The 288,358-nt window shown below is 37.1% G+C and overlaps 1 protein-coding gene and 1 non-coding gene across 2 annotated transcripts; both read left to right on the top strand.

Annotated features, from left to right (window-relative positions):
• Positions 1 to 56,538: 56,538 nt before the first annotated feature.
• Positions 56,539 to 285,243, top strand: LOC134794309 (protein couch potato). The gene is given in 10 exon segments (XM_063766073.1): positions 56,539 to 56,799; positions 67,787 to 68,551; positions 273,313 to 273,390; positions 275,637 to 275,690; positions 275,770 to 275,832; positions 276,844 to 276,988; positions 277,865 to 278,034; positions 278,777 to 278,970; positions 280,691 to 280,895; positions 281,367 to 285,243. Coding segments are annotated over 9 exon segments (1,005 nt in total). The 5' UTR covers positions 56,539 to 56,799; positions 67,787 to 68,491; the 3' UTR covers positions 281,403 to 285,243.
• Trnas-gga (transfer RNA serine (anticodon GGA)) lies at positions 149,830 to 149,902 on the top strand. Its single transcript has one exon. It is a non-coding gene; the product is annotated as a tRNA-Ser (tRNA).
• Positions 285,244 to 288,358: the final 3,115 nt, after the last annotated feature.

The following is a 288,358-nucleotide window of genomic DNA, read 5'->3' as shown; positions in this document are numbered from 1 at the left end:
GTTGGTTCTTAGCTGGTCTTCAGCAGATACAGACCGGGAGACATCGAGAGCCACCTCTCATTTAGTGGGGGGGAGTGGGGAAGTTCGACGCTGCCGCGCTTCACTTGGAGCAACATTTCTCTAAAACTATACCTATTAGGGCATGTGATATATCATTTTCAGATAAATTAAGGATGAGGAATCTATTTTTAGAACAAAAACAATGCACTTTATAAACAAAAAAAAAAAACATAAAGTAGAAAAGACTAAAAAACGTATTTTTGTTTTTTTATAATTACCAATTTTTTTAAATCGTTGCAGGAATCTGAAAACAAAAAATATAGTCGTAAAGCTACACTTATTACGTTTAAAATAAATATATGGTTTATTATACAAGTCTGTTGAGAAATGGGAGATAAAAAATAATATTAAGCGTGGGTCAGAGTGATCTCATATGAAGGTGGGAAGGTTATCTTATCTTATCTTATTGTTTTCGGGGGCCCTTGCGGATACACTTCGACCCATAGGGATCTTTTGTGCAGTTACCCCCTGCAAGGTGGGAAGGTTACTTATAATTTGTTCTACAATCGTTTATTTTTTTTAGTTTTTCGTAAATAACTCGTAAACGGTAGCCCACAGCAAAAAAATATCTTGTATGTAAATAATTTTTTTCAGATTTCTTATAATATAAGTGCTACTTGTTTTTTTTTTATTTTTTTTATTTTATTTCTTTAGGATCACCAACAGACAATACATCAAGAAAAAAGAATCAGTAGCTTACATAACATTACAGGTAGACGTTTGTCCAATTATAGGTAACCACAGCTTGCTCCAGTATCTTAGGACATACAATATAGGTACATAGGACATTTAGACTTAAACTATTAATAAATAAAATTTAACAAATATATATATATATATATATATATATATATATATATATATATATATATATATATTTTTTAAATAGAAGAGAATTATGTATAAATGAATGAATTAATTAATTGGAATACATTCGCACTTTGCGACAGAAAAGCGACGAAATAGGACATCATTAACAATAACATTGACATTATTTTGAGAACAGAGACAAAATTATGAGGAAAACATGCAGGAAGATGGAAATACAGTGTAAATTTATTAAATTTAAATGTTGCAGTATAACATAACATGCACATTACCGTCTCCCGGAGTCCAGGGAGCTGAAATACTTCAGCACTTTTCTTTTAAAATCTATGAGGCTGTTACCAAGTATATCAACTTCCAAGGAGTTCGGGAGATGGTTGTAAGTTTGATAAAACCTAGATAGTGGCGAGTTGCGCCCCAAGTTTGATTTTCTCAACCTATCTTTGAACAGCTTGTAAATACCAGGGCGCGGCAATCTCGAAGGAACGGCAAGGTTAACCTTTGCAAGCAGTTCTGGACAATCCACTCCTTTATGGTTTATTAGTTTGTAAAAAAACGTTAGATCAAGCATTTTTCTCCTACTATTTAGCGTTGAAACATTGAAGAACTTAAGACGCTGTTGGTACGACCGTAGTTTATGTCCATTACGCGATACAAACCCTAAATGAGTCAAAAAGCGTCTTTGTATTTTTTCTATGCGGTTCTTATGGACTTCGTAGATGGGTGACCATATCTGTGGGTGGGTGGGTGACTCTAGAACGCTTCTCACCAGGGCAAAATAAAGTATCTTTCTGGTACGAACGTGCTTAAAATGTATAGAGTTTCTTATCAAAAATCCTAACATTCGAGACGATTTCATTATGATACTATCATAGTGAGCGTTGAAGGTTAGTTTACTATCCATTATAACACCCAAATCACGTATGGTATTTACTTTTTGCAACTGCTAGGATCAATATTAAAAAAAATATTGAATGGAGAAAATAAGTAAGTAGTAAGTAAGTAGTAAGTTCTTTATTTGCATTAAATGTGGTAACAAAAGGTCTAAAATATTATAGTTGAAAAAGCATCACACATTTAGCTGAATTGCAGCATGCAAAATGTACACCTATATCTAAAGTCTCTTACAAGTCTTACAACATGCAACATGCAAACAATCTTATATACAATTAAGAGTTGAGAGCAAAAAGAAAATTAATATTAATCATTAATAATTTGGCTATTTTGAAATCTAAATTTATATAAATTGTAAAAATAAGGCAATAATTAATACTAAATGTCAGAATACGTAATAAATATGTCAATTTCTATAAATTGTTATTATTAAAGAAATCATTTAATGAATAGTAACATTCTTCAATTAGCCATGTCTTAAGATTTGTATAAAATTTATGTCCAACTAAACTAGTAATAGATTTCGGCACTGCATTATAAATTTTGCTTAACATATAATAGGCATTCTTTTTAAATAGGCTCAAATTTGCTACTGGCATGTTCAAAGGTTTTTGTGTAATTATTCGCTTATTATTATTGTCTTTAATTAGAAATAGATCCATGTGTTTTTTTACAAAAGTACATGCCTCCAGGATGTATAAACATGTGAGCGTTAGAATCCTTTGTTGTCTAAATATAGGTCTACATGAGTCTAAAGGTTTTAAACCGAATATCGCTCGTATGCAGCGCTTTTGAGCTATGAAAACCTTCGATATGTCAGATGAGTTACCCCACAATACAATTCCATTTCTGAGAGCAGAACACACGTATCCGTAATATACTGACAGGGCAGTTTTATGTGATGTTACAAGTCTAATTTTTTTTATTGCAAATACAAATTTATTAACTTTTTTGCAGACTGCCTGAGCTTGCTCTTTCCATTCACAGTGCTCGTCCACATAAAGACCCAAGAAGTTTTGACACTCTACTTTCTCTATTGGTTTCCCATTACATTTTATATTAAGCTTCAGATCTTTTCCCTGCCTGGTACGAAAGTAAACATATTTGGTTTTATCAGTATTTATAGTAAGGTTATTTCTTGTTAGCCATTCTACAGTTTCGTCTAAAACGTTATTCACAATATCATTATAATTTCCTACATTTTGACTTTCTACTACGATGGTTGTGTCATCGGCAAACATAACTGTAGGATGTTGGACTGCACGAGGTAGGTCATTTATGTAAATAATAAACAATAGGGGTCCTAAAATACTGCCCTGTGGTACTCCGACATTATTTTCTCTTTCTGAAGAAACAAAATTCTCCATAGTATTTGTTACTTCATTTAATTTGGTTATTTGTGTGACCTGTACACGATTAGACAAGTAACACTTTATCCAATTTTCCGCAGGACCCCGAACACCATAGCAATTTAACTTTTTTAACAGTACATTGTGATCTACAAAATCAAATGCCTTGCTCATATCCAAAAAAAGACCAACAGTTGGCATTTTATTATTAATATTATTTATAACTCTTTTATGTAAAGTAAAGGCGGCTAGGGCTGTAGATTTATTTGGTCTAAAACCATTCTGTTCTATCGCTAATATTTTATTTTTATCTAAAAACTTTTGTAATCGAGCATAGAAAACTTTTTCAAATATCTTAGATATGACAGGTATCAACGTGACAGGTCTGTAATTACCCATGTCCGTTTTTGTTCCTTTTTTATGAAGTGGTTTCACAACAGAGAATTTTAATTTGCTCGGAAATACGCCTTGCTCCAAAGATAAGTTTATAATGTGACATAACGGTACCATCAAATGACTAGCTACATTTTTTAAGGCTTTCGTATTTATTTTATCATAACCAACGGAACTGGTGTTGCGTAATGACATTATTATTTTGAATACCTCCTGAGGGGTTGTGGGTTCTAAAAACATGCTATTTACACTGTTAGTTATAAGATCACATACATTCTGATTCGTCGCATTCTTTCTATTAGTAATATTATTGTCAATATTTGTTAAATCTATAAAATAATTATTGAATGCATTGGCAATGTCAGTTCCATTTCGAATTAAATTTGCATTAAATGAGATCTTATCAATTTGTGGTGAAATCTTAGAATTACCTATATTTTTATTTACAACATTCCATGTCGCCTTACATTTATTTTGCGCTTGCCTTATGTACTGATCATTACAATTTTTCTGAAGTTCAAACAAGCATTTTCTTAATATTTTAGAATAATTATTGTAGTATAGTTTTTTGTCTTCAGTTTTGCTCTTGTAATATTTATATCTAAGCGTTCGTTTGGTTTTACAACTTTTTTTTATTCCTCTTGTAATCCATGACATCTTATTTTAAATTCTAAGGTCCCCTTTTTTAGTCATTCGTAAATAACTCGTAAACGATGGCCAATAGCAAAAAAATTTTATTACATGAATAATTTAAATAAAATTTTCTACAAAAAAAATAATTCAAATTTTTTTGCTAGGATCAATATTAAAAACGATATTAAAGAGAGAAAATAAATTCTAAGGTCCCCTTTTTAAATAAGCAAAGCAAGCGGAAAAGTTTGAATAACCTTTTTTGTAGGAAATTTTATGCTAATCTAATTAATCATGTATAAAAAAATTTTTTGCTATTGGCCATCCTTTACGAGTTATTTACGAATGACTAAAAAAGGGGACCTTAGTATTTATTTACTCCCTTTAATATCTTTTTTTAATATCGATCCTGGCGAAAAAAAGTAGCACTTATTTTATGACAAATTGAAATAGATTATTTACGTAAAAGATATTTTTTTGCTATGGGCTACCGTTTACGAGTTATTTACGAAAAACTAAAAAAATAAACGATTGTAGAACAAATTATAAGTAACCTTCCCACCTTCATATGAGATCACTCTGACCCACGCTTAATATTATTTTTTATCTCCCATTTATCAGCAGATTTGTACAATAAACTATATATTTTTTTAAACGTAATAAGTGTAGCTTTACGACTATATTTTTTGTTTTCAGATTCCTGCAACACTTTAAAAAAAAAATGATAATTGAGTCGCTTAACTTCAAACTCGGGTAAATCCATCTGTCAGATTATGCGATTTTGGTACTAAGAAAAGGTAATAGAGTAGATATTTGCTGAGAGGGTCGAATGGATTTACCCGAGTTTGAAGTTAAGCGACACAATTATAAAAAAATCTAAAATACGTTTTTAGCCTTTTCTACTTTATTCTTTTTTTTGTTAGAAAGTACATTGTTTTTGTGCTAAAAATAGATTCCTCATCCTTAATTTATCCGAAAATGATATATCACATGCCCTAATAGGTATAGTTTTAGAGAAGTGTTGCTCCATGTGAAACGCGGCAGCGTCGAACTTCCCCCCTCCCCCCCACTAAATGAGAGCTGGCTCTCGACGGCTCCCGGTCTGTATTTGCTCAAGACCAGCTAAGAATCAACTGTGCCAAGTTTCAGCGCATAGTCACAAAATGCAAGGTGTCGTGCACTAACAAACCAGCTAAACTGGGTCTCTGCCTTTCAAGCTTTACGTCAACAGTAAATAAAATTATTGACAAATAACTGTAATTATTGCCATAGGTATATTCTTTTGTGATTGGCTTAAAATTTGTTTTTCTTCAGAAGTGAGATGAAAAACATTGTGTGTCCCCTCTGCTTTTCGGGAATTTGGTTTCTCTTTGTCAACAATTTTGGCCATACCGCCCCCTTATTGCACAATGTACTGTTTAATGGTGTTATGATTTTTAATTGATAATGTAATATTGGTGTGATTGTTCATGATAATTTAATATTTAATGACCTTTTGGTCACAATTATTATGGCTAGCAACACTAATGTCAGTTTTGACAGCCCGCTTCTAACCAGCCAATCAGAGAAGAGTATTATGAGGCGCCAATCCGACTCGTTTCCGGTCCGGTTTCTGGGCGCCATGATGATCGAAAAAGGCGGTCATTATGGTGACAGCGCTTGACGAGTGCACTTGTATTGTAAAGTGAATAGTGATACTTGCTATCTTTAATTTAATAAAATCGATTACATTACGATTGAGTTTGAATTCTTGAAATCTCAGAAGAGGGGACGAACAACAAGTGAGCAAGGTATGTTATTTTGAAATTGAGACATTTAGTTTTGATTTTTCTCTTAAAATTGATAATTGTGAAAGTGAACCGTACCGTTAAGTGGTTTAGCTGATTAGAGTAGCTAACCGTAATCAGTATCCATGTGTGTAGTGATGTTAGTATGTTTCTTAAGCTGATCATTGGAATAGATACGAGTATATAGATAGTAAGTAACCATGTGTGTTGCTGCTCAAGGGCCATGTGTGCTTGTAGTATTACAATGAATAGTTAGCTAGTACGCGACCATGTGTGTTGCTGCTAGAGGGTCAAGTGTGCCTGTAGTATAACAATGAATAGTTAGCTAGTACGCGACCATGTGTGTTGCTGCTAGAGGGCCAAGTGTGCCTGTAGTATAACAATGAATAGTTAGCTAGTACGCGACCATGTGTGTTGCTGCTAGAGGGCCAAGTGTGCCTGTAGTATAACAATGAATAGTTAGCTAGTACGCGACCATGTGTGTTGCTGCTAGAGGGCCAAGTGTGCCTGTAGTATAACAATGAATAGTTAGCTAGTACGCGACCATGTGTGTTGCTGCTAGAGGGCCAAGTGTGCCTGTAGTATATCAATGAATAGTTAGCTAGTACGCGACCATGTGTGTTGCTGCTAGAGGGCCAAGTGTGCCTGTAGTATAACAATGAATAGTTAGCTAGTACGCGACCATGTGTGTTGCTGCTCAAAGGCCATGTGAGCTTGGAGTATAACAATGAATACTAAATAGTACGCGACCACGTGTGTTGCTGCTCAAGGACCATGTGTGCCTGTACTTACTGTAGTAAAACAAAGAATAGTTGGCTAGTACGCGACCATGTGTTGCTGCTGGAAAGCCATGTGTGCCTATAGTATATCTCGGAATAAAAAAAAAATTTTGGATAGTCTGCTAAGACTCGACCACGTGTATTGCAGGGTGCGTGGGTTGTTAGAGTTGAAATTGTTTGACATGGACTTCAGAGTTTAGACTCGATGGTAGACTCGATGGTAGACTCGATGGTAGACTCGATGGTAGACTCGATGGTAGACTCGATGGTAGACTCGATGGTAGACTCGATGGTAGACTCGATGGTAGACTCGATGGTAGACTCGATGGTAGACTCGATGGTAGACTCGATGGTAGACTCGATGGTAGACTCGATGGTAGACTCGATGGTAGACTCGATGGTAGACTCGATGGTAGACTCGATGGTAGACTCGATGGTAGACTCGATGGTAGACTCGATGGTAGACTCGATGGTAGACTCGATGGTAGACTCGATGGTAGACTCGATGGTAGACTCGATGGTAGACTCGATGGTAGACTCGATGGTAGACCAAATAAGGGGGTTTGATTTAGGAATCGTGTCTTTAGAATTCGAGTCGTTTGGAACGGAAATCTGGTACCTATAAGCATGAGTTTTGAAAGCTGGATATTGAACTGTAACTTATTTTAAATTTTATCCTGAGGTTATGGCATCCGATACCGAAGATGAGACATCAGATGGTCAACGACGCGAGTACACACAAGCTACACGGAAGAAGCGGAGACTAGAGATGCTGTCTTCGTGCCAAGGACCAAGGAAGAAGACCCGCAGGACTGTTCCATCGGCAGATTGGACAGTCGAGGATGTCGCCACAGCCGATGCCGCCACGCCGGTACTTGAGCAACATACTGAGGTGCCAGAAGGACAGCCAGCTACACCAGTTGAGGCAGTCCCACCACAAGGAGTCACGTTTAATGAGGTACTACAGCTTATCAGTTCTTTGCAAGGAGGGAACAAAGACAAGGCACATCAATTGAATAATAGTCAATTAAATAATGTGGTGCCAGAATTTGATCCCTCCAGTAAAGCACAAAGCATAGATAGCTGGATTCATAAAGTCAACGAATGTGTTAAAATATATGACTGGAACGAGAAGCAGACCATACATTTCGCACTTCAAAAACTCACGGGACTTGCTAAGAAATGGTTCGAGTCCTTACCGTCCGTAGTATATAGCTGGGAGGAGTGGCAGACGAAACTTAAAAAGGCTTTCCCAAACGAGCAAAATTATGGTCGGCTTCTCGAAGAAATGCTAGCTCGGACCACGCGTGCCGGTGAGCATTATCGCGAGTATTTCTACGATAAGCTAACTTTACTAAACAGATGTGAGATCCGAGCAAAGAAAGCGGTGCAGTGTATAGTACACGGCATATTAGATAAGTCCGTTAGGAACGGTGCTCAAACTTTAAATTGTGAGGAACCAGAAGATTTATTGGATTATCTCAATTCGCAACGACCTCCTGACGTGCCTTTTAATAGGAAACGTAGTGAAGCTGGGCCCAAGCAGAGCTCTTCGGGTCCTACGGGCGAAACCTCTATGACTTGCTTCAATTGTCGTGGAAAGGGGCATTCTTTTAGTAAATGTCCTCAACCCATAGTAAAATGTCAGAAATGCCAACGGGTAGGTCACGATTCTGCATCCTGCAAGCTTAGTCCTTTACAACTTAGGAATGATAGCAAAAAGAGCACGGTTGGTGAAGAGCGCAAAGTTCTTAGGATCTACACATTCCGCAATACCAATGATAAGTTTTTTAGAAAGATTGGTGTCAATGGCGGCGATTATGTAGCGTACGTAGACTTTGGTAGTGAGTGTAGCTTGATACGAGAATCCGAGGGCGAGAAAATTAATTTGGCAAAATGTTATTCGGAACTACCTGCAATAAAAGGATTTGGAGAGTCGTTGGTGTTTCCTGTCTATAAAAGCTTTGTGACTGTAAAAATTGACGAAGTTGAAGCTTCTATTGAAGTACTGGTGGTTAGTGATGAATTGTTACAGGCGCCCTTACTGATTGGGCAGAATTTCACAGAGTTACCTTTCGTAACGGTTTTGAAGGACAGCCTTAAGTTGTTCTTCTATAAGAGCCCAATGAATGAAATGCAACAGGATAATTCTGTGAAGTTATCGACTCTTAACTCTACCAAGATACAGGGGGTGAACCTTGTCGAAGTGTATTCAGAAGATTCCTCTTTTTCCGGTGATGTTTATGTTGAAGGGCATAGTTGCGGTGAACCTGGAAAGGAATATCATCTACATCAGGGTGCGTATAGTATCAAGGATGGGAGGGGTCATTTAGTGTTGACCAATTTATCTAAAGATGTGTTGACATTGGACTCAAAGGTTCTTTTGGCCAGGGCTTCACCATTTGTAGAAAAGAAAATTCGCCATGTAAATAGGATTTCCTGCGACATCTCGTCATTAGAGCCAATTGAAAAGAACGATATCAAGGTAGGCAAGGACGTCAGTACAGAGTTTGTCGATAGGTTACATGCGCTTCTTCAGTCCTACCGTGATTGTTTTGCGTTAAATCTGAGCGAAATAGGGTCGGCTAAGGATGTTGAAATGACAATAGACTTACTAGATGACCGGCCAGTAGTCTACAGGCCTTATAGACTGTCGCATTTTGAGAGGGAGCAGGTACGCAACACTATTGAAGAACTTTTGAGCAATGATATTATTCAAGAGTCGAACTCGGACTATGCCAGTCCCATCCTAATGGTAAAGAAAAAAACGGGTGAACAACGATTATGTGTCGACTTCCGGGCTTTGAACAATAAAACAAAAAAAGATTGCTTCCCGCTCCCTCTGATCGAAGACCAGTTGTCGAACTTAAGTGGTAACCGCTTTTTCACCACTCTAGATCTCGCGTCTGGCTATTATCAGGTGCCCATGGCGGAAGATAGTCGACGCCTTACAGGCTTTGTAACACCAGATGGGCACTATGAATTTAAGAGGATGCCGTTCGGCCTTGCTAATGCGCCGGCGGTCTTTCAAAGACTTATTAACCGAATGCTTGGATCGAAGCGATTTGAATCTGCATTAGCATACCTGGACGACATCCTTGTGCCATCTGGTGATTTAGAGCAAGGTATAGAGAGATTAGAAGATGTCTTGAAACAACACGATTAATTACCTTGGCTATGAAATCTCGGCTGATGGGATTCGGCCCAATGAAGATAAAATATTGGCAGTCAGGACATTTCCTATCCCTCAGACAGTGCACGAGGTTAGGCAGTTTTTAGGCCTGGCTGGGTATTTCCGGAGATTTGTGAAAGGTTTTGGCGAGATTGCTAGACCACTCACAAATCTACTGAAGAAAGATGTGGCATTTAAATGGTCTGAAGTAGAGCTTCATGCTTTCACCACGTTAAAAAGTATGTTGATCGATCGTCCAATATTAGCTTTATACGACCCTAAACTTGACACCGAGCTTCATACGGATGCAAGTTCTCTTGGAGTGGCCGGAATACTGCTACAGTGGCAAGAGAATCCTTGTGTGTTGAAACCAGTAGCCTATTTTAGTAGACAGACCACTCCGGAAGAGCGTCACTTGCATTCGTATGAGCTAGAAACTTTGGCGATAGTGAACTCTCTAAAAAAGTTTAGAGTGTACCTATTAGGAATTAATTTTAAGGTTGTGACAGACTGTAACGCTATCAGGACAACGTTGACCAAGCGCGACCTAGTACCTCGAATCGCCAGATGGTGGCTCCAAATTAGCGAGTTCACCTTCGATATAGAGTATAGGCCTGGTACACAAATGACCCATGCTGACGCTCTTAGTCGTAATACTTAGTTGACAGATAACGACAACGACTCACACACGTACACTGTTTATAACATAGAAAAAGATGATTGGCTTTTGACCTTACAGCTGTCCGATCCTGATGTAGCACGTATCATGAAGATTCTTAAGCCGGAAAATGACGAGGAGGCTAGGGACATTAAGAAAAATTATGTGTTCAAAGATCATAAGCTTTATAGGAGAGTAGACGATAATTTGCGTTTGGTAGTGCCGCGAAGCGCGCGGTTTCAAATTTGTCACGCGAACCATGACGATATCGGACACCTTGGGGTAACTAAGACTATAGAGAGGGTTCAAGGGCAATACTGGTTTCCAAAACTTCGTCGTTTTATAAAAAAATACGTGGACAACTGTATATCTTGCGCGTATAATAAGGATAGTTCTGCTAAACAAAAGCAAGGCCAATTGTATCCCATACCAAAAGGCGACAAACCGTTTCACACGATTCACGTGGACCACTTAGGTCCATTTGTAAAGAGTGTTAAAGGTAATGCGTATATTTTGACAATTGTAGACGGATTCACTAAATACGTTTTTGTGAAACCGGTAAAGAATACTAAGACAAAAACCACAGTGAAAGTATTAGAAGATGTTTTTCATGATTTCATGTATCCCTCGCGAATAATTTCCGACCGAGGTACCTCGTTTACATCAGCGGCTTTTAAAAGATTTTGTGATTCTAATGGTATCAAACATATCCTAAACGCGGTGGCTTGCCCTAGGGCAAACGGTCAAGCCGAAAGGTTCAATCAGACTATATTAAATTCCATGATGAGGCATAATTTAGGTCAAGACGAACGAAGTTGGGACGTGTCTGAAAAAAATTCAGTGGGGCATAAATAACACCATCAATGCCACCACCCAGAAAACTGCATCGGAGACTCTTTTTGGTATTAAATCTCAAGATGGTCTCTCAAACAAGTTGGGTGTTGAAACCGACGCCGCTCGCAAATCCATGACAGATTTGAGGAGAGAAGTCGATGACAACATTCAAATGAGCCAAACCAAACAGAAACTGAGATTCGATTTAGGAAGAGTTCCCGCTGCAGTTTTTAAGGAAGGGGATTTGGTGAAATTAACTCGCACTAATTTTTACAATAAGGGAAATAGCACAAAACTGTTGTCTAAATTTATTGGTCCCTATAAAGTTGTAAAGATTTTGGGCAACGATAGGTACCAAATAGCCGAAATTCCCGGATTCGGCAAAAAGAAAAGGCCGTTTAAGAGTGTCGTTGCAGTCGATAGGTTAAGACCTTGGATCAAGATTAATTCACCTAACCCTGACTCAAATAAGTCTTTACCTAGTAGTAGTTGTAGCGAAACCTCAGATTATGAAACAGACGATAATATTCCCTTATCAGAATTAAAAAAGCGATCTCAAAAGAATTAGAGGATAGTATAATTGTTTCATAATGTAACCATTGTAGATACTAACCAGTGTATTTGCTTAAATGACAGAGTGTTATGATTTTACTTGTAGTAATTACTGATATAATATCAGGTTTCAGAAGATAATGCAAGCCGATTTTATAAGATTAATTGTCTTACTCATAAAAGCGGTATTGACAGTGTGTAATGTATAAATTAATTAATTAAAGTTGGAATCTCGTTTTGTGAAATTAAAGCTTAAATTTAGTTAATTTTAGGTTGCAGTTATATGAAAAGTGCTTACTGTGTTATGTTATTTGTAATAGAATCTTAATACGATTGTCTAATTTAGAGTATGTAATGAGTGTACACCGGGACGGTGTACAAGTCGGATGGCCGAGTGTTATGATTTTTAATTGATAATGTAATATTGGTGTGATTTTTCATGATAATTTAATATTTAATGACCTTTTGGTCACAATTATTATGGCTAGCAACACTAATGTCAGTTTTGACAGCCCGCTTCTAACCAGCCAATCAGAGAAGAGTATTATGAGGCGCCAATCCGACTCGTTTCCGGTCCGGTTTCTGGGCGCCATGATGATCGAAAAAGGCGGTCATTATGGTGACAGCGCTTGACGAGTGCACTTGTATTGTAAAGTGAATAGTGATACTTGCTATCTTTAATTTAATAAAATCGATTACATTACGATTGAGTTTGAATTCTTGAAAATGGTAACTCGATACTCTCGATAGCAGATTGAATGGGGTAAATCTGATTTCAAATTATACTAGAAACGAGCTCACAAACGAAATAAAATGTTTTCTTAATCAGTAGGTAGTGGTTTATTATCACGTGATGCAATAGATTTGGTAGTATAAACAGTACCGTTGGCAGACTAATTGGCAAAAACGGATGGTTGCTTACTGACGCAATACGATTAAATCGGTGTGCAAATATACGAAACTGCATAGTATTCTGTATATTTGTTTAATAATTACTATATTAAGTTGGTCGAATAGTTTCTTTTCGTAGTTGTCATTATAGTTAGATTTTTTATAAGTGTCCGAATGGTAGGAAGAGCTCTATAGTAACACTCGTCTTCCTTAAAAAAGATCTAACATAGAGGTGTGCTCAATAAAATGGAAAAGTTTCTAAAATAAGTACCTAATATAATAATAATAATAATAACGAGCGGCTATCCGCCTATCGTTCGAGAATACTGCCTCTGTTTCAGGCCCTTGAACCTACCATCAACGTGTTGTTTCAGTGAACGGTCTAATAGCGAAGAGTCTCGACCAACATCTTGAGAGACTCTCGCTAGGTGGTTGGATCAAGGGTCAGATGCAGAAGGCGGTGATCTTGGACACGGCGCGTATAGTACGTCGATTCCTCACTCTGCGGCCCTGACCACCGGCAGCTTGGGCCCTGCCCCGCTGCCGGCGGCACCCTAGGTTAGGTTTTTTATAATGTGTTTATATGTATTTTTTTTCTTTGTTTTTTTTTTATTTTACTTTTATATTCATGTTATAAACAACCTAACTTAAGAAGTAAAATAAATAAATGATAATAATAATTTAGCCTACATACATCGCTGTACACACTGCTGGGTACAGGCCTCCTCTCAAGCACGAGAGGGTTTGGGCTATAGCCCCAACGCTATCCCAATGCGGATTGGGGACTTTACATTACACCTTTGAAGTATGCAGGTTTCCTCACGATGTTTTCCTTCACCGAAAAGCTACCTATTAGAAACAAATTTCATGAAAATGCAATTTTGTTTGTCCCATCAAATCTTACTTTTAAACATTGGTCAGATTGCAATCAATATATTTTGCAGTCTACGAGCTAGGCATTGCTTTCATATTCAAACAACTGTTGGGTTAGAGTAGAAATATATAAATTCAGGTAAGAATAAAGCTGAGCTGGTATCACGCCATTCGTTTATAATTATAATATAATTAAACGGAATTTTGCGTGAGAAATGACGGTTAAACTTCATGCAAACATTAAGCATAAAATTTGCATGAACAATATGTAACAAGTCCACAAGCTAGACCCCCAGGAATATATCATTTAGCCACGTATCTGGACGTGCATTTCAGCGAAATGTGAAGTTACAGCTCGAAAGTTACCGTGCCGCAATATATTCCTGAGAATTTACCTTCGAGGTAAAGAGTCCAACGTAGCCTGCTAGGGTTAAGGGAGTAAATAAAATGAGCAGAGTGAACAACTATGTTCTCATAGAAACATCACACTGATCACACAAAAAGTTACAAGTTAAATATGTTTTAAAGTTAGTTTGCGATTAGTGCAAAATCATGTCACAGGAAAATAAAACGAAAGAGAACGACAAAGGGATTACCGCAAAATCTTAAATTCTAAATATCGTTATCTCCCTTTCTATCGCTCAAATAATATCTGCAAGAGCGACAGACAGGCAGATTTAACGAAAACGGTAGGCTCTCAGTGGGCTCCTATAAGCAGGCCCTTGCCTTATTTGGGAATCGATCGTATTGAGAATTGAGATAGATATGATTGAAATTAAATTTGTTTGTTTCAACGGGCTTGGGACTCCCCTCGCCTAGAGGCAGTCCATGCCACACTTATGGAAAACAGCCCGGACGACTATGATCACGCTCGAATTCTGGCAGTTTCGGCCCCCGAGTCGGGCCACTGGTTACAGGCTCTCCCTTCAAAGGCAATAGGCACGGTTCTGGACCCAAGTAGCCTAAGAATAGCAATAGGCTTGAGGCTTGGGTCCAGAATATGTGTTTCCCACACATGTGCCTGCGGCAAGAGCGTGGACCAGCTGGGCCGTCATGGCCTCTCTTGCGCAAAAAGCGCCGGCCGCATATATCGCGACGGCACTATCAACGATTTGGTCCGTCGCGCGCTTGCCACCGTCTCTGTGCCTGCAGTTTTAGAACCAGTGGGCATGGCTAGAGACGACGGCAAGCGTCCCGACGGAGCCACGTTAGTGCCGTGGAAATTAGGAAGAGCCCTGGTGTGGGACGCGACGTGCGTTGACACCCTTGCACAGTCCCACATCGGGGCGACCCGCATTCAGGCTGGCGCTGCGGCTGACCAGGCCCAGATTCTCAAGCGCCGCAAATACTCGACTTTAGTTAACGATTTTGAGTTTGCGGCGCTCGCAGTTGAGACTCTGGGACCTTGGTCATCCGACATGAAGGCATTCATGAAGGCTTTGTCGGCGCGGCTGGTCGATTCCACAGGGGACCGTAGGGCTGGCGCGTACCTCTCTCAGCGTATCGCCCTAGCGGTACAGAGAGGTAACGCCGCCAGTGTAATGGGGTCCTTGCCGCAGGCCGAACTGTTAGACGGGGCATTTCTGTTATGATTGGGTTAAGTTTTTATACTGTAAATATACTAGGTAGGTAGGGTAAACCAGGGAGTTATTGCCCACCGCCAGTGATTGCCCGCTTTTTAAAACGACATTCTCTGTTGTTTGTTTTGTACCATTTTTGTAATAGTAGAATTTGCTAGATGACGCTGTTTATAATATAGAAGAGTTTTAAAAATAAAAACTGGCAACACTTAAAAAAAAACAACAGTAATGGCGGATTTTGTCGATACATGTGAACGTGTTACTCAAACAGGTAAATTTTTAAATGATTTTCTTAAGGACTTACTTGCTTCAAAGTTTATTCTGAGATTTTTTTATTTGATATTCCCATGTAATTACATATTTTGTGATTAAATTAATAGTAATTTCGTAGTTTTAAATATACGTCGGAGTTGAGTTTAGTATTTAAACGGTTATTTTACCGGTGGGCAATCGCTGTAACAAAGTTTGAACATTTTTAATTATTGCCCACCGTAGTTTTAGTAATTGCCATAGGTCAATAACTATAGTTATTGCCCGGGCAATAGCCGTCACGGTAGATTATTTTTCGTGTTTTGTATTTATAATAATTACATTGCTTATTAAGTGTGGTCAATAGGTCTTCGAGAAGCTGTTAAAAGTCCAACACCGCAGATGGAGGACTTTTATTGACTCGAAATTGTAATTTCCTTACCGCCCGTGATATACACAATGTTTTTCATCACACTTTCTAAGGAAAAACACAATTTTTAACGTAAATTCGGTTAAATACGGTAGCATTTCAAACATTCGTCCGCCATTTTGTTCTTTTAATTGACGTTTAGTATGAAAGGCACCGACCCTATGGCAAACAGCCACGATCGATAATCGTACAAAATATTACAAAACGGTTGTTAAAATTATGTTTATTAAAATATGAAAATAAATAAATAAATAAATATTATAGGACAATCTTACACAAATGGAATAATAAACATCAATCTTTTAAAATCTACATTTTAAACGAATTTTTGTCTTTTTGTCTCTAAACCTTCGTGGTCCGTGTGTGTTATTTAGCACTTTAAAATAGTAGTTTTCGATACAAGTGCGAGAAGTGTGTCATTTCGCACGAGTCCCGAGGTTTCTTAGCCCGAGCCTTTAGGCGAGGGTCAAAACTCGGGACGAGTGAAAATGACACTTCCGCACGTGTGTCGAACAACATTTATATAAAGTACACTTTTTGATCAATTGTATTAAAAAAGTACTTTTCCTGCCGTTGGAGAAAAATGAAACTTTTCTCCCGCTTCGCATGCGTGCAATAAATAGCACATTTAGAAAACAAGTGTGATGAAAAAATTCCAGTCTTGCAGTGCCCATGGAGTACGAGTATTCAATATCTAAATTGTTATTATTGTTTTAATTTCAGTATGCCAAAAACACCAAAAGTACAATATAGAAAAGAAAATTTGCAGAATGCGATCAAAGCTGTTCAAGATGCTGACAACAAGTTGTCTACAAGACAAATTGCTGAAAATTACGGTGTTCCAAGGACCAGTCTTCGGTATTACATTGAAAATCCCGGGCATAAAACTAGTCTAGGGCCATCACCGGTATTAACTGTTTCCGAAGAAAGTCAACTAGAGGAATGGATAATAATCTCGGCCAGAAAAGGGTTTCCTCGAAATAAAGAAGATATTTTAGATACAGTGCAAAAGTTTCTAGTGGAAAATCCTCGTCCTAATTTATTTACAAATAATAGACCCGGTGATGGTTGGTGGAAGGCATTTTTGAAAAGACATCCGAGGTTGACAATAAGAACATCAGAAGGAGTATCAAAAGCAAGTTCCTATGTCTCGGAAAAAGATATAAGAGGGTGGTTTGCTGAAATCAGCGATTATGCTAAAGAAAAAGACTTGACTCCCATTTTAAATGATCCAAATCGTATTTTTAATGCAGATGAAACAAATTTCCAAATTTGTGTTAAAACTGGCCAAGTGTTAGCGGAAAAAGGTGCTAAAAATGTATATAATATTGAACAATCTCAAGCCAAAGAATCTATAACAGTTTTGTTCACCTTTTCTGCCGCAGGACAAGTCTGTTGTCCGTTCGTTATTTATCCTTATCAAAGAATGCCTATCAAAAAAAGTAGCGATTCTGTACCGGACGGATGGGGAATCGGAAAGTCTGACTCAGGATGGATGACTACGGAAACTTTTTATGAATTTATAGCAAATGTGTTTCATCCCTATCTGGTCAGCAATAATGTCAAGCTTCCAGTTATACTCTTTGTGGACGGCCATAAAACGCATTTAAATTTCCATTTGAGCCAACTTTGCACTCACCTTCAAATTGAGTTAATTGCATTGTATCCGAATGCTACAAGAATCCTTCAGCCCGCCGATGTAGCTGCTTTTAGACCTCTAAAGATGGGATGGAAAAAAACTGTCAGAAAATGGCAAAATGAGAATAATAATCAAGGCGTGACTAAATTGAATTTTGCTACTGTGCTTAATGAAACTGTCATAACCAGTTTAAGGCCTGAAATATTAGTGAACGGTTTTAAAGCCTGTGGCCTGTATCCATTTAACCCGGACGCGATTGATTATAATAAATGCCTCGGAGACAAGAACGAGAATGTCACATCGCAAAAAAATAAAATGATACCTGACTCTGCAATGCTAAGTTACGCAAAATTCAAAGAGATCATCGGAACAACTCTTTCCAACGACTTTGAAAACCGTAGTCAGAATTTGCCTTGTCAAAAGAGTAATGAACACTTGAATAAGTTGTTCCAAATATGGCAAGCATATCACGACGTGGAAGTTATGAGTACCACTAAAGAAGGAATAGACTCTTCAGTTGTTACATCGCAAAAAGGCGACAAAGCAGTACAAGTAGTAGATTTTCCTAATGTATCACCGCAAAGAAATGAAGAAGAGTGTGTTGCAGAGATAAATGACTTCAGTGAGCTAGCTTTAAAGACACGAGACTTTAAAGAAATAGAAGGTGCTTTATCTCTTGATATTACTTCCACCGTACCCGAGAAGTCAAAATTTGAGTCTACGCCTTCTGTGGTCACGGTGAAGTCAACTCTTGAGCTGTCAAGTCCACAAAGAAATGAACAAGGATGCGTTGAAGAAGATAGTGAGCTAGTTTTTCAAATACCAGACACATTTAATGAAACAGAAGATGCTTTATCACTAGATTCACTAGACCTTACTTCTCCTATACCCGGAACGTCCAAACCTGTCATGGTACAGTCGTCTGGTCTGTTGCCAAGTCCTAAAATTGTAAAAAGAAAATGTTCTTTAGGAGAATATTTAGCATACCCAGAGACGCCAGTAAGAAAATGGAAAAGGAAAACTGAAAGACAACCATATGCCATTAGCTCCCAAAATTATAAAGCTGCTCTACATTCTAAACAAGTAGAAAAAGAAAATTTGATAAAAGTAAAAGAAGAGAAGAAGTTAGTTAGAAATATGAAAAAAAAAGAAAAAACGAATAAAAAGACTGAAATTACAAATAAAAAAACTGTACAATTAAATAAAAAACCAATCATAGATAACGCACAATTTATTATGAATGATCCGGGTGAAACTCAATATACTAAAGAAGGAAAAAAAAATCTGAAACGGAAAACAACAAACACGGGAAACAATGACCACCAAGAAGTTCAAAATTTTGAGCAACAATCTGAACCTATACTAAAAAAGATAAAAAAAGAAATGGGTGTTAAAAGTAAGGGCAAAAAGAGAACCAATAAGCAATTACCAGAGTCTAAACGGATAACCGTTTTAAGAGAAATAGTTATAAAGCCCGGTAAAAATAGTATTTGTGCAGTTTGTTGTACTAATATGAAAAAGAATACGAGCAGATTGACTTGCAGTTCCTGTTCGGCAAGTTTTCACGTGCGATGCATTCCACGGAAGCATAAGGAACATATACCCGACAGGACTGAATTAAGTTTATTCATGTGCCATAATTGTTACATAGTGGAAGATTCTGGCAACAGTGACGATTCTGACTAATTTTATTTCAGCTAACCATATTTTTTTCAATAAAATGTTTATAATGTTAAATTTTATGTTGAAAGTCAAGTTAGACTGTGATTTATGATTTTAAGTTACTGGGCAATCACTGTGCTGTGGTACTGGCAATAACTGTGGGCTCTGGGCAATAACTGTACTTTTTACAATATTTTTATTTTGTTGCTTTGTTTTCTATGTCACGTAAGACTTAACTTAAAACTGTTAATTATCTATAGAAGGGTTTATTAGGTAATAAGAAAATAGCAATAAAAACGAAGTTACTACGTTATTTCTATGTTTTTTTTAATGTCATTCTGTTTGCGACCCTTAACTGGGCAATAGCTATACGGTTTACCCTACTAATTTATTATTAATTTTTAAATCTAAGTTAATTTATAGTATTTTTTTTATTAATTTCTATTGTTATCGAATGTTAGTACCTAGTCAACTTTATGTAGTTAAATTTATAATTTAAAATTATAAAGTTTGTTTATCCAATTTTTCATATTACAAGAAAACTATTATGTTTTAGTTTCGAACACGATATTAATTAATATTACATGGGAATTTTTATACTCTACGCGTAGGTAAGGTATCGACGCCTGTAGTTAGTGCATCGAAAAGGAACGGTCGTATAAGTACATTACTCTGTTCTGTTGCTTTACTCTAGCACCAGTACGTTGCAGAGGTATTGCAAGCCAAGTTTATTACAGCCGCAAGAGTCTTCTCTTTGTGGGATGTTTCTCTAAGGGCCAAGTATTTAAGTGCAGAAGACAGACCGACTCAGTTCCTACGCTAAGCAGGCTTTGACTCCTGTCCGACTGCCGAAGACTTAGCGACCGATTATTTTAATTTAGAGGAAGGTGCAAAAGGTAAAAAGACCGCGTAAATAGTGTTTTATTGTATATAATAAAATTTATATACTCCTAGCCTGTACGGTAGTGACCCTGCATACGAAGCAGAAGGTTTCGGGTTCGTATTCTGGTAAATTAGATTTTTGTGTATGTCACAAATATTTGTTCTCGAGTTATGGATCTTTTCTATAAGGGTAAATCAAATATATATGTATGTATGTTTCGTCGTCTAGTACCCACAACACAAGCGTTATTAAGCTTACCTCAAACAAGTGTCAAAATTGACGTTTCTTCAAACAAAAACGTCACTTTTGACACTTGTTTGACACTGACATATCCAATCCATATCGTTTCATTATCTAGTATTTGACGTATCTCATTGTTCGAATACGGCTGATAGTCGTAGAATTGTGTAAAACTGTAATAATGTAATAAATCACATGAGTCTTACTTCAACAAAATTAGATATGTACCTGCTGTTGCAGTTCATCAAAAAAAAAAAATCAAAAAAAAAATCAAAAATTATTTATTCAATCAAGAGTAAATTACAGATAACATTATAGTATTTAGTACCTCTTTTTAAGTAAATTATTACCTGTGTTAAGAGGTACTGCTCTTCTCTTATTTTAACAATAACTCTTAATTATATTACAATAATATCTAATGAAATACAAACTAACATAACGTATTCTCTTGAAATAATATATAAAACATGAGTTCGGTATCTATGATCTATGTATGATGTATGTTCTTTCCTTTTCGTATTTATGTGCATTGGATGTATGTATATAAGTAAATTTATTCAATTTCAGCAATGTTTAGTAATATGTTTTCTATATTATGGTATGTTTTCGACTTAATCCAGTCCATTATATATTTTTTGCATTCATAATAAGGTAAATGGTAAATGTTTATTTGTTTATTGATGAAGTTATACAATTTAGTCGATCTAGTGGTGTATTGTCTACTCGCAAAGGTAGTGTTAATAGACGTGGTTGGTAAAATTTTATCTTTTCTTCTTCTATTTTGTACAATGGATTTAAAATGCAAAGATTTGTGCCGTCTTAAAGTGGTAAAAAGAATGTATAGTTTTCTAACAGATAAAACGTCGGATAGCTTATACAGGTCTATGGTAGGGTATCTAAAAGGCTTGAAATGAATTACTTTTAATAGAGATCTTTGAGCTCTTTCAAGTTCTAGAAATTTCATTTTTGTGGCGCCTCCCCAAACTGGTATACAATAAGTAAGGATAGATTGAGCTAGGGTTAAATATATCTGCTTCAGTAGGTTTTTGGAGGCTATGTGTCTCAGGTTTTTAAAGATCCAAATTAGTTTTCTGGTACGGGACATTATTAGCTCAGTGTGCAAATGCCAGGTGAGTCGTTGGTCAACTAAAATACCAAGATATTTAGTATTATCTACTTTCGAAATAGAAGGACAGGAACAATTTTGTGGATTAATGCATGTATGGATTTTGATTCTGAAATCATTACTTGGTTGAGAACTTTTATAGTTTGTGAAGCAGATATAATTGGTTTTAGCTGTATTAAGTGTAAGTAAGTGAGAGTTAAGCCAGTGAGCTACTATGGATAGATCTTGTTCTGCATGATTTTTAGCATTTGCCCATGTCTCTCCGGAAAAAACAATAGCGGTATCATCTGCATAGGAAACAATATGACCATTTTTTATTTGTATGTCACAGAGTCCGTTTATATAAATAAGGAATAAGGTTGGTCCAAGCACGCTACCCTGGGGCACACCAAACGTTATATTGGATTCCTCACTGATGTGGTTTCCTATTTTAACTCTTTGTGTGCGGTTTTGGAGATAATTTTCTAGTAGCTTCAGTGGGATGTCTCTTATGCCTATGTTTTCTAAAGTATTGATAAGAGAGGGAATAGAAACGGTATCAAAAGCTTTTTTAAGATCTAAGAACACTGTTAAGCATTTTTGATTATTGTCAATTTTATTTACTATCAAAGAAGAAAGATTTGTTACCGCATCTTCGGTTGACATAGCTTTCCTAAAACCATATTGTGAGTTTGAAAGGATATTGAACTTCTCGAGGTAATTTATAAGTCTGTTGTTAAGGAGTTTCTCTAAAATTTTTGAAATAGCTGGTAATACTGAAATTGGCCTGTAATTGGATGCTTCGTCTCTGCTCCCGCTTTTGTATACGGGTGTTATAATTGCTTTCTTTAGATCATTTGGGAAAATACCGTTACTAAAACATAGATTGAATAGGTGAGAGAGAACGGGTACAATAAAGCTGCTAGCCATTTTGAGGAATTTTGCGGAGATGTTATCCCAGCCAGGGGCACTATCGGCTTTTAGGCTCATTAAAATGGTATGAACTTCCTTAGTATCAGTTTCCAGTAACACAAAAGAAGATAATAGGGGATTTGAGGGTTGGTTGGCTGTATGAGGTTGATGGGTCATGTTTGTTAAGATATTTTCAGCTAGTGATTTCCCAACATCAGAGAAATAGTTATTAACAGCATTTACAGATTCAAGAGGGGTATTTTTAATGTCTAACAATTCATTATTTTCGGACTTGTTAGGTTTTCGGTTTGTGATATTGTTTATTGACTTCCATAAGTTTTTCGGGTTTTTAATGTGTTTTGTTAACTGTTCTTTATCATATGCACGTTTTAATTTTTTAATTAGGTTGTTGCAGAAATTGCGATATCTCCTGTATGTTATTTTTAATATTATATTATCAGGCTCCGAGCGCAGTTTCATTTGCATTTTATTTCTATTTCTTATGCATCTTAGCATTCCTTTTGTTATCCATGGTTTTATAGTGCGATTTTTTTGAGAGATATTAGTGGTAATGGTATTTTCATTTAGGCAATTTCTTATTTTATTAATTAATATTTCGGTCAATTTGTTGGGATCTGTGTAAGTGCATAGGTTTGAGAGATTTTCTTTTTCTAACTTAGAAAGCGCATTATCGAAATCAATAATTGTTTTTGTTTTTGGACAGTAATTAGAATTATTTATTTTTGTTAATTTTAGGAATATCATGCAATGATCTGTTATAGATGTATTTAATACTAGGACAGTGGCACATGTTTTACGTTTATCAATTTTTAACATAAAATGGTCAAGACAATTGTTCTCTCTAGTAGGAAGTATATGGCCTGGAAGTAAACCATGCGTCGATAACATATTCAAATAGCTAAGCCTATTCGTACGTTCATGGGATTGCTCATTAAATTTATGTATTATGTTTATATTTATATCCCCAGTTATAACTATATTTTTAGACGTTTGTATAGTTTCTATATGATTATTGAGGGAACTTATGAAGCTGTCTGCATTATGATTAGACGGAGAACGATATATACCAAGTATTTTTATATTTGAGATAGTAATTTCTAAACAAGATGCTTGCAATAATTGTATTTCTTTCACTTTGGCTTTGTGAAAACTTTTGACATAGATAACTACTCCGTCATTTTGGTTGATATGATTTGTTGTGAAAAAAGGTGTGTAGTTATCAATCTGAGGTATAGGTTTGTTCGAGTTCAGTCGACATTCAGTTAGTACTAACACGTCTATTTTAAAATTAAATTGTAAAATTAAATTCAAAGTTCATGACCGATTAAAGTAATTTATTTCCTTCTTAAACGCATTAAAGGCCGCCTGAAGAAGGAGACTGAAAGACTCATCTCCAATTAAATTATATTTTATGCCCATGCTTCTTTATTCCATTGTGTCTGAAAGTTTTGCATAATCTGTTTCGGGTAAAAATGTTTCGGGATCAGTTTGATATTTGTCAAGATTAGACTTCGAAATCTCACATCGTATTTTCTTTTGTTCAGCCGTTAACATTCTAGGCACCCAACAAGACTTTTTTTTTAACAAGCTTTTATTAGGTCGACCTGTATGTAACTAACTATGTAATGGAATCTAAGGTAACTAATTTAACCATCTTCCAATGATCGTAGCGACATGAAAATTGGCAGCAGTATGTAGTTCTGATGACAATACAATAATATGGTACTGTCGAACTGATCTGATGATGGAGACAGGAGGTGGCCATAGAAACTCTCGACCTGTATGTAACTAACAAAGTAATGGAATCTAAGGTAACTAATTTAACCATCTTCCAAGGATCGTAGCGTCATGAAAATTGTCAGCTGTATGTAGTTCTGATGACAATACAATAATATGGTACTGTCGAACTGATTTGATGATGGAGACAGGAGGTGGTCACAGGAACTCTGTGATGAAACAACGCAACCTAATTGTGTTAGGGGTTTTTAGAATTGTCTCGATGAGTATTAGTTGTCTGTCGTAAGAAAAGTACAGTCAGCGATAAAAGCTTGTACCAAAAATGAAATTTTTGCCAAAAACTTATTCATGTGTAGTTCATCAGTTAAGATTCTTTGAATGCTGCCATACGAGATGGCTGTGAGCTCAACTAGATGCCTGATAGTGATCCTTCTATCTGTTAAAACGAGATCATGATTTTTTTGATGTTTTCTCCAGTAATGGCGACAGATGGACGGCCTTCGCGATGTTCATCTTGAGTGGATGTTCTTCCCAAGTTAAACTCCTTTGACCAACGTGCCTCTGTGGAATACGGCGGAGCGGACTCCCCTAGTGTTCCCACTAATTCAGCGTATATATCTTTAGTACACATTTTTTTCAAACAAGTATTTAATGACCGCTCTCACCTCAGTTTTCTCCATTTTTGCGTTATTGTTCCGACTGCTTGTGAAAAAACACCTGCAACTCTCTGACAGATACATATTTTTTTAATTTTTAATTTTTTAATTTACTAAGGAGTCTTTATGGCCAGTAACGGCATACCTATTTATTTTAATCCGATTCAATAAGTATTCAGTTATCATTACTTTTGGATCACCCCTCGTACAATGTAAAAATACTTTTTAATAAAGGGTTATAAAATTAATTGTTTGAGTATCCATATCCACCCATGCACAGGCAAACACTGCTTAGCACACCAATCAGTGTGAGCCATCATCAAAACCTTAACTAATTGATATATCAGAATCAGCCCCGTGTTGTTGCGTTTCTACCAACTAGATGTTTAATATACGTATTTCAACAGAGGAAGGATGTAGCACTGGATAGTATGCAATTTATTGCAGCAAACTTGATTGATTGCGAGTTCGATTCCGGCTCACAATCAGCACCGTGACGACATGCTGATTTTTATCAGAATCCTTGAAATGCATGTATGTAGGTACACATATTAGTTCTTTATTAAAACTAGAAATATTCGTCCTATAGTATAGTTAAAATATTGCCACCACCAAAATATTGCCAAATATTGTGAATTATATTCACCAGTTGCTTTTCGGTGAAGGAAAACATCGTGAGGAAACCGGACTAATCCCAATAAGGACTAGTTTCCCCTCTGGGTTGGAAGATCAGATGGCAGTCGCTTTCGTAAAAACTAGTGCCTACGTCAATTCTTGGGATTAGTTGTCAAGCGGACCCAGGCGGAATGCCGGGATAACGCAAGGAAGATGAAGATGATGAGTACCTATAGTTAAAATATTGCAATTATCTTACTAAAATCTTGTTTTATAATCAACAACGTTTTCACTTGCAAGGTCTAACTATTATGTATGTCAGCAAAGTTAATAGCTTAGCATCTCTGCATACAAACATGTATGTACCTATTTAGATGCTGCTAAGCTAATGGTTTTGCTGACTGTACATTACCGATTCAGTTACGGCCACAGTTTTCTTTCTTAACACTCACCGAATAGCAAATTTATTCTCTTGTTCTTAAAGCACTTATACATGCCTAAATGTTTGTTTGCAAAAAGGCCCATGACACATCTTATTTTAATCCGAAGTCCAAACTACACTTCAGAGCAGTGCAATCGGAGTCACTTTGAAATTTTACTTATAAAGTGACGCGTTTTCTCTTTTTCCTTGTATATTTTGACAAAAACCACCGCTGACCCATGTACGCAGTGGCGTTCGAAAGTGCATGGATAGATGTCGACCGTAATGACTTAATATTACGGTTGAAACATCTCCATGAACTTTTGAACACCAGTGTACCAATAGTTCTCCATCCTGCCGCACCTAAGTGAGGTACCTACACGACACGATAAATAAATCGGACCCGATGCGCCACAATGGATCAATAAGCATGTCGGACGCGATTTCATTTCCTGCGCGCGCGCCGACCCGTGCGCCAATTTCCGCTAGTTTCGTATTGTTGCTCACCTATGATTCAATTGAGGTCGTAGTTCTGTAACCTAATGAATAAAGTATTTTTCTCAAAAATGGACGGCAAAGTTGACTTTGCCGTTTAAAATGTAAGTCGCGAAGCGCGTAGTTTATGGTCAGTCAAAAATTAAAAAGTTAAAAACATTGCAGTCTCGATTTTGGGACCGCAATGTAGCATACAAATTCCATTATTTGTCGAGTTCCAAACTTTTTAAAAGTTGAAATGGCCATATCAAATGAAGGCACAGGCCCATTAAACAGCCAAACAGATGATTAGTACCGCGACTATTTAGCTGTCTCAAATAGGTTGACGTATTTTCGGCAGAAAAATACACTTCTATTTTTTTATAAAAAAAAATAAAAAGGCGGCAAAGCTAATTTTTTCAATTGTTTCTACTTTTTCCTGTGAAAATATATACGTAAGAACGTTGCTTTTGTAAAATATATCTATGATATTTATATTTCTTGCACCATTTTTGAGAAAAGCACTATATATGACTCGGCTGGAAGGCTACTTGCTGGCTTCGGATTCAATTAAACGGACTCCCAAGGTCGTCCGTTTAAAACGAATCCTCAGCCTGCAAGTAGCTACTTCCGAGCCTCGACAATAATGTACTATATCTTTTTTGAAATACAGGTGTGGTTTTGTGTTACTGTGCAATAATTGCTAGTATTATTTTCTGTCTAATAAATGATTTAAACGAATCCAACGAGCATCCTACGTAAGTAACTTCGAATTCTCTACAGGCTAAATTCGAATTCATCCGTCTTCATTACCACGTTATACAAGAAAAACAACTTCTATTATTTATACTCACTCTGTTTATCGGTGCACTAGCGACCCGCCCCGGCTTCGGCGGCTTCGCACAGGTTAACAAATTATACACGTAATCCTTCCTCAAGAATCACTCTATTGGTAGGTGAAAACCGCATGAAAATCCGTTGAGTAGTTTTTGAGTTTATCGCGAACAAACAAACACACAAATAGACAGACGTTGCAGGGGACTTTGTTTTATAAGGTGTAGTGATAAAGCATACGTATATGTCCCTAAATTTGGTTGCGCGCAAGTTCGTGCTCTGTGCTCTTAAATCTTATTTCATTACATTTTAAAGTGGAGTTGTAAATTTTCATTTTTTATTTAAGAATGTGTATTTTAAATTCTCCTTCTTCTAATTAAATGAGCATCTACTCTTTCTTCTACAAACAAAGATATTGCCGAAAGTTTGTTTTACGCTCTGTTGACTACATCTGTAATAAAATAATTCAATAGTTAAGTGACTGAAACAATTTGTTGTAAAATCATATGTACAAAGCATTGCACGGCAACGTTTCTGCAGTCTACTGCAAGCTGCAAGAAATGTCTACTATCCAGGGCATCCACATTTAAATCGGCATTTTTTAAAGCAATGCTGTGCTGCATTGCTGATTATTGCAATGCGTAAGAAGTAATTATTTCAAGGACGAATTTCCTGCAGCAATGCATTCGGCACTTTTGCAGCGCAGAAATGCAGTCTGCAGCAACGCTTCTCCAATTGGCATGTTGTACTCTGTAATGTAGATGTTACCTTTAAAGTTTATATAAAAGCAGTTAATATTAAAATAATAAAATTATGTGCTACATTCAGGCCAGGTTTGGTAAACCAATCCAATATATTGTCACATTTAATATATCCAGCTGTTGTCCACTTTGCTTTTGTGAATTAAGTAACATTTTGGTTTAGCGTCCATCAACAGTCGTCATGCCATTGCCATTTTAAATGTATTTCGTTGTCGCGTGGCAAGCCAGCTCTGTATGCGTGCGACACGCATTTTCTTTTTTCATAAACTGTAAAATACAGTGTGCGGCTGAATAGAATATCCGAATTAGCTCTAATAGCAATAAGGTAAAAACGGCTCAGTTTTTGTTACGTAAGTCTGAAAAGAATTTGCTTTTTATCGCGCTATTGTGAAACAGATATCCAACTTTTACTCACTTAATATTAAGTATTCCTGAGTTGTCTGAAATTTCAGAAAAAAACTGTAGCTATGTTTTATTACTTGGGCTTTATTCGATACGAGTAATAATGCGCTCACTTTTCTTAAGGAAAATGTAATGCTTGGAATTGAAAGTGTGTTTTGGTTTTTTGTTACCATTCATCCAATATATCTTCTAAGCATCATTGCGTTTTGACGTAAATCAAATGTTAAGAGCCATGGCCACCAGGCAACACCATTAAACTATGGGTACACTGCACATAGCTATGGCTGGATTTTGTGAAGGGTAGTCTTGGTTAGGAACATAAACAAAGTAGTAAAATAAGTTCTTGGCAAAATTGGAAGTTTTGGTACAAGCTTTTATCGCTCACTGTAATTGTCTTACCACAGGCAACTAATACTCCTCGAGACAATTCTAATAACTCCAAACACAATTATTTAGGTTGCGTTGTTTCATCACAGAGGTCCTATGGCCACCTCCTGTCTCTATCATCAATTCATCATTCATCAAATCAGCTGGTACCATCGACCATAATATTGCATTGTAACCCAATTTATATGTGTACCGATGGAAATTTACAGCTCAATCGGAAATCTAAAAGTGGGTCTTTAGCTTTCAAGATTTGACCCACACTATAACTAACTAACATACACACTAACAGGGCAAGTTAAATAAAAGTTTGTAATAAACGATCGCCCCAAATAGCTGTAATAGGTTAGCCAAGGAAAAACAAGAACATATTAATTATTACCAATAAAAACTAGCCTCACGTTATAAAGAACTCATTTAACGTGTGCGTGAGGCCAGCAGTTACACACGAAATTTGTTGCTGTAATGACCGCCCTGGGTAAACTAGCAAATATGTACCTACTATATTGGGTTAGTGTAAGTCGTTGCGATATAATTATACCGACGGACAGAAGTGGCGCTTGATGACGCCAGAATAATTAATAAAATACCTACTAATAATATGCTGGTGTGTTTATTTTGGATGTCTTCTCAAAAGTACGGTAGTAGATTTTGAGAGGGGAAAGGTTTGCAACATCTGCAAGGACGAAGTCACGGGCAGTTTAAAAACTAACGATTGATCGATCAATCGAAACTGTCCGTTTATATTTTCTTTTCCATTTCGGCTTTGATTAAAAAGTTTTCGGCCTCCCATTTCGCCTGACAACTTCCCACTTCCCTGTTTGAACTTTTTCAGCTTATGTCACGTCACATCACGTTGGATGAAACGTTTAAGGAAATAAGGACAGCTAAATAATGTAGACATATATAGTGTTGACTTTTTTTCATAGCTCATTGCACATTGCTAATGTGGTATTCCACTTCGGGGAAAGATCTTGAACAAAGTCGATCAACGGATTGGTCAGAATTGCAAAGAACCGCTGAAGTGACGTACTCGTACGACCGATAATTGGTGTGCAGTGATATCACGACGACAGGCGACTGAAACGCTGCCCGCTGCCTGGGTGCCTGGTCTGTTTTACCTATCCGCCAACCAGTGTATTTCGCACAATAACCCCAAGAACTGCTCATTTTTGGCAGACCCTCAACAAGGTGGACTGACGACTGTTGGTCAAGGTTGCAAAGAACGGCTGACAAAGGATAGCGCTCAGATCGTTTTCACGTTTTTCTCACTAACTTTATGTATTTATAATGACATTGCTGGCATACTATATCACTGGCTAGACGATTACCATTTTATGAGCTGCAATTTGAAAAGTCGAATACCGCTTTAAGGTATTCTCACTTTGTTATTTATTTGTAAGTCGCGCTTAGCAGGCAAGTCTTGAACTAGCAAAAATGTAAAACTTCTTAAGGAGAGGTGAATAAGAAATGTTGCCGATTTATCCTTCCTAAATACTTTGTTGCTAAGGAATTGGTGTCTTGCAATTCCGAAAAGATTAGACCTCAAGGTTATTTTTTTATTTTCTAACATTTTTTTTCTAACCCTCTTGTCAATGAGTGAATTTCGTGAAAGAAAAAAGATTTCCTACTTGCTCGGGAATAATATCTATATCAGCGATATCCCCCTTTACGTCTAGGAATTGTACCCTTTCCAAGCAAGTTCGACGTAAAATGTTAAGTAGTTCCAACAAATGTACCGGAAAATCGATCTTGGCTCAAAGTAGGTACATATGTTTTTCCCGTTTGGGAGGTCATATCTGATCAGGAAGTATTTGGAATGACTGTGAACGCAATTTTGAACGGAAAATTACTTCCTCGTAGTACCAAATACATTTTTCACTACGTGACGTCCGTTTTTCCAACGCAACTTACCATTTGAATCGAAGTTCAACCTGCGTACTACCATCGTGGACACAGTTGACTGTCCCTATGTAAACCGTATTCCAAAGACATAAGGACTACCAATGGACAATTGTGTTGCTGTCAGTACATACCACGTGAGCAGTGGCTATAGCTATCGGCCGTGGCGCCGCTACGTCGTGTTGTGGGGCGCGGTTGCCATGGTTACCACCCCTCCCCCCACTGACATTCCCAAGCGTGAGCAAGTAGCACGCTCATACTGACCAATGTAACTCGAGAACCGTAGAAACTAAGAGTAATTGAAGACCGCAGTTATACTGGTTCCTATCGTCTACGTCCTGGAAGCGTTTGGAACAACGCCTCAGTGACCCGCCGACCCCTAGTGACGAGCCACACTGTCATTGCCATCGGCTTTTTGCAAGCTAAGTTTGAACTGCAAAAAGGTTTTGGTCATCATTAATTATTACAATGTGGACTGCATTATGCAAATGGCATTTGGAATAATTATTTAGTTTACAAAGTTATAAAAACACAGACATATATCTGGATAGATGTCGCATATGTACGAATGTTCGATATGAAACTCAAGCATGTAAATTTCGCAAAGCAGTCAATAGTCTTAAAGATTGTGATTCTCATAGTTATAGGCCCAGAGATTCTGAATTAGTTCCATGGTATGGCAGTGCAACGGTACAACCCACCCTATTGTAACAATACATATTCATTACGGCGACGATAAGAGTAATAATTATATTTATTCACCCTCCAGCCAATAACATTATGCGATGGTCCATCAGTTATCTAATTGCCTACACTAAGCTAATTGGGTAAAGCTGCAATGTGGTAAGGTAGTATAACTGCGGCTGCATTACCTACTGTTGCGGCATCTTATCAAATAAATTGACAGTGACAGCACTCGCGTCAACGCTACAGCAGTAATAATAAATAAATAATGTGTAATATTTTGTGTATATTAAGTGTTTTTATATTTTACTTTTATACTCACATTGTAAAATCCTAACCTAAGACCCTAATTGAATAAAGGATAATAAATAAAAATAAAAAAGTTTTTACTATTATTTTTAAATCAGGGTATTTCTTCGTACCAGTTAGTGGTAAACAAAACTATAATAGTAGATATAACGTAGATGAAATAAGTAAATAAGTAGCATACATACATAATGCTGTGTTATAGTATAACGTATAGGCATTTCTGTTATCCTCGTATTAAAATTTTACTCCCATAGCACGGATATAGGCACCCTTAATTTTATTAGCATTTCACGCTAACATTATTTATCATCTCTTCTTAATTCAAAATATAAAGGTAACAACAATATAACAGGAGGAATTTTTATTAAAGTTAATAACAAAATTTTAACTAACATTAGTTACACCAAAAAAATCGGACATGCAACGTCACATCCCTAAAGTGTTGTCGAGTCCTCGACGTACTTGGTGTTATGAAAACGACTCCTCATTCTTTGGGAAGCTTCAGGTGCTTTTGTAGGGCGTGTACTGTACACTCCGGACCACTGAAAAGTATACTTGATACGTATACGAATTATACCGTATCGAGAATATCAATACAATAGACATTTAGTTTTGTACACGTAATATATTTATTTAACCAAATAATAGATAATTTGAATTTTATAGTAACTAGATTTTACAATTAACCACCGATTAACTTAGACGAAGAAAATTCCTATTACCTATTTTACTATTACTTACCTATTTTATTACTACGAGTACAATTATGTTGTTTTTATATTTCCCTGGCAAAAATAAAAAATAGAAATTGTGCCATAACCATAGCATTACTACATTACATTACATTTTGATAATTTTTTTCTTAATATTTGAAGATATCCCTAGTTTTACAGTGTCTTCACGCTGAAAGTAATCATGATTTTAAATAAACGACGATGATTTTATGTCAATATTTATTTATGTGTTATTTAAGATTCAAGCAAAACCAAAATACCTATACCGTCTTAATGGAAATTTAATTTAATAAACATAGTTTCTGTAGTGGAATGTATGTTTACTAGTTTCGATTTCACGCATGCTCATACGCACACATCATGATTGTTTTTAGCGGGAAACGTCTACTGCTAGATAAAAAGTTCCCCTATTTACAAATAAGTACCAATTCATAATAAACTGCTTGAGACTGCATTTGAAATTGCCTCGCATTGTACTGTCATAACGCCACCTTGCATTTTTGCACAATTTAGTAGTGCAAAAGTGTGTCACGTCGATTGTCCATAAGTGTAGCTCTTTCCATACATTTCCCGGCAAATGAGTGAGTCACGTGTCAAAAGGCCAAAGGGATAATAACGAACTGACTTGGACGTTTTTATGCGAAATTGTATTCGAGTAATTAAATAGGAATGCTGTTTTTATGCAGGAATATTAACACGAGAAATTCAGACGTCAGTTTTGGAATTCTCTTTATTACGTGTCTGTACTTTCTGTTAGGTACCTGCGTTTTTGTCTCCGGACTCGGAGGGGTATGTTATATGTTTGACGTGCTTGTCTGTTGTCGGTCTATGAATTCAAAGGTCTTTAAGGTAGTTGTAATTTGCAAAGCGATTTAAACGAGTGAGTGAAATCGTCAATGCTTTTCTAGGCGATTTTAATTTCATACATTTGATTTGACTTATTTTGATCTGTACATTCTGTGATTGTTTTACGATTTTCCTGTATCATTAAAATAGCAGTTAAATTTATATTATCGAAGAATGCATGCAATGTTTTACGTATGTCTAACGTAATTTAGACTAAAATACGTTAGACATTCGTAAATTCGATTTTTATTGGGGTGCCGTAAGCTTGTTAGCCAGAATTCTGATTTTGAACGTTTTTTCGTGAACGCTTTTGCTCTGTATTGTCAAAATATTGAATAAAAGAGTTTACCCATTTTTATGCCATTTAAAAAATAATATGGAGATAAATTGTATGGCAAGAAGTTCAAAATTTTAAATTTGGTATGCAGGCCACTTAGCAAGCTCTAACTATAAGTAAAACTAGTTCCATTATATCATAACCTTTTAAGAAGCTATAATAAGTAGGTACCTACTTTTACTCTAATATAATTTTGGTTATTTTTGAAAATTATTGTTTTTAAATAAATACTTAAGGGGTTATCCATTATTTACGTCACACGTTTAGGGGGAGGCAGGGGTCAAGAAAATGTGACATGTTGTGACATGGGGGAGGGGGGAGTCACAAACATTGTGACGTCACTTTAACTTCATCAGTAACCGAAAATTAATTTATATTTTTTTATTCGCTGTACAGTTAAATAATGAGTTTTTGGAAGTAATTTTCGTTCCTAATTGGTTTTGTGTTATAAAATTACTAATATTTATTTTACCAATAATATTTTTTTATTCAAAAAATAATGCCGAGTTAACAAAAAACCTAGAAATTCGTGTGACGTAATTAATGGATGATCCCTATAATAACTTTCATCCTCTGATTTTTGCTTTTAGATTAAAATTCAAAGTAGTAAATCATGTTATAGATTCAATCAACCATAAATCAATCCTTAGGTACCATTTTTACCATCGGTAAACACTTTATTTATATAAAAGCCTCTATTTTCGTGTGTATATAAATATGACTTAAGATCCACCCATATAATTTCCGCATTTTCATTAAAAGTAAAAGTTGCTACCAGCAAAGGCTTATGGCATACAAAAGGACAATCATCTATAGAGCTCTATGCATCCCTTTTGTCCTGCAGGATCGTCATTGAGTAAATGCTTGGTTTTCATTAGGGTTCCGTACCCAAAGGGTAAAAACGGGGCTGTCCGTCTGTCTGTCGGTCTGTCTGTCACCAGGCTGTATCTCATGAACAGAGATCGGCGGGGGTGAGCTATTTACCTTATAATTTGACGTGTCTTATACGTCATATTATAAGGCAAATAGCTCACCCCCGCCGATCTCTGCTCATGAACCGTAATAGCTAGGCAGTTGAAATTTTAAAACAAATACTTAAAACAGAATTATAATAAATATTTAAGAGGGGCTCCCATACAACAAACGTGATTTTTTTGCCGTTTTTGCGTAATGGCAAGGAACCCTGCGTGCGCGAATTCGACTCGCACTTGGCCGGCTTTTTAATATATGCTGGCCGTTTACTTTCATCAGTAAAAATCGTGCCAAACTTAAATGCGGGCTTTTAAGTAAATGCGTGTTATATTGGAAATATAGATTACAAATTATATAAAGACAGTAAACATGTCGCAAATCAGAGAAAGAGAAGATATTCACTACATTCACTTTAATTAAATGGTAGGTCAATTAAATTATGCAATGCTCTGTAGGTAATATAATTAAAAAACTGAAACATTTACACAACGGGCGGTGGCAAATATTTTAAATAAATATTAAAATATGAGCGCACAAAAAAATAAACACGCGCGTAAATTGCAATAATTTTAACATCATTTCGCGAGCATTATTTTTTACGCGGTTGCGTTTACAAGTTATTGCTGCGTTTTATCCTGCAATGCGGCTGGTTTTTTTGACATTTATCATATCGCGAACACCGCGGCCTTAATAGGCTTTTTGGAACATTACCAGCGAGTCACGGCCGAAGTGCAATAGAGCTCGAATTTTCCACGAAATTCATCCTGGCTACCGAAACAAATTCGTACACTTGCGATTCGATTACATATTTACGTACATTTTTTGTGTTTTATCGTAGCGTATTTAGAAAAATTCTAAAAATATAGTATATAATAATTAATATTAAATTGTGTTTTCTTACTTCGACTAACTGGACTGACAAATAACAACTTCATACAGTATCAAACAAAAGTAATAATAATACGTCTCAGCCGCTCACACCGGTGTTGCCCTTGAGCCATCCTAGATGTCGCTTTTTGTGGGGGCCCATCTTGTGAGGGCGAGTCACCGTCTGCCGGAAATAAAATTGCATACCGTTTTATTAGGCAGGCGTCCGGTTTTTTTACCCCATAGCTCAGTACTTAGTCCATCGCTTTCACCCAATAACCTAGTTCATTTTAGATTCCATCAACTCTCAATAGCCCTTACACCCTGGCGGGTGCTGCCTCTGCGTGCGTCCCATGACACGGGCAAGGGCAGCATCCGCTCGGTGTACCCCTTACATTTCATTAAAGTGTCAAAAGGGCCTCTACGTGTTGGCTTCGGCTCCGCGCATGCCTCCCAAAGGTCCGGAACACCATTGTTCCGTGATGGGAAAGACATACGTCTCAAATTTTTTATGAAAGTTAATTGTACCACAAAAACGAATTGAGAATTCATTTGTCAAAATCGACTCAGTAGTTTCGATGCTACGGACTCCAACATACCTACATATGTCATTTTGTAGTCCGTTTTTTTCAGATTAGAATTTTTATAACCTCAAAAGTAGTGGTAACCTTCTTCCTCCAAAATGAAATCTAGTAAGTAGAGTAACTATGCACTGAATTATAATGTCGTTTACATATACCGCAATATTAGATATCGTAGGAATCCTAGCATTTCGGAAGAAAAAGTTACGTAATTACCACTACTTTTGAGGTAAGAGAAATTCTAATCTTAAAAAAAAAAACGGGGTATACTTATAAACCTTCTTTTTGGCTGTAGAACTTACCTAGTTCTTCGTTCTTTGGGTAAAACGGACATGTATGTGCATAATTTGTAAATACTACAACTTTAGTTCTGAAATTGGATAACAGACTGCCCGATTCGAACTTTAAAAGAGGCCCACTGATTAACAGTCCGTCGGACGGTATCGGCCTGTAAGTTAGAACAAAACTTTGACAGTTCCGAACAACTGACAGGCCGAAACCGGTCGGCGGACTGTTAATCAGTGGGCCCCTTTAAGATACGTCAATTAATAGATCTATAAACGATATGGATTAGATGTGTCAGTGTCAAAAGTGACGTTTTTGTTTGAAGAATCCATATCGTTTCTAAAAGATAAAAAAAAGATAAAAAATAGTTTATTCAAGTAGGCATATTACAATGTACTTATGAACGTCAAATAAAGCTATACCGGCTCCAACCCTACACCTCTGCCTCGAGAAGATTTTAATCCCCCCTCAATTGGAGGAGGGTATCCCAATATGGGACCGGCAACAAACTCGGCGGGACACATCTTTTCAAAACATTATTACATCTTATAATTAACATGCATTACGAGTAAATAAGAAAAATCCAAGATCTAGATCTATTAATTGACGTATTTTAAAGTTCGAATCGGGCCGAAATACTGTTTCGTGGAATAAAAGTCTTAACTAGTGTTTGAATAAAGAATAAGCACTGTAAATATAGAGTAATTTATTTTACTCTTAACAAATAGATAAGTACTTACAGGAGACAACGGGTCCTGCTAGACATGGAATAATTTTATTTGGAAAGTAAGAATGTGAATTAAAGGACGTTTCATCCGAGACGCTAAGTTGCAAGGAAAATATTTTTCAATGAAAATATCTTTCCCTAAAATATTGTTTTCTTTTAATTTATAAACCAAAATCTGACAAAGGAACTTTGCAGTGTTGTTGTTGCTAAAATTATGTTTCTTTTGCAAGAGTACAGCCAACATTAATAAAATTCCTTAGTGAAGTAGCGTGAAAGTTTTTTGTTCTGGCCTCCTTGAAAAAGTTGGACTTTTTTGTCGGCATACTCTTGTAATAACTGCATAAGAATTTTATAAAAATGCTGTTTCAATCGTTTAGCACTGTAATTTGCTTATTAATCAATAATCATTATAACAGCAAGTGTTTTTATAATAGAAATATTTTCTCGTTTATATACAGTTAGATGGAAATGCAAAAATGCCCAAAGGCACCAATTATCACCTTATGAGATGTAGAAAGGATTTTAAAACTTATACATTAAAGCAAATTTAGTTTCAAGAAAGACGAACCGAGGAAAAAATAACATTTTAATATACCCTTTCATTTTTATATTCAAATAGCTTATTTAATTTAGCAAATGATTTCAACGAGCTCGTGATAGCAATCAGCTGAACCGTTGAAAAGGGTGTAAAGGCTTGTGTCCATTGGCGGCACCACGCAATATTCCTCAGAAATTAAATGTGTGTTTGAAGTTGCTACTTGTTAGTAGTAGGCACTATTTTTGTTACTACATATTACATCGTAGGTACTTTGTTACTTTACACATGATCGCGGACCTCTGCCATGAAAGAATGAGTTGTTTCTAGAGGAAGTAGGTACTATTTTGTATACCCAGGCGCAAAATTGTATGGCCACTTTATGAATGAATTTATTCGTAATGTGTTCATGCAATTTTGCAGCTCGCTGTACGTTGACAATAAGCTCTACTAGCTTAACCATGCATTTGAAGATAGCAATGGAAAAAAGTGTACCATTAGGGCCTGAAGGATCTTGGTTGTTTATTAGTGAATTCAGGCCGTGGGATGCATGAAAAGTTGTAGTTAATCCCAATATGGCTTAATTCTCCCAAGCCAAATATGTAAGATAACAGTTTTGTATAATTCACGGTTAGTTTCATTAGACTTATATCGACCGGTCCATATCCCGGTCGATATAAGCCTAGTTAAATATGTAAGATGACGAACGGACGAAGGAAATAAGACGGAAACGGAAACTAGCATCCAATAACACAATAAAATCTTTACCAACGTTGCCAAATAAAAATGAACTACATTGTAAGGGAAAATATTACAAATTGCCGTAATTTTTTACGAGCCACAGCAGCGTTATTAGTGGACGAGAGCCCTAACAACCTCACGGTTCCAATGCAGCGGGCCTGCTCGACCGAATAATGTAAATCTCATCAACACCAGGAACTTTTAAAAGCCGGCGAGCCCCGCTCGGAACGAATGAAATCACGGCCTACTAAAGTATATTTCACCCTTTTGACGACACATTATGTACATTCGCAGCGCGTAACGACACGGGCTCGGCTCACAATTTCCATTAAGCCTTTCCGTAATAGGAACAGCCCAAATTTTAATGTTAATACTCAAATTTCAACTCTAATTTCTAAGCAGGTAGGCTGGTAGTGTCAGAGAAGGGTTGGACGTTTTGCGTTTCAAATGGTTCGACGTGGCCGCTCCCCGTATAACACACATCGTATTAGCGAAGGACGGTATCTTACTGCAATTAGCTCCAGCTTTTTAGGAGTGCCGTTGTGTTATGAGACTTGTCTGGTGATTTAAGGCCAGGGTTTTATGGCTCGTTGGTGTTAAATATGATAATTAGCCGCGTTGTGGCGCTTGTGTGTTAGGATTTTTATGGGGATGCCTGTCTGTCTGTACTGAGCAGATTGTAAAGACATATTTCACGTAACAAGAACCTATTTGTAAACATAATTCGACGCTGGAAAGGAGAAATTGGATAAGCGACATTTTCAGAGATATTGAGTTATATACATCGTTGGAATCGCCAGATTTTTCTGCATCGAATGGACTAGGTTTCGTACCCATCTGACGACTTTAGTGTCGCTTATCCAGTCGGTGATTTGGAGAATCACTGGTACATTTAAGTTACTAAACGACTTAGTTTTCAACAAATTTTCGAAAAGTGGAGATTAGATAAAAAGTTATTCGATGTAATGAACCTTAGAGTTTTTTACTTATTTGCCAGTTCAGCTTAACCTTAACTTGGATAATTTTTCCTTATGACAACTAACCTTTCACTGTCGGTTAACTAATTTTACCTGACTGAATAATAGGTTTTAATGTCATATGGATAAATTTACTTAACTGACAAATGTGAACTATTGGCGTTTATCATCATTTACCTAATTACAGATATAAAAATTTTGTCGTTTATTCCATTTTACCTGAAATTTGTTGGAAGTTACCTAGTATTTTTTTTACTTAAGTACTTTATTTTTGTTGTTATTTTTCATAATATCAGAAAATGCCAAGCAAGGGAAATAAGTAGATAAAATAAAATAAAATAATGTTAATCTAAGGTATGAAAACACGAGATAATATTTTTTCCTATTTTGGTTTCAAATAATATAAATTTCCCATTCTTACTGGTACCTCGTAATTAAGTTGACCCTTTTTAAGCAATTTTGATCTCAAATAGAAATGGTACACTTGTTATCTTAAGACTCGTTACATAAATTCTTATTTGAAATAAAGTTATAAAAATTCCTTAAAGGGTGTTTTTTTTATATGCGTAGGTATGACAATCTTTTCCTTGTAGTTGATAACTATAAAACTCATAGAATGTAGATGTATCATAGGTTAAATGTGTCGCATAAGCAGCTTACCGAGTTTGAAATTGCTCCTTAAATAGTGATTAGATAATTTATTTTGATTTGTTTTTTGTCAAATTTTACGTATATACTTTTTTGCTTGACTATAAAATAAGCATACTTTGCAATAAGATAGTTTTTACTCGATCAATTCTGACAACAAATTTAGCTTGGAGTTTTTTACCTGACTAATTTCTTGTGAAACATGTCGGTAAGATAAATTTACCTAAATTTATTTTAACGACCATTTTGCTTAAGCGACACTAAATTCTTAAATAGCTCATTTGAAGGTAAAATAATAATAGGATAATGTAGAATACATCACTATAACCATATAAAATTTTTCATTTTGGAAATTCGTCATCATTAGGAATTTTAATGATTTTTTTTTAGAAAGTATTGCAGTTTTTTGGCTCCCCCGTAAAGTTAGTTGCGTGTCGCTTATCCACTTTCTCCTTTCCAGCGTCGTATTATATTTACATTGTTTTCACCAGTTAATTGATCACAAATGACGTTTGTTTAAACCACTGGAGACTTTATTAATTAGCATATCTGTGGTACAAAAAGGTGAATAATAAAGCTAACTAAGGTATTTATTTATATATGTCTAAGGTCAATTTATCTATTTCACTTAAGTTTCGTGTGTAGTAATTATCATGTTTCGTCCATTCGGTTAGGTTAGAAGAAAATTATTTTACCTACCTATATCAAACATTGGTTTTCTGACTTGCACAACTAACGCAACTTTAAAATAAAAATAATCTTAGGGTAGAAGAATAAATATATGTGCCTACTGCTGACGAAGGAAAATAGAAAACTGCGTTTACAGCATACAGTTTTCTTTCCTATTTTAAAAGTAATTTAATACCCGTCGCATTTTGAGAACAGCGTGTTTTTCCTGGTTTTAATTAAGTAATGGGATAAACTAAGCAGAAGGACAGAAAGCTAGAAATGGTCGAATTAGTAAATTTAATAAAAATGCAAAGTGAGTCTCCCTTTACTGTGTATTTAACGAGTTAAGCTTGTATCTGCTTATCCGTGCCAGCCAGGGATAATTATTTATTAATGTTGGCCCTGAAGTGTCCACTTATACGACACGACTTTAAACTGTACCCACCAATAGTTAGTAAGTACCTTTACGAATATATGACTCAATCTACTATTAGAAATTGTTACATTTAGATACTCTCTTGTAACGCAGGAGACAAATGTAAGATTTTTTTTATGTTTGATTTTTAATGATTATCGAAACACACGGCGGTCTTGCCAAGTTCGGCGAAAAATCCGCGCGTCACTACAGTGTATGTATATTTCTTATTTACACGAACCCCTTCGAGCCAAGTTTACAATGTTTGCCAAATAAAAATCTAAAAATGTATTGACAACCTAGTTTTATGCGATAAACGCATGTCGCATGCGTCAACGGAATGTAGGAAAAATGACAAACCGCTGCGTTTACCGCGTAAAACAATGTACCTACCTCTAGTGTCATCATTAGATTATCTGATGTAAAATGGGTGTGCGGACTGTGCAGCAAACGCATTGCGTTTAACGCTGCCTATATCCCATAAAACAATCGCGCGCTTAAATCAATACAAAATTCAAAAATGAAAGTCAGCATGTGAGATGGATACTGCCACAGACAGTGGATATTGTCAAATATGGATACATATATGTTATATCAAAGAGATTTATTTTTTCATTTTAACTTGTAACGTAAAGCCCGACATTTGTATGGCAATTTTTTATTTTTGGAAAATCAGATTTATAATCATCGCTTTAGAAAGGGTTTTTAACAACAAAAAATATACTGTACGAGGCACCACTCTACTTTTTATAGTTAGCTAGATATGGACGTTTAAATATCGACATTTGTATGGCACTATTTAGCCATTTGTAAGGCGCTTTTGACATGTATATGGCATTTTTTCGACATTGTATGGCACTATCGACATTTTTATGGCACTATTTATTGTTTTTGTGGCATTTGTAAGACCCTGACAACATTTGTATGCCACCTTTTAGACATTTGGATGGCAGTATATAGATATTTGTATACCACAATCGACATTTATACGGTCAAAAGGTATCGTCTTGGGTCGTCCCATTCGTTTTTCGTCAAGTTCTTAAGTTAGTCCTATTCTGCTTTCGTCACTCATTCTACATTCGTCACAATCGTCGGTGGCTTTCAATGTAGAATGAGTGACGAAAGCAGAATAGGACTAATTTAAGAACTTGACGAAAAACGAATGGGACGACCCAAGACGATACCGGTCAAAATAGCCGTACAAATGTCTCCATACAAATGTTGCTAATAATATTTTTTTTTGCGATATTTCCTACACAATATAACCGATTCACTTATTTATTTTACGATATTTTTTAACACTGTATTTGTAACTATTATTGTAAAATACACATTTTTATTTCGACTGTATACCAACATATTAAGCGTCCATTCAAATGTCGTTACAGTTGTACCGAAATATATCGAAAGAGATTCTTGCCTGTTTTTATATAAATAAAACTGCTTCCACGTCCACATTCGATGTTGATCGACGCCCAACTAACCGCACTATTGCGTCGTAAATTTAATTTAACCGTTATTCAATAGATAACGAATATTTTTGGGGTATCTTTAAGTCATAACAAAACATGTGCCGCGCGGGACAACGATAAAAGGGCTTCCTTTATTTTTATTAAATAACGAATTAAATTATCGAAATTATTAAATCAATTCTCTAGAAAATGCTCTTTATAAAAATATTAATTTATTCATAATACGTTCCCTACATCTAAAGTCATGATTTTATATTGGGTGTGTGCCGCCACTGAGACACGCAAAAAAGCGGCAAATTTCGCCGTTTTTGGAAATTCAAATGCGATTTTGCCAGAAAGAAATAATATTTAAGGTAGAGTTGTACAGTCAACAACAGAGCTATGAACACAGGCAAAGTGCCAAAAATATGTATACACGACCTTAATGTACAGGCAATAAAGTACTGTATACATATTTTTGACACTTTGCCTGTATTCATAGCTCTGTTGTTGACTGTACATGAAAATATATACATACCCAGTCTTTTAGTCCTATGGACTTCGAGTTATAGCCGTGGGACAGCCAAAAATGCCTATTTGAAAATTGACCCGATCTGTACATTACAACGCACACGCACCCGGTGTGCGTAGACCTCTAGAGTACTTAGACTGTCAGTCTTGAACAATGTTATATTTGTACTTTTATGGATGTAATTAATAAATACACCATCATGAAAAACACAAGACCTTTTATTTCGCAAAATCATCGAACTCAACTGAAACACTTCAAACATTAACAACTGTCACAAAAAGACCATAGACTAATCCTATTCATAAACAAAGAGTATTTATTGTTACTACAAACAACAGCTATATTTTAAATGCTAGAAAAACTATATACATAATTAAAAGAAAATGTGTAGGACTAATGTGGAGTCAGATCTGACTCGCGTCGCGATACGACGCGACGCCGGGTCGCGGTCGTCTCGTATCGTATTTATAAACGAAGCGTAATCTGACGAACTTAGGCCGTTATGCATAAGGCAGTGGAGGTCCCGAAATTATAAAGGTCTAATGATAATAGTCAATTTGAGATTTCGAAACTCATGTTGCGTGCTTTAATGCTTTATGGTACCTATATTTATTTCATTTTGTTAAAATGTGTTGCACAGTACATATATAAGGTGACTGCTGTAGCCAGTATATAGTAATTGGCCACTCCAAACAAAACAACAACGAAACAAAAAAAACAAAAGAAGTCAATTGAAACCTTATTATTAAGAGTGGCCAATTACAGTTGGCCAGTACATATGCACTGGCCAATAACCATAATAGCAGTCACCCTATACTATATGCCGTTAATTTTTTTTGCGCGGATATTGTCAAAAAGCCTTTAAACCATTATCTACCAATTAACCACTGGGCTAAACAGAAAATCAATGGTTATTCAGACTCGGGTCATTAGATGAATACTGAAAAAACTAGAATTGACTACATGTTAATACATATTTGATATATAAATTTTTAGCCGTACCTACCACGAGTTGACACTTGACGTTTACCTACGTTAGTGACTGCGTATATTCGATCGCAGTCCATCTCGATCGCTCTGATGGATTAGTGCGAGAGAGAGGGAATGCGAGTTCACGCAGTCGCTAACGTAAATGTTAAATGCCAACTCGTGGTAGCCACCGCCACGAAAGACTAGGAAAAGGGAGCGTAATTAGAAATGGAATTTTCGATACTAATTTGGTATTGGCGTTACACTTGATATACTCACTTAATTATTTAGTTACGCAATTCAGTTAGTGTTAGAGCAAGCACTACGACCTTATGATGATATTAAACTGAATCCAAGCCGCAGCAGCCGGTCCTATATTTCATTCAAATATATCACAGAAAACAAAATATTAGTGTCCGACCGAAACATGTTTTTTTGCCGAAACTGAAACCGAAATCGAAGGTTCGGCTTTGACTCTAGTTTCGGCCGAAACCAAAACCGAAACTTTTGTAGACTTGTTAAAATCGTGGAAAAAATATCATAAAACCGCTTTTGAAGTGATAACTTCTTTAGCGGCGCTGAGCACTTTTTGAGGTGGGGAAAACATGATAAACTCGAGACAGCGTAACGCGTAACGCTGACGTCATGTGTGATGGACAATGTTATTCACCAAAGAACTTTAGTCATAACGTATCATAATCAGGTCAATTATTTAAAACTGGACTTTTATGTTAAGCAATAAAGCTCAATGTTCTAATCTTGTACGGGTTTCAGACGAGGATCTCACAGTTACATTCTAACTTTATATCTTATATCACTCCAATCTAATTCAATAAAGCTACATCTGAACTAAAGTTTTCAATAGAAAGGAGGATGGGTCAATTATACATAGTGCTGCAGACATTTTGGACTAATAGTCATTGAGTTTTCACTTCTGTCGGCACTCCCGGAGTGCAACCCGTTGTTTTTTATTTATTTATACACATATTAAGATTGCGTATACCGTCCAGTGGTGCCATCATTAGGGGAATTGTGTTTTCTAATAAACCAATTAATTTCTGTATACATAAATCAGTATATTTATATTGTTATCCTACTTGTTCCCCAACTTTTGGTTTTTGTCACATAGTTTAGTTTCATAGTACGAAGTACCCCATTTCGTAAATTCCGTATTTTGACCGAAACCGAAACTACGGCCGAACCATAATATTTTGGCTGGAACTGGCCGAAACCGAAACCGAATCTTCGGTTGGGCACTACAAAATATGTACTATATTTCAACGGGTTTATTAGAACGCGTGCCGTGCTTCAAATATTCGTTCGATATTAAAATGCACTATTTATTTGCTCGAACGCTCTGTAGCGACAATATTTTTCCGTGTAATAAAATTACGCGCAGTGTTTATTTAAATATATGAATTTTTACATTCTGCTTTTAAACTGACTGGAAAATACTTCGCACTTTTATGTAATGTAATGATCGACAAACGAATTATTTTTATTAATATTTTTTTAAATATTTTATACGAACATAGAAATAAGTGGTTAAAATGCCGCCCCCGCCCTCTGCCTTAAAATTCTTGTACTATTTTGCAAAGTCCCTCTGTGAACCTTTTTAGGTAACTAGCGACCCGCCCCGGCTTCGCACGGGTTACCCTTAGCAAATTATACACCTAAACCTTCCTCAAGAATCACTATATTGATAGGTGATAACCGTATGAAAATCTGTTCAGTAGTTTTTGAGTTTATCGCGAACATACATACAGACAGACGCGGCGGGGGACTTCGATTTGTAAGATGTACTTGTTGGTTGTTTTAAGAAAAGAAATGCCTAATTATAGAGAAAGTTGGTGATATTATTTATTATTTAGGCACTATACTGTATTCAGGTTAGTTAACATACCTACACTTTGTTAATATCGCTACATTTTTCGCTAAAACAAACTTACAAACGATTTCATTACTTTTTTGTATATTTGTATTTATAGAAAACAAAAAAAAATACTGCAAAAGAAACAAAGTACAGAAACAAATACGCTTCTGAATTTATACCAGAGTTAAGGCGCAGCTTTCAACGTAATGATCTATGTACGGTCTTAAATTTAATCTCTTAGCAAATCACGTAAACGGAAAGAAAAGTAAAAGCTCCTAAACGGGAAAATGAAAGAGGCAGAACACACGATAAGCTTTTTAATCTCTTAAGTGCAAAACTTTACTCAAACTTTAGCAATGCGTATATACACTGAATGATACAATTTGCATTTTAACTATAAACAGTAACATGTTTATTTCAAAATGTTCAGCACGATTTTTGGCCGTAGTTAAATAAAAAGAGTCCGTATACGATCTTAAAAAACGAATATTTGTATCATATACATATCAGAAGCATATTCCACTTTTTTACCCGAGGATTTTGCTGACTTTGCTTCTATGCGATTCATTTGATAATCGCAAAATGCGGCCAGTTTGTAAATTTTACGGTGGTTTGAATAGGGAATATTCAGTGGCGTAGCTAGAAGATATGGCGCCCGGGGCAGGCACCAAATTCCCCCCCCCCCCCCCCAAACGAAATGAACTAACGAAAGGGTTAATTACTTTTTTACTTATTAAAGTTTACTTTTAATTGAGACAAATACAGTGTATATGTGTTTTTTTAGTACATCGGTGGCTAACAAGCTTACGACCCACCTGATGGTAAGCGCACCGCATCCTATGGACGTCTACACTTCAGGGGTGTTACATGCGCGTTGCCGACCATTTTAAAACTTATACCCTTCTTTTTTGGAGATCTATATCGCTTGTGAGAGTTGTGAGTTTGGGACCGTAGACTAGACGTAGATTCATAGGTACAGCGCGCCTTTGGACTGATTTGAAGGGTCCAAGGCGGCATCCAGGTGCTCCTGCCCAAAGGTGACAGCAGTACTCAATATATGGGATCTGTCTACCCCAGAGTAAAGTATCGCCTCCCTTTATTTTATTTTAGTACATGGAAAACCAACAGCGCTATATATATCCAGAAATTACAATAGAATCACAGAGCCAATTATAGGTTCTCACTTATAGAAATATAATAAATTTTGGTGGGATTGAATTGGACTAAATTGTCCCGATCCCACACCGAAACTCTGGATAGAATGCTCTCGATACCTGACACAGGTTTTTCACGACATTCTAGTATCACTATAGGGTCGTTCTCTCATTTCGTGCAAATCGGTGATGTTCTCTCGATTTGTAAATTTTCTTTTAAATGGTAAATTTTTGGTTTTTCATGCATTGTGGATTCATTTATTGACACTTTTATGCTAAAGGCACCTTCGTAACCTTATTCCTTTTCATTTAATAAGACTGGTGGTAATGAACTACGCGCTGGTAATGAAATGGGCATGGATGGTAATTTTATCAGTGGAGGGTAATGAAACAAACTTATGATATCGCAATAAAAAAACTTTAGTTAACGAAAATTAACACCATTAATATAATGAACAACATTAAAATCACGTGTCTTAAGCGCTGTGCAGACGATCAAGCCGACTTAACAAATACTCCGGCTTGACAATCGCGACTTATGATTTACCACCTAGCTTGTAGCGATTGTCAAGCACAATTTACGTGATTGAAGACGTATTTCGTATTGTTTATTTATTTAATGATTACACAGCACTACATTAGTCTTGTCACCAACACACTGAGAAACTACATACTTTAATTTAAAATTAACATCCAAATACATTCGACTGCCAATCCATCCACCGTAGCTCCATAAACTCGCAAAATCTCAAGCACTCATGAGTCAACAGGAGATGCACCAGGAGAAGCCTAAGGGTTATATTTCTAATGTCCGGTACAAAAAGTCTTACAAGCCTCTCTACTAGTTCAAGGCAGCCAGAGTCTCCACGAAAAGTCCAACAAGCTAAAAGTAGTAGGCTTAAGTTCTGCCTCACCTCCAAAGACATGAAGCTCAGGGTTCCTAAAATAAATATTTTTTGGTAATACATCCTAAGGAAATTCTTTTGGACCTTTTCCAATAGTAGAATGTACGTTGACTCGTAAGGGATCCAGGCTAATGCTGACGCCTCCGACTTGCTTCTGACCAGAACATTGTAAAAAACTTTTATGGGGCAAGGGTCATGGAATTCTCTGACGTTGCGAGTGACAAAGCCTAATCTACTGAAGCTACAGTACCAAGTGCTTTGATATGGTCGTGAAATGTTAGCCGCGTATCGAATATGACCGCAAGATCCTTTACTGAGACGACTCTTGTTATTACAAGAGTCTATTGATCTAAGAATCTATTGGCTCAGGTCTAAGAAAAAATTGAGCATGTGTAGGAAATAGGGCTTGATTAAAACTACACACTTGACACTTAGCCGCATTGAAAGTCAGTTTGTTATCCCGACTCCATTGGAACAGAGATGAAACATCCTCCTGCAGCAACTTACAATCCTCCTCCTTCTCAACTCAATATACCAATTTAAGATCGTCGGCGTAGAGTAGACAACGAGCGTTATGGATAACCGAGGGCAGGTTATTGACCATTATTCCAAATAGGAAAGGCCCCAAGATTGAATCTTGGCTGTCACCAGAACGAGTATGGTACGGATCTGTTACGAAGTGGCCATGCTGGTCGTTGCATACTGCGGTTGATCACGCAGATAACTGGCAAAAATGTTAAGCAAATGTGGATTAAACCCAATAGCGTCTAGTTTGTGTAGGAATACATCGTTACCCACACGATTGAAGGCTTTTCGGAAATCATAATACAGGACGTCTATCAGAATACCCATATCCAGGTGTCAACCAAGGTCAGGTTAGTTTTCACAGACCGTTTCGCTCTGAAACCATGCTGAGTGTTGCACAGGAATAATGGTTTCACTTGTTTCGCATACGTGCCATGGAGTATGGACTCAAACAGCTTTGCTAAAGCTGAAAGAAAATAATACCTTGACTTTGGGATCGGTCTTACCCGTGAAATCTTCCAATGGTGAGGATATGTACTTGTGGAGAGTAGGTACCAGATTAAGCATGGAGTGTATTGGACCATTCAAATGCTCTAAACACCCCTTTAAGATATATGCAGGTACCTAAGTAGTCTGGACCAACAGCATAGAAGCCCGAAAAACTTACTTTGGTGTTAAGACCCCTTACACTTTGGTAAATTAGATCCAGTGAAGGTTTCAAATCAGGATTCCGAAACTAAGTATTACTGGTTGGTTTTTGTCTGACTCCCATTGACGTTGGATTTACGAAATGACCACGATTATCAGGCTACATAGTTGGAAATAAACAGGATTGAGGAGGACATTGTCGAGGGTACTCCTATTTTGAAAGTCTTGGAGTCCCCTTTGAGCTTAAGTTCATCGACAGTGCACCATGAATAACAGCAGATATGCCCGTAGGTCCTCCGATCCTCAAGCTATATTCCACAGATGGATGAACTTGCGATGGTCCACCGCCCTGAGAGGGATTTTACACCGCTTTTTACTGCTGGTATCAGTTTTCTGAGATTTATCACGCACGGATTGTCGCTTTTGACGGCGGAGGCACTATTATTGCTTATCGGCCTGTGTTTATGTTTCTGTAGTTTCTGCCCTTTATTTCAAACATTTGCCCCATTCTCCTCGACACCTTATCGTCGACAGGTATCAAATGATTCCAACTCACTTAGTCTCTTAGTAACGTGTCAAATTTCTCAGCACAGTCCTTGAGTGCGGTCTGGTATTATATGTAGAGCGGCAGATTATGTTAATCTACTGGGCTCTAGTTAAATCCAAAAAATCACCAGTTGGGCTCCCCTATATATTATTACATACAGTTTTAAATGCTTATACCAACATTCTATTTATAATAACTTAACCCTCTTTCCATTAAATGCACTGCCTCAAATACATTAATTATCATTACCCTCTAAATTCGTTCATTACCTTCCCTGGCAAAATTGGAAGGAAAAGAAATGAATGAAACAGATATGAATGAAGTTTTGGAAGTTTTCGTCGCCTAGGTCGGTTGATATCAGACCTTGATTTTGCGGAATAAGCCACACGAAAGGCAACCCTAAAACACATCAATTAGGTATAATTTTAATGATGTACAATTGGTACTTACTGTATAAATCACTAAATGGCGATGAAGATTTATCTGAACCACACTCCTTCCCGACACGAGAGAACGTAGGTATTTTCGTCAAAAGCAACATACGGACGACCGCTGTGGTAGCACGCGGCCAACTGACTGACGAACAATGTGTTATATCCGCGGGAAGTGCTATATACCCTTGCTATATAGCAAAATATAGCTAATCTATTTCTCGCGTCGGTAATGAAGAAATTGCTTGGACCATCACTTATAAGGCTGTATAGTTTTATTGTTAATTTCTTAGCGTATAATATTATAGGATATAAAACATAACTAAATTACTTGTTTACTGAACCAACAACAAGTTTTCTATTTTTAGTATCTTAAGGTTCAAATCGAGGTCAAAGTTTAACTTCACGCGTTATATGCAGAGAGGAATGAAAATAGTGGGGGTTCATTGTAATTATAAAGAAAATAACCACCTTTTTAGAATTGTTCATGGCGGGCCAATATACTTTAGGTCCTATGTTACAACCTTGCATTAACAGATATTCGAAAACACCATCACATTTTTGGTAAATTGCAAATAATACCGATTTGCACGAAATGCGAGAATGACCCTATACGGCTACCACCAGTTCTGACATTGACATAACGCTCACGTTTACGTAATTTACTTTCTGTACATCTCGCTTGCACTAATATGCCAGTACGAGCGAGATGCATAGAAAGTAAGTTACGTAAACGTGAGCGTTATGTCAATGTCAAAACTGGTGGTAGCCGTACAGAACGAACGATGTTGGCACGGCATGTGTTATACAGGGTGGTCCAAACCTTGACGTCCAAAAATTTTTTTTAGATTCTTCACGCTGTGGGCTATCAGAATATTTATGTTAGCCGACTTTTCGTAGTTTTCGTGTTATGATTTTTATTACTTTTAACTTTTGTTAAGAAATTCCCGGAGTGAAGCAATTAATTTATTTAAAAAAACTATTGAACTTCTTTGAATGTTTCTTTTTGTAACATAATCCTTGACAAACGGCGCAGTTGCTAAAAAAAAATCAGCATCCTCACTTGGCTGAGTTGGGAAAAAAAGACAAAGTTTTACGTTCAAGCATGTCAAGCTTAGATGTTGCCCTTACCTAAATAAATAAAAAAATACAAGCGATTTCAAAGACTTTTGGTTATTTTAGAAACTGCTAGACCTTAAGTTTTTTTTAAAGGTAAAAAAAGTGATACTTAATAGTCATAATTTGTTAGAGTCGCCGGTCAAAGAAACTGAGGTGGAAAGCTTCCAAATTAGTAATTCATTAAAAAAATCCTCTTTTGTTATTTCTACTATTATTTTATGGGGTCACTTCCCCATCGCTATTTCATGTTATCAGTGCAAATACCACAAACAATTATTAGAAGGCATAAAAGCAAAGCAAAGCTTCACCCCGGAATTTCTTAACAAAAGTTAAAAGTTAAACTCGAAAGCTACGAAAAATCGGCTAACACACATGGGGTATATTCTGATAACCCACGACGAGGATCCTAAAAAAATTTTTTGGACGCAAAGTTTGGACCATCCTGTATACAGGATGGCTAAAAAATAACTGCATTTCCGTTGCCAGAGAGGTTTTGGGATTATACTGAGCAAGCCGCGAAAAAAAAATTGGCTGTTTCCTACATTTTGGCTGGTCCATTTTCTATGAGAGGGTAAACTTTTTTTCGCGATTTCGGGGTTGGTCCCTTAGTAAAAGTTGCTCAGTATAATCCCAAAACCTCCCTGGCAACGGGAATGTAGTTATTTTTTAGCCTTCCTGTATAGGAATCCCTAGTACTGTCGTCCGCATATCGATGAATGTCGTCGATAGACAACATGTCACAGATATGCAAGAGCAGCAGCTATTGGAGCAGGTTCCGTCTACTACGGCTCATATGCGCCTGCCGGACAAAGGGCTAGCGATCCATTTGCATAGGTAGTCTCTTGGACAGTCCATAAGATGGTAACTTCGCGATGGAAAATACGCGCTAACACGGGAAACTCTGAAGCACTCGGCCCGCTCGCCTTTTAAAACGAAAGCATAGCAACTCCCGCCGAATATCCCTCTGCTTGATAGAAGTTTCTGGCATAGAGTATTCGCACTGCGGGATGGTGGGCAGTAGGGCGCTACCGTCGTCTTTCAAGGTCGAGTTCGAGGCAAAAAGAGTACCTAAAAGATCGGCTTTCTCTTTTGCGCTGTGGGCCAGATTACGATCCGCATTTCACACTTGACAGTGGTGGTAAATACGACTGGCAAAAGTTTCCCTGCTGCCTTTTGGCAAGGCGGAGAGGTAGTCTTTTGCCCATTTTGGCGCCCCCCCTTGGACGGCGCCCGGGCATTTTCGCGTTTACCGGTAGGCCCTTGTTAACAAACCGCCTTGATGCATCAATGTCATATTTTATTGTCTGTAAAAACTTGTCAAAAAACAGTTTAAGGCACAGTATGTATAAGTTAGTCTATGAATTTACTGAGTCGGTAGTGCTGCACTCTGGCGGCAGAACATTGCAGTGATATCCCCTATTGATGAATTCCTGAAATTGAAAACCTATGTATGTAAATTGCAAGGAGCTCACAGATTACCAGTTCGCCTCGTAATCTGTGGGCCCCTTTAAAATCATAAGAAGTTTGCCTTCTGAAAGTCTCTACGTATTAACAAGTCGGACTTGTCGGTACTATTTCACGGGTCGTTGTCATAGTAATAGTATTTTGCTGCACCCAGATGTTAAAGCACTTAGCGGTTTGCACCGGTTTTATTATGAATAGCAACGGAACTAATATTTTGCGGTTTCGCCTCCGAGCACAACGCAAATTAATGCTCCGGGTTTCAGCTAGAAATTAATGTAATGCACCTACAGCAGCCAAATTGTTGGCGTTCAGTAAATTTTAGCGCAAGTAGCGAATTTTATAATTGAATTTTTGATAACTAATAGGGGTCATCTATTAATTACGTCACACGTTTAGGGGGAGGGAGGGAATCAAGAAAATGTCACATGTTGTGACAAGGGGGAGGGGGGAGTCACACACTTTGTAACGTCACTAACTACATCTGTAACCAAAAATGATTTTGATTTTCTTATGCCCTGTTAATAATTAAATAACTAGTTTTTGCAATGATAATACTCAATACTCTACTCGTTTTTATGGATGTATTTTTTTTTCCTAATCGGGTTCGGTTATAAATTTATAACATTGCTATGTCGAAAATAAAAATTGTTGAAATAAATGTAAAAACTAACTGAAATAACATACCTAATTGCCAAATATCTGACGTCACATGTTAGCCAAATGTGACCAGGTGTGACAAGGAGGGGGAGAGGGGACAAAAATCGCCTTGAAAAAAGAAATACCTAGGTCACCTTTATGTGTAATTCGAACACTACAGCAAAGGCATTGGCAACTGGCAAAATACCGGCGCCGACAGGTGAGGGTTCCAAAAGTAAATTGTATCGTCAAAATATAAATATTGTTCTGTAACTGTATGAATATTAAACAGTTGTGCAAAACCAACAGCCCGCAAGTTTACGGGCCATTGGAACTTCCACGGGCCGTCTTTCAATAAATTGTGTATTGTTTGATTGGTTTCTTCAGTTGACTTTATGTTTATGTTGGTACCTACTTACTGACGGACTTATAAAAATAATTGTTTTTTTATGAGGGCAAAGTTGTTGCAGTTTGCGTATATTGAAAGCGAGAGTTTTCAGGATTCTAAAATTATTATGATTTTGATATTGATAGTATACGATTGCTTGCCCGTATAGTTGTTGGCTTAATGTGCTCTTCAATCGTGTCTAGGTCGTATCATAACAAGAATATATCAAGTTTAAAATCTCAATCTTAGAATCTGCCTCTATTACGGATATAATGGTCGTACATATTTGTCTATGTGGCAGCGTGATAATGGCAGTGTCCATCTTTTCCAATCGCGTGTTGTTAAAAACTTACTTTACTACGTGGATGTAGCCATCGGTACCTAATACGCTTGCTGGTAAGGTTTCATATCATACTCCAGTAATACAAATGGACCAAATGGTGTTGTAATTATGTTATTCTAATTATATAATTTGGTTATAATAAATACACTAGGTACTAAGGGGGTAATGACACCTTATCCCCTGTAGAACAAATGAGTCTTGTTTACCCGAAAATCATGTTCTGTACGTCTACCATCAGTTTTGACATTGACATACACGCTCACGTCTACGTAACTTACTTTCTATGCATCTCGCTCGTACTCGCATATGCGAGCAATAGTGCAAGCGAGATGTACAGAAAGTAAATTACGTAAACGTGAGCGTTATGTCAATGTTAAAACTGATGGTAGAGGCTCTGATAAAGGTTTCTATCTCCCACTTAATTTGAATTAGAGTTGCGTTTTACCTACCATTTTAATTTTCCTTTGCTATACGCAATAACGGGTCCTTACAATGTGGCATTTTACGTTTCCAAAGTCTGTTACCACTACTTTATGTTTTCCGGCGTCGAAAAACTCACAGATTACCATTTTACTTACATAGTTTGTGTATATTTTATAGAAATTAAAATTGCAGAAGCCGGTTTTACTACTAAACTAAGTTCAGTCTGTGGTTATAGATGATAAAAACGAATTTAGAAATTGACACAACGCGCAACGCGCATTATTTTTTTATCACGATTACGGCTCGCCGCCGCGCCGGATGGCAAGCGGCCATCTCAGTTTATGGTCACTTGGGCCTATTTAAAGTTGTACTCCCGACTTGCATTTTAGATTTTGAAATTTTTAAATTTTTTCCACTCAGAATCACGAGCTCTTTCAATCCTCATACGAGAAAAAAAAGAAGCCACACTGGCTTAAATTTCATACAGGCTTTTTTGTCCGTTTTGTTACTGTTATTGAAGGTTGTATTGAAAACCGTAACCAAAAAGAGCAAACATTTTTGGGACACCTTTTTTCTCAGTAGAAATGGAAAAAGCTCGTGATTTTGAGCAGAAATAATATGAAAATTCCAAATTCAATAAAACAAAATGTTACTAAGTACTTTAAATAAAAATGCTCACTTGTAATTCCAGCGGAGTTATACTCGTATGACTCGTATAACGAGAGGCAAACTGAAAGTTTTTATAATATGTAGAGAAAACTATAGTAATTAGGGCGATGATCACGCGTACAAGTTTCTGTTAAGATAGGATCACCCTGAAACACATAAGTACGGCTCATTTTCCCAAAGCCCATCTTGAATTCTATAGCGATGAGTTAGGTTGCCCAGAGGTATCGTATGAAACTCATGAGGTACACATCGAGATTAGGTACACATTGTTTAGGAATAAATATTCAGGCAAGATGTTTTTTACTGATGTCATAGGAATACTGAGGGATGTCAGAATTTTCTGATGTGCAACCGTGTGTGACCGACTCTTACCGCCCTGCAAATTTTGCCGTCTCCACCTGACATGGTAAAAGTCACGGTATGGAGCGACATCTTTTAACTCTTTTAAGTATTTAACTACGCTGTCATATTGCTCTTTAACTGTAAGTTCAAATAGAAAGTTTCTCGTTTATCTCTTCTCATTATCCCGGTACATTAGTCGCGGACTTGAAAAGCATTTGCTTTATTTTACTTTTTGCAGAAAGGTGCCTCTTGTCGTACCGGCAATGTTGCCCTGAAAGAGAATAATTTATAACATTTGTCTGGCGAGCCTTCTAATGTCCTGGAAAAGTTAGGATCTAGCTTTTATAGGTGCACTAGGCCCTTCCCCTGAAAAATAACCTCCGTACCGAGTGCTTTATTCATGTTACTTTGGCATTAGGAGCGAAAACAGTACTCGACTTTATTTAAAAGATGTGATGTGGCATATTTTGTATGTAGTGCCTTGTTTGTAATTATAAGCCATTAAACCGTAGTACACGTAGGCATAGGTACGATTTCAAGCAAAAATTATAAGTAGGTACTACAATTTGCGTTACGTTAGTATCGAGTTTTCTTTGCAAAATAGGTACCTACTGCAGATAGATATTGCGCTAGGTGTGTTAGTTATGGGTTGTTATTAGAACAAACTTTTATCTGTCGGTAAGTTTTATTAAAGTCGTCGTGGTATGAAATGAACGTAAGAGGGGCTAAAGTTATAGTGTGAGCCATAAAGTATCGTAGTGGATCGATATCTAAGCGCCTTGCCATCCGTCGGCGTGCCGGACACCGTCGCGTGCCACCTTTAATACAAATTTATCGATTTTTCCACAAAAGCCGCGTCACCGCAATCAATATACCTTTCCGCTGTACCTAATTACACCCCACCACAGCCTACATGGTACCCCCCACACGCACCCCCAAAAATCACCCTGAAAAATAGATCATACTGAATCATTCAAAGCGCACAGGAAAACGCTTCATTGTAGACGTTTTATTTAATTTTCCCTCCATTTACTTTTTATAATTTCTGCCGGGCAAAAAACGATCCACCGCCGCAGGAAGCGCGCATACACGCGCTGCCGGCTACGGCTATCTGGACGCACACAGGGATAGGAACACCTGTCTCGGGATGCGAAAGGTGTGCTCGGGCGTGGAGGAACGAGACGACTCTATATAGAGTCGGTTAGTGGGAGAGAGAGGTAGCGTGCGCGCGCAGAGTATCGGCACGCCCGCCGCGCGTCCCGCTCGCTCGCCGGCTCGTCCGAGTGCCGACTGCCGTCAGTCTATCGCGTGCAGAGGCAGTTCAAGTACGTGCCGCCCTTTGCTCTGATGCGACCGACGCAGTGTCCGTAACCGGTGTTCGGAAAATTGTGCATGTGCGTTTTCCGACGGCCTGTGTGTGTGCTTGTGAGATGTGCTATTGTTTTCTAGGTAACGGAGACCATTGTTGAATAAAAAGGCAGCCGGATGCAACGTATTAACTGATGCACTCGTTGTTGGCGCGTTTTTAATTTCACTTTTACATTTCCCACGGAGGGTAGAAACGGAAAAACCAACAAGTTCAACAAAGCCGCCCTTTGACGACTTTGGGAAGTAAATTACGAGTGCGCGGGTTTGCACGTGTTGCTCTAAAAAAGTTTTATAAACTACAACACTTTTAGCGTAGTACCAATTTACGATTTGTTAATTGTTTGCACCAGTTTAGATAAGCCTAACAAACTATAAAGCCCGTATGTCGAAAGAGTTCGCTGAAATTGTATTACTATGCCGGGCAACTTTACAGCTAATAACGTTGGCGCGATTGAATTTTAAAAAGTTTTCACTTGTTTTCGCGGCGGAAAATCTGCAATGATTTCTCGAAAATCGACTCCGTAAAAAATTCCTTCTACATGATTGGAAAATAACGAGGGTACTGAATTCACGAGGAAGCAAAATTTATGTAGAAAATATGAATTGAAATCAGAAACTCGCGAAGTCATGTCTCATATCATTCATGCGATACACAAAAGAGGGGCACTCAACAATGCCAACGTTGAAATTACTGCCAAGTATCGACAGCGTAGAGCACTTTCTGAAACCACTACACATTGTTCTCTACCCAAACAATAAGAAAATTTCTGCTGATGTACCTATTATTTAAATCTTCGAGGCAAGTTAAAAAACTCGACGGTAATAAAATAAACTTAATAGGATTGATAGTAAAATTGTAACACAAAACTGGAAACTGGAGATCTATTTCATATCAAAACTGTAACTGTAACTTTTGAATAAATATATAATTAACTGTCAGATGAACTAACATTATTGGTACCGCAATCAGTATAAGCACTAGATTTTTTGCGAATAAGAGCCATCGAGATTAATATATATAAATACCTACATCATATTAAGAAATTATAATTATACGTGCATGCAATTTCAGTTTGAGGTCGTAGGACCTATATCACACACCCTCTCGTTATCGAGAGCATGTAGATGTAAGTAGCATCTACTGAAGCAGACATACATTTTCAGTGAAATAAAATCACGTTGCTCCAAAAAAAAGGTTTGATGAAAGCATATGATGAAAAAGAAAATGAAAAATGCCTTGATTGAAAGAATATGTTACAATGTGGTGAACTTGTTACGATATTTTTTAGTAACAATTAAGATTCCATCAAAGCATACAATAGTTATCCTAATTTGAAATAACATAGATATCATTACCTATATATTTTCCTACTTGCTGAGTTGCCCATGCGCAAGTCCAAGTTACTGCCTTATTCCCTAGCGCTATATTTTGGCGCCCAATACAATATAACTTTCGTTAACATGTTTTACCTGAAGAAAATAAGTAGGTCCACAAATACAAAAACAGGCCAAAGACCATTACTATACCAAGCAAAAGCAAATCTATAAACAATCTGTGAAGCAGGTGACCGACATGATCATCATTAGTCTAATTTAAAAGCAAAGGTGTACCTATGCAAATAAGTACGTAGTGTTTCAAATACGTATTGCATCTTGTTTTGAGTCAGGCTAATTTCAATATGAATAGATTTAACTAAATGAAGGACGCGTACTGTATGAGACATATTATTAGAAATGAATATGAATTAGACGGGATTTAGAAGTCACGCCTCAGTTGCCCGCAGTAACCAACGGAATTGCATAAGACAGCTGTAGCTGATCCAGATGGTCTATCTGATACATAAAGTCAATGTTGAAATATTGTCACAGAATTAGACGTAAGAGGATATCGATGACATTCGTTGGCAGTTTGCAATATCAGCTCACGTTACAAGCCAGACTCTAATTACAACCAGTTCGGATTTGTGCAACCGTCTAAACCAACGTTACAAATGTACCTACCTTCTGCAAGTTTATAACTTGATGTATGTATATGGAAGATTTTTTCATGGTAGTGGTTGCGCAAATGTATGAGCGTGACAAGTGAGCGGACTCATAACCATTATCAAGCTGGCACGCACGCCTCGACTGATGATCACAGAGGTACCTAACAGTACGCGTGATTCTTTGAAATCATTTTTTCTCTCAACATATCAAGCCCTCCAATCATGAACGAGATAGAACCCATTTGGACATCACGACGCAGTTTTCAATTACGTAATAGGTAACTTTTGTTAAAAAGTGCCCTACCTAATTGAACTCGCAAAGAATGAACACGCACCCCAGAAATGTGAGCACGGCCATTAGATTTATTGTCAAGGCAATTAAAAGGTTAATCGAATTATCGGAGGCGCTACAGGAGCAGGGACCGTTAACTCGCTTCATTAATGTATTACAAGGCAAAAATAATTTCTTGGTCGAAACTTGGGTGATTGAGACAAGAAGGAATCAAAATATTTATCGCAAAAGCAACTATATTTTTAAAGTACTCTACTACTTAATGCGTTGCAGCTAAGAAGTTTTTTCTCATTCATTTGCTACTGGTCGAGGTCCAACGGTACTCTATAATTATAGCCCTAATTCTACTCGTTTCCTTTCCTCGATCCAACTACCTAGCTGGAGTGCAAGTTGCTAACGGTCCAATAGTAATTGCATTTTCGAAATTCAACCTCTTAACTACTATTAATTCACTGAGGAATGTGTTATAAACTGGAGTACCTATTATGCATCAATGTTAGCTGTATATCAAATTAACCTTAAGATACAGCTTAACAAAATTGAAGCGCTGTCGAAACCTCGTCGGAATGTTTTTTCATGTCTTTGTACATCGCTACACTTTTTGTCATTCCGTTTTTCTGTTAGTCCGCTTTGGTAATTACTACGAACGGCACCATTTGCGTTGGTCGCCGCTTCCAAGGTCTGCTATTGTGCCTCCGTTGCAACACCAGACCACTATCTATGGGAAAGACTATTTGTTTCGTTAAATTTAGCGTAACTTGTTGTCTGTTTAGCATTTTGGGTGGTATTTTAAAACATAATTATGCAATTGCTACATTATGTTGATAAGATCTTATAAATTCGCATTAAGATCTATGTATGCATTATCTATGAACTGATCTTGACCCTGAAATGACATCTGTTATAGGTATGTCAAAACTGCGCTCATATTAAATTAATCGTTCCGAAAATATAGCTAATGTCATTTATCCCAACCCCAATGTAAGAGGATCCACGAAAAAAGTTAAATTGTTGTCAGGCGTTTTATCCTCAGAACGATGCAGACATGGGCCAGTGATAAATTAAAAACTGGGGCGGCTAGGTCGCCTACCGCCACCGGAACTCCGTAAATATAAATATTTGCCGCAATAAAATCTATTTGGGTGATTAATTAAACCAAACATTACGTCATTTTTTACTAGTACTCTGGAGCACATTGCTGAAGTTAAAAAAAAAACAATGATGAAACGTTTTTAATTGCGAATTAGGCAGTTTAGGTTGTTTAGTTAGGACAGGATTCAGGAGTTAGGATATCCAATTTAGGCGCAATACCGATTTAATATGAAGGTTTACTGACATTGTTATAAATGGAAATATCTATTTTATATTATAAGTAAGAAACTTAAAAATTGGATTTGTCTGTGCGCAGAACTCATATAGAATTTACGTCAAACTTTCTTATATTTTAAAGATCAAATTCTATGGCGTGTAGATTTATATACAATCGTGTAACCATTTTGTATTGTCATTAGTTATGTATAATTTTTTATTCCAAATTACTAAATGGTTATAGTTGAGCTAATATTAGGTAACTTTTTTTTCACCTTACCTGTACGGCTACCACCAGTTTTGACATTGACAGATTAACTCGCGTCTACGTAAATTACTTTCTATACATCTCGCTTGCACTAATATGCGAGTACGAGTGAGATGCATAGAAAGTAAGTTACTTAAACGTGAGTGAATATGTCAATGTTAAAACTGGTGGTAGTGCTTCAGCTCAACCCGAAAAGAGCGCCTGATATTTCATGATTAGTGCTGAAAATCCCACTACATCATCAAATCTCCACCAAACGTTCAGTACGAAAACCGTACTATTGCACTAAGGGGTTTTATATATGACCCGTGCTGCCGTTGAAATGTTTCTTGAAATAAATATAAATTTAACTATTCGTGGCCTGAAAAACCATCGCCGTTCAGAAACTTGTACATTGTGAATTAACAGATGATGTCACTGAAATTGTAATTCATAAACAGGTGGTGTGGGTGTTCGCGTCTTAAATGGGTAAATGGGCGCAATTCAGGCCACCGCCGGTCTGATTCAACACTTCGTTGTGGCAATTAGATTCAATTTGCGGGGCTCTATGGGTATGGCGTAAATAACAAAGCTTCGTTTCTTTGATAATTAGAACAACGACGAACGGTACATAGCTGGTGCAGTAATTAGACAAGACATGTAAAAAAGTTTTACACTGGCTCTTGATATGCTTTCACTTTATGTTACTCAAATTAAACTGAGTGGAAACTTTTATAGTAGAAGGAATGTCACGCGAAGAGGTGGGTAAAAGCGATATGTTACGTTAAAGTTATTTTCATGCAATTATTACGTGAAAGTAATGTTCAGGCATGTTTAATTAATTATTAAATGGAAAAGTTCATAATATTCTATATAATATAATGCTGGTGATCCATTATTAATTTAATCATATCAGCAGAGTTCATAGGGTTTGTTCTCGAAAATATAAACATCACTAACCACAGACTCAGTGTGACTAGGACCAAGTCTTCGATTTAGTGGAAGATCTTCCTTGACGAAACACGCATCGTATTTATACCTAACAGCTATTTATCTTTCTGGTCAAAAAAAAATTGCATGAAGATAGCTTCATTTCGTTTGGCTTGTTGGAATAAATCTTTGTTAAAAATCTCAGTGCCGAATATAGTAGTCTGCTTATTCAGTCTACAACACTGCTGTATTTGCAGTTTAATAAACCTATAGGTAGGTAATCAGTAAAATTTCCACTGTGTACAGAGCAGAAATGCCGATTGTTTCAATTCTCTTGTTTTCTAGCAGTTGAATTCGCCGCGATAAGGATGTATTCCGAATATTCATTTTACTCGGAGCATCTCTGTCCAGTGGTAAGGCCCACAGGGGTGATACGTCTTCAGTAGTGGCCGTCGCGGCTTTTGGCTCGCTCCCAGGACTTCCCATCCATTGTCTCCTCAGCGCTACTTTCCTTCGAGTAAACTTGAGCGCTCACTATAGACGTCCCCAGGGAGACCCTGTAAGTGCTGTTTTATGTCTGTATTTAAATGCAGGAATTCTGCACGATGTATATTTCGACATGAAACTATTACGAAGATGTCTCAGTTTACTTTATTTCGTTAGAGTTAGGCATTCTCTTAGTTTCAGCATATGTATATATAAAGTTATTTAGGTCCAGTTGGCTTGAAAATATTCAATTAGTACCTTATTTATGAATTGGAGCTTCATTGTCCACCCACAATATTGAATTTAATATAAACCATTTGGAAACGTAACACAAATGTCAAAATTGCGCGCAGCTCTGCGTTTACATTTACGAGCTGATGAGATGGAATTATTTCGTTAATTTTCGTTCATGGAATTCATTTTCATATTGGCAACCTGAACGAAAGCAACGACGTCTAATTTTGGCCATCATTAGACATATCAAATAACAACATATATTTTATTTTTGTTAGTCTAAAATAGTGATGTAGTTGATATGGAAAGTCTTATTAGGAAAGTACCATTAGTAACAATAGAGGTAGAGGTAGCCAATGGTATTGGAAGTGTAAATTCCACACAGACATTTTACACCTTTATTCGGCAATGTTTAGACTGAAACTGTGTCTAATCTAATAAAGAATTTTTATCGGCGTTGGCCACAAACTTTTTACGCTAACCATGTTATGCGTAGCTTCAAAGGCGTCCAGTAAACATTTAAACCTTAAAAAAAAAGATGTCTTAAAACTCAAATAAACTGTAAAGTTATTAAGTACTACAACATAGCATGAATACAATAAAAACACCTAAAAGTGAATGTACAGTCGCCATCAGATATATCGGAGCGGCCAAGGTGTTCACAATATCGGAACACGCACTCTAACGCCCTGACAATAGAGGCGTGTTCAGATATTTGTGAGCACCTTGGCCGCTCCGATATATCTGATGGCGACTGTACTTATGATTACACGATTGTGTAACATTAAAAATACAATCTTATCAGGTTTCTAATTTTTTGACAATGAGTTGCAATGCAGTTATTTTAATAGATACTGACTTTCTCGATTCCGCCCTTTCACCCGGTATTTCATTTTATCCTGATGCCATCCCATCCACAAGTCCCGGCGAAGTCCGACTCCGTGGGACTTAGTAGTTATAACAAATGGAAACTGGAAGAGTTCGCCGGGACTTATTTACGAGTCCGCGGCAACATAAATACAGGCGGTGGATTAAAGTATTCAGCGGCAAGGAAATATTGCACGTGGCTGTACTTTTCTGCGCGATTGTACCTTCTAAGTATAAAAGGTTGGGTTGCTTGTATAGCAGAGGTATTCAAAGTAGATAGTTATGATTCCATTATTGCCTAGGTAAATATAATGTTCTAGCGGTATATTCCTTAGTAGAAATGCACATGGTCAATAATGAAGAGGGCTATGTAAGAATGTCAATATTTTGCCAAATTTACAAACGTAGTCAGTCAGAGTACTCGACTCCAAAAAATGTACTAACGGCCAAAGGGCAGCAAAGGACTTCTGGCTCTCAACTTGATGTTATCATGAGTTATACACACTACGTATGGGCCACATTTCAAAATGTATGATTATTGGAGATTAGATCTTCATAAAAACTAATAAAGTTAAGAATCCTTTGAAAAGTTGGTGCCCAAGTGGCCGTATAGCAGACAGCATACGAATAATCGCGAATTGAATAAATTGCATCACACTCACTATTATATGATAGTATCAGTGTGTTTCCTATTCAAACTTAAAAGGGACGTGAGTCCCACTCTGTTCATTTAACTTGATTTAAACAAACCAAACCACGTGACTCGTTAATTTCAGCCAATCAATGAAAACTTTGTCTGGTGTCTGGGTAAACTTAGCAGGTACCCATTGCCTAAATACATATTCGAGTCACGTGGCATAGTTGGTTTGTAGGTACTGTGGTTAAACTACAAATTACATAATGGGTAGGGTACCTATTAAATATAGGAGAAGTAACACATATAAATAATTTTTGAATTACCTGCACTATTTCAGCTGCTTTAATATTTCGTCTGTGGCTTACGGCGTTTACAAAATGGTTCCTTACACATGTGACTTGATAAGACACAAACAACGTGCATTCTTGTACTGTTGTGGGTTGAGCCATTCTTGCAGTTTAGTGAAAAACAATGCGTTCTATTGAATGTCCAGAATACCATTGCAGTGTCAATTGTGCCGGCAGCGTTATCGCAGATAATATTTTAATATGGTCAGACATAGTTGTGAGTAATCATATAAAAGCACATGTGGAGGCACAATTCTATTACGTTTTTTTAAATACTCATGTTATTTATGTACCTAATTATATCACGAAATATGTCATAGGTACTCGTATTGTCTACTTCAAGTTTACATTATACTTCGCGCATTTCTGTAGTAGAAAGTGACAATTCTCAGATGAAACGAGTACATAACCACTTTGTCACCTGGCTACCATATCCATGTTAGGCATGTTATGAGGCAAAATTTATTCCTAATATAGGAACGGTATAAGTATCTTATCTAATTAGAATATTCCTTGCCACAAATTCTCAATTGATCTCTATGAAGTTCAGGTTGGTTTCAATGTTCGTTTTGTGTAGTTTTCGAGTTCAATTACCTAAATAGATACTATGATACCGATAAATTTGCACGTACGCTATAAAAAGCTATGGAAGTTTTTCTTTTATGCGTATTTTAAGGAAAAAACTCGAGGGAGCTTGCTTAGAGAGGGCGATTCCAAGTACCTACATACGCATTTTAGTGATACAATTGCAAGTCTGGATTTTTTTAAAGAGACCTCCCGCCACTATTTCCACCCGTTTCGGTTGTGGGAATAATAAGGCCAGTCTTTTAGATTAGAATATGAAATTTTCTCTTGCTCACCTGGTATGCAGATATAGTCTTCACATGCATAGATAATCGCCCAAAAATAACTTAATCGACCCTTGTCAAGACAAGGATTTTCATGAGGTTTTCCCGACTTTTAATATACTTTTCACGCCACTGTTCGGAAATGTGGCAATAGATGGTCTAAAACCAAGCTGGAAAGTAGGCAATAGCTGTAGCACCTGAACCACCACTACTACAATGTTTCATTGTTATCATCATCTGTCATTGATGACGGTTCGCTACAGCAATGAGTAACATTTAAAACATATAAATCAATAAAAGGTCTTTTTTGGTGCAACTTTTCCTTCAAAAATAAAATTTGGTTATTTATAGGACCAATTTGTTGTTAAAATAAAAAGAAATGTCAAAACCATTTTTTTAACAATTATCCATTCAGTTCACGCTTAAGGCGTTTTTTACTTTTGAAGCTGTTTGTGGTTTTTTTTTTAACAAAAACGCTTCTAAGTTTAGAGTCGGTTTGAAGCAAATAACAGAAAAACGCCTCTTAAAAGTGATAAAAAAAGTAAAAAAGGCGGGATCTGAAAATACTTACTGAATTGGATAGTGTAAATTGTGTTTGATTAAAAAATACAAGAAACACGTATCAACGCTCGCTATAAAAATGAGTTAGTGAAGAAAATGATATTCTTACGCTGACGCCTACCGAAATTCAAGAGACAGCACAGGCAGTGGCTAGTAATTTGCTACCAGAGAAATCCCGGGATAGTACTTATAGTTATGCAAATGTTTTCTTATTTCCTCGCAGTAGTCGTGAAAAGCACTATATGCCTCGGCCGGAAACGCTAAAGATGGACTCGTATTATTAGAGGGCCTCCACTAACGTGTCGGCCCTCAAACGACTCGTCCATCTTTTAGCGGTTTTCCGTCCTCTCCTACAATGTACTATTGCGTGATGGCTTGCCTATGATGGCTTGAATACCTACCTAAGAACCTATGATACAATCTCGCACGCGAAATGCATTGTGACTCGTGTCAGGGTCGTATCAGAACAGAACATAACAATACGATCAAACTAACAAATTGTTAAATCTGCATAAGTACCACTCTAAGTACTTACCCAATTAGGTATTAACACATATTTAACCTTAAACGCACGTAACGCACGTATGTAAACTATGATACAATCAATGATTAAATAGGTAATAAATTTAATATTAAGTAATTTATATGCGTGGTTTAGTTACTCCAGTATTAACATCAGTACAAATTACCGATCTATACAAATAATCGGTAATGATCAGAAACAAACTCGGCTGTGTTTCAAATGCCAATAGAATAGCCCAGTAGCTGTATGTGTTCCTATTTTATGTACCTAGTAACATAACGAGGCAGCAATTGGTCAGTTTTTATATCGCGGCTTAGTCATGCCGGGACAAAAAGCTGCGACCTTGGCTTGGAACACCTAACCGCATGCCTACGCTAGCTCGTATCTCATTCGGTCTATTCATTCTAAATTCTATCTTATATCATATCATTACAAATGAAATAAAGTCTTCTTTTCAATGCGGCACAGGAGATCTCTGATGTGTTTCAAAAAAGTAACTATGTAATTTAGTACCTAATACAACATGTACTTCGTTACTGACGTATTTCTTGATCGTGATCGCCGCTAATGTAGAGAGTATGACTTGGAATTTGGGCACGAAACTTAAAACACTTTAAATAGTAGTCTGTAGTTTTAAAAAGGGTTGATGACGCATATTTGATCTGTTAAAGTTAAATAAATATGTAATAAAAATATTAGCTCATATTTATGATTTCATTGTTAAGATATCTAATCTAATGTAGATCACTAGAAAAGTGGCTATTACAATGAATAACAGTTTTGTTGCTTAAGATTAAACAAATATAGGTACTTTTAGTCATATTTTTATATTCAATTGTATCGATTCAACAAACTATCGATAGCGTATAAATCAATATTTAAAATAAAATTCTTCTAAAGTTAAAGAGACTCGAAGCTTTTTTCTTCGCAAGAAATTTACAGGTACCAATCATAAAATAGGTGCTCGACGACTTTGATAATTCGTAAGGTCAGTTCTGAAAATGGAACACTGATCGAGAACAGTCTGATATACGAATTATGTGATATTCGATGTTTATTTCGATGACTAACAATCTAATAGCTGACCGCCGCCCACACGAGTGCAATCGCCACTCAGCTTTGACACTTCAGAAACAGAATAACCTATTTGTTCAATATGAAACGTATCTTATCTATGAGTGTTAGAACTTAATTTTGTTCACGCAGGTCACTGTCGCTGATAATAATATCGCACATTAAAAATGATCAAGTATGAGGTCTGCGAATGACGGAATTTGAGTTGTTTTACATACATGTTGGTATACTTTTACGTAAATTACTTTAAATATTACAAGTAATATGATCTAATAAAAATATGAGCGTCAAAAATGATTTTATTCATACTTTAGTCATTATTGTAATTCCCTCAATATAATTTATTTTCATGCCAAATTGACAATCTGAAACGACCTAATAATTTATATTCCAATTTGCTTGGCTTAAATATTTGGATGTCTACGTCCTCGTTACATAAAAATATTCCCGTCTCGAATTATTATGGGCCATATATAAATTCTTAAGGGGTAGCTAAGTATACAAGTTTATATACGAAGAGGGCGTCATAAGAGGATTCCCTTTCCTATTGACGCCGCCGGTAAGGACTGGAAATGTTTCAATTTATAACGGGAAGTCAGATCTCGTTTCAAATCAAGCTATATATCGTTACACTTCTGGCTGCCTTTTCAATTTACTAAACGTTTATTAATAGTCACTTAACTTAGTCTTATTAGGTACTTACTTAACATTTTTTTCTTTTCTTTACAGGAGTGATTCGCAAGCTGAGGATTAACTTACACGAATGAGGATAATAGTGCTTTCGCGCTAAACAATAATTACAAACAATCGCTTTTAGGCGCGTTTTAAATCTCTATAATTAATGATAATTTAATCAATAAGTCAATTAGTCGTACCGCAACGTAGTGTTGCGCCGTTGTCGATACGCGCATATCGATAGTTGTCCGCGCCGCGCGCGTCGCTGTCGCTGCCACAGTCGGTGCTTGCCGGAGTCGACCGACTCGGCCGGCACGCCCCGCCACAGCCGTGGATAACCTCGGCCAAAGTCCGCTCCCGGTGAAGAGGCTGCACGAAGCGCTGCAGAGTGCGCAAGTGAAGCGCCAGCGTCTCTCCCCTCCCTACCCCGCGCCCCCCTCCCAGCTCCATCCGATCCATCAACTAGCCGTGCACCAACACATCAAGGTGCAGCAGAGCATTGTGCAGCAGAGTATAGTGCAGCAGCATCAGTTGAACCTGGCGCATCAGTCGCTGCAGAACCTGCAGGCACAACAGAGTTTGCAAGCGGCTCAGCAGAGTCTGCAAGCAGCGCAGAGCCTGCAGGGAGTACAAGCGCTGCAGGGGCAGAGTCCCACGGCGACGGGCGGCGCGGGAGTACCGCAGACAGCGGCGTCGCAGGGCGCGCTGGTGCCCCCTCAGCAGTCATCGCCGCGGGCCGCTTCGCCGCAGCACAAGACCATGGAGCTCGCGCTCTGTCAAAGCATGGACTCCGTCAACACCGCCACCACTGAGGAAGAGGTAAGATTCATTTTTATTAAGATAATATTATAATGTGAGTCTAATATTAGAGTTTAATTTAATTATCTTTTCAAACAATGATAGGTAGATACATCGACCCTGTTGACTTGTTGAGGCTTATTCTATGAATAGGTTGCAATAAGGCGGTCGAGATGTTCTTTTCACAGTTTTCATACTTAAAGTCATAGTCAGACATAATATTTCGACATTCTCTTGGGATGCTCCTTAAAACAAGATCTTAATAGCGTTACGGCTAAGTTGCTAAACAATAAATTTATTAGGTGTGTCGGAATGAGGATAAGCATCTTAAAACATTCACAAGCAGAACTTAATGTACCGTATTAGTGATTTGTCACCGTGCAATTGTGAGTGTCTAGGAACTGGCATCGCGAGCGCTACAATAGGGAAACGCCGTATATACAATAAGCATTCGCTAACACAATAAAAGGAAATTTTCCTTGCGACGACAGCTGCTGGGGATCGAAAGATTACAATACCGTTGCGCGTTGTTATAACTTAACCCTTATTCCGTTTGATGAAAGTCTTTTTCAGATATTTTATTCAATATCGATATGTAAGCGACAGCCCTAGAGGCAGTGAGGCGCCATGTCATGTCCGGGCCAGAAAATGGCAGTTGTTTTCTGAACACATTTCAATATTTTTGAATTTCGTTGCTTTCAATTTCGTTACTTTTCAGCACTGTTCACGAATGGACGGCACGTGGTTAATGAAAAAATTCTTTATCCGTATTTGATTTTTTTTATGATATCTAATACTTATTCTATTAATACCTAACTTTAAAGTCGAACTGAATTTGACAACTTTGGTTAAATTCGGGTGAAGACGTTTTTTGTAAAAATCAACTTCTTGTTTAATTTAAAAAGCCTCCGCGTCTTTTCCCAATGAGATTAATTTATCGAAAGGTTAAACGTCAAAATTCATCTTGTTGTTAAGGGGCCCACTGATTAACAGTCGGCCCCTTTAGGCTTGTAGCGCGTATCCAAAAGTTAGCCATACAAACATTTCCTTCCCTTATTTTTCACTCGGATAAAGACATGCAAGTGGCGCGGGATCCACTTATGCACGGAGGCAAATGAACTCTACGACCATGTTTTAGCGCTTTCCGCTTAAGTTAGGGCAAACAGTAACGCAAAATTTTAGTTATTATATAGATTTATTACACGTCATGTTTTATCAAGGGAAAATGTCATGAAAAAGTACACGAAAACTAGACTATATTTGCATGGGCAGACTCCAAGGAAAAATCTTTAAAGGTTAAATTTGTTACGCAAAATTTTAAACAGGAGTATAATTTTAGAGTAATTGAGATAAAAACCCGCGCGATGACTAATCTTCAATCGTAAGTTTCATGCGACGCGGCATATCTTTGTCCTCTTCTACTTTCCTGGCTTTACGCCCCCTCTTTATAACATTATCCTCCTTCGTCAATCGGGTAAAAAAACTTGATCGTGTCGCCCAGTCCGCGCAAGCGGCAGAGGTAGTGTTAGCGCGGAGACAAATGAAGTCGACGACAACGCTTGGCCGCTTTCCGCTCTCATCTGTCCTTTATTAAGTGGATCTTTTATACCTGCTCTTTTAATAACATGACCGGAATCGCATTTGTATTTCCACTACCGGACTGTTTGATAAACATTTCAACAATTACTGTTACATATTGAAGGGATAGTTACATATTTTAAATGTATCCGTGTGGCTTTAACGGTGTAACGAATTTTAACCCTAACGTAAACGTCCAAGTGCTCAACACTGTCCTATTGCTTGACAGCTTTAATCATGTGTAAATAATTGACCAATGGTGCCAATTATTAGAATCAGACAATCAAACATTGATACCTTTTTCTCCATGGGTGTCTTTAGGTTCGCCTAGACTAGAGCTAAAATGGACATATTTATGAAATATGTATAAAGGTTTTTTTTCATTATAACTCATTTCTACGTTCTGTTCTTAACCTTTTATTTGGCTGGTTTATGAATATCAATGAAAATATAGTTAACTAGAGAATAGCAAGCCGTACATGAGACAATAGAGCACACACACATGCGTAATAATAATAAAAGCGTACCTAATACAGAAAAAGATTCAATAAAGGAAGTTCTTGAATTATAAATTTAAGGAGTCCTTGAAAAGATTTTTGTAATGGCTATAAAACGCTTGTACCTATTTATATACTTACCATGCGTAAGAAATTAGGGCCTTTACGGGGTTCTAATAAGTGTAACTAATATTTAAATACACATTTTCCCTAACTAACTGTGTTAATTGCTGTTCCCAGGATGGAACAAGATAACAAAAAAATGTTAAAGAAAATATTACAAGTAGGGAATAAATTAATAAGCCGCAAAAGCTGCAAACGACGGTTAAAATATTCCTTGACCTCTTAATTTTTCCGCTTAGTCAGTGTTTCTTTAGTGACATCTATTTCTGTTAAATCAATCTTCTGTCCAATCCAAACTATTAATAAATTAACTTGCTCAGTCCCCGTTTTCTCGCCAAGTGATTGGCTGATCCGTAAATTGGATATTGGGTTGAATATTTCGTTCAGATTTTCAAAGTCTAAAATAAAAGTGATGGGCGTTAGGTCAATTAATTATATTAGCGATTTTCCAGCTCAACTCCGAGGGCCAGAGTTTGTGTGGCAAAAGCAATAAGGCTTAACGTCAAGAGAGCTTCAAAAATGTACTCATAAAATAAAAAATTGCCTAGGTTAGCCTCGCTTTAGGGCGGCGGTCGGCAACCTGCGGCCCGCGGGCCGCATGCGGCTCGTGAAACTGTCACTTGCGGCGTGCGAGCCTCTCTGGCTATGTAATATTGAGAAACGACAATGTCTGATAAAGTCATAAATATTAACAAAGTGCGGCCCGCGTCAACTTACTCATCGTTAACTACGCTACTAAAACTACGCAAAAAAAGGTTGCCGACCGCTGCTTTAGGGGAAACATCCGTAACACTGAGCACTTTCTTTATAATTTTTGTTCTTGAGCATAACAAGTGCGGAGACAGTTTAATAGTGCGCCTAAAAACTACTCATAAATAAGTATGTAGTTGTTAATCCGTTAGGTACAAATAGAAACACTCTTAAATAACTGTCCATCGGTGGACCTTATGCCTTTTGTATTAAGGTTTACGAACTGTCAGTTAACAGTGTGGGAGATGGTATACTAGAAACTCTTAATGAACACGTTTAAAGACCGTTTGGAACTCTCTGCCTGTGTTTCATAGATCTATTGATAAAATGATAACGTGCCACCATAATGGCTTGTTTACATTAAATTCCAGTTAATGCAAATTATTTACCTGTGTAACATTGTACGCCTCATGTACAGTCACCTGCAATAATATGTTACTCTTCGAAGGCCGCAGAGTTAGCTCCGGTTCTGACGCGACTATTCTCGCTCTCATACCGCTCAGGGAAATTCCCGTCTTCCTGGAAGATTGCCTGGGTTCACCCTATACCCAAAAAGGGTGACCGTACCGACCCTTCCAACTACCAGCCTATTGCGATCACCTCCTTGCTCTCTAAGGTGATGGAGCGTGTGGTAAACAACCAGCTCCTTAAGTACCTCGAAGACCACCAGCTAATTAGCGACCGGCAATACGGGTTTCGCCGTGGTCGAGGCGCTGGAGACCTTCTTGTTTACCTCACTCACCGATGGGCCACCGCCATAGAGAGTAAGGGAGAGGCACTGGCTGTTAGCCTGGATATCGCAAAGGCCTTCGATAGGGTTTGGCATAAGGCAATTCTCTCAAAACTTCCCTCATACGGGCTTCCTAAGGGGTTGTGCACATGGGTTTCCAGCTTCCTGTGTGGGCGTAGCATTTCAGTCGTCACTGATGGAATATGCTCGGACTATAAGCCCATAAACGCTGGCGTACCCCAAGGATCTGTACTATCGCCTACTCTGTTCCTTCTGCATATCAATGATATGTTATTGACTAACAATATTCATTGCTATGCAGATGACAGCACTGGCGATAGCTGTTATACAGGTCGTGTAAACGCCCCCCCTGAGCAGGTGTCGGAGTGTAGGATGCGACTTGTGTCTGAGATCGAGACGTCCCTTGAACAGGTCTCCGAGTGGGGTAAACGTAACCTCGTCCAGTTCAACCCCAGTAAGACACAAGTCTGTGCGTTTTCCGCTAAAAAAGCCCCATTTGTCACGGCGCCAAAGTTTCAGGGCATTCCCCTTACCATGGCTAAAAGTATCGGGATACTTGGTGTCGATATTACGAACGAAGTCCAGTTTCGGAGTCATTTGGAACATAAAGCCAAACTGGCCTCCAAAAAGCTTGGGGTGCTTAACAGAGCCAAACAGTACTTCACACCTAGTCACCGGCTTTTGTTATATAAAGCGCAGGTTCGACCTCATATGGAGTACTGTTCTCATCTCTGGTCTGGCGCTCCACAATACCAGCTCCTTCCTCTTGACTCCATCCAACGGCGGGCAGTTCGTATTGTCGGCGATCCCGAACTTACTGACGGCTTAGAACCTCTTAGCCTTCGGAGAGACGTTGGCTCTCTTTGCATGTTCTACCGTCTGTACAATGGGGAATGCTCGGAAGAACTTTTTGATTTGGTGCCATCGTCTCGTTTCTATCACCGCACCTCCCGCCAAAGGAGCAAAGTTCATCCCCACTTCTTAGATACATGGCACACCAAGAATAAGCGGGCATCTCGCTCGTTTCTTCCCAGAACGTGCAGAATGTGGAATGACTTGCCTCCTGAGGTATTTCCTTTGCGCTACGACATGGGATTCTTCAAGAAGCGGGTATTTAGGGTTCTCAAGGGTCGGCAACGCTTAAGTGGCTCCTGTGGTGTTGCTTATGTCCATGGGCGACGATGACCGCTTCCCATCAGGCGGCTCGTCTGCTCGTTTGCTGACTATAACATAAAAAAAAAAAAAAAAAAAATATGTGACACGCTCTTATGGCTCTACAAATAAGATCGTGTCAGATATTTTGGCGGCCTTCGTTGTGTAACATACTATTGCAGGTGACTGTACCTAGTTATGATTATGTTATGTGTTTGCAGAGCACACAAGAAGGATGGGTAAACTGCTGGTATGCCACAAACTACCTAATAGTTTTGAGCAAACCCTCGATCTAGTACGGTCAAGTTCACAAATGAATTGTAAATATATTTTTGGAAAGTTGGCTTGTAAAGATTTGTGAACTCGACTGCACATGTTTCCAGAAATCTCTATGGTCAGGAATTCAGAATGCCAACATGTCTATTTATACAATTATAGAATGCCTAAAACGTCAAGATAAAGACTATATTTTCATCAGGAAAATAACTTTTTTAGGGTTCCGTACCCAAAGGGTAAAACGGGACCCTATTACTAAGACTCCGCTGTCCGCCCGTCCGTCTGTCACCAGGCTGTATCTCACGAACCGTGATAGCTAGACAGTTGACATTTTCACAGATGATGTATTTCTGTTGCCGCTATAACAACAAATACTAAAAAGTACGGAAACCTCGGTGGGCGAGTCCGACTCGCACTTGTCCGGTTTTTTAATAAAAAAATGCCGAATGAATATCCGACATTGTTTAGAATGCGTAGATGTACTTTAGGTTCCGAGGCTACTGGTTTTTAAAAGTTGCCTTCATTTTATTCTACGCGTAGTTCTAGGTACCTACTAGTTTTGAGTCTTCACCAAAGGCGACTTCTTCGTCTTTCCTTGTCATTTAAAGTCTATTGCGGGACAGAATTCGGTTTTGTGGGACCCAATGGGCGAAATATACAAAATTTTCTCGTTCAATCTGTTTCCTTTGCAGAAAATAAAGGAAACAGGCCGCGTAGCCAACCTGCCAATCGCTAACGCTTCGCAGCGATCGAAACGCAACTGTCTTTGTCGCACTTATAAGGAAGAGTGATAGAGAGACACAAAGCGTTTCGCTGTCGAAGCGATAGCGATTGTCACCTTGGCTAGGCCGGCAGATTGGAAAAGCATAGTTACGGTAACTATGAACTAAATCAGAAAAGCGTTTAAAGTATAGAGCATATACTACATTACTCGCGTACATACCTCGCTCCAAGCATGCAAGTTACCGTCCGTGTTGACATTGGCAAGCTAATGTTAATTTCCCTTCGCTTTGTTGTGGCGCCGCGCAGAGTAAAGGGTTTGTAAGCGCTAGGTGCGACCCTTTGTCTGTGATGATTTTGATGGGTATTAGTAATTAATTCGCGATTTCGTGGTCATTTAGTAAACGTGCGATTTACTCTTTGATGATTTTCTTAGTGGGCAATCTTTTTCCCTTCGCCTCGTTATGACGGCTAAAATAAAAAATGTTGCTTATTATAACATACGCAGTTCGCTTGCTCGCGACACCAAGCCCCAAGCATGCGAGTTACCGTCCGCGTTGGCAAGTTAATGTTGATTTCCCTTCCCTTTGATGTGGTGTGCAGGGTAAAGGGTTGGTAGGCACAAGGCGCTGGGCGCGACCCTTTGCTTGTGAGCAAACCACCCGAGCGTTGAGGAGCGCCTGCCGACTACCTACTCTACCTAGTAGTTACCGTCTTTAAATATTATCCTATAATGCCGGGCCACACTAACGGGAAACGCCGTTGATTATCGCTATAATTGACACTTTTCATACGGCCACACTGGAATTATCGCGATAATCAACAGCGTTTCCCGTTAGTGTGGCCCCGGCATAACAATATGAACCTCGGGAAACATTTTTGAATTGTGTTCCTGGCAGCTCGTTATTATGTTACTACTTTGATGTAGGCACGGTAAATAATAGTAAATTAAATTGTCAATCAAACGCTTCAGATGGCATGCAAAATTTGAATGTTGTTGGCTTTAAAACTTTCTGTCAGTTAATTAAATTTCAAATAGACATTCCTGCTAAGGGAATATGCCACGCGAAGGGCTAGGTCTTTTCCGAAGTCAATCAGCGCGTGAACTTTACTCCTTTACGGCTATGACAGATTTGCCCGCATTTAAAGGGTTGTCCTTATTTCATTTTTAAAAACAGTAAGTAGTGCAATAGGTAAGAGCTCCTAGGAAAGAAATAAAGCTCCAAGATTTATTTCTAGATTTGTAATGGTCACTGAAATGAGATAATTTTATTTACCACACACTTATTATACTTACCGAAACTCATGCACACTTAGCTTTCACAGGAAATGTCTGTAGACATTGAATAGGGTTTTCGCTGGGTCGGCAGTGGTATTTGGAATAGGACTAAACTGAGTCAACGTTTTATCTTGCCGACTCAAACTTTCGCGCCTAAGTATTCAGAATAGGGAGACATAGCGCAGTACCCTTGTTTTAAAACAGTAGGGAGATTGCTTTAAATCGAAAAAAAAAACTTATTTCTTCAAATATCCAACAAAACCGGGTACTCCGGTAAACTCTATAACTCGGTGTAATAGTACCCATGACTTACAATCAAAGTGCGACATAATATTAAATTATCATAAAGGTCTAGAATAAATGTCAACATCGAAAAGTTCACTGTATATAGCTATTAGTACCTAATCCGGAATTATATAGAAACTTTGTCAATTATCCACTTCTCCTAATTCTTGAAAATTAAAGTAGACATTTGGCATGACCTACATTACAATGTGTAATCCAATTACTCAAATGAATAATGCATCGGACATAAAACAAGGCGCCATTTTTTTACTTCTTAAGAAACGGTTAACCAGTTGGTACTGTTCTTACTAAGTGTGCTTGATTGTAGATCAGGAAAGGCGGGGTGTCTCGCCGCGGCGCCCCGTAGTCTGGCGCCGGCTAGGGGTGTCTATTTCTGTGACAACAACTGTCTGGATGCAACTGCAACTACTATCGCTCTTTGATAATAACAGCCTTTACATCCTCCAAAATCTTTTTTTTTTATTGCGTATCACATCCTAATAATCTGTTTATTAGGTGGCATTATATTTAGGTGGGTTTACATGCGATATACTTACTTGAAACTAACATGCATAGAAATTAAATTACACCTAACTATTTTAATTATCCTGTAATTGAATTACAATAATAGTGGTAGGGTTTGTCAAGCATTAGGCATTAACAAATGTTCAAAACTTTGGAGCTCCTCAAGTAGACTCTATTTTTTCCTATTCGTGCCTTTTCAACGTCCTTCTAACGTGCTACGGTAATTTGAAGTGTATTTTATTTTATTTATTCACAAGAAAATTCGGGTAAAATATATAAATAATCCTATGTCATATAAATAATATCCAAGAATTCTCCACAAATTATTCTAAATTCGTCTGTCAGGTGAGTGGGGATTTTGCAAATCGTTTCTTTGAAGATGCTTAGTGAGAAATTTAATGTTAAAGCTTTTCCTTAAGACTGCACTTTGTCAAGTTCAATGCGCGCACGTTGTTTAAGGATTAGAAAATTAAACCTTTGGAAACTTATGACAGTAAAAAATAGCTTTGTAAAGATTAAGACATGCTGTTGTGGAGAAAGCCTTCTACATTCATAGGATATGGTTTTAAGACGCTTAATAGTTTCTAAAATATTGAAAAGCCAGAATAACTATGAAAATATGTATGTAGTATAATATAGGTACTTTATTACGCACCTTTTGAGAGTACTTAACCAATACACAACTCAGAAGCAACCCTATGAAAGTCCTTGGTAAATCTATTTGTCTCAGTAAATTTTAATTTTCTTTTTCTTCCTTAAATCCTTTAAATGACTAAAAGATTAAATGTCTGAGAACTAAACGGAGACTAGTAGCTATCACAGCTTGCTAATGTTAATGACTGGCTGCAACTTACAGTAATGCGTTTTAGCTGACGTTAACTACTGGCACCGTTTGTAGAACAAGCAACTCGTCATTTGTTTACACGGAGGATAAACTAGTCGGGCGATCGGTCGCGCGCGTTGTCGTGGGAACCGGATAGCGAGGCGGTTGTACGGTTTCCTGAAACCCTGCGCTGGGCAGGTGGTCATTCACTTTTGTTTCATCGCTGCGGTTTAGGAAGTACCTCCGGTTACAGTGTCGGCCAGTAATAAACATCTGACTGTTGTTTATAAAGAACCTAATAAAATGCATCTTACAAAAATTACTAACCGTCAACGTCGTATCAAACGCCATAATTTCATAGAATATTGACGATTATGATAACACTTTCACATTCTGCGTTATCAAACACGGTGCAGAGTTGCTTAGACGGACTCTATGCCTCTTAGACGGACCAGTTTGTGTCGTTTTAGAAATATTTTTCTTTCAGTAGTACTCCATATCCTATTACTTATACATATTCAGGTGTTATATTTTTGGCCAGTGCTGTAACATATTTTTAAATCATTGCGTTCCTGTATTGTAACAATTCAGAACCATATATTTTATCCTCCTTGAGTCCTCGACATTATTGCTCTGATTACATTCACTGAACTGGCTGAAAATATGAGCTTTATTTTCCCTTACAATTCATACCTACTTAATAGAAATGAATGGACTGCGATATTTCCCTATTATTCCTGCGAGTCGTCGAAACAAATATTACGACTGTCAGATGTTTTCTTATGGCTCGGAGGCTCACTATCTGAGGGCGTTAACCCGCAGTGTTCTTGTTTTCTCCTCCCTTCTGTTTTTCCAATATTCGAATTTCACATTCAAAGGAAAAAGTATCCGACATTATTTTCTTCAGAAGCGGTCAAAGCGTCTGAGAGGCTTACTGGAATTGGATAATAGGCCGGTATCGTCTTATTTTGGTAATGTTTAATAGGAAATTTTCCTTTATTTTTCTTAGATTCGAGGGTTGTGTTTTGCGAATTAAACTTTTGTAGTTGCTTTAGTTATAAATATAAATAATAAAGAAAAAAACATCTGTTACTTTATCCACGTAGGTATTTATACTTGATAGAAGTGTACGAGCTTGTTTTGTATAGCAACTTTTATTACTGTAGCGTCTCTAGATAACTTTTTGTTACAGTATGACTGAGATCAGTCATCTCTCTACGATAAATAATTCTTTTTTCTCATGTCACGACTGTGGAAAAGGCTGGATCACTTTTTATTGTATTGTGTTTCGTTGCCATAGTTATATCTTCCGTAGAAGTGATCCAACCTCTTTCAAACCATGGTTTCTTAGTCTTTAGATATAAGGCCCCTAAGTTTAGTTGTTGAAAAATATAAAAAAGGCATCAAATCCCATTTAGTCAAGTATTTATTTGAAAACAACAGTATACCTACTCAAGGTCATAACACACAGGGTGGACTGTACCTTCCTGAAATTTTGGGTTGAACTAATGATAAATAAATAAATAAATAATGAAGTAGTAGTTAAGTAACTAACGTAGTCATAAGTCAAACTAACAATTCTATGGATACAATTTATCTGAAATAAAGAATTAATAATAAAAAATAATTAATGCCCATTAAACTTTTTAACCGCTTGAACGAGCAATACGCTTAGAAAGCATATCACTTTCACGCTCAAAAGTTTAAAGCCCCGCCAGAAATACGCAGATCCAACAAATGCTCGATCAGATAGGGACCGAGAGAAAATGATTACCGCACTCGATGCCGAGACAGCCAAGAACGATTCAGTGAAGAATTTCCACCAAGTGGAATATAGACACCTCGGCCGCTTCAACAGTTTGTCCACCTAATTTGTTCGTCGGCGCTCGACTGTAAAAACAAATAGCCCGCATTTCCCCTTCCAGGCCAACAAAGACAAACCTATTTTCACGGAGGGAAGAAAAGAGAGGGCGATAGTTTTCCCGCCTTCGCATTCACCGCGTGAATGAGCGATTGCTGGTTACGTTCAGGCTTTTGTCTAGTTCAGTTCGAATCTTGTTTGTTCGATGTTGCAAAGAGCCTCCTTTGTCCATTAGCAGAATAATAATTAATCGATGTTTAACTGATGTTACCCGGCTTAGAATACTCGCGGGTAACTTTTAATTGGATTTGTTGTACGATTTTGGCTTTTTGACAAGAACCGCCTTTAGAAAATTTTTAGGCACGCTTTGGGAAAGTTCACTTTATTTAATTTACCTGTCTACGCCGATCTGTTTCGAATTTGGGTCGTGTAATTAGACGTCTGTCAAATATAAAATAACTGTGTATAAATTAAATGGTTGAGCGTAGTTTAATGAGTTTTCTTGATGTTGGATCCGTATTTAAAATCTGGGTTTACTAACAATAATAACGCGAACAAAATGTGAACGTTTTGTGCACAGCTAATTCCCGACAGACTTAACTTGCAAAATGCCAGCATTTTACGTTCATATACGAGTATCATTTCAAAGTTGATTAATACGACCGTATGAGGCTACAATCTCCGCAGCACCTCATAGTAGCTCATGTAAACACCCCAGCCATGCAATAACTATCCCCCCGGCGCGCCCCATTGTGAAAATGCCCCACTCAGTGTACAGACTATAACAGATTCACCGAGCCACCTCCTACGACTATTATGTTAATTCCGAGTCGAGTTTGGAATGACAAATAAAATAAGCCTTATATTGAGCACATGTTACATATGAGCTACAGTTAAATGGTTCATCCTCGTAATAATATGTATATATAGTACTACGTTTGTCTTAATATTTTAGTTGCTAGATAAAAAAGTGAAACCTGGATTTTCTTGTTTCGTCTGTTTTTCTTTGTTCGGTCATCAGTCATCACTATATTATAGATCTTGACCAACTTAAACGCTTAAATAGACTAACTAGACTAAGGATCTTTCCTCTTGTGCATTTACCCTCTACTTGGTCAAGTATACTACACATCTTTGCCTGTGTTATGTGTAATTTCACAATAACTTTTACCTGGGAAGATGTAGTTTTAGGCGACATTGCATTAGAAAAAAATGTTACGGCCCGATTCTAACTTTAACGTCAATTAATAGATCTAGAAACGATATGGATTAGATATGTCAGTGTCAAATGCGACTTTCTTCAAACAAAAAGGACACTTTTGACACTGACACATCTAATCCAAATCGTTTCTAGATCTATTATGTAATTGACGTATCTTAAAGTTCGAATCGGGCAGTTAGTAGCTGTCGCTATTTAGCGATAAGAGCACATATTGTTTATCTCTACATAAGTTGCTGTATTCTCTGTATTATTTTCTTGTATTGAGGTGCGAGCTTTATTCTTTTTTTCAAATCCTATATGATTAAAGAATACAGGTGGCTTTTAACGCGATCGCCAGTGCAAAGTGGGCGCTAAAAGGGGAGCTTGCCCACCTATAACTGTTTTCCGATGCGCTGAACACAGCCTCCATCGCCTTTGCACCTCGGATTACTCTAACCTTAAAAATAAAAAGGCAGTAATAAGGTATCGGGTTTATGTTCACTTAATACATTTGTCGATTGGCAGTATTACCGGCGATCGGCCTGCAAAGAGAATAAAAACATCCCTTGATGTTTTAAGCCTGAGAAAATATAAGGAATGAGAAGTGTTATAATTAGCCATGTTCTCCTTTTGCGTGGCTTTTATTGGAGAGCTTTTTAACGTTTAGGTGATAAGATTTAGCGGACAATTTTTTTTTATCCTTGCGACGTTAGGTTTAGGAGGACTTTTTGATAAATATCTTCTTTTAACGTATTATACCTAATCATCGCTCGTGGTTCTCAGTATCATCAAAGTAGTCTACTTATTCTTCTTGGTCTCTTTATCAACTTCAACTTGTAAAAAGAAATGAAATGGTCGAAAATCACATGCTTCTGTAATTGATGTAATAGAGAATTATAAAGAAACATTATGCATTTTTATATTAGCCGTGCGCATTATTTATCAAATACTGTCTAGATCTACGTAGATACACAAGCATCACTTTACATTAAATATTGTGATTGTACTTAAGTTAATATTTAATAAATACGTTAAAGATTTATTCCCTCTCAACCAGTTTAGTTCCTTTGCAAAATTTACATAGTATTAAATAGTTGGAGTGAGGGTGGAGTAATTAAGAGTAAGGTAGTCCAGTCGTAGTACTATTATTGTACAGGCAGCGCTGGCGGTCGGCCAGCGCAGACTTAAAGCTTTATAAATCGCTACAATATTTTATTACGCTGATTTATTATTCCGAAATTCATACGTTGGAGTAACAACGTTGTAAATTGTATTACCTTGTTAACCGTTGATCTATGCTTATGAAACCACCGTGAACATTGCTGAAATATGTCGCGCTATTAAAAAGTTGTGAATCAGAAGTCTTTTAGAGCGAATGCAAACGGATAGAAGCTCTGGATTGTGACAGAGGCGAAGTTTTACGTTGCTTCATAAGCCTAACAGTTCATACGTCGGGGTATTAAACGGGACGGAAAAATCCGAACAATGTCGACGAAACCGAACGAACCGTGGAACTATAATCCAGAATGCAAGGCGGGAATCGACGCCCGTATTGTGAGCGGAAAATCGAACTTGAATGTCGCAAGACGAAACGCTCTTTGTGCACAATCAATGGCCCCACGATTGCTGATAACTTTCTTTGCAGTCTAGGAAGTTAAAGTTCGATCCCGCTGATGCGGCGTCCATTTTAAAACGGCCTCTCTCGCTAAGGATTCGATAACAAGCAGAGATTATTTCTCTCTTTTATTGCTCGATTGCACTGGTAAATGAACTTCGATGTTGAACTGTATTTATAAATATGAATACTATTCGATTGTTCTGTTTATAAGGAGCCTATTTTTTATATTTTATGTCTTGAGTTTCAATAGATTTTATCCATTAATAGATTACACAACTTTCGGTGTTTGTTTCGATTTTCGGTTGTTAACTGTTCCAAAATTTGGTGACTTTGGTTTTGTATTCTTTTTTTATTTTCCGTTTGATTCATAAGGTGGCTATAATCTATTTATACGACGTGTGTATGTGTAGGTTTTCGTTTATTGTTGGAGATAGAAACCGTTATAGCCCCGACTCCTTGAATTGACGCGAACAGGATAGCAGGTATAGTGCTACGTTACTGCTTAATTATCACGAGTCTATTATTTCGACCGAGACGCAGTTAAAGCCAACAATGGCAATGTCCCCGTAAATTTCCAAGACGTAGGTTCCGCTTTCGTAATTTGTTAACAGGAAATTGCACAAGGTGCGATAACATCGAAGCCTATCAGCGGGAACAATAATTCAGTGTTACCCGTAGGAATTAAGTTCGCGTTGCGGTCACGTGCGGGGGTCTTCTTGTATGAAATACGACGGAGCTCATCGGTCGAGCTCGTTAAGCGGAGGAGCGTGCTTTATTACATCGAGGCGTGCGCCGCGGCGTTGGCACTTGAATATTAAAAAGCCTACTGTGGGTCATGCATATCGTCCTCATCCAGCAAACAGACATCGGCCACTCGAATACGCACGGCGCGCCTATTGTTATGCACGCTTGTCATTAAGTATAACGTATCTTGGCGCGAACTTTGTAGCACAAAGAAACTTCACGGGAAGACTTGGTTTCATTTTCGCCTGAGATTTCAAACTAGGGCGATGCAACTATTTTATTTACTACTACTATAAGAAATAGATATCTCTATTTGTTTATGTAACTAGATAATGCTTAGTAAGATCTTCGATTGTCTCGTGATTACATCAATGAACAGCTTAGTACCAAGCTTCATAATACAAGTATTTAAGTTCTATGCGTTTTCTCCACTCAGTCAGTGCTTGAAATGATTCTTAGGTCATCAGTCCAGCGGGGCTAGACGCTCTACGTAAATACTTAATAAACTGACAAATTACTTTCGCACGACCCCACTTAGTTTACGATGCGCCAAATAGCCCAGTGTATCCTCAAATCCTAATCCGGACAGGATATTCGGGACGTGAGCGCAATGCACAGGATGCGATAATGAGGCGGTGGAAAATCGTAGCTTTGCATTGCGCGCGGTACATTAGCTGATTACCCTCGATTGTGTATTGTTTTATTCACCGTTGTGGTCCCAAACGCTTTGTGCCCGGTTGATAAAAAGTGAGGGTAATGTTTTTTCCAGAGTACGATGTATATAATGTCCTTATCACTTTTGGGATACCTTACTGATTAACATAATATATTTACACGTATTAAAGAGCGTAATATGTAGTATTGTCCAGCCATGACATAAACTGTTCGTAAACCTTACAATTAGATATTTATGAATTTTTAAAGTATTTAATACAATTTCTCAAATTAAGAAGTAAGGATTAATTACATTAAATCAAATCTAGATAGATATATAAACTGAACCGTACATAAGCATGAAAGTGGTAGCGATTTCTCTTTAATAATTAATATCTGGGAGACCGAGCTTTGCTCGGAAAACATATAAAAGCTCAAAAATGCGCGTTTTCCCAGACATAAGACCTAGATCCTAGATCGATTTTTCGGCCCCGAAAACTCTCATATACCAAATTTCATCGAAATCGTTAGAGCCGTTTCCGATATCCCTGAAATATATACCTACCTATATACATAAATAAATATACAAGAATTGTTGGTTTAAAGGTTTTAGATTTAATATCATAATAGAACAATAATAACTTGTGCTCGTACATCAAATGATATTCTAATTTCATCTTTCGGTAAACAGCGCGCACCGATCGTCTCGTTTCGCGTATTGTCGGCGTTTACAAATTAACAAGCGTTCAATATGTATGTGGGGAAGATGCTTCGAGGGTTCAGGCAGAGAGTAAACAATGTTAAAGTAGATTCGCCATGCTCGAAGGGAATATGCTAGAGTCCGTCTAGACGCTTCTAAGGTAACATTGCGTCGACTTAAACATAATAGAGTTAGGGCATCATTATAAACGTCATATTTTCACAATAACCACACATAAAGGGCCTATCGCGAAAATAGTTATTTCGTTATCGGCCTCTCTATCGTTTGAATATGCAAGAGCGATAACTAAATTTCGATTTTCGGTTTTCGCGATAAGCTCTCTGGCCGCGTAGCCAACATGCCAATCGCTTACACTGTCACTGTCGCACTAATATCAGGGGCGCGAAACTCCTGACTTCGGTCAAACTCGGCTCCACTCGGCTCAGCATTGCTCCGAGCAATTATTAGGGTTGGCACCACTTGACTTCCTTTTGCGTGCACGACCACAGATAAGATAATCACTTGATTTTTGACAACCCTAAATAGCCGAAAGGGATAGTGCCATATATTAGAAAGGGACAGCATGATTCGACTCTGAACCGCTGTCAAACTTCGGTTTTGTAGGAAGTTTCCTTTCTGTACTGTAGTACTATTAATTATTCTGTGCTAATATGGAAGAGTGATAGAGTGACACAAAGCGTTTCGTTATCGTAGCGCAAGCGATTGTCACCTTGTCTAGGCACCCTGGTTAGGTCTGCGGTCTAACGCGATACAATAGATACTGTGTACGTGTATAATGAATCGTGTAAGATGTTTTGATTCTTGACGTGTGTAGTTAATGTTTGTTTGTAAAATAACACTAAAATTAATAAAACAAACATTATGGTTGAAATTAAATCGTTTTTTTGTCAAGTGTATATTCTACTGTTTTACTTTATCTGTGGTTCAGCGCGCCGAGAGGAGGGTTAGAGTGGCTTTCGTGCCATTGCATGTGATATATGTATTGTAAGGGCTTGCTTTTTATGGTACAGTTTAGAAGACGAATACGCTCGGTTTTTAGATAAAGGAGTTTGCACAAAAACATTAGGGTCCGTTTAAATTGGGTCGACAGTCAATGACACTATGCATTACTGGCATACGACAGTTCAACGCGTATAGTAGTGTACGCGCAGCTTTGGAATAATAAAAAATACCTTATATTGTATTATTTTTCCTCCTCACTTTTCACCACCATATTTGTAATACCTATACAGGGTGATTTCGGGGTCGTGATCCAGAACCACTTTTTCTGACTCTGTAAATGATCCACATTATAATATGGTAGTATTTGATTAAAAGATAATTACTTGAATTATTCTTATTTTTCAAGTAAAATTAATGTTATACTAAGTAATTATGGTCACCCTATGACTTTTGACATACGCTGTATGGAAAGCGACAAGATGTCACATTGAGTAGGGTCACCAAATTGTATGCAAAAATGTTTTTTCCTACTTGTCATCTGGAAAATAATCATCATTATTGGTGATAAACAATAATTAACTACATCATTAAGCTCATCTTTGGATTCTGTATGATGTCTGGCTCTCTTGCTCCACGACCCCGAAATCACCCTGTATAATTTAAATAAGCTTTCACTCATAACTATATCAAATTCATTAAGTAATTATATATATTTGTACGTATTTTTGCAGTTTATTTCAATATATTAGTTATATTTCCAGCTAATTTTATCTTTGTTGTGTGTAATACCTGTACGTAAAAATATACATAGGTATGTATGCTACATAACACGGGGTGTGGTTTATGTGGAATTCTTGTTTAACCTGAGATTTGAGACATTTCTTCAGATATATACATGACATTAAGGTGGTAGTTATGTAGTTGATACATAATATATTATAAAACCTTCAAGTTTACTGCACCTAATTATATGAGCAGAATGATTGATTACCTGAGCTGAATCTATGATTACCTACTGATTAACACAATGCGTATTGCGTTGCATTAAGTAGGTTAGTACCTACTATACCTACTGACACCAGCCTTGATGCAACCAGTGCGTGAGTTCACGTAATTACAATAGTCGATCCTTATTGTGCGAATTAAAATGCGGCGTGCATCATCGCATCATCGCCTGACTATCGAAGCAATGAGGACATCGCGTTTGTTCTTAGGTATAATCTACATTAATATTCGAAGTGATTATTAACCTAAATAACCCTAGGTGGTGCATAGACAAAGAAATACACTTGTTTAATACAAACAAAAAAAACCTTTTTTTAATGCAATACCTACATGCAGGTTTTTGGATGAAAGCGGATTAAAAAAGTCAGCCTAAGCTAATTTTGCACCGACTTGAACAGAACAAAGTGAGGCAGTGTCAGTATAAACGTCATATTTTCATAGAAATTTGACATTAATGATGACATTACCACATTTTCTCATTGCAAATACCATGCAGATTTCACTTAGTCCGACTCTACCTTGGACGAATAGTGAGGTTAGAGTTGCAAATTTAAATATTGGATCTCCAGGAATGTAAAATTATTTTAGTAATTTACATTGCCATTAATTATTTACACACCCATCAGGTGAATTTTAGAAACGATGTGGTTTTAATTATAATCTGAATTTACCAATGCGTGGCTGAGTGTTGTAAATTGTATTCCATTTGTATTACTTATTTGATGATGATGTTAAATCTAATAATGTCAGGATTAAACTAAAAGCCCAATCAAAAATTCTGTTGAAGTTTTTATTGCATCGTGGACATTGTGTTAAATGTATTTCATTATATCATCATCTTCCTTGCGTTTATCCCGGATTTTTGCCACGGCTCATGGGAGACTGGGGTCCGTTAGGCATCTAATCCCAAGAATTGGCATAGGCACTAGTTTTCATGAAAGCGACTGCCATCTGATATTCTAACCCAGAGGGCAAAAGAGGTAAGAGTCGCACGCTCTTACCGCTGACGTGTACAGCGCTTTTATTATTACATACCCAAATACTTCGCTCCAGGCAACGATGCAGATGGCCGAAGATCGAGAGGCCTGGAGAGCAGTGGTAGGAAGAATAACCCATAGGAGTCACGTCCCTCAGACATGAGGTCACGACCACGAAGAAAAAGAAGAAGAAATACCTATCTGCAAAACTTTGAATCAGTAGGTATCTGATTGCCAATATTTTAGAACGCTTCACTGAACATGTAAATTATGTTTACAACTGGTATTAATTAATTAAAATATAGTTCAGTAATATTGATTACTTGAATAGAGTACAGGCGACGCAATGGCTGTGGTAACTAATTAATAATTCTAAACCTATTGTGAGAGTCGTGACCCAGCCCTTTCCAAAGGGGTAAAACGGCAATCCGAGCTGTGGTGATAATCTCACGTAGCATTTCAGACTAAGTACACGAAATCATTTAATTTGAACAGTATCTTTAAAACAGCTAGCTACCAATCGATTCAAATATTTGCTTCTTACATCCTTCTAGAATTAACACCAGTGATTTATGGACATTACTTATTTTAATTCTTGCCAAATTAAACTATATTTGGCGCGTCCTAATTTACAAGAATTGTATTTTCTATTTTCGGACCAAGGTCTCATGCAGCCTATTGTTCGAAAGCGTTGTTGTACAACAATGTTAAGCAAATTAGTTATGTTGGTTGATGGGAGTTTAGAGGTAATTAAATATTGCAGAGGTGACCTTGTCATTCATGCTCGGTTACGCCTGAGTTTACATTTTACATGAACTAATCATAATTACGATACTGTTAGTGATTAATGCGGAGGAATATGCAACGATGCTCAAGTATCTGACATCTAAATTGTTGCTTATTTCCTTTATAAAGTAACGCTCGCAACAGACGCTCGTCTTGCCCGAAGCGGGTCCCTGAAGCGCGCCGACTGAGACATCGCTAATTTATATTTCTAACATGAACTTGAATTCAGCGCTGCGCTCACATTTCGTTGTATCATCTGATTAATATTGTACTATATTTTTGTTTGATGATTGATGTTTGAAATGCGATGTGTCTTATCTACGTTAGGTTAAATGTAATTTTATAACAATAATGTATTGTGTTATATTAAGCGAATATTTTGTTGACAATCTTTTAACAGTACAAATGAAGTTCTTATAGTTATTGTACTTATGCGGAACACGGTTAGTTTTAATAATTACTCCGCAACAACGTAGGTTCTATCGAAGAAATAGGAAACAATGGAAAAGTAAGATGGCGTCTAAGTAAGACGAAAGATTTATTCGCCACTCTGATTATGATTTCATAATGCGCTTTTTACGTTTTCCGTCTTGTGACTTTGTCCTCTTTATCGAGATTTAGATAATAAAAATTAAGTGCCGCTACCATCTTCTCTGTAGTTTTACTGCCGGACTTTTTGATGAAAGATTTCGTAATCATTCAAAATGTTCTTCTATTGTATAAGACAAGCAGACACTGTAGCGTTATAAACTTGTCATTATTTTTTACTAAATATTGTGCTATTATAATAAGGCCTAAGGCCCTTGGCACACGGAGGGTAAGCGTGAAAATTACAAGTGCATCAAATTAGATTTAACCGTTCTCCTAAATATATGAAAACATTGACGCGGTTTGTTTCTAAGAAAACATTCTATACTGCGAATGTGCGAATACATTCCTCTTCCTGGATATATCGAATATCTCGCCTAATTTTCATAAGTGAGAAATACTGACAGGATCCCTTATTATTTATTTATTAGTTATCAAATTAAGTGCTTCTCGTTGCGCAATTTATTTCCAAGAAAACATTCCATACAGTAAATACATCTTCACGATATATCAAATATCGCCTAATTGTCATAAGTGAGAAATTCTGACAGGATCTGTTCGATTATTTAGTTACACAGATATGAGAAGTCGGGATCGTTGGCGCGGGACCAACGCTGTGTCGCTGCCGGTACGACCGTTTAGTTTTATTTTATGCTCTCATCAAGACCAAGTAATTTACAACCAGAACTAGGAAATAGACCACCTAATTGGATTCACTGTCTATCTGTAATAATCTGTATCTTATTACAGACCGCGATGTGACACATCCGACTTTGTTTGATCGCCTGCAATGTGCTGTTATGTTTTGCAAATGTATTTCATCTTTTTTTGTGGTAGAACGTTGTTAGTAAACAAGCATAGTGTGCATAGTGCAAGCTATACACACTGACTAAAAAGTCCCGAAGTTGGTCTGGCGGAAGACCCTATTAGAGCTAGACTGACCCGACATTATACCGAAGACATCCCGGACATCAGCCTATACGAGATTAGAATGGCTCTCAAACAGCTCAAAAACAACAAGGCACCCGGTGAAGACGGAATCACAGCCGAACTTCTGAAGGCGGGTGGTAAACCGGTCCTTATGGCCCTTCAGAAGTTGTTCGACTCCGTCTTACTCGAAGGGAGAACGCCTAAGGCATGCCCTACTCAAGAACTACCGACCCATCTCACTTCTGAGCCATGTCTATAAACTGTTTTCAAGAGTCATTACGAACCGTCTCGCACGCAGGCTAGATGACTTCCAGCCTCCTAAACAAGCCGGTTTCCGAAGAGGCTTTAGTACCGTAGACCACATCCATACGCTCCGTCAGGTAATACAGAAGACTGAGGAGTATAACCTGCCTCTCTGCTTAGCGTTTGTGAATTACGAGAAAGCCTTCGATTCGATCGAAACCTGGGCCGTACTACAATCTCTCCAGAGGTGCCATGTGGATTACCGCTATATCGAAGTGCTGAAGTGTTTGTACGAGAACGCCACTATGTCAGTCCGACTCCAGGACCAGAACTCGAAACCTATTCCGTTGCAGCGGGGAGTTAGGCAAGGGGATGTTATTTCTCCTAAACTGTTTACCGCTGCATTGAAGGATGTTTTCAAGACTTTGGACTGGAGAAGGCTTGGCATCAACATAAACGGCGAGTACATCACCCACCTTCGGTTTGCGGACGATATAGTAATCTTGGCTGAGACTACGGAGGATTTGAGTATGATGCTCGATGACCTCAGTAAAGCTTCCGAGCGAGTTGGTCTGATGATGAACATGGACAAGACGAAGATCATGTCAAATGCCCGTGTAGAACCAACTCCTGTTACAATCGGAGACTTTACACTTGAAGTTGTAGACGATTATACAGGGTGATTCAGGAGACGTGAGCTGGACTAACACTGCGCATTTAGTAAATTATAAGCAACTGTTTCGTATCAGTATTAGTGAGATTGACGTTAATTTTCTACTCATGTTGAAAAAAAATTTTTTTAATTTATTTACGACATGCATGGTCGCCCTAAAATTTGAATAATAAACTACTGATATTCTGTGTCAAATTGAATGTCATTACTGTCATCACGGCCTGGTTACTTTTGAAAACTCGTATTTCACTCAAATTTGACAGTTTATTTTCTTCGTAATCAAAATGCTGTCATTACGGTTAAAGAGTTTTAAGTTTATTAATTGGGTCTTGTAAGGTAACCATGATTGTAGAGAATTAACTTTGCCCTCACCAAAAAGTTAAAAAATAGGAAGAAGTGTGGTTGTTTCACCTAAATACGACGGTGATCGATCAATTATCAGTTACTGAGTGTGCAGGATTAGTCCTGCTCACGTCTCATGAATCATCCTGTATATACCTAGGACAGACTGTCCAGTTAGGTAGGTCCAACTTCGAGAAAGAGGTTAATCGACGAATTCGACTCGGTTGCGCAGCGTTTGGGAAGCTACGGCACATATTTTTGTCCAATATTCCGCAGTGTCTCAAGACGAAAGTCTTCGACCAGTGTGTGTTGCCAGTGATGACATATGGAACTGAAACGTGGCCGCTTACTGTGTGCCTCATAAGAAGGCTCAAAGTCACCCAAAGGGTAATGGAGAGGGCTATGCTTGGAGTCTCTCTGCGTGATCGCATCAGAAATGAGGCCATCCGGAGCAGAACCAAAGTAACCGATATAGCCCTCCGAATCGCTAAACTTAAGTGGCAGTGGGCGGGGCACATTGCCCGTAGAACCGATGGCCGTTGGGGCGGAAAGGTTCTCGAGTGGCGACCACGTACCGGAAGGCGCAACGTGGGTAGACCCCCCACAAGGTGGACTGACGACCTGGTAAAGGTCGCGGGAGTCCGCTAGATGCGGGTGGCGCAAGACCGGTCATTGTGGCACTCTTTGGGGGAGGCCTATGTCCAGCAGTGGACGTCCTCTGGCTGATATGATGATGATGATGAAGCATAGTGTAAGTGCATGATCCGTGTGATCCTAAACGGGTAAAATAAGCTACCAAGCACAGGGGAAAAACAGTCAGTCATATTGTTTTAACAGAGCATGTAAAATACAAAAGTAACTATTCTTAGCCGTAGTTACTAGTTGTTCGTTGGTTTATTGAATTCGTGATGCATTTAATTTTATTGTAAAATACCACACCAATACATACAGAACCATATTTGCGCAAAACATGGTTAAGTGGATTACCGGTGATATACAAGTACATCTACATATACATATGTACTTAGTTCCTCTTTGCGTAAGCAGGGTAGCAAACAACCCCGTTATCTGGGCACACAATTCAACCTCAACATAATTTTCTACAGGATTGAATGAGGTAAAATAATAACGGAAATCTGAATATCGGACGCTCCGTATGCGGGCCTTATTATGTAAATGTGATCCCTCATGTATTTTGTTGATAAAATTGTAGGCACATTAAGGTAGGTAACGAGTAAATAATATTCGTTAAATTATAAAGAGCTTTATATTAATGTTTGTAGTTAATTCAAAACCAATTACGGTTTAATAATGCTGCGTAGGCAAATAAGCAAAATATTATGTGCTGTTGGTGTTTATGATTTTGTTGTAGGCTTAAATAATAATAAGGGTAGTTTATACGAAGGAGGTTTTAATCCAAGTGTTAAACTACAGTAAACTTTCGTTGTGTACTAGGTTTATAGCTTAAATTTTTGTTGTGTAGGTGGAAGAAAAAGTTTGTATTTAATATTTTTCTCAGCTCCTATTTTGGAATAGAATGAACTAAAACAGAGGTGCTTAATACTTCTTAAAACAAAGATGCTTTTGGAACACATGTATTAATTACTCTAAAATATAGACATTTAGAAACACACCCCATTTTAGCGCCAACTTGGTTTAATCCTATACTAAAAGAGCCCACACCTAATCCTAAAATTGGTGCAGGTAACCTGTCCTTCCAACCCTCCTGAGAACAAGGTCATTTAGGTAGGTATTAAATATTGTGGTTACCATGCGATTTTTTTCTGGGTTGAAGATCTATCACCAGTTAATAATAATATACCTACCATGAAAATTATGTTTCTGCTACGCCGAAGCTATGAAAAGTAGTTGTTAGCTCGCTGGAAAACAAACCGTTGTTGAATGTCCATTCGCAGGCCATTCGCGGGGCGCAGCGGCGCGTCTAAACTCCCGCACCGCGTAATCGAGCCCGAATACGAGCGCGTAATTGCTTATTTGCCTCATTTCGGATTCATTCGCGATCGCCTGGCCCCGGTAAATATGACCGGGCTATGAACGGCTGATTTACCAACAATCCGATATGTGGCATATGTTTTTCGCTGATATCACCTGTTATTAAAATAATCGATAGCATTAGTGCTTAAATTACGCAGATAATGTATGTTTTGTACATATGTATATAAGAAAATATCATTTAAATACGCAACGTAAATATCTAGATGCCGCATCAAGTTCCGCTGTGGAAGGTTTTCCTATACATAGTTAACGTATAAAAATTGTGTTTTTAACAGCAATTTTGCCAATTTTAACCTACCAAATTGGTTTATTGGTAGGTAAACTATCGTTCCTATTGCAAAAACTGTATGCATACCATAACAATCGTTATCATTCCTTCCGGCCTCAGTGCAAACAGAACTGCTTACAGTTGCTTACAGAGGTCAACTTTCCAGGCGCTCCAGTATAATTGTGATCTCCGGATAAGCATAGCTGTTATGGATCTCGATACACTGGTCGCATAGAGCATTGCGATTGTGTACGAGATGGAAACATCAGCTCTGACCAAACTCCGCCGATGAGAAATGCTCCATAAACGCTGTTTTTGCACACTCACCGATTGTTAACAAAACGAATCGAGCAATCCGCTTACTCTGCTTTAGCGATGCTCTGCGCATTTGCTTGCACTTTTCTGCCTCGCAACATATGTAATTTCGAAATGTTATGTGAGCGCTCGCTAGTGTTTGCAAAAGTTGCCTGCTAATGCTATGATCTAAATTCGCGGGAATTTTCCCCGTTATTATGACAGAAAAGTTGATTGAGTTTGTTTTGATGTCACCGTTGCTAAAATTTAAATTAGGTTTTATATTTCGGCTGATTCGTGGTTAAAAATCACATGTACGAGGGCTGTTTGATAAGTACCCGTTTATGAAAAAAAAATCAGTTGTGTTTGTATATAAGCATTTATTTTTCTACATAGTCACCTTGTAACTCTATACATTTGTTCCACCTATATTCAAGCTTCAATAAACCATCCAAAAAGTATGATTTCGGAAAGTCATTAAAATAGGCCTCTGTGGCGGCAATGACTTCGTCATTTGATCCAAGTCGCTTACCACCGAGCCATTTTTTCAGGTTGGGAAACAAAAAGAAATCGCATGGGGCCAAACGGCGGCGGCGGGTGGGGCAATAGTTCATAGCGTAACTGTGTTACTTTAGCCATCACAACTCTGGACGAATGAGCTGGGGCGTTGTCGTGATGAAACAGGACTTTTTTCTTTTTTAAATGGGGTCGTTTGTCCTTCAACACAGCGTCAAATTCATCCAATAAATTGGCATAGTACTGCCCTGTTATCGTTTTCCCCTTTTCTAAGTAAATATGTATAATACCCTGCGAATCCCAAAAAACGGTCACCATGACCTTTCCAGCCGATGCCGATGGGACGGTTTTTGCTTTCTTTGGAGCAGGTTCACCCGGTAAAATCCACTGCTTCGACTGCTCTTTCATTTCCGGGGTGTAGTGGTGAACCCACGTTTCGTCTACAGTCACGAAACGACGCAGAAACTCCTTCGGGTTACGTTTGAATACGGCCAAACACTGCTCCGAAGTAGTCAGTCGATTCCGCTTTTGCTCCTCCGTGTGAGTAAACGCGGCACCCACCTCGCCGATACTTTCTTCATACCCAATTTTTCTTCTAATATGTTTTGTACCCGCTCGATTGAAACGTTTACAGCATCAACGGTTTCTCGAAGTTTAATTCGGCGGTCGGCTAAAACGATATTTTCAATTTTCTTAACCATATCGTCTGTAGTCACCTCAATTGGGCGGCCTGGGCGATCCTCATCAAAGACGGTTGTTCTCCCCCGCTTAAACTCGTTAAACCAGTATCTAACGGTTGTCATAGAAGGAGCACATTCATGGTAAACCTCTTGCATTCTTACTTTTATTTCATCACATGTTTTTCCTTCCAAAAACAAGAATCTAATTACAGACCGATACTGTTCTTTCTCCATTTTAACAATTTTAAGCTCACGCTTTCACTGAATCGCTGTCAAATGAGAAAAAAACAAAAGAATGCTGTTTTTTTTTTAAATTTACCCGCCTCTGAAAAATGGCTTAAAACGGTGGTATACATATTTTCGGCCAATGATATTAATACATTTAGAAAACGGGTACTTATCAAACAGCCCTCGTACATATCACCCATACTTAACATATTACTAATCAAACAGTCAAAATCTAATGTAGGTACTAGTGATTAAGGTAAAAATAATAACAACATTTATTACTTAACGGTGTTGAGAAAAGTTAGTTGTACATGTTGTGCATGGGAGGGGATATTATACACGAAACGAAAAAGCGACTGCGCCAGCCTGTGACGACCCAACGAAAGGAACGACAGTGTTCAGATGTCGTGTTTTCCTTTAATTTCGCACAATTTCGCGCTTCGCTGTTGTTTAGACTAACAACAGACACAAACTCGTTTACGAAACACACATATAACATGATATAACTATACGACCGACTGAAATGTTCCATGCGGTGTTATTTATTTTATATTAATACCTCGATTTGCAATGTAATATCAATAAATACATGCAAAGGTCAAGCTATTTGCACACCTTGCATTGGTTTATTTCATACGTAAACATCGGCTTATTACAGGCATGCGCGGCATAAACACATTCCCTGTTCCACTTACTGGAATTGCCAGCATTTCCAACGTCATTTTCGCATCGTCCCACCTTCCCTTGTTATTTAATAAAACTGGAATATTGTAAGAGCACGTTTAGTACACTTTGTTGTTTTCTGGAGCGCTCTTCAGCATTCCGATGCGTTATTAACATTTTGTTATTCGCTTTATTTATGACAATATGTACCTATGTCAACGCTTAATTGATGTTATGTTACTAGAAACCCGTTTTTATTAAACTTTTGTATTTATTGTTTTAAGTTTAGAAACTAGGAAGGAAATTACAGCTTCTTGCAAAAGTTTTTTAAAATTTTCTCGTTCTTAAAGAAGTTTAAAAAGTCAGTTATAAATAGTAAAGGTACTCCTGAATGGATACTCGGCTTTTGTGCTATTAACGACTTTGTAGGCTCGAGGGGAGTCAGTCAAGCGCGAGCATTTTTGACCCTCCGCCCGGCGCGGTGTCCGAACGACTTTGATAATAAAAATAAGCGGAGAATTTATGGATTTTGTTCAATCAGCTAATTAGTCCAGTTTGGCAAATGCTGAGTCAGGGTTAGCTTAAAATATTTACTGGCTGTAGTAAAATTGGGAGCAAAGATGGCTTTAAATATGAACGAGTACTTTCGCAGTACTTAGATTGCTAGGTAAGCCCTCATTTCATTAAATGTTTCTTTTATTAAAGTGTCGGCTGTTTCAAACTTTTGGTAAAAATCACTGGTTACGTCCGTTACAATTTATGTATATGAAAAGTTTGATAAGCTTCCTACTACGAGATAACGGCTGCTGATGTATGTAAGTACATATAACGTTCACAGCGCCAACTGGTCATAAATCTACAATTTTGAATGACCAAGAAAAAAATTGGAATTAGTTGTTACACATATTATAATTTAGTAAATTCCATAACATACGACAATACAAAACGCCAGACGGTCAAACCGACGTGTTTGCAACGTTTCACAATCGTTGTGAATTCAGCAATATTGCACAAGAAAACAACATTGTGTTTGTAACAATGCCCTGAGAATCTCAGCTAACACTCGCGCGTTCTCACTACTGTGCGGGAACGTGACGAGAATTTATTTATTTGACCAATCTCTAGGCTGTGCTTTTAAAAAAGTTTTGATTCGGATTGTCTATTTTGAGATATTGTTATTAACATTTTATAAATTAAAAAAAAAACCCTACGCTAGAAATTATAAGTATTATTAAGTATGTTACACTCACTCAGGATGGTGGACTTCGTTTGTAGTTGTCGAGATTAGGTAGTCAATTTTCAAACCGAGACGGCACTTATGTTGAATTTGCACTCTCGCAAATTTTTGTAGGGCCCATCGATGACCTCGTTTTTCGTTGTAACATGCCATTCGTAACATAAAGTATAGTCAATGGAGACGTACGTAATGGTTCACTTTTCGCAAATATAACTCCCGATCCCAAAGAATTATTACACACAGTGGTGTGAAAACAGCATCTAATTCTATTAAGATTCGAATCTTTTGTCCTAACAATGTTGTTAAGCGTTATTAGTGCTATTAGTAAAACAATGTACAAAAGAGATAAATTTAATGTTTACGCGTGACTTTCGTGAGACATGCAGAAACGTCTCAAACGTATTAAAATAACATTTGTTTGGATCATTAATATCACCTTTTGTCTACACCTAATGATCAAACACCTGTGAGAAATTACAGATTGATTTACAATTACAAAAATATTAAGAAACATGCTGTGGGGGCTTTCACTGGCTGACTACCGTATTTGTGAGCAGGTAAGTAATAAATAGTATTTTTAGTAGAAGAATTAAGTTACTTATGTTAGAGTTATACTTACCCCACCAATTACTGATATACATAAACGTATTTTTAACAAATATTTATGATTTATTCTGAATAATCCTTAGATACCTACAGGATGTCAATGTAAATTCGCCGTCAATGCTATTGACATTGTTCACGCTATAGGCGCCACAGATTGTAGGGTTATAAAAATATTTCATTTTAATGATTTTGTTTTACTTTTAAATGCAGCTTTACGATTATTAATAACTCGATTGTAGATCACTTAGATAACACTATCCTTTCAGCTCAGTCTCTAGAAATGTTCCATCCTGTATACCTACATCTAGCTCGTACCTACCTACGTTTTATCAATATCTTGAGATTACTAGATTTTTATCTTAATATTGCACCTACCTAATATTTATTTATTAAAATTATTATAGGGACATTCTTACACAAATTGACTAAATCCCACGTTAAGCTCAAGAAAGCTTGTGTTTTGGGTACTCAGACAACGATATACATAGGTATATAATATACAAATACATAGAAAACATCCATGACTCAGGAACAAATATCTGAGTTCATCACACAAATAAATGCCCTTACCGGGAATCGAACCCAGGACCATCGGCTTCATGGCAGGGTCACTACCCACTAGGCCAGATCGGTCGTCAGATTTGATCGGTGGTCTTGATATCGATCTTACCAAGTACTTATTCTTACATTGGCCATCTATTTTGCCGACTTTCTCTCCTCCATCTTTCTTTCGTAACACTCGTGGATAGGTAATTACACACATTATTACATTCTTCCGTTAATAAGTACCTGAGCAGTCGCATTGCAACAGTACTTTGTCGTAGCAATGCAAAAAATGTCAATTAAAAACAATATGCTTTTTTATATTTTCAAGAACTCTTGCTGATTCAATAAGAGTTAAAAATGTAATTGCCTATGTAAATGTTGCGTTCCTAATGGTGTGTGAAGTTGTCAGAACTCGCGAGAATATACTGCGTGTGTTGTGTAGGATTTTGTCCTTTAACATGTCAACACAGTGAATGCTAGTACTTTATGTAGTAATAAGATTTAATTTTAATGCTGTATTTGATAGTAACAACATTATTAGAAAGTTCTTAGCTTAAATAGGTACTGGCACAGGAGGCGTATTTAAGTTTCTTATTGCTTACTGTAGTATTTATGTAATTATAGAAAAACTCACATTATAAGGCTAGATAATTACATGTTTTGCTCAAAACAGAAAACCTGTATTTGGTACCGTAGGTATTATTTTGTTTGCACTAATATACGTTTCGCGTGATACATTTTCAGCACTACACTGACTACGTTTTGTACTGTATAGGTACTGGCAGGGCCGTCTTAAACTATGCTGGGGCCCATTGGGCACATACGAATTTGAGGCCCTTTTGGAAAGTAAAGAAAGCGGATTAGAATTATTATGGGTAATGGTAATCAAATATACTGTTACTGTCTGTCCTTCGGGGCCCCCTGAGGATGGGGGCCCTGGGCATGGGCCCCGTATACCCTTATGGTAAAGACGGTACTGGAAGCTTGTTTTATTTTATAATGGCATTAATTCAGTGCAAACTGATTTTAACTAATGATTGAATCATGTAAGTCTCGTTACAATAAATAATTGTGATTTAAAATCTTTCCTCAAAATTATGAACTAATTGAACATATAACTAAAATTATTTGATTTCTAAAATGATCCATTGGCCACAAATTTTCCTATAAATTGTAAGCGTATTGTAATGTTTCAATAAATGCCTGTATTAGGTATTGATGGCTGTGTTTAAGATAAATCGTTTGAAAGTAAACATTAAAGCTGTCAACGGATTGTTCTGCGGTTGTGAGTACCAGCCACTTTTCCTCGCGGCGTCGACTTTCTGTGGTTATCAAACCGCGTATTAAATCCGTAGTACCTTTGTACTTGAACCAAACCTGCTCTACATTATTATGCAAATAAGAGCCCGCTCTGTCAGACATATCTATTAGGTCAGGTGACTGGTTATGTTATGATTATTACTGATTGATTTATTTGTCGTAAGGCACAAACAGGTACTTATTTGGTAGATACATGTAACTTTAATTGTGCCATAAGATTGAAAATTACTAGGTAACTACTATTCAATAGCTGTAACATTCAGTCGCGTCACTTGTGAAACCGGTTGGTACCCAAGAAAAGCGTCTGGAAGCGCTGAATGGGTTTTCTTGTAGAATTCACTCTTACTGATGTGGCGATAAAAATCGTGTGAAAAAAATATTTTGAACACTTAGCACGCACCGACTTTAAAGATATGTATGTATATCTATCAGGTTTCCGCTCAGACTTGCGGGTTACAGGTCCCTTTTTCTTTTTAATATGATATCTATTTCAGTTTACAAGCTACATAGATGTTTGTGAAGTGTGCTATTCGTTCGAGTCGCTACATTTAAGCTATATACTATATCGTAGCTGTTACCAGACCGAGACGATAAAATAATTTAGAACTTGCATTTCAATAAAAGTTGATATAAATCCTCTTCCGTTCCACATAAGTTCCAATGTTTGAATAAACCGAATTAATTGCAAGGAAACGTTAGACGAAAATGTCTATAAAAACGATATATTAGGTCATTACCTATGAAATTGGCGTTTTGTTCGGAGAATTTCAACGAAACACGAATTTCCATACAATTAATTTTGCGGATATTTTTTTGATGGCTAATTCAAACCAAACAAAATTTTTCCAGTAATTTTTGACACCTTTAAGGTATGTTTTCAATATCTCCATTTCTTGAAAATTGGTACCATTAGAAAAATATAAGTAATTTTAATACTCGAACCGACAGCACATGAAAAGACCTATTTTCAAGGCTTAATTCTGAACACTTAACAATAAAAAATAACAATTAATTGTATGTAAAATCGTTGTTTTATTGAGTGCACTGTAGTTTTATTGTAACTGTGTATGTACTTTTGTAAAAAAAAAAAACTAGGATCAGACTTATATCTATGAACAAAAACGCCAATTTCATAGGTAAGGACCCAATATATAATAATCGTTTTACGGGCATCATTCGGTTGGCCGTTATAGTTTTGTTAATAAAATTTTATTAGTTCTAAAAGTTCTTTTGCACATAGGTACCTAATCAACAAAGACAAAATAATCAAATAAACTGAAAATATATCTTTATTAAAAATATGTCAAGCAAACACATTACAATAAATACCTATAAACTAACTTATATACTAAAACTACAAATAAACACAGCACAATACATACATTATTAAATAATCTAAAATAAACCACCCTGAATCGTACCCGGCTCAAAGGTCCCCATTATTCCCGCTGCGTTCCCCCGCTGAACTGCAATGGAAACCTGCTGGACCAGATACGACCCAGAGCGAGGATCGCAGCCCCTCTCGCGCAAACGACGCCCCAATTCCCTAAAAAAGGCGCGAGCCTCTAACCCCCACGGGCCTGCCGTCTCGATAGCCACCGGCACAAAGTCGTACGAGGATTCCAGCGCGAAATACTTCGCGTGCTTAGCCCTTGCCGCGGACTCCGCTGCTGAGCCAGCACAGCTTGTGGTCTGCCTCAAATGAGATGCAGCATACGTGCTAACACAAGTTGCATCCCACAAAAGGCAGCGCCCCCTCCGCCACGGAATCAAGGTAAGTCCATCTGGCCTCTTACCGTCTGTGCGGCTCAGCCCCGGCGGCTCCAAAACGCACGGCACGTTAGCCGACACTAAAGCACGCCGCACGATCTCATTAATCGAGTGGTGCCTCGGGAACCGCCCAGCACACCTCTGGCAACTCAGACCGTGGTGCCCATCTTCCCCTACCATTACTCCACAACGGCAACGATGGGCCTCACACACCCTTGCCCCCAACCTGAGAGCCGCTGAAATCCTCAAAGAATCGTTGTCTAAGAGCGTCCCAAGCTGCGGCGAAGGCAAGGCCTGTAACCACGCTCCAGACTCTGGTCGCTCAAGGGCTTTAAGGCGAGCCACGTCAGCACCCGACGCAACACCCAACAGCGAGTCATAGACGAGTCGGTGAGGTCAATCCGAGAACTCGTCGCTATTTGTGAAGCCTATGCGACGGAACACGGGCTCAAATATAACTGTGATAAGAGTGAAGTGCTTGTTTTTAAGAGCGGTAAAATAAAGCCGATGAATGTTCCGCCCATTAAGTTGAACGGCAGCGCACTTCAGGTGGTGACTAAATTTAAATATTTAGGTCATGTAGTCACCGAAGACTTGAAAGATGACAGTGACCTTGAAAGGGAGCGCAGAGCATTGGCAGTCAGGGGTAACATGATTGTTCGCAGATTTGCTCGATGCTCTAAGCCGGTTAAAGTGGCACTTTTTAAGGCATATTGCCAATCTTTTTACGCGAGCAGTCTGTGGGTGACATACACCCGTAAGGCTGCCAATGTTCTGCGCATCCAATACAACAACATTTTCAGGATGCTGATGAAGCTGCCCCGGTTCTGTAGCGCATCTGGTATGTTCGCGGAGGCGCACACGGACGGGTTCCACGCCATCATCCGCAAGAAAGTGGCCTCCTTGCTCAGTCGCGTTCGAAGCAGCAGCAACAGCATCCTGGGACTGTTTGCGTATAGGTTTGACTGCCCCATTTATAACAAATGGAGGCAAACAATGCTGGGGCTTGTGTAAAATATAGATATTAATTTATTTAGTTGTTATTTTAATTGTTATTAGTTTTTACTTTTTTGTATACTAACATAGAATAAGGCATTGTTACTAACAACTTTTATGGGCCACAGGTCTGAAATAAAGGAATATTTAATTTAATTTAATTTATAGACATGCTTGCTCCACAAGTCATCCCACTGCTTCTGAATAGTTGGATTGTCAGGCCGCTTGTCACCGGGGATAGCATCCGACCATTTCGCTAGCGCATCAGAAACTAACGGGACCGGAAAATTGCCACCATATAAAGGGAAAATGCGAGTGGCAAGATCCGCAGCCCCGTGAGCCGACGCAAGAAACGCGACTAGCCCTAACCCCTCAACCGCACGCATCCCTAAACCACCATACCGTATGGGAAGAGCAGCCTGAACCCACTGTGTGTTGCTAAGCTCCACATTCAAAACCAACTCCAAAGTCGCCCTGAGCTCACGGTCGATATCCCTTGCTTCGTCAACGAATTGCCACGTCGGGGATGTTCTGAGGATGTAAGTCATCCGAGGCGTGGCAAAGCAATTCCGCAATAGAGTCAAGGCGACATGGGATGACAAATTGAGCAAATGGTCCCGGACGGCCACCAGAGCGTCCTTTTTGATTTGTAGAGCAGCGGAGACTCCGTCAGGAAAAATGGGTGCCCCCAACAAAGATAACCCAGACTTGTTCACCGTTTTAACCCCAGGCAATATAGACTGCAAACTGTCCAAATAAGAATCCGATTCCGCTCCGCAGGTATAAAGCTCACACTTCGTTGGGTTCACTTCCAGGCCTAACTCTTTCAAGGCTGGTATCAGCTGCTGTAGGTACCTAATTAATATGTGCAAAGGCAATCTTAAACAATGTTACTAATTAATTATGTTTAGCCACAATGATGTAATCATTAAAAATTTACAGCATATTCCCCAACACATAATAGCATAGTCTAGTAAAGGCGTGGTCAGCCCGGCCAAGGAGCGGCCACAAGCTCACGCGAAAGGCACATTAGTTACGGCGGCACACACAACACACCGATATTTCACCAGCTTTCATATATTACAAGCATGTCCGCATTACCCCGCATTTGTCATGACACTTCTAGGTTGACAGAAAAAATAATATTGCCCGACGCACGAGGTAGGCTTAAGCCGTGTTCACTGTTCAGTAAAATGTTGATTGTCATGCGGGGTTTGTGCCTCATTTCCCTGTCACAATTTAAGTCGAATATCAAGGTGGATTGGCATTTAATAATACCTACGTCAGTTGATACCGGTAAACATTTTATTAGGCGCTTTTTGTAAATTTAGGTTACGTTATGTTTGTATTAGATGAATATCAATTTGATACGTGTGTAATTTAAACCCACTTTAAACCTTCATCATCAAGTATTAATAATTTGCCAATAGATAAATAATTTATGCAAAGCGTATAATGTTTATTCCAAGTTTCAGGCCGCGTAGCCAAGATGCCAATCGCTTACGCTCCGTAGCGATCGAAACGCAACTGTCACTGTCGCGCTAATATGGAAGAGTGATAGAGAGACATAAAGCTTTTCGTTGTCGAAGCGATAGCGATTGTAACCTTGGCTAGGCCGGCAGTTCCAATATAATTATTTTGGAATACTGCAACTATGAGTAGGTATAACGGTATATAACATTTATTCCAGCTTTTACGATATTATTCATTATCAAGATTCAAACCTTATCATTATCAACCGTCAAAGACTCCAACGCGCGATAAAATACCAAAAAGTTGCATTACAAATTATAGAAATAGAATCCTTTTTATGGCATATCTGCCATGTTAAAAATGTGGGTACGGCACCAATAACAACTAAACCCACAATAATAAAACTGTTTTAATTAAATATTTTTAATAAAGCGCAGTCGCACGCAATAATCGCGATAACACTAGTGATATTAAAGCTGTATTTAAAAAGGGTAGATATAATTAAATGCCGCGCTCAAATAATTACTCTGATTAATGCAATGGTATACATTACATTAATCAGAGTACATACACACTATTAGCAACAGATTTATGTGTGACATTTACTGGAAGTAATGCTTTCCTAAAGTCATATTTTTAACATAATCACTGTGTTGATGATTATATACTACTTGTTATGTGCAATTTGTATAAACTTGTAGAAATTATTTGCAAATTGTAGTCTATATAAATACATATACGTTGGGAAATAAATAGTCAATTTATCAATGTGGCGGTTACTGGTTTATATTGATACATTCGCTGCGAGGTTGTCATGAAACTTATTAATAAAAAAATAGATTGACTTGCGTTCCAAGATAGCTTTAAATCATTAAGATCGGAATGCGCGCTCATGATACACCGGATGAAAAGTGAAAATACAGGGCCGTGCAAGGCACAAGTATTTTTATCTTTCAACTCTCGGACATGAAATAACCTTCCAACATTGCAACAATATTTACGCCATACGTAATTATTTTCATTATTAGCCCAGTTAGTTGATCATGAATGCTCAGCCCACGCGATATTCCATACAATTGGTAGGTAACGAAGGTTACTACGATTTATTGATCGCGCGATACGTTATCGGCCCACATTTATCTCTATGCTCCGACGGCTTCGCTGGGTAATAAAACAAAAGCGTATTGTTTTATTAAAAAGTCCGGTTGTGGATCATAAAAAACTGCATTACGAACGGGTTTATTGCTAAATAGGTATTTTAGATACAAATGTAGATTATCGGGGGTTGGAGTTGGACTTAAAGAACAACTAAAGTTTTATGTGTCAAGTAGGTAATAGTTTTCGGTGTCATGTCAAGTACTACCGCGTATAAAACTATAAGTTGTCCATACTTATTTTATAGCCTTGTGTTATTGGTGTCTACCTGGGCTTCCATTTGCGTTGTAAAATTAAAAAAGTAAGTAATCTTAAAAAACTTTACGTTATGTATTTTACAAGATTAGTTTCATTGCTGTATTTTTCGTCTTATTAAAGTAGATGACTCACGCGGTCATGTTAAATTAAATGCAGATCAGGTATAACTGGTGTAAGCAAGACTCATAAAATGTAATAAATACAGAGCAAAAGCTTTATAGCAAGCGAAAGAGCTAAAGTCCAATTTAATTAACCTAAAAAGTTCTCAACTTAGCCTGCCCGGTTACCGTGCGGATACACGGACACAGGCGCCAAACTAGAGCAAGCCCAAAGCGAATGTCAAAAACCAATTTTTGAATGCATGACGAGAACGGTTGAAAAGTCAAATAACTCCTCTGCATAAACTCGATGTGTATCTACCCCTAAAACCTAATATCATGCGAGGAACATATGTTGGTGTGTGAGAGGTGTATAGGTTTAAGGGCAAGGGTGAGGGAGATGGCGAGCTATTGTCCAACACCTGCCGCCCTCACCTGGCTAAGGGCGGTGTCATGTCCATATTTGATTAGATTTTTTTTACATTTTGCAATACCGACTATGGATACGGGTAGACGTACTAATTGAATATCCTTATTAAAGGATTTTTTACGCATCTATGGTGCCTAATGATAAAAGGGGATAACAACAGGAATCACAAATTATAGGTATGTATATAGCGGCTACGTTTTCAATGGTATTTTTTCACTTATACATACAATGGCCTATCTAAACGAGATAAACGTTCAAAAATATTTCAAGCAAAATAATAAAATTAGAATTACTGATCGAAAAATATTCCACCAAAACGCCCCTGGACTCGTTGAAAAGATTCAAATTTAGGACGTGTTTTGAAATACAATGTCCTTTGGATCTGAGGGTTGTTTTGTATTTGTGTAGGTATTTGTCTGGGGTATTTGTGGACGGGATGGCACCGCGGGCGACCGGGACGCGAACAGTTTTTCGATGTCCGCACTCGGCCCGACTTTGAAATGTATATATGTTGGTACTCAGTTCGATAGGGATGTGATATTGGGGTTAATAAATCATACTTGATGTTGGCATCTAACGTCTAGATAAAATCAAGTTGAATTGAAATGGGTTTGTTTAAGAATCAATTGTTTCTGAGGACATTGAGCTTAACCTAATAAATGTTTTATTTTTGTTACAGGTAAGACAAAATGAATATACGAACAGTTCGGAGATTTTGGAGAATGTATATGTATGTAAGTATAAGAAAATTATTATGAAATTATTTTGACACAAATCGGACAACATTTCTGTACCTACAAAAACATTCTCCCTTATAAAGCTTATATGTACCTACTTTCACGTTACATCCAAGGCTTGAGTTTATTTGTTTTCATGCCATATTTTGTCTTTTTATATACTTATTTTTATTTTCTATAATTCCCGATTCATTTACTAGGTACATAATATGACTGAAATTATCTTTTCTAGTTCGTTTAAAGAACATCTAATTCAAAATGGAAAAATCTAGTATCACACGTAGTCCAATCGCGAAGGGAAGACCTAATAAAACAGCGTAATTGCCTCACCGCATCAATGCCTGTACATTTCTTCAATGTTCGTTTCTTTTGAGGCCCAACTTTCGAGATCATAGCCCCGGGGCAAACTCACTTTCTTCTAAACTCTATTAGTTGGTCTAACAACCATAAAATTGCTCACTTGGACTGTTTTTAATGGTCTATGAAATGATAAAAAATCTTAACAATAAGATTTTTACGTTCCTTCTTTTGACGTGATTCAATATTTTAGCTGCGTCACATAATTATATGTAAAGCCATGCTTATTGTAATGTAGCGTATATCATCATTACCATCAATATATGTTATGTTATTACAATAAATGCAAATCTGCCGCGGCACGCTTAGACCGGGGCGCGGGACGCAGACTGGACGCGCGCCACTTACTGACACACTGGGCGTGTTATTGTTTTCACTTAATCAGATTTATCTGCTTTTCATAACATAAATAATAGAAGTGATATCGTGAAAAAAAAAGCATCCTCGGTCAGATTTACGTTTCGTCAATATTATTCTTAAGGCTTGTTAAGCATACAGGGTCATTTTTGGACCGTTAGCCATATTGTACGAGGTGATTAGGTAGGCCATACTGAACAACTTTTTCTATGGGACCAACTCCGAAATCACAAAAAATTTTTTGGCCGTTTCATAGATTTTGGTCGAGTGGATGTCGACGTTTTCTATGGGAAGGCCAAATTTTTTTTGCACAATATGGCTAACGGTCCAAAAATGACCTTGTATAGTATTTCATTCATAAAAGTAGTGCACGGTGCAGTCATCTCAGTTCGTTATGTTCGAGAATCTAATCAACTCCCTTCATTAGCGTAGTAAAACCTAAATGATGCCAAAAACTCGTATCTCAACAAAAAGCTGGAAAGTTTGCATCCGATACCGGGCGGATGCTCGTGGTCGTTAATTAATAACCGAGTTAAGCCGGTACTGGGCTCAACACATCAGTCTGGGGTTGCCGGGGTCGGCTTCCGGTCAAATCCCGCGTTTCCACCCGCAAGCACTTCCGGTCCAAACTCTCACGGGACCACGCAAATATATACTAGTGGATTAAATAAATTTTGGACGGCTGAAAGTTGAGGAAGTGCGGGTACGAAGTATTATGAACGGACCGATATAAGGTGATGGTAAATCATATTTGTAAATCATAATTCATAAATGTATGTCTTCATGTAGCGTCCAACGCGACTGGTTGATATGCAACAGGCGTTGGTAGATTGATCGTATAAATAAAAGAACATAAAATATCTTCGGGTGACAAGCAAAAGTCACTAAGTACTATCAAAAAATTAAAGTAACAATGCACTTTATTACACTTGTAACACGGTTTATTGTCCAATAATTTCAATGGTGTTAGTTAGTGACTTTTGCTTGTCACCCGACGATATGCTTTTTGTGCTGCCTTGTGCTTGAAAAACCAAACTACAGAATGTTTATATTTATGACTTAATTTGCTATAAACTTAGAGCACGAGCTTTGCGGTTAATTCATAGTTCGTTCGTACTTCAGGGTGGATTTCAGCACAAAAAATTTAACCATACAAAAATTATTTTTTTTAAATGTTTAATTTAACACGATTCTAGCTGGGTAAAGTAATGGGGGGCTGTATATTGAGGATATGTATGGTATTTATACAATCATTTGTGGCTTATATTTGAAGTTATCGCTTTCGGAAAATAAAAACGCAAGATGGTGATGACAACCATGGTATGGTAATGACTCTTTTATAGACGGTAATGACACTGCATGTACGGTAATGACGATTTAGGAACTAATTTACATATGTATTAAAAACGTATTAAAAAAACAAAAACTTTTTTTAATTGTAAGACTTTAGAACTTTAATAAACATTACAAATAACATGTTTTTGAACATAAGACTAGCTACCAGTGGCGGCGCGTGGAATTTTTCGCTAGACAACTCGGAGCAAAAAAAAAAACACCTACATGAAACACCTACATTATGTACTTATTTTTTCATGATAAGCGAAGGTAAAGTAAAGCGCTAGGTGTGTCCTTGAGTTCGTTCTTTTGCAGTTAGTGTATAACCACCTTTGCCATACTTGTCATCACTGACGTCACATAAACAGTGTATGTCGTGTATGACAAAAGCGGATTCCTACTCCTAAATTCCTAACAATCCTAACTAATAAGTTTTTTGCAAAAATTTCATTTTTGGTACAAGCTTTTATCGCTGACTATACTTTTCTTACGACAGACAACTAATACTCATCGAGACAATTCTAAAAACCCCTAACACAATTAGGTTGCGTTGTTCCATCACAGTTCTTATGGCGACCTCCTGTCTCCATCATCAGATCAGTTCGACAGTATGATATTATTGTATTGTCAGCAGAACTACATACAGCTGCCAATTTTCATGACGCTACGATCCTTGGAAGATGTTTAAATTAGTTACCTTAGATTCCATTACATTAGTTACATACAGATCGTCCTAATAAAAGCTTGTTAAAAACAAGGACTGACCTTGAAACACCTGCACGAACAATACGCAACACTAATAACACTCAAAAATTCACTGCTTTAGTCTTTATATATAAATATATGCACACAACTAAGTAAAATCTCATTAAAACCTATAAAACTAATAAAAACAACAATAACAACAAATCTTGGCAATAACCGGAACGGAAGTGTTGTCATAATATTATTCCATTTTCACCCACGACCTACGGACTTCCAAAACCTATTACTACAAATTTATAAACAGTACTTTCTTCGAAGAAACCCTCGTTATCAAATTACCTTAACTAAACTTGCGACTCCATAATATTCTTAGATTTTGTAATAAAATTTCTTTTCTTAAAGGTTTTTTGAAAATTTGGTATTAATGATAGCAAAATACAAAAAAAAATTACCCATTAATTCAATTCAATTTTTTGGTACGGCAACATTAACCACACGAGCGGCAAACGCGACTCGATTCAAAATTGTGAAACATTACACTCCAATATAAATCTTACCTATTTGTATTTAAGGTTTAAATTCAAATGAAGCATGGTGTACAGCACTTCGCCACTCGCGGACTTTGACTGTGTGCGTGCATTTTTCCAATATAAACCTTATCATGTTACGTTTAAGGTTTTTATTTAAATGAATAACTCGATACAAAACCGTGTTATTTTGATGCGTAAATACGCGGACTTTCTTTAGCGAACTTTATGAGCGTGTGCGTGAGTTTTCGTATGTGTGTGGTGGCTCATGAATGAATACTCAAGCTTAAACTTAGTCGCCCGCGCGCCCGCTATGATTAGTTGAAATTTAATCAATAGTGAAGCTTTAGTAAATCGTGTTATCGATTACAAGGTAATACGTAGTGTTTTCGTTATGGATATATATGTAGCAATAAATTTTAGGCAAGCCGGTGGGAATCGGGTTGTATGAAGCCGCCGCTACTGCTAGCTACATAAATTATTTTTAGAAAATTATAAAAAATACATTTTATTCATATAAATAAATATATAACAAGTATTTTTATTGTATAATTTTAAATAATTTATGTTCCGAAATAGGCAATTTATGTATTCATTTATTTTTTTGGGTTTTTTCAATGTTAAATCATATTAACAATATTGTACTCTTATTATCAGTTTAAACCCGCATCTTCTTTTATCTACTGCATAACTTGGTATTTATGTCATATTATAAAATTACTGGCTTACCAATGAGCTTAATTTTTATGATATATTACTTTTTTTTGATAGTTTGATTCATTGCACAAGTTTGTATTTTTGTTGTTTTATTAATTAACTTTAAAAATAGCTATAATGATTTAAATCCATATATATGTTGTTTAATAGCTAAACATTAATATATAATCAGTGTTTTATAAGTTGCAAGACCCCTACTTGTAATGCATGTCATAAGTTACAAAATGTTAGGTATTGGGTCCGGTGACTACCCAATGGTATAATTATTAATTGCTGTAATTATATACATCAATTAATATAATATTATCAAAAAACATAAAGCCATCACGATAGTGAGCCAGTACCGTAGCCTATGGTCGCTTAAACTTAATATATGTTGCTTGTTTAAATACTTTGTTTTAACACGACTAACATGCAATTACAGACTCTTAAGTTGCACGATTTACATTATTAGATTATAAAAAAAAAACATTTGTATGTTCTAAGTTCTAAATGACCTAAATTTTGCCTACTTCAGTCAAAATGTTAATTAAAAACTAAGCATCCTCTAGTGTGAAAGAAATAGTTATATCTTCTTCTACATTTATTCTACATTTATAAGGTAGACATTATATAGTGTTAGAAGACATAGAGAACGTTTTTCAAACATACAGCTTAATTTCATAATGAATTATAGCAAAATAACTAGAAAAGTTTCTGAGAACCGTCATCACCATACACATGAAATCATCACCGGTCGTCATTTTTTCCCGGTGATGATGGGTATGGTGTTGACGATTTGAGAGTTTCTTGTTTTTATTTCTAGAATACGAATAATAGTAGTTAATGTCTATGCTACACAATAAACTTCATGTAGTTTGCCATTCATTTCAGTAATTATTTCTAATATATCATTTGTAACTTTTTTAAACCAAAGCATAACGGTGATGATGCTCTGTTGTGACAAACTACGTTTTACAAATTTGTTCGTAATATTTCTCACGATTCAGTGATGTGACTTTATAGTGAAATCATTTTTGGCATTCTATACTAAAGTGAAAAATAGGGCAAGGACCTTTAGCGGTATTTCGTTGTTCATACACCGAGATAAGCTCACATTGACATTACCATGACGGTGTTGACGAATATTCGTGACAAAATTTTAAATATTTTTAAATGTACTTTCTCGGTGAAGGAATTGTTGCATATTTTTTCATGTGTTAAACAACAACATGGAAAAGATATAAGTAAAAGAAAAATCGCAATCGTACGATAGGTATGCTATAATTTTCACTGCAAACAAAAAGGTTCAGATTTTTCCGGTCGACGGTGATGATTTTAGACACATAAAACATTTTATATAAAAAAAACTATTAAGTTATTGGAGATGGTAATTGAAGGAACATGAAGATAATAGTTCTTAAAAACATATAAAAAAGTTGCAACTCGCACAACCTACTAGTTTTTTTTATAAAGACCGAACCATAAGTTTTCGCTGGATTTTGAAATCCACCCTTCAACACTTTTAGTCTATATGCAATATGTATTAAAATATGTTTTAAACATAAAGTGCGATATTCAATGACATTAAAAACGCTCGTTCTCATATGAAATTTTAATAACATTTATCAAAAAACCTCACAAAAGGGTTGTGACATAGCCGCGGTAAAAATATCAAATGATCCATAGGGAATACATACAGCTTAAAAGATCAGCTGTTACTACATAAAGGGTGTTTTACAGTCGGGTCATTGGCATTAAGGGAGGCATGTGTTAAGTCACCTGCCCATTCGCCCCTCCCCTCCTTCGAACTCCCGCTATATTAAATGTTACTAGTTCGGCGTGTTATGACGTTCGCTCAAATGTATCACCGGAGCTTTGAGGAATTTTCACAAATTATAACCTGGGGCCTGGCTGGGGGATTGTTTTGAGAAACGAGAGAAAGAAAAATAGACGAGATGATTCAATTAATTATATTTGAGGCTCTATAAGCACAATGTTTATGCATTTATGCATTAGAGCTACAGCATGAAAGAGTTGGTCGATTATGCTGATAGAATATGCATGCAATAACTTTGTTACTTACTCGTAGTTATAGGTTAGTCATAAACTATATTGTACGTCCGTGATGGATAAACGGTTGGTTCCTAATTGTATTATTGTCAACAACTTTGTACACAGTTAAACAATTAAATATGAATATCCTATCGTATCTTATTATAATCTTTGAAGTGTCATTTGAATTTAATGACACTATCGCTGAAAGCAACAAGATTTTTCAAATATTTTCTTAAAGCTACATGTTATGTATCATACTCGTATATATGTATAGGTAACTGTTTACTGAATCTAAGTGATTATACACGAAACATTAATTGGCTTATACAGGTGTTGCGTTTGACAGCTGCGCGTACCTACCTACTAGTGATTGAGTTATTTTAGCTTTGATGCACTAAAAGGAAGTATACCACTTTTAGAAACATAAGTTAACGACATTGCTTAATAAACGTGAGATGTTTAGAGACGACCGCCACAAAAGCTATGAACTAATCTAACTGATTGAATATGAGACAAGTGACATTTCCATCAATCATCATTGATGATTTTGGAAGCCATTTGCAAAATACTTTGAAATTCTAAGTATTTTTTGAGTCGATTGTCCCCACCCAATGCCCAACACAGTTTTCATTCGTTCTAAGTTCTAAACTTCTAAAGTTATAAGTGATTAACGTATACTAATAAGTACCCTACGAAAATCATCTAAACTTTACGGCGGAAGTATAGGAGGCAAAGAGACTAAAGAGAGTCACATAGTTTTCTCCATGACGTGGCCTCCATAGTAGATTTTTCTCTTGACACAGTTTGATGGCAAATGGCTTTGCGTGCTATAATTATTTTATAACTGTACAAACAAAATCTGTATACTATAATTTTAATCCGCTAATAGTGTGTGTACATTGTATATCTGTATCTCCGTCGATACAATAACAACTGGTCATTATAGTATCGTGTAATCCTGTAATTACGAATCCATTTGTAATAATAGTCCGATGTACACACGCGGCGATTAGCCGCAGGTAATCACGACTGTCTCTGCATTTAGTGGTCAACCATTAGTAGGTACCGTATCCAAAGTTATGATATTTGTCAATATTTGTTAACGTAAAAATAAATCTTGATTAGGTTAGGTTAAGTCATCAATGTTATATGCAGTTGCAGCTATCGAGTCGAAAGTTTTCGAGGGCGACCTTAGGGGTGCAGTCAGGGTTTTGATGTCGGACGATACTGTGGCACCGTCGAGCCCTGAAACCCTTGCCAACTTGCAGTTAAAACACCCTGCCCCATCCCGGCCGTTGTTGTTTCCACCAGAACCAGACAGATCCTGCCCACCTCTCACAGTCACGCCGGAGGAGGTTGCACAGGCTCTAGGCTCCTTTAACAGTGCTTCGGCAGCAGGCTTGGATGGTATTCGCCCATCGCATCTTATCGCATCGCATCGCATCGCAGCTTATTTCAGGTTCTGCTGGCGAGAATGGCCTTCGGTTGCTGGAGTGCTTGACTAGACTGTGTAACTTCCTCCTTAGTGGTCAGCTGAACCCCTTGGTATGTCCTTATATGTACGGTGCGTCCTTATGCGCACTATCGAAAAAGGATGGCGGTTTAAGGCCTATTGCTGTCGGCAGCGTCTTCCGCCGTTTAACTGCAAAGCTCGGTTGCTATGCCGTGCGAGACGAAATGGCACCCTATTTGCAACCATGCCAGCTGGGCTTTGGGACAAAACTGGGTTGTGAGGCTACCATCCACGCCGTTCGAGCCTTCGCGCTCGACCCGAATAATGCGGATTGTATTATCATCAAGCTGGACATTAATAGGAATGCGTTCAACTTTTTAGAACGCGACACTCTTCTAGCAGAGGTTCGGGAGAAAGTTCCAGCTCTCTACCCTTTCTTACATCAATGTTATTCGTCCCCTTCCAAGCTCTTCTTTAATGGTGCACTCATTCCATCTCAGGTCGGTGCTCAGCAGGGTGACCCGCTAGGCCCCCTAGTTTTCAGCCTGGCTATTCAAAAAGCCATATCCAGATGTCGATCACCATTAAACATCTGGTACCTCGACGACGGCACTCTAGGGGGTAGGCCAGAGGAGGTCGAATAGGATCTACTTGCGCTGCTTCCTGTTTACCGGGAGCTGGGACTCGAGGTCAACTCCAGTAAGTGTGAGTTTTTTCCCTGTAGCGCCATCTCTCAACCTTCCTTCACTTTGTTTGGTACCTTACTCCCTGGTGTTAAGGAGTTATCTGCCCAAAATTTTGATCTTCTGGGATCTCCGATTTTCCCTGCAGCTATACCTGAAGCTTTCAAGGCGAGAGAGCAGCTTCTTAGATCCGCTGGTGAGAGGCTAAAAAAGCTCTCGGCTCATGTGGCACTCACCTTGCTGAGGTCTTGCTTTGCAGTTCCCAAGGTAATGTACTTTCTGCGTACGGTACCTGCCTGGCTGCACCCCGGCCACATTGAATCGTTCGACCTTGTGGTGAAGGAGTGTGCTGAGTGTGTGCTCAATGTCGCTTTGAATACGGACCAGTGGGACCTGGCTTCCTTGCCTATACGGAGTGGCGGACTTGGCATACGGCGCGTGCGGGATGTGTGCCTTCCGGCCTTCCTGGCATCGGCGGCGGGGGTAGTAGACCTTGTTACTAAGATTTTATCCGTAGATGGTGGTAAGGCCACAATACCTTTCGCTTCCGCTGCGTTGTCGGCCTGGGAGGCGCTCAACCCGGGCGCGCCGGTGCCTGAAAAGCCGTTCCTTCAGCGCTTGTGGGACGAGGTCGGAATTAAGCGGCTGTTTGATAGCCTTCTAAATAACGCTTCTGGTGTTGATAGGGCCAGGCTGAACGCGGCTTCAGTGCCGGAATCTGGTGCTTGGTTGCACGCCCTCCCTTCTCCGAACTTAGGCACCCTACTCGACAATGACTCGTTGCGGGTTGCCGTTGCTCTCCGTCTGGGCTGCGATGTTTGTCAACCACATATATGCATCTGCGGTACTATGGTGGAGAGCAGCGGGCACCATGCCTTGAGCTGTTGCCGGTGCGCAGGGAGGTTCCCACGGCACCACGCTTTAAATGATATTATTATCCGAAGGGCATTGGTGTCAGCCAATGTCCCTTGTGTGCTGGAGCCACCGGGTCTTAGTCGGTCGGATGGCAAAAGGCCGGATGGGTTGACTCTGGTGCCGTGGTAAAGAGGTAAGTGCCTTTTGTGGGATGCCACCTGCGTCAGTACGTTCGCCGCATCGCACCTTGGCCGCACCGTGCGGTCGGCAGGAGCAGCCGCTGAGCAGGCGGCGTCCCTAAAGAGGGACAATTACTCCGGGCTGTCAAATTTCTTGTTCGTTCCCCTTGCCGTGGAGACGTCTGGGTGCTGGTGCGCGGAGGCGAAAACCTTTCTTGGGGAGCTGGGGCGTCGCCTGCAGCAGAGGGGTCTCGACCCCCGCTCCGGGTCGTTCCTAGCGCAGAGGTTGTCTATTGCGATTCAACGCGGAAACGCGGCTAGCGTGATGGGCACCTTTTCGCCGGGAGCGATGCGGGGTGGGTTGTTCGAGTAGGTAGTTAGTAGGCTTAGTATAGGTTCGTTTAGGTTTAGTTTTACTTATAGTTCTTTATAGTATAGGCTTGTAAGTATTATAAATTGTAACTATAGTTTGATTAAATCATACATGATAAGAAATTGTACATTGTAGATTAGTTATTATTGTGCTGTACATTATGCTGACTGTTGTATGAATTCATGACTTATTTTGTAAATGTATTAACAATAGTATTTGGTTGCAGCTACAATAAACAAAATAGGTATGTTGCCTCCCAACGATTACGCTAGGTCATTAAAATATCCTCTAGCCCACCCACAATCGCAATTCTGTTTTGTCAAAACGAAGATTCATAATACAATGGAATGGGAGACCTTTTTATAGGCCTCTGCCCCCTCTGGGCTATATCCTCTAGCCGCCCATACGTCAAACCTTGCCAAGCAAAATTAAATTTGATTTTGTCAACACAAAGTTCAAATTAGAATGGAACAGGAGACTTTTTTATAGGTATCTGGGCGGCTAAGAGGATATAATTAATAACCATTGATTTTATGTAACAACTATTGCACAACAGTAAACAGAAGTAGTATATAGAAGTATAATGTATTTATAAGCCAATTATTTATAATTTTTCAGTATATCATGTTAAGTTATTTTCCTATTCAATTTAGTAATATTAATGATACATTGTATTAAATGGGTTGTATAAAATATCATTGGTTAGTTAGTTGCCAATTCCACACGCGTCTTCATCACTTTAAAAGGTATAGTTATCTATTGCTTAGCCATAAAAAAACATTGAGCACCTGTTGTGGCCTCGGCAGTCACTAAATAAGAAATGATACTGGACTAAAAATGCTGCCGTATTTGTATTGATTACAGGGACTAGAAGGCGTATTCTGATTGTAATAACAGGTTAAATTTGATCTGGATTTGTTATGATTATGATCTGTCATGTATGATTATTGGTTGAATAACTGATACTTAGATTATAACCATAATACGTCCAAATCAAATTCATAACCTGTTATTACAATGACGTCCTGTTTAATGAGCAAAGCTTTAAAATTGTGATTTATTTTACTGAAATCATTATGATCAAAAACAAAGGAGGAATTTGAGCTTTTTTTTAACACAATTTTAAAATATCTTAGTCTGAACTTACAGCTCTAACGCTTTTATTGTGTATGTTGTTCCTTTAAGTAAAAAATAAGTAAATAATTAAACCAAATAAAACCTAATGCACTGGCCGAAATTTAAATTTCTCGAAAGAAATTAAACACAATAAATATTTTAGGACAATTTTACACATATCGAACTACTCCCACCCGGCACCTCAAGCTTCATAGAGGTCTTCCTCTATGAAGCTTGTAAGTAAATGAGTTTCTAAGTAAATATGTGTAGGTCCATTAAATGTAACCCGCACTCCTCAGTCCGACATGTTAACCAGCTGTCATACTTGTCACTGTTGGACAGTAGGTGTTAATTTGTCGGCTAGGTTATATGTTGTGTGTTAACAGCGATAAACACTTGCGAGGGAGACAGTCTCACTTGCGGTCCCCACTTTGCTTGCACTTTCTGCGAGGTCGAAAACAACCTTACGATATTACTCTGATGGCCTTAGTGAGATAATATCTTACGTTTCTTTGTTACTAAATTGCATATTATTATTTTGGCTAACATTGTAACTTTAATATAATACCTACGTAACTGTTGTGTGTCTACTCTAACAAATCATATTTTTGGCACTTACCTACACGTTGCACTTTTACAATTTTCTTATTGCATCAAGTCGAAGCTAAGCTTAAACCTGCTAGGTGTATCTAACTATTAGTTAAAACCAATTATTATTTTTTTATTATATAGGTATCTTATATTATAATTTAAAATATAATGACAGACAAACTTTATTCATCAAAAATGTAAAATTATAAAAAAAAACAGAATGAGCAACAACAAAAACATGGCGCTAGTGCAGAGTGGAGGTAGACGGGTTAGGTAGGGCTGCACCGTCATTGAGACCAAAGAAATGTTGGATGGGTTTGAACTATTAGTTTCAGCAACCGTAAGTTATGTAGACGTATTTATAAACTTCTGTTAGTACGAGTGACTATACAATATTGTTGGGTTTATTGCATGACGGGGATATGGTGAAAATATGCTATTTGGTTTTCAAAAGACATAAAATTACATCAATAAGTTCTTCTTGATTATTTTATTAGTAAAACTAACTTACAAATGAGATTGGATGGGAATGGATATTTGTGACGTTCCACGGGAAAAGGTACCTTATGAGGGTTTCTAGTTTCGGAGATATTAAATGTTTTGTAAAGAGGTGAAAAAATGCTCAATTTTTTTTTATTGTGTGATCTGAAACCTTAATGCGTAACGTTTGTTTACCTGTTTTTATTTTTGTTATAAGTTAGTTATAAGCCTAGTAATGTCGTCTCAGAGTTTAGTAGAAAAGGTACCTTATGGAAAAAAGATTGAAAATTCCCAAAAAAACTAGTCAATACGGGAAAAGAAGTTTGGTAGAGAACTGTATTAGCATTCTGCAAAACTAATTTGATAATTTCAGTTCTGGTTGGGGCGCCTCGCAAATATTATAACCGTACATAGACCGACATCACAAATCCAAGTAGACTGCTATTATACCAAAGTTACTCTCGTCAAGTCTTTCTTAACTAGAATAATCTTCATTTGGTTTGGTCGCATGCAGTAAATCAGCCATTGGTTTGCTGAAAAATGCCAATACCCGACGCATTACCTTATGGAATATCTGAGGTCATTGAACCTCAATGCCGCTTATCTTCAATAGCAACCGAAATATATTATTGATAAGAAATAGACGATTTATACCATCTTAACCCCAAAATATTATTAGTTTATCCTAACTGTTCCATCATCATCATGCCTCATCATGTAACTTGACCACAAGGTACCTTTTCATTACATACAAATTATTGGTCTTTTTTAAGATTATTATGACGAAGAACTAATTAAATTGGGGGCAGTTTAATGTAAATTAATATTTTCTATTCATAAAAGATAAACTATAATATGATTGATATTTTGTAGTGATGTATTATTAGATTTATTTCCATAAGGTACCTTTTCGTAAATGTATGGAGCAAATACTGTTATTGTTATGTAAGTTTAAAGTGGCATAAGGGGTTAAATATAGTATTTAGTTGGGGTTTTAGGATTTATTTCATTTGAATGACAGAATTTCTTTCATATGTGCTCAGAAAAATTGATTGTGTGTCACATTAAAAGTAAAAATATTCAATTTTGTGATTTTATATGAAAAAGTCAGAAAATACATTTTCACCTCTAAATTGGTATTGTTTTTTGCTTAAACTGTCTGTCAGTGTCGTTTTCTAATAGATAAAATTTAAATCTTGAGAGCTCATTGCAATCAATCGTGAAAATGAAATAAAACTTTATTTTCAAGAGATTGGTTAGTATACACATAAATCAGTCGATATCAAAAGTTTCTATTCGCATTACAGAACAAGTCGCAATATTTTTTTAATCTCAGATATATAAGGCATTATTATTTGTAGTCAACTATGTAACTTACTTCAGGAACATAGTTTTTTAGGCGGCTAAACTTAAAACTTCTCTATCGTAAAGTTGCTCATTTCACAACATTATTTTCAAAAAATCATATCTCTGTAACTACGCAACCTAGAAGGTTGATCTTTTGTGTTATCGATAGCTTATTTATTGTAGATTACTGGGGTATGCATAACTCCATACCCGTCATAAGGTACCTTTGACCGTGGGACGTCACATTTGGATTTGTTAATTAAGTCTATGAAAAGGCAACCTGCGCTGGCCTCGCGCCTCGCGAGCATTGGCCACAAATCGAACAATACCTCAACCTCACTTGTCAAATGGAATACTCTGTTCTAATGTAATTTATTCAAACCGTGTCAGTTGAAAATGAAACTTGGTGCCACTGATTTAAAGTTGAGTTTTGATTGCTACGGTTAGAAATTAGTGAGCTTTGTATATCGTGAGAATGCCGTTACACTAAAAGAGACAATGAGCATTTATTTTTCTAACGTTCAATACGTCTTTTTGGTCTCGGCATGGTTTAGTAGAGCGAGTTGCTTGATGACTAGGCTGGGCAAGTGCATCGCGGCCCGCCAAGGTCGACTGGTACAAGATTCATGCTCCGCTGTGCGGTAATTATATAGGTACCTACCACGGGTACCGCGGCACTGATTGTACTCTCTGTAGCCACCAAACTGTTTTTATGGTGTGGCGCGTGACGTTACATGGGGCTTGTGTAGGTTTGCTGTACACAAATTAAACTTCTTTTATTCACTCCTCGGAACACTTATATACCTAGATGTGATACAATTACTAGAGAATCAAGTTACTTACCCTGAATCTGCATGGCCGCTGCCTATAATTACGCGAAACGCTCCACGCCCACAAAAGCAGTACCGGGAGCAAACACTGCATAATATTATTGCCTAAATCAAGTTTTGTGTGATGAATGTCATTCATGTTTGCGTCCATTGCTTATAAACTATAGTGTATATAGTTACCTGTTCTGTGTGGTCCATTGATCTAGTCTAGGCTAACAATCTTTGATGGTTTTATTAGCTTTGAATCTCGCAACCGATGATTATAAAAGCAGCTAATAAAATAAACAGTCCAAAACTAACCATGATATCTTCATCACACCTAAACCATAAATGTGAATATAATTCCTAGTAGTGCTTTTATCCTGTATGGCTGGCAAACAGAGTTGTACGCACAATACGCACAATTTATTTGTAAAAGCTATCTCCCACAAAGTAAAACTGCTAACACAAACTATCCCATGTTAGATAAGTGTTTATATTGCTACACGCAACTCCCCCAACGAATATTACACGGCAAGCTTTAAGACAAAGCCTTTGATCCGCAAGCGACCTGTGTGAAAGGATATCAAATTCTACTGGTTTATCTAACAGGAAATTATGATCTGGGAAAGTGTAACAGCTTAAGCGTACATTGAAATTGAAAATAATTACTTACCTACTTAAGTTGGTAAGGTTACTTATCGTTTGATTTGCGGCGGCGTTACAGTGGCAAGCAGCGTACGACGTCTAGCAATCAATGATTACTTGATTAGTAGGAAATAAAACCCATATCATTTGCTTAATGGTAGTTTACTTTCTAGAATGATTTTACTACTACGTTACCTCGTAATCAATTAAAGTGTTATTTAAAACTTCTCACACAATTAATCTCCTAATAAACTATAAATTATTCTGCTAATGCTACAAATCATAATGGTCCCTAAATTAAAGCCCAAGCTTTGATATTTGTCGTTTAATTTAAAAAATATAGTTCCCGTGTTTTATATGACAAATATTTAGAGGAACCTAAGTATGAATTTGGTACCTACGTCTAAACATTTCATGAACTTATTTCTGATCATGGCATTTTATGAAAGCCGGCATTTACCGTTCGGAAGTAGGTATCAATATGTTGTCGCCAAGCTTCATCGCGAGAATGAAAGAATTCAAAGAATATTGAATGTAAATGTTTATCTTTCTCTGTCCCAGGTAATTGATGAAAGACGATTTTCGTGTTTCCCCCTCTTCCCACCCTCGGATATTAAGTAGCTGTCTAATATTATGATTTATCGACTTAAAAAATATTAGGCGTGAAACGTTTTTTCCAGTACACTCGTCGGGGTTCTATTAAATTTTTCGCTTTACTTGAGTCCCGATAAAATTTAAATTCGATTAACTCTGTTTCTTTTTAATATAAAATAGTAGTAGATAGGTAAGTACCAACAGTTTTTAGGGTTCCGTACCCAAAGGGTAAAACGGGACCCTATTACTAAGACTTCGCTGTCCGTCCGTCCGTCCGTCCGTCCGTCCGTCTGTCACCAGGCTGTATCTCACGAACCGTGATAGCTAGACAGTTGAAATTTTCACAGATGATGTATTTCTGTTGCCGCTATAACAACAAATACTAAAAACAGAATAAAATAAAGATTTAAATGGGGCTCCCATACAACAAACGTGATTTTTGACCAAAGTTAAGCAACGTCGGGAGTGGTCAGTATTTGGATGGGTGACCGTTTTTTTTTTTTTTTGCATTATGGTACGGAACCCTTCGTGCGCGAGTCCGACTCGCACTTGCCCGGTTTTTTGACATCGTGTCGAAATAAAATATATCTACACCTAAGTTCGTCACGCTGTGAATTTGTGGCATACTACATATATTTTATGACAATTCTGTCAAACGCGCGCGATATAGAAATTGTAACTTTACCTTTTCGCCATTATGTCTTGGTCTTCCCTTGGCGGTTTACGCGGCATTAAGTTCCAGATTATAATCTCGTATATAGGTATCTTGTATTGGTAGTGATATGTTTTCATCCGCTTATTACAGAACTAGGTTATTTAGTTCGTAATTTGCTGGACACCCACGGGTAAATGCGCCACGAATGTTTGCTTGCCCTCTCTGTCTGTTTGTTTATTATTAAAAGAAAGACGTTCGCGGGTTTTCACTGAAGACTGACTTTTCCTTTGAACTGTTTCACGTATTCGTCACGCGTGCGTTGACGTAATCCAGAAGATGCACGAGAAATATACCTACAACTTACCATAAGTACACTTCCTCGTCACCTAAACGTTACTTTCATTCAAAGAGAGCCCCGTCCGCTTAGGCAACATAATACCAGAGCACCTTATTTTACTATCAATACAGTTATTAGTTAGAAAAAAAACTGAGCCTCTTTTTACTGTTTGGGCAAAAATATTGATTCTGAGTAAAACAATATTTCCACCTTTTTAATATTTATACCCGTTGCACTTAAAATTTCTGAAAGATATCTATTTCGTGGAATGACCCTTTGACACAGAATAAATAATAGTACTAGGTACAGAAGACTCACTCTCTAACAAAACGCGTCTGTTACGATCAGGACAGATATGACCGCTAGGTGGCGACAGCGCCACGCGCGGCTTATAGCTAGCCACCAAAATTGGTGTGGAACGGATGTAAGTACTTTTAGCTACCTGTAGCAAAGCGACGAAATCACGGAGTGAGCCACGCCTGCCTTTGAGTAGGTAATTACATTTAAATGCGTTACATTCACTCTGTATGTCTACAATTAAAATATATGTATGTACTTACACACATCTATATCTGGTTAGCGTTTTAATGACTTAGTTTTATGTTCGTGTACTTCGTGTAAATGTAATTTAGCTCCACAGTCGTTATCAATGGATCGTCGCCCTCAGAGTAGATTTGACTGATTTAATTTGTCCTATCTGCTAAACTTTCCCCTTTTTGTGAAGTTTCCAAGTTGCTGAAATCAATCCGCCTTTTTTACTCAACAGTAATTTCCATTTGATTGTGCAGAGATTCTGTTAAAATCAACAAGTTTTATTACAGAATAATAAAAGCTGCAATTATTTTTGTGTGAAGTGGTTTTTTATTATGACATTACTTACACAATACTATAAAAATTGGTATTGTACTTACACTATTCTATATAATTGGTATTGTAGTTTTTCACATAAGCAAATAACCCTAAAGGAAATAATAAGTGGAACAATGTAAGTGGACTATGCGCCTTAGATTCAATTTGACAAAAATATAGTTTACTTATACCAGGCCCCAATTTCACCACGGTGACAGGTGCGACAATTGTAAAATCACTGTTGCTGACGTCACAGGCATCCATGGGCTACGGTTACCGCTTACCATCGGGCGGGCCGTATTCCTGTTTGCCACCATCATTGTATTATTTAAAAAAACTTTATTACTTATATCGGAAAAAAACAGATATTTATTTTGCGAAGTTTCTGACAATTGTCAAGATTTAGAAGAATTGTAGGTAATTCTTGACAGGTAATGAGTTATATGTCGGAATTTCGTGACAATTGTAGTGTTTCTTGTGACAATTGTCATAAACTTAGCAAGAGAAATATCTGTTTTTTCCCGATATAATAAAGTTTTTTTTAATAAAACAATGATGGTGGCAAACAGGAATACGGCCTGCCCGATGGTAAGTGGTAACCGTAGCCCATGGATGCCTGTGACGTCAGCAACAGTGATGTTTTACAATTGTCGCACCTGTCACCGTGGTGAAATTGGAGCCTGGAGTAAAACATAAGTAGAATTTGTTAACCCCTAATTATAATTTTGTCCAATCGAGGCTTAGAGAAGTAACATACTTATAGCTTCTTAAACATAAATGATTGATCACAGTAAGACCCTGTGGGTCAAATGACATAATTGAATGACCACAGGGCCGCGATCAAGCGTACACGTGTTGGTATGGTATAGGTACTGAGACACGCCAAAAAGCGATAGCGCATAGAAAATTATCATTAACGGTCACGTACCCAATACCGTTAGCAACTCATCCGCTCCGGGCTTAGTGAAATGACACTTTTCCGCTCTAGTTTTGCCAAATTTGAGGTAAGTAGTTATCTACTTTTGTTATTTTGTTCTTGATCTTCACCCAAATTTACATATAATTTGTATAACGTTCTCGTGTTTCTCGAAATACTAATAAAAAAATATAAGTAAATCATTTGAATTCCATTTATATTTCTTGGGGTCCTCAGAAATTACAGAAATTACACATTTCCCGTAAATCAATGGTATTGTTAACACAAACCCTTTGAAATTTGCGACACAGATTCCGTGTTATATCCAAATTCCATGGAACTAGGATCGCAATTATACCTCTATTAATAATTGAATAACACCAGCTTCAAACAGTAATCTTGATCCGATGGAATTCAATGCCACAATAGGGTATTGCGTAGAAACGTGTTGAAAGCACAAACTGAGTTTCGGTATTGTTTTGCTTTAGAAATTCTCAAATGAAGGTAACTGTATACCTAGTTGACGTTTTTAATCTGCTTATCCATGGGGAAAATAATGACTCCTTTAAGTGGATACAATTTATGTGTCTATTTAAAGGATAACACAAAAGTCCAGCGATTAAAATCACACTGTATCTCACGTAACTACGAATTTATATACCAAAGATCGTTAACTCAGAGAGAAAACAATGAAGCGAAGTTTAACAATCAAACATTTTCATTAGCCGCCCGCTCCGGGCAGTAAAAATCACCTTTACTCAGATTTACGCACTGTTATATCGTTGCGTTTGTGAGTTCATTTATTTGCCCTTGTTTAGGACTAATCGTTAAATTAAGATATACTTAACGACCAAATGCTTTTTATTGACGAACCCAAGAGTCGCCCGTTATGTGATGTAATTATCGTTGCTACGAAGCTAATTGGTCTTGTCACTTAAACACTCGTCCTTCAATAGTACTTATTCCAATTTAATTAACAACACTCCGGCTCGTAAAGATATAATTACTTACATATTAAAATAAACACCATTTTACATTTTAATGCTAATTTATACACAGATGCGCGAAAAAACCTCAATTAAGTGCTTTAATCCTGGAGATACAGGGGCATAAAAATAAAGCACGTTATTAAAAAGACGGGCACTGGCCAAATGGAGCCGATAAAGTGAGGTTATGATGTGCGCCATAATGCAAAATGGCCGCTACAAATTAGTTTGGGTGTCCCTCCGACCGTTTTACTCCCTAGATCACAAGACTGAATATTTCGCTGGTAAAAAAATATTGGTACAATATAGGGCGCCGTTTTGTAGAAACCAACAGTTTGTCGTTATCGAGTTAGGCTAAACGCAATTTACCATTTCGTGCCGTTTTGTTCGTTTGACGCCACATCCTCTTTCGATAAAGCTACGCATAGATAGGTAAGTAAGTGTTTTTGCGTACCTACTTAAATGTGTATGCAATGCAGTGTTATGTTATGTTATTTTTGACATTTAGATTTAATTCTAGAAATTCTAGACTAGTAATTTTTATACGTTTTTTCATGTTTGCGATCCTCTTGTGAAATTATTAGTGTTAAATTTGATCTGTAAAATAATCCAATGTTATTATGGAATAATATTAACATCAATAAATTGCTCTGATAATTAGATTAAGATTAATTACGATTCATAAGAGCTTGTTGCTAGGCCTACATGAATAAAGTATATTTTGAATTTGAATTTGAATTTGAATGCAGTTTAGTTGTCAATTGTATGTAGTGTAACATAAACAGAGCTTGAATTATTGTTACGTCATTTACATTGGATTCTGCCTTGCCATGTTTCCACTGAACGATGTTATCAAGCGTATAATTTATGCACATTCTAAGATCAACAGTCCACGGAATTTCTCAAGCAATGGATTCGTACGCGATAGGTACCCGCGTCTCGTCATTCTCATCAATTGTTCGCGTGTTTGTTTGTTTGTTCGACGCTGCTTGTTTTCATAACAGCGTCTGTCTTTGATGGCGTATTTGCTAGCTGTTATATTGCTCCCCGTACAAAGATGCTGAAACGGTAGGACGTGTGGATATGATTCATTGTTTTCTCTTTATAGTGTAATCGATTCGTTTAAGTTAATATTGCGTTTTATGCAACGTTTATTTGCAGATTATTATTAATGGTGACATATTGCTGACATTTTCCTTTCTTTTTAGTTTACATGTTTAATTTTACATATACCCTTACTCCAAATTCTTGTTTTTGGGCAATCCCAATAAAATTTTTACGCTTAAATACTCTGTCAGTATTATTACAAAACTACTATTAAATTCAGTGTCAGGCTACGATATTGGGATTCTGGTTGCAAATTGATAACAGAGAATGAGGTTCTAGTGAGTAGCTGCATTAGTACAAATTGTTATAACACTATATAGCGGTACGTTAAGAGGGAACATTGGTTGAGTTTCCGCTTCGAGCTCAGTGAATAGCGTTCGTGTTCAACAAGCATCACCTACGGAGTTGTCTAACAGTGCCCTCTATTATTGACTTCATATCGCCGTATGCGAGTAAAGGCTTTAGCACACTGGAAGCGCGATATACCAGAAAAAAAAAACTTATTAAGAGACTTGAAACACTGGCATTTTTCGATCAATGTCCGGGCAGAACTGGAGAGAGAAGAATAAGAGGCAGCGGATTTTGCAAGACACCCTCTGCCGTTGAGAAACGTATAGGTAAATACATGTTACTTTAATGTACTTGTGGTGTAAGTCCATGATGTCATGTTGACTGCCATAGTCATAGCCCTGTCCTTGTTCCCCGCACAAAAATTAACAAGATGGGAACTTAAGGGATCACTTAGGACCTAAGTCTTAGGTGCCGTTATCTGTTAGCCACGGGCGTATTTTAATATTACCAAGTTCGCATGCACACCACGACTGCCGCACTCGCATGTGTCGAGGGCATAATAATTGTGCATCTCGCTCACTATAAATAACAATGGATTAACAATGCGAAGAGCACGGCAGAAGATGCATGAGGTGGACGGCGGCCAAGAGCAGCCGAGCGGCTAATGCGCCTCCCTGGGATTAGCAGTTCGGTAACAGGACAGTTTTAGAGGGGAAGCGACTCAAATTCATTTTACTGCTGTGCTAACGAAAAACGTAGTTAAAGCCTGACCAGGAATATATGATCATTGTCAAGAGGGCGCTATTATTCTCATTTCGGCAACAGTTCAGTATAGTCTGAACAATGTGGATTGACAAGTCGTTATTTTGACTTACATACTTTTATTCACTCTAATCGTAATCAGAATCCAAATATTCGGGGTTCACATTTTTTTATTGTCGGTTTTTACCGTATAAAATTCATGTATTTTCTTACGCGTCACACATAGGTCAAAATTACCTTACATTTAGGGTCTGCTACATTGTCAATGAACAAAATTGACCGTCTCCAAAGCCCATAGCAAAGAGAATAGAGTGTATAGAGAGTTATTGTCATAATAAATTTTGTAGTCACTGTGAATTTATTGCCATCTATCGACACAAGATTAAAACTGAAAATGAAAATGTGTGTTATGTACCTTTTTCTTTGCCCATAGTAAATATTTTTCAAACACATCTTTGTACTTTAGTACATTGTGCAACATGGGGCGTAAGTTGAATATTGCAAACGGGAAAGTTAAATCGCGACGGCTTGCCGGAGGGATTTATAGACTCGAGTTTGCAATATTATTACGCCCCGAGTTACACACAATGTTTTTCATCACACTTGCGATACAAAAATTAAGTATAAAGACAAAAAACTGTTAATTATGGCACTAAAACGTTCATAACCCCCTAGGGATAACGATTTTTCTATAACTCCCGCTAAACCTGCGTGTTATTCCACATTTACTGAGCGAGTGTGATGAAAAATTATTTCCTCGCTTGTATGATATAACACTACAATAACCAAGTCGTAATAACCTGACTGTAATGCCATTTTGATTTGTTTACCTGTCAGCTCTGATGTTAATTTGGAAATGTTTCGTAGCGAAATAGATTAATTTCCCGAACGGTTCTTTTCCAGCAGTTTATTATTTACATTATTTACAACGTTTCGCTCTTGATTATGTATAGTTTTGGCCATTTTTTGTCATTTATTATTTAATATTCAACACTTAAGTATTATTCAAGTAAACCGCCACAATGACACTGACAACAGTGACAACGTATCATTAAAATTATTGCCAGTGTAAGAAATTAGTTGCAATGAAATTCCGCAACATGGCGCATGATCATATATTCCTGGTCTGGCTTTAAGTACTTAGTACAAATTATATATAAACTAGTATAGTTTTTTCCTTGAGATGTTGAAATCTGTATCGATAGGTTTTATGGAGTTTAATATTGATCATTTTTAAATCTTAATGATAGTACCGAAATCGTATTGTTTGGGCATTGGCGCTCAATGTCTGAACCACAGCAATATTTGCGAGGGTTCAACTAATTGATATTGGATTTTTCCTTTCTAGTCCAAGGGCCAAGGGGTTGTTTTGTACAGTCATGTTTCATTGTCCGTCCGTGTAATTAATGTAACGATGTTGTATCCTTTTGATTAGTAGATAAGTAATTTCTTTTGTTTTCCAATTAACGCTTGCCGCACACTTCCCCATTGCGACTGCAATTCATTTTGTTGCAAAACTGAGTTACTGTAACACCTTTTTTGTGCAAGAACTTAATAATGAGAATATTAAACTTTTTCGCGGTGCGGTCTGTTCCTAAATAATGGATAGAGCAATTATTCATTTAAGTTGATGTTGTGTTATTTTGTTACAGTTTATTTTTATATATACCATGTAAATGGTAAACCCGCTTGCTATGAAGTCGCTGTATTTTATTCAAAAGTTAAACCTACTGTTTTAGGAAATAAATCAAGCATGAAATCAGAACGAAGGAAATGATTTATAGGACAAATCAGAGGTGAAGCCATAACGAAATACCGCCTTGCGTAATGCGTTAAAGTACAACGCACTACGACTGACAAATCACATCATCAAACCAACGTTAAAGCAACAAATAAATAATAAAGATCAGTATTCCCTAGCAAAAGTGCGTTCCATCTCATTATTATAGATCGCGCGACTTTAAAAAAATTCACTCAGGTCTGAGTACTCTAAAAGAAATATGTATACGTATATTTTTGAGGTGCTTGACTGATCTTGGCTTAATATAAAAATACCGTCAACAAGGTGTAACAAAATTGATATAGATACTGATGATCCGCTAAGGCCATATTCGTTAATTAGCAAAAAATAAATGTTTTGACGAGTAAAAATGTCAATAATTGAGGACTAATGGTCGTCCAAATAGGCGAGAATGTCCAAATACAAGTTAACTGGGAGAATTATACATGTATGGAGAGAGTAATCATAAATATTTATGTTACATTCTGTAATACCCTCTTGTTACATACTGTAGACTGGTAGACTACGTCGGAAATAGATGCCTCAACCTCACTGTCCAAGGCCCTAGATCACGCGGCCGCGGTAGGCCTAGCGCTGGCTGGACGTCGTGATAGCGGACATGGAAGAGAACAATCTCACACCTGAGGATGCCGAATGCCGGGCAAAGTGGAGAAAAGTGAGCAGGAAAGTGGACCCTGATGGCGCTAGGCCGGGCAAACGCTAGAACTTGACTCAGTGGAGCCATTTACAACAATGAAGCAGAACGCGGCCTTTTCTGAGGTACCTATAACAGTTTTTATAATTTAATAGTCTCTGACCGCATATGATGACGTGACTATTGGACGCGCTGCGATAATCGACGATTCCTATAGAATTTCGAAGTATACCATCGCCCACTCTGTTAACTGTACATCGGTGGACCTTATGCCTTTTGTAATAAAGTCCACCGATGGGCAGTTAAGAGTGTTGCTGTTTGTCAGTCCTGGCGTTGAAGTGAGTGTCGTGGTAATCGTGACGAAGGAAATAACATCGATTCGTCTCGGATGACAGCGAACAACTGGATCACAGCGAGCACGTCCGATTGGCCAACGCGCGGTCGTTGACTCGGCGGGAAGCACTCTTATTGGTCGCTCACCTTGCAACGGCAGTGGCGCGTGCGGTGTTAGGTTATCATTAATTGAAACAGCTTCCGTTAATTCGCTTTCAAGTAATTAGCTTGCGCGCAACAATTACGGCTTGAAGAAATAATTTATTTTTTTAATTTATAATGATTTATTGCGCATCAGTGTTAATTTATTTTATGCCGTAGGTGAATGAGGCTGACAACTCACTTGACTTTAAGCTTATATTATATAATATAAATATTATATAAATGCATCTCTGTCACATATAGTATAGAAAATTGTCGCACAATACACGCGTAGTAGCACTATAAACGTTTCACTTTTGAAGGCAGGTAAAATACAACAGGCAACATAGGCTGGATATTTTATTTCAAGTAATTGGTAAGGTAATTGGATCACTTAGGTTCAATGGCAGGCAAGGTTTAGCATACCTACGTACATAGTATTAGCTAAACTTATTTACGTCAACTTGTATTAATGGCAGTCCTCCACGTCAGAAGTTTTATTTACATACGGAATGGAAATATAACACTTCCCGCCAAATGTTTGCTTAAGAATTTTGCAAAAGGGAATTTTTATGTGTTATTCCTCGGTAGAGTGCACTTTCCGGGATTTTTTCCGGCGTCTGCGGAGTAGAATCCATCAAAGGATTAGGGGAATGTCTCGGGACTCCGATCGGTCGGGTTTCCTCGATGAGGAATAAATTATTCTCCACTTAGCGATAGAACGATTTCTATGCACAATCGTTAGACTTTGATAAATGAATTTGCTTACCTAAAATTGATATTGATGCGGTTTACTTTTTAAGTTCCAATTTGCGATTCAAATTTCTACTTTACATTTTAAGTAAACCATTAAACCTTTTTCTTATACCAGGTAAGTCCAAATGACAAAATATGAATTGAAACTTTACTTACGGAATAAGTAAAGCTCCTTTATTTATTATAATAAAGCTATCTTTAAAGCTATTAACCGGTGAGCTCTATCTTAGGCTCTGTCTTCACTTTCCATCAGGTGTGACTAGGGTCAATCGCCGGTCAGTTTATAATAAAAATAAATACGCCAAGATTGTCTTAGATACCATAATTATTTCTAGCTGTTGTATAAAGGTAATATGTTAAAGTATGAATTCCTGGCAAAGACATGTTACCAGAGCTATTTGTCGGTATTAGAACCAAGCATTTAATAATGCCACCTTATTTTCCAAAAAAAAACAGAAAGGTATATGTACTGATGATGTCCGTATTCAAAATTATATATCATACGCAAAAATCAATTTGGAATTGCGGGCTTTAGTTGTGATGCAACTAGGAACGCGTACCCGTGGACAAAACGCGTGGCAAGCAGATTCGCTTCAATCAGAGCAGATTGAGGCTCTAGACCGAGATTATAGAATGCATGACGAGGCACTGCGGGACCCCGCTCGACTGATGGAAATTGGATGGCTTTAATTTAAATGTGCGGCGTTTTAAAGAAACCGACGTCTGCTGTCGTTAGAAATTGAAGTGCACGAGAAAAGTGGATTAGCTAGTTCTAAATTATTTTTAATTATCACATCAACATGTCAAGTCATTGCAGGTGAAGCGGAAGACATCTATTTACTGTTGTTAAATTGTTACATCAGAGAAATTTTGATCTGGTCAAAGAATTATAGAATTTTAATGTTTAAATCTAAATCTCAAGATAACCTTACTATAATTACCTACTTACAAACTTACTCTATAAAGCGTCTCTTGCACCATCCGTTAAACCGTTAACCCAGTGTCAAATTGTACTGGTGACCATGGTAACTTCAGGTTTAACCGGTTAACCCCGGGTTAGTGAATGGTGCGAGTGGACCTAAGTCTAATAGAGTTACGTTTTACATTATGCTGTAAAATGTAAATAATGACGCACTAAATCATTCAAAATAATTAAAGGTGTGTTTTTCCACGTAAGATAACATCGCTTTAGGACTGTATTCCAATGCCTATGGCATTACATGAAACCGGCAGCCATTATTGATTAATGTCACTGCGAGGTTCGGGTGCGGTTCGAGTACCTTAAGCTGAGTGCTCATGGACTTTGGAGGCTTGTGACATAGTTATGGTAACATATTATGCCAAAAGTGTTATTTTGCCGGTGAATGGAATGAGTGACCGGGTTTGTAATGTATTGAGTCGCGGAAAGTTGAAGTATCACACTCAATGTCACATTACCTTGAGAGCTGATGATTAAATACATCATGTGAAATAATATACCTGACTATCATGCTTTCTTGTCGTTACATTCTGGTCTATTTTCAGAATGAGACCTTAAACATAGGTGGATCAACGATCAATCTGGTCAGGATCGTAGGGAACCGTTGGATGGGTTTAGATGGCTGATCTTCTCAAGATTGCCGGGGAAGGTCTTTGTCCAGCAATGCACGGTTTGGCTGATTGCCTAGTTCTCAGGCCACTAGTTGACTAAGGTCAGACACGTTTGCTTTGCCATGCCGCTGAATTTGGCAGACTGTAAGCCACAGACAAGACATCCTCCAGACGGAGCAAACGAGTAGTAGCGTTACCCCCTCTGCCACAAATATACGGTAGTTTTACTCCATTTTCGAGTCAAAGTGTCTTTGTGTGACGCCCGTGTCTTTGAACGGACCAATCACGGCACGGGACTCGCTCACCTCGTCTCCCGCACCCCTGTATTTTTGGCAGCATCGGTTTCATGAAATAATTGCTCTTAGCTCCGTCTAGAGGATTCCTAGTCTATGCTGTAAGCAAACTAATCTCGTGGTTACCAGAATACGACCTGTTATTAAAAAAACACTAGTTCATCGAATATCGGTTAACGGTAACGGTTTCAGAGCAACAGCCTACCGCCTCGCCCGTGTGAATGCGCCTTTCGGCACACAGTTTCGTTAGTAGCGTAGGTGCGATGCACAATCGTTCACTGATTACACGACCTTACTCCCGATTGTGCGGGATCAAAGCGATCGCTCACAAAGGGTTATAAAATGTCGCGTCAACTATGGGCTGTTCGATTAATTACACCCATTGCCATTGATGTTTGAGAACAAAACTGTGTAAACAAAATTTAGGTTTGTGGCTTCTGCGGTAAAGCGGTGATTACTGGATTAACTATGTTTGGTATTAGGTAATAAATAACGTAAGGTCGTTCCGTTCGAGAATTTTGACAGTTGAGTACAAATATCGCGCCAGTTTTATGAAACAAACTGTATGTACCTTAAAAAAAGAGGTGAATTTAATTACTCCATCATAACCATTGTATTACAATTTTTCTTTAATTTTACCGTTAGATCTGAATTAATTTTTTATGGGTAAAGTAAGAACAGCATACTCGTAACTTTTCAAGTTTAATCGGACTAGTGTCCAAATGCGTTATTTACAACCGTTCATCAATGGCAGGCGAGCCGAGCATTTAGGAAACCAATGTTATCCGATTACTGAGAGTAGTTGCGGATCTCGAGGTCAGAATTACTCTAGAACGTAAGTAGGACTAAGCTATGTCGCGTGCGAGATTGACTTCCTGCCTACTTTTTCGAACTGTACGTAAATCAGAAGACTGATAGTCTTTCCCCTGCGAGCCAATCCATCACGTCGTTAAATTACTTATTTGTGGCCGTTTTACAATACATACAATACTGTACAGTCGCCATTAGATATATCGGAGCGGCCGAGGTGGTCAAAAATATATGAACACGCACTCTAACGCCTTGACAATAGAGGCGTGATCAGATGTTTGTGAGCGCCTTGGCCGCTCCGATATATCTGATGGCGAGTGTACACGTGCCTACTAGTAAAGAAACGTTGTCGTGGTATTGATATGGGATGGATGGAAAGAAAAATCGTCTAATTTTGGTGTACCTACCTACTTTTCTATAACCCTCCCAACTTTTTGAAAACTTTCTGCAACTTGCACATCTATAGGTATTGACTGGCCCACGCTCAGTATGTAACGGCCTGTCCTGTCCAACGCTGCCAATTGCCCAAGCACACATGGCGCGCATAGCTATATTAACGGGTAATTAAAGTCAATGCGATTCGGTGCGCGTGCGTTGGAAAGTGAGTGGCCAGTTTGAATATGGAACTTGGAACGCAATCGTTGTCTAACTTAGGCATTGGTCTGTTAAGGTTGTCTAAGACGCATAAGTGTACGATATATTGACTGCAAGTTCGCTGCGCGCGAATGGCATCTACATCTATTTTAGTATAAACTGGTATATGTATAAATAAATAAATAAATATTAATATTCACCGAAGAATTCGATGTGTTTCTGTTAATAGTTTAGACCTTGGCAGTTCGGGTAAGGTTTATAGTCGACAGGTGGATTGGTGGTTGCTTTCGAATGAAAGAAGCACCTGGTGTACGTTAGCTTGAATGGATAGACGTAGGGAATACTTCTGGATTGAGACTAGCTCAGGATCAGGACTGGGTCAATACTTAGTCACGTCACTCAGTGACGTTACGACGCTAGTGACGGTGAGGAACGTCAGTTTTATAGTGTTTATTTTATGAATGTTTGTATGAGCATTTAAAAATAACTCTGTAATTAAAAATATAATACTAACTATGTGCGCGTGTTTTAAGCGAGAGAAATCGTAACAAAACTTAATGATTCGCCAGGAATGCGTGCAATTTGCACTCGAAACGGGCATTTATCGGGTTATGCACCTGTCGAAACGTTGTGTTACGAAATCCGATAAAGTAACGAAGCGTATCGCATTAATTACACTTATTTGCACTAATTAAACCATTTTAGCGGGAGATAGCCCTGGACTCGCATGGCCAAACTCAAACACATTCTTCCTTTGTACGATTGCGTCGAGTAGGTAGTATGCACACATATTTATATGGCGCTATGCGCACACAAACTGCCGATTGACATGGATTTATGTAGTACAAAATTTGCATTACGTGCAATACGATGTTTCCGTTGACACGCGAACGATGTACTGGATGGATGGATGGACGTCATTTACCTGTGCATGTTTACATATAACACGTACAACACAAGGCATTAAAAAATCCTCAACCCGTTGTTAGACAATAATTATGGTATTCATTAAAATATTGCGTAGTTACTTATTTTTAATGAGCGTGAATATGTCTTAAGTAACCTACATTATGCGCTTCACCGGACAAATTACCCTGTCTTAAACCGATGTTGTTATTGAATGCTTTAATTATAATATGTTAATTATCATTTGCTTCTGGTTGAATTCAGTTTGGGTCTATACATGTTATTAATATTAATTCAATATCGATCACTACCGATATTCAAATGTAGGATAACATTGGGGAAAGCGTGTTAGCCTTTAGCCATGCGGATACAATCTAGATGATATCTGAATTGGATGCGATTATTATAGTCTCCATTAATTAGTCTGACGTGTGCTGTCAACACGATGTACCTCGATGATGGTGCCGATACGGCACAGACTACCCCACACAGACTCCACCTTATGGAGCAATTTCAATAATTCTCAGTTACCAGCTCACCACACAGGGGGGCGTTCTTTTACACACCACTTGGGTATTTGTAACCTATACCTTTTTATACAACAACAGTGTAACTATGTTTTCTTTTCTAGTATAATTGTTCGTAGACATGCAGGTTTATTTTAATGTATGAGGGCGCAACTGACTGAAATGAGTACCTAGTTGCGCACTCATAACTGAATTAGTAGGGGAGCGTGGTGTAGGTTCTGACCGTGATTTTTCGTAAATGTTCCATCTAGTAGATACGTTATCTGTGTGATACGAGCAAATTAAGCCGCATGTGTTTGCCTTCCACCTATCAACAACAAACGTTCACTTTTATGTGAAAGGTCTTCATTATGTTGCGGCGCTTTGGTAGTTACGAACCACCCCACACACACAACTATAGTGTCGTTTATTGATTAACATCAAAGAACCAAGTTAGTTGAGCAACTATGCCGCGTACGCCTCTGCGAAAATTTGCTCGCAAGCGAAACTCATATAGGTAAGTGCTGTTAACTAAACATATTAGAAATTAGTTGCGTTACTTACCCTAATCGACCTGAACGCTAAGTTTCACTATCACTTTGATGACTCGAAAATGTTTTGCTTGCCGCTGTAAAATTAAATTTCAACTTTACATGACCGCTGTACATGATTGTATATGGGTTCCTTAACACTTTCGGTGCCGGGAGCCCCGTATCCAGTACAAAATGAACACACATACGTGTTCTTGGCAGTGAATGTGTTAATCAGCAAACTAAAAATAGATTAATTGGGATTAATGTACACACACTGATTGGATTTGTTTTAGACTCAACACATGTGCCCCTTTAAATAATTATTTGGTCGTAACGTAACACATTCAGACTATTCAAAATCGCTCTGTAGCGTCAATATAGGCTTTGCGTAATCTGAGATCTTATAAGTTAATTTCTCATCGGAAGCAATGCGATGCCTATGAAAGCTGTTTATTTCACGGATTTACAAAACGCCAGCCGAATCAATTATTCTGGTTCCCGTGTCAGTGGAGTTAAAACCGTTACACACGGCGTCAAGCTGAAGTATTTCAATTTCGGAGTGCCGTTTAAACTAATACCTACCTATCACACACGCAACACGACGGAGTTAACTTTGACATCACTCGGTTCATCACGAGTTTAAATTGAATTGGTTATATACACTTTACTTCCACACGTGTTGCGCGAAATTAAATAAAGGGTAGCACAGCCGTCAACGTTCGCCCAACTTTACGATTCGATTGTATTGTAATAAAATGAACAACATAGTATGATATTACTGCTCTTTTTGGAAGCGCTCGTAAAACGTATCAATCTTTCTTGTACCGATCATTTGTAAAGCGGAAAAAAACTATTATGAATAGAGGTGAGGTAATGGCAAAGGCGAAAGATTGCGTGTGTCTCTTGCACGCCATTTTGTTCAGTAATTCAATAGTGGGGTAAAAGATAAAAGCGAAAAAGATAAAAAGGGGTGGTTTAATGGAATTAAACAGCGGGAGGGGGCGCGGTCGGACGGTGCTGTAAGCCGGACTTAGAGGAATGTCTTTGTTGGGCTTGCTTGTAGGTATTACATTATCTTATTCCGCTAGCAGCGATGGAGGGTTTCAGCGGTTTGTTCTTAGAACTAATATTGCAATAGCTGTACCACTTTATTTGCTTGCGTAACATATATGCGTGAGTTTAATTAATGACTGGCTTACTTTAATCTTCGGATTGTAATTGCTTGCACCTGTATGATGATGACGGTCCACGTGTAATACGTTTATTTTATTTTTTGTTATAGAGGTAGATATAAACCTATATAGTATAGGTACTGTGTGCGATAGTATAGTACCCATGTAATGTTTTATTGTCAATGACAAAATATAATAAACGCGATCATCGAATACTGCCAATGTCTTCAGACAAACAAACCTAAGCTAGAGTTCAAAACTCAAAGCATATTTTTTGAAATAAATTATATAATTAATATTTAAAAAAATGTTCTATATTTGTGGGCAACATTAGAGCCAGCAGTAGCAATGTTTTACGAGACGCGACGCGCCGACGGCGGGTAAGATTAGTAGGTCGATTAGCGCGCGACGAAGAGACGCTCCACTTGTCGATGCCGATCGACGGATCAATTTATGAGCTTCAGGGTTGCCAGTAATTTATTAAAATAGAAAACTGTTTATATAGATTTGACCATTTGACCAATGTTTTATTACATCTTAGGTTCGGAAGAATAACCAGTCGCTTTTTGGTGAAGGAAAATATCGTGATGAAACCGGACTAAACCCAATAATGCCTAGTTTACCCTCTGGGTAGGAAAGTTAGATGGCAGTCGCTCTCGTAAAAACTAGTGCCTACATCAATTCTTGGGATTAGCTGCTAAGCTGACCCCAGGCTCCCATGAGCCAAGGCAAAAAGCCAGGTCAACGCGAGGATGATGATATTGAGGTTCGAAAATGTAAGACAAGGCTAGCGGCTCGATTCGGGAAATGAATAGATATGAAATAGTAAAGATATGTGACCGCAACCGCTAATATATGTAAACAACATGTATGTTAACTATGTTTATGATAAAGCACGTTGAGAGGAGCACACAAATACGTTTGATTTAGCTTGTAAAGGATTTGTATGCAAAAGGCAAATATAAACCTACAAGGGTCGTGTCGGGGGTGTAATCCGACGTTTCTGAAGCCCGGCGAGGGCACCGGTGTCTTAAACGTTGTAGGTATTGTTGCGTAGTAAGCAAATATAGGTATAGTGTATACCTAAAGTTATTACGAAATTTGGGAATTAAACAAGTATACTTTAAGGGCCGGCACAGACGGACTGCAACCCGACTGCAACTTGTATGGGAACTGCACGCCCGTATATATCAGCCCTAACATAAGAATGCGTATCTCGTTAAGAATTAGTAGAGAGAGAATTAGAAAAATATTAGGTATATTTATTACTTCAAAATTATACTAATAAATTATCGTACGTATTCGATTTTCAATATCAAATTATGCCTTCAAACAGATACTTAAAGTTTTCTGATACCCCAAATGAATTATTTGCCTAAAACTTAAGACGGTTGAAAGGACGGTAGAACAGATGGTTGAACATACGACACAGTCGTTTTTATAAGGCTTCGATCTTGTTTTTTCAAAATCTAGTGACGGATATATTATGGAGACAGCATTCATATCATATACAGGACAATAATTACAGTACCACCTAAAGTACGGCTGGTAAGGTGGAGGTTTTTCAGTAGAAAATAGCTTAGTTCGGGGCAAAGTCTACTTTTAGTAGATATTTAACTTTTGCTTACCACAATATAAAATAAACCAGTCATGCGCAGTCAAACCATCCAGCACACCCTAAGACCAGCCATACTCAACATTTTTTTTATCAGGGCCACAAAGACGGTTTTGCATTGTAGCCCCGGGCCACAAGATGAATTTGCTTAAAGGTGATTGGATGGCGAGGGTCTTTACCAGGATCACCTGGCGGGCCACCTAAAAAAGCTCTAGGGCCGCAGGTTGAGTACTTATCGCTTCACCATCCGTTTGAGTTACCTAAAGGCATTTTTTCTGTTTCGCAAATAAATTGTTAAGATGGAGATGGCATATTGTAAAGATAGAGATACCTAGCTGTAGCCGAAGACAAACGAATATTTCCGAGGCGAGGCGTTTGATATAAAGCACAGATCAGTAATTGTAATTCGTATTGCGGAGACATAAGCTCATTAGCGATGGGGCATTGTCGCGAAGGTTCATTAATTTACGCTAATTGACGGGGAACTATAGCGATTAGTCTTAATTGCTGGTATACCAAATTATCCGAGCTGTAGACCCTTGAGGGTCTGAATGCGAGTAGCAGGTGCTTAGACAGTAATAGTGTATAAATTGATATGTGCAGTGTTTTATAAGTAATAAACGGTGGTGGGTGTCTAGTTGTAATTGATTGCCTGTATAGTTATTGTTTATTACCCACTTGTAATACTTCGAATTGATTTAGTGCTAACTTCAATTAGTATAGGCTTTATTTATTACAAACTAATATTGCTATTAGAATGACTTTAGTTTGTTTTTCTGTTTGTCAATTTATCACCCTTATATTAGGAGTACTGACTACATGCTGATTTAGATGAAATGGATCTTACATATAAATGTATGTAGGTATAAAGTTAGTAAATGAATAAATAGTTACATTTTAACTTTCCGTGTTGTTTGAGAGGGGGCTAACGCAAAGTTGTAGTTTTTATGTTAAATTCACTCGGAAACTAGACTATATTTGCGAGAGACTCTAAGAAATACTTTAAAAAGTTCCAATTGTATATCGTTACCCTGCATACCATATCAGTATAATTTTAGTATAAAATAGCTAATGATATAGCAGAGGGATTTGACTAGAAAAATTTAAAACGGAAGTATTATATATCTAATTTTAGAGATATTGAGGTAAAACGGCAAAACCCTTTACATTACACCTTTGAATTTCTTCGCTAAATGTCTGCAGGTTTCCTCACGATGTTTTTCCTTCACCGAAAAGTTAGTGGTAAATATTAAATGCTATTGGACGTAAGTTCCACATGAAACTAGGAAACTAGATGAACCGGTTTTTTACGACACCACCTGACGATTTAACGCAACACTTGTTCCTACAAACGTCACAGGTAAAATTACCGAAAAGTAATCTGATCCCCCTTTAATGATGCGTCAAACGCATTATTGCCTTAACCACTCCCCCAACTCGAATCTGTCGTGCCTGTTACCGGAAATTTCGTTATCTGCGTTGCAAAGTTTGTGTTTTTCGAGGAGGTTGAAAACTGTATTGCTTAAGGCGCATAGTTTCGTAAAATACCTACGTCTTTATTAGGGCCCTAACAAGGTTCTTAAAGGGATCTAGAATGCATTATAATTAATGCTGGTATATTAGTAATAATTTGTAAAACTATTTTAAAGCCATAAAAATATTACTCATTTACACCACACTACCAGACTGATTTACATTTTAAAAACTAAATGGGGTACTACATATTTCATTTTACGAATAATATTTAAGTATAAAATTTCGTGTGAGCTGGCTCCACTTCAATTGAAGCCGTTTCAATTGGTACTAGTCGCATTAAGGATTCAGCCGCTTTTTTAAACAAATAGGAAGTACCCTGTTTATCTAGTATCACTAGTATCGGATGTTATGCAATATGCAATTATGCATGTCGGCCCTTGGTACGCCCATTTTTTGACTAATAAAATAGCAAGCACGTTGAACGGGTTAAACGTCAAGGTCATTAAAGATACAAGTGGCCTTAAAGTTCTTGTAATTTCTATACATCAAATGGGATAATGTCGTTCCGAGTTAGTCGCGTGCCGACCCTGCGTGCACCTGTCGCGGCCGCTCGTTGGTCGGCGCGCCAACATCTGCCGGCGCGCGTGCACTTTTTTACTCTCTTTTTATGGCCCTCTTAATTGCGACCCAGACAAGCTATCTGGCGTTAAAGTCACCTAGCTACTGGCTATCTATTGTTTTTATATGTAATTATTTTGTTTACACTATGGGGGGTTAATTTAGGTACACACCAAAAACATATTCATTTTACGTAGGTATATTTAATTCGATGCCGCGAACCCGTAAACAACTGTAATGGCCTTTAACTTAATTTAAGCCCATTACTTTTTGAATAATATGTATATTTAATATCGCTAACTAAATGCGTGCCTTTATAAAGCCACAGTTACTTATATGATCTTATAAAATCAAACCAAAAAATATTAAGTAAAACATAGTAAAACATAATCGAAACAATTTCCAAGCTTCTTCAAGGAATAATTAATCAATCCTCTAAAGTTTTTGCCTAACTGAAACTTGGATATTACCTTTTAGTTTGGAACAAAAGGTGTACTTAATGCTAACAGTATTCAGTCTGTACTATGTAAAAGGCTATGGAATATTAATTACCATTTTTTTTATGTGTATAAGAGAACATGTGTTCTAATATAGCTAATAAAGATAAGCTTTATTAGTAGTTACTATTTATTCTCTTTTGATTTATTAACTCTGAAATAGCTCGAGGAATTTATTAATTAAAATCTTAATTTTGTATTTAAAATCATGATAAGATATTTAACATATTAAACAAAAGTAAGGTTTTCTTTATATCTATCCTCGTCCTTATATAATAATTTCATTAGTAACGTTGTTTTTACGTGTTTTCATAACCTACTCCATTTCATACGTTTTGAGAAAATAAAATAAGTACTAATAAGTATGTTAAAAACAAATAAATTTTTAACCTCGTAGGGATACATTTAAATAACTGAATGAAAGTTGTTACTTGTTGTTTGTATCATTATGTTTCTTTTTTTACAGGTAAGTTGGCTGCATTTTTCAACAGATAATAAGGTACCTATTTATTGTAACGTGGCTTAAGCCTTTTTCTTTGCGCTGGCAATAAAATTTATTGAAACAGAACTTTATTAATTGATAAACATTCGTCATATTTCACTAGGGCGCCGGTACGTAATAATAAATAAAAGCGCGTAATATTGCGTGCAAATATTTTTCACGACGACTAAATTTTTTATGATTTATCCAAATTCAGACAGAAGTCACAATATTCCGGCACGTTGCGTCACTGACGAGGTGAATTTAATATTCGACGGGCTGTTATGGGTGGTGGGGAACAGAGAGGGTGACTTTTGAAGAAAAATGCCAAATTTCTCTCACGAATCTCCTGTATCAATCATTGTCTTTTTTGTGTTATCCTGATTATAGCTACATAGATAGAGTCCGTACTGGTTTAACATAAAATAATAATCTAAAACTAAACCTATCTAAAAAATATAAATACCTAAATTGAACCCGGCATGGCCGTCAGAATGGGTTTTAGTTTCTTAATTGTACATATTGTAAAATGTATCCTTTATGAGATAAATAAAATGGACACATATTTTAAATAGGATTACATTAAAAATACCTAAATTCAGTTGTTATATTTTGTAAGTACTTAGTAATTCTATTAATGTATTTTTTATTTTATTTTACTTTGTTATAACTGAAATAAAGTTTCTTCATAAAATAATCTTATCAAAATTGCCAACTATAATTATTTAGCGCGATTCTCAAAATATAAAATCAAAAGGTATCAGTACCACTCCATTATAAATTATAAATAACATTTGTGCTCTTCCCCTTACTCTCGCCTAACTGTAATTCATTTTCTTAATTGCACGATTCAAGTTAATCTCGGTAAGCAATTTAACTTCGCCTACTTAAAAAAGCATTTAATATTGTTACAAAATGTAAATAGGTACCTATTATATACGCCATTTTTAATTTAAAATTATTTATTGCATCCTAAAATTGACAATTACTATCGATTAGTCGAGCCCCAAATTAAATTAAAGCAGGGGGTGGCTTTTATTAAGGTTAAAGGACGAATAATCGCGTTAATCTCTGAACCTAACTAAACGGAAGAGTGTGAAACTACATTCCGAACGTACGGAATAGCCAATATCGGAAATTGAATAAAGAACAAACTGACGTTCGGAAATTAGCTCCAAGAGTTGTGAATTCGAGATCATGACCGGAATTGCGTCAAACGGAGTTTCTGGGAAGCCGGTGTAAACTCGGCGCAGCAGCGCCCGTATTTAGCTTAGCGGCAGGTAGCGTACATACTTAATTATGAGCTAACTAATTACGCCAAGCGGTGCCGCTTACCGCCGCCCGATATCCGATATTGAACTTTAGCGGTTTTAATTATGGATAATTTAAAACGTGTGCGTGTATCGATTACGAAACCGCTGTTATCGTCAATGCATTTATAACACTAGGTTGAAAAAAAAAATTAGGTATTTATGTACTCAAAAGTAATGAAAACTACACTTTGTATTACAGTAAAACCTGGATAATTACAATCTCAAGGGACCGGCAACTTTTTGTCAATTAACCAGGTTTTTCATTTAAGCAGGTCGTGCCAATGAATTAACGAGGTTCAAAAAATCGTTGTGTCAATTATAGAGGTTTTCATTAATAGAGGTTGCGTTCTGACAAATTTCTTTTATGGAGGTCCAAATAACCTGTGAAAGTAGATTTACAAGCTTACGTTCTGGATTTTTGGTCTATATATTATATAACTTCCACTTTTACACTACCTACATTAGTTAATTACTACTTTATTTTCTTATTAATCATATGGGTTGTAAAAAATCCTTGAATTGTAGAAGAAAGTTTCATTGGAATGTAAAAGGCATACTAACTTTGTTTTTGATTTAATCAAAACTATTTCGCCTACTACAGGCTGTGATAGATACCCAATAAATAAATGGAATTATTGATGAAGTATTAAAATAAAATGATCACTATTAAAATATTGTTTCCGTTCTCTACAACTATATTATTTCAATTACAGAGGTAGTAAGTAAGACTCGTTTCAATAATAGAGGTAATAAGAAGAGCTAAAACAACAGATATTTTTAGCACAGTGTCATTATAGAGGTCTTAGTTGCGATGTGGTCAATTGCAGAGGCAAAATTACGAAAAGCACTAAAATCTAAATTGCAATTATAGAGGTTCCAAAATTTCAATTATAGAGGCCTTTTAGTCTCAACTCTCAAGGGACCGGGACCGGACCTTTGGTTGCAATTATTGAGGTTTCCCATTTCTCCAGGTGCCAATTAACCAGGTTTCACTGTAATATGGATTCTATTATAAAATGTATCAGAGATTGTCAGAGGTTGCTAAGTTGTATAACTAAGGGGTAAAACTTTTCTTCTACATTAACTTTTCAATTGAATTCATCATTCGAGTAAATAAATGGCTTCATCGAGCACAGGAAACTTTCACTATTTATAGACGCTCCGATTTCGAAATAGAGGAAATTCTGTCATTTATGTAGCTATTACAGTACCATCGATAAGTACCGAGTCTATTTCCATGAGCGCGACAGATTGCCAACTTTCTTGGAACCGAGCGCCATGCGACATCGAGTCTAAAGTCGAATATCGAATATACGCGGTAGAAAAGAATCGATTTCAAATACATCAGATCGTTTTTTATACAACATGTGAGCTGGATTGCCGTCCATAACGTCTTGATGTCGCCCATCTGTCGCCCCGAAATCGAGTTCGGAAACCTTTTTAACCGACTTTTTAGTGAGCGGGGTACGTAGTGTAAATTGACATGGGTCCATCGATGGATCTACGCAGCTGCTTTGAGTTTTGGGCGCAAGAATAAGTAACGTGATTTTTCTGTAAAAAGTAATTTAATCTAGGCAAGTCACATGAGGAACAGATGAGAACCCTTATATTATAAGCCCGATCGTTTGAATAAGTTGGTTTATGAGATGAGCTACTTATAAGAACCATTTAAGGGGTTTTGATCTAGAATGACACTTACGCTTAATAGATAATCGAAGTGTGCAAAAGGGAAACCATCTCGTGTATGAACATTTCATTATAGCGAAAGAGGCAGACTACAAATGAAAAAACGGGGCCACTATGGAGGTTCATAGCGCCCGGTAGCGGCCGCTTGAACGTACGAAAACTTAAGGTTAGCGGACTAGAAAAGACAAACGGCTGTATTCAAAAGATTCGGTTGGTACATATCTTGGAATATACTGTTACAAAAATAAACTAATTTACCCAATTACTCACACGTTATTTTTAAATTCAATACTTCCAATGACTCTTGATATTATCATTTCGCCGATCTTGGTCGCACTTTTAATATTTAACAGACAGGCAATCTTGTACATTCTAGACCTGTGGGTTTACATTGTTAATGAAATACCTTTTAAGTACGTTCCTTTGAAATAATTGTATGTCAAAAACTTTTTTTTTCAAACAGAATATTTTTTATTTCTTGTTCAATGTACTTACAATAATCACGTTAAATACTTACTTCGTGTTTGCAAATTAGATTTATTTCTGTGGACTTAAATGAATGTGAATAAATTTTATAATTTTACACAAGACTTATTTTAAGTTATTTTATGTGTGTAGTCGTTTTGTTTGCCTTTGATTGGGATTTTTATTATTGTTTAAATTACTGTATTTGGATTTAAGGTTATTTTTGTATTATTTAACTTTGTAGTCGTTAAGATGCAGGCTCCCACCCGTGTGCGGTGTCCCCATTGCCCTAATTCTCCGCGCACATTTACTGAACATGGCCTGAAAGTGCATATTGGGCACATACACAAAGATGTGCCCCGAACGACGCTCTCTCCCTCCCCCTCCCCCTCAGTTGCGGTGCAGCAGCAGCGGCGCGTGCTCTCGGACGACAGTGGTAGAACCTCGTGTTTTGAAGACCTGGCCACTTTTAGGAAGTCGGTGCGGGTATTGCGTCACATCCCTAGAGGAGCTCGGAACCTTGCTGCGGGCAAGTTGTGCGATGTGATCGATAGATGCATCGATACCAATGGTGTGTCTGAGTGGTTCGAGTTACTGTCATTTGCCTATTCCGCATTGAAAGCGCCAGAAGCAGCCGGTCCGGGTAACTTGACCACAAAAGTGAAGCGTAACATCGCATCGGTGGGGCTCATCGATACTTTGGGCGTCGAGGCCGAGTCGGTGGCTCTGAGGCCGCACTCGGTCCTGAGAACTATCGAGTCGAAAGTCTTCGAGGGCGATCTTAGGGGTGCAGTCAGGGTTTTGATGTCGGACGATTCTGTGGCACCGTCGAGCCCTGAAACCCTTGCCAACTTGCAGTTAAAGCACCCTGCCCCATCCCGGCCGTTGTTGTTCCCACCTGAACCAGACAGCTCCTGCCCACCTCTCACAGTCAGGCCGGAGGAGGTTGCACAGGCTCTAGGCTCCTTTAACAGTGCTTCGGCAGCGGGCTTAGATGGTATTCGCCCATCACATCTAAAGGAGCTTACTTCTGGTTCTGCTGGCGATAATGGGCTTCGGTTGCTGGAGTGCTTGACCAGGCTATGTAACTTCCTCCTTAGTGGTCAATTAAACCCCTTGGTCTGTCCATATGTATACGGTGCGTCCCTATGCGCGCTGTCGAAAAAGGATGGCGGTTTAAGGCCAATCGCTGTCGGCAGCGTGTTCCGCCGTTTGACTGCCAAGCTTGGTTGTAATGCTGTGAGAGACGAAATGGCTTCCTATTTGCAACCGTGCCAACTGGGATTTGGTACCAAACTGGGTTGTGAGGCTGCCATTCACGCCGTTCGAGCCTTCGCGCTCGACCCAAATAACGCGGATTGCATCATAATTAAGCTTGACATTAAGAATGCTTTCAACTCTCTGGAACGCGACACTCTTCTTGCAGAGGTTCGGGAGAAAGCCCCAGCTCTTTACCCTTTCTTGTACCAGTCCTATTCGTCTCCTTCCAAACTCTTCTTTAACGGGTCCCTTATTCCATCCCAGGTCGGTGCTCAGCAGGGGGACCCGCTTGGACCCCTTATCTTCAGCCTGGCTATTCAAAAAGTCATATCTAGATCTCGATCCCCTTTGAACGTGTGGTACCTCGACGACGGCACTCTGGGGGGTAGGCCGGAGGAGGTCGAACAGGACCTGCTTGCGCTCCTTCCACTTTTTCGGGAGCTGGGGCTCGAAGTGAACTCTAGTAAATGTGAGTTTTTTCCTTGCAGTGCCAACTCACAACCTTCCTTCTCTTTGTTTTGTGCCCTACTCCCTGGCCTCAAGGAGTTATCTACCCAGAATTTTAACCTTTTGGGTTCCCCGATGTTCCCCGCAGCTATACCTGAAGCCTTCAAGGTGAGAGAGCAGCTTCTTAGGTCCGCTGGCGAGAGGCTGAAAAAGCTCTCGGCTCATGTGGCACTTACTTTGTTAAGGTCCTGTTTTGCCGTTCCCAAGGTGATGTACTTTCTGCGTACTGTACCTGCCTGGCTGCACCCCGGCCACATGGACTCGTTCGACCTGGTGGTGAAGGAATGTGCTGAGGGTGTGCTGAATGTCTCTCTGAATTCAAACCAGTGGGACTTGGCTTCGTTGCCTATACGGAGTGGCGGTATTGGCATACGGCGCGTGCGGGATGTGTGCCTTCCGGCTTTCCTGGCGTCGGCGGCGGGGGCCGTGGACCTTGTCACTAAGATTTTATCGTTAGATGGTGGCAAGGCAGAAATACCTTTCGCTTCCGATGCGTTGTCGGCCTGGGAGGCTCTCAACCCGGGTGCGTCAGTGCCTGAACAGCCGTTCCGTCAGCGCTTGTGGGACGAGGTCGGGATTAAGCGTCTGTTTGACTGTCTTTTAGGCAAAGCTTCTGGTGCGGATAGAGCCAGACTGAACGCGGCTTTGGCGCCAGAATCTGGGGCTTGGTTGCACGCCCTTCCCTCCCCGAACTTAGGCACCCTGCTCGACAATGACTCGTTGCGGGTGGCCGTTGCTCTTCGTCTGGGTTGCGATGTTTGTCAACCACATCTATGCATCTGCGGGTCCATGGTGGAGAGCAACGGGCACCACGCTTTGAGCTGTTGCCGATGCGCGGGGAGGTTTCCACGCCACCACGCGTTGAACGACATTGTTCGAAGGGCGCTGGTGTCAGCCAACGTCCCGTGTGTGCTGGAGCCGCCGGGCCTTAGTCGGTCAGATGGCAAAAGGCCGGACGGTTTGACTCTGGTGCCGTGGGAGAAAGGAAAGTGCCTTTTGTGGGACGCCACCTGCGTCAGCACATTTGCCGCCACGCACCTTGGCCGCACTGTGCGGTCGGCAGGTGCAGCCGCTGAGCAGGCGGCGTCCCTAAAAAGGGACAAGTACTCGGGGCTAACGAACTACTTGTTCGTCCCCTTGGCTGTGGAGACTTCTGGGTGTTGGTGCGCGGAGGCGAAAACTTTTCTCGGGGAGCTGGGGCGTCGCCTGCAGCAGAGGGGTCTCGACCCCCGCTCCGGATCGTTCCTAGCGCAGAGGTTGTCCATCGCGGTTCAACGCGGTAACGCAGCAAGTGTGATGGGCACCTTTGCGCCGGGGGCGATGCGGGGTGGGTTATTTGATTAGTTTTTATAGGTTAGTTTGGGTTTAGTTGTAATTTATAGTTTTAGAGTTTACTGATAGTTTATTTCTTAGTTCTTAAGTGAAATTGACATTAATGTAATTCTCGCTTATTAATTAAATGTAAAGTGTAATATTTTTATAAATAAATGCCAAAACATATTCCAAATAAATAGGCTTACAATAATGGATAAAACATTGAAGAACCTACCTGTTGAAAAGTTTATTACGCCTTTGATTTACTTGCGGTATTTTCCTTACAAATTGAAGCGAACCTTCAAAGGCCCACGCCATTTTAGTGACGGAAGTAGTGTCATAGGGTGCAAATTTTGGTATCGGATGAATTCACTTGGCACAGATGTAATATACGTAAAGCTAAGCTAATACAGCCCGGTAGCCAAACGTTTGGCTTAGCTTTACGTATATTATGTCTGTGCCAAGTGAATTCATCCGATACCAAAATTTGCACGTCCCATACATTGGCTGACACTACTTCCGTCAGTATTTGATTGGTTTCAAAACAAAAGCTTATCAACGCGTCTATATTTTGGAAAATGGACTTATTAAAACTCCTTTCAGAACCTTATGTCTTTACGACTTTATGATTTCCATCTTTGTTCAACTGGGTTCACCCGGATTGGATTTTCCATACTCTATTATATACTTTTGAGTTACGCGAATATAAAAATTATTAAATTATTCGATCCGCGAGACAGTTTACTATGAACTGAGACAAGTAACTAATTAAAACTGCTATAAAAACTTGCCTTCCTCACCCTCTTTAATAGGATTTGCCTTTGAAGCTTTTATGAGCTGTTTTGGGTTTGTTTAACATAACTTGATAACATAATAGAGGTTCTCAATTCAAATTTTTTAATTATTTTTGATGCTGGTTACCTCAGAACTCCGAACTTAGATAGAGATTGGTCCTATTTTGTCTAGTTCTGATGATGACCATGGGGAGTCGAGGAAACTTCTCAAATCTTATAGGCATACATATAGTGATTTTTGTATTTTTATCAACAAATCGAGTATTTATATTTAAAAAAAAGTGACATTTGCTTAAGTGGAACTACCGATGAACACCAGAACAAAACAACGACATGTATATAACTATGTAATTGACTAAACGTTTGGTGATACGTCTTCTTTGTTAACTTTGTTCAGCAAGTTATCCACGAGCAATTGAGCGAACTCCGCAAATCTTATAAGCATACTTATATCGATTTTTTTAATCATGGATTTGCATTTGGTGAAATAGAGCTGCTCCCGAAGACCAAAGTGGAACTCTTCCACGACAAGTAAGGTAAACGTACTAGTGCTCGACATGCTAATGCCCGATAGATGACACCTTGCTGTCACCTCTATTGACAATGACTTAAGTTTCAAAATGACATGTAGGTACTGGGACCGCGTCGAGCACCAGTACCTACGTTTACCTTACTTATATTACGTCTTGGGGTTAATTATAATTTAAAAGATGTAATTGTCTTTCGGTAGATGTCGCTATACGCCACCCCAAAGGCGTGTTTACATAAAGAATGGAATGGAAAGATTTGCGATGTCCTGGTAGGCTTCCGTAGCTCAATTGGTTAAGAGCAACACACGGATTGTGGAGGATGCGGGTTCAAGTCCTGCCGGAAGCGTAAATTTTTCCATTTTTTCCTTTAATACAAAATTTGGAATATCGCTCGCAGACGTATCTGCTTGATAAAAAATTGATTTAATTATAATTGTTATGAGATGCACTATAGTCGTCAATATTTTTTATTGCATTTCAAACTGCTTTGTGAAGTCGTTTTTTTTCGATTAAAGATTATTACACTTAGATGGTGGTTTGATAAAAAGCTTATGTCATCAAAGCTCTATAGACAAATAACTCTATAGGGCGTGAAACCTCTGCCTTGCGGAGTGACAAATATTTACTTGGCTTTGCTTCAATTAACTTTCGTACTTCTTAAATACATGAGAGTAATAAAACCGGATTAACTAAACGTTACGCAAACGGTAATTGGTAAACTTACATATAAGGCTACCCAGACTCGTGGGATCCTAGCCTGCAAATATTAGTAGAACTCCTAATTCGAATTAATTCCGCGAGTTTATAAATATTCATATCCCAAGTTTGTGAACTCAGTTACTGGAATTATAAAGTGAAAGATTATTTAACTTTGCTTTTTGATCTGCTATCTTAAAGTACTCACCACACAAATGCTATTGTGGTCCGCTGCTGGGCATATTGTTACAAAGTTAAATAAATTTACTCTAGACGTGTAGGTGTAGGTAGTGAGATTTTCCCTATTTACGCCAATATTGTGTATGTAACAAAACTATTCGTAATTTCATTGGTGGTTAGGCTTCCGTTTCACATACTAGTTCGCTTGTGGCAAAGTACAGTCAGCAAAACCAGTAACTATAATGCGGTCGTCTGTTAAAATATTTTGGTAATAGTAGAAGTTATTTTCCAAATTTCAATTTCCGTTACTGGTAATTTTTTGTGAACATTGTACATACGTTAAAGTTGATACTAGACAAAAAATAACGATAGACTTGGTTATTATTTATACATACATAGTAGATAAATGCATTAAATTTACGACTATCGTTTGGTTTATATATGCCAAAGGTGAAGTAAAATTGTTTAGGTGCAGTTTACGTCCAGTAACGACCACATTTGTTACGATATTATGAAGAACTGTCTGTTGCAGTGATAAACGAGTAATTTATTATATCCTTTCTTATATTTATTATACATCGTATATTCATTATTTTACACCTGTAAAGCAGCAACGATGGAATTTAATGTGTTTTAATTAATTGCTATTTAAATGACTGAGTATCAGAATATTGGTAAGGCTGAATACTGCTCTACTAGTACTATTCAGACGTCTTCATATTCACACAAATATACTGATTACTAAAATTATAGACTCTGATTTAACAGTAATGCGAATTTAATTCACCATGACAACGGACACCATGGCCTAAGCTGCTTGAAATGCGCCGGGCGTTTTTCAAGGCATCATGCTATCAATGATGTAATCCGCAGGGCTCTGGTGTCGGCCAACGTCCCTTGCGTTTTGGAGCCTCCAGGGTTGTGCCGCACAGATGGCAAGAGACCTGACGGTCTGACATTGGTTCCATGGCAGAAGGGACGGTGCCTCCTGTGGGATGCAACGTGCGTCAGTACGTTTGCGCCGTCCCACTTGAATCTCACGGTGAGGTCTGCTGGCTCAGCCGTGGAGTATGCGGCTAAAATGAAGCATGTTAAGTACTCTGCCCTGGAGCCAATGTACGACTTTGTGCCAGTTGCAGTCGAGACTGCGGGACCTTGGGCTTTGGAGGCCAAGGAATTCGCATGGGGTTTGGGCCGGCGGCTGAGGGACAGGGGGTGTGACCCTCGGTCCCGATCGTACCTGGTTCAACAAATCTCATTGGCCATTCAACGTGGTAATGCTGCCAGTGTGATGGGGACTTTTGAACCAGGTACGATTAGTGACAATTGTTTTGTTTAAAAATGACGAAGCCTGGTGCGGACATCATCATTGGTTTGTTTTAGACGAAGCATGTTGCGGATTTGCATTTGTGGCCACCTGACGAAGCCTGCGTTGTGGATATAAAAAAAAAATTATACTGTAATCATATATGTTGTGAAATAAATAAATCTAAAAGGTATTCATAATATGGAAAATGCCGTAAATTCCTTAGGATGTATTTGCAATAAGCCTTCTTAAAGAGAAGTATTACAAGTCCCACGTCTACCTCCTACGTCCACAATTATATTTATTCTCTTATGATTAAGGTATAAATAAATTTTCCGGTATAAATAAGGTAGGATTAGGAAGCCAAGCCAATCCAAAAAAATGGTTGGATGATCAGGTAATAAAAATATTTATGTAAAAGCTTTAGCACCAAGGAGAAGTTTTTGGACGTATTATTCCGGTTGCCTCAGTATGAATTTACGCGAGCAGCCGTAAAAAGTTACGGTCAAACTTAAATGCGTCCTTGTTACGTCAGTTTTCAACTAATATAACTACGAGCCCATTAAGGAAATGGTTCGCGGGAAGTTAAGCACATTTTGTGGCATATTTTTAAGCACTAAAAACGTCCTAAATTTGTTAAATCCGTAAAATAGATAGTTGCATAAAGTTTTTTACGTAATAGGGATTGTTAATATTAATTATATTTCGTACTTAAACCTACTTAAGTTTATTACCGTATGGAATTCCTAAAAAAAAAAAGAGTAAATATGTTTAAAGGGAACATTAATTCTGATCCTACCTATTCAATTGGATACATTCATGAAGCTATATAAACTGCAAAAGCCCATTTACGAGTATATCGCTGCTATCAATAACAACACAATGCGTAGTTAAGTATTCCACACAGTTATTGGTGGAATAATCGCATAATAATGCTATCTGTCTGTGCTAGTAGGTTACCTATGTTTCCAATTGGGTCTGAAAGCGTATTCAGAATCGAAAATTCAATACAAACTCTGTCTGAGCTATATAAAGGGGAATGCTAGGATAATACGATACCGATATTGTTTTAATGCATCGAGAATAGGACCTAAGGATAGGCGTACATTATGCTTACCTAGCTGAACAAGTATAATAAAGCGACATCTATTATCAGTAGGTACATCGATGTTGCTTTAAGTTTTAATTGTCAAAGATTAGGAGTGTGTCGTAGTTCTTCTGAAATATGACTTTTAGGTATAACTGGTAGTGTCACAAATTACTTGTAAGTATTTACAATAGTACTTAAAGCCTTAGTTAAGTAGTATACGCTACAAATTTATGTAAATAGGTAATTTAGGTTTGTCTTTGGTTACAATTAGTATTTTTCTAAAAAGGACTTTACTATGAATGTTGGTATCTAATGGTAGGGTACGGTGGTGTTAAAAGTTCTGTAGTAATGTGGCCTTCCGCCATACACGCGTACGTAAAACTTGAATTTATTTTATATTAGCACGAGGTATTGCCTTAGGTTGCCATTACCGCCTTGATTCTTATTCCTTACGTGAACATATAATAGGATACGTAACACTAAAGGCGACAAGGCGGCGATAGGACAGTAGCACTACCATTTATATCTCATACAATCGCCTTTGTGTTTATTGTACTAACATAATAGTAGCATTATCCACTTTCAGCGCATAGGTGAGCTATACACCGTGTTCTCACACGTACTATGTCGAAACTGAGAGACGTTTTCACAGAACGTACTTGTATTCATTCGTTTGCCGCTGTTGTTTGTAAACGTTGCTTACTCGCAATCCGGTTAGAGATTGTGCTATTTGCAGTTTATGTGATATCGATTGTTTTCACGTTTTAAATTTTAAGCCGAGCCAAAAAACGCAAAATTTTATAAAATAAGACCAGTGTGCAGTATAAATCCAAATATATTTTTGAAAAGTAGTAAAGTAAAACTATTTATTATATTTTGTTAACCATGAACACTTTTAAACATGACCAGTTGGTTGTTATCATCTTGCAGGTTAAATTGTATTTTTAAAAATTATGCTTTAGAGGTCATCATCATCATCATTTCAGCCTATATACGTCCCACTGCTGGGCACATGCCTCCTCTCATACGCGAGAGGGCTTGGGCTATAGTCCCCACGCTAGCCCAATGCGGTGCGGTATGTAATGTATGGAAGACATAATTACGCATAAACTATTGAGTTTACGCATTTATAAACCCTCCATTATTGAGTGCAGAGTTTATATTTTCTAATTAGTCTATTGGAATGTCATGCATGGGTAATATGCGTATCGTATTCACTATTCAATCAATGTACTTTAGGCTGAGAAACATAACAATACTTTGTGAATTAGCTTCCCAGTACTTACTTACAGGTAATAAGTACATTTCATTATACCTTGAGGCTAAATTTGCATCGAATATCGTAAAGATGTTCAAAGTTAAAAACAGGTGTAACGTGAGAAACAGCTCAAACAGCTGTAATCGCATCTGCTTAAGACACCACTTCGGATAAGTTCTAGATTATATTTAAAAAACAAAACCAACTCTGTTTCTGATGCGAAATAACTTATTATCAAACAACAAAAACAAAAAATAACATATGTTGTACATTATTGAGTCTAAAATTATTATGGAATTGTATAATGACCGAAGTTACTATGTAACCGTATAGGCAAAATACTTTTCCAAGTCATATTTCTACACGACACGTTTACAGAGCTTTGTTGTTACATTGCACTAAAGGTCAAGACGTGCTCACATGTTGTTAAAGTAACCTCACATTAAAATGTTTTTTCATCGCATTTCACAATGATTTAAAATTCACACGCGTTTCTGCTGTATTCATATTTAGTCTAAACACTCTCTCTTCTTCCTCGCGTTATCCCGGCATTTTGCCACGGCTCATTTAGTCTAAACACTATCCCCCTTATTCATAAACGTCTACTGAAGTTGACAAGCCGATAATAATCGTTTGTCCCTTTCCATCATACCAATACGTCGGAAAGGGACAAACGCTTATTATCGGCTTGTCAACTTTAGTATACGTTTATGAATAAGGGGGTATAACTGTAACATTTAGTTTATGATTTATATCGATACTTTGTCGACACCGCCGCTTGGCAGCACTAGTGCGCCCGCTTCCCACGGCCCTAATGAGCCATGTTGTGTAGAGTAGGGATGAGGGGGAGGCTTTTTAAGAATAGATTACTAATTGATTCCGTTCCTGTTTTATTACCTACATAACATTTCTTTCCAAGAAAAAATTATATGTTTTGAAATACTCTTGGGTAGGATTGATAATCTATGATATCTACATTGATAAATTGATGAAGTTTTATCAACATACCTAATTATTATTAAAATAATAAATATAAGATACCTTTATTCCTAAGTCATTTAGTTGTAGGTACCATCACGCTCAGCAATTGTTGCGCCATTTAGGGTCCTAGCTAAATTGGTGAAACTTACGCTATAGAATTTCCAATTTAGCAAGAACCCTAAATGGCATAACAATCCCGTGTGGTGACTGTACATAGATACCTACTTTATGATATTTAAGAAATGTTACTTTTAAAACTTTGTTTGTTTCGTTTAATGTGTATTTATGTACAAAGATACGTTAATCCCACATTGACCTAAGAGAAGACACAAACAATTATAATCAAATGGGTCATCTAAGATGTTGACCGTCGTTATCGGCATCTCCAGCGCGGCAGGGCAACGACCTCCCCCCTACCACGTGACGTCACAGATGCACTATCGCTGAACTGTCGCCAGTTTACAGCGGAAGCGGGAAAGTCTTGCGTGTGCAGAACTTATATTGAACTTTGGCACCCATTGTTGCTATTATTTGAGCGAGAACATTGGTACAGTCAACGTCAGATATATTAAAGCGAATAACGTGTTCACAAATATTTAAACGCAGTTCTATTAACAATGTCTTCGAATGCGTCTAGATATAGTTTGAGTAACCTGGTATATTAGACGAGTGTACGAGTAGACATTGCATTTAGACGAGTGTACGAGTAGACATTGCATTTAGTTAAAATATACTGCGATACATGTAAGAAAGCATGTCTTCTGTAAACTACATAACGCGAGGTAAAGAACATCTATTAAGACGAAACAGGAGCTGAGTTTTAAATATTTTAGGTAAATATACCCGTCTCGCTAACGGAAGCGGCACCTAAAAGTAGTGCGATAAGGACAAGGCGAAAAATCCTGCGTAAAAATCTCAAAAATCGAGGTTTCGTACTCCTCTGTTTCCTCCTCCAAAACTTAACCAATCGTAACCAAATTTGGAAATCTAAATGATTATGAAATTATCTGTGTCGGACCGTTTTGCTTTTTTGGCTAATTGATATCAGTTTTGAATGCCACGCCTCTCATTGCGGCATAGTCAATTAGGCCATTTTGGCCATTTTTGAAGGGCTCTAGCGCCTTAAAAAACAAAAATATCAAAAAAAGCAAAACGGTCCAACACAGATATTGACAATATTAATCTGTGTTGAAAAAATCATTGCTCTAGCTTCAAAAACCACGGAGGAAAACGAGGAGTACTTTTGTATGGAGAAATGACCACTCCCGTTGGCTCTTAAAGCTTGATTTGCTTCGCGTTTTCGGGACGGTCATCCATTTCAAAACCGACTGCGTCTTAGGAATGCGTTGCAAATACTGCGTACGTGGCGAATGTGCCACCATTCTTGACGGATAGTAGGGGAGACCGAGGTGAGTTGTGACAGAGGAGAGTTGGGACATCGTTGATTTTTTGGAATCTATTAACTAAAAACAAGGTCGCAATAGCGCGCGTTTGTTAGTTCAAGTTACGAGCCAACAAACGCACCCTTGCGAGCTCGCTAACAGTCATTAGATTCCAAAAAATCGACAATGTCACAACTCTCCTCTGTCACAACTCACCTCGGTCTCCCCTACTCTTGGATAATACTCGTAACCATTTGTTTATAAAACTATAGTAAGGCAACTTTCCACCTTATAACAATGAGTAAAATTTACTGTATTTTTGTAAAATCTCTGTAATATTTGGCTTTGATACCCTTTTCCACCCGTTTTGTGCTATTTTTGCCTGTGCGTTTTGCCAACTAACACGAAATACCTAAAATACAAGTATTAAGTTACTTAGTTTATATTGATGTAAAATATGTTAGAGCCAGTTACAATTTTTGCTTACAAGATCTTTTATTTTATGTTTACTTTTCTAAACCATAATTGTACATTTATAATACTTATTTAAGTAACTGTTGAACCGTATTATGATTGTTTTAATTTTTGGATATTTTTCAATGAAATACATTTTATCTTATCTTATCTAACTTTGACCAGGTTCATCTAATTCAAATGGATAGCTTTCTGAAAGTTAAGTATTTTTTTTTCTGCTAAAAGTTTCTTGAAAAGGTACCTACTGGAAGGTGTATTTTACAATTAAGTCTCATTTTAGAGACTTTCTAGATTATGCAGGGATGCCTAATAAGTGGATCTTCAATGTAGACTTGTTATTTAAACTTGTGTATCTGTACACAAGTAAATAAATCTCTGGATTTATTTTGTTAATTATAATTAAATTAAAACACGGTACAACTCGAGTTTGTCGTTCAATATATTTTGGAAGATTGCCGTTGGCTGCTGTCGGTGGACGTTGTATACTCATCCGTTCGTCGCCAATCTTCGAATTTCGGAAATTTGTTAAGTACTTTTTAAGTTATATATATTTTAAGGTATGTACTTTGATAACATACCAAATGATAAAAATTCATAACTTTAAGCGCTTATTAGATTATTTACTATGTATAAATAACGTAGGGATTTAACTTATCATCGCACTTAGCAACAGATTTTTGAATTGCAAGCTTTTCCGTTTCAGTAAATTTGGTCTGTGCACCCGGGTTTTTGATATGTTGCCTTTATACTTATTGTATAAAGTTTTATACAAAATATTGTATGCTTTCGATACGGCACGAATAGATTTTGTGCCCGCCACTATATTTGCGAGTGCATCATTGAGTTGTTCTTCGTGGTATTTTTTGTAGTCTCGTTACCCGATATTTTTTCATCTCTGGCGTTGAGTCTATAAAAAAATTGCATATTTATTTATTGTAGTATTAATACCCCGGTGGCCTGGTGGCCTCACGCACGTATAATTAAAAATCTAAAGCAAAGCTGCAGGATAAAATATACCCAAATTCTACCCAGAAAGTTAAGTCCATACAATAGAAACGGGTAAAAGAATGTTTGAAATCAAATGAGCAGTTCCGGGGATCAACTCCTACATACAAACTTATAATTTTACAACCTCTACCTCTTCCATTGACTCAAACGATACCTATTTATTATATAACTATTTAAAAAAATAGATTAAAAAATCGTAAGTTGCCAATATAATTCATGGTGTTACTTTAATCTTTTGATCAATTTCACCACGTATAAGCGATCAAAGACCGGGGTGTCTTTGATCGCTGGATCCATGGATTCACCGGCTACATGCGCATGTGTAACTTGTCGAATTCCGGTATTTTTTATAAACTCACGAATAAACACTGATTAACCTAAGACACAATAAAATTACATGTTTAGTACATTTGGTACAAATACACCAATAAAACGAAGAAGAAAAGCGTACCCGCCATTATTATTTTTTCTAGACGAAATAATAATATTACACTCGCATCCGATTACTACGCGGTGAGGCAACTATCAGTGTTGCCAATAAAGAAAAAATAACTGCAAAGGTATTTTTCAACTCGTTAAAACAAGCACTTTAGTAGCGGAGGGAAGTCGTTATCAAAGTCGACCCGCAAATCAAAGTAACCCCGGTTTACGGTACAATTAAAACTCCATCTTGTTACGTCGGTGCAATGTCTTACAAAAACTCCATACAATAATAGTAGGCAACAAAGAGTTTAGAAAGTGTAATGACGGATGCAGTCGTTTTTTGAGATCGCGCGATGACGAAACTTGTTTCGGTTTGTTGCTCGCTTTTGACGTAGACCCACAGAATAAATGATAATACTAGGTACAGAAGGTTCACTCTCTAACAAAACGCGTCTATTACGACAGATATGACCACCAGGTGGTGCAAGCGCGAGAAGGCGTCCGTTCCGTAGCGGTGCGCGGCAAGACACCAAAATTGGTGTGGGTCGCATGTACTTGTAGCGACGCGACGAAATCGCGGAGTGAGCTACGCCTGGTAGAGGAGACGTTCTAAGATAGTACACTTGCTGTTTGTACTTAGGGGAAAGGGGGACTATACCAGATAGCGGGTAAAACCAGATAGACGAAGAGAGCAGACGAAGGATGCCAGTAAACATGCAAAGATTGCAAAGTCGTCGGACTGTCCTTCCTTTAACGGTGTGTCGCAGAAATAGAAAAATAAAGGTGAATGTTCTAATTTTAAATTGTGTGTTCGTAAATAAAATTTACTCTTGTCGTTATTTACGAGTAATTTCCTTTAGTCTTTTTTCTTTAGATGCTTGTGTTTCTGGATAAAGTTTAGCAGATAATTTGTAACTCTATGTGTATCTTGTGAACTATCTCCATAAAGTTCTTTACGACTGTTCAAGAGTGCACTTCATCTGGTGCTACATCTTGGCGTCTTGATTTGTATGACCAACACTACGTAGGTACGTGCTTGATATCTGTGGAATAGACGTAATACTATATTATTATCTTAGTCTTATTGTCTATTGTTTTATAAAGTGTGGTTATTATACACATACATACCTACATATTATTACTAATGTCTTAGGCTGATAAGTATCGGTAGAAATTATCTGAAATGGACACACTTAAATTACATACTACCAGACATCGGATTATAGAAGGCAAAATTAAATCACAGTTCATACATCGGTAAACTCAATTATTGATGTTTTTCCCCCGACTTACTTAGATACATATTGTTACTAGAAATCTATGATTTTAATGACCAATCATGTCAATTAGGTGATAGAAAATACATTTGTTTTGTGATTGATTAAATCATACCCATTCCTTTTAGTCTTTTTCCGTATCGACTACGTACATTAAGTGTCTGTAAAAGTAACTTGTTACGAGTAATGTACGGAACCCTTGGAACACGAGTCCGACTCGCACTTGACCGCTTTTTTTGGGCTCTAGCATTTCATTAACTTTTTAAATACCTACATATAGCCAAAATCATAAATGCAATCAAACATCTTGACCATAATCTTGACCTACATTTAGCAACAAACTGATTTAATTCCGAACTAAATACGAGTATAAGGTCAGAATATAGAAAAGATATGAATAATGAATAATGTAAGCGTAGAGTAACGTAATTCGACTAGTTTGTGTGCAATATTGAAAGCTATCCAAAGCTCACGTAAAAAAAACCGGGCAAGTGCGAGTCGGACTCGCGCACGAAGGGTTCCGTACCATAATGCAAAAAAAAAACGAAAAAAAAGCAAAAAAAAAACGGTCACCCATCCAAGTACTGACCACTCCCGACGTTGCTTAACTTTGGTCAAAAATCACGTTTGTTGTATGGGAGCCCCATTTAAATCTTTCTTTTATTCTGTTTTTAGTATTTGTTGTTACAGCGGCAACAGAAATACATCATCTGTGAAAATTTCAACTGTCTAGCTATCACGGGTCGTGAGATACAGCCTGGTGACAGACGGACGGACGGACGGACGGACGGACAGCGAAGTCTTAGTAATAGGGTCCCGTTTTACCCTTTGGGTACGGAACCCTAAAAAGAGACTGTACTTACTGTCGCTACCACCTTCTTTTTGCTATCTGTCTTCTTTATTAATACTTTTTATCTGACCATGAACTGAATATGCTTTAACAACCAAGTTAGTATCTTATTTACGCGCTTATTTTGTGGTGAATAACGATTACTAATTAATTAGGTAGTAACCGTGAAATTATATTCCTTCAAGGTATAAATTCGAGCTAATGAACTGGGTAATGATCGTTACTAGTTATTTTAGACCTATTTATTTGGGGCGTTAATTCTCATAGTGGTCGTTTTCAAAATTGACAGTACCCATGCTATCGTGACACCTAGCAATTTCAGAATATGAAATCTGAAAGATTATTTTAGTGTAATTACCTTCAGTTTGCTCGAAATGTTTGGCTTATAATAAGTATAAGTTTAATTAGAACAAAAAAAAAATTCGCTAAATACATCTTATACACGTGATACTGAATTTCAGATGTTCTTATTTCATAACAAAAGCGGATGATGATACAGTTACGTAATCACTATAAAACTTCTATGGGCGTGACAAGGCCAAAATCAACCCCTTTATCTTACCATGCCGTGCCTTCACACAATCTCCAACTTTGTATGCCAAAGTCCATCTTTTCAGGTATACCTAAAGTCAGAAGTTAACGAGCGTGGAAACGGTAGCCAGTTTGAAGCTCTAGCGATTACGCGAACCGACGATCTGGTCACGAAAATCTCTTTTACTCTAACGGTACGGACACGAGTGACACGACTAATAACCGTAGCACTTATGGCCTTGAGATAAGATACACAATTGTATGAACCATGAGGTGCATTAGGTACGAACGCACGCGGTATACGACTGTTGTGAGCACTAAAGTAATTTGGTCACGAGGGCAATTGAAGGTATAGCTGCAATCTCCATACAAACAAAACGTTTTGGCGGTATACTGAACGAAATCTAGTATTTACTAATCAGTTATGTAGGCTAGAATTTTTTTTTGTTAATATAAGTTCTTCCTAATCTAAAGTATTCATTTGTGAATCGGTTCCGTTCCTAAGAAATTTGTTATAATGTTATTCAATGAAATCATTTTCAATTTTACTTTTTGTTAAATCCCGTTTCCAAGCAAACAAAGAAAACTTTGCCTGTCTATAAATTTCTTAGTAATCTATAAATAAACAACACACTTGAATAATATTTAGTGCCCAGTACGGCTACCACCAGTTTTGACATTGACATAACGTTCACGTTTACGTAACTTACTTTCTATGCATCTCGCTCGTACTCGCATATGCGAGCAATAGTGCAAGCGAGATGTACAGAAAGTAAATTACGTAGACGTGAGCGTTATGTCAATGTTAAAACTGATGGTAGAGGCTCTGAAGAATTATATAGAGAATACTACAGGTTCTTTTCCTAAACATACCTGACCAACATTTACGATAGAATTAAAAGCCTTTATATTGTATCTATAATTATTGTATGGAAAGTGGACTTATGGATGGACTGGAGCTCAAACCAAGTACTTTTAACGTAGGTGGTTAGATGTCTATTAGGCCGTGACGTAGAAAAGGGGTGTTTTTAAAATGCTCTTACCTTTACTATTCCTATTGGTTCGACCATTTCGTAGTAAAAAATATATGTGTTGGACGAAGTGAATCTTTTTTTAAACTTAGAATTAAGACATGCCCTACAGACATGTACATAATTGGTTAGTAAACAGCAAACCTAGTATTTAGTAGCATTTTGACATCGTAATTTCGTAGCACAGCGGCCATACCTCTTTTACCACACATAATTTCCAGGCAGAGGTATTTACACTAAAGTATATCGCCTCCTCTCTGAATGTATTTAGTAACGTTTGAGGAGAGATATACTGTATTTATGTAAGTAGCGTCACTGGCGTCATTATTTATTAACACAAAGCCTTCAGGCTTTCAGATTTGGGAACGTTAACGTTACTGGCAAGCCAAACTTACTCTGATGGCTTTCCTGCGGTAGCAATAGGGGTAAATTCGCTTAACACCCGTGACTAGCGACTTAATTGTTCTTTGTCGTGATAATGACTGATGACTTTCTCTCGATGTCTTTGTTTGAGGTTGACAGTGACGCGAAAATGTAATCATGGCTCCGCGCCATGCCGTATTGTTGGCGCTTCAAAATGAATAAACTAAAAGTGTTTACCCAAAATGTGAGGCTTGTGATGCGCTGTGACTAAGAAAACCTTTACTTTATTTTGCAACAAACTAAGCTGATTTTATGACTTTAAAATAAGGTTTGATAAGAGACATGAAACAAGAATTAAAAAATTATACCGGGATTTTTATCAGTGCAAAACTTAAATGAATATTCCTCTCCGTGATTTTCAGAAACATCGGTGCGGTCTGCCAATAGCTTAGCTAGTGTTACAATTGTTTGTGTTTGAAGCTCTCTGATGTGGTCGTATCCAAGGATTGTTTAAGACTCCGTCTATCAAGTTAACTGTTGAAGATCTTGCAAGTACGTCTCTCTCTATGCTTATGCTACGTGTAACCGTTATGCCGACCGGCGCTGTTTACGCTCCGCGAACGCCGGCAGATGCGTATACGTCTTCTAGGTTTGTTTATATTTTAGATATCTCCATAAACAGTGCAATCTGCACTTTCATCCTTTAAAATAAAGTAGAGATTAGCAAATTAAAAAAAAATATAGCGTTTCTTAGACTTATCAACATTTCATACACGACAAGGTGGGCCGAGTATGATATTCGTGACGTTGTCTTCCTAAATTGTACCACGTGTTTTCTAAATCCGGCGCCAGGAAAATTGTTTATTATCAAAACGATTTCTGGCGTGAATAAACTATTTAAACAGTGTTAAGTGAGCACTCTGAACGTACCCTTTGATATCCGTGGGAGTCGGCTTATGATTTATTATTTAACAGCTCGAGAATTTAATAAAAACTTACAATTTTAACTTTCGATACTATTTGAAAATTTCTATGCTCTGAATATTAGAAAATTTGGCAAAGTGTAGAAAAGGATGATGAAATTAACAAATGCACTAGATACTTGTCATTGCCTTTTTTAAACATAAATATCTGGGAGACTCGGAAAACATATAAAAACTCAAAAATGCGCGTTTTCCCAGAGATAAGACCTAGGTAGATTGATTTTTCGCCCCCATATTGCAGATTTCATCGAAATCGTTAGAACCGTTTCCGAGATCCCCGAAATATATATAAACAAGAATTGCTCGTTTAAAGGTATTAGATTTTACGAATGTACTATAATAATCTGCGTGTTATTTTGGGAAATTCGCGAATTATTTGACAGCAACATTCGGGTTAAAAAGCTTGTTCAACTAGGTAAATCGTCTCGAAGAATGGATAGATTAGTCAAAGAGGTAACGGGCCAGTGCAGCGACAAAAACTGTATCAATTAACTTTTTTCTACCACCTCACTCCAGGCCAGGCGAGTATTTCCAATCGCTGCGAGCGTTTCGTCTACCTCTCTTCTTGAAGATTTATTAATTGTCTAATTGAAAATTGCACCTTATTCCCTGCAGGATAAAGTTCTTATTTTCAAAAAAAGTGTAATATGAAATAAGAGGGTTAGAAAGTAATTGGTCGTTTTCGTCCGCGGGAAACGTCTTTAGTCGTGCGATTTGCTCTCGATGCGATGGCGATCGATTCGTTTTGCACGTTTTTTTCTGATTTAAATTGTATCGATGCTGGAGGCGATTAAAGCTTCTGCGCTTGTAGAGAAGAACGAAAATTAGTTACACGTTTATATTGAACTGTTTGGCTTCAATTTACGTAGATTATGACAGCGTTGAATCGTCACTGGGTTAACCTGTAGCAAATAATTTTATAGTTTCATAGTTTGACAGTAAATAGATAGCTATATTCTACTGATCTGTAAGACGGGTATTTGTTTTTTCCTAAGTTCATAACTTCGGAAAAAGACTTGAATTCATAATTGTAAGCATAACAATTTTTGACTTGTAAAAATTATTATTTTCAACTACATAATATACTTTATAAGTTTAGGTACAATATTAATCAACAATAAGATTTCATACAGACCTACAACAACAGACAACATAATTAAAAACATAATGTTACTAAATTTCCAGGACATTAATCGCCCTAATTAGGAATGTTTAGCGACATTTTAGCTGTCATCGAAAGAACAATGTAGTTTACAGTTCCCAACGCAGATGTTTAAAAAGAATCAACAGTTAACAACATCGTAAAAAAGTCGGACGTAAGCAGCCACCGTTGAAATTTTACAGTCTCTCTTGTTTCCTTTTCTTTTTTCTCCTATCTCGATACGCGGAGTTAAAAAAGAAACGGCAACCGGTACCAAGCGGGGAGAGATTTAATTCATTGCTTTACGGGGATGGACACACTCCTCGTGTTTACAAATATTCTCGCCAGCCAGTATGTCTTCATGATTTGATTTTAAAGCTTTCTAATTTTCAATTGGAAACATTTTTGTTGCCTACAGAAAATGTGTTTACAGATTCGCAATCGTATCATAACACTGTAATACGAACATTCTTATCGATTTCACATTAAAATCGAAGTTGGATAATCATGCGGACGTTTCAGAGAATCAACTTCTGGCATCAAAGCAGTATAGACGGAACTGCCATAACAACATATCAGTATCTACTTGCTAACTCTCGGATTTTATGAAGCCATTAAATTTAATAAGAGAGACATTGTAGCCGCATCTGTAACTCCACATTCAATCGAACTTTGTTACAAACTGTGAATAATATTTTAACTTTAAAATGTTTATGTTACGAAGTCACCACATAAACATTCGGAGCAAACGCAACACATGTTTCTAGGATATTTCATACCACATAAATAGCCACAGGCATTTTGTGCTATTGGGTATGCAATTATGAATACTTACACAACACCATACGTACATTTTTCAAGATGACTGACAACTTGTTAACGTAATTTACAATCCATATGTAACAAAAAAACATACGTCTGCTATTATTGATATTTGTGAGCGATACTAATATTGCTCGTGTACGACTGTACGCATATAGCTTTTAAATTCCTAAAGATTGTAGGCATTATTTCGGAAACACATTCCTTGCTTCTGGTTGCGATTTACCTACACCAAATGACCCCACGATAGCCTATAAAACTGATTGCCGAAAGATATGTATTCCGATTGATTCCCGATAAAATTAGTGGAAGCGACCAGCCCACACCCGTGGAGAATAAATCTGTCAATAGAGAGGCAAGGCGTGCGTAATTTGTTGATTCAAAAGCGCTGGGCGGGAATGCAGCCAATCGGTTCTCATCCAAAGGTGTTTTATATTCACCTAACCTATAAACGTCATTTCCTAAACCCCGACTTATTAAACTTGTAATGCATTAGACGCCAAATCCAAAACAAATGAAGTACAAGATATACTATATTATTCTTGATTCATGGCATCAGACCCTGACCGAATTTGGCGCAACATAATCTAAACTTAGATTGGTAACTTTGTATGTTTTATTTCTAAATAAATGCTTTCTGTTGCAGGTAAATACATTGAAATTTCTGGAGGCCAATGTCTACAAGTTTAAAATAGAATTGAGTAAGTTCGATGTACTAATTATAGAATCTAAAACATTAAACTTTAGCATTTATGATCTGATAAGAAAAACTCGAGCAGATTCAACTTGTTTTTTCGATTCATATTGTTTCTAAACTTTATCTTTCACGATTTTCGGAACAAGCTTTGTCTTGACATTTTCCCTTATTGATTTTTCCATAGAGACAAGTACAAGTCTTATATCATTTTTATTACTCCCTAGACGAGCAGTAACGTCTCGCATCGCTCTGTCCATTTTCCGACGGTGCTTGGTTATATTTTATTGGTGCGTTATTTTCCGCACAGTCTTACGTTAATCCCATCACGCTTGATTCTTTATTCAGGATCGAATAAACACAACCCCCCTGTATAGAAATTTGTTTGCAGGGGGGTCACCTCTCTCTGCAGCGGACTGTACATACAAAACATACGTACCTATGATTTTTCCGTTTTCTGAAAGAATCCCTTCTTTCTCTCAATTCTGCGGTGTGCAGTGCAGTGGTGTGACGTTAGACTACTTTTTTTAGGTTCTAGGTATGTATGTATGTACCTAAAAATTTTTTTCCAATTCTCGTCCCAAAGCTGTTATTGTCCTTATTGTGCAAAGTCATTCTCTCTGATTAGATTACCAACGTGAGTCAATTTCGGAAAAAGTATTTGTCACTAGAACGTAGGTCTCCAATTCAAATCATTTCTATAATTGGCTTATTATTATTTCATGATCTAAGCGAAACATTAATACAAAGGATAACTAGGATATCACAATCATGTTACAATACTGCATGTTATGCTGGCATTACGTTATTGTACTATGACAGAATTATGTTGTCACCCGATCTCGTGCTGGTCACGGCGGATGGCCGCGGCCGGCCACCGCAGCCGACGTCACTGGATACCCTACGTCCCCCGCGGAAGTTGCAGTGTTCGGTTGCATCGGCCTAAACCAAAGGGCTGTCTCCACCCGCTGGCTAGATTGGCTCGTGCCTGGTTTTGTAAGCTTGCTGATTGAAATTCTGATTGGATGTACGCCTGTTTTTATTCAGTTTCACTGCCCTTTTCGGACCATATAATATTTTATGCCGGCTGAAAAATACAGCAAAAACCTTTAAAGCAAAATGTGTAATTTATTAACTTTTAAAAATGGGAGGTATTTTTCATTTCTTGGAATCCATGGATCTAACAAGTAATGGATTTTATTTATATCATTTCTAGTATTTTTGCGTAAAATATCCTTAGTCCTTTTATTTGCTGTCTAAAATTCGTTTTCCTTTTTTTACTTTATGAACAGATACTTTTACCCCATACAATTTTGTGTTCGCGTTAGCGTTATAGGTATCGTCAGTTATCTCAGATCGTGGCTTACGTCGACGTTCTTAATGATTGTTGTTAGATTAATCTGTAAACTAGTTCAGCGGTTAGTTGCAGCTTGCACAACGGCGGTTCTCACGACATTGGATGGAATTACTGTTATTCTCTGCGGTGACTTCGCAAACGTAGAGCGTGAGCTCAGAATACTTGGACTATTAAAAGACACGGTTTTATTGCCTCGTATTTTTCAGTACCTTATCACTTTTGTAAATTATCTTCATTATTATTTTATGCGGTGAAATTTTCTAAATTAATGTTAAGTTTATTTTCCAATTCATAATTCGAAGAAGCGGAAAGGAGAACCGGTAATTTAGCTCTTACAATTTTCCATAAATTGTGTATTGATAAGAGAATATGTTTGTCTATGTCCTATTCGTTCAATGACGTGTAGGTAGTTCCGTAACGCTGGTATATTAAATGTAAAAATGTTTTGTTGAAAGTAGTTTTTGTATTACTTTGCTAGTAACTCATCCGCATATCCCTTCTACATATGTATGTTAATTAAACACCCTAACATACAGGTTAATACTACGGACTAAGATACATCTATCTTTTTTCGTAGAAAACAACCTTAGAGCGGTTTTGCAGTACGTAGAATCAATGAATGTACATATGGCTTACTTTCCTAAAGACGGCGTATTTGGTATCCTAGTGAACAAGCATCCTTAATAACACTAGAGCTTGTCAGTTTTCATATGCACTGGCTCTAGTTTGGTAAGTACCTACGGTCTAGTTGCACTAACAAGCCGCATTGTTGGTCCGGCTGATTACTCCGCCTCGCCCAAGGCCGCCTATTGTTCCTACGGATTCTTACACGCGATCTCGCCTCGACCGTAGATTATCTCAGCTAAAATGGCCTAACCTCATGCGAGATTCAATGTGATATCTTATTTAGAAAAGCATCCAGAATCCAGAGCTACTTATTACTTATATCCTAAAACTAGCGCGGTAATTAACGAGCTTGCAGCAATAACTAGTCTAATCTCAAAGGAGTTTGTTGTGATGTCTTGTTTAGAAACATCATACGTTCGTATAGTACCTACATTAGGTACTTATACTCTAACTTTACTAGCGTTAGAGGTTTCGGACGGGTTGGCAGCGTTAACTTAGTTTATTATGAACCTGTTCTGGGTAATCAGGTAATCTCGTTGTGAGCTTAACGACGCGACGTTAACTTTATTATGTATCATCACTATAATTATATGTTATCAATCATTGCGCTTTCCACTATTTTATTTTGATAGTTGTTCTTGGCTAACTCTGTAAACTAGACTTTCAATTTGATCAACTTCATATGCATATCAGATTACCGACTTATTTTTCTTCACTACACTTTATAAAACAAAGTCCCCCGCCGCGTCTGTCTGTTTGTATGTTTGTTCGCGATAAACTCTAAAACTACTGAACGGATTTTCATGCGGTTTTCACCTATCGATAGAGTTGATTCTTGAGGAAGGTTTAGGTGTATAATTTGTTAAACCTTGCGAGTTAAATATAAACTAGAAGCAAGCTCTCAGTGATTGATTATCGTTAAGTCTAAGATATATTTACGAAACTTATTAGTAAGCTTTACGGTGTACTGCCATCTCGCCGAAATATTTTTCGCCTAATTTCACTTCCCAACCAACTTATTGCAGTACTTTTAGTTGGCAAACCAATGCTTAACATATTATTATTTAGCATAATTTTTATTTGATCACAATTTTATTTAGCAGATATTTATTTTACCACGATTTATTTAGAAAAATAGTCACTAAGCAAATGTTTTATTATACCTAACTATTTATTGTTAAATAATGTTTGCCCAAATTGAAACTAGCTTTTTTTTAAGACCCGTAAAACGTAACTGTTCCCAGAGATAGGTAGGTTATGGTTATTTTTTTTATGACCCTAAAAACGAAACTGCTCCCAGAGATAGGTAGGTTAGGGTTAATTTTTTTTATGACCCGTAAAACGAAACAGAGGGGCTACCGCGAAAACCGAAATTCACAAATTGCGGGGATCTTTCTCTTTTACTCCAATGTAGGCGTAATTAGAGTGACAGAGAAAAATGCCCGCAATTTGCGAACTTCGATTTTCGCGGTTATAGCGTTGCTCCCAGAGATAGGTAGGTTAGGGTTATTTTTTTTTTTATGGCCCGTAAAGCGTAGACGTAGGTTATTCACAATATTAGGCGAAAAATAATTTATTCCTATCAATACATTCGACATAACAATAAAATACATTTTGAAACATGACCAACTAAATATTATGCCATACAATAATATTGTAAATAATCATTTGCGACATGTTATATATGCGAAACATTTGTTTGCCATCTGATAGTTTTGCCAAATGATACTATGGGAAAAATAGTTTGGGAAGTGATAATTTGCCACACAATTTTCGGACACATATTAGTAAACCAAGCTTTACTTACTAGGTGAGAGTTGTTTATTTGGCAAGGCGATGTACTGAACGTGGACGTAAATCAAGGATAAGCTAGGTCCGTCGCGTCAGCCAATAAAACAAACGAGTTTTCTGTGTTGACATTGACAAATAACTAGCCATAAAACTGAGCTTAGGTCTTAAACTTTGCCTGTAATAGTTAAACGATGGATATATTGGATTGGATATCATTCTCAATAACATATACCTAGACTTATGGCTTGTATCAGTTATCAGTATAATAAATATTCTTAGTCTTACTGCCCAATTTGTGCCTTTATATGCGTGAACAATTAGGTATCTCTTCTTTTTCTTCTTCTTCTTTAAATTTAAGAGTTCTGCTCTTGTCGGTGAAGCAATCTCCAAATCGTCCGGTCCTCTGCCAACTCCTTAGCCTTCTGGTATAACCTGAACCTTTTCTTTTATTTGGTTGTAATAATTTATTCTCGGTCTTCCTCTTCTTCTCTTTCCCTGTATTTTTCCTTCTATCTATAAATTAGGTATGGTAAGGCTCAATTATTTCACTGACTGACAACAGTTGAATTACCCATTCAAAATTAAAATAACAGTTATAAGATATTTCCAAGCAATTGTTACTGTACCAGCAATAAATTATGTCCAATTTTAGATACCGGTTTCCGAATTTAGAGATAATAGTATTATAAGCATTTGTCTCACGCACGGCGCGACGTCACCCGCCGGCCGGACGGACGGACGGACAGACGGACGGACCGTCTATTTGCATTCAGCGACGCGCGACCACCGGAAGTAGGGCGTGCCCCCAAACTGCTCACTTCCGGAGCTTTATTGCCAGGTACAACGGAACAACGGTAGTATTAATCAGAAATTTTAAGTTTCTTAGGCGAAACTGATTAATTTAGTCACACCTGGGTTTAGGATCACGCGCTAACAGTTTCAGATAAGGTCTTTGAGACAACTCTATTTGTTATTAATTGATTTAATATCAGGTCAGCGATCCATCCAAGTCCATATTCTACCTTATTATTGCACGGACATTTTACAAAACCAGACTTATCTACTATAACCGTGTTGTGTCACAGTCACAACACTCGCAACATTCATTGTAATAAAAACAGTAACGATGCGAGGAGAAAAATAATGAACAAAAGTCAATTGCTACAATTTGTTAAAACGTATATATTACCTAATGCATAATAGATTCAATAACTTGCTAATTATACTCGTAGTCTTGCATTTATCTTATTCGTAACACTCGTAACTCCAAAGCCGAAAGCGTCCGCAAAATCACTAACCAAAACTAATATTCGTAAAATATGTAACGTTAGTGTTCATGAATATTCTAAATAATGTTGAGGATGGCGGGGCTGAACGTCAAAGTGGGGCATCAACTAGTGCCCGGTTAAGCCGCGTACACACTGTCGCCTGTTGCGCAAGATGACATCCGAGCAGATTAGCATACACATAGTGATGTCACCTTCATGCTCTATGGATGGTTATCGATATCATTTTTTTGAAACTTTATACGTAACTGAGGCAGTATTATCATCAGAATAGTGATGGTATTCGACCGTGGCAACGTTATTGAGGTATGTGTAAAATGCGATAATAGCAGATTTTGATGGCTGCAATCCCCTTAAGTCTTTGATTGTAAAGAAGTAAATGCTTAAGAATTGTAAAGGATTTATTTCAATTAATTTTTTATACACATTAAGTTTGATAAATACAAACAAGTTTAAAGTGTAGGTATAAAGTTGATCGACTAAAACTACTTGAGACTAAAAGATTCTATTGAATAAGTAACAATCTGTTACAAAGCTTGTTATGTTTCAGAGACAATGACGTATTTATCCAGCGAATAGCAGCAATATATGTATTTACTAGCATAACTTAATATGTGGCGAGAATGCGATTTATTGACTTCGCCGGTCGCATCGTACTTTGTTGCGGATTTGAATAAAATAAGCATTAAATATGTGTCGTTATGATCCGACGCTGACGGGCTACATCACTTGTGTCTATACGAGTACTCATATATATTTTATGTGTATTAAATGTGAACTTTGTCATTTAACTTCTTGAATAATGCATTTTGATTTTTTAGGTAACAAATTTGAGTGAGAGATAAAGTTACACAAGCCAGTAAATGATATAGCACCAGGAATCTTCCTGGAACTATAATCGAACGAGCGAGCGAAGCGAAGCGAAGTTCTTACATTCGACTTTGAACACGCGGCTGGCTAGCGGCACGTCCCGGCATTTCGATGTTTTTAAGCTGAACTATCAGAAGATAGTTTGATACTCAAGAACTTAAGTAAATTTGTTCTAATATAAATTAAGTTGGGTAAACGTGTAGTCGAGGGCATTATATTTTAGTCATTAAATTATGAGCAGGCCCGATCAAGGGGTTATTGAGCTAGAAGAGCTTAGAACGCCAAAAAGCTGTTTGTGAGAGGTCTTGCTATTCTGGTCATTTTTTTGCAAGAAACATGGTCGAGTTTAGTATCAAATGAAAGTGCTCGACTTACACTTTTATAATATCGTTTTTAAATTTACCATTTTGAAATAATTAGCAAGGTAAAATAAAATAGAATAAACATAATATATGTATTTGACATTTGACAGGAAATATTTCGGCTTAGCACAGATACAGTTTATTTTAATCTCTATGGTGGTGACTTAAATCCAGGGGAGGGACAGCCATATACGAAGCCCTTTATTCGAAAAAAATAGCGCCATCTATATTACTTAACGCTAAACTTGTAAATATGGCGCTTCAAAATTGATGCAAAAAAGTAAATCTTGTCAGTAGAAAAAGGCGCGAAACTCAAATTTTCTATGATACCATATCCCTTACATTTTTTCTACTGACAAGATCTGCTTGGCCAACTATATTATACATACTATTCTTTGCTTAAATCTATCAGTTAAGGGCTCCACAGACCTTGCAATAAATCCACGCGATCTTTGATCCATTGCCGCCTATAGAGCGACATAAAAAGTAGAAATTAAATAAAATGGAACTCAAAAATGTCCATACTAAATTGCTGCCATGTGTAAGCATTTTACGTCAAAAATGTGACAGTTACGTAGAAAGTGCCCTCATTTATTTTCTATTATTTTATGTCGCACTATACGAGTACCTAAGTAGTGCAACAAAGTCAATCGTTATATAAGTTTTGGTTAACCGCGATTTCTCAGTTCGGGGCGAACTACTAGTAGAAAAGTATTGATGAAAGTGGAAAATTATCTTGTAGTTTTTGTAGTAGATTATTTTAAAGGCAATAAAGATGCGTTTTAATTTAAAAAATAGAATAGTACTAAGAATAAGAAGTTTAATAGATATTTATATTTTTAAGTAATTTTTGTACATAATAAAAAACTGTTTGATTAAAGATGATTTTTTGCCATTCTTTTAAACTAGTACCTATATAACTATAGTAAACTAATAATTTGTATATACATATTTATATAACAGGCAGGTATGTTTACAACTATCTTTAATAGTACATTTTCAAAGAATACACACACGTATCCATCCTCACAAGATCACGTCAAAAATATTATGTCAATGAATTCTCGCACGCTAAGCAAGCACTACACTGGCTTAATATTCGAGGTCACATGCGCATGATTCACCGGCGACGCTGCGATATGCGCGCGCGTATATGGTGCACTATACGTGATTGTTCTACGTGATCACCATGCTAGCGCAATGAGGAAGTAGGTTTTTCTATAGCCCGTACGTGAGCTGACAACTTGCTTTTGAGAGTGACCTAGTGGAATTTGACACCTGGGTTTTTTTCACTGGGTTTTATTAGGATTTTTAGAAAATATTTTGCCTTCCTAACATAACATCATTTATTGTAAATAGGTGTACAATCCGCATTGGGCTAGCGTGGGGATTAAAGCCCAAACCCTCACGCGCATGAGAGGAGGCCTGTGTCCAGCAGTGGGACGTATATAGACTGAAATTATTATTATTAGGTGTACAATACGATATATACAAAGTAAGATCGAGTCTCTAACCATGTACATCAAGTTAACTTTTGCAAATAATCCTTGCAGATACAGACATCAAAGACTGGTATTACTCATAGTCGCTTTCCAACGTTATTCCAGATATTTGTCGTTAATAAAAAAATGTCCGATTCAAAGTTTAATATTGTTTGTCATAGATATTTTTAGGAAATAATCCGGTCAGTACCTACCTATTTTGATGGGTTTGCGGTACATTTTGGTCGCAGCACGACGACACGGGAAGTAATAAACGCCTTGGTACGCGTCGTTTGGTATCCAAAGTACGGTCTGGCTGCGACGAATTCATTCTCATTAAATTCCTGGACATTGGGATTACATGTGAATTCGGTATTTGAATTCCTAATATCTAATTGTCGGCGGTAGAATTCCGAAAATCGTTTGAAATATTTTCGCGAAAGTAGTTTGTCTCTTGTTGATGATTCTGTGCAACTGCAATAGTTAACGTGAACCAATTTTTTTTTATTATTATTGGAAGCACCATCATTATAAACTGCAAATAGTAGCCATATCCTAAAACGTATACCTACATTAATATTATTAATGATTCTCAATATGGTCAATATGTATTAACGTGATTGAACAAGTATTGGCTCCAATTAATGGTAAATGGCCCACAATATAGGTAGTTAGTAGTCAAGCGGACCCCAGGCTCCCTTGAGCCGTGGCAACATGCCGGGACAACGCGAAGATGGCCCACAATATAGTCAGTTCCAGTCTTCCAGTGATCATAGCTAGTTGAGTCGACAGTCTCTGACGGGATATCATTCGTATCTAATTGTGTCCACGATGACAGAGTTATATGTTGATGATTATAGACACCCAGCGATAGGTATCGCTATTATTGGCAGGTGCCAAGGTCCGATATTTTTAGGATTTTGACGTAATCTTACTCAAAATTGTTCAATTTACTTAACCTTATTCTTAGTTATTTATTGAAAAGAGATTTCAATGCAGCAACAAATGTATTTATTTCATTCTAACACGATTATTAATAATTACGTTTATGGTATTTGCTATTTATAACGCGAAAGCAGTAAATTTTCAAAAAATTAACTAAGTTCTTGCCGACGGTATGTCCTAATTAAATTTTCTACACGTACTTGTAATGACGAAATATTTCACAAGCCAGTCTCATTAGTAGCTATTTTGAGTTAGAGTGAACGTTTTATTAGGCTCTAGGTACTTAACCGTCCATGCGAAATTGGTAAGTACCCTGATATACCGGCTTTTCAAAGCCGTCTATTCTGGATCTAGAACATTAAGTGAATAATTTTGACAGTCATAAATATTGCTATATATCTCCACCATATTTCTACACGCATAACACATAGTATATTTGTTAATATAGTTAACAAAGGACCAACATTCGATGCGAGAGGTATAATAAGCAAATTTAAGATTATTCATGCTATATAGTTTTAAAAACAGTTGCCACGTGATATTTTGTCAAACATCGAGGTTATCCATCTATTTTTCTAATAATAGTTTAATTAATAAGGTGGCGAGGTGATGACTGCTCGTTACAGTTTTCCTTGACAGATAATATATTGTCACTAACCGCTCAACGCTCAACCACCTTTACTTATCTTATATTATTCGTAATGTCTTCCAAAAAGATGTTAGCGTTAAATCATTTCTACAGCGTTTGATGTTGTTTTAACAGATCATATTTATGAGATCCTAAGTACATAATCATAACGCCAGATTGTCTCAATAGCTTTAACCTGTGTTAATATTCAAATAGCCTGGAAAACTCTAATTCTTAATGCGGCGCACTGCCCTGAAACAAATTCAGCCAATTTTGCTAACGCGATCCGTTCTGCGACTGCCGCCAATTTTATCTTCGTAAATAATTTAGACTATCCGCATTCTACTATATACGTTTGTACCTACGTTCGTACGTTCTATATAATATATATATTTACTACACATATATTACACTTTCAAGCCTACGTGTTTTCAGACTTTTTACAAAAATTGGACGTAAAATAACATTGACTCATGAATTTTTATTTAAAATAAACTGCCACAAATATTTCAGTGATTCATAGATGGATGGCACGTCGTTTGGGATGATAGGGTCGAGACAGAGTGAATAAATGGTTTTTTGTTTTAATTTGAACCCTTTAAAACTTTAGAATGTTGTGTATTGGCAAGTGGACGGACAGGGGTAAAAAAGCAAAATCCTTGATTAAAGTTACCGCTACGTTGAACCGTTGACTCGTCGGCGGGGTCAGATACGCGACAAAACTTTTTGGTTTCATCGCCATTGCTATTTATTGCTCTTTTATTGGATATAGTGCGAGGAAATGTTTCCACGACAATTATTTTGCTGAGTTCGATGTCAGATCTGATCGCACAAATAGGTACATATATAAATCATATAGTTTTAGATACGACATAAGATAGGAATGTTTTTAAAATTATACATTTAGCCCAGTATATTGTAATGTGAAGAGTATATTATAATTAAATTATGTGAAACGTTTTTGCTATATTTCCTTATTAACTTTCAATTCCTCGTTATATTTAAAAATAAAAATGTAGTCATGACGTTCTTTCATCAAAATAATTGTATATATTTGTAAAAGTTTTTCGTAGCATCATACTCCCATTAGCGTCATTCGGACGCTGGCCATCCGTCGCGGCGTGTAAACACACCGACGTGCCGCTGACACGTGCTGGCCCTGGATTCTTGTCGCTTGCCAAGCTAAGGCGAGCATTCAACTCTTGTGAACCAGTGAACCTTTAATCACAGCAACCGTAAGAAGTTTATGTGATCCGCCCTCACGCTCTACACTAGTTTTCCACTGGCGAACGCTCGCTTGCGGTCGGAACGCTATGAATAAAAGCCGTGAATGGGCTTGTACGTCGTTTCCATAAAACGACCTATATATATTAGAATTTCTTTGGCACTTACGCTGTATTTGGTTAGTAAACTAGCGTTGCAGTTTTGTGCACTGCGCACTGATTTATTAGTCGTACCAAGCATTTATTCATTGTTCCGTGTAAATGACGTTACACATTTTTTTCGAAATCGGATTTATTGCTCGTGCAATAAATCTTCTGATCTAATACTATATGTTTGGATCTCTGTGACATCTATGATGAAATAGTTCTCACAATAATTCTGAGAGTGGAAATGTTATATCCTCTAGCCCCCAGAGGCCTATAAGGGCTATAAGGTCATTTAATTTCATTTATTTATTCTCTCTCTCCATGCTGAGGTCTCTCAACATGCATGGTCTCTCAATCCATGCTGTTTTGAATCTATAATTTGACAAATAACAATTGTAGTGAGGGTATGGTTGTCAACAAATACTCAGTTGCGATTATTAATTGAGTTAGTAAAGTAAGTTTTTATACAATATCATCACTTTTTATCTACCATGTTTTAAACTTAGCCTTAAATTCCAATCTTTTACAAGTTAAAAATACTTACCTATTGGTGATAATTATAAGTCATAGTCATTCATAGGATACCTTACCTACAATGTATTTTACGTAAATGTACATATTATAAGCTGTCAGAACTGTACATTTTCAAGTGCTTTAAACAGAACATGTAATTACGTAAATGTAGTCAGACGTTGTCAAAGCCTTCCAGGGTCGTCACCCGCGACCGCTTTTCAATACATACCCCTAGCACAACCCTATATTGATTATATCATCCCTTTCCGATGCTGTCACCTTTTACCCCGGCCGCCCCTTTTTTGCGTATCACCGTTAGAGTAGAAAGGGCCCGATTTCAATGGTTACACGGAACGGAACATTTATCATGCCGCGGTAATGAATTATCGGAAAATTTCCAATAAGCCCGCCAGAAAAGCGATGGATTTGTGGACGGATTGAATGAGAATAACTTTTGCGGTGATGTATTGTTTTCGTTTAAGTCGTTTTATTACATACTTTCTATATCCTGTACATACATACAGGGCCGGATTAAGCATGTCGGGGCCCCAAGGCAGTGCGAGGCTCGGGGCCCCCTACAGTCAATTCTGCACATAGCATACAAGCATGCAGTACAGGGAAATAAGTTTGCGTTTTTAATTTCAATCTTCAGGCGTCGGCCGAGCCGATCCAAATCGAACAATGTCTTTTTCGTTCTTATTGCGTGGACATAAAGCTTTATTCTATCGGTTTTTGCCGATTTCGCGTCGCGCCAAGTGTGAGGAGAGCCCTTTAGGCTTAAGGCCAATTTCCAGTAGAATACCAAAGATGAGCTTCAGCGTCACTTTCCTATCAACCCCTAATGGCAAATTTTAAGCGAGGCTAAAGGCTAAGCTAGTGCCGCAAAGTTGATTTTCTCAATAGTTAATACTTTGCGAGGCTGAACAGCGATTGTCCGACCATAAGACTAAACGCCGAGCCACATGATTAGAATCAACCTAATAATAAAGAATTTCCATATGTTAAAATTACTTAAATCACTAGAGTTAGACCAAGATAAGCCTGCAACAATTTTGATAGCACTCGCAGTGCAAGTGTTATTTTAAACTTCAAAATAAATAACATTTGCACTGCGTATGCTTTCAAAATTATTTCTTGGTCTAACTCTATTCATTCACCAGTCAAGCTAACATGTAGATGATACAGGGTCAACTAAAGAAGCAAAAACAAAACGCGAGCGCAGCGAGCGCGAATTTTTTTGTTAACAATATCACAAATTGTGAATGCGTGTTAAAAGGCCGGGTATCGATCTTCATCTGGGCCTAAGTCCGAAGTGCCCCAGTGAGACAAGCTTACATGCGAAGTCAAAGCCGTGCTTCATCAGGCTTCAGGATAAATAGTTGAGTACAGAGACGAACTAATGTCCATTGTATTAAAAAGCGAGACCGCAGGCCGAGCTTGGCGCAGCGAGGCCAAAGGCTAAGCTGAAGTAGAGGAAATGTGGAATACAAACCAATGGTAAATTGAGGTAAACAGTGAGGCTGAAGGTCGAGCATTCCTATGAAAAACTGGGGACACGTTCGTCTTCTTTCTCTTTCTTTGTTTCAATCAATAGTCCTCGGGATTCTGAGTCGAAATAACCCAAAAGTTGTTGGTTGTTCGAAAAAAGTGAACCATTTTTCCTGAAAACCCCTAATTACAACTTTACAAAAGGTACGCAGAATACGCCCCGTAAATTGTAACGTCGTTCTTCAATTTTATTACAGTATTTCATTCATTAAAATAATGGATCGAAAGAAAACAGTAACAAAGCATATTCACTATTATAAAAATAAAAAAAATACTAATAAATTTTGACCCTATGGAACAAAATTTTATTTGGTGCGCGCTGAGCCGCCGCGGCCCCCTAGCCGAGGCAGGGCCCCTAGGCATTTGCCTACTTTGACTTAGGGTTAATCCGGCCCTGTATACATACTGTTGGAACCTTCATAGTTTCTAATGTGTTACATTCTGGTTGACAAGAATTTGAAATATAAAATGTTGTATTCTGTGTCAATATTTTACTTTTTTATGTATTATATTTTTCTTTTACAATGATGTTTTACTTGATCTTGAAAATATACATTATAATGATTACGGTTTTAATTGTGATTTATTTTCTTATAATATTTATTATGTCTTAAAATGTCGCAAAAATGACGCTCAAAGCAGTGTAGAGATACCAAATTCGGTTTCAGCTCAAATCCACTTGTAAACTTCCACTCAAGACTTTCAATTCTTTAAAGAGGTCGGAAATTTTCGCATCAGCACATTCGGGAGGATGGCAGAGAGAAGCAATAAAATATACGAACATGATTTACCTACGTTGCCCCTGTTCAAACGATTTTGTGCCTTAGGACTTTGATATAGCGCAAATGTAAATGTTATTTAATATCGTTTTTAGAATGGAGGTAGTATTATGTACATGAAAACTCCGGGTTAACGAATGTCGTACCTGAAACTTGTGTTCTTGTAATGAAATGAATGAGCTTGAGCGATTCGGAATGATTGTTTAACAATCTTTTGTAACTTGGAGATTGGAGAACTTTGTGTACCTTAACAAACTGATTACTGATTTTGTTTATAATTATTTTAGGTGAGGTATATTTCTATTGTTTAATTGTTATGGGAATCAGTATATAATAAATAAAAATGTCTGTAGTAAAATCAGCTAAAAAACAACATTTCCTCTTTTAATCTCGGTTTCGTATATTTCACCATTCGAGTGTTTGAGTGTGTGATTACGCAATTTGTATTAAACTTTCGAGTACGTATGTGATCCTTTTATAGGCTATCCCGATTCTGTGCGGTCCGCGCTGGCTGCTCGCCGTCTGTAGTACTGCAGAGTTTAATTACAACACGACCCGCGACCTCATGTGGGTGAGCGCCAAACTTTTATCTTTCAAATTCGACCCTCCCACTCTGAGTCGTAATTGACTTTTCTATTTGTAAACGACTCTGGCTCTTAATTACGCAAAACCAATTTACGCCGCCATATACCGAACACTGAAAAATAAAAACATTTGCCTTTTGAATTTGAACTTTGCAGAGAGTCGAGACGTCATTGGAAGTCTCGTTCAATTAATACGACTTCTTTTTAGCAAAAAGTTATGTGTGTTTTTTTTGTTGGCTATGCTTTGATATCGCAATTAATTATGAATTCCTTATACAGCGTGGAATTTGACGACGGACCTTTCCGGAAATGAGAGATAGTTTAGCCTTAGCTCTATATTTTCTCCATAGAAACTGTGTTAATATGGGCAACCGTTTCTAAATTATGGCCTTTTAAACATCCATGCAAAAAACTACTTTGTTCTAACCCTAACAGGTGACAGGGTCAATGAACTTACTTGTAAACAATCGTTAGACGACAGGTATGTTAAGTTTTGCCCCTTAGGTAGGTTTTCATAGGTCTTCTGGCTACTCGGTAAGAATCGTCGCAGGATTTATGTAAGCGATTCTAAGCGTGTGGCTCCCCTTGTTTAGTTTTTGGGTGTAGTATGTATGTAATTTCTCAATATTAAATAGTACTAACGACAATAAACAGTGCAAATGGTGACATTGACAATCACTCAAAAGTACTCAATCGTCATAAACAATAAAAAATTATATCGTAACCTCTTTTACCATGAACCCCTATGTTTACCTGGAGTAATAAAAAGGTTTGACATGTTTCATAAAATTGTTTTCGAATAAATTGAAACCGTGCCCAGGTTGAACAGGAATTTTTTTCATGTAATAATTGTGTTTGATTATTATTTTGGTTTAAAACGTGCATGAGAAATATGAAATACTTAATTAATTGCATTTCCTATAATTAATGAACCTCTTTGCGTGGTTTAAAATCAACACTATGGTTAGAAAGTAATTGTCATTACTCATTAACCTTGCCTTTGTTGATTGTTTAAATTTGTTTTTATCATACGCGACATGCAACTATAATGCGGCTGATTCTTATACATAGAGAAACATATCGAGCGTAGGACGCTCATGCTTTAATCTAACCACACTATGGTATAGGGTTATCACCACAGTTAAAAAGTAGTGAATTAAATTTTTATTTAATTCATGATTCTGGCCCTTACTAATCTATATCACTTAAACGACACTATATTTCCGGGAAGGTCTTTCGTGACGTTCCACCCTGTATAATGTATGGAAATTTATTTTTAAGCACCAGTAATTTAAAATTATCATAATATTATTTAATTCAATATCTAGGTAAGGTTTACTCGGGTAATTCCGAATGTCGAAAACTGTCGGATAATTCCGAAAAGAGACTTTTATTATGATGGAATTAAGGGTGATTTTCATCTGAATTTCGGAATTATCCGACATTCGGTAATACCCGAATACACCTTACCTACATGACAAATTTATAAACGAGTTAGTATTTTTTATAATTCACGCAGTATCCAGACTACTGCTTTTATATCCTTCTCTTAATGCGTTTCCGTGTCTATCCAGAACTCTAACAATCATTCAGGATATATTTTGAATTGTCTTGCTTTGTAACAATTTGGCAGAAAGCTAAGTAAGTTAGTTAAGCAGTAAATTAACTATCAATGGGAGCCGATCAAAATAACTGTACAAATACACGGTGACACGTAATCCTAGCACACTTTAGTTATATAAACTTAGAGTACGTCGTATCATCCGGCGCGACAAAGCGCCAAGCGGGTCAAAGGGCAAGGGAGCGCATTGTTAACCCGCTACCTTACTGGAGGGCTTTCCACTAGGCCCGTACGGTTCGCAAGCCATGTATGTATCTAACATGGCTAGTGAAGGCTTTTGAATTTCTCTGTTTCGTCTTAATTACATACCCGTAATATGTTTAACGAGTGAAGACTGGACTAACGAATAGTATGTCATCAGTTATTTTTGTCTTGTGAAGACGTAGAGGAGCTGAATGCATTATGACGTGACATTTAAGCGTACTGTGAGCTCAGTAATACTTGCAATATCCAGGTAAATATTATGCTGTGTTTGCACTGTGATTTAAATAATGTCGCTACCCTTGTTAATGGTGCTTTTTTACGCCTTAGTTTGCTAATATAGATCGTGTAAGTATATTTTTCTAAACGACATGTGTAGTATTGTAACGATTAACAATAAACCTTTATTAGCAGCCACAAAAACTTCGAAGTAAGGTAACAATATGGAAAAGTCTCTAAGAGCGGTTGACTTGGTAACCCTCTAGGTACTGATCGTTTAAACTCTACAAGCGGGGGTGTACGTACCTTCAAGTAGCGCTATTTTTCACCTTATCAAAAAATACTCCCTCTCTTCCTGTCCTCAATAGAAGGGTCGAAAAGGGAGCATGCCCTGGAACTTTCTTGTTAAAGAACTGATGAGTTGAAAGATACGGAAAAGGTTGTTTTTAAAAAAGGGTTTGGGCGGAAAAAAGTGACCTTTTACAATTGCAAAAGCTAAAACCTTTTAATTGTAAGCTTGTTATTTCTTATGTATGGGTATTCAATGAAATGCTTTTAGTTTCCCATTTGTATTCGGTTTTACGGTTTATTTCTGCTATATATACTACTTAACTTATATTACAATGTAATAAATTGAAAACTAAACGGTTTTTATGTGCAATAAATACGGTACAAGTAACATCATGATAATTGAATGCCTAGTAAACGCATAGGTACTTAATTATTACGTGGGTACGTAAGTATTTTACTACAGCATGTGCATTGTACTTCGAGACTGTAGGTAACTGTGATAAGGCGTGGTGACAGTAGGGCATGTTTTCCAACTATTTTTAATTCTATTTAAGTAATAAATACAATAAGTACAGTCGCTATCAGATGTATCGAAGCAGCCGCGGCCAAGGTGTTCACAAATATCGAAACAAAGCCTCTATTATCAAGACGTTAAATTGCATGTTAAGATGTTTTTGAGTATCTTGACCGCTCCGATGTATCTAATGGCGACTGTACAAACACTTATGCTATAAAAATAAAATATCTCAATAGTCCTGCCTCAGGTCCTTTTGGGAACGTATGGATTACCTTCTTATTAAAATGCGCTGGTGGCCTAGCGGTAAGAGCGTGCGACTTTCAATCCGGAGGTCGCGGGTTCAAACCCCGGCTCGTACCAATGAGTTTTACGGAATTTATGTACCTACGAAATATCATTTGATATTTGCCAGTCGCTTTTCGGTGAAGGAAAACATCGTGAGGAAACCGGACTAATCCCAATAAGGCCTAGTTTCCCCTCTGGGTTGGAAGGTCAGATGGCAGTTGCTTTCGTAAAAACTAGTGCCTTTGTCAAATCATGGGATTAGTTGTCAAGCGGACCCCAGGCTCCCATGAGCCGTGACAAAATGCCGGGATAACGCGAGGAAGAAGAAGATGGATTACCTTCTTATACCACCGCCGCTTAAATAATTGTTTTGCACGATTTTTGCTTAAGCAACTCGCTCATTTTGGTCCAGCACTAAAGAGGGCCCTCAAAAGAAAGACGGCTAAGAGCTGCGAACGTCTTGTCATACTGTAGGTAGGTACTTCTTGCTAAGGCCGGTTTCAATTTAAACTTACGCGCAGTCGACTAAAGTAGAATTCTCGCGGAGGCTGAATCCCGGCGACGAACGGATCTTGACTTGGTGAAATTAATCCATCTCCACTCACAATGGGGCACAGGACATGGATTGTAAACAGTACCTAGGTACGAAAATAAAATTAATTTTGAAATGTAAAATTTGTCTATAACCAATTAAATCCAGGATACTAATGACGCGAGATTGACATTCGATACTAAATGTATTTTTTAGCAATTAGTCGTTGTTCGTACCTACTTAATTCATAGTTCATAGGTACACTCATCTAAGTATATGTTAAACTGATGTTTTGCTTTAATTTACACAAATTAACGTGTTATATTTATTTGATATTCCGATTAATAATCTAATCTATGTGCTGTGCTGTGCTTACGCGAAATGTAATAATAACGTTCCGTCCTCAGAGGCGTCCTTTACTATTCGCCTACGTTAATCATTTACGTCTGTACTTACCTACGCGTCGCGTTACCAATTAGTTTTCTAACCAAAACCAAAACTCTAGAATTGCACTGTCAGACTTGACAGTGCAATTCTAAAGTTTTGGTGTTAAACTTATTCAGTGCGAATCAGAATACAGTTCAACAAATAAAAATAAACAAGTTGCGTAAATGATGACTCCTTAGTATCTTTAGTGATGACCACTCATTTTCACACAGATAAATTTATATATAAAAATATATTCAAGTACGCACATAATCTATCTATACACATATATAAAAATGAATCCCTATTTCACGGCATTACGCGTGAACGGCTGGACCAATTTCGCTGATTATTTTTGTGTTGTGTTTGTTATAGTCAGGAGAATGTTCTGAAAGAAAAATTAAGAAAGTGCAAAGAAAATAGATAGATATAGGTGAAACGAAGTTCGCCGGGTCATCTAGTGTTTACTATTTTTTTTCTCAATTCATTGTCATTTCATTAGTAAGACTATTAAGATCAAGCAACGAAGTAATGGATTAGGTAGTTGATAGAGTAATTTATTATAATAAATAGGTTCTATTAATTGAATAGCTCATGTTAAAACGCATAACAGGGTGTATTATTGCTTGCAGTTTACATTATGAAACAAAAAGAGATTCGCAGCTCAGCATTCCATACGGCAAAGTTTGATTAGTGCAAGCTTTGTGTTAGTAGGTACCCGACAAGAATAGGTTATAATTAAGAAGTAAGAAACTTTGATGCAAGATTCCATTAACCCAATCAGATAAACCATCGTCTTGTAATTTTAAGTTTACTCACAAGAGCGGAAGGAAACTGTTTTGCCCGCAGAGGACTGCACTAAATTTCAATCTCAAACTTATTTGACGGTTAGCACCGCCTCGAAATCCTTTCAAACTTATTGAAGCAACTCCAGGGAACTATTCCTGTAGCTCCCAACTTGCAGAATTAATGCCATATACCTATTTATACATTTAGCGAAACCACGTAGCTAAAGTACAATCAGATTGTAAGAATAACACGAATTGCAATTCAGAACAACGCCTGGCGGTTGCGAAAGTTTATCCAGTGCTATGAAAGTATGCACAGATATTAAATATTGCTATTAATTATTTTACAGGCGTTACCAGCAAACACGTACCGTACTGGGGCTCCCGTTGTTAAATAAAAAGTTTTTATTTTTCTATAAAGTACGCTTTGAATACAGATTATGTTTACTGTAGAAGCGGCGAACTTTCTATGGTTAACAAAGTTCGCTTTACGGTCGGGCTGTACCTAAATATTTATAGGGCGGTTAACGGTTCGCAAGCAAAACAACATCTCGTGGAGTATTTAAGCAATTTTCCGCATTTCCCGGCTTCTAATCAGCTAGTGCTCGGTGGTGGGTGCTTTCCCTAATTTTCGCGACACCCTATTAACCAGGAGCGAGTTATTGCTCACTCCGGAGGGATCACGGCCGTTGCCGAGGCGACGACGTGCGCCTGTGTGCGTACAGCTCGCAATTCGACGTGTGTATTGGGAAAGTTGTGTTGTAGTCTGTGGTTATCTAGTTTCTTGTGGATTCTTATCTATCGGATTTTCGTGTAGCGCGCCCGAGGGGATTTGGTAGCTTAGCAAACTAACTCTGAGCACGAGTAAACGGAATATTCAATCTTTAAGTTAATACATAATATATTTGTTAACAACGAAATCAACAACAATTTGTAATATTTGTATCATCATTTTAAGCATCTTTCCATATTTAGTTTTCGACATAATATATTCGTACCTATATTATTTCGTTGCTTTTTGGGTGGTGTCTCTCTCTCTCGTCTTGTCGAGTGTTTTGAATGTAGATGTATTAGAAAAAGATATAGCAAAAAAAAATCTAGTAAATATTTTTAAAACAAGCCATAAAGAACTGCAATCAATAATGACTTATAAATAATAATAAATTTACCGAAAGTTAATCCAACTATTTGTTAAAATCCAATTACGAGCGTGCAATAATGTGTACATTATCGCATTGATTCCGCCCGATTGCTGATCACTACAAACACTTAGGCTGCATCTACACGTCCCTACGACGCATTCTCGTTGACTGTGCAAGCGCGGGCGGATCGAGTTTTTGACTATACCAGTTTAACGTGACCTCGAGATCTCTAGTAATTGAAAAGCGCACTTATACTGGTTCGTTCGAGCGTGGGACTCGCTCTTGCTTGCTAAGTGGTTGAAATGGCACGCCCTATTACAGCCGCGTCATTAATTACTCGCACCTACCCGTACAACTCGATACTGCAGCATTATATACTGTATACATTAATTGAATATTTAATTAAATCCCATATCAATGTAAGGCAATTGATCTGCTTGGTGTATTATTCAGTTCCTGATTGACTAAAACAATCGGAATACCTCACATATAAAGGTGTAGAGACATATTCTTTACTTCAGACACAAGCTAGCGGCGCCGGTTCGCCATTTCATTTCTTTTTAATCGAGATCTGATTAAGATTCATAATAAAAATTACAATATAAATTATGCTACTGATAATAATTTTGTACTCATCGATATTATTTTCTCTATTTCAGGTAAGTCTAACGAAGCTTGAAACACGTTAAATCTACGTGTTTATGTAAGTAATTGAATAATAACGGTAGGCCACTTAGAGGATATAACCAACGGAGACGCCATGTCTAAAATTTTCGGTACAAAATAGTCTGCCGTTTTTTGCGGGGGAGGGGCACATCAAATGTATAGGTACGTCATGTCAGATAAACGTCAGTCCATACATATGGTTGACATGTGGTTGACCATTGGCCGCCTATTTTCGACAGAGGGGAACGCCTGTTAATGGCGGCTCCATTGTTAATTACTCCGAGGTAGGCCAATTTCAACATTAGATATAAGTTCCAAAAGCGTTTTGTTACCTGACAATACCTAGAAGTTATAACTAAGTATATATTATTTAACAGAAAAACCTACTTCACAAAACAGTTTGAAATGTCATTAAACATAATTATTTACGGCCATTATAGACATAGTGCATTTAAATTAAATCAAATTGCTATAAGTTTGTTTATAAGATTTGACGAGTTCCCTCAATTCCTCATGGATCCCATCATTAGAATTGGATTTTGGACATTGGATTTGGACAATAATGGGACCAATCTGTAAGAATATATGTACTTTAAAAAAAAAACAAATGCGAGTAGTAGTGAAACGATAACCCTCCATGGAGAATCAAAGTATCAAAACCAGCCAGTCCATCGCCGGGCAATAACGGCGGTGGTAGGAAATTGGAATGTATCGTGAACGGCGGCGGTCTAAGCGACGCGATTACACGATCAACACCCAATCGTGGACATTGGCTGCAATTTAGAGGTTTTTGACTTCTTGTCATATACCTAGTTCATTTTGATTAATACAGATGTACCTAGCAGCATTATGAATGAATTTCATGCGTACCTGTCCAGGACTGCGAGCGGAACAATCGAAGCGAATCTATCTCACGATATATATATCCAGCACGTTGACATGGGTTATTCTATGCCAAGCGCCCCATTTCCATTACAAAATGAACACATCTGGCGTGTTCTTGGCAGAGAATGTGTTAAGGTCATGCTTCTTTTAAATGCATGTTTGATTGATCTAATCTTAACGCATACCCGCTTGCGGCCTAAAGAAGCCAGCCAGATGTCTGCCGCTGACGAAACTAACTGCCCCAGATAAATACTTTGACTCAGAAGGGAAATAGGAGACAGTTTGTGACATGTGACTTTCGTGAAGAATGGCGGAGTCGCCATTATCTTATCAAGCTGGGAATGTATTTTTTGTTGTTGGGTATTCGTAATGTTTGCGATGTCACGACATGTCAGTAAGCAATTTGTAGTTTAGGTCCACTTTTAAGTACTTCCGAAGCGCTTGTTCATTCACTTTGTTTTACCGATTTCTCCTCCGAATAAACGGTAATGCGTACGTTACGTTACGACGCGACACGTGCGGCACGGGTTCTTCCGGGCTTCCGTTAAAGCGTGGGAACCGAGATTCAGTTGAGATCTACAATATTTATAGTGTTGTGACATATTTTGGTTAAATATAGGCATACACGCGTGGGTGCGTGATATTTTCTGTAATCGTTCGTTAAAATGAATTAATATTGAATTTATTTCCCTTAAGACATTGCTTCCTTTTATAAAAAATATTTGTGTTGTTAAATTAAATTATTTTTATACTAGGTACTGATGAGCTGGTATTTCAATAGGAATCCCTCTCGAAGTGAAATATTTGTTAGGTCAATTTAATTTGAATATTCGTTTTCGTAAGAACAGTGCAATAATATTTAATTTTTTCCCATAGTTAATAGATGGCATTACCTAAAATATCTTTATTTTTATTAGAATGTAATGTTTTGAAGTGTTTACTATTTATGTTGAATTAAAAAAATACACAGACAATATAAGTAGGTACTGTTGATTTTATATGGGAAGGGAGAACTTCCCTTCCTTCCCATATAAACTTCGATAAATAACGAATTTCCTTGCAAGTTCGCTGAGTGGTATAAACAGAGTGTTAAAGTCAAAGTCAGTATTAGCACATCTCTTGAGTGCGCAAACTGTCGCAGCGGTTTCCTGTCATCTATCAATTAAATCCAATCCGTACTTTGCTATTTTCTTACTCAAAGCGGAATACTGGGATCACTTTCGGCAATTAAGCGGAAAATCCCCCGGGAAAACAGTCTCCATGTCCATTTACACAAGAGGCCTAAGCAAACAGCGGCGCGTGTGGTCACTCTGATAAATGTACGGGCACGGTAACCATATAATATTTTATAAAGCTGACGTATTAATTTTAGTTCTGATAAAATATACATTATGTTTCTATACTAATGACTAGTTGGACGTATGACATGACAGATTTATCTGTCATTATTGTAATTTTCTACTGGTGACCACTGATAACTGAAACTAATGATAACCAATAATGCAAATCAGATCTCAACCTATAGTCCTATATCAAAATTAGAGAAACTGCGTAATATTAAAGAAAAGTTGGTACCTAGACCCAACGAAAACATTATGTTTCGGCGATCAAACGGAAAATCCTAGCAAAGCAGCCTTCATGTCCATTCGGACAACAGTCCTAAGCAAACAGCGCGTGTTGTCACCCTGATAAGTGTGTGGGTAACTCACGGTGACCATACATTGCTATCAGTAAAATTACCCGTCCACTCACTGGCTGGAGTTATAGCCGGTGGTTAGTCTGCATTAATTACTTGAGGTAGGCGTCTGTTTTTATTACACGGATAAAATTTACGGCACATAATATTATTATACTTATCCTTTATTAAGGTATTGAATTAAACTTCCATTTATAATTATGAGTACAAAGTGTGACCAATTGGCAAGATACTGAACGGTCTAGCTAGAAAGTTGAGTTAATAGTATATTAGGTACCTACAAGACAAGTCACCTGCATTTTAAAATTGATTTACTTGGTTATGAACAAAACAGTTGAATCGTTCCCTGATTTTGTAGCTTTCTTAAAAATATTACAAGAAAAACTTATTCGGCATGCAAATATTAAAGCATGTTCAAAACATTTTTCCTCAAGCCCGACTCAAAAGAAAATCAACATAAATATAAAACGCTGAGAAAATTACAAACAACATAATAACAAAGGGAGCGCTATAAAATATGAGCTTGCAGAGATATTGCCCGTATTTCAATGGCGGAGGGAGAAAATCGCGACCTTTCCAATAAAATTCCGCGATGTATGAAATTCACTGAAATCGTTTATAAAGTACCTAAGCTTCATTACTTCCGAGAGGAAGGCGTGTGTATTCTGGGGTACCTACGGTCGGAATGAAATGGAATCGATGTGAAACTGAAGACATATTCAACTTTGAGACATGACGACAGACACGTGTTGATCAAACAAAAAATATTTATATGAGTAAATATTATTTTGGATAAGTATCCACACGAAATAGATGCTGCAATACTCTACACGAAATAAGTAGAGTATTGTAGTAAGAAAATTTTAAAACTAAAGAAAACTTGAGAGCCTAATAAGGTTTATGCGTCGTTGGACTAAAAGTAAATATGGCGATGTATAAAAATGTCTACTTGCATAAGTTCGTGCGTATATAATTTCGACGAAGTATAAAAATGTGCATCTGTACATTAGACCAAATATAAATATGTTGCGGCACTAGACTAAAAGTAAATATGACGATGTATAAAAATGTCCACTTACATAAGTTCGGGCGTATATAATTTTGGAGGAGAAACAATGAATAAAATATTTTTATTTTAAGTGTAAGCAGAGCAATTTGGTTTAGTAGTTTTGTTAAAGATAATTAATAAATATATTTTCAAATGTTCTCAGTTTTTTTTTATAATTTATAGATAAATGTTTGTCTGTTTAGAATTCAGCTTGTTTGTTGATCGCTTATCTATTAGCTTGTTCATATTTATTGAATATTATTCGTTTTAATTTAAGAACTAGATGTTACGAGGGGATGAATTTGTTCCGTATATGTATTATTATAATCCTGGACCTATGTAAAGAAAGTAGTCATTTTTATATTCCGACTTGATAAGACTTAGATATTTGTATACTTTGAAAGTAGTCATTTTTATATTCCGACTTGATAAGACTTAAACATTTTGAAGTATTGGCTTTCTAATACTCGGACCAATTTTTATTTTATATGTAGACATTTTTATACATCGCCATATTTACTTTTAGTCCAACGACGCATAAACCCCTAATAAATTATAAATTTAAATTGACATACCTACTTACTTCAATGAAACCTACTTAAAAATGATTTTCAAATCTCTATAAAATGATAACCCACTTAACATAGTACGTCTAAATTCAATAAAAAACATTTTTATTTGCATTTGGAAGTCCAGATTATTTTATTTACAACATTTCAGGAATATAATTTTTTTTGTTCTCTGTATTCTTTCCCGAATTAGTTGCATTTGTAACCGTACGAATACCTTATACTTATACCATTTTCTTACAAGGCAGAATTGCTTAAGCAATGTTACTTTTAGCTCGAAACGAGTGTAAGTAGTGAAATATTAAATGACTCTACGGGCCCTCTTGTTTGCACGCGACTTTTTGAATATTCCTCGCGAAAAGTAGGTGCCGCGGCGGCGGCGGCTTTCATGCAGGGTTCAAAGGCGCCGCCTCGGGCGCTGGTGACCACGCTGTTGCTGAATACAAGATTTGATTAAATGTACAATTAAATTTTCTTTCATGACACTCGAATGAATACAAGTTGGCATTACAAGCTTGTTCGATAAGGAAATCTGGCAGTACAGAAACATTAAGTTTAGCTGTGACTTAGCCATCGAAAAAGTATACACGATAAACTGCCTAATATCTGGTTACCCTAGCCGGTTCGTCTGACGCGTACTACCGCGTTTACGTTCTGACTCCGCAAATACGTGTATACGCGAAACGTGACCCGGTGAAATATGGACTTGTTTACTTGCGCGACCTCGTATCTTGCTGCGTTGTGTCATTGTAAAAACGTCCTTGGTTTGTAATAAATAAGCTCTATGTTAACAACACATCATAAAGGGTAAGCTGTCGTAGCTGATATGAAACGCAACGTAATACTGTTACGAGGGATCATTAGTGATATACGCGAAACGCTTTTAATACATCTGCGGTTTTGAAAGCGCAAGTGTAGCGCGGGTCGGCCGGAGTGATCGGGACAGTATGTAGTAAATAAAGCATCATGCCAGCATTGTCAGTAGTAGCTGACAGTCTATCCAGGCGTATTCTGAATACTATTGATTACGGAACCCACCGGCTGCGCCATGTACCTACATAATAGTAGATTGTTAACCAAGAAATGAAAGTCACTCATTTCCGCCGAGGTCGTTTGGCGCTCGAACGCAGTGAGAGCGCCAATAGTCCGAGGCTGAAATGATGCCTTTCACCCGAGTTAAACACTCTACTTTTCATTTCGAATACGAGGAAAGTAAAATGCATATGTTTTTTTTTAAAACAGGACTTAGTTTAGTATACATTTTTATAGAATTTTTTGAGGGTACTTTCAATAGTTTCAATTAACAATTTCTAGGCAAAAGTATCGTTATTTATGGAACGGGGAGTCAAATATCAGAATATAAATTGTATAACAAATCCAATTATACCCAAATTTCAATTGCTTATCGTAAAAAAATCAATAAAATCGTACTTGGGACCTAAAATGCTCTAGTGCAGAAACGTATCATTGTCTGCACACCTTTTAGAACAACAATGACCCTCTTTCAGAGCATGAGAAATGAAAAGTACTTATATGGGCAAGATGAGATATCAGACAACGATACAGGTCAGGAACGCATTATTTTTGCGAATTTCTAGGAAACTTACGAATAAAGCCATAACAAAATTACCGGTTGGCTTCCGGCATACTGATTGACTCAGAACTATCTGTTTGTTTCTTTTACTCATATTATACAGCCGGCACAAAAAATATTTGATTCTATTTATATTTAACAAATGACACTGAATTTTCATTAAAAAATGTTTATCTTGAAAAATTAAATTATAACCAAACCGTAACTTTTAAAGCTGACAGTACTCATAAGTTATATTTATTTATTATCACCGTAATTTATTTTAGGTAACATATTATTTTTTAAGTAAGTACAGAAAAACCGGAAGATAAGGAAAGCCCGAAGCTACAGCACCAGATTATTATTATTGCTTGGCAATAGCAATACGAGTATTTGTCACGTCGCAGACGCTGCACGTTGGAATGGGGCAAGGGGGGATCAATCCACTCACGTCAGACCCCGGGCTCAATCAACTGACGCGTCCGGGGACCCGGCCCGCACTAACCTGTATATCTATCCTAATAATTAAGGACTCTTCTCACTATCCTGCTTGAGTAATTGATATCAATTAACCTTTAGACAGAAGATATGGTGTCACTATTTGTAGCTACGGTTGGAACGACAACTATGACTGTTTTATATATCCTAATTTTGACACTTACAAATTGATGTCAAATTCATGTCATTCTGATATCATATGCCCGTTTAAAACTCTTGTTGGGATAAGTGAGATGCGCTGAGGCAAACAACAGGACAAAAACAAAGTAATAACAGGCTTTGGTTTTTTTTTTAACATAGTTGTTGCAAACTTTATCTACTTTATCGACTAGTAATGACGACATAAGTACACGTTTAACTAAGTATTTAACTGTATTCTACACACATTCTATTTAGCTCAAAATCTACAGCTACAATTACCTATTTAGTAAAGTTTTCAGTGTGTTTTCACTTGGTGCCAAATGTAAATGAAAAAAAATCTTGGAAAATGTGTCATGGTGAGTCTTGTAAATTCACAGACACTCATTGTGTTATCTTTAATTGATGTAAGTTAGTGTAGTGGTTACGGTGCAACTAATTGACGTATCTTGTAACAGGTAAACTCCACCGACGATGCTCTGATTAACCGGTAATGGATGAGCTGCTAACTTCTGAGTAAGCTTCATTAACACACGTCTCTGAATTTCCTTCTGTTAATTTCTCATCAGACATGCTAAAATTTGACTTTTCTGGTCTAAAGGAATATATTGTTACTATAAGAGAGTGCAAGAAGTTAGTTGCTCTTACTCTGGCTTATTAGCAACAGATAATTTGGTACTGTCTACTCGGAAATTGCACTAATGTCCATGGTATTGGGACTAAGAGAATAATAAAAGCAGATAAATAAAACATGTATTTATTGTCTATTACAAGATATTTTCCAGTAAGCCGAATATTTATCTATACTAGATGAAAACCCGGCTTCGCTCGGGTAAAATAAATAATAGTAATAGGTAATACTCATTTTGAATTAAGTAATTATTTACTTTTAGACTTCATACCTTCATCAAGGCGGTTACAAACCTATCTCATCTCAGAAAACTTTAAATCCGTAACATACAATCATAACTCGAAAAATTTACTATTCCGATATATCTAAAAACAAATATGTAATTAAAAAAACCTAATCCGCTTTTTTGGTAGCAGTTCGGTTCTGTAAGGGTCGCAGTTCTAACCTAACTTACTTCTGGTTGCAGTTTGGTTCTATAAGGATCACAGTTCTAACCTGACCCACTTTTCTGGTCGCAGATCGGTTCTGTGAAGGCCGCATTTATAACCTAGCCCACTTTCCAATCTCAAAAGAGGGAACCCTTTTGTACCTACCCTTCATGGCACTAAAGTGAAAGTATGGAAATTATCACTACTATTTCATTCTTTAATATTAATGCCTATCCGTTAATATTAAATTCGTTTACAAAAAAAAAACTCAATAAGTGCGAGTCGGACTCACCCATCAAGAACGGAACACTTTTTAATATTTGTTGTTATAGCGGCAACAGAAATACATCATGTGTGAAAATTTCAACTGTCTAGCTATCACGGTTCATGAGATACAGCCTGGTGACAGAGGGACAGTGGAGTAAACTGAAATAAAGGTTCCGTCACACCGGCGCGATTTCAGAGCCGGGCCTGAGCGTTTTATATGAAAAAGCGGCGCGCCCCGCTCACGCGCCGCACGCGAAACGCGCCTGTGTGACGGAGCCTGAAATGTCAAACCGGGCAAGTGCTCGCGCACGAAGGGTTCCATACTTTTTAGTATTTGTTGTTATAGCGGTAACAGAAATACATCATCTGTGAAAATTTCAACTGCCTAGGCCTATCACGGTTCATGAGATACAGCCTGGTGACAGACAGACAGACAGACAGACAGACGGACAATGAAGTAAAACTGAAATAAATGTCATATACCTACTAAGAAAAACCGGCCAAGTGCGAGTCGGAATCGCTAATAGGTTCCCGTTTTTTAGTTACCCTTTAGGTACGGAACCCTAGTATGAGTGTAATAGATTTGTAACCGGTCAGCAATGTGAGTCCCTTGGAGAAGCAGAGGTCTAGTCTAAACCCCCACTTACCATCGGCATTAACAGCCTTGTATTCTTGTTTGCCACCAACATGTCATATTAAAACATATTAATAAAAATTTACTTGGTCAACAATGTGAGTCCCTTGGAGAAGCAGAGGTCTAATCTAAACTCCCACTTACCATCGGCATTAACAGCCTTGTATTCTTGTTTGCCACCAACATGTCATATTAAAACGTATTAATAAAAATTTACTCGGTCAACAATGTGAGTCCCTTGGAGAATCAGAGGTCTAGTCTAAATTCCCACTTACCATCGGCATTAACAGCCTTGTATGAGTTGTATGCTTGTTTGCCACCAACATGCCATGTTAAAACATATTAATAAAAATTTACTCGGTCAGCAATGTGAGTCCCTTGGAGAAGCAGAGGTCTAGTCTAAACTCCCACTTACCATCGGCATTAACAGCCTTGTATGCTTGTTTGCCACCAACATGTCATATTAAAACATATTAATAAAAATTTACTCGGTCAGCAATGTGAGTCCCTTGGAGAAGCAGAGGTCTAGTCTAAACTCCCACTTACCATTGGCATTAACAGCCTTGTATGCTTGTTTGCCACCAACATGTCATATTAAAACATATTAATAAAAATTTACTCGGTCAGCAATGTGAGTCCCTTGGAGAAGCAGAGGTCTAGTCTAAACTCCCACGTACCATCGGCATTAACAGCCTTGTATGCTTGTTTGCCACCAACATGTCATATTAAAACATATTAATAAAAATAATACTCATTTCATCAGTCATATCCAGCCTAGCATTGCATTGGCCCCGCTTAAATATTTATTTAATTTGTTTTTAGTATTTGTTGTTATAGCAGCAACAGAAATACATCATTTGTGAAAATTGAAACTGTCTAGTTAATCTAGTTATCACGGTTCATGAGATCTTGAGATACAGCCTGGTGACAGACAGACGGACAGCAGAGTCTTAATATTTAATAGGGTCCCGTTTTTACCCTATGGGTACGCAACCCTAAAAAGTGACCAAGGCCTCCAGTGCCCTAGGCTGGAATCAAAGCAGCGTCCTCTGCTATTGCAGCAGGTGCCTGTGCCATTCTGCCACCGGGCCACCCACGGCGGCATAGGTCGAATTTTTCCAAGTATACTTATGCACTACTTACTGAAGGCTTATGGAGCCTCGCCATCCCTAAGCCTAAATTAAATATTTTCTGAAAATAATTTGTTTTGATCTAATAACATATTGGAGTCCTCGTAATAGGGGTCCCATTTTTACCCTTTGGCTATAGAACCCTAAAAATCAACCTTGTTTTGGTACTATGTACTACGCTTCACTATGACTCCGAAATTTTAGCAGGAATTAATATTTTTTTTGTTGTCACCTGTCAAATTAGAATAGAATAGAATAGAATAGCCTTTATTGACCAAAAAATTAAATTTCAGCACATATTACATTTAAATAAATTCACATTTCATTTATATCAATTAGTTTCAATATTTTTTCCTTAGTAACTTTATTAAATAATTTTTATGTCATTGCTTTATAATAATTATTTCAGTCTGCCTTCTTGGCATAGGCCTCCCCCAGCTCTCTCCACAGCTCTCTATCCCTTGCCGTCCCTATCCAATTAGGTCCCGCATGCTTCTTTATGTCATCCGACCACCTCATTATTGGTCTCCCTTCTCTCCTTTTTCCATCTCTAGGATACCATTCCGCTTCCTCTCTATCCCACTTATCTTTACCTTCCCTTGCCATATGTCCAGCCCAACCTGTTGCAGTCAAAAGTGTGAACTGGCCAAAGAACTTTTAACCGACAAAAACAGGCAAAACTGCTTTTGACTGAGCATATTGGTCAAAAGTAGTTTTACCTGAAAATCATACCTATTTCTGGCAGCAGTTTCGTTTTTAGGGCGTAGCAAAAAAAAAAATAACCCTAACCTACCTATCTCTGGGAACAGTTTCGTTTTTTGGGCATAGCAAAAAAATAACCCTAACCTACCTATCTCTGCGAGTACTTTTGACTGATAGTAACAGTTACAACACAATTACTATTAACCAATGATTTTCAGGTAAAACTACTTTTGACCAACATGCTCAGTCAAAAGCAGTTTTGCCTGTTTTTGTCGGTTAAAAGTTCTTTTGACCAGTTCACACTTTTGACTGCGACATATATACTATCTATATATCTTATTATATTTAATCTTATATTCAACTTACATTGACTCCGGAGATAACTTATTAGCTTTATGCAGTTGACTTTCCAATTCACCGATACACCTCAAATTTGATTCATAGTCTAAAGCACAGTTATTAAATATGTCCACAATACACTGTAGCTTTTTGCACTGTTTCACACTGGCAATGTACTTAATTAGAGTGAGTTACAGTCAGCTGGCACTTAACTCAAAGTTTCTTTGAACAACGTCATTTTCATCTTGCTCACTTATTAGTTTATCACAGCTGCTTCAAGGTTGCTTTCACTTGCATTTCCAGGTAGCTAGTAGTGCCTTGACATGTAAGAATATTTGGAATCATTCTGAAATATTAAAATACAACTGAGAGACCGATGTTTATACTAAACACAATACACCCATGGAACGCTTTGAAGTTCAAATCTCGTTACGTTACGATGGCGTTTGCACTTTGCACTATGTTCGGTGACTATTTTTTATTGTTAACACACACAATACACTATTTAACAGGTTTTTATCACGTCTGGAGTACCGGATAAAGTATTTTCGAATAACAGCCGTCGTTGACGTCTAGGCAGTGTTGCTATCGTCTTAAAAGCCGTAACAGACTATCGCACGTTCTGGCTTAAAAACAAATTTATGTAATAATTATACCGGTATACATATCCATATGAAACGAAACTTAATGCAAATAATAACCATTATACATACCGGAAAGTCATCAAATAAATTCGTCTTGCTTTTTATTAAAAAAAAAAAAACGACCAACCTAACTTGTAAGCATGTTTGCAGTTTCTAAACGCAACGCATAGCTGTCAAATGTCAACCAACAAATTGAGCCTTTAGTATTGTTTGTCGAAATTTTTTCACTTTTAAATGCAAAATATACGACAATACGAATTTTGCGGATATATGTTCTCGATTCAAAAGTGATATTTTTTCAAGCTCTTTCGATTGAGCATAATTTCTTTTGGTTTTTCCGTCAAAGCGGCTCGCGTTTATTAATATAGATAAGGAGGACTTGGAACTTATGACTTTATTTGATAATAAATATAGTTCAAAGTGGCGTGACTGGACCGTGTGTATTGCTTTTTAACATGAACCGGTACGTATCCTCCGTTGGATATTTTTTTATGGGTATCAAAGCATTAAGTAATAGAGAATCTTGAAAAAGTTTTATTTTGAAATTAATGATCAATTGATCATACTTTAGGTATTGTGGTTATTATACCACTCCGATATTATAAAGTAACTTTATTCACTACCAATCGGTTCCTATTCCACAACGTTACACCGCACAAATGGTATGTAGCGTTATTTCGATCTTTTGTATGTTTTCCTTAGGCTCGCTATAAAGATTCAGATCATAATTTATGTTAAGGCGACGGTAGCGGTGGGTAAAATATCAGATTCTGTCAATTTACCCCATTTCACACACAAGCGCACTTCACGCACACTACCTCACTTTACTGGGACAGGTCAGTGACCCATCATGTTTTTTTAAGATTGGACTTTTAGTTTAGTATTGACCACTAGCCTCCTTTGAGGGTAAAAGCATTCCATTTAAAGATGAAAGAGAAACAATGCATTTAATCTTGCTTTCCTTGTCTGTTCATGTCACACGTGACGTACCTATTTAATTCATTTGATTGTTGACTGTTTTACTACCTACTATTGCTTTGTCGAGATACGCGTTTTGTACAATTAAAGCGAATAAAACAAGATGTCATTAAGTCAGATGTAAAATGTAATTTACTACTCTATACGGTTTTTCATAAGGTGCAAAATCCATTCAATAGGAATTTAAATAAATAAAGTTTCAGCAGGGTGGCAATTCCATTTTGGCGGATAAAGCGAAACAGAATAGTTCTATCGAACCTGCTTACAAATTTTCACGAGAATCAGTTGAGAAATGTGATCTGCAAAGGAGAACATACAAAAGCATTTTTGCCCAAGCTGAAACGGAGACCTTTGCTAACGCTCGGCCAATGATGGTTTAGGTACACCTATAAAAAATGATTGTCCCTGCTGTAATTTTAATATCTTTATATTTCAACCGGTATAGTTTTACCTTCAAAAATAATCGGTATCGCTAAACAATAGCGGTACTTTACTACTTATACGTTCACGAAATCGGTATCTGCATAACTTGATTGTTAGTAAACTAACCTGGAAAATAATCTGAAAATCACCGAAACATTTATGTACAGTCACCTGCAATAATATGTTACGTCATTAGCGCCAACTTTGCCTCCAGGGAAACTTTGCCCAAAACGACAATTTTAAACAAATTCGTTAATGTAGAAAAATTGATAATAGTTATGGCCACCCTGCTGTTTTTAGTAGAAAATTGGTTATATTTCTGACATAGTATATGCCAAACTTGTGCATAACTTGACTGGGGAATTTTGAGTTTGAGCGAGTTGTCTAATATAGGGTATATTTCGGCGGGCAAAAAATTGATAAATAATGAATGCAAGTAGAAAAAATTGAGAACCCTTTGACAGATATTTCCGGGTTTCAGTTATAACACATGAAGCATAGATTATGTCTATTGAGATTTAAACTAATAAGGCCTAAATACACAAAAGTTTTAGCGGTGGGCAAAGTAATCCGGTAATTTGGCATCCATACCAACATTGCCCACCACCAAAAACGGATTAGGGTTGTCACTTTCATCTAATTTACCCAACTTCGCAAGTAAAAGAAGGTTATGTTTGTACACTAAAATAAGTTTATAAATATATACTGTATTTAATTTGTCTTATTATCCTTTATTTAGATGTTTTATCCCGTTAACGAATGAAAACACAACAAAAATCATATTTTTGGTCATTAAACTATTGTAACAGATTTTCTCAAAAGTGACAACCCTAGCCTTTGTAAAATGCTTAGGCGAGCCTTATTTGGAAATGGGCAAAAACGGGTAGGCAACATTGCCCAGCAAATTTATTTAAAAGATTTACACTTATCGCTAAGTTATTAACAGGGAATGGTAGGATTGCCCAAAACCTTTAAGTGATCCTTAGACATCATCATCATATATACGAGCTGTATTTGAATACCAAATTGACGTGGGCAATGTTGGCGAAAACCCCGGATATTTTTTTATTTGCCCGCCCTCTAAAACGCAAAAAAATGGGTAAAGACACGATAAAAAAATGTTTTCTTCACATAAACTGATGCGTTTGATCACAATGGACGTGCTGAGCAAAAAAAAGTCATATGATGTGATATTTTTTGAAAAATTCGTGTTTAAAAAAAAAAGCGGGCAAAGTTGATGATAATGAGTAATGACGGTACCTACTCTTCGAAGGTCGCAAAAATATGTGACATGCTCTTATGGTTCTACAAATAAGATCGTGTCAGATATTTTTGCGGCCTTCGTTGTGTAACATAAATTGCAGGTGACTGTACATTTGGAATAATTATTTTATTTAGTTTCAACGAAAGTTTCAAGTTTAGTACGAAAATACTTCAGATATGCAATATGCACAAAATGTAGACCTAATCGAAATAAAACATTGCTTTTTATAGTAAATTTATAAAACATTCGATACATAGGTATACATAACAATAACCAGGCCACAACGCTATTGGCCTGTAAGCTTCATCTCGGTCTCCAAAGCCGCAAAAACTTGCTAGTACTTAGTGCTGGTCTAGCCTTTATTGTTTCTTGAAGATTTTCAGAGAACAGCACGTACACGCATTATACATATAGACGGAACGAACGGCATAATCATAATAATTTATTCGTCGCAATCCTTGGTATTACAGATCTAGTTACAAGACTGTTAATAGGCAATATTTTAATATAAAAGTTCTATAATATAATACAAGATTACAGTTGTCATCAAAATTCATTGACATACAGAAGTCAAATACGTTTTTAAAATGACGCAAAATGATACCAGCATAATAAAAATTGATCCCAATCAGTAAAGATGAGTCTTTAAACTTTTTTCATTTTAAGCGAGTTTTGAAGGAAGATAATACTTAAATTCGACTGTAATCGTATTATTTTAAGATAGTTTACTGCGGTTTTCAACAATAATGACCCGTAAATAACAGCAAATGAAATTTAAATGAGACGCGAGCTGATATTTATGTACCCTATTTTTTGAAATACATTTTATCTACTGGTATGCTTTCTCGTGTGCGTATATGATTTAATGTCAATATAATTGTCAAAAGCAAGAAAATCAAGCTGTCATTTTCATTTGAAGAAGTACACGTGTGCTCCGGTGTAGCCCCAACGGGCATCTGACTTGAAGAAGAATTTTGAGTGATGTCGTCAATGTATGGAAATTGTTCGAAAGTTTACATTTGAGATTGAATTTCTGTGTTGTCTTTGTGAGTAAAAATATAAATCGATAATAAATTGGTAGCTGAATTATCTAGCTTCCAAAATCATACAATAATTCAATTACTGTCAAAGACAAAATTGTTTTGCTTCTGTCTCAAACGGAACTCCATATTTTGATTTTTTGATACTTTTAGTGTCGATTTGTAGAGAATAACAGCAAATTAAAAATATAATGGCATAAAGAGTCGGTACACGGTTTCTTCGTGAATAAATTTACGTGTAATTTAATGCAATTATCAAACATTTATTGAACAAATTATGGTTACAAAGTGAGGTCTAAATCGTAAACGTCATATACCGGCCCCTTAATCTGATTGTACGGTATCTTAAAATTGAGGTACATTGTTTACCTAAATTATTTTTAATTTAACTTAGTTAGGTACCATTCATATTTAGTTAGGTATTCATTAATGTTCCATATATTAAGACCGTTTAATGAAGGGTTAAGGACGACCCAGAGCATTTATCAGTGAAGTTAGAAATGCGGGTTAAATTTTTTAATTGTTCGACGAACTACCATTAAAAGAATATAAATAGAACAGAAATGTAGGTCTAGATAACTAAACGGCCAAAGGATTAGCATTGCAGCGAAATGCAGCCACTGGATGTTAGAAAACTGAGAAGGTATTTTCAGCGCTGGTTCAGTCGACCTAGTAGTAGTAGAGGTCGCGTCAGCTAGCTGTCGCGCGTTGTGAGATGCGACGCTGACGGCCAGTGCAGTCCGCAAACAATTAACTCCCCGAAACTGATACAGCGCACTTTCCAAATGAACAGCATGTCCCTCCATCCCTTTACAAAATTGTATAGCTTCAGATTACTTATAGTGTTAAAGAGTTAATGTTTTTAGTTTCTGTGGCATGCATTGCAGCCTAAACGGATCTATGCAACGAGGACAAATATTTGAAAATTTATTAGATTAGAACCAAAATGTATTAATAAAAACAATACTTTACCCAATATTGTACCGGAACACAATAAAAACATATTTCTCCTTATAATAAACTCTTATTGTATTAATAAAAAATAATGACAAATTTACAAATTTGGATATAAAATATTTATATTCTTGCTTGTTATAATACTTATAATTCATCATATGCTTTTCGAATAGCCCAGACATATTTTCACAAAAATAATTGGGTCATGGCTCACTTATTTAAAATGAACTTCCTTACGTAGGTTTATTTATTATATTAAGTCTTACAAAATTAATTAATTAAATTATCAAGCCAAATTTAAAAAAAAGCTCGACTTAAAAATAAAAATAAATGTATAATTTACACTTAATATTATTAAATACAATTGACACTTAAATATTATTTAACAAAGCTTCGGACCTATGAATTCAAACAGAGGCATTCTTAAAAAAATACACATGGTTGATCTTGTAGAACAAATCCTAAAAGGGTAAACAGGTAAAAGTATGTTTTTTCTTCTTTTCAATACCGTTATTTCTGTTATAATTACTTACTTGACCTTTCGTGAGCTCATTTTCACATGACTCAGTATCACTTATTAATTTTGTATTATTGGGTAAGCCTTTAAATAGTTACACCCAGTATGAAACAATTAGTACACGATACTCAACGCATATTGTGTAGCAACCCAAACTACTCTTATCTAAGATCGGATACCGAAACCGTAAATCAATCAACCGAAGACGGTTACACTGAAACAAAGTCAAGCCCTGTTTACTCATACTAAGGAGGGTAAACAAGTAAACACCCCCTCACACGGTTCTGTCAGTTGCGCGATGACAGGTCATATCCGGGGCGCCCGGTCTCTGTCGATTCTATTACGCTGCCAGAGACAGATTGAGGATCCATTGAGTGACGACGATATGGCTGTTACACATGCCTGTGGTTGGTTTAATTGAATACATATCTGTCTTCACCCCGATTCAACTTAAAAGTCTGTGTGACTATGGAAATAAAGGAAAAATGTAAGAAAACTTTTTCTTAATAAAACGATTAACAAGGCAAAGTTAAAATTTAATTTATTTATTATAAGGATTTAATAGTTTTTTTTTACAAGGGTGCAAAATTGTTGTTTAACCGCTCGTGCTAATATTGATACCCGAGCAAGCGAAAGATTCCAAAATTGAACCACGAGCAGCGAGTGGTTCGAAAAATGGAATCTTGAGCGTTGCGTTTCAAAGCACGAGGGTTAAATAAAATTTTCCCCCTAGTGAAACACAAAATTTTCCACCACACCAACCCGAAGAAAATATTAACTGTAAGATATCAAACAAAAACAAACCAAATCAAATCCAAATAAATGTTATTAAATATTTATCATTCAAAATCATCATTTAAAAGTCAATTCAACCAGCAAACATAAGAAAACAACACAAAATTTGCATTTGATTACTTTGCCTCACATGTGAATAAAATGCAACTTTGCTATCGCTTTTTGAACAATCAAGAGAGCCTTTACCAGTTGGTGTGGTGAAAAATTGTTAAACATAGCGGCGGTGCTGAGTCGTCTTGTAACTATCATCATGGGTTATTATTATCACCTGCTGAGTGTTGATTAAATTTATTAATTAGTAATTACCTAGTGTATCTAATAAGGTGGCTTAAAAATTAGTTCAACTATTAAGGTTAAAAGTATCAGCATGGTTATTCAGCCTGTGAGACAATCAACTCATTTGGAATTTTTAGGAATTTTATGTCATGTTTTGTACAAATTTAAAACCAATTCATTTTCGATTAAATCTCAATACTGTAGAATATATCCATAGATTTGCTGATAGCTATCGCGCTAGGTGAGATTGAGATAAGACGTTACATATAGCCACTGCTATGTTAGCTAGATGGTCACTTAACGTGTTCATTGTTCATCGCAGCACTTCCACATATATTAAGGCATCGATAAAGGTAGAATATTATGACAACCGAATTACAAAATTGACATTAAATAACTATTCAAGATGGCTAAAAGGGGATTGTTATGTATTGGAAATATTGCAGTAAGGAATATCCTAGATGTGAAATAAATTAAATAAACTAAGCAAGCACGCGACGCACCGAATGGATGTAATAAATAAATAGCTCGGAAGCAACGCGTTTTACGTGAATAATTCCACGCTCAGGAGGTTAAACGTATGCCGGCGACGTACGCGAGACTATGGGATACATATTGCTGCTTTCTTTTTGTATATTTTTATGTTACGGTATGTTACTTTCCGGTGTATAGAAGTCATAAAATTTAATTAAAATGCTTCAATCAAATGGCCTGTCCGTTGCGCGCTGCATTTATTATTCTAGCTCAAGTCATAAGTCTTGGATGCGCTTTATTTTGCACGTGCTGGCAGTTTAATCGCTTCAGAGCAAGTGCTTGCGCAAACCTCTTAAAACAAAACAAAAACCTGACGGTTGCTCAAAAAATAAAACAATTCCCGGAGGTTAAATACATTATGTTGTGGCCATATTACAACCCCTTGGTACCAGGGGCTCAGAAATGAGTAATAGCTGTCTCTGAATAACGGACGGTAATTGCGTTATCTAGACTTGGAGTGGGCGGAGAGCCTCCGCTATCCATAACTGCGGAGTCTCATAATTGTCATCGGCACACTCGACGCGACGTACCGCTGACGAGATGCAGTGCACTGCTGACTATTACACTTGGGGAAGAAATTTTGCTGCCTCTTTGAGGTGAGGATATATTCGATGTAAAACCCAGCTATTGATATTGGGCACAGTCTCAGCTTTGTGCTTTGCTCATAACGGAAACTTGACTAAATAATCTACAATGTTGCATATCAATGCGTGCTGTACCTATTGCTATTAATACTCTTCTTTTGTGTTATTACAAATGAAAACTCCAACATGAGCAATACGCATTCACCTCCGACTTGATTCTATCCGCCTTATAAATTCTTTCAATCGCTCTCATTTTGCAAGCATGTACAGAGTAAATCCGCAAAAACTGTAAGTACCCATTGAAATGGAGTGAACTTGATTGAGGTGTGACGATCGTCTATCGGAACTTCTCCCTTCTTAGCGCGGGAGCGAAACGTATATATATACTGGTCTCTAAGAGGGTGGAGCACGGAGTTTAGGAGTGCCGAACACTGCAATTGATCACGCTAATTCTTGAAGATTCGGGGAAAAAATGTCGCCAATTTGTCACGTTATAACGAGCGGTGGGCCGCGCGTGATGTTTTCATTTCTCTGCCGTTTTTTTATTCATGGCATGATGTGTACATTAATTTCACTTTTCGTTCTAGTATGAAACATATTTAAAAAACCTATTATAACTAAGTTTATCAAGTTAGTAATTCTTGTGTTTGCTATTAGAAAAACGAACGAAAACAATCTGAATACTAGAAATATTTCAAAAGTCCGTATGGAAGTAGTTCAACTGGTGATATGAAAATCGACAAGCCAGTCGAGCCATACTACGAGAGCACTCTGTAAAATAACATCCACATTTGGAAACAAATACATCTCCCCTTCATATGACGTAGAGTGAAGCTCTCACATGAAACTATGAAACATTGTGTGCTGACTTCAGCTTTAAAGAGATTAAAAACGCGTTTGTAGCTCGTAAAACAGACACTGTGAAGCGTAGCTTTTAAATTCACCCCTGGCTGGCTTCGTTATAAACAATATGTAACCTGCTCTCCAATGAAATCCATTTACACTGAATTATCAGGTGTGCTATCGTGCAGCGTCGAGCTCAAACTATATTTCCCAAAAGCAAATTTTCCCAGCAGAACCAGCACTAGAACATTGCATTAGTTACTTGCAAATGTAGCTCTGCTCTGTATCCGACTTTAATCAGTCATGTTAAGAACGCTTTTTAAATACTCGCGTCAGTGTGCATGCCAGATGTGTTCAGAAACCTCGGTAGGTGGATGAAATATGAAAGCACAAAGGAAGAATCTCATTCCGTTCTTGCCTGTAGCGATGCTTTAGGACACAGTTCGATGTTGGTTTGATATTGAATGTATGAATGAACATGTTGACACAATATCAAAGCATGATGAAGCGTAGTTATGAACTAGAAAACTGTAAACGGTAGTGCTCCAACTACTTATTTTAGGTAGTTAAGAACGTTTGTGCTTTTTTAGGAAACTGTAGGTATATTTGTATTACTTATTAACCTTTCAGAGGATATAAAAAGATGGGCTGGAGAGATAAGAACGGTACAATCTTTAATATTACCATATTGAGGGCAAGAGATGAAAATGCAGAAGCGAATAAAAACAACGCTAATCCTGATCTGTCCCAAAAAAATCCCGGGTCTGAAAGTGCGCTTTTGGCCTTATTATACCGAAAATATCTCCCGTGTTTTGATTTATGGGTCTTAAAAGCGGCCCTTGCTCCACGCCTGAAGTTATTGTTTTTCCCCTTATGAAAATGGCGTATTTTCCCCATCCGCGCGGTCCACAGTTTCAAACGAAATTTCCCGTGATTTATTCCCACTGAAATTTGTGTTGTGGAAAGTCAGTTTTTTTCCGTCTAGTATATTAATTGTTGAGCGCCCAAATTTAATTGAGGTCTTCGTTATGAGGAAAAATGAAATTGCTGAGATTACTCATTATTACAGGAAAAAATGCTATTTTTCAAAAGCTGTTTATTTTAGTGTTATTATTGGTATTGGAATATTTTTACCTAATAAAAAAAAACCTACGCCGCATTGGTTCAAAATCTTAATATAGGTAGACTTACGGCCCGATTCGGATTTTGAAATAGACATCAATTAGATATCTTTAAGACATCACCAAGATACGATAATGATATTTTTAAGATCTAACCTGTCAAATTTGACATTTGCGCGATTCTGCAGATACTCTTGAACGATTTCCACAGGATATGACTTAGAGATCCAATTCACATCTAATAGATATCTTACTCTATCTGACGTAAAAGTGACATTGGTTGGCCAAATTGCGCTGCAAAAGAGAACTAGTTGATATCTAAACTATAACGTATCTAGAATGGATCTAGTACGTGTCGTCTCTTGTGAATATCTTGAAGTTCGAATACGGCAGTTAGTCCGTTATTTAGCATTATTTCCAGTAGTCATAGTCATTCCAAACGAATGTTTAAAATTAAAAACCCAAAGAAATTATATTTTCGCTACATAAAATCACCAAACGAATCCATAGTCACTGCCACTGCTAATTGTTTTATAACACACCAGAACGTAAGTTTAGTACGTATACCAGTTAAAAAAAAGTATTTTGTATATTACTCATTTTATTCTTTTTGTATACTTATTATGTTGTCGCCAACTTAAAAGTATAGTGCGTCTATAAATAGAACCATTTTACCTAAAAATTACGATTTAATTTTAAACTCATTTCAATTATAAGTGATATTCTTCTTCTTCTTCCTCGATTCCTCATGACTGAGGGTCGCGACCACATGAGGTCGTTATTTTGTGCACCAAGGCTCTCCATTCTGCACGATTTTCCGCCTTCCTAATAATAGGCGCCTGTGTAGATCGCTGGCAGGCCTTTTTTACAGTGTCCACCCAGCGGGTTGGTGGATGTCCACTACCCCGTCTTCCATCCACCATGCCAACCATAATGCGATTTTCAAAGTTGTCCGGCTCCTGCCTGGCCACGTGTCCAAAGTAATTAAGGATCCGCTGGAGGCAAATGGCTGATAAACGGCACTGGATTTTCAATTCCGTCAGGGTTGACGCATTAGTGCGGCGCGCTGTCCAAGGAATACCCAACATCTTGCGCCAACACCACATCTCAAATGTGTCAATTCTACTCAGAGTACTGGCTTTCTTTTTTGGCTTTTGGATAAGTGATATTAGTCCAACGCTTTAATCGTATAATTAAGTTTCCATTCTATTTTACCTCATTTTGTTATCATTCGCCCGTGCATCTCTCTTGCACATATCTATGGATTTATAAAGTTCGAATGTTGGTCCAGGTTGAATAGAACTTCAGCTACAGTACTAAATAAGTAATGTTAAATTGTAGTTGAACGATTAAACTACACGGGTTATTAAATCATTCGGCTCATTGAGCGTATTGTGCGGGCCGACTCGAGTATGAATATTTATAGTCGTTAAAACCATAAAATACAGTTTCCATTTATACTGGTGTGGCGTAACCAAAATTAAGTCATGTGTCGTTGGTTGTATCAAGGTGCATTTAATCACTATCAGGTAAAGCTTTCGCATAATTAATAATTATCCATTTTACTTTTAAATGAAACCTGCAGTGTCATAAATATAAAATTTGTTGTGGCATTGTTCAATATGAAAATATCACACAGAGATTATACTTTGATTAACGTTTATTTTGTCACCGGTGGAAAAATGTATTTAGAATAACATTTTCATGTAAATAGTCAACACATGAGGGAGAGTAGCGAAAAAAAGGCACCTTCAGAATCGAGAATCACGATGAAAACATGATAATGATATTTATCTCTGTGCGTACCTGTGTTAGAACGTGCGAGACTCGCAGCCACTTGTTTGTGGTCTTCAAATTTATTTTCAAGGCTTGAAACCGAAATTATTTAAATATCGGAGCATATCAGGTAAAATACCTAAGCATAATTCTAATGGTGACTGTGAAATATTGTTAAGACAAGATATTTCCTATCGCACTTTACCCGAGTATACATTTTTACTTGACCTTTTTTGATTATGGTATAAAAGTATTTATATTATTTGGAGATTCTTAAACAAATTATCCAAGTTTATTCTCGAGTGTAATAACAGGAAGGTTCATATCCAAGTATCGTCCCAAAAAGTGGAGTCAAGTGCTCTTTACCCCTGGCCTGCACGAGGCGGGTGAAGAGACTCGGATTTTTCGTGAGATGACTTGAATGGCTAAAGTTTTGATACGTTAAACAAAAATCTTCGTAACACGGGTATGTCATTAATTTTAATGGTTTTAACTTACCTTTCTTATACTTATTAAACCAATAGGTATTTACCTACCTACATATTACTTACTTTTGATATAGTTAATAGTATGGATACCGTAATTCATCCTATCAATTTATACGCTTCACAAATTATTTATAAATGTGAAATAAGTATGAACGTGAAAATAAATTCGATAAGTAACTATACTAAAATACGCATCCCGGTAATCTAAATGGCCTATAAAGTTGAGCTATTCTGACAACAAAAGTGTTTGACAATAATTAAATTGAGCAGTCCAATGTCCATTTCTCACTTCACGAAATTACGGGGCCCAACTTTCTGCTCATTGCGTTCGGAAAGTAAAACAGAGCGCCCACCGACTTGGTTTTGGTCCAACCCTTTTTTGGCTTCACACACCAGAATAATTGGGTCTTTTGTGGTTTCCGACGACGTGTGTCCCGTAATGGGCCTGGCTTTTTGCGCCTTTGAACAGCGTCTGCTTTTATTAGGTCCTTTATAGACGACACTCTTTACTATTTTTTAGAAAATATTTGCCGCCCTGGGGGCTAACTGACCTACCGGAAGTGTTTTTTAACTAAAACATGTCACGTGCCTTTTTAATATGTTAGTACGGGATCAAAGATTTTTGAAAACTAAATGTATAATAAAAGACTATCTTGTGCATCGCGTTCGCTTTACTGAGATGAAAATATCGGTGCGACACATCAATTCGGTATACTATTTTTCGCGGCTGAATATGTCCTCTTATCAATACTGTTACTCCACGTAATGTTCCTGTCATTTATAATAAATTACGCGTGACAAAGCTTTGGAACATAACGGGTTTTACGTTTTATGTATTAAGTAAATCCATCATTTCCGTGATTCCTAATGACTAGCTACTTTCGTGGCAGTAAAAGGTCTATAAAAATTATGCTATAACATAAAAGTCAGGGAAAGTTCATTAGCGGTATAAGCATTTTCGTTTTCCACCCCAGCTTGGCACTTATTACATAAGGCGGCGTCTACACTGCCCTACGGCTGTTTGAATTTAATGAATAACTTTTAATCGCATCTCTTCCGCTTAGACTTTTTGACTATTTAATAAGTACCTACAAGAATATTTGTGTTCGTTTTGTTTTTATTTTTATGTCGACGATGCCGGCATTTTCTTTTTTGCTTGTACTTTAAAGCCAAACTTAAGTTATTTTTAAGTCTTATTTTTACGTAAATATATTTTACGTTTTATGGCGGCTATTAACCGTTAATTATTTAGAATTAAATAAAAAAGCTGCTGTTCAGCGGTGAGGTGGATAATGCCGGTTCAGTTGAGGCGAAGATAATTAAAACCGTCTTGTATAGTCACAAATAATTATATTATCAAAAGCACAAGTTACATATTTTGGTGTAATGTGAAGTATAAATTATTCTCGTTCCCATGGTAATATAATTCAAGGATAGAACAATACCATAGATAACTATGAAAAGGAATTAGTCTTCTGTTGGACTTGCCAACAGGTGCAATTTCATTGACGTTTTTCATTGGTTGAAGTAGAAGTACCGTTGTTTATGCTTACAGATCGTAGAGAGTCACAAATATTTATACATGTTTGTAGAAATGTATGCAGTTGTGTGAGCGTAACTGTAAGGTACAACACTGAGTGCGAGCTGCGCACATTAGCTGCAGTAATTGCGTCACACCCAAAAGGGGAGAATAACAGTAAACTTAGCTCACCCTGAAGCTGGGAATGAGCAACTTAGCGTAATTCTCCTTTAGGGGTGTCATTACCATTTGCTTGCCGAGCACCACCAGTGTAACCGCTACTGGCGCTCTTTGATTACGTAATATCGATGACGATATGTAGGGATGACCGGCCTGCAGGAATAGGTGGGCTGTTGTCGATCGCTTTTCGCGTTTATTCAGCCTAGTCCCCTGGAGTTTGAAGTGAAGGTAACTGTCTCGGTGGCATTCCTGTCACTTCTTGACATTATTATGATGACATGATAATGGAGACCCGATATGCGGATGGTCAGAGAACTAGACGATGAAACAACGCAAGTAACGCAACCTCATCGAGATTAGTTTGTTAGAGTTAGACCAAGAAAAGTCTGCAGCGAATTTGATAGCCCACGCAGTGCAAGTGTTATTTATACGTCATAATTTCATAGAAGTTTGACGTTTAAAATGACACTTGCACTGCGTGGGCTATCAAAACCACTGCAGAATTTTCTCGGTCTGACTCTAGAATTAGCACCGTCTTAAGAGCCAACAGGAGTGGTCATTTCTCCATACAAACGTACTCCTCGTTTTCCTCCGTGGTTTTTGAAGCTAGAGCAATGATTTTTTCAACACAGATTAATATTGTCAATATCTGTGTCGGACCGTTTTGCTTTTTTTTGATATTTTTGTTTTTAAGGCGCTAGAGCCCTTCAAAAATGGCCAAAATGGCCTAATTGACTATGCCGCAATGAGAGGCGTGGCATTCAAAACTGATATCAATTAGCCAAAAAAGCAAAACGGTCCGACACAGATATTTAATTACACAAACGGGTCTACCGCGATATAATTTCATTGTTTTTACCTTTAATTCCGACGTTTCAGCTGAGTTGCACCAGCTGTGGTCACGGAAAGACTGACGTCCCAACAAATGTCAACGGAGATATTAATAAAACACCACTAAACTACCCGAAATTACCACAGTGTACCGAAATTATTACAGTGTACGGATACTGTGAGTGTTGCGTGTCGTGCCGTGGACAATAAACATTAAACTTTAACGGGTAGCTGCAATTTCTTTGTCTACCCCGAACATTTTTATAAACTAATTTCGGGTAGTTTAGTGGTGTTTTATTACTATCTCCGTTGACATTTGTTGGGACGTCAGTCTTTCCGTGACCACAGCTGGTGCAACTCAGCTGAAACGTCGGAATTAAAGGTAAAAACAATGAAATTATATCGCGGTAGACCCGTTTGTGTAATTAAATATGTGTACAAAACGCGAGAGTTTAAAGTGTTATATTGCAAACCGACACAGATACTTTCATAATCATTTAGATTTCCAAATTTGGTTACGATTGGTTAAGTTTTGGAGGAGGAAACAGGGGAGTACGAAACCTCGATTTTTGAGATTTTTACGCAGGATTTTTCGCCTTGTCCTTATCGCACTACTTTTAGGTGCCGCTTCCGTTAGCGAGACGGGTATATTTACCTAAAATATTTAAAACTCAGCTCCTGTTTCGTCTTAATGTTGAAGAAATGTACTGTTAGCGTTAAAAAACAATTATCAAATAAAAATCTCGACAGTTAGCTTATTTCCCAATGTAGTGTGTAGGAAAATAAATAGTACTTAATTTATATATGTATAGCAAAACATGAATATTACATAAAATTACGTGAAATTCATGAACAATATTATTCGAGGAATCGAACTAATCCATTCTTATTTATCAAAAATTAACCAGTGGAAATCCAGTATTCATGGCTAAGGCGTTTTTAATGTGATAACATTGGATATTATAAAACTGGACAAAATCATCACGATTTTAAATATTTGTGTACTTGTTAAGAGTAAACCTCCTAGTAACACCATGGCATAGGTGTCTAAGTATCTACATTTGAAATCAAGACCAAACATATTGGACTTAAGTATGTGATTCTAATCTAGACTGGGAACGACCTCAAGTTACTACGTATAGCACTTGAACAATTTAAGAGCCAACAGGAGTGGTCATTTCTCCATACAAACGTACTCCTCGTTTTCCTCCGTGGTTTTTGAAGCTAGAGCAATGATTTTTTCAACACAGATTAATATTGTCAATATCTGTGTCGGACTGTTTTGCTTTTTTTGATATTTTTGTTTTGTAAGGCGCTAGAGCCCTTCAAAAATGGGCAAAATGGCCTAATTGACTATGCCGCAATGAGAGGCGTGGCATTCAAAACTGATATCAATTAGCCAAAAAAGCAAAACGGTCCGACACAGATAATTTCATAATCATTTAGATTTCCAAATTTCGTTACGATTGGTTAAGTTTTGAAGGAGGAAACAGAGGAGTACGAAACCTCGATTTTTGAGATTTTTACGCAGGATCTTTCGCCTTGTCCTTATCGCACTACTTTTAGGTGCCACTTCCGTTAGCGAGACGGGTATATTTACCTAAAATATTTAAAACTCAGCTCCTGTTTCGTCTTAAGCAGAATTTCAAATAAAGTTCGCGTGAGGTCAGGCGTGCCAAAGGAAAATTGGTGTTTCGTGAAATTCATAATAAATTACATTTAGCTTATTTTTTATCACGTGGCTCAGTTTGTATTACTTTTAATTAATCATATACATATATTAAAATACTAACATAAATTATAATATGAGTAAAACTGTATAACAGGTAATGTTTTTAATGTGGTCTCTGTTGTTGCATAGTGATTGTTTAACTTAATGCTATTTGTATACAGGATGTTTGGTACATCGTTTGCCAAATTACAACGACAGATAGGTTGAGTCATTTGCTATCTCCTCATGCTTAGAAAAAAAAATTGGCCACGGTTTTTTTTACTACCGCGCAAGTAAAAATTTGAAATTTACGAATTTAGAGCTGGAAATAAAAACTTGCGCAAAATTAAAAATTTCTAGGCCTGGGAAGATAGCAAATGACTCAACCTATCTGCCGTTTTAATTTGGCAAACGATGTACCAAACATCCTGTATTATTATAAGTGTAAGTATACCTACTTATTTAATAATGTTCAGCTCTTTGTAAACGGAACGACTTTAACATCAACTAAAAATGCAATGATTAATAATATTCTTTCTCATCTTTGTACCTTTTGATTTAGTTTTTGTAGCAAAGTTTATTTTTAGACTTCAACCACTGAAAAATAAAACAAAATATAAACAGGGAATTTAAAACAGACCTTGTCTTATGTAAGTAGGTATATAAAAACCAAACGCTATATATCCGTTTGAAGTCCATTTGATAAACTACTAATCATCCCATCAATAATAAGAGTATTTTTCTAATGAAACTTTCCTTTGATTACATAGAATGAATCGGCCGTCGTGGCCACTTTGGAAGGTGAGCCAGTAATTTGGGTGGCACCGGCTGTGTTTGCGCCCCGTCGCTAGGTGACACAAGCCGGCCACTATTCCGCTTAATATTGATTTTCTAATGTGTGCCCATTTGTACAATCACAAATGAGTTTTCTTTATGTGTTATTGGAAGCGAAGCGCTGTTTTATCATGACATGTTAATGGTAATTCAAATAAATTTAATACTGACTTGTTATAGGTATTATAATACACGTAATATTATAAAAAATGGCCTGGAAGTTGCCTGGAGCAGGGTCCCTAGGACACTGTAAGTATGTATTTGTTTTTTTGCACAATTGCTTAGCCTGCGGACTAAAAAGGAGACAACCAGTCCTAAAAAATATTGCAATAATGGCAGATTTAGTGACACACGACCATGTATTTTATTCTATTTTAAATTGTCAACGGAACTTACGTACTCAACTGTCATGTTAAATTGTACTTTAGGCCTATTAATAATGTCCGTCTAAGCTAACTCTGCAGTGAGTTGAATAGAAAAAACTGAGGGAGTGTCATTTTAAACGTCATATTTTCATAGAAATTTGACATTAATGATGATGTTGACATTTTGTCATTGCAAATGGCATGCAAAGTTAACACTGTTTACATTTATTCAGAGTTCTTGTCAAGTAATAAACAAATACTCACTATTACTTTGAACAAATCCTTTTGTTCTAATTCTAAAAAATCTGGGCCATATTTCCCGAACAAAAGGGAGAATTTCTGAGTGAAAAAAAGGAACGAACAAATGGAGCGTATAAGCTTCACGGATGAAAACAATAGTTACAGTTCATTCGGCATGACAAGAGCATTAGTTCTGTTGTGCCGTGCACGGGGGGACAATGAAATCTATGCCATTAAGGATGTAATTAATCAAGAAAAGGTCTTGAGGATTTTTTAAGAGCTGGTATTGTTTTGCCAGTGTTTTTAATGTTTTCCTTAAAGACAGAAATTGCAACGAAAACAAGCAAACTTATCTTACCTACTTAAAATTTCGGATTAATTGCTATTGAAATTGGAATGATGTGTTGTAAAGTATAGTAAAAGCATAAGTGCATGGCTAAGGCTATTTATTATGTTATCGAACACGAGGGTTATATAGTTACTATGTTATGTATAGTATTCTGAAGTAGTTTATAAAGATTTGCCTTTAAGTACTATTTGGTGAGTGCTATAAATTAACTTGTATAAATCAATAAATTAAATACCTATTAGTAAACAAATTTTATGTGTCTTCACATTTACTCGTAAATCTCAATAATAAATCCATGATGTTTAAAAGTACCTGTTAAAAAAATCGGAAACTTTCTGGTTCGTAAAGATTGTTGAAAAATATTCCTTTCCCTTCAGTAGCGGCGCTCACGAAAAAACGTTGAAAAAAGTGGACCAATTGTCCCGCCAAATTGCACGCGTATAGAAAATTGGGTACATGTGTTGCGTAATTTGGGAAAGATCAAGGTAATTTTAGCTTACAGCAAATCCGACATTTATGTATACTTACTCCCTTATTCATAAACGTCTACTAAAGTTGACAAGCCGATAAATCCCTTTCCGACGTACCGGTATGATGGAAAGGGACAAACGATTATTATCGGCTTGTCAACTTTAGCAGACGTTTATGAATAAGGGGGTTAGGAAAGCAAAGTAGTTCAGGTTGTACCCTCCTTCGTGCGTGTAAATTAGGCTTCGTGGCTATGATCAGAAACGAGTATGAATTTCAATTTAAAATATTATAGCAAAGTACCAGCTAGTAGATATTTAAAAAAAGGACGCTCACAACAGACAATATTTCAAAAACTTTCACACTCCATGACATATTTTGTTGCGATATCCTAAATTTACTGCTCTGAGCCGGCCCACACAATTCCACAATCATCGATCGTGTAAATCCGGCTTAAGCTGCCCTTTTGAGACTTAGGGAGGGCGGGAGCGAGAAAAACACGACTACACCTCGTGTAACAAAGGGAATACCTACAGGATAACACTTAATCACATACGCTCGGAATGTGGGGGCTCCTCAGACTCGCACAAGTATTAAGGAGAGGTATTTAAAAATCAACCTATTTTTGATTCAGTGACAATTAAACTTCTTCTTCCTCGCGTTATCCCGGCAGAGTTGTTGCAATTTTGCCACGTCTCATGGGCATGGGAGCCTGGGGTCCGCTTGACAATTAAACTATCATTTAAAAAATTGCCTATTGTCAGATATACATACCTAGTATAAATGTGGCTAAAATATGCAGAAATATTATCCACGGTTATAATTTTATATTCTTACACAAGTATTTTGCACAACATTATGAAATAAAGCCGGGTTTAACACACCTCGCCGGGAGGTGATGTCTAAAATAGTGTAGATATATCTACATAGATATAGGTATATCTATATAGGTATATATTCAGAGGTCTGAATGGTATAAAAACCTGGCCTTAAGTAGAGTACTCGTATTAGAGAACAACAAATGATGGATAAAAGGGGTTTAGTCGGCGTTCGGTCGGACAAATAGTAATTCGATAAAACCTCGTGTTGATGGAACTGACGTTTTGGGGATCTGAGGTTCACCGTAATAGATTGCCAGTGATTGCTCTTCGTATTTTACCCACACTTGTTACAAGAATCTTGTTGTGATCATGTTAACCATGTTTACGCTGTTAGCATTTAATTGTTACATCAACAGAAGCATTTTTGGAAACGTGTAATATACTTATACCTATCATCTTTAATGTTACCAATTTTATTTCAATAATAATGCATCCCGAGTGTACACTTGTAATGCATTCTGCATAATTCATTTTGATTTTGCGATCAAATCAACAATTTTGTATTGAACCTGGTCATTAGAACTCGATAAGATTTTTAAATTTGGGAGACCGCTCCTATTATATTTCATTTGCGCTGGCGTGCTACGGGTGCTACGCTGTAGCATCGTTTCTGCTCTATCAGGCCTATTCGGATTTCGAGATAATCACAAGATCTTGAGACGATTTAGAGATCAACTAGATCTACATTAGATATCGACTAGATGTGACTTGGATATCTAAGTCATAACTTGTAGAAATCGTTCAAGAGGACCTCCAGAATCGCGGAAACGTCAAATTTGACATATCTATCTTACAAATATCTTTAAATTATCCGTATCGTAACTTGTTGAAGTCTAGTAGAAATCTAATTCATTTTCCGAATCGAGCCGTATGTACCGAAAGCCCTTCTCGTCACATAAAAACTCGCGTAACTGACGGTTGAAAATATTAGGAACTGTGACAAATAAATAAATGACTTTCAATGTTCAAACATTCAAAATGCGATCCATTTCTATTAGTGATGTACCGACTATTGATTTGGCCGACTAGCCGACTAGCTGACTAATCGGCGCTCGAATGGCCGATTAGTCGGCCGACTAGTCGGCTAGTCGGCCAAATCATTAGTTTCGTATAAGTTCAGGTGAAAAACAATAGTTTTGCTCATTTGGTTACGCTATTCATTATATTAGCTTGGCTTAAATTTTCTATATACTTAGAACTGTATTGATCACGTATCTCTTAGTCCGGATATTTTTCAATCTCATCCAAGGATCTTTAATGACTAAGCAAGTGCCGGTTGTCTGCTCTCGATTTAGCTGTGGCTCGTTTATCAAGACCACTGTGCCGAGAAACAAAACTTGGTTAGAAGTTTGTACTTGTAATGCTATTAAAATTTAACTTAATGCTCTTTTAATGGCAGCCTCTTTATACGAAACTAATTTGAACTGATGACAGCTTTCAAGTTGTGACGTACACTTGAGAACAAGTTGAGTGGTAATTACGGCGATGCTTGTGTTATGTGTAAACATTAACTTAGCATTTATACAGAAAGCACCACCATAAGGGAGCATCAGTAGAATAGAAATTTAAAACGTAAAGCTGTTGTCGTTTGGGTTGTAGCTAATAGAATTGAGCATCCAAACATATGCATCTACTCTTAAAATAATCGCAATTACCTTACCTAATCACACTTACTACCTAACAAAATTAAAGTCACTGAAAAAAATTTAGTGTACCAAGTCTCTAAGTAGCTTTGTAGGTAGATATACTTTATATAAAAATCCTTCATTAAGTACCTACATTTTCTAGATTAGCCACACTTTTATCCCGACCTTACAACTTAATAATCCGGCAACAACGTCGATAACCGTATAATAATCCCGAGGGAAGTGGCCATATACATTAATTTGGTCGGTAGTGTATTGCGAAGTACCTATTTGGGGCTCTTTTGTTTCGCCAAGCATTGTTGCTCACCCCCAATCCGTTGTGCGGAAAGTTGGGCCAAGTCGGGCGAGCGAGCCAAGTTTGGTTGAAATCAGACAAGTTACAAGGTACCTAAAGGATTTTCACTTCTGAGTTGGCTGGTGCGTGATGCGGATGAGGCTGCACGTCCGTTGTTTTATTAGTTAAGTAACCCTTCAACTGATATACATCATTTAAGAGTTGTTGGAATTTCATATAATTTTCTGTCAATTAAATAAATAAAAACAAATACACATGTTCCGCACCGGGAATTGGCTACGAAAATGGGATAAAATTAAATACTTAACTAAATTTTTTTATAAACTTATTAGAAGGCTCGAAACATACTGAAAAGCCGGACAAGTGCGAGTCGGACTCGCCTACCGAGGGTTCCGTACTTTTTAGTATTTGTTGTTATAGCGGCAACAGAAATACCTACGTCATCTGTGAAAATTTCAACTGTCTTTCGGTTCATAAGATACAGCCTGGTGACAGACAGACAGACAGACGGACTGTGGAGTCTTAGTAGTAGGGTCCCGTTTTTACCCTTTGGGTGCGGAACCCTAAAAATACCGTACAGTCGCCATCAGATATATCGGAGCGGCCAAGGTGCTCACAAATATCGGAACACGCCTCTATTGTCAGGGCGTTAGAGCGCGTGTTCAGGTATTGTGAACACCTTGGCCGCTCCGATATATCTGATGGCGACTGTACTCCAGTTAGACTTAATACAATGCTTCTGCCCATCCGGAGCACGTTTGCTTTTCTAGTTAAACTCACTAAGCCGACACAATTTCTGTGTTTGTTATCTCTATGTATTGAATTTCTAACCATTTTATTACTACTGAAGCCACAAAATGGTCAGAATCTGTACACTTTACTGGGATTAAAGTTTGGATTCAACATTCACATTTTGAATAAATTTTATTTTTGGTCACATTGTAACTCTGGCGGTGTTACAGAAACTCACTAGACGACAGAAACCGCTTAGTACAAAGTCGGTCACGTCTTCCCAGTTTGTAGTGATTTTCCTGTGAGGAATCTTGAGGAACACTTCGGTTAGTTTAGCTTTAATTTCAGTTTAGCCCTGTGATCAACTAGTAGAGAACTAATACCCTACTGTACTATGAGATTCCTCGGGACGTTAATTTCGCTATTTGTACATTTCTAATACTATTTTCGCAGTCTCAGAATTAATTTTTATTTCTTACGAACGTTAAATAAATGTTTGTATATTATTAATTGTCTTCCGACAATTCTCGAACAAAATATTTAATCTTACAAAGTTGTAATCTTCAAGTACCTATCTAACAAATTTTTGGATTCTTCAGCCCTTTAGAAAAAACCTTAAACGTTCTTACCAATAAACATAATAAATGGCCCACTGGATTGTTGATAGATATAGTATTGTACAAAATTGTAGTACGTAATTGATACAGTAGTGACCTAAATAAACAAAGTCTAATTAGTCCGATTTGCATAAATACATCGACAAAGTCCCTAATCAATGTCGGACAGTAAGGATTAGCGGCATTAGTAGTTTGGTGCCATTAGCAAAATAATGCCGGTTTGACGGAACGGAAATAATAATACAATTACTATGAATTGTTGAGTGTGGAAATGCTGTCCTGCCCAATAAAAAAAGGATTAGATGAAATAGACACCTGTATGGAATAAGTGCAAAACAGCCTGTAAATTATTTTACTCCATTTACAGGATAGCACTTTGCCTCTTTAAACTTAGCTACTTTAAACTAGAATATAATGTTGCAGTCATGTCATAATGGATACAGAGATACATAACTTCAGCGAGTAAATGCAGAAGCAACGCTCTACAGTAACAATACCACGTATCTCTGACAATATTTACAAAGCAGTGCCCTGACGTCAGCCCAACTAGATTCCGAACCAGATTATCGATAAGTTGTCCAACAAACCCCAACAGGAGGTGGAAAAGCGAACAATAAATAAAGCGAGGCGCCCTGTAAATTATTTTAGCCCATTACCACGACAGCCCAGACACAAATTAATCACGGGAATGACTTATAAGGCGTTTAGCACTTTGCCTCGCTTAGCTGTTATGTTTGGTGGCGGGTTTTAAAGCAGATACAATGAAGGATATTTTTCTTTATACTTTAATAGGGTATTTTAAATAAGTTGTATCATTGTCAACATAAATTAAGTAATTTGTTAGTATGGTCTATGGTAGAGCAAATTACCTATAAAAACATTAGTTAAAATGGTACATAGTCGAGTAGCTTGAACAGTGGCTACATAACATAATGACAGCTAATGTTAAACAAAACAAGTCATTATCATAACCGCTGTAACTCTCGCGTATTCGTATTCAGTTTAATGCCTTTGCCGGATATTACTTGCGAATTGATATCTCACTTTTCCTTACACCGCCACAAACTGAGACATGTCAATATAGACACGGCGAATAACTCAAGTTCAAGACAAATCACCCGCACGATATGGCGTCTGGCGTCATCTGTCACCATCGGAACTGTCAAACTGGCCTGCTAAATCGATCACGCGCGAAGTAATATCCCAAGTTAGGCCGGCAAGTCGCGCGAGTTTGACGACCGGTCGTCCAACTTATCGGCGAGAAGTTTTTATGTGCAACTGGCGAACAGCAGCACACTTCGTTTTATTGGATGTTTCCGTGAAAGTTTGCTCTGTCGTCTTTTTAGGTGGACTAGCGACGTGATCTTTGAACAGTTTCTAAGTGCCGGTATTATCTGACCAAAGCAAATTCTCTTCGCATTCAGCTAATAGGAAAGCATATATAAAATGTTAAGTCTTTTGTTTTTATCATTGTCGCTTAGGTAAAATAACTTAGGTATTAGATACTGCAAGATTGTTTTATGTGTCGTTTAATTTAGGAAAACACTACATAATATCTGTACAAGGATCACGCGGGCATATTGTTAGATCTCACGCTGAGCAGAAACAATACTAACCAATAATAATATTAGCGCCCGCAATATCGTAAACGTATACGTGCTGAGAAAAAAGACATTTTATATTTTTATATCCTCGAACGAGCCGACAAAGCTCTCGTGTAAAGGTCCAGTGAATCTCGGGTTTCGTCGATGTTTGCCGAAGGATATCCCGGGACAAACGAGTCCGGGGCTGGTGATCCCCGGGATCGCGCGTTTAGGGACACAATAGCGATGGAGACACCCTGATATCACGATATATTATTATCGCTGTTGACACCGCATCATACTGGTCGTTTTTTGCCGCCAATTCAACCTTTTGTTGTTGTAAAATATCACATGTCCCGAAAAGTGATTCTTTTCAAAGAAAATGTGTGATATTAGTTTTAAGATTTTTCGTGTTTACTTTAGGGTACATGATACTAAGAAAAGAAGATGTAGGTTTATTTTGAAATGAAGCTAAAATCTAATATTGTTATTACTAGTCTAAGGTTAGCGTAGTAAGATATACTATCTAGAATTAATTTCCATTAGATTTCAACGGCAATAAATATCTATACCGTTTATCAATTTAACAGCGCGATTCTAATTTTAAGATACGACAAATATTACGAGATACGATATGGATTGGATATGTCAGTATGAAAAGTGACGTTTTTGTTTAAAAAAAAAATAAATACTTGAAAACGATGTCACAAAAGCACCCTACATGTTAACACAACTGTGAACGTAGATATCATTAGTCAGGTGCCGACTAGTTTCGATAGAAACTATTTGATATCGGTTGAAAGTGTTAGACTACCTTTGATCATATTATGAGCCTCATTTCATCTTCGGTTGTGAATATGCGGAGTGGAGCGGGAAGTGAAATAATAATGTTTATATATACCTACACTATTTAACTTACGGGAAATAGCATTGCATATTCTCTTGTCGGTGGAGTAATCGTCAGTCGTCTCTTTTCTGAGCCAGTCGTTTGATCCAGCAATTTATTATGAAACTAAATTTCGTAACAATATTTTTTTGCTGGGTAGTATTTATTTAATTTTATCTACCATATTATTTGCTAAGACTTGAAAATTTTAAAGGGTCTAAATTGTATTGTGTAATAGGGAGCCCAAAAAGCAAGCGTGTAGGTGTTCCACCTCGCTCGGCACACAAAGGATGTTTGCAAATCTCTCAGGGTAAACACGTTAGTGATCGGATCATGGAATCTTGTCGGCTTGCGAAGATCACTGATATGTACGGAGTGGTACGTTATCGAAATCATGAGTCAGTGCCTACGAGCTATTAAATATGACGAGATTAGTTGTTCCGTCTGATGTAATACATTAATTTAATTCATAACCAGTATCTTAAATATCCCCAAATTAACGGCTCGATTCGGAAAATGAATTAGATTTCTACTAGACTTCAACAAGTTACGATACGGATAATTTAAAGATATTTGTAAGATAGATATGTCAAATTTGACGTTTCCGCGATTCTGGAGGTCCTCTTGAACGATTTCTACAAGTTATGACTTAGATATCCAAGTCACATCTAGTCGATATCTAATGTAGATCTAGTTGATCTCTAAATCGTCTCAAGATCTTGTGATTATCTCGAAATCCGAATAGGCCTGTAAGTCTAGGTTTAAGTTTAGTCATAGATGTCTGTTTTCCATCAAAATTTACAGGAAATATACGCTTTTAATGCATGCAGAGCTTATAATAATCCTGCACGTCGGTGATGAACATGCAGCCTCAAATCGCATATGTAGGTATAGATAGATATAATAGACTTTAACGTAGGTAACATGTATACATGCAACTTATTGACAGTAGCAATAAGTAATAAATAGGACGGAGATGAATTCAAACACAAAATAATAAATAAACACCTCGTTCCATTTTTTAAACAGTAAATTTAGTCAAGCCTATTGAACTTTCCCTATAATTGAGTCATATTCCAATTTGATGAACCCCAATTTGAGCCAATAAAAAAATCGGTACAGACAATTAATCCCTCGGCTCGGGCCCTTCTGACCTGTGGCGTGTAGCCCGCCGCATATTAGATCACCTCGTGTAATCGGGTCAAGTGCCTTAATTGTCCGCGGTCATATGCAAGGAGCAGCCAGTAATAATTCACTCGAGGTATGGAACGCGAGACACGTTTGGCTTTAATGTGAATACACAGCACGACAGAACTAAGCACTAAGGAAAAACCGTTTAGGAATAAAATACGAAAATCAGAAATAATCACTTGAACATAACGAAAATTGGCCTGCAGCTAACCGACTAGGCATGGCCTTATAGAATTATTATGAAGTCTGCGAAGTCAGCGAAGACAGATTGGAAGTGATTCGATAGTAGGTTCGATGCCTACTGGTCGTTTATTTTTGTTCGATCTGCATTCAACAGTTCTTAACTGCAGGGAGAGCTAAGAAAGAAGTCTATGCCGTTTCATAATTATACTAATAATTAATTAACTGTTACAATTTTTTATTTTCTTAACGACGCGTAAACACCTACGTAGTTATCGATCTCGCTACGAGCTCATAATAATTTGTGTTATTGTGGATACGTTTGTTGTGTTTAACTTGTTAAAACAGAGTAATGTAATCTTGTATAAAGAAGCAACACTGCGCCATCGTCTTTATAGAAGTTATTCGATTATCACCAACTTACACAGGGGTGCTCTTAAAATGTTTGATCAAATTATGAAGAGATTCACCTCGTTAAAGTAAACCCGTTATTACTCAAACAATCGTTACGGTGCACGGTGCTTCCATTAAAGTAGAAAATAGTACATCTTTCACTTAATTAATATTTATTACATGTTATGTTACGGGCTTGTGCTGAGACCTCCGTTGTTTCAACAGTACTTTTTACTCACTCCACAAGTCCACATATAATAGGTTTTCTCGTTCCTTTTCTTTTTAAGATAAACAAAAGATTCACGCAATTGGACGACATAGTATAAATATTAATGAGTTGTCAATCATTTTTATACATTAACATATATTTAAATATGACAAATATATATACTCATAATTGAAGAGCAGGTAAATAAATTATAATTTTTTCAGTCCAAAAAGATGAAAGGACTGTAATCAACTGATTAAGAACTCTGAAAGCGTTATTTTGATCGCTTATTATTGTATTTTGATCATGATTCATGACTCAATGCTTTAAACACAATTGATACACAATGCTCGTTCAATACAACAGCTCAATCTAATTGCACAATCAATTAACTATACGACGGCCACACGTATTAATATAACGCATTTAATCGCCTAACGAACCGTGTGCATCGCACATTATCGTTCTAATACGCAAACACATACCTGACGTTAGCCGCCTGGTTAGGAATCGCCCGTTAGTAATAATTGCCATGATGATGATACACATGAATCGATGCCAATAATTACAATCACGCGATGTTTGGGTATGGATATTGCTAAATTAAGAGGACTGTTGAAAAAAGCAGCTTAGAACATTTCGAAGTAAAGATTTGTCCTGTAAGGTATACAAAAATCATTTTAAAAAAAACGGGTTGCACTGAAGAAGTGAAAACTCAATGACATCGTAACAGTTTTTCGATGAGGTCACGTGTCCGTCTTACGTATTACAAATCTTACGGTCACGTGATCTGTCGCGAGTTTAACATTTTTTCCCCATCACAAAAAGTGCACAGCGCCGCAAAAGAAGTTTTCACTTCAAAATTCTGTATATTAATATTTGTTTCGTCGCTATGATGTTGTTTTGTTAAACTTATGTTAACGAAATAAGAGGAATGAAATAAATCACAGTTAATTAAATTTGTAATTTTAACTTTGAAATGCAAATACCCCCACTTGTAATTCTTAGAAGGCTTCCAGCATTAAGAAGTTTATAAATTAAGTTCTTATTGGTTCTCTTAATTCCGGACTAATCTATTATATTTTGTTTATTCCAGGTAAGCCTAATATTGGCACTCGAGTCACTGGTGACCTGTGTAAGTAATTCAGCTATTAGTTCGGCCCCCGGCAAAAAATTCTATTCATAAAAGATTCCCGTATTATTCAAAGACGTATTCACAAAGTTATGTGCCCGAAAGGAATGAAGAGGAATTTTCTATGTAGAGTAAAGAAAAAATTGTATTTGCGGGCCGTAGATCAAAACAGCGGTCGTTTTCCTTGACTCCAGAAAAATATTAAAATATTGGACCTTAGGGGCAACACACGATGTTAGAAAAGATGGGGCGGGCTCAATTTTGTCGATTCGATGTCCCCATTTCGTTTGCTGAATTCGTAATGGCGGCGGGCCGGCTCGCGTCGTAATCGCGCCGTTTTTGTATTTAATCCGCATCTACCACCGCCGAGACCCGCCGACCGAACTGGAATAACACGTAACACGATTTTAATTGGTATTTAAGCGGCTAGGTCAGAATACTAATTTAATTAGGAGAGTTACAGCTCAGCAATGAGTTATATTTACAAAGGATTTTAATCTGTTTCTCAACAACGTAAATGCAATTGTTTAGTCGGACAGATTACTCGCTAAACGTCAACATAGTTCAAATATTTGACTGTATTTAAAACACTATAATTACACCTTGTGTGAAAGCATACATAAACCTCTTTTAGTTGAACTCTTTGGAAACATTTGCGTTTTGAACATATTCGGCGTGGTGTGTACCAATCAGTACTTTTTACGCTGTTACGTGTAAAACACTGTTTTAACTAATCAAAAAGTTTCGTTGAATTTAATTTCGTTCGTTTTGATAAATAGCAGACCCGAACTGCGACAAATGACGGTCCATTAGACCTCCAATTAGTAATAATCCCACCCTTAATTACAGCTTAGTCTCATCGATCGATTCTCTCAGATAATAACTCCCAAAACTAAGCCCAAACAAATGGATGAACCCTTCGCAAGAAAAATTGTTTCCGAACTGCGTAAGGATACAATTACAACGCAATTTAGGATACCGCAGTCGTAGATGTGTTTGTATTGTTTGGATAAACATTCTGGTGTGCTAAGTGACGATGATGAATCTTATGACAATAATAGTACTGAATTCTAATTAATGACTTCTCATAGTCAGTAAATATAAAGACAGTAAATAAATTTAATTCCATTTCCTCACTGTATATGTATTATTTAATGATCTTATTAATTAGCAAACAGCTTTTAAACAGAAATAACATTGTACGATCTTTATTACCTTAAAATTCTTGCCAGATTTTTAAAATATTTAATCATGCATACCTATGCAAATAACGTTTAGCGAACACATTTTCAAAATTGAAAATAGTGTGATAGTAATTAAATAGTGCCACTTGAGGCTGAGCATTAATTATTCCAAATTAATGTACCAGGAAAGTGTCGAGGGCGCCGCCGTCAATTACGAGCGGCTTCCATTAATTCGACTTACTATATATGTACTAACAAATATAACCATTCAATTAACTATTAGGTATGATTCGGTCAAATTGTGTTTTTTGAGAAACTAATTATAGCCTGCCTTTTATGAATGTAGTATGATACCTTTGGGTATGGTGCTTTACGCACGCTAGCGTCCCCTTCCCTCACCCTGCCGCAACCCCCCCTTTTTGCATGAAATATGTCCCGGTTCACAGTTTTTTTCTATTTTTGGGGAAAGTATACAATATAGGAAAAAAGTGTCAATGAAAGAAAGAATAACCTTGCAAGCTTATTCTCCGTATAAGATTTCTTTCAGTACTATCACGTACTATTTTATATTGAACTTCAACAAGTTAATACATGAATATGGTGAGTCTTACCAAAAAGTTGCATATAACCTTTTTTGTTTAGAATTTATTAAGGATTATTTCTTACCTTGACACTTTATAGTAATACTTTTCTCAAAAAATAATAAAAACCGTCAACCGGGACATATTTCATGCAAAAAGGGGGGGTTACGGCAGGGGGAGGGAAGGGGACGCTAGCGTGGGTAAAGCACCATACCCAAAGGTATCATACTACATTCATAAAAGGCTGGCTATAATATGTTTGTCTTCCCCATATATTAGAACACAACTTAACCGAATCAGTAGGTGAACCGCTTGGCGCGACCTTAGTACGGGCGTGTGATTCGTGCTTAAAGGCATCCCAACTAGCAAAATAGTCGTATAAGAATTGATTTACTCAGCCTGTAATCGTATAACAGCCGAGTTACGGTTGTTGAAACACCAATATATCGTATAATAGCGGTTAACTCGACTATTTAGCAATTTTCGCTAATTAGTGCTATAATCATGTCGTATAAACGTTTATAGCACTATCTTTTAGCACTTTTATTCCATCTTTTAATAAATGCTGAGTTAGCGCTACTAAATCACTTTTATTCAGCATAATGGTTCTATTAAAATCATATAACAGCTATAGAATAGCTAATTGTCTGAATAAGGCGCTTTAATACAACTGTTACTCAACTCTCTTCTCTGTTGCTATAAAAGCCTATTAAAAGCAATCCAATAACCATTTGGCAACAATGCTGCTGTAACAGCGCGCTTATATCATAATTCGGGTAATGGGGCTCAAACCGCTGTTATAGGAGCTGAAGTGTATTTACAGGTTTTATTCAAAATGTATTCAGCTTAGAGTACTTTTAAAGAGTTTTGAACTACATTAACAGCACAAGTCAGCCATGTTGTCGTTTCAATATAGTCCGGTGGCCAACTGCATGAAACGCTACCTGATAAAAAAATAGAAAATCCTACTCTGTAGGGGTAGCTGACTTTTAGTAGCATCAACTGCTCTTGGTCGGCCGCGGCTTAATTTGGCAAATTTTGCGTAAATGGTAAAATAGTGGCACAAATATTAATGAAAAAAAAACCCCCATCGTATAATAGAATGAAACTTGCAGGGTAGGATAGCTGCCTTTGAGAACAGTAAAACAAAAGTGGTCAGCTACATCCTGTGTTGGCAGGTTCCTGTGTTAGACCGAATTTGTGGTACCAAGTGACAGCTACAATTTACCTCATCGAAAAATAGAATGAAAAAACTGATTGTAATACCTACATTAAATTTGTTGACGTATGTCTTGGTCGGCCTCACCTTAGCCTGATAGCTTTTGCAGTCCGTCCGCATTAAAAAAAAATGTCAATGGCACCATATCCATATCCTACCTACCTATCCACCATCCTACCATACAAGTGACATTCTATTTTTCCATGAGGTAAATTGTAGCTCACGTGGTACCACAAATTCGGTCGGACACAGGAACCTGCCAACACAGGATGTAGCTGACCACTTTTGTTTTTTTGATGAATATTTGTACCACTTTTTTGCCATTTGCGCAAAATTTGCCAAGTTAAGCCACGGCCGACCAAGAGCAGTTGAAGCTGCTAAAAGTCAGCTACCCCCACAGAGTAGGATTATTCTATTTTTTTATCAGGTAGGGTTTCATGCAGTCGGCCACCGGACTATAAATCCATAAACATGGCGACATCATGTGCTATAAGTGTAGCAGTAAACGCAGTTACTCGACTTATAGTCGAATTAATGAGATATAACAGAAACTTGATCGTGTAAGCAAATTTTTACTTATTTTAATTAATATTTTTTTATTGAAATTTAAGAAAATAGGCGGCCCATGAATATATATGAAGCAGTGCCTTTGGTTTTATCAATAAAGTATTTTTCGCGCTAGGTTTTACTGTATTACGTGTACTTACAGACAGTAAAAACTTATGTACACAATCACGGTAAAAATAAATGTCATGGATGACAGCAGTAAAAAAATACTTAAGTACCTTTTTGTTTTATTAGATACGTGAAGACGATTAGGCCTCAAACTTAATAAAATAATTGAAATATAATCGCTTACCTGAGATCGTTTTTAGCACATATTAGTTGAATAAACGCATTTACTGCACTCTTACACATTCAAAATGCCGAGTAAAAGCAATTCGGCTACTTTTACGAAACAGTTTTGCTGAGAAAAAGCAGTGCGGTTGCTTTTATAGAACACTTTCACTGAGTAATAGTAAATTGTTAATGTTTATAGAACGAATAGTCGAATAAAAGCACTATCGTTGCAATTAAAACACTAGAATCGCTTTTATCCACTTTTACTCAACTCTTACAGCATCGATTTGCTTCTTATACAGCGCTTACTCCATTTTTATAACACTTTTAGTCTGTATAAGTGCGCCTTTTTCGCGTTGAGTAAACGCTTACAGGACTTTTATTCGACTGTTTTTACACCGTTTATAGCACCAAAAAGCGAAAATAAAAACGTGCTCTCAACTTTTATAGCACATAGATTTGCTAGTTGGGATATGCTACCATACCTACCTATAATTTTATTGCTAAATTAGGTTGCTCTAATAAGCTATAGGTTACATTACACGTACAGGTTTCGCATGAGGGGGAGAGCTAGAATGTGGTTAGCATATAAAGCAATCGTCGTTTTATTTCAGTGTTAACGGACGGAGCAACATATTTTCAGTTATCTAGCTCACCACAGCACACACGCTACTATATTTTACCCGCTGGAAAGCATCAGCTCGCTAAACTACAAAAACAGATAACGTATTATTCCAGGAACAATGTTTAAAAGGATCTACTCGTACGATTCAGGTTTAAGAAACTTTATTCTCGGGAGAATATATAACTTATTTATAAGAATTAAAGTTACAAGCACACGTTTAATAGCCCCCTTATTCATAAAACTTTACGGGCCTGATTTAGTTAAATTATGTTTTATCCCTTTCTTACAAATACATAAGTCAAAATGATAGATAAAGACAAACGATTCATAGCTAAATCAGGCCAGTAGGTAACTCGTTTATGAATAACGCCGTATGTATTTCCCGAGTAATTTTTTTCTCAACAAAGTCTGGTAGGTTAGTCAGTTTTCTCCTCTGGCGTCGTCTGTTGTCTTCGATTTCCGTACCATCAAAGGTAGGATATCATCAGTAACCAATGGGTAATTGATTAGTTTGGCAATTGATTGAAGGGTTTGATTGAAACCCTTCGATCACTTGTCGACAAAATAAATCTGCATCAATTTCGTTGAAATATAATATAAATGAGTGTGGAGTAGATTAAATGAAACGTATGTTGGAATAGTCAGTAGCTAAGCAGGTTTGGTGTTAAGAATGATTCTCTTCAAAATAAAGTGGTTTCCAGTACTTACATTACAAATTGCAGTAGCCTGCTGACGGTACTGTAAAACAACGAAGATTCTATTTGAGTAATTTTCAGGAAAACATATAAATTACGATTTCTAATTTTAATTCTATTTTACATTTATTTTTATGCTAGTAGCGCCAATTTGTGATTTGAGTGGCAATAAGTTACAAAGAAATGTTATATATGTATCTTAGCAAAAATATTATTATCGTGGTGTTACTATAAATAGAATAAACCCTACAAGAATAAAGGTCCGCATGCTAAAACTCGAATGCAAAGTTTTGAAATACTTTTCAAAGCCTGCGTTTGCCGGGAATCTTATTAACAATGATGTTCATTAAACAAGTGGGGTTTACGAGAAGGCCCTAACAAAGGCAGCTCTGAAAAAATAAAACCTTCTTATCCGAGTCCACGTGCCCGCAGTAAATACGACACAGTACACAATGTTTTCGGAATGAAAAGGAGAATTAAGCTCCTTTTTTACGAAAGAATACTTCCACTTATAGGATACCTATACCATACTTTCTATCGTAGTTCTATTTCTCTATTAGTTCTATTTAATGCAAAACAAACACCAACAGATTATTAGCACGTCGCGTTCTTACACACGGTTGCAAGTGAGTGCCAACATCGACGAATAACTCAATCTTCTTAATACCAATCAATGCTTTAAATTGCCATACGCATTCAAACTGCTGTACGGATATATAAAGATAAAAGATAAAAGTTTCTTTATTGCACATAGAAAAAGAAAAGTTACATAGGAATATTCATAGTAGGTATTAATAGTAATGCGCATAGCAGTGCGTATACAGAAATTGCAGAGGTCCCCGCACTAGGCCAGGCCTGTATCACGGGAGACCAGTTTACCATATTGTGCCATGCCTTAAGCTACATAATATATAAAAGGAGAAATACAAAACGATTTGGGTATTAGTGCAAGCATCGAATAGTAACTAAAATACTTCTTAAACTAATTTAATATATGATGATACCTAGTGGTTATCGGTGTCAAAAAGTGGCGTTTGTCGCAAAATAGTCATGTTGTCACGTCGAACAGCATCCATCTTAAGCTTTGTAGCGGTTTGACTACTGTCTCTTGTAGACTACTGACTGTAGCGTAGGTAGTTGCGAACGTAATTGATCGTCGTCGCCGCGGCAAGATAATTCCGTGGCGAGTGACGTGAGCCGCATTGTTTGCGCCTCCAGGCTTTTATTGCGCACTTAATCCCTGTTACTCGCAGCTCGTGTCTGCTCCGGCGACGGGCAAATGCTAAACTAACGCGGCCATCGTAGTTAATAAGTGCTGTCACGAGCGGTCCGCACATTTTTGGCGTTAGTTGTTACAGGCTCATTCGGCTTTTGGGCTGTCATAGTCTTGTAGTTCTTGTGTTTATGATACCTATGCCTCCTGTGAGTAAGTAAATAGTATTTATCGTAAAGAAAGGTACAATTTTTGTGTTTGTGCTCAGCTGAATTCAGTTATTATTATAGAAACAAAATATCGAATCATAATTTTGACATTTGTCGGGTAACTTTGAACCATTTTTAACTATGCAATATGAAACTATGAAATACTTGCGAACGTTCTTTGTTTATACGAAAATAACCTAACAAGCTAACGATCTAATTATATGGATAATAAATAAGTAATTTAGAAAATAGATTACTTGGCCTATTAAATTGTATCTGCATTGAATAACATACGCAATACTGAGAAAAAATCGTACTCGGTCGATAACAAACGACGGCCGAATGAAATATGGGCGTGGAATATTAAATTAGATAACGTCACGATCGAGCGACACGATAAAACAATAACACGTCGGCCCCGCTAATTATTCGATCCATCAATCATTTTGTGGACCGCCTAACCCCGGCTCAGCCCTTGTTTAGCCAACATGAATTGGAACAATCGTCTTTGGGGCTGAATGTAAAGTTGTGCCGATTGAATTAATTCTATTGCTCTGTTCCGTCTACTGTAACAAATGTTAAGTTTAACATTCCACTTGCGGTGCCCTTTTATACAGTTTATTGCCTCCCAGGTTAAGCAAAGTACACGCCGTTACTGGTTTAGCGATTTTTCTTGCTTAACGATAAGTGAGCATTGTTATTAACACCTAGGTAATAGGTAAACTCAAATGTTGAAGGTACATATTTCTGTTAAAAAAAAACGAATAATTACGAAGCCGCGTAAACGCTATAACAGAAACGAAGTATTGATTGAGAGAGTTTTTCCTAATCTAACTTAATTTAAGCTTAATAATTACAAGAATTGCATTTTTGCCCTTTTCAGATGTACTTTACTGATTTACATACCTAGTGAGCAGACAATGTTGTGTAAGATAAAATTATTTACTTAACTAATTTTGCCACTAAGACAGATTTCTTGCCGGTTAAACCTCCGAAGCCCGACTTTGCTAATTTGGCCAGGCTTAGCGCGGGCCGGTTCCCTCTCCTTGTTAATGCTGCACTTAATTCTAGTATTCAGTGTTTTAGTAAAATGGACGTAAATATCTTATCCAGACCGTGGAACTTAAGCTCTTTTGCAGTAGACTAAAATTTAGCCCAGTGTTTAGCGCCATATTTCGAAGCAACTAGCGAGAACTTAGAGGAAACTCTGAGAATGTACTTACACGGTCTTGGTTAATAACACTTACTAAATTACACCAGCTCTAAGTACATATGGGTCATTTAGCCTGTTCGTTAGTCTATGCCCTTAGCGTGGTAACACTTGTTAGCTTTATAATAATAAAACAAAACTCATTTATAATTCAAATTCAACCCAGGCAAGTAGCTCAAGCCTATTTGTTAAATCTCAAACATTTTCCCTGTAAAATTATTTTTAGCATACAATATTACACCTGGCCCAGAGGTCTAATCTCTTTTTTCTTCCGAATCACGTTACATGTTTTGTTGTTTCTTGTGTCGGGAAAAGTAGATTTTTTTTGCGAAAGCAACGTACGCTCGGGTCGTGGTTTTCATGAATTATTACCGAGGGTTTATCCCTGATAAAATTAAATTCGGCAGCCACCCGCCTCGGAATTACGCTCGCTAAATTACCGGTCATTGTGAAACCACACCATTGTTGTTATCCCTATGATGATTGCGACGCCAAATATTGAATATTGATTTTCATACAGTTTTCCAGATTGTTTCGTGCTTTATTGGATTTGTCTCGCTTCGTGCACAATGTTTTTGCTACAGAATGTTTATTACCCGCGAAGTGGTACGTTTGTTTTAGGTTCTAGACCAATAATTACTAGTAACTTTAATGAAACAATATAATGTAGGTAGGTACTTCAATCCAATACATATCAAAATTCCACAGAAAAGAAGCTAACGGCTCGATTCGGAAGATGAATTAGATTTCTACTAGACTTCAACAAGTTACGATACGGATAATTTAAAGATATTTGTAAGATAGATATGTCAAATCAAGATGGCAACCCCGGCTGTCAAACGATAAGCAGCTGATTTTGCTAGGTCCCTTGTAATTATTTTAATTTTAATGATATTTCATGTAATATTAAGCATTAAAAGTGTGAATCAAATAGTTTTAACATTAAGTTTTATGTATACATAATAAGTGAAGTGCTTTAGTGACGTTTACTAGTATCTTGTAATATCTCAGATTTGTAGCCGTTACAGGTTATAAATTTGAAACCTGCTTTCGCCTTGGATTCCTTTCTGGGTTTTTTTTTATCACAAATATTTACTAAGTGTGTTTATAATAAAGCGTTGATCATTGTACAGGGTTAGAACGCAGTGTAGATACAGTCAATCGTCACTATTTCACGTAAGTACATACCTAAATATCACTTAGCTTGAGTGAGCGATTCCTTGTTTATTTTTGGGTTTAATTTCAATTGCAAAACTGTCTACAATGCTTACCCGCAGAGCAGCCGCAGCGGCTCGCCAGCAGGAGACTGATAAACTCCAACTTACCTTGCTGGAGTTGAAAATATCCAAGGAATCTTGTGCTCAATTGCTCAGTGAAAGGGAAGACAGTGAGAAGGAACTATTATTAGTACTTAATAGCAATGATAAGCTTAAAAAGGAACTTTGCTCATTAGAAACTGACTACAATAATGTAAATTCAGAGCGGGCCCGGCTTCAGGAGACGGTTGACAGGTTCACTGAGTGTAGTGCTGCGTATGAGCAGGCCCTGAAGGACATCAACTCATTGGAGAGAGCACTGCACGACGCCCACGAACAAATCTATGAGCTACAGGAGGCCCAACACAATGCAGCAGTGGCACACTCTCAGAGCTTGTTCGAAGAACTGGTCCGGCCCGACTCTCAGTTGGTTGCCGCACCAATTGAAAACCTTGTGGCCCCTACAGATTTAGCCTATGATACTACCACACCAAGGTTAGTAAATTGCAGCGGGAACAAACTAAAGAAATATATTAAATTAAATAGACTAATAAAAAAAAACCGAAACTTGTCAAAAATAAATAAATTGTTTTTTAAAAAATTGAGATTTTGTAAAATTAATGTTAATTTAGTGGATAAGTTAGATTTATATTCTGCCCAGTTAGAAAATAGTCAATTGCAATATGAAACCGACACACAGACTTTAAAATTAAAAATTCAGAGTTTGGAGGATTCCATAGAATCCTTAGAAAAAATAAATGAGAGTTCTAAAAAGGTGATTAATGAATATTCTTTGGCCATGGATGATTTAATATCCCAGATTAAGCTTAATTCAGAACGGTTTGAGTCACTGACCAACGCCCAGTCATGTGCAGTGACTGAACATTCGTCGACCAGTTTACTCGACCTAAGCCTGTGTGACGGTTTACCACAACAGCATGTAAATGATAATAGCTCCTTCCACACTACACAACAAAGCACACCTAAACCTAATGTTATTATGTATTCTGATGAAATTGGAAGCAATATGAGCTCATTTTTAAGCTTTTACCTAAAGGGACTTAGTACAATCAGCAATTGTCTGCCTCACAGTAGCTTTGAAAATATCTTAAAACAAATTTTAAATGACAGTAATATTAATTCTAAGACAACACTGCTTATTCTTATGGGGAATAGGGGTAATGTGAACAAAAATAATTTAATTAAATACTTTGAACAGTTAAACTCGCTTGCAGTGCATGAAATTATTTTTTTCACATTCCCCTATTGTGAGCAAATGTCAGAGGCAGAAAATACCACTAGACATAAGTTAAATATATCTCTATATAATCTTTGTACATATAGTAGTAAGTTTAGCATAATTGACACTAACAATTTTGTTAGTAAATACCATATGCCTATGGTGTTTTTGACTAAAGGCAAGTGTTGCCTTTCAAATTATTACAAAAGACAAATAGCTTTATCGCTATCATATTTACTTGACATTTCTGCCAAGAATTTGGCAGACAATTCTGCTCCTATTGAGCAGCCCAGTATGAACATGGAATTGGTTCCAGTCATAACCAATGATTTAATAGATTTAAACTAGGTGTTAAGACAAAAGATTCTGTCTCTGGCAATTTAGTTTTAAATAAATATAATGAAAAATACTGCAAACATGGAAAGTATATCCACCTGGTGCATCAAAATATTCAATGTATTAGAGGAAAAAATTTACAGATAGAACTTTTTTTGAATGATTTTAATATTGATATTTTATGTCTTACTGAACATTGGTTAAATAATAATGAATTAATGCCCCAATTTAATAATCACCAGGCGGGAAGTTCGTTCACCAGACTTAGTTCCATACATGGTGGGTCATTAATTATATTAAATAGTCAGTTAAAATTTAAGGAACGTAAGGACATTGTATCCATGTCTGTTGAACGGACTATAGAACTAAGTGCAGTAGAATTAGAGCAATTTATTGTTGTCTGTGTGTATAGGCCGCCATTAAGTAATTTTGAATTATTTGAAAACATAATGGAATCTGCCCTACTTAAAATATCATCTTCTAGTAAGAAATTGCTTATATGCGGCGACTTTAATGTAAATATTATGGAAAATTCAACAATGTCTTGTAGATTATTGAATCTTTTTAAATCTTGTAATCTCAACCACATGTTTATGGAGCCCACTAGAGTGACTGCTACTAGTGCAACCTGTATAGATAATATTTTCACAGATATTTTTCCTATTGCTAAAAAAGTTATAAGCAATTTAGAATCAGACCACTTAGGTCAATTAATGGTATTTGAGGCATTAAGGAAAAATACCATGAGAAAACAAATAACTTTTGTACCAGTAACCTCGGACCGCGTGGAAAGAATGAAGCTAAGTTTAGTTCAGGCGCTACCCTTTTTGTCTTCCGATATGAGTCCTAATAGTATGTATAATTCATTCTTTCACACTTTTATGGATCATTATAATGCGATATTCACCTCAAAATCGGTCGTAGTTAGTGGTGCATCAGTATTTAGTGAGTGGGCTACTGCGGACTTACATCAAAGAAGACGTGAACTGTATGCCTTATATGAGGAACGGCGGTTTAATCAGAGTGATGAATTTAAAGAACATGTGAAGGAGTATTCGAAGAAGTTTAAAGTAGATTGTCATATAGCTAAGCGAAATTATCTAAGTCAGAAAATAAAAAGTAGTTCCGACATTGTTAAAGCAACCTGGAAAGTTATAAATGTGGAGACTGGTCGCTCTAAACACACAATTAAAGAGCTTAAACTAAACATTGATAACAAAATTATAGATTCCAATTTAGAAGTAGCTACAGAATTTGAAAAATTTTTCACCGAGGTACCAGTATCCACAACTAAGGATTTAAATTCATCACCCTCATCTGCTGTTACATTATTAAAACATAACGCTCCAGAGTGTTGTGGAGACCTTCATTTTGAACATGTTTGTACCTCAGATGTAATAAAGGCGTTTAAATCAATTAATGTCAAAAAAACTAATGACCTCTGGGGAGTCTCTGTCCATGCTGTCAAATCCTTAGTTGAAATTGTAGCGCCTGACTTGGTAGTTATATTTAACAACAGTGTTGATTGCGGCGAGTTTCCTGATCTAATGAAACATAGTAAAGTAATTCCTTTATTTAAATCTGGTAGCAGCTCTGACCCCACTAACTTTAGACCGATATCTGTGCTACCAACATTTAGCAAGATTTTTGAAAAATTAGTTCTTTCTCAATTAGTACGACATTTTAACGTTAATAATTTGATGCATAATAAGCAGTTTGGTTTTACACGGGGTCGCTCAACAACCGATGCCGGTGTTGAGCTAATTAAGCATATTTTCGATGCCTGGGAGGAGTCACGAGATGCTTTAGGTGTCTTCTGTGATTTATCTAAGGCCTTCGACTGTGTTTGTCATGAAACATTAATCAGGAAACTTCATTATTACGGAGTTAGAGGATCGGCACTGAATTTACTTAAGTCCTACTTAAATGGTAGAATACAAAGGGTCGATGTGAATGGACAGCGATCACCTGGGTCATTGGTCTCTATGGGTGTACCACAGGGGTCAATATTGGGGCCTTTCCTGTTCCTTATCTACATAAATGACTTGCCATTCCTTGTTAAGACCCACCATGATATAGTATTGTTTGCAGACGACACCTCACTTATTTTCAAAGTCAAACGACAGCAACAAGCTTACAATGATGTAAACAATGCCATTTCAAAAGTAGTAAATTGGTTCAATGTTAATAATTTATTGTTAAATGAGAAAAAGACTAAATGTATTAAGTTTGACACTAGTAGTAACGTAAGGCATGTGCAAACAAGTGTCATTGTGAAGGATGAGGAATTGGAATTAGTTGATAGTACAGTTTTTCTTGGTATAACTTTAGATTCTAAACTCCAGTGGGGTCCCCATATTGCTACTCTTTCGAATAGACTGAGCTCTGCAGCTTTTGCAGTGAGCAAAATCCGTCAGTTAACTGACGTGAAAACAGCTCGATTAGTATATTTTAGTTACTTCCATAGCATTATGGCATATGGTATTTTACTGTGGGGCGGTGCTTCAGAGATAAATACCATTTTTGTTCTGCAGAAGAGGGCTATTCGAGCAATATACAAAATGAACCATAGAGACTCACTTAGAGATAAATTTAAGGAAATTGACATAATGACAGTGCACTGTCAATACATTTATGAGAATATTCTGTATGTACATAAAAATATTGTAAATTTTAGGAAAAATTGTGAAATTCATAATATTAATACTAGAAATAAACATAAGCTCGCAGTGCCCTTCACTCGGCTCCATAAAATTAAAAAATCATTCATGGGTAATTGTGTAAGATTTTATAATAAACTTCCAAACCATATTACTGAATTATCTATTAATAAATTTAAGAATTATGTAAAGCGTAAACTTATTTCTAAAGCTTATTATACCACACAAGACTACATGAATGATATTACAACGTGGGATTAATTGTTATTCGAAATGATTATTTATTTATTAGGTACATTTGATTATTGATGAGGAAATGGATATTCCGATGTAATACTATCTACTTCTTTTGTTACTTATGCTTTTTTTGACATTTAGATTTTATTCTAGAAATTCTAGACTAGTATTTTTTTATACAATCTTTTTAATGTTTGACGATTCTTTTGTGAAATTCTTAGTGTTAAATTTGATATGTATAATAATCCAATTTTATTATGGAATAATATTAACATCAATAAATTGCTCTGATAATTAGATTAAGATTAATTACGATTCATAAGAGCTTGTTGCTAGGCCTACATGAATAAAGTATATTTTTGATTTTGATTTTTGAAATTTGACGTTTCCGCGATTCTGGAGGTCCTCTTGAACGATTTCGACAAGTTATGACTTACATAGATATCCAAGTCACATCTAGTCGATATCTAATGTAGATCTAGTTGATCTCTAAATCGTCTCAAGATCTTGTGATTATCTCGAAATCCGAATCGGCCTATAAGTATGTCATTATAAAAAATGTATATTTTACAGTTCTCAATATTGCGATTGAAAATATATCCGGTCGAACTTTCCTTCAATCTTCGGCACCTGTTCCAACCTTAACGAACTTTTATAATCATACTTTAATTCCCTTAATAATATTCAACAGTATTATTACTATAGTGTAGCGCCTAAATGATCATCTTAGCGTCCCCTGTGTGAGAGCCTGGGGTCCACTCGGTAACTTAATCTCAAGAATTGACACAAATGCCAATTCTCTTGTCATGTGCCAGTCAGATGCTTGGCTCTAAAACTGTATAACAATTACCATAACGTGTTACGCATAAAGCTAACTGAGCGGAAGTTCTTGCATGCCAGTGAAATCGCTTAGCACATTTATGGTGTCGAGAAAACGTATTTTGTGAAATTTAAATGTTTGACTCTTTCAAAATAATGACAAATAATAGGGAAATATTACTAACGATCAATTGAGACACGCTTTCTAACGAGAATCACACGTATTATTACTTATACAAATTCACATGACGAGTTTCCAAAAGTTCCAATGTTCTATCGCGCTTGTACCTGCGACGAATGTAGAAAGTTTCTTTTTAAAGTCTCACTCGCTTTGGGCCGGAGTAATGGGGGGAATAAGTCGGCGTTCCTCGCGCCTAATTTGGCAACCCGACGCGCGGAATTTATAGGGGTGGAGCCTCTACAGCTTGAAATATTCGAAGGCTCCACTCGGCCGTGAGTTATGAATGAATCCCGTTAAAGAACCCGGAAAATTTCTAGCGGCACGAGGCCCTCCACGCCACGCGGGCTTGACCGACCGATCGGGATTATTGTTTTCTGATTTAGGTGACAACCGCTCGTCCGTCTCCGTCAACTCCGCTTTTAATAAATCCCGGACTCAAACCCGACGACTGACAAATTGTTATGCGCATAATACTCGAGCGCCATTAAGTCACGTCGCCTTTCAAGTTTAAATGCAATTTTAATAAGTTGTAAATTGCGTACGCAGGAACCTACAAGATTAAATCAAATTTAACTTTGCCCCACGCGCCAGGGTCGTTTCAGGGCGCTCTCAGCATTATGTGGGAATTTAAGAGCCATTACCTCGCAAGTTAGAGGAAATTTAAATTCCCTCCGGTTTTGAGAAAACTAGTACGGGATCAAAATTTTAATTTTCAATTTAAAGTCCGCGCTTGTGGAAAGAAGTCAAGGATGTTATCTTTATGGATAAGTTACACAGCTAAGGAAATCGACCATTTAGAATAAAAGCCTGAAAAAAAGAGCGATCGAATGTGCATAACACCGGCAACAGGCGCTTTTCGGACGAATCCAAATCTGTATGATTTATGTGCAGCAATCGTTCGCGACGGGCCTAGTTGCCTTCTCGCCTTTTTTAGCCATTTCCATGCCTGCCTCCTATACCAGTACAGAACGCATTTTATTTCTAAAAGAACCAGCCATAAATTCACAAAATATCAAATCTCTACGGCTTCACCTTGGTTTCACGGACCCGTCTGGCCGTTATTGTAAATCCCTATGAAATATCACAGTTAAAATTAATTCAACTTGCGGAACAGTTAACTAATGTAGCAAAGCAGTTTAAAGTCCGAAGACAAAGTCGACCGGAAAACTTGTCCGCAGTTAGTGTCGGGTAATAAATAACAGGAGTTGACTAAAAATATGTTCAGAGTGGCGCGGAGGGCGGGCGCGAGGCCCTTTCTCACTGGGGCTTAGACAATGCCTTATTACCCTCACAATCAAAACTACAAATTGAATTTCCACTTGTGTGAATATTTTAATGCCCTCTGTTAACTTTAAAACGTTGGGTCGGCACTTTATGCCGCTTCGAAATGTAAACATGCAGTTTTCAGGAAAGTTGGGACCACTACTATTAATGGAAAGTGCGGCTCGCCTAAATGGGGAGTGATTTTGAATGTTTCAATTAACTTTTAAGGCGTGTATATGAAAACATAATTAACTAGCCGCATATGAATTTTGATGCAGATCGTGACCTTAGAACACCGTCAGTGTTACCAACTCGGATTTTGAAAAAATGCTAGACTAATGTCTACATTATGCCAAGATTATGCCAAACGTTTTTTGAAATATGCTAAAAAAATGTGTGAACGGGGCGTCGCTATACACATAACTATACATGTCTCGTTTGTTGCACCTGTCATTCGTTTTGCGTCCATCCGCCCACAAAAGTCAAAATTCATATGTAAATATGAACCACATAAGGCGATGTCGCATATTGTTGCTGCCAAGTTGGTGCAAACTAGGCTTAGACAAAATTATGCTAAAAAATATGCCAGATGCTAAATGGAAAATTTTGGTGCCAAAGCGAGTGAAAATATGCCAGATCTGGCATCATTTATGCCAAGTTGTCAACACTGAACACCGTTTTAAAAAGCACTATAACAATGTAAATATATCAATACGTTTTAATAAACACTAGCGACTCGCCCCGGCTTCGCACGGGTAAACACTCTATCGATAGGTGAAAACCGCATGAAAATCCGTTTAGTAGTTTTTGAGTTTATCGCGAACATACAAATACACAAACAGACAGACGCGGCCGACTTTGTTTTATAAAGTGTAGTGATCATTGATTTTGTCCTGGTTTTACTATGGAACGAGATCCACTTTGTCAAATTTGTCTTACACACAACATCTGTTCTAAAGCTCCTGGAAAACTTCACTAAGTATTCTGTGCGTCCCGCAAACATCAAGTCGCGCCCTACGGTGAAAAGGTTATAATTCTGAAGCCAGTCACGTCCGTGGCGCGATAGCGAGAGGATACTTCTTCTCGATTGCTTGTAGAGCCACGATTGTGATACGGAACATAAATGAATAAAAATAGGTAACTTTTAAAAGATCCTACCCTTTTCCTGAAAAGTTTTCGTATGTTTGCATTGAAAATGATTATTCCTCATTACCTCCTCTTAGTGCCGTTTAAAAGTCAAATTAATTAAATATATAGTGCCTATTTGTGCGTTGTGTGTAGGTATTGTAGGTATCAATAGCTAGTACGTTAATAGAATCATCGCTCTCATTAACTAGTACAAATCAGTCGCCATGATCGAAACCGGCCAAAACAAGATGATGATAATTTAAGCTGAAATTATTATTATCTATAGTTATTGCTTAGTGTTGTTTTCCTTCTTCTAAATATTTCGTCGTATTTTAGTAAAACTAGTTAAAAACTTTTAATATAGGGAGTGATCTTAAATTAGGCTACTTATAGGTTTTTTTTTACGAGTCAAACTAGTTACCTGTTTTTAGGGTTTCGACGGTAACCAAAATCCCTTATGGTTGCGCTAGGTCCGGTCATCTTTCTGTCATTCTGTTTCACGTTTACACTTAGCCTGGTAATATAACTGATTATTAGACTTGTGCTATTGTACTGACTCTAAGTTAGTTTGTAAGTCCCGGGGGCACAATTTAATCTAATTCCGAGTTACAAAACAGTCTGAACACTCCATTACAGTGTTATCAGCGCATTACGAACTGTCAAAACTTTAATCTGTACAATTTGTTGGCTGACACGGTTGCTTAACAGACTGTTAAGTGTTTCGGTTTGGATTTGGATAAACATACTGTAACATATTAGTGGATAATTTTGTTCAGGATAAAAATATTTAAATAACACATATATTATATTAAAAAAAAACCTTTTAAATGTGTTGTAACTACTGTTTGAAAGTTTAGGCCTCATATTGTATGTCGTCTTAGTAATTTTTAAAGTATTAAAATTTGAAATGCGTATGCATTAATATAAATAATCGTAGTAGACTTTGTATTAATCAGGGTGGTACAATATGGTTTTATGTAACATTAAATGGAATTGGATTCAAGCTAACTTACAACAGGTTTACGTTTTTAATAGATTAATCCGGGCATAGTTAGGGTTGCCGTCGTCGCTATCAATAATAAAGCGGTCGCGCATACCCGCCGCTCGCTTGCTAATTTTCATACTAAACGAGCGGGTGCATTATTAAAATGTGTTCCGGCTTGACAACCCTGGCTCTTTGGCTGCATTAACTTGACTCGATCATTCAGTTTCGTATTTAATGTAGGCATTAAGAGCTTTCATATTAAGTTAGATACTGATTGTGTTTTATTATAGGTACTATTTGGTTAGGTATTTATGTATCTTTTCAGCAGTAAAGCACTTTGTTAAAATTTTGTTTTTGAATTCCTAGAAGAAAATCTACAAACTGCATTATGACCATATTATTATGATGCTGCCAACAAATAATTCTACTCAAAGATTAACTGGAAGAAATCCCTTAAAGGGATAAGTTCGCCTTTGTACTGCCTATCCTGTGCCATAAATTTGTGTTTTGTACAATAAAGAGTTTATACATACATACATACATAATTCTCCATATTCCTTCACCAGAACTTAAGTCGGGAACTGTCATTCCTAAACTTATTTAAAACCGTCCGCATAGGATGTCCCTAGAGACTCAGAAAATAAATATCACGCCGCAGCGCAGCGGTGACATGTCCAACTTGGTACAAGTCGTGAGAAGTGTTGTAGAGGAATCATAAGAGGTCGTATGCGCCGTTGAAACTAGGACACACATGGGCATTCCAACCCGCCACACCTGTGACATGTTTGTGCCATCCATCCCGCGCGGCGAGCAGGTGTCAAAACTAAGATAGGTACGTTAGGCTAATGTATGCAGATTGCATCTCCCTCCACGCTGCAACTCTGCCCCGACTCGCTGAGTACATTGCATTACCTTATTTAATGTACTGAAGTGTCTAATGGTTGACAACAGCTGGCTTTTAGTTGTCTAATGTATGGCGGTATTAAGGAACTTTTAAACTGCGCCCGTATTTCGCGCTGCCTCTGGAGTCTTTAGCGCGTTTTACGACAGAACTATCAGACTTTGCTGTGTAGTTTGCTTTGAATAATTAAGCGAGTGAAAGACTCGCTCGGAGATGAGGCTCTTCTGAAGATTTATTTCAAATAATTATTTTACTTAAGGTCTTTCCTTTCATAAGACAAATGGTCCGCTGATTTAACTATTTCGCTGAATTTTAATCGCGTGTTGGTTTTAAGTGTGGAACAGTAAAATTTTAACGATCTATGAGAATGATAGAGTGGTATGTAATGGACGCCGTTAAGTTAGATTGATAAATTGTGTAATTTTTTATGAAATATTGTTCCCAAAATAGACAATGCGAAGTTATACTTACTATATAGGGATTATTGTTGTTAAAATACCTACTAAGCTTATTAAAAATATTTTTGCTTGTATCTCAATTTAGTACGCGCAGGTTTTGCGACCTTTATAATCTTTAACGCATTTTGATATAAAATCATACCCTGCTTATTAAATGTGTATATTTTTAATAATATAATCTCTTAATATTTTATATTACCGTCGTATATTTTTATTAGGTACTTAACATTCCCCTCAATATTACAAAACCCAGCTTTACCAGTTTAAGGTGTTCCTTAATAGGACACTGATTTATCTACGTAGCTATCAGGCATTAAATGGGTCACACTTTTTTTGTTCGCGTTTAAGTATTTGTATCAAATTATCGAATACATCCACCGCTTTTGTGATGCCTTGTAAAAATCGCGACAACGTCATAGGGAAAGCCAAGTTCTACGAGTATGTCCATTGAAAACTTTGACTTATACAGCTTGGCTTGAACTTAACGTGACTTGTTAAATAGTAATTCGTCCCATTAAACGGGGACCTGGAACGCGGGCGTTCCCTCGGGTCGTTAAAATAAATGAAATGGAAAATTCCCTCACACGTTAACCATCGTTAAATAAATTAGAAATTACTTAGTTACTACCAAAACTAGCTGGAATCGGTATCTCTTAATGCTCAAACTAATTTGAACAAGGTTTTTGTTAAAGTTTTTGGAGATTTTTGAGTAAATAAAAACATTTGAGACGAATAAACTTAAAAGAAGGAATTTAGCTCAGTGCTTACCTATAATACTTATAAATAATTCCAACAACATTCATACACAAATGTTTTTGCATTGTGTTTGGTAAATCAAACGAATATTTTGCGAATGTGGTGAAATTACTAGCGAGCCCTAATACTTTGCAGTCAGAGTAGTTACTTATTTTGTTATGTCATTGAATGTTAAAAATTTCAAACTCTTTGGATGACACGAGCAGTCCTAATCCTGTTACAATGTAAAAGCGATCCTCTGTTCCAAAGCCTTTTTACGCTACTATTATTTCCTCGTAATTTGAGAATAATAACCATTTTTTGTTTTCCGCCGGACGATTTAAATGTTGAGGCTTTTCAATAATCCTCCCATTTATAATACAAAATACCGTTCTGTGAAAATTCCCGGGCATACATATCGCATCATTAACTGGCATTTTTAATAAGCGCTCGGATTCCATACGCGAGAGGAAATAAAAAACAATCCCCCCTTTTGTGGAAGAGTATCCAATTCCATCCTGCGTTATCGTAATTATAAGCGAAACAAAAGATGATAAATGAAAATAAATAATTATGATATATATAGGTAATTAAAGAACTTAAGCTTTTATGTGGATTTCTTATTGTTAATTAAATTTAGGAATCTTCAAAAAATTCTTACATATTGTCAGTTTAGAAAAACTGACCATGCGACTTTATCAATCGTTATAACTTCAACCGTTTTCTAATTAAAATAAAAAATGCGCAAAGGGACACAAATGTCTAAAAAGAGCTTAAGAGTCGGACTATAATGACAGCTTCAAACTTTTAATATATGATAAGTACTCGTATTGCTTTAATATTACCTACTCGCTTGCACCATATACCTTAGTATAACCAAAATACACTGGGAATAATAAATCAAGATCATATTTTAAAACTTCGAACGCCACTCAGTCCACGCAGTCAGTGTATGTGTGGCAAGGAACAAATGATATGCTACGTAGCACGCATTTCGTAGAAGGCTACACTGAAACGTAGCAAAGTGCTCGTCCTCCGTAGCAAGTCGTTGCCGTTTCTTTTGTAGTAATGGTGATTTCAGTTATTCTTATACATAACTCAATTCATCATGGTGATGTGAATGACTAAACAATTAATAAATTAATAAATTATTATTTATACACACCTTACCTTTTATCGAAGTTTGATATAGTGTAGTAGAGTCTTTAGAATAGTATCGTATGCATAATTATTATACCGCAATTTGACTTCTGATCCTTGAAGGAGGGCTCCCAGGCTTCAAGAAATCCGATGTTGCCAGGCTGAGAAGTATATAATTATTATACCGCAATTTGACTTCTGATCCTTGAAGGAGGGCTCCCAGGCTTCAAGAAATCCGATGTTGCCAGGCTGAGAAGTGGTGCCGTTACCCAAATCAGCCCTTCGGAATTTCCCCCTTACAATTCACATACCTACATATTCACTTCATCATAAATCAGACTTCAGTGATTCTATCTCTAAGCGTAATAACACTATCTGATTGAAATTGGTATCAATTTAAAGAACATTTAATTATCTTAACGAATAATCCTTTTAATAGGGCTACTACAAGGATCAGAAATCAAGCTGCGGTCTAATAATTATGTATACAAGCTGTTCTAGAGACCCTGTACTTATAAAAGTACCAATTGGGCGATTTTTGAATTTCGATCGCTCGATTTCGTCACTCAAAAATCGGTGGAAAACAGCAAAATGCTAATTTTTGAAATACGAGCGATTGAAATTGGGAATCTAGTGGTATTGACCACTCGTTTTCAATTCTATTAGTAGAATTTAAATGCCTCGTAGTGAAGTTATTATTGAATGAAATACACGAAATCGAGCGGTCGAAATTCAAAAAACGCCCCCCTGGTCGTATTCAAATATTCATGTCAATGGAGAGTTGATGTGATATTTTTATTATGCAAATGTTTGCTGATTGCGCGCCAGAAGTAATTTATGATATCATTTCATTATCGGCTCCATTCTGATAATTCTTGACGTTAATTAACAGTGATTTAATATTTTTGTGGTCATTAAATAGAGTTTATAATGTGTTCGAATTACTTGTGGCTTATTCAGCTTAAAACGTGGCGTTAAAATTAAAGTTACTTCTATATAATTAATAGCCGCATATTATTACTCATGTGCCAATATAGTTCATTTAGGAATTAAGTACATTATTCCCTGTAGCCTTAATCCAGGTTATTTTTTTTCATTAAATTCCAAATAACAGTAAACAGAAAGAACAATTAGATACAGAAAACATTTAACTGGTTGTCCTATTTGGTTATCCTAACACGCAGAAAACTACACGCATAATTCACTATGTAAGCCAATTAGAAACTAGATTATCATGGTATTAGAATCTGAAAACGGACCAATCAATAGTCAAGTGAAGATTATACCGAATAAATTGGTGTGGCCGCAGAAGTACAAATGAAAACAAAAGAACGCGAGGGGAGACGCGGATAATTTGGACAAGACGCGGAATTTAGTGCACGAACCGAACGGATCTGTGACTCGATACAAGTTCCTACTTTAAATATTCAAACAAGTGCCCCGAGTAGAGACGGCGCGATGCATATTTAAACAAAGGAGAGGGAGGGCAATGGGTTGCGCTTGTCCATCTATATAGCGGGGGTATAAATGGCGAAAGGAAGTGTTTTTCATAAATTATAACCGTGTCTCCGAAAAATATTCTGAAACAACTTTCTTTGTTTTATTTTCTGACATCAAACTTGATTTACTTAACCGCTGATGTTTGAATTTACAACTCAGCGGTTTTCTTGTTTCTTTTGCGTGTGTGTTAAATCACGTGCCCCTTTTCAAAGTTTTGCCGAAGTCGTGTACAGACATTTCTGGGTAATTAAGGTAATTTATTAGCGTCATCAATCATTTTAATCACGAACGTCCGCGTACGCCAGGTATTTTTAATCAAAATATTCGCAAACAGTTATTTTACTGAACCCAAAGTTCAAAGGTAGCTAAATTGGTTGCTAAATATAATTTATATTTTTGTGCAAAATAATAATGCAACCGGTGAACTGTCTATTTAAGATATTCAAAAAGTTAAATAAATAATAAAGCCGCAATTTTCTGTATAAGTATAACGGCTGGGAGTAAACATTTATGAGTTGCTAAAATTAATTTCGAATTATGCTAATGTATTTATTAAAGACGAACAGCTGTCCTACATTCTGTGATATGCAGGTACAAAAAAAATACCTTTTTGGTCAGACCACCATAGTGGTAATATTACCAAATAACGTAAATTAATTGCGAAATATTCGCGAGAAAGCCACTAAACGCCAGCTGACACGCGGCTCCATACTCGACCGAGTGCGGCACTCGGCAATTTATCTCGGGACAAATCCGGCGGCGCGTAAGACACCTGTCAGATGGCGGGACGGGGCCCGTCTTGTCTCGTCTGCGCAACACGGCCGGGTATTAACTCAGGGTAAATTAGAATATTCCTAACATAAATAAAACGATAATTAACGTTTAAACAAACCGAGTTGAAGGGATAAATTTTGTCAAGTTGTCGTGTCATGACTCGAGACAGTGTTGTCTTTGGATCCAATGCTCTGAGTTGGTGCTCGGTCTGATTGTACTGTTTATAAATTGTTTGCTATAGGTAATGGGTGTATTATAACATTTACTACATAACACAATGTCTCGTTTCATTATACAAATTTTTGGAAATATCAACTTTATCGAAACATAAGATAATTTTGAGCATCCATATTGAATCTGCAAAATTAAGTTTACCTAACTACCTAATTAAAATTTATATTTGGAAATTCAACTGCCTTTTACAATTTATTTTCAAATAATTAGCGATTTTAGGAACGTAAACAAGAGCTGCCCGAGATCGTTTTCAATTAAGTTCACACCAGCACCATGCAAATGTATTAATTTAGCGAAACAATTTTCGACATTGTTACGTGTCTCATTTGCACAAAGGACGGCGTCGGCGGGGGCGTTACAATTTGTCCCGGGATAAATCCGGCCGCAGACAGATATCTTGCATAGCACTGTTTGTAAACCCCTCGCCCTGTTATTTCTCTAGCTTAACAAAGCATATTTACTATATGTAGTACTTCAAAACTTAAACCAAGCTATAGATTGAGAAACAAAGATTAATCAAAAATGTATAAAATATAATGACCTACAAGTTCAAGCAATTATCTCCATTTTTATTCATTTCCAGACAGATTTAGACAGGAATGTTTACGGCTAGTTTGCAAGTTCGATTAATTTAGCCATTTTGCCATTTGTTTATAAATCGATATTTGTAGGTACTTACATATTTACCTAATTTAAACGCTTGCAGCCATACATTGCGCTCTTATAACGAATACATCTGAAGTTATTACATTTTCACCGTTTGTGTTGTTTCAAAATTATAGCAAAACTAATAGTTTAAACGTTAAGCCATGAAAATTGTTATAGGAAAGAGGATTTTCTTGAAAAATAGTTTCATATTAAGTTTACACTTAAATTAAATACTTAACGAATTGATTGACATTTGAGGTGAAGTGCGATATCGTGCTTAATTGAGTGCAAACAAAATTAAATCAACATATTACGTTGATTGTAACAGCCCTCGCCCCCTCCCCCGCCCGCTCACCTCGTTACGCGATTTCCGTTTCCGACCTTAAATATTTTATATTTGGAGCGAGCTGTCGACCAATTAGGTGACTCGGAATTCAAATTGGCAGTTCATGTTGACAGTAGCCAGGTGGCATTCGCACGTGGTGCACGCTTAGGTATTCCGGATTTATATCGCCGTCGTCCCTCGACATTTAATGACCTACCTTTGAAGTGTTAGGAAATGGTCGTAAAGATATTTTGAAACATTTCGCTAGGTGGTGTTTGTTTCAAATAAGCTCACTGCAAATACTCTTTAACTAAATGTTTACGAATTCGAATGTGACGAATAAATAAACTGTAATGAAACTGGTAAATACATTATTAAGTTTCCGAGAGATCGTTCGACCCCAGTAACGGAACAGGAATGTTTCTGGTCTATTTTCTTTTACTACCTACGGTGTAATTTTGTTGTAGCGTTACTAATAGTGGTTATCGTTATTTTGAGGTGACCTTTTCTTTTTAGTTATAGGTCTAATTTGTATTTATTGTTACGAATTTGTTTTATACGCTATTGGGTGTACGCTTAGTTATGAACGCTTACAAATGTGGGGATCTATTTATAGGTACAGAAGTATATTAAATATCATAGAATATAAATGCTGACAATAATATACTTATAGCACTAACAATAATATATTATATCAGTGCTATAAGTATATTATTGTCAGCATTTCTATTTTTGGACCGTATTTATTAAAATGTTCGTACAAATAAGCAAAGATATCGCGAAGTCTCTGTGCTACAACAAAAAAAATACTAGTTTATTCGTAACAACTTACCTCGTAAATTCCTAGGTTATATCCTTACCAGAAACCCCTTACTGACTCTAAGGAGTACCCCTCGTGGATCCCTCAAATTATGTAACATATGGCGCCACGATATTCCGAGCCTGGTTCGAATAGGCTACCTTCCCGATTCACAGCGACCGCTGTAATTTAGAGGGTAGTATTCTCCTACTCATGAATAAGTTAGTTTCCTGATTCCCTAGTGGTTCGATTTAGTAGTTAAATAAAGTGTTATATCGTAAGATGGCCCAAGGGCCGAGGCCGATTCATACGGCGTATGCCCAAAATCCCGCATAATGACAAAATCGCTTAATTTGATTATAGAATACTGATAGCCGGTGCGCCCTGTTGGACTTACTTTTTTCCTGTTTCTCATAACTATTTACTTACATTTCAAGTTTTTACAAAAACTGAAATATCTTTTGTTAACTAATAAGTAATTTCTCGGCATAGCTTCTTCATTAATCTCTAATTGCTAGTCTCCTTCATAACTTTGGTACCTACTTTAACCAATACTACATGTATCTGAATTTCTGGGGTTTTCAATGAGACAAACCACCATGAAGCGCCATGTTCTAAATCTATAGAGGAAACGGAATGGCGTACGAACATTTCGTCTCTTCAAATATTGTATGCTAAACTAGCCATTTGAATGCCTCAATAGTGGATCTCGGAATATAGGTAGCTAGTTAGATCTTCCGAAAACTCGTTATCGTTCTCAGCTTGTGTAAGAGTATAATCCAATATTCATACCGGCTGAGCGCGAGTAGTTTTAAACATCGGAACTTCCTACTGAATCGCTCAGATATAGAAGCGTAAATAGAGTTGTAAACGAAACTGCATCGGTTAGGTAAACAAAACAGAATCGGATCTCATTTACATATCGGTATTTAGCGTCAAAGCCTTCAACTTTCTGCGTAACTGCCCTTGAATCATTTTCAACTCGCGCATTCCTCTCGTAATCATCTGCCTCGTATGGAAAACACATTAAAACAACCTAGAACTGTAATGAGTTTCACGCACATAATATGTTCATGCGTAAGAGTCAAAAGGCTGCAATGAGCGAGTACCAGCAAGTCATGTGGGCGCGACGTCACTAGCCGGCTTATAAAGGAGTCTCGAGTGGGCCTGAGACCCCGGCTCGCGCACGAGTGCCGAGTAATGAAGGCTACACGCGTTTGACACTACTTGAAGACACTCCTGCCGTTTTATGGCGACTTGGTAGCGACCTCGCTAACAACCTTCGGATTAAGAAAAATATAAGTATCTTTTAAATAGAACTATGAACGAGCTATTACGTCCAATTACTTCTGTGCAAGTCAAATAAAATGAACATTAAACAAAGCTTGCAGTTTCTCAGACGTACAATAAAATTAAAAGACTGCGTTGCTGGGTACTAATTGGGAGAATTGTCAAGTTTTATCCATTGTAAGTATGTAGGTACCAACGTGAGTTTCACATAAAGGTTCAAGAAAATTCTTTAAAACTTTGCTCCGTACGTTGCCTTTTATTAAGCCTGAAAAGTCTGTATTCAGCAAAGGCTTTTTTACTTGTTCACACACGAGAGTAAAGTAGTATTATACTGAATAACTACTTCATCAGATTTAGATTGCAGTCAACAATAGGTACATGGATGACTATATTCTTGAATAGGGTTAGCAAACGCTTTACGTTACAGCATTACGAATATATTATTATGGACTGAATTCATTGCTTAAGATGCGGTGTCTAAATAGTTTATAAAGCCGTATTTTAACTTGGCCGGTTTCATTTCTCATCGATATCGGTTCCCCGAATGTGTATTGTTAGAAACCGAAATAGTTTTTACATTCAAAATATTATTATTCGCTCTGCAGCACAATTTCTCGAGGAACCTCCCACATCCTTGTTCTTTGTACACTGTTAGCGTAATGACTCTAATGACGCGACGCCTTATCAGCGCGAAGGTGTCGTGTTAAGAAAATTAGGGTCGAGTTTTGCAGTCGTCGTAAAAACGTAAAAGTTTCCGCACGAGTTAACCCGTAGGAGAAGGCAGGCACACTCTGTTGAGAGACTGTGCGGCTGCACCTACCTATTCATGTTTAAAGCTCTGTACCAGAATTTACAAACCCTCAGCGTCTGTATATAGGTTATTTCAATATATTTATTTTTTGTTGTCAAATGTAACTAAGTAAGCCTTTATTTAATAAGTTACACTTTTCATGTTTTATTAACATGATATTTGTTACTCCTTCGTGAATACCAACTTGAATGCTTAGGTACTACATCAAATCGAATACCCTGAGCATTGAATATTAATTTGGATGTTGCTTGGATGAATATAAAATTGATAAATTAATTCAATATAGGTCAGCGTAAGTAAATAACGATATGAATTCAAATAACGATAAGTCTGTAGAGCGTAGTGTGGTGAAATTTCAGCTAACTGGTGCACGTGCTTATGCCCCAAAAAGTAGAGTAGTGTTAGTTTTGACCGCCTAGTCCGTTGCGGTGCACTCTGTGCACACTGAACAAGCTTAATTTGAGAGATACTGCCGCTGTGTTAATTGGCGAGCAGACATGCGCTTGTGTATACATTTAATATTACGGCCTGCAGGAACTGTGATCAATGAACTGTATTGTTTTGTTGAAATGGCCTAGATTTAGCTCTGGCTATGATTGTTTGGGATTTGTGGTAGCCTCGGTTTATTGCACCTCAAAAATGTGGGAGCTGTCTGCCGAACAACTTCTTATTAGTTTGATTTTCAATAAAGGCCAATTTAGGTACTCCCAAGATAAACATATTTTTTAAATACTCGTAGTCTAGTTAAAACAAAACTCAACTCGTATATTTTGCTTCCAGAAAAAGTAGAAAACAAAAATACAAAACTATTTTTGTCTACAACTAGAAAGTAAAATGTTAAGTAGGTCTCTAGGATACAAACAGTCCCATGCGGTGCTGTTCCACCTCGGGTGAATGACGCCGAGAGTTCCAGGCATGTTGTTAAAACTCAAGTCGTGTTGAGTCGCGCGCGCTAATTGTGCTAGGTGGAACCCCACCCCCACCTCCTTCTAGCACTCCTTGTTTCTGAGACTCGTTGCGCGAAAGGAAAAATCTTTATCACTGTTGACATTGAGCTCATGTGCTTTGTAGCGAGTTAAAAAACTCTCTTCTTTTGTTGCATCACGTGAAATGTTCGCATTTGTTAGTAATAGTTCGCTTTAATAAAAACGTGTGCCTTTGAATGCGCTCTCATTACTAATGTGAGTAAAAAACTTTATGGCAGAACCAATAAACGCTGAACAAGTATTGCTAGTTTAATCGCAGCTGCACAAAACGCGAGCGGCAAAACCAACCTCGGATCCGAACCACAACAACCGTGCCGAAGTTTAATTCAATCGCTGTGCCCCACTGAGTGTTGTAGGGTGAGGCAGGGGCAGGAGAGGAACGTGTGGGCGCGGGGTCCGTGGGGCGGTGTTAATTACTACTCGTGCGGCGCGCCACATATCGCGAACTTTGGCGCCCAACGTGGGCCTCCGCGCCGCCGTATTATCTTTTAATGTCAGCCGAGGGGGGTATATGCTTAATCTTGTTTGCCAACAAAGTATGGTAATAGAAAAAGTTTTTGCTTAATTTCCGCGTAGATAAATCAATAAACTAGTGTAGCAGCAGCAGCTCTTTCACACAAACTCTCGTTGATTTGAAATCTTATTAAAAAAGAGTACGCGTGACAGAAATACGTAACTATCTAAATACTTTAGCGATTTCAATCAAACGTTCAATTCGTATTCCGCGTGGCTGTCCCGGATACCTCAAACATACCCGGCCCTTGTTAGACGCGAATCCCGAGACATACCGGGCATGCAGCCCTCTTTCCGCGGGCTTTCTCATGTAAATTTGCGAGATTTCCTCTCCAAACTCGATATAACATAAGTTAAACTACGGGCTGACGCACTTGTTTGTCAATACCTATAAGTGAAGGCTTCTTGTTTGGATTATTTATTAAGTGACGAATTCATACCTACACACATTATCCATTATAAGCGAAGTTAGGAAAATATTTATCCGTATATCTTTATAAATATTGCAATAAATATATTTTACCTCTTGTTTTATTAGTGACAGACAGATAAGAAATTCGTTACCTAATCGTTTATTAATAATACTCGTATCTAAAGACCTAAGTTATATGTAAACTTAAGTATCGGGATAGAGTCGTCTCAGAACTGTAAATTTTACTGCGCAACATATCCAAACATCTTTCCAGTTAACAAATAGTACTCGTACATTCGTGTCATATCCTTAACATAAAATTGGTTTGTAAATTGAAACATTTATAGGTGGGTGGGTCGATATCGGCAAGGCGCTCTGCGGGTCCATCGACATAAATTTGTATTAGTGCCACCTCTGGTCGACTTTACGACTCCTCAGCCGTACTTATTGCCTGGTCTATAAATGTGACCGTGGTAAATGTTTACTGAAAGTAAATATCCTTATAAGTATTTATATGTAGACGTTTGCATTGTTAATGCGACAGTTAGGCTAAAAAAGATTATCGGAGACATGTCATGTGTGTGCGTGTTTGTTAAATAGATATCTATAGTGCTTTAGAATTATTTGTTTATTATTTATCGGAAACCTTAGAATTCTACAAACCGTTAAACGCCACGTATCATAATAAAAAAAGTCACTCACACGCCAAAATCATGAGCAATATTACCTGAAACACCTGGAAGCATGAAAGTTACACATTAACAGCGTACGTCATAAATCATAATACTTAGAAGCATTCTTAGCGCTGTAGGTACGAATACTCGCAAGGTTTTCAGGCATTCTTAGCGTTGAATGCGCAATACGCTAATATACAAACTTTTCTGATTTGCTATTACACGCAGATTTAAAAGTTTCAGCAAAGTTAACATTGATCAACCCACAAGATTGTTATAAACTTGAAAACTGAATCAAGTGGTTAATTTAAGAGGCGAGAGAATAAAACCCGATAAGTTAGTTTTCTGTTATGGATGAACTCTTAAGCGAAGAAGACATCGTTAGAGGTGTCGCGAAGTTTCTACAGAATTAATTTAAAGGGAATTCGGACAAACGTCAAATCTTCGTGACTAAAATGTGTTAATGAAATTTAGTTTCAAAACAACCGTCGATTCCCCTGACGTAATTATTTAGAAACGCTCAAAGTTATCAAAGCTTTGTACTTATGTTATTTGTTGTTTCGTAAGCGTTATAAATGAATATTAAAAATTATTTAGCTTACAAATACCTACTTGCGGAACTGTATCAACGAATAATATAAGTAATTTAATTTAACCGTGATGTTATGACTTAATCGGAGATAATTATAGTTGTAAGTAAGTCTGCAGCGATTTTGACAGCACACGCAGTGCAAGTGTTATTTATACGTCATAATTTCATTAAACACTTTATTGTACGAAAAGAAAGGAATTTTGGTTACATCAGATAAAACATAAATGTGTAGTACCTACAGAGGCGAACTTATCCCTAAGAGGGAGCTCTTGCAGTTAACCTATACCTAAAGGAGTAATTAAAAGCTAATAAAGGTTGTTTCCATATTTAGCGCATTTTTCCTACCTAGCGCAGTAAATTGGTTGGGTTACAGTACTTTTACCTTAATACTCATTTCTTTATATTATTGGAGCGTTAGGCCCCCACTCCCATAAATCTCAATAACTATTTTGAAACTACCATGTTAATTTGAAAATATTATAATATACATGAAAATAACTGATAGGAAACACCGAATAGACGTGGGCTACTAGTAGACAGTTTAATTCCAGAAATTAAGGCGCCCGACGAAGGGCCGCCTCAGCAGAATAGCGCCGAGTTGTCCTAGCCAGTTACTATTGTATTTCTTTACTGGGATCACACGACCACTCAAAGGTCAGTAGAAGTGCGGTAACTGGAATAGATGGAACTGAAATATATACATTTTCTTAAATTTTGTTTTATACAATGCCTCGTGCATTCGCCTCAAATTAACATGTTATTATTAGGTACTCGGGAACTAGAGTCAATCTACATTTAGTTCAATTCAAAATTTAATTAGAGAAATAGGTACACAGTTTTGATTGGATAGTTGGATACTTACCAATGTACGGGTCGAGTGTTGAAATTTATTGAATCTCTGGTCGTCCAGTGCAGCGTTCAATTACATTTGGATGACAAATATAGAAAGACGTCTAGTCGGTGCGAAATTAAGTGAGTTTGTTGAGTGTAAACAGGGATAATCCTTGGCTTGACTATGATTAGCATATCGCGGGAGTCGGCGCTCGTTCCCAAGGGGCATCTGCAATTTAAATCAGGGACTTGGCCGGGACGGGACGGCTCCTTAGCTGCGTACTCAGAATTTGAGATTTACTACGATTGGATGATTTGGGGTTCGATTTTCCGCTTGTTTGGACTGATTGAATTTGCTCTTAAAAATGACATTTACAAATATGTGGATTATAAACGCTGGTTTGTCTAAAAAGTTTAAACATGGTTCAAGTTTACATCCCAACATGAATCACTACTTTAATTATTAGTATACATATCGTCGGATGACAAGCAAAAGTTTCTAAGTACTATCAAAAAATTAAAGTAACAATGCACTTTATTACACTTGTAACACGGTTTATTGTCCAATAATTTCAATGGTGTTAGTTAGTGACTTTTGCTTGACACCCGACGATATGAACAATTTAACACTAATTATTGGATCTAAATTAGCCAATAAACAAGTAATAATTATGTAATAACAGACATTACTTGTTTATTCGCTTATTTGTAAGATCTATTATGGAAGTATTATTAATCCAAGTTGAATCCTTATACATCTTTATTAGTCTGATAGTTACAATTATCATTGAAGCACTTGAACAAGACAAAATTACCTTAATATATCACTTTATCCCAAATATTATGTGTGCCTCAGTATCCAGTGTGTTATCTATCTCCGTACGAGTTCTATAGTCGCGGAGATTAGATCCATCAATCAGATGGTCTGGAGCAGCCGAGATACCTCTATCACTGCGGGGCAAGCCACAGCTGAGAGCGGTCGGCTTTTTGTTTCACGGCAAAGAGAAACTTTACCCAATTTTGTGGTGGATGGATTCTGAAAGTTGGTTCTCGATTTTGAACCCGCACTGTTTTAGAGGTTTCGTCTGCGTGTTACCTGTTGGAATAATAGTGTAGGCTATATTCTAGTTTTGTTTTGTATTGAGTTTTATAGGTAGGTACTCTTACTACAATTCATCTATGTATAAGACCTTTTTGAAAAAAATAAAATGGTTTTTACAGCAAGAGCAAAATGTACAGTCACGAACCTTAACCTTTTCGACGCCGTGTCAAACACAAAAGCTGTCACTCAGACGCCACGTCACAGAAGTGTCAAAACTAAAATTGAACTTTATCCATATGCATGTAGGTCTATGTTGATCTGTGGTCTGTGACCGATTAATCTTTGGCGTTGAACCTGTGGTGCGGATATATCGGTCATTGGCGTCCAGAAGGTTAATGCCATGACACAATATTCCGTGACTGTACAAAGCTGTAACATCGCCCACACTGTTAACTGTAGGTACATCGGTGGATAAACTAACTTGTAATACTTAAAAATGGAGATCTCAAACTGAAGCACTTTCAGCTAAAACTTGTACGTTGTACCAAAATACACTTCAAGCGGCGTCTACCGATAGAGTTGTGAAAAATTACCTCTGAAGTAGACGTCGAGTGGCGGAATTCCCTGTACTTGCCGGATAAAGAATCTAACCGTTCTTATAGGAGCATTATTTATGGGGCATTCCTCAATTGCCCGGGAAAATGCATAGTTAAATCGTGAAAGATTACTTAAACGTCATTTAATAACGTCTTGTTTGGAGAAGAGACTTGAGTAATGTCTTCATCTGACATGAATGACATGATTTATTCATATTTTACTGTCAATGTTTCTAATTTATTCATCATATTGGTGACAAACTGTTTATTTCATATTTTCTGTGTTCACCTTTAGTATACTAAGTGTACATAAGTATAAACTTAGATAAAATTAATAAGTTACAACAACCGCAAAAGACTTTAAACATACATATGTGAAGATTTTGTAATTGTTATTGTAACTCGCCAGTTAAAAACTGGATCTTTATATAGTTATTTCAAGTAGATAATTCAAAATCAAAGGTAGATAACAAAAAAATATATTTAGACAGCTATAAATGTATTATTAGGTAAACCTACGGAAGCGATACTATAAGTTAATATTATTGTCATTACTTCATTCCATTCCAATTTCATGTTAAGTATGAATTTCATTAGGTAATTCCAATTACAACACTGTCGAAAATAATCATTATTTTTATTATAGTGTGTGACCAACAATATCTACTTAATTAATAATTAAGTTTAATTTGATGACACGTCGTTGTTTCTTCTAAGAAAAACTAAATAGTCACTCATGTTTTGTGGGCCACTGTTGCTGTAACTCACCGGTTAAAAACTGGATCTTTATATAGTTATTTCAAGTAGATAATTTAAAATCAAAGGTAGATAACAACAATATTTAGACAGCTATAAATGTATAGCGGAAATGTCTTTTGTACGCTCTTACTATTATGAATATGAACAAGTTACAATAAGATATCATGTGCAAAACCAAGTAAAACGGCAAGTAGAAAAGTTGAGTTTTCTACTACAAAGTGCTTTGTGTTTCATTCGAGTGTATTGGTTTCCGCAAATAGAATAGTTTCCTTATTGTTTGCTTGTTCTCTCATCTTGGTCTATTTTCTGTATTGTTGTTAAGTATATTCATATTCCTTACGTAAAAAGCATGTAAAACAAACTTACTTCGATGCCTAGTTTTACCCTAACAATTTAACTACTCGTATGTAATTAACAACATAATATTTAGGTAAACCTACGGAAGCGATACTATAAGTTAATATTATTGTCATTACTTCATTCCATTCCAATTTCATGTTAAGTATGAATTTCATAAGGTAATTCCCAACACTGTCGAAAATAATCATTATTTTTATTATAGTGTGTGACCAACAATATCTACTTAATTAATAATTAAGTTTAATTTGATGACACGTCGTTGTTTCTTCTAAGAAAAACTAAATAGTCACTCATGTTTTGTGGGCCACTGTTGCTGTAACTCACCGGTTAAAAACTGGATCTTTATATAGTTATTTCAAGTAGATAATTTAAAATCAAAGGTAGATAACAACAATATTTAGACAGCTATAAATGTATAGCGGAAATGTCTTTTGTACGGTCTTACTATTATGAATATGAACAAGTTACAATAAGATATCATGTGCAAAACCAAGTAAAACGGCAAGTAGAAAAGTTGAGTTTTCTACTACAAAGTGCTTTGTGTTTCATTCGAGTGTATTGGTTTCCGCAAATAGAATAGTTTCCTTATTGTTTGCTTGTTCTCTCATCTTGGTCTATTTTCTGTATTGTTGTTAAGTATATTCATATTCCTTACGTAAAAAGCATGTAAAACAAACTTACTTCGATGCCTAGTTTTACCCTAACAATTTAACTACTCGTATGTAATTAACAACATAATATTTAGGTAAACCTACGGAAGCGATACTATGAGCAAAGAGAATAGATAGTATAGAGGGGTCCTGTCATAGTAAATTTTGTAGTCACAGTTAATTTACTGCCATCTATCGACACACGACTAAAACTCAAAATGAAAACGTATAAAAGTATCAAAAAAATGTATATATATGGATATGATTTTATTATTTTTATATCATTTTGACCCATGTTCAGTCACTGATATCTATGTGTTAAAATTGTTAAATATGAAACGGTGTCGTCACGCCATCTAGCCGAGCATAGGCTAAAGGTGTGTGCGCCATCTATCCGAGAATGACTTTTTCTTGATTTCCGAGGGACGTTTTTTCCTTAGACTTTTTTCATCTTATACGAAGTTACATATGTCTTTGCTATGAGTTAATATTATTGTCATTACTTCGTTCCATTCCAATTTCATGTAATTCCAATTACAACACTGTCGAAAATAATATCATTATTTTTATTATAACTAGTGTGTGGCCAACAATACCTACTTAATTAAGTTTAATTTGATGACAAGTCGTTGTTTCTTCTAAGAAAAACTTAATAGTCACTCATGTTTTGTGGGCCATATCTTATGATAATGTATCCGTATTTAAATATATAGTTAAGTAATATTAAAGAAATCCTCTTAGAACATACTTGTCTATAATATCTATGGAACTTTAATCTGGAAGAGATCCCTTAACGGGATAAGTTCGCCTTTGTACACATTTACTGTATTCTCTCTGTGTTATGTACTTGTTTTGTGCAATAAAGTGTTTACTACTACTACTTTTCTTTTCACCACAAACTTCACATTCATATACATACCAAAAATATCTAAGTCTACGTCTATGTTTACGCCAGATAAAAACCGTTTCACAAACACTAGGTACCCGAAAACGATATCGCCATCACACAGAGGACTTGTACGAATTTCATAAGCCAGTTTACCAACTACGCGTATACAAGTTCCGTCGACAAGCCCAATTCGATTGAGCCTGGTAAATCTAAACCGTACAGGAAGTTCAGCCCAATCGTGTCCTCACCTGGAGCCCAATTTGAATTTCAAATAAGATAACACGAAACCGGGCTCGCAGTAGGTAACCGTGTATCTTTATCGTAGGGAATAGTTTCGCGCCGCCCTTGAGGTTAGCGAAAGTAAAGGGATTAGAAAGTTGTATCTGTTCCAAAATATACTTAGTTACTAAGCTTATGAACTTGTATTTTTTGGCAAAATGTGGAAACTTGGGCAGACAGTTGAATTTAGTGTTCGGACACCACAATATGGTTTGAAAATGAATCATCATTACCTATATTTATGAACTATTGTTTATTTTCTGCTAGCCGCATGGTTTCCGCCTTTTCCTTTACTTGGCTGAGATGAAATAGGCGAAAATTTAATATTGAACCTTATTTTCGAAACAACTGGGACTAAAATTATGAAAAAAAAAACAATAGTTTAGTACTCCTGTTTTAGAGGTTTTCCTGTAATGTACGGGACATTACAGGAAAACCTGTAAGAAAATCTTAAGGAAAAAATGCTACCTCAAAAACAGTTTGATTAGTGATTACAGAATCCTTGGGGCGCGTAGCCGACTCGCGGGCGATTCTTTCCTCTTGGGGATAAATTTAAAGAAAAAAAGTATACGTGGGCCTTAGTCCATCCAAACCTGTTCCGCTGTTTTTGTGTTAATCCACAATCTATGAGGCACTATAATTATCTTAGTTCACATACCTAGTTTAGAATGCCGCTGTCTATTTTTCCCTCGATGTAGCCCTATTAAACCACAGCTTAGCCAGTATCTACTGTATTCAGTGTTGAGTACACTGTTACTACAGTGCATTAAATCTGCAAACTCCCGATCCAAAAACGCGACTCGCATTAATGATCGAGATATGACGTTCATTGTTATCAGCGTGAATAGGCTCAATTAATTACCCATTGAACATAATTCGGGCGGGCCCGCCGCCATCGCTGTTGCCGAGTACTCCGTTTAAATTGATATCGACTGGCTGCAAACTATTGATTTGTACTAATGCTCTTTAGCTAATGATGAAGCATTAATGGGATTGTTCTTTCATTGGCCCACAGATCTAAAACATAATAGGAGCAACTAGTTTTATATATTATACCTAGATGTTAAAAAAAATATGGTGTCATAATGGGCCATTATTTTGTATTCCAAAATTTCTTGAAGGGGTGGTCATACATCATACTGAACTAACTTTATGTAAGTATGTTAATAATTACTGTACAATAATTTTAAAATCTTACTATTGTTTTTTAAAAAGAATTAATGACAGGTTATTTTGTTTTTGTAAGGCATAATATAATGATCTTCAAAAGACCTATTTAATATACCTATATAAATACATAGGTATTTTAATTATTTGATTTCATAGAGCATCAATTCGTCGTACCATTCCACCATGAGGCGTCTATTCAGGTTTTTTTCTGCTGATCGACATGTATAAAGTCTGAAATACAATAAAACTGTGCAAGAAAGTACGAGTAAGACAGCCGATGAAAACACCAATGGAATCATAAATAAGTTTTTTTTAAGAGTCTATGACAGGCGACCGAAACGATAATTTCGAAGAATTGGCTATAAGATAATATTATAGATTGTTTTCCGTCTGTCGTCGGCCCGAGAGCGCGCGCAACATTTATCATGACAAAACTTTTTCTTCCTCATGGCGAAATTCGAACCCCTTTTAAAAACTTCCGACAAATTCCTTCAAAAAAGTTTTATTTTTATTTAACGATGTCTGATTTATATTGGTTATTTGAGCACGAAGCCTCTAAAATACTTATACCGGGTGTGGCCTGTAACACGAGCAAATTATTAAAACATAGATTGTACTCCTCAAACGGTGACACTTTTGTTCAACAACTTTTAAAACTTATGAAGTATTTAGACTCCCTATTTTTCATACAAAATAAATATTATCTTCAATGGACGTCATCGCCACGCCATATCATTGTGATTGACGTTCCTTGTCACGCCTTAAACATAACAAAATTCGCAATACATTGCGTCTTAGAATAAAGTTTAAAGTGTAATAAAAATCAAACCACAAGTTATCTTTAAAAGTCGCTGAACAAATGTTGGTCAGTATGAGGAGTACAGCCTACAGTTTAATTTTTTGCTCATGTTACAGGCCACACCCGGTATAATAGGCAATAGGAAGAAAATATAAAGGGAAATACTAGGTATGTAGGTATACATAGTAGGTACCTATAAGAAGGCTAACAATGTTTAGGGACACCCAAAGCTAAGATAAGTTCGGTTTCGGATAATAGTCTATCATAAATATTTTATTCTGAATTAATTTTCATGGCAATAAGATTTAATTTTCTCTGAATTAATATATTGAATAATTATTATCCTGTATAATAAATGGCAATTGATTAGACCATTCATTTAAAAGAAATAACGAAGCCTTAATATTTTTTCACCGTCTCAATTTAATTCGGTACGTCCTTGGTTACATGTACCTCGATTTGAGGGCTCATTTTGAAATTCAATAAGATAATTATTAGTATAATTTCTCTTTAGGTAATTGTACTTGGTAGTATTTCGTGACATTAAGAACTTAATAGTTAACGAGGGAGTTTTAATTACAACACCATTACTATTTTGCACGTTTTAAAATCAACAATATTTTAAAGAGCACGTCTATCCACAGAATCCATTTAGCGTGTAAAAGTTACATTTTTGCACTTAACGCCCGCCCCCTCTGCTTGTTTCCCAAGATGTATTTATAGTCGCCAACTTTCCCTAACTTCATGGCGAACGAAATATCCTTTTAATAGCGGCCGGGGTGTCGGGTCGTCTGCAATTTAGATTAGTCCTTTAATTAAATTAACATTATGATCCCTATCTCGCCGGAGCAGGTGGTCGACAATATTGCCGGCTGGAACTCTTTCTATGCTTTCTGTTCCGTGATTTTATATTGTTTTCTTTAACTTTGATTTTGTTTTGAAATGGCTTTTACTGGCTCTATTGTTTTGATTTCTTTTAGTTTATTGTGGGTATTTAGCTTTATTAATGCTAGATTTCATTTGATATTCACAAGGCGCTGTTATTAACGTATTTAATTAAAATTGATTAGTTTTTTACTGATTACGGTTAGGTATATTTATTTACGTTAATTTTTGTGTAGACTTGTTGCTTAGAATTACCTAATTAACGTGATTTACTGTTGTTGCATACATAAATAACCCTCTTCAAGTTTCCAGCCTATTTGCGTTTTCGTTGTCTATTCCCCTAACTGCCAATCTTCGGTCGGTGCGAGTCGAGCGAAAAATTAGAAAATATCTCTATCGTTGGGTCTCCGCTCACCGCTGTATTCGAGGCTTACAAAGGTTCAATCTTTCCGTTTCTTAAACAATGAATGTTTTATTCTATTTAGGGTGCGATGGACCGTAACATTTTGTATACTTCATATAAATAATAAAGGTTTTGTTCATACATTTACCTTAGCTATTGAAATACCTAAAGTCTCGCAATAATATGCTGAAAACAACCTAACTGAAGAGACGAAAATTATGAGTGTGGCCTCTAATTTGACATTAAAAAAAAAAAACTCACATCTATTCTAGTAGGTAAGTCAAGTGATGAAACATTTTGAAATATTTTGTATGTTACCTAAACATTTTTTTTATTAAAATGTCATTGTTTAGTAATTAGGCAGAATCAAATAGATAGTGATGGCGAACGTGGCCAAATATATGCAAATGTATTTTTATTCATATTCATATTCATTTTATTTGTATTAATCATACATTGTCAGTGTTATAATGAACGAATGAATCAAAGTGTACAAATCAGATCTAGCTGAATTGGCCGGGTGGAAGTTGGTTCGGGCCGATTTGCTATTGAAGTAAATCAGCGTTTTAATCAAAGGGCAAAAATAGAAACCTAATAACTCTCGATTGCTCTGTATGACAACCGGATAAATTGTGATTTCTACAGGGAAGCGGATACCTATTTATGTTTTATTTGCAGAAACGTGTAGGTATATTAGTATTTATATAATCGTGTTTACCGGTTATATTTTTAGTAACTTATAAATGGTATACTACAATAAAACAAAGTGGCAGTAATAATTGTGTATTACGCTGTATTTCTGATCATACAATTAGTTTTATTACATTTTATTAGTATGCATATATCAAGAGTCCTCTATTAAATCCATTTCTCGGAATTTTCAGATTTATCGGGGTTATAGAGAACCGAATAAATATGTATGTATACATTGTTAAAGGAAATAAGTTAAGTACCAAAATATCGCGAAGCAAAATACAATAACATTGAGAAGTGTACTAACCTCAAACAGATACACAATCGTTGCTTGTTACAAAACGTTAAACAGTGACATTATTTCCAAAGTTGTACATTTCCATTATTGCCCTTTTCACAAATGGAAATAACATGTCGTGTCCGCCTATAGACACGTGATGAACCCAATTCGACTAACCTTCTCTGTTGGGGAGTGACATTTCATTTTCAAATCGTTTTTAAGTGACGCTTTGTAAATAATTAAGGTATTAAGGCGATTTTGACCCTCGATTCCTATTGTTTTTGAGAGTTCCACATCGCAGTTATCTTAACCCTGAATAAATTCAGTCATTCTATTCTATCTAACCCTTATATTGCCAATTCTATTTTATCGTCAATGTCGGTGTCGAAAGGAGTCGCCACCGACAAAGTCATTATGGCGGGGCAAGGGGGCATTATGGCGGCGAGTACTGTACTGTGCAACGTATTTGAAAGCTCTGTCACATCGAAGTGTACTAAACATTTTCACGGGCCGATGGTACATAGGTATTAAACTTTGCTGGGGTACGTAAATACTGGGCGCATGATAAATTCCCGTGCACCGCCACGGGGTTTCCGCTCCGCTCGCTTCGGATGCGAGCTGTGCGATCGATCGTACGAACAGTGTGAACACACCTTTATCACTATTTTATTTTTAATATTAAAGGTTTGGGACCTGTACAAAAATACTTTAGTATGTTAATCTATATTATGGTAACAAGTAGAAACTAATACTACGATATCTACTCGTACCTAATAAATAATCGTAAAACGCAGAATTTGACGTTATTGTCATCGGCTATTTTTGTCAATGGTACATGTACAAGAAACCATATCAACAAAAAATTACTAAATGTCGCAAAATATAACGCATAAAAATCTCGATGAACCAACTTGCGGTATTATAGGTAATTGTCAAAAAATCAAGTCAATATTTGACTTTATTACATTAAATTCTAGTGACCCTAAGTATATAATTCATTGTGTAGGTAATTATTAGGCATACTTAAGGGGACAATAATAAACAAAAGCTAACTCTTGTTTTAAATAAACATCTACCTTATATTGCCAATTAGCTTAGTTAATAGAGCTCATTGCGCCTGACCTAACATTCGCTCATTAAATTTACATTCATGCGCCAGCATATAACAATGCCCGTCTTTGTGTAGTACCGTGCTAGCTTACCTGTTGCTACCAGAAACTGTATCTCGTCTGTTGTTCTAAAACATGCATATAGCCAAGCATATATTATACCTAGATAATATGCATGTGACAAAGCTAAACAGAATAATTATCTACTGCAGTAGCTGGAGGGGTAAACAATCGTAAATAGATGGTTAACCAAGGGATGAGAGGCACCCATTTCTGTCGAGGTTGGTTGGCGCTCGAACGCAGTGAGAGGGCCAGTAGTCCGAGACTGAAATTGTGCCTTTCACCCGAGTTAAACACTCTACTTTCATTTCGAATACGAGGTAAGTAAAATACATGTGCTTTTAAAAAAACACAGCTCAGTATAAACTTCAGTAGTATTTCTTGAGGGTACTTTCAAATCATCAATCAATCTGACGCCTACTGTCAAGAGTGGCATATTTGCTTTTTTTATATAAGCAACATTATCAGGCTGATTTTAGTAAGCCAATAGGTATAGCATTACCTACTAGTAATGCCCCTCTGTCGCGTTCCCCTCTGTCGAAAATAGGCGGCCAATGGTCATACACTCTGTATGGACTGACGTTTATCTGACATGGCTATTTTTACGTTAAGTATACATTTGACGTGCCCCTCCCCCGCAAAAATCGGCAGACTGTTTTCTGCAGAAAATTACAGACAAGGTTCCGTTTGGTTATATCCTCCAATAAGCCTACTAATGAAATGTTTCTTGCAAAAAAAAGGTTTATAACTATCTACCTTTTTAGCAGGTTTCTGTTAAAATTTTATTTAATAAATGTCTTATTTAACTATAAGAAGGAGACTAGTAATATTTCAGATTTCACGTAACATATTCAATGTATTGCTTCATATTTCCCTTTGTGTTCAAATGGTTTTATTTCACTGCAACTGCCGAAGCATCGGTTTGCACTGCTCCCATTACTCGGCGTGATTTCGAAAGCTGATTCACATACGGCTGTATGCAATTGTCACCCGATTGCGCCCGGCTCATCTCACTTTGGGTTCTTTTTTTAGCAGCCAATATGGAGCACACTGAAAATAAAAATATGCATTTCGGCGCGATATTTGTTGCAACATAGTCATAACAACTTTTGATGTAGTGAGTGCCTGTTAACTGACACAGAGGCAAGTGCTGCAAACTGAACTGTAATCTACTAGGTACAGTCAGCATCAAATATAATATAGCAAAAATACCTGTATATATAAAATATAGCTGCAATAGTGGTCAAATAGTTCCTTACACCTTATATTTAGTACGGAGTGACGAACTATTTGGCCACTTTGGCTGCTACAATATATTTGACGCTGACTACACACCTACATGTTCTCTAATATAATTATTAATCAATTGCCTGGGAATAAACTCATCATAGTTTAATCTAAATTTTAAATCGTGAGATCATCTATCAAAAACTTGTTAAAATATGGTTGGTCAACACTGATATTGCGGGTATTATGGCGGAGATAACCGCAGACTTAGCTATCGCAGCGTGGTTCACAATACAATCTGCCTTCCTGCCATATTACTGTCACCCGTGAATGTTATCAGACCAGTGTTCCGTCAAAGACCACGTTTATGCTTCGCTTAAGGAAACAAGGCCATAAAACTCACATGCCGTACTACATGCTTATGTATTTACATTCTATGAAGAAATACATTCGCAAATAGAGAACGAAAATAAAATTAACACGAAGTTGGGTTTAAAATGATTTTAAACACGACAGGATCAAATACCTATATATAGTATTTGATTTAACATTTTCCAATATCAAAACTAACAACGTTTTCAATGTTTTCCCTGTTTTTGCCACACACGAGTATGAAACATAACTCAATAGTGGAGCGGAGGGATTCGGAGGCAACCGAGTGTAAAATGGTCGACACAGAGGGGCATTTTCAAACTGACCGGACGCCCCCGCCCTCGGAGTAAATATCTATGGAGCGGCCATTAACAGGCGTTCCCCTCTGCAAAAAGATCGCGGCCGCCGGTCAAGGAGGTTATATAAAACTAGTTGCCACACGTCATACGCCATTCAGCAAACGTCAGTCTAAGCGGAATGATAGGAGCCGAAAATGCCGAATTGCAGCGTTTTCTCGTGCAAAATGAGATCGGAAACGTCTAGTCTACAAAAAGAACACGTTTCTTATCATATGGAAGTACTATTACATCTAAATATTATCAAATAGTGCATTAACTTTGCAAATAAATAAAAAACATTGTCAATCTGACAGTGATACCAGTGATATGATATTAGATCTATTTTAGGGTAATTCTAAAGAAGACTTTCTAAATATTAATTAGGTACGAGTAGAATTTCTAATAGGAAATATTATGCGAAACTCTGCGTAGGGGGCGCGAGTACCACAATCCATCACAATCTGGGGGTCCGCCGCGGAACAAGAAAATTTAAATTTCGTTATCTAACCTCTCTATCACTATTGCATATTTGAGCGATAAAGAGAAAAGAGAAAATTTACTAGCTAGCTTAGTGCTACACTCTGGCGGCAGAACATTGCAGTAATATGCCCTATTTGCGTTGCTTTTTGTTATATGTGACGTTCCATGGAAAAAGGTACCTTATGGCGGCCGGCGCTTACGTCGCATGGCGCCGCAATAATATTGGAGCGGTGTTAATAATAGCGTAAGCGCCAACCCCCATAAGGTACCTTTACCCGTGGGACGTCACATATAATTTATGTAACACATTATTTTTATATAACACCTTAGTTTCATATCAACCTAATCTATTTAATCAAATAAATAGATCTATAAGAATAAAGAAAAGGGGGACGGGGGATCAAAAAGTAGTCGAAAACATCTCGCGTGATTTGTGCACAACCCCTAAATAACGTAAAATTACCGATAGACTCTTTTTTTTAAATTAATTTTTCCTTTAGTTTCTACATATAGCTGGTCAAGCAGATCTTGTCAGTAGAAAAGGCGGCAAATTTGAAAAATGTAGGCGGGAAGGGATATCGTCCCATAGAAAATTTGAATTTCGCGCCTTTTTTACTGACAAGATTTGCTTGACCAACTATATATTTTTATTTAACATGTCAAATATTTTATTAATTTAAGGTATTTACGGCTGTCACTTTCCATAAATAGGCACTTTTAATTTATTACTCTGGTATCACCGTACCAATATTAGTGATGGGACACTATAAACACCAATATCGGTAAAATCGATATAAACATAATGAATAATATACAGATGGTCATGATGCCTAGCGAACACCAGCCATATCGTACAAACCTCAAGGAGTGATATTCCTAGGCAGATGATGATCTGCCTAGTGACCACCAGCCATATCGTGCTAACTTCAAGGTGTGATATTCCTAAGCAGATCGTGAAACGCCGGCATGTCATGATCTGACTAGTGACCACCAGCCATACCGTTCAAACCTCAACATTTAGGCATATCGAATAAGTAGGATGTCCTAATTTTAGCAAATGATAACCATTGAAATGGCTTGACAGCCTACTTATAGTACGTGTTTGGGTAGCGTATGATTTTAGTACCTACCTAGTACCTACGCATTCTGCTCCAAATGCCACATAGAATGCAGCACTAGCCGTGGCAAAAAATGCAAAAGGCAGATTATTAAATGGCGGCGTTTCATGATATGCCTAGGAATATCTCGATATGACCGATTTTACGATCTACCGCCGATATATATACTAATTATCCCCTACTCAATATTCCTTAAATGACATCCTATGGCCGCGTTCCATCTCTGTCATCAGATCTGCATGCTCGATAGTATATTGCATTGCTTTCAGAAGTAAACCAACATGTAAAATATTAACTAATGAACTGATAATAAAAAATCATTCTATATCAGCTTGCAAGATTCGCCCTAAACAAATTGACAAACTATTAGAAATAACATCTAAATCATCATAAGTTAGTAAAATGCTGGTACAAAGACTTGATATTGTATTATTATTATAATTGATAAAATCAGAAATTAAAATTCATTGTCAATTTTATCGACAATATTATCGGCGCGTCCCTCGCACTATCTAGGTTTACTTAGAACTGACGTCATCTCGTTCACGGACAGGGTTGTCTGTGTTTGTTCTTGTACTTGTGTGAATATAGTTTTTGCTAGTGTTTGATAATTTTGTCGTGTGCGTGTGTAGCGACGCATGCTAAAAATGCATTAGTGTTAACATTATTTGTGTGCGTTACCTCGTCCCCCGCGCCAAAAACGACAGAATTTTTCAGATAGAAATTAGTGCGCGTCTCTACTCCATAGATATTTACTCCGAGCCCCCGCCGCTGGGTGAAATATGTTGCCTGAGCGAGTATTTGACGTCCTTATGTGATAGATATTTCACTCGCGTAGGTGTGGTCCGACATGAATCAGGTCGTCCGCCGTGAGACCTAGGCGATGAACACTTTTATGAGACGCGACGGTGCGATGAAATTGTATTCTAGGATAAATATTCCTTAATTCAAATAGCAATATAACTCTTTTATGGTCCCTTCTAAGTGATTAAATGGCACGCCGTTACAATATTCCCTTGAGTATTATCGCAAAGTAAAAGAACGAGCCTTCCATTTATTAACTTTTTACAGGACTGTATATCTTTTATATAAAGTGCTTTCTTTCACCCTAGGCTATTTCAATATTTGTCCAAATCCAGGCCGAGCCCCTAGCTAAACCGGTTATGCTTATTCGTTGTCAAAGTGAAATATTTTCCGTCGGGGACAGAGCGCATTCGCTTGGAAAATGTCGAACGTAAAAGAAGTTTAAATATCAAAATATTTTAACTTCAAACTAAGCCCGACTGGAAAACTGGAATGTGATATCTAAGCGGGTATCAAGTCTCTTTGCGCTGAATATCTACAATCATATGAGTATAATGGTAACTTTGTATTAAAGATTCGCGTAAAAATATCGCGTATCGGCGAACCGGGGCATTCCCATGCAGTCGACCGGAAAATAGCCGACATTAAGGTCTGACATTCTGCTACTGGTCGAGGGTCGGATACGATAAAAATATATACCTATTGCGAGAACCGCTTCTGCTCTGGCCAGAAGATTTCACGTTCAAGGATGAACTTCAAATAACGTTTATGTTTCCCTCGGTTGCCTCGTAGAGAATTTTCAAATTGCTGTTAAAATATGTCTAAACGTGTGTACGTTTTGCAATTTAAAAATATTGATTTAACGTTTTATTCTTATCTAAAGTATACAAAGGAATAGCTGTTTTTTTAATGGAGGTTGCGATATCTGTTTATTAGGCACTGCTTAGGCGAGGGCTTTAAGTGTTTTTAGCCGTTTTTTTGGCTACCATTTGTGTATTAGGGCTGATTTAAACAGCGCGCGAACTCCCATGCAATGTTAGTTACATTGCGGACTGTTGGTTACGTCAAATTCAACCGACCGATGTAATAAAACTCGCGTGTGAGTTCTCGCATCGTCTAAATGAGCCCTTAGAAAGTTAGATGCATAAATAAAGTGCGCAACAAGATGGCGCCGGCGCGGGCGGCGGCCGGTGTTGCCTGCAATTAATCTCCATTTCCCTCGCGCGCCAAATCGCGCCGCCATTACGACCTCTGTTTTATTTCATTAAATGGACCCGCCGAATTAATGCGTTGCACCGTTTACAAAGCCGATGAAAGAATCGAGAAGGAGCGGTTGAATAGAAACATTTCTACGCTTCTTTTGTGTTTGCGGTGAATAATGTTCGTTTCTTTTTGTTTGAGGTGGAAAAATGCCTACGTAGAAATGACATCAAATACAGCGAAGTTATAAAGGGCAAAGTTATTTTGTTTAGAAATTGACGAGTCCAAAAATTGCCGGCCGTATAAAACTCATTAAATAGCTAGAATTGCAATCTAATCTCTCTTGGTGCATATTATTGTACAACATTTGAAAATAAATAAGGTTTTATTATTTGTTACAGGTGCGGACGCTATTTGTCAGCGGGTTACCCATGGATGCAAAACCACGCGAGCTTTATTTACTATTTCGAGCATATGAGGTGAGTGATTCATATCTGTGGCCTTATTCCACGAAACAGTTATATTATTTTATATACTCTTAATACACTACGCAATGCTATTGTACTTACAAATACTCCTACTTGTACTCCTACCTTAATACAGCCTAGACCTAAAGATTCTAGCAACTATATGTCATAATTCAGTTTATACGATGAAAATAATTGCTTATAATATCGGTCATGGTTTAATTTAAGTGTCTCTTCAGTTGTTTCAGTTTTATATGTTAAGTAATAGAAGACTTTTAATAAGTCCTATAAAACTGGATTTTTTTTAGTTGTACAGAAAATGTATTTTAATACTCTGTAAAAGTTATCAAGGCAAAAAAGGTTATCAGTACTTTTAACTATGACTGCACTCAACACTATATAATAAAATCACCCCTGTACAATCCGGAAAGGCAATTTACTAAAAGTTGTCTAACTAATACACGCGATAATTTCTGTAAACAAAAGGCTTTTGTTACTCTTTAGTTCTATACTATGTGTGTTCTAAGTGCGTAGAGGGCAGGGCATCATTGACGTCAATATATATACAATGACTTTCCAAACTTTAAACCCAAAGGGTCTACCCTTTTCTCCGTCACGAATGACGGAGTTACAGGTACTACAGGAGTGATTCTCAAAATAGTGGCATCTTAACCTGTCATCGAGTTTTTGAATTGAATGTATGTTTATTTGCTCTTTTTCATATGAAACAAAAATGTATCTAGATAAACTAAAACAATGTTTATCGAGGCCAAGTCATTATTTTTATTTAAATTTAATACTTATATTTATAAAAAATAAAGAGTAGCACTTTTTACTGTAACCTGTCTTGTCCAAAAGCATCGCTCTTCCAGTTTTAGTTCTTTAGATTTTATAAGCACCAATTTATGTAAATAAAATATCATGCTAAGATATAATAACATAAACAATACCTTTTAAAATGTACTTTGCACAGGCCTTATATATATTTTTTTTACAACAATATTCACGCACGAAGTTTTTCCAAGGATATTTTCTCTGTTAACCTGTACCAACCTGTACATGCGCGGTATTGCATCTGACTCATACACAGAAAAAAATATTTAGATCATAACTATGGCAAAATATTAGGTAAGTATCAAGCTAACCACCGTAGGGTACCATTATGACCCAAGTGTCGTAGTTTCGTAGAGACAAGTGGTTAAAGGCAGAAATCTGGGGTTTTGTAACGGAATGTTAACTTTAACTTGTCTCGATTATTTTACGAATTTGGTATGGGGCCTAATGTAATAATATCATTTTAATATTGTATGAAGGTTTATTCATCTATGCTAAAAGTGAGACATTCGTATTATTATCCGTTCAAGGGTTTACTGTAACCTGCTTAACTTTAACCTGTATTCAATGTATAGGTTATTTGTATGTCTTGAAAATAACTTCTTCATTTTCCGTTCCCTTTTGAAAATTTGGGGTACTTGAAGTGGTAAAACATATTTTTCATTATTAAAAGTAAAAAAAATACAAAAAAAAACATCATTTACTTTAACCTGTCGATGCCACTTTCTTGAGAATCACTCACAGGTACAATTTTGAATAGGTACACTCACCAAACTGCCAAGTTGAACATTCAAAGCATATCGTGCATCTATATTTTCTATTTCAACTCAAAGTAATTTTTCGAAAAGCATTTAAATCGGAATACTATTACCTACGAACATCAAACGTGCTCAGTACACGCAAACCACTTTCATAAGGAATCGATGATACGAGAAACTCCAGAAGACGTCCAAATATTTACTGTTAGAGAAAATAAAGCAGATAGCAACATGGCTTACCGTCACGCGACGCAGATCTCGACTCGGATTACTGCGTCGTAAATATCAAATGTCATGCTCCGATTCCTAATATTCGGATTGAATCGATTCAGTGTACCGATAAGGGGGATTACACTCGATTCTCGACTGGCACCGATGGCACCGCAGACATAAAGGTGCCTTTACTTAAACCAAGGCTCGTAGTTTGTGTGCATCGCGTGTTCGGCCCGTACCAGGCACCGAAACCTACTATTTTTCAACACTTTAGGGGTTTTTGTTGAATAGGATGGAACTATGACGTATTGGTAAAAGCATTAAACTAATTTGGTAATGTAACTGCTAATGGATCCATGCACGAGTAGCGTGGCCTGGGCCACGGCGTAGGAATGTCTTGAATGTTAATAATGATATTATATTATAAACTAATTATTTATTTTGTTTTTGCAGGGTTATGAAGGTTCGCTATTAAAAGTGACAAGCAAGAATGGAAAAACAGCATCGGTGGGTAGAAATATCTTTATTAATAAATTAGTGTTGATTCTATAGAATATTATATAATTACGACGTATGTGTGTTGCAGCCGGTCGGATTCGTCACGTTCCACACTCGGGCTGGCGCGGAGGCAGCTAAACAGGACCTTCAGGTTAGTATCGTCACATGCATAATATTTGATGTACCCAACATTTAATATTTAAGAATAAACCGAGTTATTTCTAAAGTTTCTCGTACTCGATACGAGCTTAAACAATTTTTCTTTACCGATCAGAAACTTTAGAAGTTGCTTATTGAGTTTCTCAATAGCTATTTTATACTATAGGCAAGAAGTAAATGGAAAAGTTTTACCTAACAATCGGGAGCTAAGAATGTTTGATTACCTACTAGCTGACAATGTAGGAGAAAACACAGTAACACTAGAAGAGAACCACACACACAATGCCTTATAACAAGTATGAATGCTTTCAAACACATTAACATGTTCTAACAACAAAAATATATCTGGAAAAGACTGAGATATAAGATTAGGAAACCTAATTGCTGTTGTATATACTAAACAAATCGTAAGACGCACGGTGTTACTAAACCTCTTTCATCACATGCCTCAACACAGCCAAAGAGCACTATAGATAATATCTCATTGTAGACTTGGAATAACATTTTCCTAACTCGAGTAACCGCATCGTAAGTTATGCTAAACCCATGCACATATCGAATAGACCACATCGGGCCATCAGTGGGCCGCGCTCGGCGCCGTGTGACCAATATTTAACGTGTAAATACGCAAATGCATGTCACGGTTTGACAGGTTTTGATGTCACGTCCCGAGCACTGTGTTCCGTCACCCTGGCAGCAGGCGCGAATCTCTAGACATGTCCAAAGACCCGTCCTACTAAATTGTTAATTTGATAAATTGCATTAAAAATGGGTGTATATGTCCAATTGATTCACAGACAGTATAATATAAGTAAGCTGGGGGATATTGCAATTAGATTGTATTAGACACAATTGGCTGTCCTCATCCAAATGCAGTATCCTCTTCCCGATATACCGTGATGCGTGTCCTCGCCGCCGAGGGCACATAGTTAGGGGGCACGCGGCAACCGAGCCTTCCATCTTCATTATATCGGAGCGCCGCGCCGCTCGCGGCTGTTCACAGCAGGGCGTCCGATTCGACCCCGACATGCCGCAAACGATTCGGCTGGAGTTCGCTAAAAGCAACACGAAGGTCAGCAAGCCGAAGCCGGCAGTTGCCACCGCCGCGCCAGCTGCACACCCTGCATTGATGCACCCACTCACTGGACGTAAGTACCGCAGTACGCACACACCGCCCGGCGCTGCTCGACCCCACACACCTTCAGACCTCACTCGACCGCCCACTCTTTCATCGTTTCGCGATTCGTGATAGCCTTACCCTAAAATACACTATCAATTACTGAAGTAAAGTCGAGACCTTCTCAATTATCTTTAATTGTGACTTTAAAACCTCCCTTCACAAGTAAACCGCCAGCACCTATACATAAATATATAATAGCTTACAATTCAGTGTTTTTCTTGCACTTTAAAATTAGTAATGCAGATAAGTAATTACCTACTCGTTTTGGGGTGTCGAGCAAACGCCATGGGCAAGTATCTGTGATCGCTTACACGTACCACGCAAGGCCTAGCTCCGCGAAGCTCTTTCAAACAATCGATCTGTCGGTTTCTTAACACTACCACATGTTTTCATGATACTTTATGTAACAACATTCAACTGTGCAAGCCGTGAAAACATGTTGAACCTTAGTTCTCTTGATCCTATTAATCCGAATGGCAATATTTTTGATCAGGGGCTGTTGCCTAGATGATAATCGTTAATCGTAAAAACGCCAAAAAGTAACCATGTATCGCGATGACTGATTCGACGAAAGGTCTTCGTTAAATGGTTGTCATCTTGGCTGGCCCTGTGGTAATATTACATTTACATGAATGTTAAAAAGGTTGATATAAAGTCGGTCGATTTTTTAAAACTTATTATGTATGTCGCGAATCTGTTGTTTCGGATTCTAGTATTTGGAGAACAAAGGCCGAGCGAGCACACTGTAAATAATGATTTTCCATAGTTAGCGAGACAGCTCGAGCTAATTGTTTTTTTACGGAGTTGTTTTTGTATTGGATAGTGACGTGGTACGATTGCGCAGACTTAGCGAGTCCGTTCTTCCCCGGCGGCGGGGAGCTGTGGCACCACCCGCTGGCGTACGGCGGCGAGCTGCCGACGCTCTCGCACGGGCTCGTGCACCCGGCCATCCACCCGCAGATGGCGCCTGTACGCTCCTACCTCTGACTAGCTGCCGCCGATAGGCCACACCACGTAAGTATCTTTTTCATCACCTCGGTCTTGTCTGTCAAAAAGTCAGTTATAATGCCCTTAATGGCTCAAAGTAGTTTTTTTGACAAAACAATATTTTAAAAATGTCTATGTATTTTACTAACAACAATGTTTGTCATTATGAGTAGATTTTCTAAACTGTGAAATTTAAGGATTTCACTCACTATGCGGTCCTTGTTGTAGCGTTACGCCGTAGCGCGTAGCTGATACTTTGTAGCGTTATGTTGAGATATCGTGTTCACTGATGGGAGTCTTTTCAGATGTTTCAAAGGTGCCTATTTAATAAATATTTACTCTTATCCTTAGTTCTTGCATTAGCGGATAATTATAGAACACAGCGTTGAATTGTGACGATTAGTGTCACCAGGACTAATGTAAAAACAGGCTATAAATTTGATCTAGATTTGTTATGGATATGATCTGTCATTAAGAGATCATATCTATAACAAATCCAGATCAAATTCATAACCTGGGAGGCGTAATTAATCTGATTGTAACAACAGGTAATTAATTTGATCTGGAATTATTATGGATATGACCTGTCAGTAGTGTCAGTGTCAAAAGTGTCATTTCTGGTTGAAGAAATGTAACTTTTGACAAATGAATTAATCAGAATACGGCTCCTGTTATTACAATTAGAATAAGCCTTTAGGAAGAGTAAATAAGTACTTGACCCTTGAAACGCTCGCCAGCTTCAATTAAATGTCAGTATTTGAACGGGCAGACCCCCCTGACGCTGGGCGCCTGCGTGCTGCCGGCGCCGGCGCTGGGCTCGCCGGGCGCGGCCGTGCCGTCGCACGCGCAGCCGCCCGCGCACCCCGCGCACCCCACGCACCCCGCGCCTCCCTGCTCCACGCTGTTTGTCGCTAACCTCGGACAGTTCGTCTCCGAACATGAACTTAAGGAGATATTCAGCAGGTAAGCTTTATTATTCGTATATACGAGAGGACCGAGCAAGATTTGGTTTGTTCAGCATCTTTGGTTGTGTGCGTACTTATTAAATTATATATGTTCCTGCATTTCATTGCAAACTTTCACTGCAGATCCTCATTGTAAAACCTAGTAAAGACTGAACTGCAACCTTGTTAAGATGCTGAACAGCCAACGATGCCTATCCTATATGAATGTAAAAAAAAATTTAGACTGGAAGTATTATGGAAGGAGATATATGAACAGTATTGTAAACGAAAAGGCGCCACACTCCTTATTTTCCTTCCTAATAGTTAAAGGAAGAATACGTGGATGGCACTATCCATAATATGGAGCATTCCATGAGATTGTCTACCGTTGTCCCGTACAAACGCAAATTTTCTGAAGATTTGCAGGAGTTTCCTTTTCTATGACAAATGGTCAAAAATATGCACAGAAAAATAATCGCCTGCTTTAAATGCCGAAAAAAAAGTCGCAACACAGGAAATAAAATGCGTTTGTACGGGACAGCCCGTGGAATGCTCCATATACATACTACAATAGTACTAAAATAAATAGAAAGTATTACCTTTCAATCTTCCAGTCCAAATCGCTACCTACTGTGAATGTCACGTGCATGACCACACACGATTAATGTTCAAATTAAAGTATTAGTCCAAATGTGATGAATAATCAGAATGAATATATCAGAATTAATGATGTCTATGTAATCTTCCACAGTGCATGTTTCACCGAAATCACAATGTCGTCCACGTATAAAATAATTAGGTCTTACTTTTTTTGTTTGTAAATTGTCTGACACGAACTATTGCGATGATATGTCGTTTCAGTGACGACTAATATTATTTTGCAATACATTTGTGTGAGAATCATAGACAAATAAATAATAAAATGTACAATGTGGTGGTAAATATTGTTGGCGTATTTAATTACACAAACGGGTCTACCGTGATATAATTTCATAGTTTTTACCTTAAATTCCGACGTTTCAGCTGAGTTGCACCAAAAAAGTATAGTAAAGTGTAATATTGTTGGCGTGTTTTCAACAGTACTTGATGTGGCTTTACAGAGTCCCATCTAAAATGCTGATTAAAAAAATACGAGAACATTATTTTGCACCTCTTTGTTCGACTTACTATTATTTTGCCTATGGTCAGAACTAATGCCTGCACTCGTTCCACCCACCGAGCATGACAGTGTAATATCACTTGTATTGCTCCACACTATCACGACTAGCCATAACTATCAGCACACCACACACACAAAGCCATTTACTTTCGTTTCCGATGTACTAGATTGCACTTTCACAGAAGTCACTATGTTGTCAGTTTATTTAATATAAAAATTTTAGCTAAAGATGATCAATGAAGTTGATGATATTGAATGTTTAAAGATAATCTGATTAGGTTACTTTAGAAAGTACCGTCCGTTATAAAAATTGGAAAATTACAAAATCGGGTATACTAGATGGCAAAGGCATAACAATATACCCCCAGTATTTTTTAAAAACCTTGTTATGGGTTGTACCTAAAGCAGGTTCTTGATCCTTCGGGCTATGACACTCGAACACACCGGATCAAGATTGACCAGCTGTAGATTGAATTAAAAAAAACGTTGTGGAAGCCATAATCGGGCACGACCAACAACACACACTTGTCAAATCTGGTGGGTGGCGTGAGCGGGCGCTTCTAAAGATAGTGGGTGACAGTTGCGCGGGATTCACGCGGCTGCGGCTGCTGACGGCCGGCGGCGGCAGCGGCCCGGTGGCCTTCGTCGACTTCGCTAGTCCCACGGACGCGGCCGCCGCGCTCGCGCGGCTGCAGGGCGCGCTGCTTCTCAGCTCTGAGGGGGCCATCCATCTTGAGTACGCGCGGCACAAGATGGCACACAACGGCTGGATTCTCGCGCACGAAGTACGCACGCGCACTATGTTCACAATATTACTAGGGTGCAGAACCTTCGACGTAATTTTATTATTACAATGTAGGTACCACCGTTTTACGTTGATTAGTTTTTCGTTCATTATAATCTGTAATTGTCGCTACGGTAAGACGGTCACACAGGAAGGAACTGCACCTTATAGGCGTTTTTAATGATTTGGATCCCATATAATTGGAATATTCGTTAATTTTGAATTTTAGATGAAACTGAATGGTCACCTGATTTTAGGCTAACCTAAAGGTCCATTAAAGACCAACTTTATCTACGTACAAACATAAAAGTAATAATATGGGTTTCGAATGCAATAATCGTCACTAATTTTTCACCTTGCACAACGCACAAAATGCTTGCTTAGTTTTAATAAAATCTATAATTTACTATGAGTTATATTTACAATTGTTTTTGTCGTGTTTTTAATAATAACCATTTTTGTCGTTTACCAGGGAGCCAAAGGCGGAGAAGAGAGCGAACAGCATTAGCTCATTCGTTGCTCTCGGCACTTGACAACCAGCGAACTGAGGGGCGCGCATTCTTGATCCTCGACGCATCGGAACCGCGGGAGATGGAGCCTACTGCTACAACCATTGTCAATACTACGGCTGCTAGGATCAAGATTCAACACGACACGACAACACCTTCTCGTAGGCTATACAGAACCAGACAAATACACAAGCCGGTCCTTCCGTGTTAAATAACAGGTTTTGTTAGCCTACTCGTAGATGGCAATGCTCTCATCTCCTTATTGTTTTTCAAATCAGCGTCAGGGGTGTGGTGTCTTAATTTATACCAAAATTAGCACAAAGGGTTATTTTATTGCATTAATATTAACATTCCAGTTTTATTGTTTACCGTTCATAATAAAAACATGTTTATAATTATTAATTTAAATGATTAGTTCTTGGTGTAAACTTTATTGTTTATTTATTGTCGATATTTTATTTTAAATGTGTAACATAAGATTTATTTACAACTTATTGCGAATTCGTTTCTGCAAGACCGATGCAAACAGCTAAGAGGATTTATAATTATAGTGTAATAACAGAAATTAAACATTTTAGGATAAATCTCATTCGAATAAGCTAAAAACCAAAGGTGCCCTTCATAGAAAGATTACGTTTTGTTAAATAATATTTCAAGTTAAATGATTTAAAAAGAAGTTGTATGTAATAAATACGATGCTTTTGTTTTAGCCTCAATAATGTTAGCGTATTTAAATGAATTTCATAACTATTTCAAATTATATTTATCTAATACTTTCTTAGTAATTTTTATATTGTTCAATCACTCGTTAAAGCGCTGGCACTCTAGTGTTGGTCTTATGGTCCCTTCTTTCTGTAAATGGAGTTATCGGAATAATTATAAAGATTGAGTATACTCGACGCGACTGGACAGGGACGCCCCTTGGTGCCGCTTGCTGTGGAGTGCGACTCGCTGCCGCGCCGGCCGCCGCGCCGCGCCGCGCCGCCGCCGCCACCGACACGCCCGCGCCGCTCCCCTCCCACCTGTCCCGTCTGTTCTCCACTTGTCACACACAAATATTCCTTTCTATGTGCCTTGCCTACTCCCTAATCCTTCGAAGTTTTAATATTTTTACACTTCATGTTCTTGTTTGAGAGTTGGACTGTAGGGAAACGGGAAATAACAGTAAAGCGGGGCGCGGTGCGACCGGCCGACGTCGGTTCAGTCTTGTTGCGAGAATTTAGCCTTGGCCTTATGAGAGTTAAATAACTTAAATGTAATCATTATACCTATTAATTAATTGTAATGATATATTAGTTGGCGCCGCGCGGGTGCGCCGACGCCGATTAGTGAAACAATTACTCTATCTGCATGCTTTGACGAGCTTTTTGGTAATAATCTAATTTTAAATGTAGTAGTTACTTTTATTGTGTAATCGTTAGGTCGATACCATAAATTTAGATAAGGGTATTTATTGTAGAAAATTTACATAGTTACATTACTATTTAATGAACGTTAATAATTTAATAATAATGAAACAATGTAATGAATTTTAAATTTACTGAAAGGTAAGGGTTAATCAAATGGAAGATTAATATATTTTTTATTTTTAGCTAGTTGACTATCGCATACAGAATACTAGTTACCTACTGAAATGTATCACCGGAGCCCGCTCCGAGCGCACGGCAGTGCGAGATAGCAATAAACCAAAAATGAAATCTTAATGTTATTTAGGTACCTATTAGTGACATATTCTGCTGATGTAAACATGTAAAAATTATATAAAAAAAGTAAAAAAAAATCCCTGCTTAGGCTATTGTAATAAGATATTGGAATATTGTTTTGTTTGACGTTGACGCGACGGAAATGGACGATTCACGACCCCGCCGGGCGAGCGCTTGGCGGGCGGAGGTTCCGCATGTGAATTCTTATGAAAATTTCTTAGTCAATATTTAATAGAAACCTTGTCAATTTTTGACTTAGCAAAATTTTATACGTTGTTTATAGTGACTGTAACTTCACAATGTACCGAGCGTCGTGACGTATAGACCAAAGATAAAGGATATACATAATTTTTAATACTAACCTCAGACCGTACCAAATTTGTATTTTATAGACAATCCTGTACTGGCAATAACGTTTTGCAACATCGAGGACACGCGTCTTACGAGAAATTCGGTTGGACGATAATAAAACTTATCGTGTGGCAATTTATTATCAGATCAGTCAAAAAATTATAATCACTCTTTAACTAAATCTCGAATTCTTTAATATATTTATTCGTAATAAATTCATTGTCGGTTTTAATGATTAAGCTAAGTCAATGTTTACTTATTTATTTCGATTAATGCTAATTCGTAAGTAATTATGTAATAAATAATGTAGTGATCTCCCATACCTTCGGCGGTCGGCGGTCTCGGAAACAGACTTAAAAATACAACGAAAAGTTATTTATTTCTTTTCTGTTGTTAATTTTTCAGGTTTACTGGTGACGGTTTCGGTGTTGTTATTAAAGTAAACTTAAACGACAAGGCAAGTCACCAATGAACCTCAATAGTTTTGATTTGCCTACAACGCCTCCGGTCGCCATTTTGTGTAGAGTTGTTATAAACAAGATGGCGGCGGAGGTGGCGTGGACGCGAGGAGACGCCGCCGCCGCCATGATTCCGTCCAACAACCGTAGATAGCGCGTAAGAGACGTCCAGTGGCTGAGGACACGGCTACGTCACCTTTTGCGGGACTACTCGATACATATCATCGTGTAATATTAATGTATAATTAGAGTAAAGAGCGGTTTCATAGAGACGTTTATTCTGTATCTTGTCTACTATTTATTACTTATAATGCAATCGGCTACATGTCACGCCAAATTCAAAATTTAACCGAATTCAGTTGTCAACATTAACGCTTGCAATTTCAGTTCTAAAACTGTTTATAACAAATTTTAATTCAGACTTTTATATAATATATATTTATTTAGTCTTGCGGAATATACTATTTGAAATAGAAGAACGAAATTATTCTTACAACGTTATTTTGTAAACGTTTACTGTGAAATCGAAAAGATGGTATTCGGATCATCGTTATTAGGCAGCCTCGAGGGCGAGAGCGTGACATTGGCCCGCATGTGATAGGGTAGAGTAGGGGTGGTAGCAGCGCCTTTCAACTTAGGTTAAGTGAAGCGGTATCACACAAACGCCGTGCATCGGAAACATATCAATTCTGTGCCCCTAATAAATTTAGTTAAATACTAATAATCTAAGAGATACATATGAATAGAATAAAGCAACAAAATAGATGTTTTGAGTATCAAATACTGAGTGTTGTTTTCGTACGTCAAAGTAATGTTGTCGACTAGATTGTGTTTCGACGTGACTCACAGAATAGTATCCGAGTAGTGGCGCGCAAGTTTCGATTACTTTTGGTTTTACCGCTATTATAGATTTTAAATGTTATTGTTATTTTAAACTAATAATTATGGCTTAATTACCAAATTATTTTTAACACTTGGCTTCAGATTCAGTATTATAATGTCCTTGTTTTAACGGTGGCAGGAGTAGGATGCCACTGAAACTTATTTGTATATTGAGCAAAATAAACAATACAAACTATATAGCTAAGTAATTAATTGTTAGATTTGTGTGACTTGAATCATTTAAATGCTTTTAGAGCAGAATGGTAAGGTGTTATTGTGGTTAAAGAAAAAAAACATAATGACATTGTAAAAATAGTGATAACTATAGCTTAATTATAATTATTATAACTTTTATAGATGTTCATTGATTTCTTTTCTTACTTCATGGAGTATTGTGGCATTGGAGACGTCATTGTTAATTCAAATAAATTTGAGCTCATCCTCAATCGAAGTTTTTATTCAACGGTACCCCGCTATGAATTCATGTCGGCGGCAGCCTAATATAATACCATTCATGAATTCTTAACCTGCGCTCTAGAGCCCAGCCAATATCATTTAAACGTTCTTTTACGAGAAGAATTCTGTCCTTTGAGTACCTAAATTACGACGTTTATTAGTTGTGACATTTAAAAAGCAATACATATTTTGTTATTTTATTTGAAAGTCTTGTAATCAGAATAGTACTAAATCTTAGGAAGGTACCTTATTTAGGATAACTCAGATTAGATATAATTATGACAGTTGAGCTTTTAAAATTTGCTTTGTAGACGTAACTGCTTACTGCTGCTTTCTGTAAACCTGATTTTGAAGAGTAAAATTCAATGTTTCTTATTCTTACGGTTCCTACAGAAACGTCAAACTAAATTAGTTTTACAGAATGCAGAAACAACTATCAGTGAAAATGCTAGGATATTTCATTATTTCATTGACTAGGTATTGATAAACTTACGGCGGTGTTGTATTTCTGTTATTAAATTAGTTTTAAAGCATTATAGGGTCCAAAGATTGGGAATAAACAATATTAAAAAATAAACTCCTGTTTGTTTATTTCTCGACGCTGGTTTACAAGTAGCTTCAACTTCATACTCGCATTATCCCTTTTTTTGTTCCGAAATTATTGTTAGTTGTTTTAGTATAAACTTAAAAAGTATCAACATTTATAAATTTATCCTTTTCCTTCTTTTTTGTATGATTTCTGTATTACACCTACCATTCGGTTATTGAAATAACCGAATGGTAATACAGAAATTGGCAGATGGTTTTGGTTTCTACCTGTGGTTCCTTGTTATTAATCATAAAGAAAAGGTACAGTCAAATAATTAAATTTCCTACACATTTTGTACTTTGTCACGGTGGCAATAGGTAGTACGAGTATGAGGTCTCTAGGGACTTTTATATTGATTGTCACTGTGACAACGTACGAAATGGGTCGGAAATTAAATTCTTTGACATTACTACAAGTAAGTATATTACAAGTATAATACGATTGGGCAGCGTCTTTGAAATATCGAATTCACTTTGTTTTTGTTAATATAGAAAATCAAAGGGCTTAATACCACCATCAATAAAAAACACCTATAGGTTATCTAATGCCTATCATAGGTCACTAGATAAGTTTTGCAATATAAAACAAAGAGGTCGCCTATCACATATACTTTCATCATCCAGAGACAATTTCAATATGGCGGTTTGTTTACATTGTTAGCAAGTTCCATAGAATAACACTTTAGTAACCTTAATGGAACAGATTCCACACACTTCTTTCTTAAGGTGTGAAATTTCCCGTAGTTGGAAAATAACTTCCTAGTGCCTTGTCAAGAATTGTATAAGTTATAAATTACGAATTCTTTTATCCCGGACTTTGTTTAGCAAGTTGGTGCCAATAAATAAATGAGTACGGAAGTTTTGGCAAGTCTCTTGGAGACCATCGCTCAAACAACTCCGAGGTTGATAGACAATTTGAAGCTATGTCAAGTTTGCGGGTAAATAATATATGAGAATAAACCTCTGTTGGGACCTTGCATTTTAGTGTATTGAAAATACTTAAGTGGAAGTGGCAATTATACAAAGACTTATGATTTTAAAACAAGCGTTAGTCAATTTCTTAAAAAAGGAGCTGAAAAGAGATTTCAGCTCGATGTACAAGACAAGATTTCATGGTCTTCAGGTGTACATGTGTCTATTTTTTAAATGAAGAAAAACAGCAGGAGTCAACGGATAAGGTTAAGTATTAAATTGAATAAAAATGTTATACATTGTAGGTTAATAACTGGTAAGTAAATAAACGTAACGTTAATTACTTATGTTACTTATATGTTTACATATACAACAACAATAGTCAAAGGTGATCTATTTATAGCCGCTAATTGGCTTAAAGAAACTTTGTACTTATACCTAAACTAGCTAATAAAATCAATTGCTTCAATAGCTACTCATCATTGCATTACGTCAGACTATCTCGCTGCTCTTGAGATAGCCGTCCCATCTCAAGTACAAGATTGATGCAGACTTAGATGGAGTTTGAATAGAAAGCCTTGCATGTATACTGAATACCGTACGACGCGCTAACTTGATAGGGTAGTACTGAGTATTATAGCCAGTTTAACGACTTCTAGTATTTGGTTCATCAATCAGACACTTATTATATAATATACATTGGAAATAATGCTAACACATAGGAAATAATAGAGTTTCCTAAAAGAGTAAGCTATCGTGATATTACCTACTAGTAATAGTAACTAAAGCTGTGACTTCTTGCAAAATATACTTACATGTATACACTCGGGAGCAAAAAAATCGACTCAAGTCGCATTTTTTAGTTTTTGTCGAGTTTTTCGAAAACGGTCAATATTTTAGTAAAAGTGAGATTGCAATATTATTGTTTATTTATTAAATTATCAAATACATTAATAACCCATAAAATCGGTTAGGTAATTTTCAGGTAATTGTTATTTTTGTAAAAAATTAGATTTTACCTGCTTTGATTACGCACGAGTTGAGCCCCTTTGAGAGCCATAAAAACCGATTTAACCCGTTATTTCTTATCAGTCGCTTATCAGAAGTTGACGTGTGCATATCTACTATCTATCTATTATTCACTGGAATCACCTGGTTAAAATGGACACCACAGAACCTGAAGCCAGCCAAGTCATCGTCTTGCTGAATCAATGCCTTAAGCAGCGTGAAGTTGCTGAACAGCTGAATTTAAGTCAGTCTGCTGTCTCCAGAGTCTACCAAAATTTCACATGGACTGGAAGGCTTGCTCAGAAACCTGGATCTGGCCGTCCCAGGTGCACATTGAGGAGAGAGGACCACTTCATTGTTGCGGCCGGTCTGCGTAATCGACACCGTACCGGCTTTGACATCCAGCAGCAGCTGATGCAGGACCGAGAGCAACCAGTGAGCTCTTGGACAGTTCGGCGAAGACTTAAGGAAGCCAATCTCACCCCAAAAAGGCCTGCCACTCCCGAGTGTATATGTATAAATTTCAAAGTAGGTAGTGTGGTTCTTTATTTTCGACACTACGTTGAATGAAATAAATAACACATCTTAAACCGTTAA

The sequence above is a fragment of the Cydia splendana genome, chromosome 10, assembly GCF_910591565.1.
Source record: "Cydia splendana chromosome 10, ilCydSple1.2, whole genome shotgun sequence".
NCBI classification, from domain to species: Eukaryota; Metazoa; Arthropoda; class Insecta; order Lepidoptera; family Tortricidae; genus Cydia; species Cydia splendana.
Note: the sequence above shows the minus strand (reverse complement) of the source record. Positions and strands in the feature narration are given on the sequence as shown.